This window comes from Malus sylvestris, chromosome 13 (assembly GCF_916048215.2).
Source record: "Malus sylvestris chromosome 13, drMalSylv7.2, whole genome shotgun sequence".
Taxonomy (NCBI): domain Eukaryota; kingdom Viridiplantae; phylum Streptophyta; class Magnoliopsida; order Rosales; family Rosaceae; genus Malus; species Malus sylvestris.
The window spans coordinates 4856373-5094230 of NC_062272.1; the positions used below are offsets into that span (position 1 = coordinate 4856373).

At 38.3% G+C, this 237858-nt stretch overlaps 22 protein-coding genes, 5 long non-coding RNA genes and 1 pseudogene across 42 annotated transcripts; 10 read left to right on the forward strand and 18 right to left on the reverse strand.

The window, feature by feature from the left end:
- Positions 1-17917: 17917 nt before the first annotated feature.
- Positions 17918-22708, forward strand: LOC126596638 (transcription factor MYB88-like). Of its 3 annotated transcripts, none has more exons than XM_050263299.1 (12): positions 17921-18591; positions 18730-18776; positions 18903-18959; positions 19101-19173; positions 19536-19591; positions 19680-19859; positions 19945-20114; positions 20340-20488; positions 20753-20895; positions 20982-21193; positions 21318-21463; positions 21926-22708. In XM_050263299.1, the coding sequence occupies exons 1-12, from the start codon at positions 18535-18537 to the stop codon at positions 22034-22036; spliced, it is 1401 nt and encodes a 466-aa protein (XP_050119256.1). In that variant the 5' UTR covers positions 17921-18534; the 3' UTR covers positions 22037-22708. The 3 variants fall into 3 exon arrangements, with proteins under 3 accessions (XP_050119257.1, XP_050119256.1, XP_050119255.1); XM_050263298.1 differs by having other exon boundaries at positions 17922-18591; positions 20973-21193; XM_050263300.1 differs by lacking the exons at positions 20982-21193; positions 21318-21463; positions 21926-22708 and having other exon boundaries at positions 17918-18591; positions 20753-20899.
- Positions 19749-24812, reverse strand: LOC126596651 (uncharacterized). The gene is made up of 3 exons (XR_007614011.1): positions 24745-24812; positions 24261-24430; positions 19749-20242 (listed from the first exon to the last, which is right to left on the reverse strand). It is a non-coding gene; the product is annotated as an uncharacterized LOC126596651 (long non-coding RNA).
- Positions 24813-33258: 8446 nt separating this feature from the next.
- On the forward strand, positions 33259-53542 carry LOC126596641 (probable serine/threonine-protein kinase PBL3). Of its 4 annotated transcripts, none has more exons than XR_007614008.1 (7): positions 33259-33609; positions 34628-34974; positions 35062-35197; positions 35399-35535; positions 35632-35755; positions 36424-37765; positions 37853-38454. XR_007614008.1 is itself a non-coding variant. In XM_050263307.1 (7 exons), exons 1-7 carry the CDS (start codon positions 33546-33548, stop codon positions 53252-53254), a joined length of 1260 nt encoding a protein of 419 aa, XP_050119264.1. In that variant the 5' UTR covers positions 33321-33545; the 3' UTR covers positions 53255-53542. The 4 variants fall into 4 exon arrangements, 3 of the variants coding, with proteins under 3 accessions (XP_050119264.1, XP_050119265.1, XP_050119263.1); XM_050263307.1 differs by lacking the exons at positions 35062-35197; positions 35399-35535; positions 35632-35755; positions 36424-37765; positions 37853-38454 and adding exons at positions 51127-51353; positions 51441-51576; positions 51778-51914; positions 52011-52134; positions 52803-53542 and having other exon boundaries at positions 33321-33609; positions 34628-34747; XM_050263308.1 differs by lacking the exons at positions 34628-34974; positions 35062-35197; positions 35399-35535; ... (1 more) ...; positions 36424-37765; positions 37853-38454 and adding exons at positions 49716-49763; positions 51013-51353; positions 51441-51576; ... (1 more) ...; positions 52011-52134; positions 52803-53542 and having other exon boundaries at positions 33323-33561.
- LOC126596642 (UDP-galactose/UDP-glucose transporter 3) lies at positions 40100-42923 on the reverse strand. Its single transcript, XM_050263309.1, has 7 exons — positions 42495-42923; positions 42237-42334; positions 41998-42128; positions 41549-41579; positions 41281-41384; positions 41001-41122; positions 40100-40709 (listed from the first exon to the last, which is right to left on the reverse strand). Exons 1-7 carry the CDS (start codon positions 42596-42598, stop codon positions 40301-40303), a joined length of 999 nt encoding a protein of 332 aa, XP_050119266.1. The 5' UTR covers positions 42599-42923; the 3' UTR covers positions 40100-40300.
- Positions 53543-53573: 31 nt separating the features above from the next.
- Positions 53574-55111, reverse strand: LOC126596650 (probable serine/threonine-protein kinase PBL3). Its single transcript, XM_050263316.1, has 3 exons — positions 54604-55111; positions 54223-54346; positions 53574-54071 (listed from the first exon to the last, which is right to left on the reverse strand). Exons 1-3 carry the CDS (start codon positions 54889-54891, stop codon positions 53668-53670), a joined length of 816 nt encoding a protein of 271 aa, XP_050119273.1. The 5' UTR covers positions 54892-55111; the 3' UTR covers positions 53574-53667.
- A 17587-nt stretch (positions 55112-72698) lies between these two features.
- On the reverse strand, positions 72699-75201 carry LOC126595794 (uncharacterized). 2 transcript variants are annotated; one of them, XR_007613691.1, is made up of 2 exons: positions 74028-75201; positions 72699-72991 (listed from the first exon to the last, which is right to left on the reverse strand). It is a non-coding gene; the product is annotated as an uncharacterized LOC126595794 (long non-coding RNA). The 2 variants fall into 2 exon arrangements; XR_007613692.1 differs by having other exon boundaries at positions 73129-75201.
- LOC126595791 (uncharacterized) lies at positions 75179-77434 on the forward strand. Its single transcript, XM_050262096.1, has 4 exons — positions 75179-75293; positions 75403-75851; positions 76098-76707; positions 76817-77434. The coding sequence occupies exons 1-4, from the start codon at positions 75198-75200 to the stop codon at positions 77273-77275; spliced, it is 1614 nt and encodes a 537-aa protein (XP_050118053.1). The 5' UTR covers positions 75179-75197; the 3' UTR covers positions 77276-77434.
- Positions 77435-77462: 28 nt separating this feature from the next.
- On the reverse strand, positions 77463-81205 carry LOC126595790 (protein IQ-DOMAIN 29-like). The gene is made up of 6 exons (XM_050262095.1): positions 81077-81205; positions 80243-80548; positions 79903-80073; positions 79647-79727; positions 78227-79223; positions 77463-77846 (listed from the first exon to the last, which is right to left on the reverse strand). Exons 1-6 carry the CDS (start codon positions 81158-81160, stop codon positions 77815-77817), a joined length of 1671 nt encoding a protein of 556 aa, XP_050118052.1. The 5' UTR covers positions 81161-81205; the 3' UTR covers positions 77463-77814.
- A 5792-nt stretch (positions 81206-86997) lies between these two features.
- Positions 86998-88009, reverse strand: LOC126595792 (uncharacterized). Its single transcript, XM_050262097.1, has 2 exons — positions 87846-88009; positions 86998-87717 (listed from the first exon to the last, which is right to left on the reverse strand). Exon 2 carries the CDS (start codon positions 87691-87693, stop codon positions 87202-87204), a length of 492 nt encoding a protein of 163 aa, XP_050118054.1. The 5' UTR covers positions 87694-87717; positions 87846-88009; the 3' UTR covers positions 86998-87201.
- Positions 88010-89639: 1630 nt separating this feature from the next.
- On the forward strand, positions 89640-93008 carry LOC126595789 (probable LRR receptor-like serine/threonine-protein kinase At1g14390). Its single transcript, XM_050262093.1, has 7 exons — positions 89640-91355; positions 91451-91584; positions 91734-91977; positions 92061-92254; positions 92347-92405; positions 92480-92588; positions 92685-93008. Exons 1-7 carry the CDS (start codon positions 90131-90133, stop codon positions 92916-92918), a joined length of 2199 nt encoding a protein of 732 aa, XP_050118050.1. The 5' UTR covers positions 89640-90130; the 3' UTR covers positions 92919-93008.
- A 182-nt stretch (positions 93009-93190) lies between these two features.
- LOC126595793 (ubiquitin-conjugating enzyme E2 2-like) lies at positions 93191-96568 on the reverse strand. 2 transcript variants are annotated; one of them, XM_050262099.1, is made up of 6 exons: positions 96251-96568; positions 95411-95544; positions 95276-95301; positions 95084-95173; positions 94410-94498; positions 93191-93601 (listed from the first exon to the last, which is right to left on the reverse strand). In XM_050262099.1, the coding sequence occupies exons 2-6, from the start codon at positions 95533-95535 to the stop codon at positions 93473-93475; spliced, it is 459 nt and encodes a 152-aa protein (XP_050118056.1). In that variant the 5' UTR covers positions 95536-95544; positions 96251-96568; the 3' UTR covers positions 93191-93472. The 2 variants fall into 2 exon arrangements, with proteins under 2 accessions (XP_050118056.1, XP_050118055.1); XM_050262098.1 differs by having other exon boundaries at positions 96269-96559.
- Positions 96569-102364: 5796 nt separating this feature from the next.
- LOC126595520 (pentatricopeptide repeat-containing protein At2g02750-like) lies at positions 102365-103979 on the forward strand (annotated as a pseudogene).
- Positions 103980-104028: 49 nt separating this feature from the next.
- LOC126595519 (SNF1-related protein kinase regulatory subunit gamma-1-like) lies at positions 104029-106486 on the reverse strand. 2 transcript variants are annotated; one of them, XM_050261795.1, is made up of 6 exons: positions 106381-106486; positions 105942-106109; positions 105388-105830; positions 105036-105302; positions 104775-104947; positions 104029-104471 (listed from the first exon to the last, which is right to left on the reverse strand). In XM_050261795.1, exons 2-6 carry the CDS (start codon positions 106102-106104, stop codon positions 104192-104194), a joined length of 1326 nt encoding a protein of 441 aa, XP_050117752.1. In that variant the 5' UTR covers positions 106105-106109; positions 106381-106486; the 3' UTR covers positions 104029-104191. The 2 variants fall into 2 exon arrangements, with proteins under 2 accessions (XP_050117752.1, XP_050117753.1); XM_050261796.1 differs by having other exon boundaries at positions 105942-106106; positions 106381-106463.
- A 1038-nt stretch (positions 106487-107524) lies between these two features.
- On the forward strand, positions 107525-140815 carry LOC126597356 (uncharacterized). Of its 2 annotated transcripts, none has more exons than XR_007614224.1 (3): positions 107525-109317; positions 139624-139840; positions 140756-140815. It is a non-coding gene; the product is annotated as an uncharacterized LOC126597356 (long non-coding RNA). The 2 variants fall into 2 exon arrangements; XR_007614223.1 differs by lacking the exon at positions 140756-140815 and adding an exon at positions 140538-140687.
- Positions 115182-116696, reverse strand: LOC126597354 (uncharacterized). Its single transcript, XR_007614221.1, has 2 exons — positions 116144-116696; positions 115182-115376 (listed from the first exon to the last, which is right to left on the reverse strand). It is a non-coding gene; the product is annotated as an uncharacterized LOC126597354 (long non-coding RNA).
- LOC126597347 (SNF1-related protein kinase regulatory subunit gamma-1-like) lies at positions 117131-119778 on the reverse strand. Of its 2 annotated transcripts, XM_050264133.1 has the most exons (7): positions 119647-119778; positions 119110-119299; positions 118668-119009; positions 118465-118574; positions 118095-118361; positions 117828-118000; positions 117131-117526 (listed from the first exon to the last, which is right to left on the reverse strand). In XM_050264133.1, exons 2-7 carry the CDS (start codon positions 119291-119293, stop codon positions 117256-117258), a joined length of 1347 nt encoding a protein of 448 aa, XP_050120090.1. In that variant the 5' UTR covers positions 119294-119299; positions 119647-119778; the 3' UTR covers positions 117131-117255. The 2 variants fall into 2 exon arrangements, with proteins under 2 accessions (XP_050120090.1, XP_050120091.1); XM_050264134.1 differs by lacking the exon at positions 119647-119778 and having other exon boundaries at positions 119110-119628.
- On the reverse strand, positions 119909-124051 carry LOC126597345 (WRKY transcription factor 72A-like). 2 transcript variants are annotated; one of them, XM_050264130.1, is made up of 4 exons: positions 123817-124051; positions 121674-122240; positions 121216-121329; positions 119909-121114 (listed from the first exon to the last, which is right to left on the reverse strand). In XM_050264130.1, the coding sequence occupies exons 1-4, from the start codon at positions 123958-123960 to the stop codon at positions 120194-120196; spliced, it is 1746 nt and encodes a 581-aa protein (XP_050120087.1). In that variant the 5' UTR covers positions 123961-124051; the 3' UTR covers positions 119909-120193. The 2 variants fall into 2 exon arrangements, with proteins under 2 accessions (XP_050120087.1, XP_050120088.1); XM_050264131.1 differs by having other exon boundaries at positions 121674-122237; positions 123817-124049.
- LOC126597350 (single-stranded DNA-binding protein WHY1, chloroplastic-like) lies at positions 135051-166186 on the reverse strand. Of its 2 annotated transcripts, XM_050264136.1 has the most exons (11): positions 165928-166186; positions 165293-165393; positions 165049-165141; positions 164640-164734; positions 164156-164229; positions 154848-154948; positions 154604-154696; positions 154195-154289; positions 135934-136007; positions 135428-135516; positions 135051-135294 (listed from the first exon to the last, which is right to left on the reverse strand). In XM_050264136.1, exons 1-11 carry the CDS (start codon positions 166184-166186, stop codon positions 135175-135177), a joined length of 1194 nt encoding a protein of 397 aa, XP_050120093.1. In that variant the 3' UTR covers positions 135051-135174. The 2 variants fall into 2 exon arrangements, with proteins under 2 accessions (XP_050120093.1, XP_050120094.1); XM_050264137.1 differs by lacking the exon at positions 135428-135516.
- On the forward strand, positions 145962-166372 carry LOC126597351 (uncharacterized). 3 transcript variants are annotated; one of them, XM_050264139.1, is made up of 8 exons: positions 145962-146308; positions 146770-146932; positions 147180-147268; positions 147592-147721; positions 148008-148100; positions 148231-148337; positions 155454-155627; positions 166071-166372. In XM_050264139.1, exons 1-8 carry the CDS (start codon positions 145977-145979, stop codon positions 166081-166083), a joined length of 1101 nt encoding a protein of 366 aa, XP_050120096.1. In that variant the 5' UTR covers positions 145962-145976; the 3' UTR covers positions 166084-166372. The 3 variants fall into 3 exon arrangements, with proteins under 3 accessions (XP_050120096.1, XP_050120095.1, XP_050120098.1); XM_050264138.1 differs by lacking the exon at positions 166071-166372 and having other exon boundaries at positions 155454-155766; XM_050264141.1 differs by lacking the exons at positions 155454-155627; positions 166071-166372 and adding an exon at positions 148488-148774 and having other exon boundaries at positions 148231-148333.
- LOC126597355 (uncharacterized) lies at positions 149086-151566 on the forward strand. Its single transcript, XR_007614222.1, has 2 exons — positions 149086-150131; positions 150204-151566. It is a non-coding gene; the product is annotated as an uncharacterized LOC126597355 (long non-coding RNA).
- Positions 166373-167627: 1255 nt separating the features above from the next.
- On the forward strand, positions 167628-170624 carry LOC126597353 (uncharacterized). Its single transcript, XM_050264143.1, has 8 exons — positions 167628-167807; positions 167889-167944; positions 168270-168432; positions 168680-168768; positions 169106-169235; positions 169521-169613; positions 169744-169846; positions 170048-170624. The coding sequence occupies exons 1-8, from the start codon at positions 167628-167630 to the stop codon at positions 170395-170397; spliced, it is 1164 nt and encodes a 387-aa protein (XP_050120100.1). The 3' UTR covers positions 170398-170624.
- Positions 170625-171321: 697 nt separating this feature from the next.
- Positions 171322-175729, forward strand: LOC126597352 (uncharacterized). The gene is made up of 13 exons (XM_050264142.1): positions 171322-171486; positions 171587-171648; positions 171874-171933; positions 172031-172118; positions 172343-172413; positions 172516-172617; positions 172804-172893; positions 173318-173392; positions 173601-173633; positions 173910-173987; positions 174275-174343; positions 174847-174959; positions 175444-175729. Exons 1-13 carry the CDS (start codon positions 171432-171434, stop codon positions 175463-175465), a joined length of 918 nt encoding a protein of 305 aa, XP_050120099.1. The 5' UTR covers positions 171322-171431; the 3' UTR covers positions 175466-175729.
- Positions 175730-184178: 8449 nt separating this feature from the next.
- On the reverse strand, positions 184179-186548 carry LOC126597348 (AP2-like ethylene-responsive transcription factor At1g16060). The gene is made up of 7 exons (XM_050264135.1): positions 186231-186548; positions 186055-186146; positions 185713-185801; positions 185554-185627; positions 185412-185462; positions 185235-185311; positions 184179-185021 (listed from the first exon to the last, which is right to left on the reverse strand). Exons 1-7 carry the CDS (start codon positions 186533-186535, stop codon positions 184372-184374), a joined length of 1338 nt encoding a protein of 445 aa, XP_050120092.1. The 5' UTR covers positions 186536-186548; the 3' UTR covers positions 184179-184371.
- Positions 186549-188024: 1476 nt separating this feature from the next.
- LOC126597346 (probable pectate lyase 3) lies at positions 188025-190155 on the reverse strand. The gene is made up of 4 exons (XM_050264132.1): positions 189755-190155; positions 188928-189588; positions 188596-188838; positions 188025-188368 (listed from the first exon to the last, which is right to left on the reverse strand). Exons 1-4 carry the CDS (start codon positions 189985-189987, stop codon positions 188147-188149), a joined length of 1359 nt encoding a protein of 452 aa, XP_050120089.1. The 5' UTR covers positions 189988-190155; the 3' UTR covers positions 188025-188146.
- A 21255-nt stretch (positions 190156-211410) lies between these two features.
- On the reverse strand, positions 211411-218178 carry LOC126596050 (alpha-amylase 3, chloroplastic-like). Of its 2 annotated transcripts, none has more exons than XM_050262512.1 (13): positions 217831-218178; positions 217430-217560; positions 217294-217348; positions 217096-217218; positions 216875-216995; positions 216005-216360; positions 214933-215582; positions 214370-214559; positions 213408-213514; positions 212773-213022; positions 212539-212661; positions 212271-212438; positions 211411-212147 (listed from the first exon to the last, which is right to left on the reverse strand). In XM_050262512.1, the coding sequence occupies exons 1-13, from the start codon at positions 218101-218103 to the stop codon at positions 211989-211991; spliced, it is 2706 nt and encodes a 901-aa protein (XP_050118469.1). In that variant the 5' UTR covers positions 218104-218178; the 3' UTR covers positions 211411-211988. The 2 variants fall into 2 exon arrangements, with proteins under 2 accessions (XP_050118469.1, XP_050118468.1); XM_050262511.1 differs by having other exon boundaries at positions 216005-216378.
- A 2070-nt stretch (positions 218179-220248) lies between these two features.
- Positions 220249-223302, reverse strand: LOC126595884 (mitochondrial outer membrane protein porin of 36 kDa-like). Its single transcript, XM_050262275.1, has 6 exons — positions 222999-223302; positions 222820-222887; positions 222059-222169; positions 221391-221477; positions 221034-221242; positions 220249-220890 (listed from the first exon to the last, which is right to left on the reverse strand). The coding sequence occupies exons 1-6, from the start codon at positions 223045-223047 to the stop codon at positions 220584-220586; spliced, it is 831 nt and encodes a 276-aa protein (XP_050118232.1). The 5' UTR covers positions 223048-223302; the 3' UTR covers positions 220249-220583.
- Positions 223303-223494: 192 nt separating this feature from the next.
- Positions 223495-228076, reverse strand: LOC126595885 (hypersensitive-induced response protein 2-like). Its single transcript, XM_050262276.1, has 6 exons — positions 227914-228076; positions 225577-225768; positions 225281-225401; positions 224786-224877; positions 224607-224703; positions 223495-224125 (listed from the first exon to the last, which is right to left on the reverse strand). Exons 2-6 carry the CDS (start codon positions 225763-225765, stop codon positions 223770-223772), a joined length of 855 nt encoding a protein of 284 aa, XP_050118233.1. The 5' UTR covers positions 225766-225768; positions 227914-228076; the 3' UTR covers positions 223495-223769.
- Positions 228077-232937: 4861 nt separating this feature from the next.
- Positions 232938-237112, reverse strand: LOC126595882 (serine/threonine-protein kinase PBL34-like). Its single transcript, XM_050262274.1, has 6 exons — positions 236406-237112; positions 234749-235083; positions 234505-234640; positions 234264-234400; positions 234062-234185; positions 232938-233746 (listed from the first exon to the last, which is right to left on the reverse strand). The coding sequence occupies exons 1-6, from the start codon at positions 236623-236625 to the stop codon at positions 233223-233225; spliced, it is 1476 nt and encodes a 491-aa protein (XP_050118231.1). The 5' UTR covers positions 236626-237112; the 3' UTR covers positions 232938-233222.
- Between the last annotated feature and the right edge of the window lie 746 nt (positions 237113-237858).

Below are 237858 nucleotides of genomic sequence, written 5' to 3' on the forward strand. Positions count from 1 at the left end.
CAGGCGTGGAGGTGCTACTGTGGTTTTTTAACACAGCCTGAGCCATTGGCCATTAATTGTCTGCAAATGAAAACGCAGAAGCAGAAAAATGGCCCCAATCTTCGGCTAATTTTAAACTGTTGATGGGTCACCATTTATAGTCATTAGGTTTCACGTCCTATCACTTCAATATTTATTTTTTCTCGTTTTAACTTCTTTTATATATGAAAAATAAAGCTTCTTTAATTACTCTCAACTCTCAGATATATATTATATAAACTATAACATATATATCCAATATTGATCACGTGAATGAGTTCTAAATGAAACACATTCATCGCCTTTCCCACCTGGTTCATGAAAGTTGCTCTTCTTTTATCGCAGGATCAATTAGTAGACGTGATATTCAGATTTTGAGACTTTGAGATAAGTTAAATCATAGCACTTAATTAAGTACAGCTGATTACAGCATGATTAACTTGTGATTTTCACTTCTGGTAAACATGCACTTGGTTCAAAGTTGGTTTTGAGTTGGCTGCTTGTTGACATGCATGGCCTACGCATTGCTGTTAAGTGGAGACCGAATAGTCTGTTCATAAACACGGACTGGATGTCAATATAGCTCACATGCATTTTATAGCCTTTGGCTGTGGGGGACGTTTGCTTTTGTTTGCCTCATATTTGCTGTGCTATGTATGTTTTCTTTTTTCTTACTTGTTTTCTTCTTTCTTTAGACCCAAAAAATGTATGAAGAGCATGTGACACTTTGTTCACTAATTTTAAGCCTTAGTTCTTTAATATGTTAATTTTGTTGTCCACTCATATTATAACACGTGAATTTGTAACATCTGGTGACTATGCAACTTTGAAACTCCAAAATTTGTACTAAATTTGATCCCTTGACTGGCTTGATAATTGGTTTTTATTTCAAAGACAATGAGAACCAAAAGTCCATCTCTGCAATCTTCATAGTAATTGGGTGAAGAAAGGAGACATCAAACATGAGCTTGCAACTTGATTTTGTGACTCAGTTAGTGCCCCAAGGGGGCCCAATGGGAACTTTGTAAGGAATCATTGATTTACACAGACATAATCTTCAGTTAAAAATACTTTTAAAATCCTCAATCAAATAAACCAACTGGCCTGTCAATTACATATGTGTATGTGGGAGCAGCTATGAAATTTCACAGGCTCTGACAAAAACTCATAAAAAGTTGACACGGTGAAAAGTGATCAATCATCCAACACAACCAGCAGCCGTACTTAGAGTTTAGTCCTACAATCCCCTTCCTTGTTTGAACTTGCCTGTCAGCAGTGACCACCAGCATCTTTACCTCAACTTTTAATATTCCCTCATCCACCAGGAATAATAGTGACACGAATCGAGTGGGGTTGAGGAAGTACGATCTTTGGAGACCTTCTCTGAAGTTTCTCTAATATGTTCAAGGATTAATCCTCAGTAGCTAGCCCTAATTAATCCTTGTGTTTTGGACGAGATCGCCACCCATGCATGCCAGCATCAATTAGACTAGCATCCATGCATGTTTCGTATTTGAAACATACGTAACCAAGGTGCACGAGCATATGTACATGCCATGCCGACTAAGCCAGAAATATACGAATCACATGACAAGAAATATATGTAAGCATTTTTGTCATGAAGTAAAACAATTCTTTTGAAAAAGTGTTGTTAATGTAGCTTTAAAAAATATTAAAACAATTCTTTTGAAAAAGTGTTGTTAATGTAGCTTTAAAAAATATACTGTATGTGAGAACATGACAAAGGATTTTCAATTTGAAATATTGTGACAGTGGATTGGAGGTGTGCATCACTCTTCACTCAATGCCGTTGGTCTACCAATTGAGGTCCTAATCCATGGCTACCAAACACAATATGGTCCCTAGTAATAATAATCGACCCTTCCTGATCTAATATTTCAAGAAAAATAATCGATAGTACTCCTAGTAGGGTTTTGTAGGACGGCTGACACATTTTGTAAGTTCGATTTATTTAAGTTTGTATATACTTGAAATACTTCTATGTGATGTTATTATTTTATTTAAATTATAACATGTATATTTAATATTTTTATTAATATATTCTACAGACATATTAACAATATTATTCATACATATTATAACACGTTAATGAGATATGAAATACAAAAGGAAAATAGAATATTATTATAACAATATTTTTCATCCATATTATAACACCATGTCATATCCCTACGTGCTCCGGCAGAGAAAAAGAAAAGGAGAAAAATGGACCGACCTCGAGTCACAAAAGGGAACTGATCATGAAGCTAGGGTTACTACTGCTCCATTGGAAACCTTTTGACCATATAGAGATTGCAGTTGCTTCTTTTTTTCCTGCCATTTTTCTTGATTTGGTTTCCTCAGAAAAGCAAACACATGTATTAGTGTGGGTTTGGGGGGAAGGATCAGGAAGAATGAAAGAGTAGTGGAAGGTGATGTCAAGTCACGAGGCAGAAGGAGGTCCTCCCAGTTAGGTGAGCAAAACTCCTCTCTGAAAAAAACACCATCTTTATTGAAAGAAGCTAAAGAGAGATAGACCCCCATTCTTAATTATATATGACAGAGGGTGCTTAATACTCAGGTCCCCTTTGGCCCTTTGCAGGTTTTGTTTATATGACCACACTTGTTTCTGAATGTTTTGTGATGATCAGGACCAACTTCCTAAATTCATTTTGTCAGCAACAAAACATGGATAAGTTCTTTCGAATCAATAAGGCTTATATACGGAACGAAACAAGCAAAGGAAATTTAAACAATAATCCTAAAACATAGAAATGCGGAGTATTGGGGATATATGAGAGAAACCTCAAAGTTTAATATTAAATGATAATCATAATAGCAGTTAAAACTGTTTATTTAGCTACCTCAAACCCTAGAATCGCTTGAAACCTATTCATGTTTTGACCTAATAAACGGAAGATGTTAGCCCAAAATGCATGCCCATATATTACGACAAAGCTGCGAGTTTGACTGTGTCATTTGTTCCACATAAATAATCCCACAAAAAAAAAAAAAAACGTATTATCTAGTTTAGTGGCATCTAAGAGGAAAATTTAGGCTCCTTAAGTTTGAGGAGAGGAGTATTTCCTCCTCAATGCTTCGTTAGCGATTTATGGAATCTTGTTTTTATGATCGGAATGTTTCATATTATAAATGACTCTGTAAATACTATCTTAGCTAAAAAATTAATTTAAAATAATGTCATATAATCAATCAATTGTAACAAATAAACAAACGGTTTGTAATACTTTTACTGTATCCGACCATTTGCTTTTATACAGTTTTATGACTAACATCTCTCATTTTTATTGATTTTTTACATATATAAATGATTTTTACAAAGTGATTTACAACATAAATAATTTTGATTATAAGAACGAAATTTCATAAACCAGTAATAAGACATCTTGAGGAGGAACTTCTCCTAAGGGAAGTTAATTCCGACATCTAATCATTAGAGAAAATTCATAAAAAAATAGTTGTTCAATAAAAATAGGTTTTTAAACTCAATGCCACATTGCCACATCAAGAGAAAGCGCACGCACGAACACAAGGAGTATTATTTTAATTAAACTACTCATTAGTTTATCTATCTAGTATTTCCAATTTCCAAGCCACTTAGCCACACTGCTCAAGTGTATACACTATAACATTGTGGCGGGAAATTCAAGTAGTGGAGCTGTGGGTTTGACTAGAGCAAGCAAATCCTTTTTTGATTAATAGGATTTTCTATCTTAGAGTACAATATCTTCCTAATCACAGGGGGCCTGCAATTCAAAACCAACTGGTCTCAGTCTTTGTTTAGCACCTAATTTCCTAAATATCTTAAATTAGATTCTGAGGTCGATCACCTATATAGCTAGGTAGGTCCTCAAGCATCTCCAATTCTCCATCATGAATCAAACAATGTTAAAAAAAATGGATTCAGGCTTAAGAAAAGCTCACTGCTTCATTTCATTAATTAGAATAAAGGTAACACTACAACTTCGTGAATTAAGCAATGGAACTTGTTTAGTATATACGATATATCTAGTGTTGGACTGCATCGGTCAACTACGATTATCATAAAATGGTCAAAGCGTTAAGTTTGAACTAGAAATTCATTAATTTCTGATAAGTTTAATTAAAGATAATAAGAAGTATTCAAAGGAACCCTAGCTATACCAATATGTAGAAATTTATAGAACGAGTAACACTTAGGTATGGGATGGGAATCTTGTAATCTGCAAAGGGACAAGACCCAAACTATGGGAATATAAGGAAGGGCATAGGATTCCCAAAACCCTTTCTCTTTACAAGAAAGCACAGTTTGTGCTAAAGATACGCAGAGAAAGTGAGGGAAGATAAAATCCAGAGGCTCTCTTGAAAAGGTGGCTCCAATATCCAAAATGGGTTCCCACAGCCCACAAGCATGTAGGAATCCCAAGCAATAAGAACCACAACATTCACATAAAGCTAAAAATAGATAATTTTTTTGTATAAGCTCCATACTTTTCCTTCCACACGCGGGGCCTTTGCCCCTAAGTTTTTTCCTTTTATTTTTACATGGGATCGGTCACCAGTCAAGGAATATTTTGCCACCCATGAAATAAAATCATCATTTAATTGTCATTTCAAAACTAACCGTAGAACAAGGTTGTAATGCTATATATGCTTAGTAGAATCCAGGCCTCATCTATATATGGTGGTACGCACGCTATAGCTAGCTTAGGGTTTATGGTATCGTAACAGTCAAAGTTCTTTAAATCTAATGATCAATAAGGTGTGAATGTGTGTCTAACCCTATATATAAGTGTGTGTGTGTGTGTGTGTGTGTGTATTGTATGCTGTATATTTTTAATTTATTGGGGACTTGTTTGTAAAATTGGCAACATAGGATTCAAGAGCTCTCTTGATATCTGCATTCAAGGTTCTATATTGAATCCGCGGCTCCTACTCATTACACAGTGGAGAAAGCAACACAACGCTACTGCAAATATTGACTCGATCAATTAGGAACAGGGAATTTTGCCAAGAAGTAAAGATTGAAATTATAAAAGACAAATTGTAAAAAGTTAGTTTGTACTCTTTCTTGGTGCTTTGTTGATTAAGTATTCAACATGAAACTTTATTTGTAGGGTAAATCACCCTCTCTTTTTCAGCCTTCTTTTTCGACCTTCATGTCATCTTTTCGCTAAGTCTAGCTTGATTTAGTGAAAAAGATAAATTAAGGGAGCGCTAAGCAAATCCCAAATCGGACCCTCTAACACAAACAACAAGACGAATGATCATGCATGTACTTAGCAAACAAATTAAACACTGTGCGTTTTATTGAAAAGGCATGCAGTTTTGGCCAGTAAAGTTGTTTTAGATTAATTACTTTCCGAAAATCATGTAGACGAAGTGAGGGATACATAATGTTTGAATACACACGTCTTCACACATGATGAGGGGCCTAAAACATGTTTTAAGTATAATTAATCTCTTAAAATTATATATGTACGCTATTTATATATCCAACCTAACTAATGTTGGTAAATTCTAAATTCTAGTATTTATATTAATTATTATTCTAAATTCTAAGTTATGAAGAATAAAGTGTTATAGACAAACTTCTTTTTTAGTGTTTTAAAACTTTTTAAAACTGTTTTTTCTCCTTCCTTTTCTTTTCCTTTCCCTTTGTTTTATATTCTTTGAAAATGGAGAATAAAAGGATTGGTTATTTATGGACCCTTTTGGTGGGAAGTATGTAGAAAATTGTTAAATTAAAATGGAACCCTTTCACCTGTAAAGGGTAGAAGAAGAACTAGGGGATGTACTTGAGCATAATTAGGAGAAAACGTGTTCGAACAAAACCCATAAAGCAAAGTTAGTGAATGTTTTTAAGGAAAACTAATGAAAAAACTTAGAAAACTTTGAGTTTTAACAAAAATGATAAAATAAAGGGTAAAGTGAATAATACCAGATTAATTTTTTAGTGTAAAAATATGGTTTTTCGTTAAAATAAACAGTACCCGGAGCTTTTCGTTAAAGTTCCAATGTTTTTACCCCTTTTTTGGTGTTGGAAAGTTCATATATGCTACTAAACTAAAGCAAGGAATCTGTTTATGCGTTTCATTTTTTTTCATACATGCACGGTTATGTGAAAACTCAAATTATAAACAAATATGGAATGTAAATAAAGAAGGATGAGATTGCTAAGATAAAATGAATGCAATTTTTTCGTTTGCGTTGATTTATTTATTTATTTATTCAATTCAAATAGCAGAAATAATCAAGAGTATGTAGGAATAAAAGAAATGTAAAATATTATTTTCCTAAGATAATTTAATAATGTAAGTACATATATATGCAATTTATCATCATTCATTAAGTAGCAAAAATAAATTGAAATGATGAAAAGCATAACAAGTTAAAGCTAGAATAGATCTGCACTAAGATAAGGCCAAAGCAAAAGTAAGTTATGATAAGCTTATTGAATATTTAATAGCTATGATTCACCATTGCCCTTTTGTTGAGAGAATGGGAGCCTCAAAATTGGCCCGTGTTTTTTATTTTCTTTTTTTTTGCTTGTATGGGGAAGTTTTTTTTAGAGCGATGTTATTCATACATTATTTTTATCTTTTACATATTCTTTCAATTTTTTACTGTTAGATTGAATGAATTGAAGAAAATTAATAAACAAAAATTAACAAGAGTATATTTAGAAACAAATAGTGTGTGAATAACACGACTAAAAAATTAAAGCAAGGCAAGGAGAGCGGAGGGACACTTGGCGCGTGGTAATTGATTGGGTGGCCGCTCAGGTTGGGATGATGGCTGAGCAAAATATACGAAGGGGGAAGCCCTACTGCCCCCACCCCATCTAATCAACTATCAATCTCTTTGGGAACTTGGGCCTCTCTCTTCCCTACCTAGTTAAGCTCCATTGCAGACAACATTATACCTTGCAAGATTTTGGTTTTGGATTATATTTAAGGTTTAAGTGCTTTAGTGGAATAAGTATAATTGCATGGTTTAGAGTTTAGTCATTACATAATTAACGGTTTGGCCACCCTCAACCTCATGGCTTGCTCATCCTGATCATCTCCTTCGATTTCATATGTTATGTTATCATATTATCACATTATTATTATCATATACATTTTTATTTTGTTATTTGGTTCATATTGTCTCGTAACATATTAGCATGCTAAACTATTTAGGAAAAATAACACTGTTCATAATATATGTGTGTGTGTGTGTGTGTGTGATAATATGAGTGCATTGCTTAGTGATGAATAAGGCATGAGAAATGTTTAACTTAAAGTTCAAAAACAAAGGAGAGATGTTTGTCAAAGGAATGTTACTGCAATTATGACTTTTGATCCTCAATATCCATATCTATCAACAAAACTATTTTATTTGTTAGATTATAAATGTGGGGAAAGGGAAATGCTTAGACATTGTCCAATTCATTTTAATTTCTTCCAAAGTCTTCTAGGTTAGCCGTAAGGTATTAAATTGAGAAGGGCGCGTTGAAGATATATAGTGACTGCCACATCATTTGACACATCATCATAAGTGCCATATCAATTATTGGAGTTAGTTAGTTTGTTAAAAGCTAGTTACACAGATGACTTAGCTGATAAGCTACATTGTGCAGAGTATATAAGCATGTATCGATTCATTGTGTAAGAATCTTTCATCTCTCTAGAAATAACAAAGCTTTCACTCATCCTTTTCTCTCTTTCTCTCTCTATCTTTCTCTCTGCATTTCTTTGATATTTCTCTACATACATTCATCTGTGAAATCCTTAGATGAATGTTAGCAGGGCGAGACCGCCTATTGTCTTGCGTAACGTTGAAGTCGTAGCCAATTATACACACATACCATCTCTAAATAATATGATTCTGTCAAATTATGCAGTTCAACTAGTATATGATGTGCCAAATCATACCCTACTGGTTTACCAAAAAAAAAATGAAAAAAAAAAGCATGCCCTACTGGTTTCAGATTTACAAAGTTTAGAAACTAAACGTATAATATTAATATAGGTAATTGACCAAAAACATAAGAAGTCATGCATGCTATACTTTTTTCTTACATGCATCCGATGCATATGGGACCAAATGGACCTAAATTCTGATAAAACCGCGTGAAATTTGTCAAACGTGACGATTATATATACCACCATAAGAAGGGCATTTACAAATATCCAGTAGCCTAGCTAAGCCATATAGCTACGCGTCAAAAGATAAAAAAGTCGAGGGAGGCAGGACAAGAAAAAAAATGAAAGGTTTCACTTTCAAGGTTCAATCAAAGATGAAAAATGACAAAATTAAGGCACAATGGGTGGAAGATGATCGAAGAGGGAGGGAACTTTGCTTTTTGAATATTAGGGTTTCATGCATGGTCCTGGGAGTATTGTACGTTAGATATATGTACGTATTTGTTCTAAAGTCTTTAAAGCTTTTAAAAGTTTTAAAGGGATAATTCATATATATAATTATATATGTATATATTCATGTTGAAATACTGCAAATTAGTTTTTACATAGGGTTCCACAAGGTCGGTCTTTTTTTTTACTTTTTCTGGGTCTTTGCCCTTCAATTTTATGGCTGGCTGTGGGTCAAATATCACCGACCCTCTACCCAGCTAGCTACATACTCCCACTATTTCCCTTTTACGTGAACATTTTTAGATTTCCTTTCCATAAAGTTTAGGTTTATTCTGCAGTCCCTCTTAATTCCGGTACTTAATTCTCTTTTATTTGTTCGATCTCTAATAACTAATAAAAATATAATTAATGTAAGTGCAATAAGTGAGCAAAACATTTTTTGTGTTTATACTATATATCACCATAAGTTATATATATATATATATATATATGTATATGTACATATATATGTGTCCCATTCTTTTCTCTGACTCTGATTGCACCATTATTCTCAAATAGTATGCAGAATGAGTAAGCAGAATTCTTCCTTGAATCAATAGCTTGTCTTGGCGGGAGACTTCGCTGTCAAGAAAGAGACCATTGAGATGCCAGTTTCTGGTTTTTTTGCCGTTTGTAGGGCTCCACTAATTGAAGATTTCAAAAGTTCGACAGGATTACGCATTTATCTTTTTACTGGGCCACGTGGTGGATCGCGGGCTTGCCCACCTGGCAAAAAATAACGTGCAAATAGAAAATTCAGCTTGGTTAAAGGGGAAAGGGATCATCTCCTGATCCTTTCTTCCTAATCTACCAAATCTGATGATTTGAACTGTTAAAATTTAATCCAACAACTACAAATAGGAGCCCACTTTAAAAGTTATAATAATTTTAGCCGTTGGATCAAATTTCAACAGCCCGAATCCCCGAACTTGGTGGATTAGGAGGAAGGGATCCAGAGAAAATCTCTTTCCGTTAAAGGAATAAGTGAAAGTTTAGTCTGTATAATATATGAAGAAATGTTTTCCTTTTCTTAGTCAAACGAATGGATGGATGTTTATACTTTACAAGAATACAATGTCCGATCATAATATTATCTGAACAATATTAATGTATGGTTTATAACGATAATCTTATACCAGCGAGATTAAGGTTAGAGGAGCCAAGTCGAACACAGAATTTTACAATAGTATTATAACGCACTTATGTTGTAAGCTGCTTGAATGGATAATTTAAAAGGAAAACTAATGAAAATAGCTTGAAAACTTTGAGTTTTAATGATAAGGACAAAATAAAGGGTAAAGTGAATAGTACCAGGATTGACTTTTTAGTGTAAAAATATGGTTTTTCGTTAAAGTGAATAGTACCGGATGTTTTTCGTTAAAGTTACCTAATTTAAAAGCATGACATATCATAGTATATATACTATATATTAGAAGTTTAAACCCTATGCACGGTCAGTGCAATGTGAAGAAAGTTAAGGTTTTATTATAAAATTAATTAGCAGTATAGTAGTCCAACTATTTATACACACATGAAAAGTCTATTCTCTTATCATTGTGAAACTTATTTTCAACACAATGATACTATCATTTTGATATTAATTATAATAAGATTCTGTCACAGTAATGGACTTATGGAAGCGTAATATGAAAATGTGGAACTTTTACTTTATTGTGTTATATATTTTGGATATAAATATGTTCACCAGCAACCAGTCGGCTACTTAGTTTTGAGGCCCGCATGAATTTTCAGTCTAAAATAACAAATCACATTTAATATAAATATAGTTAGGTTTCTGTCACTTCGCAGAGAGAAATGTGGGGTTATATCTTTTTTCTAATTTCTCTACTATTTTTCTCATCAATTTTGAATTACTATTGACAATTGATGAAGACCCTTTCCTGGCTTTCCTTTTTGACTTTACATATATATTGCAGGAGAGGGTGAACAATTTCTAATTAATTTGCATATACAATTTACGGTCCAAACTAGCTAGTATTGGGAAATAATCTTTTCATTAAAGCTTTGAATAAAATTACAACCTGTATATATACAAGTATATCAACTAATAAAAGTAGCACCACTACATTAGCACCACTAACTAACATAATTAACTATCCAATATCTAAGTAGGATCTTTTATATCTGCATTTACATTTATACCCTCAATATCCCCCTTCAAACTGATATGAGGTTGCTGAAGAGCAAGTTTGGACCGGAGAAACAAAAAACGGGATTTGGACAGAGCCTTTGTACAAATATCAGCTACTTGATCCTGTGAACAAACAAAATGCAGAGAAATTGCATGAGCCAAAACTTTTTTCCGGATGTAGTGATAGTCCAATTCAACATGCTTAGTACGAGCATGGAAATTAGGATTCTTGGCAAGAGAGATAGCTGATATACTGTCACACCACAACTTTGGTAGACAAGGTAATTGAAAACCAATATCACCAATAAGCTTGCAAATCCAAGTTAATTCTGCAGCAGTGTTAGCCAAAGATCGATATTCAACCTTTGTAAATGACTGTGCCACGGTGGATTGCTTCTTAGCACTCCAACTGATTATAGAATTGCCCAGAAAAATACAAAAACCACCAGTTGATCTGCGATCAATAAAACAGCCTGCCCAATCAGCATCAGAATAAGCAGTGATACACGATGGTGAGGAACTTTTAGAAAACCAGAAACCACACTCACTTTTAGAAAACCAGAGACCACACTCAATGGAACCTTTGAGATACCTCAAAATGCGTTTGACAGGTTGAAGATGAGCAAGTCGAGGACAGTGCATAAACTGACAAACAAGGTTCACTGCAAAAGAGAGATCGGGCCTAATCCATGTGAGATATTGAAGGGCTCCAACAAAGGATCTATATTCAGTAGGATCATCCAAGAGAGGAGAAGAGTGATTAAGTTTTGATGTATTAAGGGGAGTAACACAGGGTTTGGCACCATCCATTTTGGCCTTGTGCAACAGATCCAGGATGTATTTAGGCTGAGAAATGAAAATACCCTTGAAGGATCGCTTAACTTCAATGCCAATAAAGTAATGCAAATGACCAAGATCCTTGATAGGAAAGAGAGCACTGAGTTGTTCAATAACATGCTTGCAGGCTTGAAGAGAAGGGCATGTGACAAGAATGTCATCAACGTAGACAAAGATAAACACCAAGAGATGATCTTTCTTAACAAACAATGAATGATTAGATTTTGAGCCAACGAATCCCAAGGAGTGTAAAGCACCATGTAGTTTATCATACCAAGCTCTAGGAGCTTGTTTGAGACCATACAAAGATTTATGGAGTCTGCAAACAAAATTAGGCTGTGTAGAAACCTGAAATCCTGGAGGTTGTTGCATGAACACAATTTCTGTAAGAGTACCATGCAGAAAAGCATTGCTGACATCAAGTTGGTTGAGAAACCAATCATATTGAGTAGCCAAAGTGAGTAAAAGTCGAATGGTGACAAGTTTGGCAACAGGGCTAAAAGTCTCAGTGTAGTTTAACCCTTCATGTTGATGAAATCCCTTTGCAACCAGTTGTGCCTTATACCGATCTATAGAACCATCAGGCTTGCGTTTGATTTGAAATGCCCACTTGCAACCTACCAGATTCTGAGAAGGAGAATAGGGAACCAAAGACGAGGTACCATTGTTTAGAATAGCATTGAACTCTTCTTGCATTGCCTTCCTCTAGTGAGAATATTTGGGTGCCTGATGATAGGTGGAAGGAACAAAGTCAACACTGAGATGAGATGAAATGGTATGTTTAGTGGCAAGCAAAGCTAGGTTTAAAGATGCCAGACTTGGAACGAGTCTGCATTAGATGAATGTTGAGAGAAGGAGATGGCCGTGATGGAGAAGAGATATTTAGTTGTTGGAAAGTAGATGGATGTGGTGCAGGAGATGTATTTTGTGAGGGAAATGAATTTGGTGAAGAAGATGTATGTAGTTGTTGGGATGTAGATGGATGTGGGGGATGAGATGTATGTGGTGAATGAGATGTATAGGGTGATGATGGGTTGGAAGAATGAAATGAATTAAATGTGAGATTAGATGGTATAATATGTAAGGGTGAGGAAGATATAGGCTGAGAAGATGAGGACAGAAAAGAATTATGAAAAGGGAAATTGTGCTAATCAAATATGACATGCCAGGAAATATAGATTCTATGAGATAAAAGATCCAGACATTTGTACCATTTGTGATTTAAACTATACCCCAAGAAAACACAATGCTTGCTCTTTGGTTCTAACTTAGAGGTAGTGTAAGGCTTCAGCCAAGGAAAGCAACTACAACCAAATACTTTGAGAGAAGTATACTCTGAAGCTTTCTTGAATAAGGATTCCCATGGAGATACATTTATGGCAGTAGGCATTCTGTTGATGAGGTAAATTGCTGTGGATAATGCATGATCCCAATATTGATGTGGAACTTTAGAAACTGTTAAGAGAGTACGGGCAGTTTCAACAAGATGTCTGTGTTTGCGCTCATCACACCCATTTTGCTCGGGAGTGTGAGAGCAGCTGAGTTGATGTGTAATACCATATTCAAGTAAGAACTAAGAGAATTTAGAGCTCAATAATTCACCACCAGAATCTGAACGAATAGAAATAACTTTGACACCCAACTTATTTTCAATAAGAGACTTGAAGTGAACAAATGTAGAAAGAACATTAGACTTGAACTTCAGAGGATAAAGCTAAGAATACTTTGTATAGTCATCAACAATTATCACATAGAATCAAAAACCATGTACAAAGGAAATAGGAACTGGTCCCCAGACATCCATGTGAAAAAGCTCTAATGGCTTGCTTATAGCACAAGAACCAGAAACAAAAGGAAGCTCAGAACTTTTGCTTACAGCACAATCTGAACAGAAAGTGTTATTTATAGTACGAGACATAGAAATACACGAAGTAGAGACCAATTTATTTAAAATTTTGGTAGAGGGATGGCCAAGTCTCTTGTGCCAAATATCCCGAGAAGCCATTGTAGTAGCAGCAAACAAATGTTGAAAACCAACAGTAGGAGACGATGCATGAAAATGGTAGAAGCCATCACGAACTGGTCCACTAAAAAGCATATTCCCCGAAGAAATATCCTTCACAGTGAAGTGAAAAAGATAAAGATGCATGGAACACCAGTTGTTAAGAAGAAATTGATTCACAGATAACAAATGTTGCTTTAAATCAGGCACATGAAGAACATTTTTCAACTGAAAACAATGGTGACGAGTATTTAAAGAAGAAGAGCCAAATTGGTGAATGGGCAAACCTTTGCCATCACCAATGTAGACTTATTCAGGACCATGATAAGTTTCAGGATTTTGCAGATTGATGTAGTTATTGGTCATGTGGGAACTGGCGCCAGAATCAACAAGCCAAGTTGGAGCAGATGAAGTAGAATTAGTGTGAGCAACCATAGCAGAGTGAGATGAAGATCCAGTGTAACTAGGATTCTTGCGCTGTGGACAATCAAATGCTTCATGATCATAATGACGGCAGATTTGGCAATGAGTGCGTTTGCCAGAGAAAGAACGACCACCATAAGAAGAACGGTGATTATTCGGCCGGTAAGTGTTGCGTTGAAATTGCCTCTAAAATTGCCTTTACCTTGAAAATTTCTAAGGTTTGAAGAACTGCCACGATTTTGAGAGTAATTAGAATAACGACCTTGAGAGAAATTATGTGAAGAATAAACCGGAGCAGTGTAAGCCTGAGAAGCCATAGATGGTGTAGGAAAAATACCCGTAGAAGAATTAAACGCTTGGAAATGAGTAGTGAGAGGCGATTTCTTGCGATTATTCAACTGAATTTCTTTGCTCAGAAGAAGGCCATGCAATTCATCAATGGTAGTCGATCCGATGCGAAATTGAACAACATCAACAAAAGAATCATACTTTGATGACAGTCTATGAAGTGTGACAGAAATGAGCTAGGAATCAGCCATCGGAGCTCCAACACTCGTAAGAGCATCTGCAATTTCCTCAATTTGTTGGAGAAATTGAGCTGTTGTAGATTCACTTTTTGTAAGGTTACGTAGACGCAATCAAAGATCATGAATGTGAGATTGAGAAGTAGTAGCTAATCGTGACTCCAATTTCGCCCAAAGTTCGCGAGAAGAATTAACTCCAACAGTGTAAGGAATTAAGGTTTTAGATTGTGTATAATTGAGCCAGATAAGAATGTTTTGATCATTTTCATACCAAGAAACATGATCAGGATTGATGAGAGAAGTGCGATTGTCAGAATCATCCAGTATCATTTAAGGCGGCGGAGGTGTTAAGCCATCAACAATGCCGGTGAGATTGTAGCGGCGAAAAATAAGAGCAAACAAAGCACTCCAGGTGAGGTAATTCGTAGTGGTGAGCTTAATTGGCACCATAGATCCAATATTTTGAATTGTGATAGAGGAGGTCACCAGAGGAGAGACCGTGACAAAGGAGTGCAACAGATGTGGATGAACATGAGCAGTAGAGTCAGAAGAAGAAGCAAGAGCCGCCATTGATGCACAAGGTTAGGGTTTGGGAGATCGAGATGGCGATTGCAATCAGAAAGAGGGAAGAAGAAAAGTCGCAAGGCGGTGAAGTGTGTTTGGATCAGGTCGTGAGACAGAAGGCGGTTGATACCATATTGGGAAATAATCTTTTCATTAAAGCTTTGAATAAAATTACAACCTGTATATATACAAGTATATCAACTAATGAAAATAGCACCATTACATTAGCAACACTAACTAACAGAACTAACTATCCAATATCTATCCAATATCTAAGTAGGATCTTTTATATCTACATTTATACCCTCAATAGCTAGTTATTAGGGCTAGGTGTATTAACTCTATTTACCCATTTGGTAATTGCATTGCGATAATTGATAACACGAGAAATGCTAAAAATACTATCTAAAAAATTGGACTTTTCATGAACTCTCTACCACATCATATTTTTAGCACAATGTTTTATGATGTTGACATGAAAATTGACGTTAAATTGTGAAGTGACACAGAGTCCATGAAAAGTCCTACTTTGAGAGACCCTATATCTCAAAGCCTTTCATCTCCAGAAACCTTAGATCTCAAAGCCTATCAATCGTCAGTCCCTTGCTTTGGCTTGAGGCTGGCGGTAGCCTGTTAAACACGCTAATAGTCCTTCATCTAGTCTCTCATTTCCCCTTCATTGCTTAGTCTCATCGCGTCGCTTACCACCATTCTTCCGCCGCCCCCCTCCCGAGTCAATCTACTTGGGCCTTTGCCTGCCCACCAGGCGCCCCCCTTGGTGCTACCTCGCGTTCCCCCTCATTTCTCCCACTTTTTGTAGATAACCCTCCAATTTTTGTTGGAGTTTTCTTTCCAAACCCATGTAGGCTTTCGACTTTAGCCTGGTTTCATGGTTATGGGCAAGATTTATGGTTGTGGTGGGTCGGATCCACTTCCTACCACTTGTTCTCTATGGTGGATGTTATCTCCTCGACCTACTCACGGCTGAGCCACCTCTTTTGGCCACACCTGTGATGTCTTCGGAGTCGATATATTTGTCTCGATACGATGTCGCCCTCGCTATGTTGACAAGCTATTTTGTGGTTCCATTATCGGATTAGCTAATTTTCTTATTTTGTGATGTGTTTTGTGGCCCCGTTTGTGACGATTTGTTATGGCCTTGCTTGTTTGAGCGATGGCATTATGTTAGCATTCGGTACCAATCGGACGTTTGTATCGTCTTTGCGTTATATTTGTATTGTTTGCGCTTCATGTTTGTGGTAATTGTTGGTGGTGCCATGTAAAGGTTAATCTATTGATTTAGTTTATGCAAATTTCTCTCCATATCAAGGTTGGTCACCGGAGATTTTGTACCTAATATGGCACCCTCTTGTATTGTTCGGATCTTTTATAGTGTTCGGTTCTTACCAATGAAATCACTCTATTATTGTTGTTCAAAAAAAGATAGATATCAATATAGACCATAGGTAGAAACAGTGAGATTGTCATGTTTAATGGTTAAAAGAAAGGTTGTATATGTTGTACATTGTTGTATAATAATGCATATTATATACAAAATTGTATTATATCGTAACAAAAAGTTAAACTGATAGTTTTTATCCCATCAAAACCTATCAATTTTAATTTATAAATACTGAAAACAATAGTAATTATGTAAGAAAAACTTGTGATAAGAACAAATTGGGGAAAATCTAGTAATACGATTAGACTCCATTATTATGTGATTGAACAAAACTCCTTTAGCATGAATCATGCGTGCATGCATCTAAACAATTGGTATGATCAATGATACCTAAAATATTTCAATTTTTAATTTTCAAATGCATGTGGGTAATGGACACGCGCCTCACATACGCGTGGGGATGAAGAAAGGCCAACTGAAATCACAGTAAAATTGAAGGCGGCGAAGAAGAAATAGCAAGATTAATGTGAGTGAGAGTGAATAAGTGAATGGCTGAATTTGAAGGTTAGGTCACGAAGATGGTCACGTCCCCTTTAAACAAAAAACGTATTCAAAAATTTGAAACCAACAGATCAAAATGCTCTCATATATATATATATATATATATATATATATATGATGGTGTTCATCATGCATGTGCCACTCCCAATCATATCAATTTTAATTCACTTTAATTAAAAAAAAACTGTATAAAATATACGTGGAATTCTTTCCAAAGTTGGCCTCTCAATTATTAAGTTTATTCCAGTTTGGTCCCTAGATAATAAATTCCTTTGTCGTCATAAGCCTAAACGTATGCAAGTCGTGGTGACTTCTGCTTAAAATACTAACATAAGTAGAGGATACTATACACATTTTGAGTGTTTTGAAAGGAAGTCAAATCTCACAGATTAAAACCCTTCTAACCTATTTCTTCCATTTCTCAATGTTGTTTCTGCCTTGTCCCTACTAATTAAACTCATAAAAACTGAAATATTAAAAACGCAAGCATTGGAAAGAAGGTGAAGCCTGTGTAAAATTCATAAAATAACAATACACTGCATGAGGCTACCGTTGCTTATGTATCCAAAACCGGGTCTACAATGTTGAATGGTGTTGGATTGTAAAAAGTGGAGGCAATACGCTCGCCTATGAACCCCTAATGTGAATCAGGAGCTTAGACATGAGTGACTTGGTTGAAATGGAAGTCAAAATTTACATCACATGCCCATGTCTTTTAACTTTTCTAACTTAAGTCACTGTATGTCTTCATTAAACACACTTACAAAAGTTTGAAGACTAACTTGGGGAGAAAATAGTGATAAAAGTGAAAAAATTCAAAAGTTCAGGGGTCAAATTTGTAGGCAACTCATATATATTATTACAAAATACATAATGATATGAATAATAAATATTAAAAAAAAATTATATATGTATGTATGTATGTATAGTGTGGTGTGTGGCCCTGTGGGGTTTAGTCTACTCCAGCATCATCCATCCATTAATATTATCTCATGGAATTCAGCGTTATTTTTCAAACTTCCCCTCATACCCGCGCACCAAACAATCCGTTGGTGTTTATTTATTTTTTATTCATTAAAATATACGATTTTTCCAGACTTGCAGTCCTTGTAACTTGTAAGTTGAAAGTTAATTGGTTTTAAAGAAACAGAGAAACTTTCAAAAAAGCTCTCCCCTCTCCCCCTCTTCTCTCCACCCTCGCACTGTTCTGTCCAGTCCAGTCCACTCCCACCCCAAAACTCTCACGAACCCTGATCGTATTTTTCATCCCAAAATCTCTGTAAGCTGTTGAAAATCGATACAAATACAAATACCCAGATCCAATCTAATCTGTTTTTACAAGTACATGCACTGTTTGAGCATGTACTTGTGATATAAACTCCAAACTCCAAACTCCAAAGGGTGCGGCTGAAAAGGTAGAATCCGAGGCAATTAAAATCCAATCCAGGGAGGAGAGGATAGCTTTTGAGGTGTGGCTGTTTTATTATATAGCTGAAAAAAGACTCTGGCTTTGGTAGTATTATGCAACTTGGTTTTGATAAAGGGATCATCTGGGAGCGTCAGAGAGAGACAGAGAGAGACAGAGAGAGAGTGAGAGTGAGGAGTGAGAAACTGTGAGATAGCTAGAGAGAGAGGTGAAATTAAAAACCCAAATGCCGCAGGAGGAGTCAAAGAAGAAGGAGCGCCACATCGTTACTTGGTCTCAAGAGGTCTTCTTTTCATCTCTCTCTCTCTCTCTCTCTATTTGATTGGACTGTTTTGAGTTCTGAGTTTTGATCAAGACACCCAATTATGTTTATTTGGTTTTTCTCTGACATGGGTTTTGGTTGTTTTTTTTTGAGTTGCAGGAAGATGATATACTGAGGAATCAAATTAGCACCCATGGAACAGAAAAGTAAGTTTCTTGGTTTTTAAACCTGGGTTGGTTTCACATTTTACTTTACATTTATTCAATAAAATTACCATTCTCTTGGTAGAAAATGAATTAAGGGCTTTGTTTTGTGATCAATTTGTGTTGCAGTTGGGCTATCATTGCATCTAAATTCAAGGATAAAACAACCAGACAGTGCAGGAGAAGGTAATTTCAAACCCAGTGATATTGATGTTTGAATTTAAGTTCTGTTGAGAAATCCTCTGTTTTTCATCCTACTCAATTATCGAGGTCTAATTGTTTTGACTGCTAATTTGTTTTGTCTGAAATTTGACAATAATGTTGCAGATGGTACACATACTTGAATTCTGACTTCAAGAAAGGAGGGTGGTCACCAGAGGAAGACATGCTCTTGTGCGAGGTAATTGATTACAGTAGTTTAGAATATCGCCTTATTCCAGCCTCCTTACGCCCAAGTTTTAATTCCCATCACCGTAAATTAGACGAGTTTGAATATTGGCTTGTCAAAAAAGGGATGAAGTTCTTCTACTTTCTGCATCCTTAATTGGTTTAAGCAGAAAAATAAATCATCAAAACTCGATTTTAGAGAAGCTTTAATCATTTTCTTTAATATGACCAAGTAGGCCAGACCTAGTGATTGCATTGTGTGACTTCCTAAAGTTGAACAGAAAACCTGACCACTGTTTATTCAACATTAAACATCATTGCCCTCATCATTGGATGTGGTAGCAACCTAATTGCTCTAGGTGATCTGATCTGCAGGCTCAAAAGATATTCGGAAACAGATGGACAGAAATAGCGAAGGTGGTTTCGGGAAGGTATATTGACTTTCTTTTTTCTCCTCCTGTTATAAGATAGCTGTGTCGAATGACGCGCTTAAGATCATAAGTTGTGCTATTGATGCAGAACTGACAATGCTGTGAAAAACCGGTTTTCCACCTTGTGCAAGAAGAGAGCAAAATATGAAGCCTTAGCTAAAGAGAATGCCGCTTCATATATCAATCAGAATGACAAAAGGGTCATAATCCGAAATGGATTCAATACAGATGGAACAGCAGAAACTACAGCACCTTCTAAGAAGATGAGGTATAGTAAAGTTTATATCTTTATGTACAAAATGTTGATTAGATTACTACTCAAAATCGTAGAACTCATTCTTTGTGCGACACAGGAGAAGCCACATCCCTAGTCTATCTGAGGGGGACAGACTACTCGAGCAGTGTGGAAAGATGAGTCAGCAGCTAAGAGCTCCATTTGCAGTGTTGATTCAGAATGTCCACAATGTAGAGAATCCGCCAGACCAGAATAATGTGAATGGCACCAAGGAAGTCCCCGTGAATGGTAAATCACCTCAAATTAAACTTGTTCGGCAACTCTTCAGATTTCTGTTACAATGCCCGATAAGCACTTTGCAGGAAATGTGTGAGAACATAAGCATATTCCTTCTATTTGGACAGCAGAAAGTTGGCCTATTTATCATTTGAAAAATTCATTATGCATTGATTTATATTTTTCCAACTACAAAACTTAAGGAGAATCTAATGTCACTCTACTTTCATTTATCAGCAGTACAAAAGAGCAAGTTTCAAGGATTATTTCTCAAGAAGGATGATCCGAAGATAATCGCTTTGATGCAACAAGCAGAATTGCTCAGCTCGCTGGCATTAAAAGTTAATGCAGAGAACACAGACCAGAGTCTTGAAAATGCATGGAAGGTGAGAAAAAATTATCTATTTGCTGTGGTCCTGTGGACTGAGCTATCAACATTTAATTGCTTGGTTTTTGAAAACGGTCTATCAGGTAAAATCGTAGGAACATATAAATACAATTATACATATAACTCGCATATATTGTGAATGTAATATTCAGATGCCTTTAGTACTTGATTCCTCCATATCTGATTCATAGAGTAAAACAGATTTATGTCCGGTGCCAAATTGAATCTGCATATCCTCACAAACATCAAATGTGATATTCAGGTGCTCCAAGATTTCTTGAATCAAAGCAAAGATAGTGACATCCTCAGTTATGGAATTAACGATTTTGATTTTCAACTCGAAGATCTTAAATATCTGTTAGAGGACTTAAGGAGCACCACGGAAGGAAGCCGACCATCTTGGCAGTAAGAAAAGTGACTTAGACTACTATTCTTATATGAGCATGCTTAAACCCCTGCACAACATCTAATTGATGACATAGACATTGCAGGCAGCCTGATTTATACGAGGAGTCTCCAGGAAGTTCCGAATACAGTACAGGGTCAACTCTTCTGTCCCAAACAGAATACTATCAAGTGGAAAAAAATGAAGTTGAAATAGGTTCACTGAATCAGGAGATTCGACCAGGGTCACAGTCAATTCCTATTGAAGGGAAAAATGGTGTTGGTGATTGTGAGAAAGGGATTTTTTCCGAAAAGCAGGGTAATGGATTAACATATAACATATTACATATGTTGGATGATGATAACTTCTGTTTTTGAATTACACATCAAATTTGCTATTCAATCAAATTTCCTGATAACTTATCTAATCTTTCTTTTCACAGAGATATTTCCATCATGTGATGAAGCAACAAAAGACTACGCAGTTGTTTCTGCATTGTCAAGTATAGAGTTCAATTCTCCTATTAAAGTTACCCCATTGTTCAGATCCTTGGCAGCAGGAATTCCTAGCCCAAAATTTTCTGAAAGTGTAAGTTGTCTCAGAAGTTCAACTCTATCAAACAATAAGATATTAGTCTTAATGGTTGCAGAAGAAGTGGTATTAATAATGATGCTTAACGTTGTTTCAATTCACCCCGCTGGAATCTAAGTGAAGCTATGCAATGCTTAACCAAAGTCCAGGTGATGCTAAACAAACATAAAGCAGACAAGAGTGTTTCCATCCTAAAGAAAAAAAAATTAGGAGCTACAACACTGCTTTCATTTACAATATGCACCACAAACTATTGATATCCTAGTACATTACCATGATCAGCCATGTTCTTAACTTCTACCCGCAAACTTGAATTTGGAAACCTCTGTAGCTTCTTGTTTGCCACATAGAATCTAGTTGACGGTTAGTGTATGTATAACAAGTTCTTAACTTCTTCTAGTACGAATGCATGACATTATATTGATTCAAGACTGACCACTTATGTGTTGGATTTTTCAGGAAAGGAATTTCTTGCTCAAAACGCTTGGAGAGGACTCCCCCTGCCCCAACCCAAGCACCAATCCTTCACAACCGCCACCCTGCAAACGATCCCTTCTCCAAAGTCTATAACCAACCTTTTTGATCCACCACCTCATATCTAGTCATTTTACATGGCCTACTGAGTTCATGTCCGTTTTGAATTCCTCTTTTCTGAGAATTGCAGCCATTCCAGCCTACAATTTTACAAATGGGCAGGTAAAGATCTGCTTCCCAAAACCCAGATCTAGAATGCAATGGTGCATTTTAGCATTTGCAAACGTATCTAACACAGTTTTCTGCATTCTTTTGTCCTAAGCAGAGTTACCTCCTTCAGAGTTCCTAATCGGTATTCGCTTTTCGTGTGTTTGGCGTGTCATTCTTTAGCTAGTCTCTTGCCATCCGATATGTTTTCCGAGTGTTCGATTTTTTGGCCTTGATTTTTACAGTTGTACAGAACTTGCTATATCCCCAGTTCCAGAGTGTGAGACTAATGTAAGCATACATAGGCAGCTCGCCGATATTTTCCGCTAGAGTATATGATCAAAACAAAACAGAGAGAAAGGGAAGAAAAAGAAAGAAACAAAAGGAGAGAGGATTAACCAGTTCAAATGGATTCCTGTTTATCGTTTTTCCGGTGTGGAAAACGGGTATAGAATAAATTTATATTTTTTTTCTTCTTTGGTTTGATTTCCCCCATGATTTCTGATGTAACTAAACTTTATGTAATTTGAGTGAAAATAGTTTTGGTTTTGGTGTGCACTACTCTCTTTTGTTATATCCTACCTTCCTAGAAGTAAGACATGAACTGATGAACACATCTCCAGGTCAGACACTCGTAGCTCAGTTGGTCAAGAGTATTTACCCTTGCATCTGAGGTTACTTGTTTAAACCTCCCTTCCCCAGCTATCGCTTGTGTCAAAGACAAACACATCTCTAGGAAGTGTAGAGTAATGTCTGTACATTCAGCATCAGGGAAGTAAGACACCGACTCGCACACAGATGCAGGAATGCTTGAACTGCATTCAAATTAAGGAACAATAAATCCGAAAAGAAAACGGCGTAAAAGTTGACGATATTTGAGCTAGAAAGCCAGTGGTTTTGCTTACCAGAGAGTTATGGCTGGCGTGAAGGAAACTCCCAGTCTTCAGTGCTTCTGTGTTGAGAGCAAGTTGTTGAAGTGGGGAAGAAGGGTTGTGAGAGAACTGTGTTATTTGGTCGTCGTGGTGGTGGTGATGGAAGACCAGTATGATTAGGAAGAAAGCAAAAGCAAAGAGGTAAAAGAGGGAGGGAAATCTCTACAAAATAAAGTGCACATATAATTATTTGCTGTTAACTTTCTCGAGTGAAGGTATAGTAGCACAAATTGACAATTTTGACCTCTCAACTCCAACTTAAAACTGTTTGATCTCAAGGATAAACTAGTAACAAAATTATATGTTTGTTCTAGTAATGCTTTGCAATTTGCATTCGAGAAAAAAAAATGAAAAAACCGAAAGGTCGTACAAGAAGCAAATTGAACATGGTAAGAGAAAGGAAAAATGAAAGATCGTACAAGAAGCGAATTGAACAAGAAAAGAGAAAGGGACTGCTTGATGTTCAACTAACATTACTGTTAAGCAGATGGCGTTTTATTATAGTGGTGAAAAGTAATTATATTTTTGTATTTTGATGCATGTTCGATTCTCAAAGATTCTCATCCTTAACAACTAACAATTTAACCTTTTTTTTTTTTTTGGCCGCAAAGTCCATCTCACTCCAGCATTGCTATCATGGGAAGTGACTTTGAGGAGAATTTATTGATAACAAGAAAAATACAAAATGTTAAGGGGGACATAAGGCCAAACTCGGACCATTAAATAATTCATAACAACAATTTAAAACCTCTTTCAGCAAAACCTATAACAAGGAAGCTTAGAAAGGTTTGTGAGAATAAACAGCTGCAGCACAAGGACGGCATGAATCCCACCAATGGACACTGGGGTGATCAACACCATAATTGACCAAACAATCAACAACTTGATTACCCTCTCTAAAAATATGAGAATTCTAAACCTGCATGGAGGATAGTAAAACTCAACAATTATGCCAATGGACCAAAAGCCTCCAAGGGATAGATGTCAAAGAAGGTGAAGATGAAGAAAGAAGATGAACAACCAATGAGGAGTCACATTCAATCATAATGAATGCCAACCTATATCCCAAGCTACAGAGACAACATGAATAACACCACGTAGTTCGGCATCCATAGAAGAGGCCAAGCCTATTGAACTCGCAAAACAACCAAGAGAATGATCGGTAAAATTTTGAAAGATACCTCCAAATTAATGCAGCCACACCAGGGGAACCTCTTGCATCACCATCATTATTTACTTTGATCCAAGATTGAGAAGGCGGGCGCCACAACACCTCAATAATTTTTGGAGCCTTAGCAGGATGTCCACAAACACCAAGAGAATGAAGAATGCAAAGCTTTTCCACATAATTCTTCATACAACCGAAATTGAGACAATCAATTTCAAGGAGTTGAAATTTAATAGACCTTACAACATAATTGATGGAAACAACCTCCTCATTAAAACAAACAACGTTGCGAGCATGCCAAATAGAAAAAAAACCAACTCCAATCATACCCCACCGAAGCTGCACTTGGGTACCAAAACCTTGTTGTAAAGGATAATGGAAAAAGCCAAAAATATCTTGAAATAAATTATTGAACTCTGAATAATTCTAAAACAGTAGACCAAATATTTGACATGCAAAAAAGCACTCAAGGAAAATATGTGAAGCAGTTTCCATACCTTCACAACAAAGAGAGCACATAGATGCTATAGCAAAACCTCTTCATTGCAAGAGATCATCAGTGAACATCTTACCATATAAATACTTCCACAATGTAATCAAATTACAAGGGCGAAAGCAAGATTGCCAAACCCATCGATCCCATCGAACCATTGGTTGCTTATTACGCTTCAACTCATAAGCCAAAGATAAAGAAAGGTCACCATTTGAAGCAGACATCCAAACCATTTTGTTATCAATCCCAGACTCTGAATGAAGCCCAATAGAAGAAATATCATCCCAAATGGGATGCTAGCCATGAATGTAAAGTAGGTGGAGGAGTCCAACAACCATCCACAATAAAATCAGAAACTTTAGCCCAAAAAACCTTGCATAAATTTGGTGGAATATCAAGCCTATCAACTATTGGAAAATCTAACAATCTCGCATGCCAAAAATTAATATTTTCACCAGTACCTATCACCCATTTTGAGTCGTGAAAAGTATCTGAAAAAAGAGGGTGTAAATCAGACCAAATGGAGGAACTCTTGTATGTAGAACATATCCAAGACAATTAAAAAACCGACCTTGAAAAAACCGTCAAGCCATAGATGAGGCCACCAAAATATCCCAAAACTTTTTCAACAGAAAAGCCTTATTTAAAGCTGAAAAATTACGAATGCCAAGACATCCTTCATTTAAAGGAACACAACATTTTTTCCATACCACAATAGAAAATCCACAAGAATCAGCACATCCCATCCAAATGAAATTTTGATTCCAACTACAAACCTGATTTAATATCGTAGGTGGCCAAGAATAAACCAAGAAAGTATGAGATAACATGCTTACCACAACTGACTTGATCAAAGTAACTCGACTAGCCATTGAGAGAGAGTTACCTTGCCTTCAAGAAAGGCGAGAACATATTATATATAAATTAGGGATGAAATAGTGAAATGTATTATTTAATTTGTGAAATGATCATGTTCTTAATTTTTTATTGATATGTCCTTAATATTTGATCGAGAATAGCATCAATCCTTTATCGACGGCTTCTATGTACTAGATGGCACCAATATTCATGCAAAAGCTAAAATTTAAGACCATGCTCTTATTCTGGGGATTACGCCTCTCCACCGTAATCAGTAAGATTGGAGTTTATAAAGCTTATCTTTGTCAACTTCAATGCCATTTTCATTTTGAATTTCTTGTTCCTTAGAGCAAAGTCTATCTCACTTCAAGGCAATTGTTGCTCAAGCAGTTGGCAAAAACAATTACTGCTTTAGTGAAAAGTAATTGTCCGAGTGCATCTCTATCCTGTAAATGAATTGCCTAGGCAATAGGTACTAAAAGTTTATTCAAAATAAAATAAAATAAAAGATCATTTTATGTTCAATTTCGGATAGTATTTTTAACCAATTCCGTTATGACACGTGTCATTATCCGAAATTACAATTTTGTGTGGATAAATTTTCGTTTAGATTTTTAACCAATCATGTGGCACCACATGTCATGATCTTGTAAGAATTTTGTGAATAGATTTCCGATAAGATTTTTAACCAATCTCGTCGTACCATGTGTCACTATTTGTTCATAATTATTGTAGAAAGACTTTCGATAAGATTTTCAACCAATCACAGCATACCACATGACATTATCTACAACTTAATTCTTTTTTTTTTTTCATATAAAACCTACCTACAACCTAACTCACGCACTAAATGCATAATATCTTTGAATCCTTGTTCATGGTTTATAAATCTTGAGTTCTTACAATGTCTAGGTTGATGAGACCAAGAGAATGAATTGTTCGAACATATGGCAGCGGTTTTGAACGATGGCGAACATGGCAGATGAACATCCATCATTCTCGACGACATCAATAAAGGAGGTTGGGGGTCGATCAGATTCAGAATTACCAGACAACCCTGCGGTCCCATTCAGGTAAGCCCACAGTCTAAGCCTCTAGCCTTTAAATAAGAATCTTCTTTTGATCGGTTTTAGCACCCTGCTTATATATTATTGATTCATTCTGGTTTTTGAAAGCAGATTCTCAACATCTATTCTAAAATGTAAATGCACTTTCGTTAAGAATCAAGCGCCAGCACGTTGGCTTTTTATGATCCGAAACTGGGGGAATACTTAGACTCGAAACGTCGAGCTTCTGAACCCTAAACCCTAAACAACTAGCCATAATTGGCACTAGAAGTCTAGAATACACAAGTATCGTTGTTGATTTTGTTTTTGTTTGTATTTCCTCCACTTTGATTAAGATTAATCAACTCGTCAACATTGATTTCATCGGACGACTCTCCACTCTAGTTGGTTTTTTCCATAAGGAAAAAGTGTTATGGTTTTTTAGATATAGTTCCTTGCGATTAACCACCCTTGTTGTATTTAGTCGATGTTGAGGAGTCAAGAGTCGAGCTACTTGTATGTTCAGTAAGGTACCGTTTGGTACGTGGAACGAGACGTTCCGTCTCATGTTTGGTGCGCCCAAAAATCGTGGAACGCATTGTCCCACGGGACAAAATTTGGCTGATTTTTTGTTCTTCCTCCCCCTAGAACGACTCGTTCCACACCAGTGGAACACAAAATTATAAATTTTTAAGACAAAAATGCCCCTTATCTTTTTCAATATTCACTTTTAGGTTCTGTGTTGGAACCAGTCACACTAAACCCTAGCAACTACAACCCTAGCATGTCATCTCATATCACAAGTCTCCAAGTAATCATGGATGCACAAGTCAACCGCCAGCTTTCTTTCCAGCTTTCCAGCTCCTTGATTCAAGGCACTTAACTTGCTGATTACTTCTTAGTCTTGGATTTGATTACACCATCCAAATCACAGAACAAAACCCTATCATCTTCTTTCCCTCTTCTCTACCGCTTGCATCTCCCAGGTATCTCGCAACCTTCTCCTCATCCTCTCCCGTAGCCTCTCTTTTCTCTTCCCCACGGAGTGGAACTCAAAGCTCTGCATCTCCAGGTTCAATCTCTGCATCCAATTCCAATCTCTTTTTTTTCTTCACAATATTATCTGATCCTCTGCAATCGATAATCTGGTTCTAATTTGCCATCTCCTCCTTAAAACCTAGGTTTTGCTCTCAAAGTTTTGATCTTAACTTTTTCTGGGTTTTGGTTTTTAAGGGGGCTTGAAGGTTGATTTGTTTGCTTTTGAGGTAGTTCCTGTTGATTTCATTGGATGATACTATGTAATGAATGATCTAGTTTGGTTTGGATTCATAATCTAGGGTTTTGAATTGGGATTAATTGTTCAAGTAATTTTTAATTCTGCCGATTGTCTGTTTTCTGAGTGTTTCTGTGTAATTAGCTTCTGTTTATGTTGCTAGGAAACTGCTCAAATTAATAAATCATTTTAATTTGATTTTTGTGTTGTGATTTGATCAGGTTCCAATTTAGTAATGAGCCTTTGCTTTGTTAGACTAATGAAATAGTCTTCATTTTTTTGAATTTTTGATTCGTTAGACTAATTGGGTTTCTTTGTGTTTATTGTGTGAAGTGTTGGATAATGTTTGATTAACTCTGGGATTTAGTTTCCATTTAGTTTTTCCTATGGAAGAGTGAGGGCATTTACTATTGATTTGGAATTGAAGAAGTAAACTTTAAACCTTTCCATGGTGTTGAATTTCAAACCTCTAGCATCTACTCGAAGAATTTCATTATCTTCGACCAGATTGATCATCGAAGTCAGATTATGTTCAATCCTGAAATTGCCCACAAAATTACTGGTCCTACCTTTAACCTCTGTGCAGCTTACATCCAAGACAATATGGGATTGATAGCTTGTTGAAAGTTTTCTGGTTTTTAATTAATTAGGGTTTTTTAGTGCTTATTGTAGAGCATATGATGCATGGGTAAGTTAGTCATTTAATCTTTTGGTTCCGTTTCGTCCTGCGCGTACTAAACATAATATGGAAACTTCGTTTTCTCCTGTCCCATCTCGTCCCGTTCTGTTCTATCTCGTCCCGTCTACGTACCAAAAGGTACCTAAGGTCCTCATCATTTTCTTTCGGAGAATATCTGGAATCAACTGAGGGAGACTTATTATATGTTCGGTCAAGTTCTTTGATACAGGAGAGAGGCCTTCCTGATGAGGTGCGGACTAGGAGATTCAGCGTTTACAAGTTGGTGTTCGACGAGAGTGTCAAAATGCTTGAGCATGATATGGTCGGAAATTTTGAGAAAGTTTGAGTTAATAAGCATTGGAGAAGATGCTATGTTTGTTAGCAAGTACGGATCAATTTGTGTTGTCCTCAGATCTTAATTGGCACAAGCCTAAACGACATGCAGTTTGGATTCTGCCGCCATTAAATGGAATGGACTTTGCCTCCCCGCATAGTTTTATTGAGCTTGTGGTAAGAGCAGATTGCATAACCTGTGCTAGCTATATTACTAGACATGTGCATTGGGCTATACAAAGTCCGAAAAAGAAGAAAGAAAAAAAAAAACAAAAACAGGTTTTAAAAAGGCCTGGGCCGAACTGATGGTCCATTCTAAAACATTTTAGAAGTGTATGGCATCGATTCAGTCCTACCCTTCTCCTATAAAAGCAATCATTGCAATGTCCAAAAAAGTTCAAACCGCCGACAATTTTTGCCTCCTATTCGAGGTCATCTTTTTGCTCCTATCCATTTTTGCAATGTCAGAAATCATTATTTATTATTCAATTTTTTGCTTACTTACCAAGTTTCGTTCGTTTATTATTTAATTTTATGCGTTATTTTTTAAATAAAAACTCAATAGTAGTCTCTCAGGATTTTTGCTGCAGTCTTTTTATTGTCTTGATTTAATATAATTTTTTGGAAGAAACAAATAAATTATTCTTATATGGCCGGCCGCTTGTTGGTTGTCAATAACTCGTATTTTATCTTATTATTGAGAGATGAGATCATCATCTCCTCTCCTGTCGATGTTGAGAGATGAGATCATCATCACTTACATTTTTTTTCTTCATATAATCATTACTCACACACCACACGTCCTTTTTGTATTTTCTTTTAAGAAATTACAGAAAATTATTAATGAGCTCCCATTTATTTATTATTTTATTTTCTATGTGCAGTCAAGTCACATAGATCTATTGAATGTTTGCAATTATTCTGTTTCTTTTTATTTTCAGTGAAATTATGGATAAATCCCTTGACGATTACACTTTGTTGCTTAAAACTGACGATTTTGATGGGTCGAAATGGACTTTTTGTCCAAACAATCAGCACACTTAGTGCTAAAATACCTTTGTTTCTGTTCGACATACCTTCAGGTAAATAAGAAAAGAAGAGGTCTTAAAATATATAATTTGTCTTGATCTTCCTAAAAAATAACCATCTAATTAAGAATTGCTCTTTATTTCTTAGGGTTCTTTTGGTACGGCCCGAAGAAAACATCCACTTTTTTCTTTGTATTCACGGGTTCTGAACCGCTAGGAGAAGCTGACTGGTTGGTCAGGGAAGGACCCAGTGATGCCCTTGCCAACCATGAGAATTGGTCCACATAATCATGTGGGCTTTTAACATATTGGATTTTCTACCATATTGCTTTGCCTGGTACGTGGTAGAAAACTCAATCTGTTACAAAGCCCACAGGATTATGTGGACCAATACCCATGGTTGGCAATGGCATCACTGGGCATCCAACAATGGGTCGCCAAAAGTTATCTCCTTCGATGACCAACGAGTTAGCTTCTCCTAGCGGTTTAGGCCCCGTGAACACAAAGAAAAAAACGGATATTTTCTTCGGGCCGTACCGAAAGAACCCTAAGAAATAAAGAGCAATTCTTAATTAGATGGTTATTTTTTTCGGAAGATTAAGACAAATTATATATTTTAAGACCTCTTCTTTTCATATTTACCCTAAGGTATGTCAAACAGAAACAAAGGTATTTTAGCATTAAGTGCTGGTCGTCCGGACAAAAAGTCCATTTCAACCCAACAAAATCGTCAGTTTTAAGCAACAAAACATAATCGTCAAGGGATTTATCCATAATTTCACTGAAAATAAAAAGAAACACAATAAATGCGAACATTCAATAAATTTATGTGACTTGATTGTGCATAGAAAATAAAATAATAAATAAATAGGAGCTCATTAATAATTTTCGGTAATTTCTCAAAAGAAAATACAAAAGGGACATGTGGTGTGTGAGTAATGATTATATGAAGAAGAAAAAAAATGTAAGTGATATGATCTCATCTCTTAATAATAAACGGTCGGCCAAATAAAATGCGAGTTATTGACAACCAACAAGCGGCCGGCCATATAAGAACAAAATAATAATAAATCAAGACAATAAAAAGATTGCAACAAAGATCCTAAGAGATCACTATTGAGTTTTTATTTAAAAAATAACGCATAAAATTAAATAATAAACGAACGAAACTTGGTAAGTAAAGCAAAACATTGAATAATAAATAATGATTTTGGACATTGCAAGAATGGATAGGAGCAGAAAGATGACCTCGAATAGGAAGCAAAAATAGGCGGCGGTTTGAACGTTTTCGTACACTGCAATGATTGCTTTTATATGAAAAGGGTAGGATTGTGAATCGACGCCCTACGCTTCTAAAATGTTTTAGAATGGTCTGTCAGTTCGGCCCAGGCCTTTTTAAAACTTCTTTTTTTTTTAGGGTTTTGTAGCCCAATGCACATGTCTATTGGTTTGGGCCCTTTTATTATTAAACAACTCTCTTAAAATTTGGTGCCACATAAGAAGTTTTTAGTTCTCTAACATTCAACATATTTACATAAAATGCCTTTTTTTTTTTAATTTTATCATTTTAAACGTCTCAATTTTAATTTTACTAGTTTAACAACCATGCAATAGGGTATATTTTGCAATGTTTTTTCGTTAATTAAGTGGATGCAAAAATGTAAGGTAGCTTTTTTTTGTCCAAGTAAGGTAGCCTTTGATTTTCATCATTTGTTAAACTTAAAATACTAAAATGCAAAAATTAAAACCACAAGGACTACTCTTTTTGTAATAAAAAAAAAACACTAGAGCTAAAAGTGAATTTCAACTAAATTACAGGGACCAAATTAAAGTGAGTTTTGACCAAAAGTGAATGGCATCGTTTTGTTTTGTTTTTTTTGTTTTTTTGTTTTTTTTTTGCATCTATATTTATCTGATAAAATACAATTTAAGCCCCTTTTAAGTTGCCCTAACTTCTAGAAACAAATAGTTGTGGGCTCACTTGAAGCCCATTTTAGCACCAGACCCCTTTTTTAAGGCTTCTTTTGTCCGTTTGTAAACAGGCATATTTCTCATTATTTTTTCCACTTTGGGGTGTAAGCTAGGATCGCCATATTTTAGGGGTGGGCAACGGGCCAGCCCCAAATTTGAAGGGATCGGACCGGACTCGTTTTGGGCTATAATGGGACGGGGTGTTGGGTTTTCAATTATGAAATCGGATGTAACCCTAGTCCGTGTAAAATGGGCCGAGTTCACGGATTCATTTTCCTTTTTTTTTTAAATAAATAAATAATTAATTAATTATCGTCGCTCCCGACCTCTGTGCTCGAACCCCTTTCTTGGTGGTTTGCGTAATTTCGATTGTTATTTTGATCGTAGAATCGATGGCAGCCGTCCCCGACGGCAATGGCATGATAATCCGGTTGATTATCGTTGGAGTTCAAAACCCTAACGTTATAATAACCAATCGCCAGTTGACATTATGAAAGATGAGATAAAAAGGATTGCAAATCTTTAGTTTAATCTCTCAACTTTTACTCCTCGAAAGTTATTCCATCTTTATATAAATCATTTTAATATTGAGAAAATTGTTGAAATGGTCTTTCAACTTTAACTCAATTGTAGCAATGGTCCTGTAACTAAAATTTCATGATCATTGGTCCCTTAACTCATCAAAATGTACAGTTGTGGTCCTTTTCATCAACTACATCAGAATTTCGTCAAAATGAGTCATGTTAGAAGGACTATTGCTAAAATTGGGTTAAAGTTGAGAGACCATTACTCCAATTAGGTTAAAGTTGAGGAACCACTGCTTCGATTGGGTTAAAGTTAAAGAGTCATTACTACAATTTATCGCATTTGGTTTTCCATATATTTTCTCTTGATTCAACCTCACGCAAATGACACGTCACTTGTATTGACGGAAGTTCTAACAAAGTTGATGAAAATGACCATAGCTGCACGTTTTGATGAGTTAAGGGACCAATGGTTACAAATTTTTAGTTGAGGGACCATTACTCCAATCAAGTTAAAGTTGATGGACCATTGCTATAATCTCCTTTTTAATATTTTAGTAAAATATTACTTGTTATTTCTAGTTGCATATGAATTCCTCATTATTTGTAATTAAACTTGGTAAAGAGAGAAACAATATTTGTTTATTAACTTTGTATCCAAACTTTTTTTTAAGGAAATAATGATCTCAAAAACAATTTCGAAGATAAATGCTTATAGGAAGGGCTAGTTGGGTAATTGCAATTGTAATGTGTGTGTGTATATATCGTTTTAGACTTTTAGTATATGTGTCAAAGGAAATGCTCATTATTTATCTTGTGTTTGTTAGAAGTCCCCCGCCTCTGCCAATTTCTTATCAGTTTCCATTTCTCACCTTCGCCGCTCCATCTCCCTCTTCCTCCCCTCCCAATTTTCTAATATCATTTTTTTTTTCCAAGAAATTGAGCTCGATCGAAGAGAACCCAGAAGAAGAAGAAGTCAGCTGCAGTTTCTTACACGGATTCAGGTTTTTTTTTGCCATGACTTGCTGATTTGTTTGTTACAAGTCCTGAGAGAGAGTAAAAAGAGAGCGCCTTTGAGCTTTTGGAGTAGCAAATGGGCAACTGTTTAGGTTCTTCTGCTAAAGTCGATACCGCACATAGCTCCGTTGGAACTTCGGGTGAGTTTCAATGCTTTGCTTTGAAAAAATACCTTAATTTTCATCAGCTGGTCTTGTATTTTGATGGGTATATTGGTTGCTTTGATGGGTATAGTTAGTGTCTTCTGAGAGTTTTTACTGAATTAGAAAGTGTTTTTTTTTTTTGGATTCTGGGTAGCTTAGTTCATCTCTGGAGCAAATTCTGCTATGCATTGAAACAAGTCTCTCTCTCTCTTTATTTCTGGAGATTGGTTAATTTATTCTTCTTTTGTTTTCTGTTAGTTATTAATTCTTTGTTTTTGCAATGGATTATTGGTTTTGAATATCATTTAGAAAGATGGAAAAATTTCAGGGGTTTTTCCATTTTTAAGCAGTTTTTTAATCTGCAAAGAAATAGGATATCTTGCCCTTTTGAGGAGAATACAGAACGCGTTGAAGACAGCTTTGGATAGTTTTGTCATTATTTGGTGATGCGCAATGTGCTTTTAGTAATCTTTTAGCTGGTAACTGTTACAATTTTACTCGTTTTGTTTTTGCCCTGAATGTGGGCAAACTGTGAAAGTGATTTCAACATTCATTTTGTTCTTTACGATAATCACGTGAAGGATGGGCGTTAATGGCACGCTAAGATTTGTAGAATCAAAGACTTTAGTAACAATTGGGGCCTCAGGGGAAAAGTATGGTGGTCCTTTGTACGAAAACAGAGTTTCATATACGAGCGATCATTGGAACATGGAGCAAAGATGCTTAATTTAAGGTGTTTTGTGAACCGGGCCAGCTGGTATCTTTCTTTGAGGCCGCCTGATCACTCAAAACCCTGTACCTTGATCGACAAGTTTACGTCGGTCCTCTTAGAATTCATTAAAAGAATTTACACAATCATTTCATTTTGTTCCTCTAAAATTTTGAATCGATTAGTTTGCTTAAGTGTCTTAATACTCTATTAGATTTGTACTATATATAACATTTCTTGAGGAATGCTATAAGTTGGTGTAGGTTTACAAATTGATTGTTGATTATTGATTACTTGACCTGTCAGGATCAGGGGTTTCCAAAGTTTCCAGCAAAACTATCCCTTCCTCAGTTCCTTCCACTTTGACCGTCCCATCGTATAGTGGAAGGAGCAATGCTTCAAGTCTTCCTACCCCAAGGACTGAAGGTGAAATATTGTCATCTCCAAATTTGAAACCCTTCTCATTCAATGTGCTAAAGACTGCCACCAGAAGCTTTCACCCTGACAGTCTTCTCGGTGAAGGAGGATTTGGTTATGTTTTCAAAGGATGGATTAATGGGAGCACAGTGACAGCTTCAAAACCGGGGTCCGGAATGATTGTTGCTGTCAAGAAGCTCAAACCTGAAGGTTTCCAAGGCCACAAGGAGTGGTTGGTAGGTTTCTTCTTAACAATTTTCTTTATGTGTGTTGTGTTTCAATTCTCATGCTTGGCTTATGTAGTGATAACCAATGAATTTCAGACAGAAGTACATTATCTTGGACAACTCCATCATCCAAATGTGGTTAAACTTATCGGATACTGCTTAGAGGGTGAGAACCGCCTTCTGGTGTATGAGTTTTTGCCAAAAGGAAGCCTAGAGAATCATCTGTTTAGAAGTAAGTGATGTATTCTTCTACCATTAATAGGAAGCATAGTTCCCCTCCCCCTCATCTCACAATTGTTTTAAGTTATCTGGAAGTTAACTTTTATGCTTATTTTCTTGCAAATAAACAACGGTTGCGTTGGCAATATTAAGAAACTCCTTGGTTTTGGCCTTGAAAACTTTGTAATTTTGAACTTTTACACATGTTTCACAGGAGGGCCACAATCACTTTCATGGGCAACAAGAATGAAAGTAGCCATAGGTGCTGCAAAGGGGCTCAGTTTTCTTCATGAGGCAGAATCACAAGTCATATATCATGATTTTAAGGCTTCTAATATTTTACTAGATTCGGTATGTTGAACAAAGAGGAAACTAGCTCATCATGTTTAATAATCTTATCATTAGATTGGATAAATCATTGACATAAACGTTGCATTGTGGTTCCAGGAATTCAACGCGAAGCTTTCTGATTTTGGCTTGGCTAAGGTTGGTCCCACTGGTGACAGGACTCACGTGTCTACTGAAGTCATGTGTACTCAAGGCTACACAGCACCCGAATATGTTGCTACAGGTCTGTTTAATGTCTATATGCAGTATTATTGGTGTTTTACTTTTGTTATATATGACCAATGATCGCTGGCAAATATCCCTGAGTCATAGACTCATTTTATTAGTACATGCGATGCATCTTGTTAGGGAAAGCTGATATTGTGAGTCTCTAAATATGCTATTACTATGGAATTTAGTACAAAATAAATTTTAACGAAATTTGCATTGAACTATCTCTTTGACGCTGCCCCAGATTACCTATAACCGGATTGGTCATCTCTAACCTTTTGATTAGAGGATATCCACCTTGGTGCCAGTTGACTAACTAATAAGAGGTTGTTTCAATACTTTCTCTGAGGTGAAATTAGAGAAGAACGATTCGTTAGACCTATATATAATTAGTGTGATTTTACATTTGGAGTTTGCTCATCTATTGATTCACAAGGTTGAGAAAGAAAAAGTTAAAGCTTTTGAGTTGCATATGATAATTGAACGGAACAAATTTGATTATTGTAATTATTTGTCATTGAGATTTCCTTAAGGCGGAACTTATGTAAACTGGGCTCTGTTATGCAAGCCATTGTTGTAGCAGATACGATGCAGAGAATCTTAAGTGCTTGAATTCACTATGTTCGCAACACATGATAATGCTTATGTAGATGTCTAACATGCATTTTCACTGTTTAACAGGTAGATTGACTGCTAAAAGTGACGTCTATAGTTTTGGGGTTGTACTGCTGGAACTACTGTCTGGAAGGCGAGTTGTTGATAAAACGAAAGTTGGTGCGGAGCAGTACCTGGTAGATTGGACAAAACCATATTTGGGTGACAGTAGCAAACTATTTCGGATTGTGGACACCAAGTTGGAGGGCCAATATCCCCAGAAAGCAGCTTATACAGCTGCTACCCTTGCTTCACAATGCCTATGCCCCGAATCTAAACTCAGGCCCACGATGTCAGTGGTATTAGCAACGCTGGAACAACTTGAATCCCCAAATACTGCAGCCAGAAACTCTCAATCAGAACAGCAGACACTTCCTATTCCTCGGAAGTCGCCAATGTGACAACACCGTTCTCCTCTCAACATACCACCAAATGCATCCCCATTGGCATCCCAAAGGCAATCTCCACGCGTGCGTTGATAGAGTTTTTCCGTCTGTAAATAAGAAAAGAAGAGGTCTTAAAATATATAATTTGTCTTGACTTTCCTAAAAAATAACCATCTAATTAAGAATTGCTCTTTATTTCTTAGGGTTCTTTCGGTACGGCCCGAAGAAAACATCCACTTTTTTCTTTGTGTTAACGGGTTCTGAACCGCTAGGAGAAGTTGACTGTTTGGTCAGGGAAGGACCCAATGATGCCCTTGCCAACCATGGGAATTGGTCCACATAATCATGTGGGCTTTTAACAGATTGGATTTTCTACCATGTTGCTTTGCTTGGTACATGATAGAAAACCCAATCTGTTACAAAGCCCATAGGATTATGTGGACCAATACCCATGGTTGGCAATGACATCACTGGGCATCCAACAATGGGTTGCCAAAAGTTATCTCCTTCGACGACCAACTAGTCAGCTTTTCCTAGCGGTTTAGGCCTCGTGAACACAAATAAAAAACGGATGTTTTCTTCGGGCCGTACCGAAAGAACCCTAAGAAATAAATAGCAATTCTTAATTCGATGGTTATTTTTTTCGGAAGATTAAGACAAATTATATATTTTAAGACCTCTTCTTTTCTTATTTACCCGAAGGTATGTCAAACAGAAACAAAGGAATTTTAGCATTAAGTGCTGGTGGTCCGAACAAAAAGTCCATTTCGACCCAACAAAATTGTCAGTTTTAAGCAACAAAGCATAATCGTCAAGGGATTTATCCATAATTTCACTGAAAATAAAAAGAAACACAATAAATGCGAACCTTCAATAAATTTATGTGACTTGACTATGCATAGAAAATAAAATAATAAATCAATAGGAGCTCATTAATAATTTTCAGTAATTTCTCAAAAGAAAATACAAAAGGGACATGTGGTGTGTGAGTAATGATTATATGAAGAAGAAAAAAAATTAAGTGATGATGATCTCATCTCTTAATAATAAATGGCCGGATAAAATGCGAGTTATTGACAGCCAACAAGCGACCGACCATATAAGAACAAAATAATAATAAATCAAGACAATAAAAAAACTACAGCAAAGATCCTAAGAGACCACTACTGAGTTTTTATTTAAAAAATAACGCATAAAATAATAAACGAACGAAACTTGGTAAGTAAGCAAAAAATTGAATAATAAATAATGATTTTGGACACTGCAAGAATGGATAGGAGCAGAAAGATGACCTCGAATAGGAAGCAAAAATAGGCGGTGGTTTGAACTTTTTTGGACACTGCAGTGATTGCTTTTATAGGAAAATGGTAGGATTGTGAATCGACGCCCCTAAGCTTCTAGAATGTTTTAGAATTGTCTGTCAGTTCGGCCCAGGCCTTTTTAAAACTTCTTTTTTTTTTCGGGTTTTGTAGCCCAATGCACATGTCTATTGGTTTGGGCCCTTTTATTATTAAACAACTCTCTTAAAATTTGGTGCCACATAAGAAGTTTTTAGTTCTCTAACATTCAACATTTTACATAAAATGCCTTTTTTTTTATTAATTTTATCATTTTAAACGTCTCAATTTTAATTTTACTAGTTTAACAACCATGCAACAGGGTATATTTTGCATTGTTTTTTTCGTTAAGTAAATGGATGCAAAAATGTAAGGTAGCTTTTTTTTTTTTGTCCAAGTAAGGTAGCCTTTGAATTTCATCATTTGTTAAATTTAAAATACTAAAATGCAAAAATTAAAACCACAAGGACTACTCTTTTTGTAATAAAAAAAAAACAATAGAGCCAACTAAATATAGGGACCAAATTAAAGTGAGTTTTGACCAAAAGTGAATGCCATCGTTTTATTGTTTTTTTTTTTTTTTTGAATCGATGGCAGCCGTCCCCGACGGCAATGGCTTGAGAATCTTGTTGATTATCGGTGGAGTTCAAAACCCTAACATTATAATAACCAATCGCCAGTTGACAATGACATTATGAAAGATGAGATAAAAAGGATTGCAAATCTTTAGTTTAATCTCTCAATTTTTACTCCTCGAAAGCTACTCCCTCTTTATATAAATCATTTTAATATTGAGAAAATTGTAGAAATGATCCTTCAACTTTAACTCAATTGTAGCAATGATCCTTTAACTAAAATTACATGATCATTGGTCCCTTAACTCATCAAAATGTACAGTTGTAGTCCTTTTCATCAACTACATCAGAATTTCATCAAAATGAGTCATGTTAGAAGGACTATTGCTAAAATTGGGTTAAAGTTGAGGGACCATTGCTCGAATTAGGTTAAAGTTGAGGATCACTGCTTCAATTGGGTTAAAGTTGAGGAACCATTACTACAATTTATTGCATTTGGTTTTCCATTTATTTTCTCTTGATTCAACCTCACGCAAATGACATGTCACTTGTATTGACGGAAGTTCTAACAAAGTTGACGAAAATGATCATAGCTGCACGTTTTGATGAATTAAGGGACCAATGGTTACAGATTTTTAGTTGATGGACCATTACTCCAATCAAGTTAAAGTTGATGGATAATTGCTACAATCTCCTTTTTAATATTTTAGTAAAATATTACTTGTTATTTCTAGTTGCATATGAATTCCTCATTATTTGTAATTAAACTTGGTAAAGAGAGAAACAATATTTGTTTATTAACTTTGTATCCAAACTTTTTTTAAGGAAATAATGATCTCAAAAACAATTTCAAAGATAAATGCTTACAGGAAGGGCTAGTTGGGTATTGTCATGTTTAAAAATAAAATAAAAAAATAAAAACTATTTTTGCTTGTGAGAATAAATAACTGTAAAATAAAGTTGTTGAGTGTTTGTTAAATTTTTTTTTGTAAAAGTGCTTTTAACAAAAATAAAAAACAGTGTCGGAGTGTTTGGTAAATTTTTATATAAAAATGTTGTGAATATGTTAAAAACTAAAAAGAATATGATAATGAATGTGATATTATAATTACCAAAGAGAATATGTAAGGGCAAAAATTGGAATTTTGTAAAATATGTTGGGGTATATTGTCAACTGAAATTTCATTAAATGAGCATTGTTCACTATCCTTTAAATTTTTATTTTTTTAGAAGCACTGTAAACTTGCTTCTGCCTTTTTTTAAGCTTTTCTACCATTCTTGACACTAGGTTTTTTTTTTTAAATAACATTTTTCTGTCTTTATCTCTCTAGTGTTGACGTGACTTAATTATTACTATTCAAATAAGAAGGCGAGAAAAATTTAGAGAGGAGAGAATCTTCGTCCATTTTTGTTTGAATCACATACTTCAATTAATTTCTCAAAAGAGCGAATTTGGTAGAAGGTCTATTCAATTACATTACAAAGAACCTTGAGTATTTAACTATATAAGGTTCAAATATATGACCAACGAAGGAAAACAAAAGAGATGGAAAATTTTGGAAAGAAAAAAAGAAGGGCTTTTGAATGTCTAAATTCAAAATTGTTGTTACATTGGCTTTCTCTTCTTCGGCGCTCTCTGGGATTTCCTCCACTTGTGGTAGATGTGATATGACAACCCAGAAAACACCATGAAAACAGACCCCCACTGCTTTGTTGACAGGGGATTGCCACTCAGCACCGAAGACACCACGATGCTTACAAACTTGCGGGTAGTGGTAATGGTGGTGTTAGCTAAGGAACCAAAACGACTTATGGTTAGGAAAATGAAGTTCTGCCCAACCGCACCGCAGAGACAATAGAGAAGAATGTCCCAAGCTGCTTCCGGATGCAGCTTGCAGAACTGAACCGCCTCAAATCCGCTGCCACGCGGCCAGCCAAACATGTAAATCATGTTGTATATGGTACCCCATAAATTCATGCCTAACATTATTTCCCAGGCGCTTGTTTTTGGATACCTAAGCAAAGACGAAAGCAACAACATTTGAGACTCAATTCTTTGTATCGGTCATGTATAGATGGCTCTAACAATTTCATGCATTTATTCCCATAAAGAATACATAGAGGATTGGAATATGAACTGCCTCGAGCATTCTTAAAAGCTAGGTTTTTCATCAACGACAAATGATTTGGGGTCTGGGGTTGCAAATTTTGATAACCGGTTTAAATAACGTCAAGAAAAAGTGAATAACAGAAACGCAACCAGTAGTTAAATGGTAGGAGAAAGATGATGCTGTTCTGAAGTATACCTTGCAGTTATTGAATCCTGGGTGGCATTTGTGAATCCATCAAAAGCGAGGTTGAGAAAACATAGTCCATATCCAAGGGGAGCATTTGGGTGTGCCAACTTGCTAATAGTCTTTGAGCTAGTCTAAAATTGACCAAATGAGAAAAACGTAAGAATAACAACAAGAATTGCATATATTTATTGGGGCCAATTTATAGAAGGAAAATTGAAATAGAAAACGAAAAAATTATTTCGTTTTTGTTCCATTCTCAAGAAACACGCGCGCACACACCATCCCTCACCTTCAAGAGTGCAAATATGGATACCCCTCCGGCAACAAGGAGAGTACAAACATATTCAGGAAAGCTGTATCTTTTGCCGTAGACTAGAGTACCCATCAGCATCACTGCATACAAATAACAATAATTTATTACTTTATTTATTTACGAAATGCAATGGTTAATCTAATTAATGTAATCAATATAATAGTCACAATCTTAATTGAACTTAATGAGTAGCATGCGTGCTTTAATAAGATATGGAAAAATAACAAACTTGAAGATATCTGACCTGGTATCATTTTTGAGGACTTTGCCAAGACCTGCAAGTAAAAAGAACAGCTTTAACATCCAAAACTATGGACCCTTTTATTTGGCATTACTTAAAAACCACAAGAACGAAACTTTTCACAGTTCTTGTCATCCCTTCAACAACCAATTCAACACCCTTATCAACTCAGCTCAACTGACCACTTGTCCAAAAGATGGGATGGGTCCTAGACCATTTTTCTACCAATGATTTTTATCCAGAGGAAATGAACAACCCCATAACATATATGACAATCGCTTGCTTCTGCACTAATTAGATCCTAAGAAACTCAAATCTAGTAAACTAGACTTAGGACACAAAACCATCAATTCTTCCCATAACCATTACTATATATTCTCTAATGCTGCTCATTTGGTCTACACATGGATACGAATCATACGATTGATCAAACCCAAAATTGGAAAGCAAACCTGAGCCGGATAACTGATATACTTCAACGCTTCGATCCCCATAGCGGGTCCAATCGTATTAGTAATCCCGGCACTCCAGTACGTCCACATAGGTGCGCCTCCAGCATTACTACTAGACCAAAGCTTTAACACTACTCAAAGAAAACCATATGACAATATTATCGCCCAATTCATATGTTCAGCTCAAATCAATCCACATTACAAGAAATTCAAGATTTTCCAGAAAGATTGAAACTTACTTATATATGACCAGATTAGACAAACCACATTTTGAGCCAGGTTCAGGAACGCAAGGTGTTCGAACCTATCCCCATCTGGCCCGAATCGCTTCGTGGACCTAAAAACAAAGATCAAGGCATCACCAATTTGATTATCTTCAACAATCAGCTCTCCGAATTTCGGAAACAATTTCAGGAACTGAAAATCCCCAAAAATAAATTTTTTTGCGTGATCTGGGAAATCCCCAAATGCAGAGAGAAAGAGAAACGAAGTCTTACAGAGTTTCCTGAAGCACGCCTTGGTAGATATAAGCAGCCCAAATTCCAACGACGCAGAAGCCGAACACCAACACGCGCCGGAGCCCCGACCCGTGCGCTTCCATTTCAGCCGCCGAATGTATAAATGTGGCCGGAAATACCCCTTCGGAATCTGGATCCGGCCTCTCCCTTTCTCTCACTCGTCTCTTATTTTTTCCCCCTTTTTTCAAATTAAGCAAGATAATTAGGGTTTCAGATGAGCAGATTCAAGAGGAAGCTAGAAGCAGATTAGCAGAATAATTTTGTGCAAATAACCGCCACGATTCAGGAAAGACGAAGAGACCGTTGATACAGGCGGGAGCGCCAAGGCTACGTGGGTTTTGTCTACGTGGAGGCTTTTGATTGGGGTAGGTGACAGTGTGACACTGCGTCGCGCTTCTCATTGGCTGCGCAAACGCGGACCCCTGGCACTTGGGCACGGTATTGCCTCATTTGCTTTGCTACCATTTAACTCCTCAAAAGCCAAGCCCCTCTCCCAAATTACCAATAAATTATGTTTTATTTTTTCTCCTCGGTCCTTCTGTTATAAAGAGCATTTCCTTCTTGTGTTTGAATTACAGTTTGATATGTGGATATATAAATCGTTTTAGGATTTGTGTCAAATCGTAGTTTGATTACAAATGAAATTTTAATTGTAAATTTGTTAAAGAGTTAAATAGTTTAGTATTTTCAAACAATATTAGGTGAACACAAGTGGTATTTTACCACAGTGGTGGAAAAATGTTAAGCTTTTGCATGACGGCGTGGATTCAAACCCCATCATCGACGACTAATCCAACATCTAATCTAACAAAATCTATTGTTTGACAAAAAAATAAAACAATATTAGGTGAACAATGCTATACAGACGCCAACGACAATGTGTAATGATACATAATTTCACTTGGAAATTGTTTTCTCAGTTCAATCATGACTGTTTATATCTCATACTGAATGATTCAGTCTATTGAGTAGAAATTGACAAGAAACTTGTAGTTTAAGTAATTAAGAGCTCATCCATACATTCGAAGTCTTATGTTTGATTTCCTTCCCTCTCTACTATTGCTTGTGCATTCACGAAACCTCTTTGGATTTCCGGAAATCACATTATCATCCCTTGAAATTTTAAGTTGTTTTCACTTTTCTCATAATTCCTTCCATCCAAAACTAAGGTTTTATGAAAATATGGAAGGAGAAATTTTTCGGAGTTCCCAAAACTCCAACTCACATATGCCAGGTGGTGTTCCCCACCAATGAGAATTAGATACTTGGTTTTTTTTTCTTTCTCCTTTAATTAAAATAAATTCTTAAAAGCTGAAGTGCAACCATTAAACACAAACTAACGGAGGTTTACTTCAAAACCCCAAAGGCACCGTCGGCAATATTGTTCTAAGGGCTTTTGCAAATTGCTTTCAAACAACCATCTAAAAAGAAAGGATGGAATAGAGGCAATGTCGCGACATGAACGGTGAACACGACTCTCTCTCTCTCTCTCTCTCTCTCTCTCTCTCTCTCTCTCTCTCTCTCTCTCTCTCTCTCTCTCTCTCTCTCTCTCTCTCTCTCTCTCTCTCTCTCTCTCTCTCTCTCTCTCTCTCTCTCTCCATGGGAACCAACCCATGCAAGCTCTCTCTCTCTCTCTCTCTCTCTCCATGGGAACCAACCCAAGCAAGCAAAGCTTGCAGGATGAGTAACGACTAACGATGGTGGAGAACAAGTGCAATTACACAATGTACCCTGGCATTCTCTCCAACACCGGCGTCTCTCCAACGCCGGTGCCATGGCATTCTCTCAAGAGAAAGTGTATATATAAATCGTTTTATTATATGTGTCAAATCGTAGTTGATTACAAATGAAATTTTAATTGTAAATTTGTTAAAAAGTTAAGGGTCCGTTTGGTATCCTATTTGAAATTTTTTATCATTTCTCAAAACATTTCTTAAGAACATTTCTTGAAAACAATTTTCTTTAAGACTCAAAAACTTGATTGGTTAGTGATTTAAAAATTTTAAACCTTACGATTTAAATTAGACAAAGAGATCTAAAAAAATGGAGTCGTATGAGAGAGAGAAAGAGGAGAGAGGAGGAAAGAAAGTAAGAAGTGATTAAAGGAAAGGGAAATAAGAGAGAGGATATGACGAGATAGAGAGAAAGATGAGTGAGAGAAAGAATCGAGAGAAGGAAGACAACATATTGGAGAAGAGACAAAAAAGGTAAAAAAAAAAAAAGGAGAGAAATAAGGAAAGATAAATAGATTTGGAGTGAGGGGAGGAGAGAGAGAAAAGAAATGAGTGAATTTAAATTTAAAAACTCTAAAAACTCATTTTTTATGTTTTTAGATAATAGACTATATTTGAGTTAGTCTTGGGTTCAGTTTTTTAAAATAGTCATACAAAACAAGTTTTTAAGGCCTAAAACTTGAAAATTGTTTTTGAGTTAAAAAAATTGGATTCAAGTAGAATACCAAACAGACCCTAAATAGTTTAGTATTTTCAAACAATATTAGGTGAACGCAAGTGACCATTTACCACATTGATAGAAAGGTGTTGAGTCATTGTATGACGGCATGGGTTCAAACCCCGTCGGCGATTAATCTAACATCTAATCTAACAAAATCTATCGTTTGACAAAAAAAAAAAAAAAATTAGGTGAACAATGCTATATAGACGCCAACGACGTTGTGTAATGATACATAATTTCACTTGGAAATTGTTTTCTTTATATCTCATACCGAATGGTTCGGTCTATTGAAAAATTGTAGAAACTACCAAGAGACTTGTAGTTCAAGTGATGAAGAGCTCATCCATACATTCAAAGTCTTATGTTTGATTTTCTTCCTCTCTACTATTGCTTGTACATTCACGAAACCTCTTTGGATTTCCGGAAAATCACATTATCATCCCTTTATATTTTAATTTGGTTTCACTTTTCTTATAATTCCTTCAGTCCAAAACTAGGGTTTTATGAAAAGATAAATTTCACAGATGGAAGAGCTCAAGGGTGCCATGCAACTTTCAAATTTGACCCTACACTGTTAATCTTCCTCTCCCTTACCATAGCCTTCATTTATTTGTTCGTGTAAGAACTACGTAGCGAAACAAACAAAAAACTGAATACTCATTATTTGCTGATGCCAATTATTCAAGTCGAAACTGGGCACGTAGCTCGAGAAGGACTTACTTACACCATTGACAAGTCATGCGCTTCAACTTTCTCACATACATCGCTTTGAATCAGTGATAAGTTTGCAGCACCGTTTATTTCACCGTATCCATTTCATGCAAATCCTTCTCCGTAACTCGGTTTAATTAAGTAGAGCATCAGGAGGGATCGAGACTGATTGTGCATGCAGTGCTGCCAAGCCCTAATAATCTGGCCCGAAACACTTAGTGGGCCTAAATACAAACGTCTCTGAGCTGCCAGCCAAGGAAAACGACGGGGAGGAGGACAACCTAGACGGCTAGACCCATGGAGGTGACAGGTCAGGTCAACATTCTTAGCTACTAGCAGCGCGATGTGGTTTCGTCCCGTTACTTAGGGCTGTGGTATTGCTGTGCTTTGAAAAAAAACTGCTGTGAGAATAAGCGGCTGTGCTGTGAGAATAAGCGGTTGTAAAATAAATCAGCAGAGCGTTTGGTAAACTTTTTTGTAAAAGTGCTTTTGGAAAAAAAAGCAATCTGATAGTGGGTCTTTTCATTAAATGAGCACTATAGCTCTGTGTGCTTTGAAAAAAAGCCAATTTTCCAAAGCTGCAAATAGCAGCTTCAGCTTTTTTCTTTGATTTCAGCTTATTCTCACAGCAGCTTCCAAAATAAGCCATTTTTTTTCAGTTTACCAAACACCTAAAACCTTCATAGCTTTTTTTCACAGGTGCTTTTTTTTTAAGCACTTCACTCTCAAACTAGGTCTTAGAGTGTCCACCGAGGCTACCGTGTCCCGTTGTTTGAAGGAGGACTTACTTACACCGTAAATGTTACTATTGTCATATAACATGCCACGTCATAACCATTGACACAGCAACTTAACACATTGACAGATGTCCTTGCTGGAAATCAAGGTTGGCATTAGCCAGTTTCCATGATATTTTGCGTCTCCTGCAGTAACATTTATCCTCTTCCTATTACGTATAATATGCATACGTAATATTTCAAAAAAAAATTACCCTTATTCGTTGTATACTAATTAATTACAATGGAATGCAAAATACACATTTTTCTACATTCAGACGTATTATATGCTTGTTACGCACGTACTTTCTTAGTTTTCCTTTTCAATCTAACTATAACAATAAAGAATCCGGGTAGTTTCACATATTTTTTTAGAAATACATGTTAAATTCCTAAATTATACCCTTTCCAATTTTTCAAAATTACCCGGAATTATCTGATGGAACCATAATGGTAGTCGGTCCAGTGTGAAAAGGGTTAGCGAATGCAAGGAATTTGCAGTCAAGACATTTGAATTTCAACGCTATCAAATCCTTTTTTTATTATATATATATATGTATATTTCAATTTCTCCACATGATGCCCCCTCTCTATTTATCTATTGATTCTTTGTTAGCCAATAGCCTTCATACGACGCATTATATGCATTTCCAAATATACCCCTCAATTATTTCTAAATTGATTGCATATTTGGAAGTGATTGGAGGAGGGTATCAAACTATCAATCCGAAGTGACCAAATGAATATAAAAACAAACAGAGCACCAAAAGTTTTCATTGACCGAATTAAAAAGATAAACCACGATGAGTCAACTAACACCATTCTCTTTCACACCTACTTCATAAAAAATAAAAAATAAAATTGCGAAGGTTGTTAAAGCTTTATTAGATTGGATTAAAAATGATACTTTTACCACATATCTGTATGATTATTTATGTTATTTTTATAATAAAAATGGCACTCACATGTGTTGTGGGCTCTATTTTTATTAGAAAGATGGTACAAATTGTTAATACTCAAAACTTGCAGGTTAACAAATTAAAATACTAAACCCTTGGTGGGCAGGTATGGAGGGAAATCAAATGGACTAAAAGGTTTAAGTGGTTCATCCCTTAAAACTGAGCTACATCTACTCTGTTTCTCAGATTATAATGATTTCAAGACTAAAAATAGGGCTGGATTAATACTTAACTCTCTCTTATGTCAGTTGTTCGACACACTACAATAGGTTGCTACCACTTTATATAGGTTATCAATAAACCCCCTACCTTGAGTTCTCCCAATTTGGCATTTAATGTGCCACCTTATTAGAATAGCACGGTGACACCTTTTCACCTATAAACCAGACATTCGGGCATGAAGTGACATGTGTTCAGTTAAGATGACGCGTCTTTTCAGAGTGATGGGATGCTTGGCCTTGGTTATCCAACCTTCTCTTTGAATATCGTTCCAACCATCTTTACGTCTCATCCTAAGTCTTTGCTACTAATTGTGAGTTGTCGCCACATGGTTTGACTAATGTATGGGTAGACATGTCCCATAAAGTTGTCAGTCTGCTCATGTGCCCTTGGCGGTTGGAAAACTCTCCATGTATCTTGATCGGGCTAAACTCATAGGCAGTCGATTTTAGTGCTCGGGAGTATCCTCTAAACCCCTTGGACCTTGGGTTTCTCAATTTTCCTTGAGGTTTTTGTGGCTTATTTCCTAGCCTGCAATATTATATGGATCTTAAAGTGCCCAAAACTACTATAAAATAAACATATAGCAAGTATAGCATTATTCATATTAGATATTACCCAGTTTAGATGTGCACTAATTAAGCACGAGTGGATGAAGAAAACTTCAGGTAAAGCGTTGGATCACACATATATATTTTCTCTATGATAATGAACACGCCTTTGTTCTTACTTCATTTAAATTGATGACTGTTGTTATTTTTTATATGGTTTACTTCACTATCAAGTCTCAAAATACAAGGGATTATTGACTCTTACAAACTCGAAGAGAGGATTGAATTAATTAAAGGATGCACACAAATGCAAGCAATTATATATATATGCACACAATCACCACCTCATTAGGATTAATTATTATAATTGTGACAACAATATAGAATAACATTAAAAAAAATCATATTATTATCATTCTAACAAGTTATACATTACTAGAATTTGAGTTAAGCTCTTCACAAACTGATACGGACTACCGGTTATTGTGCAAGATCATATATTGACTTTAGATAGGGACTACCAGTTATTGTGCTCGACCGTATACTAAGATCCTCGCATCAGTCATTCCTTATACGCGTATGACTAATCGATTCTATTATAAGAGGAGTGTATACAATTGAGATTTTGATGGATTTATAAATCCATGAATTTTAATGGAGTTTAATTGATTTGTAGAGATTTCATGTAAAATCATGATATTCCCTGAAAATCTCATAGGAAGATGTGAGGTTTGTATGTGAATGCTTAAATTTTTTTAAAGCCCTAATTGAATACACTCGTATTTATAAGGATTGTAATAAACTGTTATTATATCCTTATTAAATACGTGTTGAATTTCAGATTATCACTTTAAATTCTAATGGAATACCCCTTGATTTATTAAAAAAATTAGAATCCCTCAAAATCTCAATTAAATTGACACTAACTAATCATCAATTGACATTATAAAGAATCTAATCAAAAGGTTGCCATCTTTGTTGATCAATCTCATAACCTTTATTCGTGTTACAAACGAAGCATACATGCACATGACAACGTACGATGGAAACATACAAGGGTACTTTCGTCATTCAAACTAATGAAATCGATCTGTGACAAACTGCAAGTCCACAATACACGAGGGTACAAAAGGGAATTCACACACAAGTAAAGGGTAGACCACGTCATTGGCTAACAGCGTGCGTCCACACGTTTGTCGCGTCTCTTAGCCAAAAGACGAAGCCAAGACAGACACTCATTCCCCCGCCTATGCCAATTTCTTCTCAGTTTCCATTTCTCACCTTCGCCGCTCTTTCTCCTTCTTCCTCCCCTCCTAATTTTCTAATTGCATTTTTTTTTTCCAAGAAATTGAGCTCGATCGAAGAGAACCCAGAAGAAGAAGAAGAAGTCAGCTGCAGTTTCTTACACGGATTCGGGTTTTTTTTGCCATGACTTGCTGATTATTTATCTTGTGTTTGTTAGAAGTCCTGAAAGAGAGTAAAAAGAGAGCGCCTTTGAGCTTTTGGAGTAGCAAATGGGCAACTGTTTAGGTTCTTCTGCTAAAGTCGATACCGCACATAGCTCCTTTGGAACTTCGGGTGAGTTTCAATGCTTTGCTTTGAAAAAATACCTTAATTTTCATCAGCTGGTCTTGTATTTTGATGGGTATATTTGTTGCTTTGATGGGTATATTTAGTGTCTTCTGAGAGTTTTTATTGGTTTAAAGCAGTAAAAGTTTGGAGGGTTTTTACTGAATTAGAAAGTGTTTTTTTTTTTTTGGATTCTGGGTAGCTTAGTTCATCTCTGGAGCAAATTCTGCTATGTATTGAAACAAGTCTCTCTCTCTCTGTATTTCTGGAGATTGGTTAATTTATTCTTCTTTTGGTTTCTGATAGTTATTAATTCTTTGTTTTTGCAATGGATTATTGGTTTTGAATATCATTTAGAAAGATGGAAAATTTTCAGGGGTTTTTCCATTTTAAAGCAGTTTTTTAATCTGCAAAGAAATAGGATATCTTGCCCTTTTGAGGAGAATACAGAACGATTTGAAGACAGCTTTAGATATTTTTGTCATTATTTGGTGATGCGCAATGTGCTTTTAGTAATCTTTTAGCTGATAACTGTTACAATTTTACTCGGTTTGTTTTTGCCCTGAAATGGGGGCAAACTGTGAAAGTGATTTCGACATTCATTTTATTCTTTACGATAATCACGTGAAGGATGGGCGTTAATGGCACGCTAAGATTTGTAGAATCAAAGACTTTAGTCACAATTGGGGCCTCAGGGGAAAAGTATGGTGGTCCTTTGTACGAAAACAGAGTTTTTTTTTTAGAGATTATATTTACACACCCCAAATTACTTCTCCCACACCTTTTTAATTTTTTAATATTTTCTACCCACCACTAACCCTTGATATAAAAATATTAAAAATTAAAAGGGTATGAGAGAAGTAATTTGGGGTGTATGAATATAATCTCCTTTTTTTTCATGCTCTACAAAATTCCACTTCATCATATACTAGTGATCATTGGAACATGGAGCAAAGATGCTTAATTTAAGGTGTTTTGTGAACCGGGCCAGCTGGTATCTTTCTTTGAGGCCACCTGATCACTCAAAACCCTGTACCTTGATCGACAAGTTTACATCGGTCCTCTTAGAAGTCATTAAAAGAATTTACACAATCGTTTCATTTTGTTCCTCTAAAATTTTGAATCGATTAGTTTGCTTAAGTGTCTTAATACTCTAGTAGATTTGTACTATATAGAACATTTCTTGAGGAATGCTATAAGTTGGTGTAGGTTTACAAATTGATTGTTGATTATTGATTACTTGGCCTGTCAGGATCAGGGGTTTCCAAAGTTTCCAGCAAAACTAACCCTTCCTCAGTTCCCTCCACTTTGACCATCCCATCGTATAGTGGAAGGAGCAATGCTTCAAGTCTTCCTACCCCAAGGACTGAAGGCGAAATATTGTCATGTCCAAATTTGAAACCCTTCTCATTCAATGAGCTAAAGACTGCCACCAGAAACTTTCGCCCTGACAGTCTTCTCGGTGAAGGAGGATTTGGTTATGTTTTCAAAGGATGGATTAATGGGGGCACAATGACAGCTGCAAAACCGGGGTCCGGAATGGTTGTTGCTGTCAAGAAGCTCAAACCTGAAGGTTTCCAAGGCCACAAGGAGTGGTTGGTAGGTTTCTTCTTAACAATTTTCTTTATGTGTGTTGTGTTTCAATTCTCATGCTTGCCTTTTGTAGTGATAACCAATGAATTTCAGACAGAAGTAAATTATCTTGGTCAACTCCATCATCCAAATCTGGTTAAGCTTATCGGATACTGCTTAGAGGGTGAGAACCGCCTTCTGGTGTATGAGTTTTTGCCAAAAGGAAGCCTAGAGAATCATCTGTTTAGAAGTAAGTAATGTATTCTTCTACCATTAATAGGAAGCATAGTTCCCCTCCCCCTCCTCTCACAATTGTTTTAAGTTATCTGGAAGTTAACTTTTATGCTTATTTTCTTGCAAATAAACAACAGTTGCATTGGCAATATTAAGAAACTCCTTGGTTTTGGCCTTGAAAACTTTGTAATTTTGAACTTTTACATATGTTTCACAGGAGGGCCGCAACCACTTTCATGGGCAACAAGAATGAAAGTAGCCATAGGTGCTGCAAAGGGGCTCAGTTTTCTTCATGAGGCAGAGTCACAAGTCATATATCGTGATTTTAAGGCTTCTAATATTTTACTAGATTCGGTATGTTGAACAAAGAGGAAACTAGCTCATCATGTTTAATAATCTTATCATTAGATTGGATAAATCATTGACATAAACGTTGCATTGTGGTTCCAGGAATTCAACGCGAAGCTTTCTGATTTTGGCTTGGCTAAGGCTGGTCCCACTGGTGACAGGACTCATGTGTCTACTCAAGTCATGGGTACTCAAGGCTACGCAGCACCCGAATATGTTGCTACAGGTCTGTTTAATGTCTATATGCAGTATTATTGGTGTTTTACTTTTGTTATAGATGACCAATGATCGCTGGCAAATATCCCTGAGTCATAGACTCATTTTAATAGTACATGCGATGTATCTTGTTTGGGAAAGCTGATATTGTGAGTCTCTAAATATGCTATTACTATGGAATTTAGTACAAAATAAATTTTAACGAAATTTGCATTGAACTATCTCTTTGACGTTGCACCAGATTACCTATAACCGGATTGGTCATCTATAACCTTTTGATTAGAGGATATCCACCTTGGTGCCAGTTGACTAACTAATAAGAGGTTGTTTCAATACTTTCTCTGAGGTGAAATTAGAGAAGAACGATTCATTAGACCTATATATAATTAGTGTGATTTTACATTTGGAGTTTGCTCATCTATTGATTCACAAGGTTGAGAAAGAAAAAGTTAAAGCTTTTGAGTTGCATATGATAATTGAACGGAACAAATTTGATTATTGTAATTATTTGTCATTAAGATTTCCTTAAGGCGGAACTTATGTAAACTGGGCTCTGTAATGCAAGCCATTGTTGTAGCAGATACGACGCAGAGAATCTTAAGTGCTTGAATTCACTATGTTCGCAACACATGATAATGCTTATGTAGATGTCTAACATGCATTTTCACCATTTAACAGGTAGATTGACTGCTAAAAGTGACGTCTATAGTTTTGGGGTTGTACTGCTGGAACTACTGTCTGGAAGGCGAGCTGTTGATAAAACGAAAGTTGGTGCGGAGCAGAACCTGGTAGACTGGACAAAACCATATTTGGGTGACAGAAGAAAACTATTTCGGATTATGGACACCAAGTTGGAGGGCCAATATCCCCAGAAAGCAGCTTATACAGCTGCTACCCTTGCTTCACAATGCCTATGCCCCGAATCTAAACTCAGGCCCACAATGTCAGTGGTATTAGCAACGCTGGAGCAACTTGAATCCCCAAAGACTGCAGCCAGAAACTCTCAATCAGAACAGCAGACACTTCCTATTCCTCGGAAGTCGCCAATGCGACAACACCGTTCTCCTCTCAATGTACCACCAAATGCATCCCCATTGGCATACCAAAGGCAATCTCCACGCGTGCGTTGACAGAGTTTTTCCGTCTGTAAATTACTTGTTTGATCCCATATTATGTTTACAGAGAATTGAGTTTGGGCATGTATTTTTCACAGTTTTGAGTCATTCTGAAGAGGTTACCACCGCCTGTAATTCAAGAAGCCATGTAGCTATTTTGTATTGGTAATCTGCTTGATGGTAGTTGTGTAAAAAGTTAGCTTATCAGTTTAATTCTGCAGAATGACGGATGTTCTAATCCCGTCACAACTGTTGGTGTCAAATTATCCCGGCGCCAATACATGCTATTCTTGCTCTCATAAATGTTGTATTTTCTGTAATTAGAGTTTGCTAATTCATGCATACAGTTGCCCTGCTTTCATTATATAGTTTTAGTGGACACTTTCGCATTGTAGGATAGCATTATGAAGGAAAACAGTTTACTAGCTTTATGCCTGACATCCATTTCGTGTAGGGAAAATCCTTCTGTAAGGAGGAGGGCATGGTGTAAATGCGGTAACATGGTCTGAAGTCCGATTGCTGCTTGTGTTTTCATGCAACTCCTCCAAATCAGCCACGACTTCATTCATCGTTGGTCTGTTCGTGGGGTTTGAATCGAGGCATCGGAGAATCAGTTCAGCAAACTTGTGAGCTTTTTCCACCGGGAAGTTGTTTCCGAGTCTCTGATCAATCACACAATGCAGTTGTTGGCGGTTGCTAAGATATGGTTCAGCCCACTTGGTAAGATCACCAGCCATTCCATCCGAATATTTCTTCACGGCGCAGGAGCCTGAGAAGATCTCTAAGAGCACCACGCCGAAGCTGTATACGTCCGTTTTGAGTGTCACATGCCCTGTAAAAATGAAAACCAAATTACCCCTTAGAACAAATGAAATGTCTGGCAGCATGTGCTAGGTGTATAAAATGCCCTTTTCACGTAAGTTGGTCAAAGTGACACCAATTTTATGTACGAATTGTTGTATATTTGGTGGTTGGTTGAGTACCTGTCCCTATGTACTCAGGTGCGATGTAGCCTTTGGTGCCAAGAACCCTTGACATTATGTGGTCCTGGTCATCTTTGGGTCCATATTTTGCCAGGCCAAAGTCTGATAGCTTGGCATTGAAGTCCTGCAATGATGATTATCTTCTTAAGGTTAGATTAATTATTGACAAATACAAATGAATAGGACCCTTACGACTTTTGATTACAAATAGAACTGGAGGAACACTAAATCGACAAACCATATAAATCATGTTTAGTATTCTTTTATTGACATTTTAGTGTTCTCATGATTCATTTAAAATTATGTATTGATACGTAACTAGCTCTATTTGTATATATTTTCCACAATTAATTGTTAAAAAGTATGATGACATAACCTCACATCATCTAACAGAACATTTGAAGCTTTGAGATCACGATGAATGACTGGCGCCCTACGAGTGTGAAGACAATGCAGGGCCTTGGCCGAGCCGAGTGCTATTTTGGTTCTTCTCCTCCAATCTAACCGTGTCGCATTTTCTGCCAAGAGTTGGGCCTCCAAGCTTCCTCCGTTCATGTACTCATAAACCAACATTCTGTGCTCACCCTCGCAGCAGTACCCTATTAGTTTCACTATGTTTGGATGACTTATTTTGCTCATAAATTTCCTCTCATTCTGCACCCACAACATAAATTGATGATGTCGCAGACGTTAGACACGTTTTTAAGCGGAGTAGGAGCCACATTCACATCAGTGAGACTAAATTGTGTGATTGTATGTCAATTGAGGAGAAGTTGAAGTTCCATGCATGATGAATTGTTTTGGTGTGTGCAAGTGTGACTTCCAAGTCAACTCCTAATTGGGTCCCACACTTGTCATGTCAAATCAATGTAAGAAGGGTAATGCTAGGAATGTCATCTATTTAAACCATATTTTATATACCGTATAAAATGATTGTTGATGATTAGATTATGACTTAAGGGTTAATTAACATGCTTATTTTTTATTGGTGACACATCACATGATTTGCAAATATGAACTAAAGAATTAGTCTACCTAACATTACTCATTTAAGAATGATCATATACCAAAAGATATCAATTAAAACAATTCAAAACTTCACCGTGTAATATGAGAAAATAAAACCTTGTTGTCAAATTGAAAACTGCTCCAAACCTAAAGGGTGAAATATGTATTTTGCCTTGGGAGAAAATTTTATAACCGAAACCATTCAATTTCTTAATCTTCATTTGAAGATCATTCATACAAAAAATTAATCGAACCTGAGATCATTTACTAATTCAAATATATAAAATAAATTAATAGTGTAGATAATAAATACTATATTGGAATCGGACTATTAAATGGTCTCCAATTGAAATGATTTTTTGGAAGTATGTCCAAATGAAGACTAAGAAATTGAATAGGTTCGATTACGAAGTTTCTACTATGAAAAAACGTTATTTACAAGTAGAAGAATAAGCTCATTTCCCAAAGAGGGAGTACAAGGATTATTCAAAAATAAAAGAGAAAACAAACTGACCTCCCATTGTTCATCGCCTTGTAGTGCTGTCTTTCTAAGCCTTTTGATAGCAATTGGAAACCCCTCACTTGGTTTTGCAGCAGCCTTCATATTACAATACCTCACGTACCCTTTGTAGACATCACCGAATCCGCCTTGCCCGATCAAGTTCTTGCTGCTAAACTTGCGTGTGGAAGCTTTCAAGGCACTGTAACAGAAGCAGTATAGCTTGTAATCTCGCAACAGTCCGTCCTTCTTGTTCACTCTCTCCAAATTCCGATCTTTTGGACTCGGAGTATTGGAGTTTGTGGTGGCCCTTGCACTTTTGCTACGGTTTTTTTCTGCACTTAAACGCATCAACAAAAGAAGAAGAGAGCAAAGTTTTGTTGGTTAGCAGAGGAAAAGGAACTGCATGCTTTTGGGATGCATGCATGCAATAACAATAGCTATGTTTATAGAGACAGATAAATTCCTCTCTTGAAGTGGTGATCTAAGTTTCTCACGTTTTCTCATGGACCCAGAAACATAAAATTAACCGAAGGATAAATAAAATTTATACAAACTACCCAAAAAAAGTTTTTTTCTTCAGACAAAAAATGAGATATTAATTAGTACCTTGACCTTGTAAGGAAGTTGAGGAAACAGTTGGAGCTTTCTCTCGAACTGTTTTATTAGTTTTCTTGGGTAGAGAAATTTGCAACCCAACGTCTCCTTCATTACCAAATAGAAAGAAAAATATAATTTTAATTTTAGAAACATTTTGCCTATAAATATTCAACTTCAGATCATTGAAAAAAAACACAGAAATTAACAGTATGAGTGCAAACCAATGGGATGAGGTTTAGGAATGACAACTGATGAGTCTGTCTCTCGACGGTGTTTCCTCAAGCAGTTTCCCATGAGACCCGCTGATGATGATTACGTACGCTAGAAGAACCAGAACCAAAGACACGAATTGACTTTAATTATAAAAGTGTGTGAGAGGAAGCTGATGAGGGAAAGAGAGAGATTAATGAGGTAATTAAACTAAGTAGAAAGATAAATTAAACACGATTAGTATTATTAATACAACCTAGTAAAAGATGATTAATCAGGTGATGTGGGCTAGGTGGACAAATACATGTCCGGAGTTTCAGGAAGAAATATCTGTGGTCGATTATTTCAAGAAATCTTTTCTCGTCACAACTGTAAAAGCTGGGAGACGAATAAAAAAAGAATATGTGCAGGTGGTAGTTCTATGCCTCTAACAAACAGCTTATTAGTTTGAGATAGATATTGATCTTAACTTCCAAGGGTATTGGTTGGTGGACTTAGTGGATTATTATTAAATTCTTAAATTATAGCTGGAAGAGGTGGTCTGGTCGCAACTTCACAGGGTCAGATTGGAGGGAAAAGACGCAAACCAAACTGTTCTAATTTATTAGTAAAAGGCGATGGATTATGACAGAGTTAATCCAACTTCAGCTCTCTCAATTTTTTCCTTTTCTAATCCTGTAAGCCGGATATGGATCCCCATCGTTCGGGGTTCCTGTACTATTGAAAAAGTTAAAAATTTCTAAATCAAGCAAATGAGAATATGAAGTGTGAGCCATTGGGAGTGAACCATAGAAAAATTTCGAAATTCATCATTTATTATTAGGCGGCATAAATAGATGTTATTACGATTCTACGGACAACAGGTCGTTTATTTACTTTTAAAATTAGCATATGGAGTAAATATATACATCTTGTTTATGGCGAAAATGTTATGTTTATGCCGAGACAAGTATATCTAAGGCCTCCTCTGGTGGAGTTTAAACACAAAACAAAAAAAATTAAGAAGAAAAAGTATTATATATATGGTTCATTGGGCTACTAAGCCAGAAGAGTGATGGAAAAGTTTTTAGGGAAATTGCTGTGAATTTACAAGAAAACTATTGCTGTGAATAAGAAAACTAACCTTTTTCCAAATAAGAGAAACAATATAGCATGTTAATGATCTCGAGAAAATCATGAGAACAGTAAGTAGAATACAGAGAGAATGCTAATAATGAGCCCAAAACCCTATGCTGCCATGCATATGCTAATAATCAATTAGAGAATTGATATTTGTTGCAGAGAGTCAATAACATTGACTTAAAACCAGGGTTGGTACTTAATTAGGTACTGTAGTAATCAAATCCCAGCCATCACCTCCAGTAATTTGTGTTGAGATATGATCAAATGACACCCGGAGTTCCCCCAAACACTTCAGTAGAGACGGTGCAATCCTTCAAAGAATTTATGTATCGATCCTAATGAAGTATTCGGGGGAACTCTAGGGGACACCTGATTCCAGATGTATGTGCACAGTAGCCTAATTCACTACGTACTATGTACTGTTTTTGATTGCTTGGGTACTTAATTATGAAATGCAAACCATGCATGCTAGCTATATATAATATAGTCGTAAGCTGCAACAATTGTTATGTTTGAGTAGAGATCCTGGAGAGGACGACATAACAGTATTGAGCAGTGAACCTAGACAGAAGTGTGGATTAGATTGAATTTGAAGGTACGCACGTCATTAAGGAAAATAATCTTGAGGCTGTGATGAGATTGAGAGGCCATTCGTTTTCAGGTATCTTTACCAAAATCTAGAACATGCTGGGGGCATGTGATCATGACAAAGGGCTTCTTATTCTTAACCTAGAATACCAGCTTGTATGGTAAGCACTGTAAAGTCTCTCCAAGTGGCCCACACGCGAATTCCTTCGTCTTCTGCCTATAAATAAATCTTAGCTTAGCTTAAGATGATCATAATTTAGGACAAAAAAAATTGCTATGATGTGTGATAGATCCGTTATTCCATCATTATATATCGAACTAACTTGCGCTTAGAGTTCCTTAAGGTACTATAGCAAACTACTTAATTAGCTTTGGCACCAAAATTTGCAAGTGTATATTGAAGATTTTGTTTTGAATTCATACCCCCTAAATTAATATTATGCGATGAAAGTGACTGAAGAGGATGTATGTGCAAGAATGGAAAAGGTATGGCCATGGGGCGAGCTTGTGACCACTCATTGAGTGTATTTGAACAATATTCCCTCCCTCTCATTTTCCCGCAATACTGACCAGGTTCATCATCAATAGAAGTATGAGGATATCATGTTTCTAATCTAATGGTTCTCCTACATGCCAGAAACCGCAACAATGTAAGAAAGAGATTATAGGCTAGTTTGCTACAAGTTTTGTTATGCATAGTAATTAATTTCCCTACATTGTCTTGCCAAGAAACCACGAAAGTGAAAGAAAGAGATCGTCAGCTGTTCCCTGGAGTTCCCCTGATCACTTCACTGGGACAGTTCATATGATCAGTGCCCGTAATTTATTAACCTACCAGATTAAGGGTGCACAGCTTATTTTTTACCGTGCATCTTAAGTGTTTGGGGGGAACTCCGGGTGCCATGACAGTGATCAACATGATTGACAGCAGAAAATATATACTTGGTGATAGCAGTAGGTGCAGGACAAGCAGAGACGGTGTTGAGGGGGAGCGAAATGTGCAATTGCACAGGGCTCACAAAAAATTTTGGTATCTTATATTTATATGTAATAATGTTATATATTAAAAATATACTTTTATTAGTACTTTAAAATCTTATAGTGTACTTTTTATAAGTAAATTTTTTTTTCTTTCTAAATATAAAAATTTGAAGTGCACAATGAGATAGTAGGAGTGCCAATAACAAATAATAATGCTATATATTCAAGTGAAACTTTAAAGTTAGAGTTTTTGAAGCTTTTTTTTCTTTTCTTTATTTGGTTGCTTAAGATTGAACTGTTTTTTATTATTTAGTGAAGATTATGTTTGTAACTCTTTTTATACTTATTTAATGACATTTGTAAACTTACAATCTGTGAGTTCTAAATGTTGTTTTGATTTAAGTTATTATTTTCTAGTACCAATATATTGTCCTACTTTTTAAAAAATAAAAACTATCTTAAAAATGGGCCCTTTTATAAATTTCGCATAAGACTCCCGAAATCTTAGAGACGGCCCTGGACAAGGATGAGATCCATCAATGAATTGCCAGTAATTTTGGCCAACCAAGAAGGGTTTTTACCTGACATTCCCATTGGAGGTAATTCGTTTCATAAAGGTTGACAGACACCAGAATAGAAATATTGGGGACACAAGAGGTTGAAGAAGCCATGAGATTGGGAAAAAAATGATCCTAGAAGAGGATCAGAGGCTCGAATACCATGTAAACTTTGTGATTCACATTAATCTATATATATAATGCTGCTGTACGATCTTTCTATTCTGGAGATACAAGAATATTATCTCATCTAGACATATACATCTGAAGTTCAAAATACAATTCAAATATACAAAGATAATTAAGATAATTGAGAGAATTATATCTAACTGACTGCCCTTACTAACAACTTTGATTATCTAACAGAGTAAGTTTTCTTGTTGAACTCATTGGAATTTGGGATGAAGCCCTTCGCTGCTATAAGCTTTTTTTATTTTATTTTATTTTTTTAATTTTTTTTTATTCCAAAAAAAAGGTTCCTTGACCATGAGGCTTTGATTTGTCATAATGATGAGCAACCCCGTGCTGCTTGGCTACTAATTCCACGCTATTTTGTCAAGGCTCTCTATAAGTTTCTGGAGATCTAAAACTATTATTTTTGTAGCTTTATGGCTGTTTTTTTCAGGTCGTTTTAACTTAACGTTGATTTGACGGAACAACTGAAGAAGCTTATTTTTCCATAGCCACCAAGTCGGCAAAGAGGAATTAAGAAATAAAGAGAAGTTTGAGGATATTCTTTTGGTGTTGGTTCGAGAAAAATAAGAAGATTGTTTGATGCGTTGATACAGGCGACTTAGGCCCAGTTTGATATTGTTTTTTTTTTACCAAAAATTGCTTCACTCTAAAGTTAGCAGTAGAAAAGTGTTTGGTAAAAATAAAATATAAAGTAATGGCCTTCAGACAATAACTTTTAAAAGTACATGTATGTTGCTTTTAAAAGCTTGTTTTAATAAAAAACGGAGTTGAGCCTAATTCTTGTAATAAGCTCATTAATCGTAAATAATGACATTAGGTATCCTTCCATTGTTCTTCAAACTCACAACCCTTTTACAGAAAACAGTTTTTCAAACGCTCAATTGCTTTATTTTGCGTTTGATTATTCTTAAAGCACAGCAGAAGCAATTTATAAAAAAGTACAATAATGCCAAACTGGCCCTTAATGGTTTAAATTTTAAGGATTTTTTTGTATTTCATTAGATTTCCTGTGTTGATGACACCATAGCAATTTCGAATCGATTTTAATTTGGGAGAATGTTTGGAATTGATGTCAAAACTGTTACAAGATTTTCTTGACAATTGAAAGTGTCTTTGGTAAAAAAAAAAAGCTTTTGGAGAAGCATATCTTAAATTCTTGTTATATGAATATAAAAGTTGATATTAACCATATTTCATTAGAATATTTTAAGAAAAATCCACACATATTTTGACTATGTTCCGAGATTAAAAAAGGAAGTGAGAATCCTTGCTGGATCTTTTTTGTAAGGATCTCGATAATCCTCAAATCACATCCGTTTATCGTACATCGTGCGGTAAAAAATTATTGTAATTTTTTATATTTAAAATTGAATATAAACAATACTTGATTAAAACTGGTCGCACGATGTACAATGAACGAATGTGATTGGAGGATCTCCGAAATACTCACAAAGAGGATCCAGCAAGGATCCTCTCTCTAAAAAAGGGGTGTGCCACACACTCCTTTTTACTTCTCATACATCCCATGTTAATTTCTGTCTTTTGGTCTTCTTCAATTCATCAGATTTGACAGTCAAAAATTAAAAAAGTGCATGAGAAATAAAAAGAGATGAATATCACACCCCTTACAAAACTTACCATAGTGAGACGATAATGTCAATTAATAGTTAAGGTTCTCATTTGTCATTTTGTTTCATACCTATTTATTTTTTATAATTTTGTTTTATTTTGTCAATTATCATTTAGTTTAATGTGGATGTGTTTGGTAACAAAGAAATTTTTAAAAAATGGTGTTTTGACTGTTCCGGTCTAAATCATAAGGCACCTTAAGAAGCACTTGGATTTTTAATAAAAGTTTTAATGTGTTTCTATTGAATACACTTCATAAGCAGAAGTACACTTACATAAGGAGTTTTAAACCATTCATATTTTTTGTGTGATTTGAACCCTAAATGTGGAGAGATTTTTGAGTGTAACCGGCACACCGGATGATACATCATGTGTCACTGTATAAATAGTGGGATATGTGTGTTAAAAAGATAATAACTTAAAAAATAAAAATTTCCACCACATAAAAACACATCGTGTACCACCATTATTTCTATCACAATAAAAAATTTCTCCTAACCGTGAATTCAACCTTGAGATTTGACTCGCAGCCATCCATATCAATAGACCATACATATATAAGCACGTCTATTTCTAATTTATTCTTCTGTATTGAAAAATGTGGAAAGGGATCCTTTCCAGATTCCTTTCATCAAATCCTCTCAATCAACAAATCCGGACCCTTAAAATTTGATCCAACGATTAAAGTTATTATAACTTTTAAAGAGGCTTCTTGTTTGTAGCCATTAGATTAAATTTTTTGATGAAAGGGATGAGGAGAGCATCCATTTCCGAGAAATATTAGCACGTCTATTGCACTATTAATTAGGTAACCTCTTCTATTTTTAATTATACACTTCCAAAACCAAAAGAAATTAAAGTCGGTCTCCCATGACGAGAATGAGACTAAACTTTTCAATGAAGAAACTCAAGTTTCCTAAGTCGGTCATTCATTACTTAATCCGCCACCAATACGGAATCCACCCGCCACCGTATAAAGCCTCTATATATACGTATTTGTTGTCCCTCAAAAGTATTCACTTCTTCAAAATATACTACTCTCGCTCTCTTTGTCATTCCAGCCTTGACTAATTTCTATGGAACACTTCGAAGTCTACCAAGAGAAAGACCGCCTCGGATTTGAAATCCGAGACATTACCGCACAACTAGACAACCCTGGCAATCATGACCAGAACCCTACTTCAGTACAACAGCCGGTTCAACTTCTGGTCAAATTTGTGCACAATTTCCATTACAAATTCACCAATACTGCCATAGACCGCACTGAAACCACCATCAGAGAATATGATAGAATAAAAGAAAGAAGCTGCGGATTTGATATTGATAAGTTAAAGGATTACAAATACTCGTTCGGGATCTTTACTAGCATGTTGTCGTTGACTGGAGTCAGAATAAGACGGGAGGCGATTGTGAAGCTAATCATCAACGGTGGGATCAAAATTCGCAATAAATATTGCTACAGGGGGCGTCAGGTATTAGGGTTGCACGTTTATGTCAGAAGTGAGTACCTCAGGGTCCGATGTAATTTCTGTACAGTAGGAAGGGGTACTCGCATGATGGAAGCAAGGTTAGCGCAATTGACGAACGATGATAATAGTAACAAGGGCATGGTGCCAGCGAGTTATCCAGCGATTAATAAAGTACTAAAGAGGGTTAGAGTGGGTAGTACTTCTGCGGATGATGGAGAATCGCCATCCCATGATGATGTGGAGGAGGAGGGTAGAGAGAGAAAAAGAAGGAAAATTAGGGTAAGTGAAAGTGAGAGTTGCACTGTTTGTATGGAACAGTTCAAGGGAGGATCAACGGTGGTTTGCATGCCTTGCTTTCATGTGTTTCATGGCAGGTGCATAGTGAAGTGGCTGAGAAAGAGTCAATATTGTCCGGTTTGCCGATTTCAAGTGCCTACTGATTCTAACCAAAAAGAAGTGCCTACAGATTCTGAACAAAAAAATGAAGTGCCTACTGATTGATGAAGATCATTGCTTTATTTGGTCTTTCCTTTAAAATTGATCTTAATTTCTAAAATCTTGGATGAATGTTACTGTACTCAAATTACATATAATATAAACTAGTACAATTTTGTTGATTTTGTTTTCAGGCTTATTGAATTGTTACTGTTTCTTGGTTTATTTCTGCTTTTACTTTTGTGAAAGATTTCATTGATAAAAAACACCGCACTACTAGAAAGTTGGACTATATAAGCGGATTTCATAGCCATGGCATGGGTTGGTAATGCATACTATATACCGTCTGTTACTCACAAGAAAGCCATGGAATGTGTCAATTGTCAATGTGTTAAATAGATTTATGATTTCTTTTGAATTTGAATTTCTTAGGACATAAAAACCGAATTCACCCATGGCTAAACCAACTTGAAACCTTATCCAACCTGACCTCATTCAATTATTTATTGGGTTGATATCTTGTCCACATGTTGGGGATCCAACCTATCTCTGATAAAACTCATACTATTCTTCATGTGATATGGTCTCTTCCCTAGTTTCCTTGAATTAAACTTAATATATATTGTTTGTCTTGTGGCAGGGACTACCATGGTCGAATCCTTGGCGTGGCCTTCACATTTGATGATTTGAAAGATGACTTTTTGTTGCTCTTGCATCTATCTTAAAGGGAATCTTGTTGCCAATAGCTTTGCTAAAATGGTCCTTCTTCCCCAAGTTTGATTGGCATGATTCCTCTCCATTGGCGGTTTGTATTTATTTGTTTTCTGACCACTCTAGGCTTGTCAATCATTTTATTTTCTTTTGTTTTTACTTTTTATTATATTAAATTAACATCTAACCTTTTTTTTTCTTTCTATTTTCTCTAATATTTAGAGCAAAAATTGCAGTTATGTTTATTTTAGCGCGAAGGGGTGTGGTTGTGTTTTTGGTGGAAGAACAATATCCATATATGTAGATATGGTGTGAACTGCCATATTACCCTTTAATTTAATTTTATCTATTTGATGAAATAAAAAAAATTTTGGGTGATGTCACATCCCGGCCCGGGCCCCCACCATATCCTGGGCTCGACTCCGCCGTAGCACGATATTGTCCCCTTTGGACCCTGACCACGCCCTCAAGATTTTGTTTCTGGGAACTCGCACGAGAACTTTCCAGTGGGTCACCCATCATAGGATTGCTCTCGCGCGAACTCGGTTAACTTCGGAGTTGTGATGGACTCGAAGCCAGTGAGCTCCCAAAAGGGTAGATAGAGATGGGAATATACATATAAGGCTTACATAATCCACTCCCCTAGGCGATGTGGGATATTACAATCCAATCCCCTTAAGGGCCTGACGTCCTCGTCGACACACATCCGGCCAAGGATTGGTTCTGATACCAAATGGGGCCCGGGCCGAGATGTGACAATTTGATATCAGAGCCAATCCCTGGTCGAATGTGTGCCGATGAGGACATCGGGCCCTAAGGGGGAGTGGATCGTTACATTCCACATCGTCCAGGGGAGTGGATCCTCTAAGCCTTATATGTATATTCCCATCTCTACGTAGCATGAGGCCTTTTGGGAGCTCACTGGCTTCGGGTTCCGTAGGAACTCCGAAGTTAAATGAGTTCGCGCGAGAGCAATCCCAGGATGGGTGATCCACTGGGAAGTTCTCGTGTGAGTTCCCAAAAACAAAACCGTGAAGGCGTGGTCGGGACCCAAAACGGACAATATCGTGCTACGGCGGAGTCGGGGCCCAGGAAGTGGTGGGGCCCGGACCAGGATGTGACAGGTGAACTGAGACTAAATAGGTTGAAAATGACAAATTCAAGGGGCAAAGTGAGGTAAAACTAATTTCAAGAAGTAACATGAGACTAAACAATAATTTCTCAAGAAAAATCAATTAGCACGCGTTTATATAATCCCAGCCGTGGTTTAATCCTGAGAATTGAGTGGCAGCCATCTAGTAGTAGACCCAACGAATAATTTCAAGAATTGAGTGGCAACACGGTTTTCATAAGCCAATTTGCCTCTTTCCAAACAATTTGTGGGCTAGCAATTTGTGCTGTACCAAATTTGTTCAAATACAATTTTACTAATATTTCATCGTTAGTTGGAAAATCAGATCTGTGTTGTCTTCAATTAACTATTTCAAAAAAACTAGGTCTCCCATAACCAAAATGAAACTTACACCTCAAGAAACTCAAGTCTCGGCCAAACCCTATATAATTACCAAATCCCCAACAAATAAGAAACTAGGTCTCCCATAACCAAAAGGAAACTTTACTCTCAAGAAACTCATGTCTCAGTCGGTCAAACCATATCATTACTAAATCCCCAACAAATAAGAAACCACCCACCACCCTATATGTACTTTTGCTACGAGTAATTAAGATCACAGTACTGAATATACCTAGCTACCTACGTACTCTCTCTTCTTTGAGTTTCCGTCGGTGAGCTAATTTTCATGGAATACGTCTGTCACAACACAACATCTTACAGTTTGAAGTTGACGAAGAACTAGACGACCACGTCGTTGATCGGAACCTGTCATTCTCAGTACGGCCAGTTCAACTTCTGGTCAAGTTTGTGTACCGCCGTTATAAAAGAATTAATCGATTTGTGATCAGTGCCAAAGCCATGACCGATACAGGTGACAAAAAGACGGAAAAAATCTGCCAGTTCGACATGGACTTGTTGAAGGAGTTGGAGTTGCACGGGATTCTTTGTAGCATGCTGGAGTGGTTTGGGATCAAAAGAGCTATTTGGTGGGGGAGATCATCGAGCGTGGTCACATGATTGGCAGTAGGGATTTCAACAAGGGTCGTAAGGTATTAGTGTTGTGTGTCAATATGAAGGAGGAGTTAAGCAAGACATGCTGTCAGATTTGTATGCTAGCAGAATATTGTGACGAAGAATCTTTATGTGATGATGCGAGAAAAGCAAGGAGAGATATTATGAGTGTAAGTGATATTCGTGTGAGGGAGAAGGGTCGAGAGAGAAAGAAGAAGAAATACTATTAGCGCAAGTGATGATCAAGTGAAGGAGGTGGTCAGTCAAAAGAGAAAAATGGATGAAGGAGCGACAATTGCAGCACCAAGCACTGAAGCATCGTCCCAAGGAAGGTCGGAAAGGATACGGAAAGCCCCAAAGTATCTTGAAGATATTTACTTCTTTTAGATTGACTGTAATCTTTCTTGTTATTTCCTTTTTTTCTCCTTGTAAATAGTCTTGGGGACTGAATATTCCACAAAATATGAAACTAGCAACTTTGTGATACTTCTGTCTTAATTATGTGATCACTGAGTACGTGGCTGGGTTTGATTTTGTCACCATTTGTCGGGTTCACTTCGTAATGTATTTCAACAATCCAACCGTTTATCTTTAGGTATTCCTTCAAAGGTCACATCTACAAAAAAGCACTCAAATTCGAAAGAGCAAACAAACAAGAGAACGAGAAGGTTATTGTGTGTTGAAAGAGCATAAAAGAACGAGAAATATAACTAGTGCAAGCGATGGTGTGAAGGAGGAGAGTGCAAGGAGAAAAGGAAGGAGAACTAGCGCAAGTGATGATGTGAACGAGGAGGGTACAGAGAGGAAAAAAAAAGAGAATTAGTGTAAGTGAAAACTAATAGTTGCATTGTCTGTATGGAAGAGTTTGAAACGGGGTCAGAAGTGGTTTAAGACAGAGCCACTGTTGTCCGGTTAAACGCTTTGTTGCCCTACTGATTAATAATCTGGTTTCTTGTTCGTTTATCATTGATCACAAATGTTACATAATATTCCACTCCCGTTAAAAAGACAACAGAACCATAAATAAATGTTAGAATGTACAATGTGAATTGCTATTGTTCAAGTAATGAACTTCCACGAGTAATTAATATAGCTAACTGCAAACAAATGAAACATGTAAAGTGCATCCCGCCATTGTTCACCACAGATGTATGTGAAAAGAAAGATCCATTTCAATGGCTACTTGAGGTCCTGCATAAGAAAAGTCTTAACACATGATGAGTTATCATTAACACATGTGAAGTTATTGCAAGTGAACACACATACACACACACACACACACACACACACACACACACACACACATTTATTTATAAGGGGTACAATGATAAAATAAAGTGGCAAAAAAAAATAAGAAGTGAGAAAACATTACTCCAATGCGATTAAGCAGCTAGCTTCCTTGGTTTATATGGATCAAATGGCTCCAGGGGTTCCCCCAAACACTTCAGTAAAGAGAGGGAGAGAGAGAGAGATGGATTACTTAGGACTCCCTATTAATTTCCAATGAAGTGTTTGAGGGAACACTAGGGGCCGTCTGATGTTATTTCTCTTAACTCGCTCTCTTTGGTTGATAAGTTTCTAATGGTTCCTAACTCCACTATTTATAGAGAATTACTGCCTTTGCGATTCAGCTGAATATGCATCTGTTTCGTCTTTATTTATCAAGATCAAAGATTCATAGAGAACAGTCACACCATTTGAAGTGCAACTATTTTGTCAACGAACCTAGACGTCAATGTGGCCTAGATGGGAAGTTTGGAACTAATTAAGGAATCCACTTCTAGTAGACATGCCGCCGACCAGTCTGCATAGAAATTGTATTCTTTCACACATTTCTCTACCCAGCCTGTAATTATTTTCAGTTTTATTTGATATATGGACAGAAGAGAAAGTGATACTCGTGATTGTTCATTATTTATTATTTCTAGAATACACTTACGAAAAAACATTTTAAATGGGTTTTCTCATATGTGATGCGGATGCTACAATAAAAGTTTAATCAAGTTGATGAACGCATGAGGCAAATCCATGCGATATCAATTCCTTGTTGGCATCATCTGAGCTTAGCATGTGCTACCGAGCCTGAGCAAGAGTTATCCTATACATGTACGTACCAGGGCATGAAGATGTCCTCTGTTACGTTTATCTGATATCTAGTAGAGATTCTTATCCCACAATCCGAAATATATCCTCAGTCACGTGACGATGAGTTGTAGAGACTTGTCTTGGTGACACACGAGAATCTCTCGATATCTAGCTATCATAGAGATGAAACTATATCTTAAATCACATAATTAGTATTGTAAACTTACAAGAATATATCATCAATGAGACATGAGATCATTGCTCAATATACGCTATCAAAGAGATATTGAGGAGGATGCGCCTCGGAAATGCAAGATGCCAAGATGCTTGTTGGATAGAAAGCTGGGGGTTATCGAGCTAGGTCTGTCACTCACTATAAAATTTACTTCCAGATCTTGTTCAGTTCCATCCAAGCTGGACGAGAAAGACATGGGAGGACCACCAGTAGAGAGAGAAGGAAAAAGATTGAGATGAAGTAATAGAAAATTGAACCTGGTCAGAATTGCAGTCAGATGGAGGAGAGAACAAAAGTGAGGTGAGTGTCAACCCTTTTGTTGTGTTTCATATCCAAGCCTGTTCCTTTCATCCTTTTTCTTGGATGCAAAAAGCATACATTCCAGAAGCAGGTCTTAGCTAGTAGCAACAACACATATGAGGTTCTGAGTTGTGACAGAAATTCAATTGTATATGTGAATTGAAAAGGCTGAAAAGGAAAGGAATGGAGGCAAAGTGCATGGGAAAAGATCGAGGATAGAATGGCACATGACGATCTCTCCTCAATATTATTCGCTACCTTCCATTTGGCCTCCAATTTTGTCTAGGTTCATAGATCGATTTCCTCTTCTAACTTCCCTCTTGAACAAAGACAAAGAATTCAGGACCATCCATGATATATACAACAAATGCCAAGAGAGTCACTCACTATATATAGTAGAGTCAGTTGCAACGATTATAACCAATAAGCTATAACAAGTTTCGAAAGAAGTAGAAAGAAAGAAAAGAAATAGGTCTACAATGCTATCAGGTGTCACCAAGAGTTCCCTTGACCACTTCATTGGGAAATAGTCTCCTTTGCAACTAAATATCCTACTGAAGTGTTTGGGGGAACTCCCGGCGGCATTTGATTTTACAAAGAACGAAAAGGGTTATGATCAGCCTCCTACAGTCCCACCTCCACTTCCCTAGTTTGAGTTCCCATCGCAATGTACTTAATGTATGAGGCTGTTATAAAGGAAGAAGAATATCATCAGGTGTGGCCAAGAGTTCCCTTGACCACTTCATTGGGAAATAATCTTTTTGGAACTATATATCCTACTGAAGTGTTTGGGGGGAATTCCTGTTGGCATTTGATTTTACAAAGAATGAAAACGGTTATCAGCTTCATTTAGTCCCACCTTCATCACTTCCCGGGTTTGAGCCCCCATCGCAATGTACTTACTCTATGAAGTTGTTATAAAGGAAGAAGAATATTATCGAGTGTCACCAAGAGTTCCCTTGACCACTTCATTGGGAAATAGTCCTTTTTGCAACTATATATGCTACAGAAGTGTTTGGGGGAACTCCCGTTGGCATTTGATTTTACAAAGAAAAAAAAAGGCTCACCAGCCTTCCACAGTCCCACCACCTTTGATTTCCACAGGTTTGAGCCCCGGCACAATGTCATTGTTGTATGAAGTTCTGCTAACAATCTAGTTTGCTACATTGTTTTCGCAGCTCAATCATAAGCTAATTAACTATCTAGAATATATTCTCCTCCCTTTTGTTGTGTTAGTTATGATTTTATTAGTAATCATTCTACTTTATGTGCAGTGTGCAAACACATATTGCTTATTCTTTTCATGATTAGACTGGCAGACAGTTCTCTAGCAGCAGCAGCAGCAGCGCATCGATGACCAATTCTCAGCAATGTCATAAACTTAAACTGGTATTTATCTTTTTCATTTTTTCTGTTATCTTCAAACACTCCATAAACACAGCAGCAGCGCAGTGCAACAACAAACGTACCTGATAAAGCAAATGTTTGTGCCTAAAACCAGGAATTGAATGACAACAATAGGATTGATTGGCCGCCTTCGTATTGCGCACTAGGCCATTGTTTCTTTGGCCAAGAACTTGGTTGGATCCAATTCAATAATCCTTGAATTCTACAGAATAGTATATGAAAAGAGGAAACTAATGTCAGCCATTGAGTTCAAAGAGAACAAAACAAACTGCCCCCGTTTGAGAAATTTTCAAGCCTAGCACATGGATAGCACAAATCGAGTGGTGTGGAGTGGCCATTAGGCTTCACACATGGAATAATCTGCTCTGTATGTACCATGAAGAAAGTTAGGGTTCCACATAAAATCAATTGGCGATATGAGGAGTAATTCAATTACTTATAAAGACATGTAATGCCTTTTTTTTCTCCGATGTAGGATTCATACTCTCAATACAAATTAATAAAAAGAAGTTACAGATTCAAGTTTCATGTTGTCTTGTAAGTCACATAATGCTGCATTACAATTTTAACTTCCATAATTGTAATACGAATTAATTTTTTGCTCTGTCCAAACAAATAATTAAAAGTAGCCATGTCCATTGTTACCTTAATGTGACTTGATGATCGAGGTCTGTATTAAGGTCTAAAATTATTAGGCTCAAACTGATGAGTCAGGACAAGATTTCGCATGTTCCTTTCTTTTTCACAATTTCTCAGCAACCAAACAAGAAATTAGGGCTTTTGGTTCTTAGCACATCAGCGAAAATAGAAACTTTAGAGAAACTATAAACCATACAATTTGATTAACTGAGAAAATAAATCGTACAATTAATTTGATGACCATGCTTCGTCTCGTTAACGACAATAAAGTTGGGATTTTAAGTCTGTTTCCGGCGTTTTCTGCACGATCAAATAGAAAAATTTGAGTACCTTCCGGTTTAAAGTTCGGTAAAATTTGTAATTAATCAGAAGCCAACATAGTAATTTAGGGTTTCATGCTCCAAAGAAAACATTCGACGTCATACTCAGACACGATATTGTAGTGGGAATGGGACGGACCCTCAAGGTGGGCCACACAAAACTTCTCTTTAATTTTAGACGGACACAATTCTTTAATCCGACTGAGGTCAAAACTAACCCAAAAAACAGAATCCTTCGCCAATAAAAAAAAAAAAAAAAAAAAAAAATTATGAAAAGGCTTCACAAAGTTATTTTTTTATTCAAAAATGCTTAATAATTTTTTTTATCCATAAGGGCAAGCCTTATGACAGAACTCAGGAGTACATGTGTGGCTTTGGGTTATACTAGTCATCATGGAGCTTTGTTAGCTAATTTCCAAGTCAGGTTTGTCTTGGTGGATCAAATCCGAAATGCTCAGGTGAATGATCCAGAGTGTTTGGAGTTGATGCGACCAGTACTGAACCACGTCTAGAGAAAGTCACAATATTTACAAACGATATTTTACATTAATCTTCTTTAAGCGATCAAATTCTTTTTTATTATTATCATCATCATATTAAGTCCCAGTTTGGGGTTGAGGTGATTTAAAAAAAAACTCCTATGAAAAAAAGCTGGGAGTGTTTTTGGTGTTTGGTAAACTTAAAAAAAAGGGCTTATTTTGGAAGCTGCTGTGAGAATAAGCTGAAATCAAAGAAAAAAGCTGAAGCTGCAATTTGTAGCTTTGGAAAACTGGCTTTTTTTCAAAGCACACAGAACTACAGTGCTCCTTTAATGAAAAGATCCACTATCAGACTGCTTTTTTTTTCAAAATCACTTTTACAAAAAAGTTTACCAAACACTCTGCTGATTTATTTCACAGCCGCTTATTTTCACAGCACAGCCGCTTATTCTCACATCAGCTTTTTTTCAAAGCACAGCAATACCAAACCAGCCCTAAGACCTAGAGGAAATCACAATCTGATTGGTTTTGTGGTTCTTTAGTTTTTTTTTTTTTTTTTTTTTTTCAAAACTTGATTTTGTATTATAAATAATTAGCCTAATTGTTTCTTGTATTAAGTCGGGTCGAATAATAATTGAACTATCAGATTGAGAATCTCACCAACTCGTACTAAATTAGTTTCGGGATCAAAAATCTAATCCATTAATTAACAGGTCTTAGGAAAATAAGCGAAAGTAATTACATTTGAGGGTATTGTATTCAAGTTCTTGTTAATTTCGCACCACGTGCAAGTCATTATAATATATATATTGAACAAACGATATTATCTACATTAAAGGAGTAGGGGAGTGAGCTAAACCTCACAATGAGCTAGTAATAATGTGGGATAGCAACAATGTGCGAGTCATTATATATTCATTCACAAAACACAAAGAAGAATATGTTTGAAATTCTCATAGAGAATTTATTTCAAGTTAAAATGTGATGAAGAATACCAATCATGTACTCTTCATGATAGAGTCTAAGCCTAGCTCTAACTTCTAAGCAATCTTCTTAAAGAGTTGAAAAATTAATATACATTCTGCTTCAGTAGTAGATCTACGGTTGACTAATATAATCAATTCCATGTCTTCATTGATGATAGCCTAAGCAGTTGGACGAGATCAACGCATTACCTATATATCACAAGAACAATAATATAATATCAATTACAAAGTAGAAAAGAAAGCAAGAAGCTTTAGAATATTTATGAATGTGAAAATATATAGCTAAGAATGCAGAAACTAAAAAAATTTGTACTCTTGATTATTACAACGTCAGTCTTGAAATGACATTTGTTTATCAAATGACGCCAGGAGTTCCCCCAAACACTTCAGTAGGAATACATAAGAAGACAATTGTTCGAAACCATATCGGAGAGGGAGATTAATCGCACCTCCCAATGAAGTGGTCAAGGGAACTCTAGGAGACACCTGATTTCTTTGTTGATGTTTAGTTTGATTAGATGATGAGGTAATGTCAACAGGGTCTATATATATATATATATAGTTGTCGATCGATGATCATAGTTGTCTAGTACTCTTCGGATTCAAATCCAATGGGAAAAAATTATGTGGGGATAAAGTTGTAGGCGGTGAACCTAGACTGCTATGTGGGATAAATACACAGTAGAGAATAATATCTTAGTCGTAGTAAAGTGGTCTTAAAGATTTTAATTGCAGTGGAGTTACAGGGTTCTCTTCTAGTGATCAAAAGCTGGCCAAGTTGCAGTGCCAAAGGCCAATGTGAGAAAAGTATCTGCATGCCCCCACACCTATGTATCTATCGCGATCGTCCTTCAAAACTCGATATGCCAAATTAAGTTAAACTATGCAACTCTTAGCTTGTAAATATGTTTATAGTGCGTAGCTTAACTTCCAATCCTTTAATAATATGGGTGAAAAGGAAAAATATATATGGTTGTTTTATTTAGCTGAATGAGAATATTTGCAACATATGGAGCCCTCAACCCCCTCCTCCTCCTCAAATATCTTTCTTCATATATGAACTTTCATATATCTGATTCTAACCCACAATTGTGACCAGATACAATTGCTGTGGCCCAAATTCCATTTAGTAAATTTCTGTCATCTCAACTGTGGTATTTCATTTCTAGGAATCATGACAAGTGAAAACTAAGAAGCTAATTGGTTATAAATATGGTATACTCACCCAGCTAGGAACCAAATTAAGCAAGTGAAGTCAGATGTCCCCTGGAATTTCCCTGACCACTTCATTGGGATGAATCTTCATAAAACCTTTCAACTGAAGGTGAAATTCCATGCATCATGCATGGATATCCCACTGAAGTCTGGGGGAACTGGCATGACCTCTAGCTGATCATCGTATGTGTCCAGGTCAGAACTGTATATTCCTTGATGGATATCTGGCTAACTCAGCAATTGTATTGCAACCTCAGTCTTGCTACTCAATCTATATCATTTCCCAAGAGGCCTGCGGGTGAGCATTAAACAGGTGAAGTCGAAACAAATAATGATGAGACCATGCATGGAGTAGTGAGGGGAGCTTCCTCAATTTGGAAAGCTTTTTTTATCTAAAGTTGTAACTTATAACTCTTTTTCCCGGATAAGCGGCTGAAACTCAGTCACTTTAATTAATATGCTGATCAGACCGAAAGTGCAGCTTGCAAATGTCATATACTATTTTTGAACTAATAACTTAGGGTGGTGATATTTAAACCCAACTTTTTTCCTAACAATCCGCAACCTTTCATCGATGTTTAGTTTTCCAAGTTTACCGTATATTGTGGCAGTAAAAGACTAAAAGAGTACTCTAGGAATATGGTAAAATTCACTGAAAGACATGAGTATATGATGTTTTCCAAGTAAACATGAGTGAATGGAATTATTCTAAATTTAGGCATTTATATTAGGTGATTGAGAGTACGTGTGGTGAAGTTGAAGTTTTACCAAAAATCAATTCGACAGAGGTCCAATATCATTTAAACAATCATATATATTATATAGAACTAATTTGCAATGGTGTGGTTTTTGATAATCTACGTATATAGAAAAGTCAATAGCTACGGTAGCATGTTGGAGTTCTAATGGGGGTACTTTTGGAACAGGAGTTGGGTATAGTTAGGATTCAATAAAAAGTTGGGCGTAGATAGAACATAGAAGGTTTGGCATGTACCAAGGAAAAGTAGGGTTTAAGTAGAGACGGCACCCAATAATTTAATGTTCCAAGAGTAACAGCTAGCTGCAAAAAATGCAACCGTGAATCGTGAACGTTACGTACAAATTGGCTCATATACCTTATATATATACACACACACCATCCCTAGCTAACCAAAGAGAAGAAACCATACTGTCACCAGCGATGGCTTACATGGAAAATCTGAAATGTCACTACACCATGAAAATGTTAATCATGCTATTGTGTTTGTTTACAGTTCTTGATACCACAAATGCCATTGTAAGTACTAACTAATTATGTATGAAGCTTTAGTTATGCATGCACAATAATTAGTTAATTAGTATATGTGATGTATAGTTTGTTCTGAATTTTTATATGTTTTGATCAGTGGTTAAATCATGGAGGTGATATTGGCAACAGAAGGAATTCTGTTGGGGAAGTGCTAATCAACCCTAGGACAGTGCAAAACATGAGCTTGAGATGGTCTTTTTTCGCCGGTAGAGACATATCAGCGACGCCGGCACTAGCTGATGGAAGGGTTTATTTTCCGTCATGGAACGGAAATGTGTATGCTGTGGATGCATTCACTGGTCGTTTAATATGGCAGCGGAATCTTGGTGAGTTAACTGGACTCAATGGAACAGGAATCGTTTCGAATGTGAATGCCACAGTTTCAAGAGCAACCCCATCAATAGCTGGAAACCTATTGATCGTCGGAATTTATGGACCTGCTGTTGTGATTGCCCTGGATCGATCCAATGGAAGGCTTGTGTGGTCTACTGAACTTGATCCACGTCCAAGAGTCCTCATCACCATGTCTGGAACCGTACACTTAGGGTTAGTGCAAGCACTCAAATATGTTATACGTACCATTTGTGTCCGTCCATATTTCGTTCAGAGTTAGATACCTAACTGCTGTTCGAATTTGGTGAATTTTGTAGTGACGATCTTTCAAAGGAGACCTAGAATATAAACAGTTCTAATAATAAAAAATATTGTTTAGCGGACTCAAATGAGTAATTAGCGTCGTATTAACTTATCTTAGCTAAGTCTAGCACTTTAATGTATATTTTAATTTTGCAGTGCATTTTATGTTGGTGTGTCGTCTTTGCAAGAAGCGTTACCAGCAGCACAATGTTGTAATTTCCGAGGAAGCCTAGCGAAGCTCAGCCTTAGAACCGGGTCGGTCTTATGGCGGACTTACATGCTACCGGACAATGGCGGTAGCTTGGGAGGTTACTCGGGAGCTGCCATATGGGGAAGCAGCCCGGCCATCGATATATCCAGAAGACACGTATATGTGGCTACTGGGAACCTCTACACGGCTCCACCTGAGGTGACTGAATGCCAAGAGAGGCAGAATAACCAAACAGGAAGACCTACCCAGCCTGATCAGTGCTTTGGTCCAGATATCAACTTCAATTCGATCCTGGCTTTGGACCTTGATTCCGGGAGGATTGTATGGTCTAGGCAACTGGGTGGATATGATATTTTCTATTTTGCTTGTTTGGTACCAAACAACCCTGACTGCCCGCCGGGACCTAATGTGGACGCCGACTTCGGAGAGGCGCCCATGCTGCTTACCATACGCCCTAACGGAACAAGACGTGCGCTGGATGTCGTGGTGGCAGTACAGAAAAGCGGGTTTGCGTGGGCACTAAACCGTGACAATGGAAGTATAGTCTGGTTTAAGGTAAAATGAGCAGCTAAAGAAATCAGGTTGCGTGTTTAAAATTACGAATTGCTTATGTCCAAATCAGCGTGGAATGCAAAAAGGCTAATAAGTTTGCTGAATTTTGTAGTTGGCCGGACCGGGTGGCAATGAGGGAGGAGGGATATGGGGTGCAGCCACAGATGGTAGAAGGGTATACACAAACATTGCCAACGGCGACCGACAGAACTTCACTCTCGCACCTTCAAACCAGACGACAACGGCCGGAGTATGGGTGGCTCTTGATGCAGATACAGGGAATATCTTGTGGACAACTGCAAACCCTAGCAACGATACTTCCCAGGCACCTGTGACAGTCGCTAATGGTGTTGTTTTTGCCGGATCTGTAGCTTCAAACGGTCCCGTATATGGCATGGATGCGAGCACTGGAAAAATTTTGTGGACGTATAACACTGGTGCTACGATATATGGGGGTATTTCGGCAAGCTACGGGTGTATTTACGTCGGAAGTGGGTACTCAGTTGGCCTGGCCAGTTTTCACCCTTCTTGGACAGCTGGGACTAAACTGTTCGCTTTCTGCGTTATATGAGAGAAACCTCTTTCCGAAGACATCGTAGGAATCTGAACAGTTTACTATGCTTCAGATCGAGGCTTGAGTCGAGGTGCAAAATATTGCACTTCTACATCTAAGAAAAAAGTTAAATTACAGAAATAAAAATTACTGCAAAAGCAATGGACTTTTTAGTAACTACGACTGTAAACATCGTAACTGCGAATTTGGTAGCAAAGTATCCATTTCCAGTATAAAAAAACCCCAAGTATTTAACAAGCAAAGAGAATCCCAGACTCGAAATCCGTCTCTCGCATTTGTACATAACTCGATGATCAGACAGAATATCACAAACATCTCAAGCCCGAAATAAAGTATCCAAACCGTAAAATAACCCCTATTGGTAAGTAAGAGAACAAACTTAATTGACAAGCACAACACTGATTACTCAACACATCGATCTTGGATTCAACTATAAAAAGTCACAACAGCAACAAAACCTGAAACTGCAAATGGGTTGGTGTTTTTCTCTTTACCTGACCTTGATAAATTTCCATGGAACAATACCTCGCCCGAAATCACCTCCTCCACTCTGGTTGGATTGCCTTATCTGAAATTCGCATTACCCACAATAAGGGACAATTAGAATGCATACCACATATTTCAACCCGATCCAAAGACACCAAGACAAAATGATCAACAAGGAAACAAGAAAAAATTCAACACACAAAAAGCAATAAGTCATGAATAAATTCAGCATAGCCTTCTCTGAGCCTAGAAGGAAAGTTGTATAAATGTGATTGCGACAATATCCCAACTTTCACTAGAATGAGCACACAAATGCTTGAAAAGATGGGATTTTGTGTTTAAAGTATAGATGGATGGACGCATGTGCAAGAGAGTTTCGAGGGGCATGGGAGAATGGAAATGAAGAAAATCGTGTAAATCAGACATGCAATTGAAAAGCACATAGGGGATTTCACAGCTTACCCAAACCATCCCTTGAAGACGATAAAGATCTGTCACTTCTGATTACACCTTTGCCAGCTTGAACCAGTCCGTGTGCCCGTGGGGAAGGAGAACTAAACTTAGTGTTGGTGGAAGCAGACAAAGAATGCCGCCTGGTAATAACATTCTTCTCAACAATATCTTGGTCAAACTTAGGGGAGCCCTGTCCTCTCAGCCTAGCTTTTGCTGATGCAGTTGGTGCCATATAACTCGGGACTCTTGGTGAGTTATGAACCCCATTCTCCTGATGATCAAACTTCATAGGTAGAGAAGCCCTTCTCTGGCTGGTTTTCTTATCCTTATTCCCAATAATGTGATCCCTCGAGTTTGGCACCTGATTTATTGCTTCAATTCCTTCACTTGTCCCAGCATTCTCCATGGGTTGTATGTCACCAGAAGGATGGTCATCTAACTTTTCCATTGGTTCATCTGCCGAAGGCAGTTCCAAACTTCCTTCTAGATCGGACTGTTTAGACACAGCAACTGCCAAATTTACCATTTTCTCGGAAATTTCACTAGTGCCTTGCTCTGAATCATCAGGAGCAGCAGAAGCCAAACTCTTCGTGGTACTGTGCTTTGGTCTCTCATCACCAACTAATGACCGATCAGAAACCTCCTTCTTGGTATCAGAAGATTTTCTTACATTATTTTTAACCTTTACGACTTCAGAAGGGCTAGAAACTTTCCTTAAATTGCGTTTAGTCTTTTCAGAATCAGGGGTGACACGTTTTGACCCGTTTTCAACATTTGTCCTGGACAGTGTCTGTACACTTCTTTTTGGTCTCGCCTTTTCAGTCTCTATTGTTTGACCCTTCTCATGCTTCCTACGAGACCTTGAATCAGGGTTTTTCTTCGGTTGTACAACAGGTTCCCAAAAGCATGACCTGGTCCAGCGCTCAAGCCACACCCAGGACGAGTTAGGCTCCCCTGGACCGTACTCCAGACGCAGAGGAATAGTAGTATGCAATGAAGCCAAAAGCTGAAAATGAAAATAATAATCAAACAAGCAGTTTTCTATTTTGGGCAATCAAATTCTGACTTTGGCACAGCAGTAAAAGAGACAAAAAGGTGCAGGAACAGATCATTTATCATGTTTCCCTTTTTAAGATCAGCACCTAAGGTTTTACTCAGTTTTCAAAACTCGTTTTTGGAGCCATAAGTTGCTTGTCTCTCCGTATAGGTTTGAGAGAACGTCGTTACAACTTACAATTAATACAAGCATATAAACACCAGACTATTCCCCGTATACCTAGGTGGGCCGACAATAGCGAGAAGGAAAAGTCATCTGTGATAGATTGTGTTACTTTGTAAACTTAAGCTAATTTCAGTTACATGATCCAAAGAAAGGAATCTTTAATTACATAAATAACCATATGTTGGGCAGTAGTAAAGTAAATCTCACCTTCTGAACAAAAACAATTTTGGACAGCCTCTCCACCTGGGAAGATGTGCTTACTCCAGATGAATTAAAACATTTAGCACCCTGATTCATAACAAAAAAAAATATCGGCATATAAGTGGCAACAAAAGTTTAGGAATGAAAGGATATACAGACAGGCTTTTGCTCTTGGTTGAAAAAGCATGAATCTATAACCTCAGGTTCAATGCATGAGCCAATTGAAAAAGTAAGCAAAAAGTACCAGATGAGTTTTACACACCTCAACCAAGATATCAGAATGTCTAGCAAGTTGACCACGAATCAGAGCCTGAAACTTAACAATCCCCTGGACACATAATAATGTGGATACAGCTTGTCTTCTAACCAAGTGACCACGAATAAGTGCTTGCAGCCTCACGATTCCCTTAAGGGTCCGAAATGCACGGCGAGCCTTCAAAGTTTAAAGATAATTAGTTTCCATCAGTAGTTGGAAGGTTGGCCAAAAATATTCTCTAGATACTAAAGTCATCTCACAGAAGTACAACAGAAAATGTGAAGAAATATTATTAACCATAACTTTTAAACAAAAGCAGAACATCAATGGGAAGGAAAGAAATTACCACATAGCTCCTATAAGCACTTTGCACCTTTGTGGCAGCTTGCTCTTGCTTGATTGTCTCACGATCTTCCTGAGAAGTCGAACTCAAGATAACTTGTGCTTGGCCATCGTCTTTCGTAGATGACATTATAACCCCATCATTCGGCAATTTTTCAGCTACTGTTATCTCTGAACCCACTTCATTACTAGCAACAGTCCCAATCAGTGGTGATGAAACCAATGGTGGTGATATGACTGGAGCGCTCACAGTTAACTCTGACACAGATACCTTTGATGAGAATAATGACTCCCCTTTATTTGTAGATTTCTGTAAAACCAGAACAACATCATAAGTTGTAAATTAGAACTTAATGACCAACAAGATGAAGGAAAATTAACATAGAGGTTCCATGTATGCAAAAATTATACAAATAGCCAAACCAAAGTAATATTCAAGAATAAAAATCCAAGGATATAATAGGAAATGTGAGCGTCCAGTGTAAACATCTCATCCCATTATAGATATGAGATAAAAGTTCATTTTTCGGAAGAAAAAAACGATACAGCAGAATAACTCACGCAGTCACTCTCCAAATTTGGTGAACCATTCACCACATGATTGAGAGGGGAAAAAAAAGAAGTCTACCAGTGACCGAGTTACACAACCCAACCATGGTAAACTTCGGGTCTGGTCTCGTCAAGCTCATACTTAACAATTGCAATTGACAGGATTTTCTTTTCTCCTATTCCTAGTTTAACTTGACAAGCATATAATATTTTGTGTTTTTATTTTAACCCCTTTCTGTTTAACCGACATACGAATTGATTTTCAAACCAACGTGCATCATAGTAATACCTCTCTTCCTTTGGAAAAAGTAGATTTGGATGATTTCTTCCCAAGAAGCAAATTCTTGATCCATTTCCCGGGGGTTTTTCCCATTGCAAAAGGTTAAATGCAGCCCGCAAATGCTTAATGCGCAGAACCCTGCAGTTATACACACAAGTTGAGCCATGGCAGTACCTAATTACCAGCTGAAATTTGTAAAGATTAACCGAAAACCTATATCACTGAACCCATTTGCAAAAAGAAAAATAGGGTTCTAAACAACATGATCTGCTCAGCTGAAATGTTACAGTAAGAGTAGTTTGTATCCAATAAGACCATGGAATTGAAAGCTATCCGAACTAAAATTCAAAGCCCTAAAATCTCAATTTAAAAAAGAAAATGTAACAAAAACAAATATACAAAAATGCTGAAATGGAAACAACGAAAATAATGGAACAAAAATTAAAATGCGATAAACTGTAAGGTTGGAATAGAAAATATGAACATTTGGGGGAAAACAAAAAATTCAAATCTATCAAACGATCGAGGCCGTTCGAAAGAAGAGTACCACAAACCGGAGTAGGAGAAGGCGAAGACGAAGAGGGAGTAGTACGACGACGTTTCGGGTCTGCTGCTCTACTGGCCGGCGACTGTGGGGGTGAGCTCCCTCTGGTTTTTCACTGTTGACATTTCACCTGAAAAACTTGCAAATTTAGAAACTGTAAAGTAATTAGGCGACGTGTAGAAATGGAAATAATATTCCCGAAACGAGGTGGGGAAACGACAGCGTTTGCGGTGGGTTCGCTTTGTTTATTCGGAATGTGGACCTAGCCCAATTTTTAAGTTGACCCAAAGAAGGCAAGCAACTGGCCCAAATTGTTTTTCTTTTTTAATGTTGTCTTGCTATAATTGGTTTTTGCTGTTGGATTATGGAGATTCAATGTGTCGGAAACATAGTTGGTAAACCAAGTGTCATAATGCAATTGGTTGTAAATTTTTATTTTTCAAGTTTCTAACCAATTGTATTATTACACTTGATGTATCAGGCCGTATTCTGACACACTAAGAAATCTCTCGATTGATTGAAGGAAGGAATAGTTATTGCAATTAAGGTGACAATAAATCTGAAGACAATTATACTGAAGGGAGGAAAACATTGGCCAGTCTGATTAACTAGATGTTCATGCACTCTCACAAAGGAATAGACTTTGAATTTGAGTATAAATTTACTTGACGTAAGTACAATTTCTTGTACACGAATATCTTTTATGAGAGTAGTTTGGCAAGCTAGCTATCATATTGAATACATTCACCTAATAAAAGAATGAGTCTTAATGCATGGGCGCATGATTCACGACATGTTCAATGAGAGTCCAGGCACGACTGATGTTGACACAACTCTTCCAATAGTTGCAATGTTGGATCAATGGAATAAAACTTGTTCTAATTCCTCATACAATTTGTTTTGGTTTGGCATTGCATGACAAACAACCCATAATGGAATCTTTCACCCAAAAAATTGAATATTGTCGCACCAAGTTGTTTAAACATTAACACCTAAATTTACATTGAATTCAAGGGTTGAATAGCTTTATGAGATATGCTGAGGAAATTCTATCAAAAAGTGAGACATTTCATAAACTCTTTGTCACTTCCAGTTTTCGGTGCAATATTTTATGATATCGAAATGTAAATTAACATTAAACTATGAGGTCACAAAGAATTCATAGTTAGCAGTGCCAAAGCCAAGATATTAGCCTAGAAGGAGCCCAAAAGTCCCAATCTGAAATGCTATCGGAATCTTAGTCGTGTGGTGAGTATCGATCACTGTCGTTTGGATCTGCATGGTGCCATCCTCATCATCCTCTTCTTTAAACCTAAACTTCAAGCCTCTCTAGCTTTTTTCCTCTCTCCTTCCTCCTCAAAGCTCACAAATAACAAATTGCTTGAAGTCCATAAGAGCCACCAATCTCAAATCAAACCTTAAAAAAAATATTTAAACTAAAAACCTTTGTAAGCATATAACACTAAACATTTATGCGTGAAAAAAAATGTCAAGATGTGCCTGAGACCACTGTGGTCCATTCATGGCTCCGCCTATAATAGAGAATCTCATTTAAAAAAATCTCCTTAGTAGCTTTATTTTTCTTCCATCCAGATATTGAAGAGATGCAAAGAAGTCATTGTTTTCGCAAATTGCAAACAAATCTTTCAGCTTTGTTGTGTCCAATAGAAAGAACAAAACACTTAAACACAGATAGATAAAAGCAGCTTTGTTGTGTCCAATAGAAAGAACAAAACACTTAAACACAGATAGATAAAAGCAAGTGTCAGGCTGGCTGGAACGAGCAGCCAGCCACCCCATATCCCAGTGAATTATTAATCACTATAATCCACTGATAAAAAGGATCAGGTGGAGCTAATACCTTAATTAATCAAATCATCCACCCTCTCTTATTCGTACACACACCGACAGCCTCACACAAAACGACGCACATATATTTGTCATCGGAGTTATTATCTGGATGCAATGCCATGCAAGTCTAATTATTTTCCATTGACATCGACGCGGGAGGACGTTCTGGTCATGCAAAATCATAAATGTACATATTTTTCTAGCTACTGATTTGCATTAGTAGAAAATGACTTGTGGTCCTTTTCGTTCACTGAAATCATTTCTCTGGTTGATTGAGCTTACCGATGCACACTGTAGTGGTAGTCGATTTCATTTGCAAGTTTATATTTTAAATTCGATTTACGTAAATTAGTATTTAATTATTATGTATGACTGATTGTTTGTTCTCTTTTAAAGATAAATGTAAGAATAAATTCACCTCAAAGGGACACCATTAAAGATTTTCTACAACCACCTTAATACTAGACTAAAGATTTTTGTGTTTTGTTGTGTTTGACATAAAAGTAAAAATAATAAAATACATTTGGATCATATAAGCGTTTTCCAGGACATGAGTAATCTCCGGATCCATGTATCCTAATCTATCAAATCCTTATATCCGGACCATTGAAATTTGATCAAACGGTTAAAGTTATTATAATTTTTAAAGTGAGTCCCTGTTTGTAACCGTTTGATCAAATTTCAATGGCTCGGATATATGAATTTGGTAGATTATAATACATGGATCCGGAGAGAACCCATGTCCTTCTAAATAAACTCGTGTCATGAATATTTTTAATAAAATTTCAATTAATGTTTATTACTATTCCTCGTAAACATTTTAACATGTTTGTTGATGAACAATTTTATGTGAAAATTGAAAATCAAAAGGTCTCGTGATTTCATTCATCATGAGTTTAAAAAGAAGAAGAAATAGAAAAAGGCCACGTGGCCACGGCTCTCCGGTAAGTAAGTTTACCATAACAAGAAATGCTAAGGTTACTTTTTAAAAGTGAAAATATTTATAAATTTGGGGAGTTTTAACGAAAAATCATATTTTTACATTAAAAAATTAAACCTGATACTATTTATTTTGTCATTATCGTTAAAACTCAAAGTTTTCAAGATTTTTTTATTAGTTTTCCTATACATTTTCTGTGATTTTATATTTTTAATACAATATTTTATAATAGTAACATAAAAACTATAAATTTTCTACGATTTTATATTTTTAATACAATATTTTATAACAATAACATAAAAACTGACGCTAAATTCTAAAGTAACAAAAAATCTATAAATAATCTTAATTTGAGAGAGTTTCTTAGTATTTTTCTTACCATAATAAATGTGGTCAACAACATCGAGCTTATCGCAAATTGCAAGCGTTTGAATCACCGACAAGTTGACTTCATTTATAATCCCAAACAAATAAAACAGTGCAGAATGGTAGAAAATTACAAACTTCGAAAAAACCAGTTTGCCACTTAAAATACTAGTTCGCGTAGGAGGATCGGGATGGGGTTTGTTGAAAAAACTTGTCATACATCGCTTTCGTTAGTACGTCGGTATTTCAAGTTAATAATGCATTTTATATGAAAATAAACATGTAAAATATGGATTTATAAATTCGTGATGTTGTATCCAATAATCTAAAATAAGTGACATTGTATTACGCACACCTTATTCGGAAACCGTTCTGTGCAGGTCCTCCTACAGATGGGTTGTCTTGCATTGTCGCTTTGCACTTGAACTGGACCGACTCCACTAAGTACTGTGCGATTCTTGCCTTGCTCCACTTCAAAAACTCTGCAATTTTAGTCTCTTCGGATCTTTCATTCCCTCCATATAACAATGGCTTCCACTATTATTTAAGGTCCCGTAAGGTTTCGCCTCACGCCTTTCTTTTAGGCGGGGCTATCCATAGAACGCCTCGTCTACGCATCCACCTTTTAATACATTGTGTCTGACTGATTGTTTATTCTCTTTTCAAGATGAATGTAAGAATAAACTCACAGAAAAGCGACATCATTAATAGGAGTAGCACAATTAAGCATCAAACGCATCGTTTGAGGTGAATCCATGAGATTTTCTACAACCACCTTAATACTAGACTAAAGATTTGTGTGCTTTGTTGTGTTCGACATAAAGTAAAAATAATAAAATACATTTGGATCATATAAGCGTTTTCTAAATAAACGCGCGTCATGAATATTTTTAATAAAATTTCAATTAATGTTTATTACTATTTCTCATAAACGTTAACATGTATGTTTGTTGATGAACAATTTTAGGTGAAAAGTGAAAACCAGAAGGTCTCGTGATTTCATTCATCATGAGTCTAAAAAGAGGAAGAAATAGAAAAAGGCCACGTGGTCATACCATAATGAGAAAAACGAAAAAGGATCATCGTCAGATCCTCTTTGTGGGGATCTGAGGGATCAAGCAATTACGATCGTTTATCATTTATCGTGCGGTCAGAAATAATTTAAATTTTAAAATTGAATATAAATAGTATCTAACGAAAACTAACCGCACGATGCACGATATACGAAGAACTACCGTGATTGCTTGATCCCCGGATCCCCATAAAGGGGATCCGACGATGATCATTTTCCAACAAATACTAAGGTTATTTTTTTTAAGGGAAAATTAGAATGCCCTACATATTTTTTATAGTTGTTAGATTAAACATTCATCCCTTTTAAAGATTTGATTAAGGTGCTTCGATTAATTACCACCTCAATAATTTTCCATTTATTTAATTTCCATGTCATTAATTTAAATGCATTTATATAGAGGCATAAGGTAACTTAGCAACTAATTGCCTATAATATATGAATTTAATTTCCTCAATCCCCTTCTGCGCATTAAATGACAGTTTTTTTAATAAAAAAAAATAAAAATTAATTAACTAATTCCTCATTTCCTTATTATCAGTATTTAAAAAAAATTACTCTTTCTATTAAAATTGTATATATAAAAAGTCTTCAATACATATTTTTTTTCATGTATAGATATATAAAAAATATACTTAAAACTTATGGTACATTTGAGAACAAAAGTATCGACTTTTGGTACGTTTAGATTTCAAATGTACCGAGAAACCAAATGTACCAAAAATTCAAATGTACCATAAAACCAAATGTACCCATTGTTATGTAACCTTTTTGGTACGTTTAGATTTCAAATATACAGAGAAATCAAATGTACCAAAATTTCAAATGTATCATAAAACCAAATGTGCCCATTGTCAGGTAATCCTGTTGGTACGTTTAGATTCCTATTGTACCAAAATACCAAATGAACAAAAAATCTCAAATGTACCACAAAACCAAATGTCTTTATCAGATAACCCTTTTGGTACATTTAGGTCGTCTCCAACCGATGGCTAGCCAGAGGGCTCGTTTTAGCCCTCTGGCCCTCCAAGATTCTCCAAGATATTAATATTTTAATGAACAGTACATGGCCATATTTGCCTCCGTCTCCAACCGAGGACCAGAGGGCTAGAGGGCTCGTTTTAGCCCTCTCATAAAAAACCGTCTCCAACCGAGGGTCAAAGGGCTAAACATAATTTATTATTTAAATTTAAAAACTATAACTTAAATTTAAAAACAACTTAAATTTAAAAACTACAACTTATATTTAAAAACTACAACTAAAATTTAAAAATGACAAATTAAATTTAAAAACTACAACAACTTAAATTTAATATCCATAATCATTATTATCTTCATCATCCACCATCATAGGAGTATAGTCAGTCACAAACAACTGCCGTCGGCTCATAATTTCTTTTTTTTTTCCTATCAAAATAGGCCTTACTCATTGGAGTGTAATTCGAAGTGTTCATTTCCACATTCTTATCATCCATCTCTTCTTGTATTTTCTTGGCCCGTTCTTCATGCCTACACTTCCTTTCTTCCGCCTCAAGGGCATTTTGCTCTGCCAATAATCGCAATGAGGCCGCCACTTTATGTTGAGCAGCGTAATCAGCATTTGCCTTGCCCTTTTCCTTCAACCTTCTAGCCTTGTTTCGTCCCATAGCCCTAGGTAAAGAACTTTCGGATGGAGTTGGATTTTCTACTCTTGTTTGTTGAATGGTAGGAGATCCATCTTCATTCATATTTACAGATGGGGATGCAGCTCCCAAATTATCCACTCTATGTTGAGGTGGATCTTCAAATAACACCCACCCTTTACAAATTTCCCAACAACCGTGAAACTGAAAGTGTTTTGAGCTACCCTCCATATACAATTCCTCCACTTGGCGTACCTATAAAATATAATTACAAAAATTCTAGGAAATTAATTCATGAAATTAAATGTAATATAATGATATATAATTACAAAAATTAAATGTAATATAATTAAACATTTAAAATAAACTGTGAAAACACTAACTTCATCATAGTAATTGGCGCCGCTTTCATGTCTACTTGCGGCTGCTAATAGTGCTTGATGCCATTTATTCAAACTTGGATGAAGATGTTTCTTCCATCTTGAAGAACAACTTTCGTGGTTTCGGGTATTCGGTGGAATGGTACCTTCGTAGAACTCTAAGTATTTTTTGGACACACACGTCCAAACACCTTCTTCACTTGTTTGAGAAATCCCCCTCACACTATCTTCTAAGACCCATCTATAAGCCTTGCAAAGAGCTTCATCTTCTTTTCGGGTCCAAGCCCTATCCTTTATTGTAGATGAGGCCATTTTTTTTTTGAAAAAAATGAAGGAAATATTGAAGGAAATTATTGAAAAAATATTGAAGGAAATTATTGAAAAATTGAAACAAATATTATAGATAAAGGAAATATTGGAAAAAATATTGAAGGAAATATTGAGAAATATATTGAAGGAAATATTGAAAAATATTGAAGAATGAAATATTGCAAATGAAGTGATGAATTGAAAGAACTTCACCATATTTATAGAAGAAAAGAAATGTTTAAATTAAAAAAAAAAAAAACCCCCAACGGCTAGCTAACTCAGCTAGCCGTTATATTCAAAAAAATTTCAAACTATTAGTGTTGGTTATAACCAACACTAATAGTAAATAAAATTTTTTTTGCCTATGAATACCTATTATTGTCGGTTATAACCGACAGTATTAAAAAATCATTCTTTAATGCTGTCAATTATAACCGACAGCAATAGGAAAACTATAAAAAAAAATAGCCAGCCCTTTGGCCCTTTGAAATTTCGTGGGGCCATCCCAGATTATCGAGCCCTTTGGCCTAGCCCTCGGTTGGAGACGGTTTTAGGGCTATTTTTGGCCCTCTGACCCTCTGAACTCTTCGGTTGGAGATGGCCTTACATTCCAAATGTACCAAGAAATACAAAAAATCAAATCCACTATAAAACTAAATGTGTCCATATTATAGGTAACTAGACGTAGCTATATAATCAAACAAATCTTTACTATGTGTTGGGTCTTCTAAATAATAAAAGTTGACAATTTTTTTTATAAATATTCTACTATATTCACAAAAAAAAAGTAAAAATTATAACAAACAATAAAAAAAAGCATAGAGATGGATAATAAATGCATAAATATAGGGATAATAGGAAGAGAAAAATAAAAGAAAACGAAATGCCTAGGAGATGGATAATAAATGCATAAATATAGGGATAATAGGAACTGAAATAAATAACCAAAATTTTAGGAAAATGTTTGATCAAATTTTCAAAAGGAGTGTATGTTTAGTCTAAAAAATTAAAAAACAAGACGCCTATATCAAAATGCCCCTTTTTAAAAAGTAAAATTTTCTATAAATTTTCTTTTATCTTATATTTTTTATACAATATTTTATAATATTAACATAAAAATTGACGTTAAATTATAAAATAAAAAAATTATAAATAATCTTAATTTGAGGGAGTTTTTTACCATAATCAACGTGATCAGCAACATCGAGCTTATCGCAAATTGCAAGCGTTTGAATCACCGACAAGTTGACTTCATTTATAATCCCAAACAAATAAAACAGTGCAGAATGGTAGAAAATTACAAACTTCGAAAAAACCAGTTTGCTACTTAAAATACTAGTTCGCGTAGCGGAGGATCGGGATGGGGTTTGTTGAAAAAACTTGTCATACATCGCTTTCGTTAGTAGGTCGGTATTTCAAGTTAATAATGCATTTTCTATGAAAATAAACATGTAAAATATAGATTTATAAATTCGTGACGTTCTATCCAATAATCTAAAATAAGTGACATTGTATTACGCACACCTTATTCGGAAACCGTTCTGTGCAGGTCCTCCTACAGATGGGTTGTCTTGCATTGTCGCTTTGCACTTGAACTGGACCGACTCCACTAAGTACCGTGCGATTCTTGCCTTGCTCCACTTCAAAAACTCTGCAATTTTAGTCTCTTCGGATCTTTCATTCCCTCGATAACAATGGCTTCCCCTCCTTTTCTTTCATGATTTCATGATCATCACCGTCGCCAGTTTTTTCTCTCACTTCGAACTGTAAAATCTTTTCTTAGTCACCTCACCTCACCTTACCAAACCAAGATCTTTCTGCTCATTACCTGCTTCCTTCTTCTGAAATATTCTGCAGTATACTGAATTTAACGGCTGGACGTGCGCTCAAGAATTCAGCGGAGTTCAACGGTTGAATCTGAGCAACAGAACAACTTGGACTAACTAGCTTTTCTGGGTTAATCTCACTTTCTTCAAAAAATGAAGAACTTCTGGGTTCCTCTCTGTTTCTTTTTTCTCACTCTATCCATTTCGCCTCCGGTCTCAACCGCTCAGCTCACTCCGACCGAAGTTCGAATCCTCCTCCAAGTGCGGAAGCTTCTCGAATACCCCGAGCCTCTTCGGGGATGGACGAACTGGACCAACTTCTGCTTCCTCCCTCCCTCCCCCTCCCTCACAATCGTCTGTACAAACAACCACCTAACCGAATTAACCGTCATCGGAAACAAAACCAAAACCTCCCCTCCAAAACAGAGCACTCTGTCCAAATCCTTCTCCATCGACTCCTTCTTCACCACCCTCACCAAGTTGTCCAACCTCAAATCCCTCTCATTGGTCTCCCTCGGCCTGTGGGGCCCGCTTCCGCCGAAGATCAACCGGTTCTGGTCGCTCGAAACGCTCAACCTCAGCTCCAACTCCATCTCCGGCGAGATTCCGGCTTCTCTCAGCTTCATCAAGAATCTCACGAGCATAAATTTGGCTGACAATTTCCTCAACGGAAGCGTTCCGGATCTCAGACCCCTAACATTTCTCCAGGAAATCAACCTGGGAAACAACAAGTTGGGTCCTGGATTTCCCTCGTTGGGAAACAGTATTCAAATCATCGTTCTCAGAAACAACTCCATGAGATCTGAGATTCCGACGAGACTGAAGAACTTCGATCAGCTGACGAAACTGGACATCTCCTACAACAAGTTTGTGGGTCCCATACCATCTTTCCTCTTCTCCCTGCCCTCCATTCAGTTCATCAATCTCTCCCAGAACCAGCTCACTGGGGCCCTGTCCACCAACGCAACCTGCGGCAAAAACCTCAGAGTTTTAGACATCTCCCAGAATTTGCTGATTGGGAAGCTGCCCACCTGCGTCGGGTCGAACTCCAAGGCGTCGAACAGGACGGTTCTGGATTCGTGGAACTGTTTGTCGAGTGGGAACTCGAAGTACCAGCATCCGTATGCCTTCTGCCACAGGGAAGCTCTGGCCGTGAAGCCGCCGGCTGAAACTGCGGGGAAGAAGGAGGAGAACAGAATAAAGCTGGGTGTGTTGCTGGGTCTGATTGCCGGCATTGTGGGTGTTGCTGGTGGTGTTGGGTTGCTGGTTGTGGTGATTGTCAAAAGGGCAGGGAAGAGGAGCACAGAGGATCGATTTGACAGATCCAAGATGGAGAAAATCTCAGTCAGAAGCTCCCCAAAGCAAAATGTCAATGCAAGTAAGTGGCTGTAGAGTGAAAAGTCTCTGACTTTATTGGCTGAAAAAATGAAATCAAAGTAAAAAGTGATTAATATTTGCATTTGGGTTTTTTAGGGCGTGTGCCCCAGTTGACGAGGCTGCTAACACTCGGGCTCCCCCCGTATCAAGTTTTCACGCTTGAAGAAATCGATGATGCAACAAACAATTTCGACGCAGCGAATTTGATCGCGGAAGGACCTCAAGGACAGGTATTGCATTGAATTTGAACTTGTTTGTCATTCATTTAGGACAATATCAGTATCACATGGATGAACGTCCGTTAATTAAATAAAAGAACGAACGTCATGCACAGAGAATTTCTATTGAAACGAGATATTGCATTATGCAACATTAACAGGTGTACAAAGGGTGGCTGAGAGATGGTTCACAAGTGCAAGTGAAATGTGTGAAGTTAAAGCAGAAGCAGTTGCCACAAAACTTGAAACGGAGCATGGAAGGCTTGTCAAAGATGAGGCATAAGCATCTGGTCAGCCTTATCGGACACAGTGCTGTCACGTACCAGGACTATCCCACCGCATCTAACACAGTATTTATTGTTCTTGAGAACGTCACCAACGGGTCGCTGATGGACCATCTCACTGGTAAAGAACAGACGTCCTGCACAGAGAAGAACTGTAATTGGATTAACTGAAACAGTTCTAATATGCACGGTTTGGTTTTGTAGATTGGAGAAAGAAGGAATGGATGAAATGGCCGCAGAGAATGGCGGTTACCATTGGCATTGCCAGAGGAGTCCAGTTCTTGCACACCGGCGTGGCTCCCGGCATCTTTGGGAACAATTTGAAGATAGAGAACATATTGTTGGATGAGAGTGTTTCTGCTAAAATCAGTAACTACAATCTTCCATTGCCATTTCAGGTGAGAATTGGCAAAAAGTAAACGAGCTTGAAAATTTTGAAAAGAAGGTGAAGTGTTTGTAGTCATTAACAATTGCATTCTCTAATTTGCAGGTTGGTTCGGAGAGTCATCTTCATGGAGAAGGGATTAGCAGTAATTCCCATCTAAGCAGGTATTTACTTTTCTTCATCTTCTTCTGTTCCACCGCGGCATCTAAGTTTTCTTACGAGAATGGTACAAACGCAGTGCCGAAGCAGAGAAGGAAGATATTTACCAGTTGGGCATTATTCTACTTCAAGTTCTTACTGGTAGATTGACCAAATCAGCTACTGAATTGGATGAGCTTAGGATTCAGGTAAATCTTGTAGAAAAGAGTTGTTCTACTAACATTTTCCGTTGTCGCAGGAACTGAACTAATGAAGTGCGTTTCCTTTTCATTTCTAATTAACAGTTAGAAGAGAGCTTGATAGAAGGACCATCGACGCTACGAGAAATAGTAGATTCATCAATGATTGGGAGTTTTGCGTATCAGTCACTGAAGACGGCGGTTGAAATCACCGTCAATTGTTTGAGCAGAGATCCGAGCAAGCGTCCTTCAATAGATAACGTTCTTTGGAATTTGCAGTATTCGATTCAAGTTCAAGAGGGATGGACTGGCAGTGGAAACCTCAGCGCACAAATGTAGTAGTTCTTTCGCGGGATTTACAGTTTCACTTGTTACTTGTTAGGCAAGGTGTCTATATGAATAAATCAAAGGCTATAAATTTTGCGTTTACTGTTTTCCGTTCACTCAATATTCTAAACTCTCTAATCTACGGCAAACATAAGCAGAACCAAACATGAATGCAAGGGGGCGGACACGTCAGACCCGGAAAAAAAGTGTACAACCGCCATGGATTCATGGTACACAACTTCGCACGCGATGGTCGCGCGGCGATGTAGTGAGAGGCAAATGTATACAGCAGATGCATATCAATATTTACTTCAAACCCCAGTCTACATGATATGATAGAGCAAAATTAAATGCAGTTTTAGATGGAAGAAAACTGCAAGGCAGGTGGTCCAACGTATTAGATATACGAGGCCTAAACGCCACTGAATTAAAAGACCAAGCAAAATATTTCACAAGATCGGAAAGTTGAGTTCTTCACAACACAAATGGTTTTCAAGTTTCAAAGTTATTTTAAACAGAGGCTGATTCAACTGATCTTCGAAAGCTCTCCATCAGGAGTCTGCATTTTAATCGGCAGTCCAACTCTGCTCCACAATCTCGCGGACTCTCCTATTGTATTCACGCTTGTTCTCGCTAAACATCCGTGCGGCTTCTGAATTTGCTGGAGAGTTTGGGTTTGGATCACACAGCAAAGACTGCAATAAGAAAAAACATATTAGGAAATAAAAAATGACATGACGTCCTGAATAAAAAGGCCATTAGAAACAGAGTGAACTCCCTCAACAATCTTATATTTCATTCATCTATATTGACTAAAAGCCATATATCGACATAAACATAGGAATATGCACGTGCACCTGTAAACATATGAGAGAAGTAAAGTTCGGTTGTGTGTTGTTAAAAGAGAGTATAATCAGATAGTTTTGTATTAAAAACAATTCCAATGCATTTAGTTATGGTAATAATTATGGGAAAATGGAAGTGTGGTTAGATACTGAGATGATTACTAATTTTATGCAACATGAAGCGGTAGCCAAAGATCTGAGAGAGGTGCAATAAGAAGTACTTGATTGTCCACATGCTTTTAGAATTCTTGTTATTTGAAATGAAAGGTGAAACAGACAGGGACACATGAAAATTTCATGTGGATAGAAGTAATAGACATAATTAGGTGTGAGGTGCATGTGCATGCATTGGTACGATGGTTGAAAGAAAACAGAAAAGATGGGATATTTTCTTGGAGGAAGAACTCAAATCAGTACAATCAATGCTTCCTTGCTCTCGTAGTACTCAAATAAATGCTACAAAACTTAGTTTTGGATTGGAATGAACAAGATGGGGCAGTTAGACCAAATTTGTGTGACGCAAAAGACAGCAACTTATCCTTTCATATATGGTGTGTGGCCTCTTACAAACATAGCATATGACACACGTAAACAATAGGTTCTCAATAAATCCAAGGATCAGAAGTAACCAAGCAATAAATAGAACATAAACAAATACCTGAATGGAGGTAAGTATAGCTGCTACATCATAGATAGGGCTCCACTGATTCTGTAGGATGTCCAAACAAATGCTTCCATCCGCATAAACTGAAATGGTGAGACAGACAGCTTAAAACTTGAAACAGCCCGAAATCTTTCCAACTAATTGCATTCTGGTTAACTTGTTAAAACATATTCACAAATATGAGTGAACAACCAAGGCAACAAGCTGTGAAGGTAAAGATGATCAGTGATTCAATCTCAATTAACACATTTTTGCAAAAATAAAAATAAAAAATAAAAAATTAAATACTTCCATTTCCTCAGCTCCTTTTTCACCCATAAAAAGCTAGTTTGGCTAAGTAAATGAGTGTATGACCATTAAAAAGAAATAATGAAAGACATAGTTTTCTTCCAAAACAAGGTAATGACAGGATATGCACATAAGAAGACTAAACCCTGATAAAAGCACAACACCAGAGAACAAACTGTGCTATGATTACATATGCACAAACCCAAGAGGAAAACTGAAATAATGGATCCAAACACAATAAACTCCTCTACTAATTTAAGAACCTTCATAATTAACAATTATTGCAGTTTGTATTTGTATGTGCATGCATATGTACCAACTCATGTATAAACGTAAAATGTGCATGCAGGTATGGGTGTGCAGTTTCTGTTTGAACTTACTATTTGGATGAAACATTCGAGAAACGAAACGCACAGTTGGTGGCTTATTTGGATAGTCCTCTGTGAATTGGAGTGTCAACTTAAACGTACCTGGGAAACACAAAAATATTTTTAAAGATGTAACTTAAAAGTTACACATGCAAGAAGAGAAATCCAATTGCAACATGATACAAAGTTCATCTCAGTTTTTACCTCCATCCCATGGGGTGTCATCAGGCCTGCAGTTCAAACAATGAAGTGCATAAATAAAATTATACGGGATCTCAAGAAAAACAATCAAACTAAACTGAAATAGGCAACAAAACACAATCTCCTTCGGAGACGTACCCAAATATAACAGCATTCCAAAGCATAATATTGTTGTCTTGTGGGGCACCGCTTATACCAGCAGGAGGATCCTGTTGCAACCTCTTGAAATCCCTCATCAGTCTCTTCCTTGAGGGAGTCGACATCCTCACCGCCTATATATTAGGCCAACCAAAGAAATAAAAACACTCAGTCATGGTCGAATACTTTTCCAAACATGGGTGCCCAAACGTAAACACGCAGGCGGCGTTGGAAGCAAGAAATCAATTCATAACTTGCATCAACAGCGAATTGCAGAAAGTACAACCCAACCAACACGTTTAGGCATTCGAGCAACATAATTGAGGTTAAACAAAAACTTACCTAAAGATTAAACCTAGAAATGAACACAGATTCAAAGACTTCAATCCGAAAATCTCGAGTAACCTCTAAATTATAAATAAATATCAAAGCCCAAATTATGCCATATCCAAATTATTAAACAAAATATAATTGATTCCTATAAATAATTGACTGAATTTTGATGCACCTGAGCTCAAATAAAGTCTAAATCCAACACTAAATGGATCCAATTGCACACAAAATCTTAGTCAACTGGTTGCTATACAAGTTCGAGCTATAAACAAAAACAAAAACCACAACCATGCATAATCAAAATCCAAGATCCATATTCCAATCAGCTAATCACGTCAAGCTAAAATCATTAACAATAAAAAATGAAATCAAACAAAAAATTAGGGTTTATTTTCTTGTATTACAATTAAGAAATTAGATCTTCTACGAAATCAAATTCCACACAGCCCACAAATCGGAGGAAAATTCAAATATTGCATCTGTTATAAGATAGCTGAAGAAATAAACCCAGAAATTAAGAAAAACCTGTTAGCCGACGGCAAGAGAATTTGATTCTCAAAGACAGATGTCCAGAACCGCGGGAACGGATGGGAAGCTCAGGAATTTTCCCGCGAAACAAACAGATGGATGTTAAGATAGAGAAAACGGTGTCGGAGGAGGATTTCCGCGGTGGCCGGAGGATGAAGAGAGAGAGAGAGAGAGGGAGAGATAGAGGTGGAGAGAGTATTTTTAGGTTAACAGGTTTTTAAGCTGGGATTGATTTGGTTTTATATTTACAGGCAATTAAAAACGCTATTGGAATTTGGAAGTCTCTCAGGTCAGCGCTTATTCTCTCTCTCTCTCTCTCTCTCTCTCTCTCTCTTCCTGGCGCGTCTTCTTCTCTTTGCCAACTTGCAAAAATGCCAACATGACAATGGGGTGTCATCATTCATCAACCATCACCACATCAACTTCATGTATGGTACCATATCATTTTCATGTGTAGCGTAGGGCTATTAAGATATTGGTGTTTATTATATTGTCGTACTATGAATCTCATTATACAATTGAACATAAAGTAGTGGTTGGAATAAGGAAGAGCGGCTCCCCTGAGTCGAAATAAGTTGCAGTAACTCAATTTCAATTTATTGTGCAAGTTTTGTAGTCACTTTGAAGTTTGTGTTTTTAACTTAATTACATGTTAACGATAACCATGCATACTGGATTTTTGCAGTATATGTGACCCTGTTTGAGCGTTGTTATGGCGGGAGGAAGATGTTGTATTCTAGTGTTGTTGATGAATCCGCTCGTGGATTACGTATTTGACATATGGCTAAAAGCGTTGTGGCGACTACGAATACAATTTTCTTTTAACAAAAACAAACAATCTAGCATAATTTACTATGGTATAGTAACTTCTTACATTTATTGTTACGATGTTGACATGCTACACTAAGAGCCAGTCGGTACTTGGTGTAAAAAAAATTATAGCATTGATCCTTAAACTTTGACCAATTGAAATTTTGATCTTTGAACAAAAAATCTATAAGTATTAATCTATGAACTTGTTTCAATGTGAAACAATAATTCTTACGAGTAACTCTGTTAAAACTTGCATGACTTATTTGCCCCTTATAGCCCTTCATTTTGAACAAAAATTCTAAACAAAGAATGACTATTATTCAATTTATTCTACATTGTGACAAAGTATTTTTCCAATATTAGGCAAAGCGCTTTTCTTTAAAATGTAATGTTTATCAATGACTTGTGACGCCAAATAAATATAATACGGAAACTAATTTCGTTGTTGGTACCGGGAAACTTCCTCATTTGGAAAGCCGTGTTGAAAGGGAATTGGCAAAATTAAATTAGCAACAGTATGAATGTTGGACTAAAATGATGAACCAACCATGTCAACGATACTTCTAGATGTGGACCCCCCATATGCCATTCCTAAATATACATGCACGTATACGTTACCATTTGAGAATCCGGATTATTGCCGGATCTGTAAATTATATTCGTTCATCGTATGATTAAAAATTATTTTAAATATTTTATATAAAATTAAATATAAACAACACCTGATAAAAACTGATCACATAATATATGATGAACTAATACAATTTTACGAATTCCTAAGATCGTCACCAAAAGAATCAGAAGAATATCCTGCTGGTACCATTTGCATTCACAAAGTCACAATATCATTTGTTAATTTTATCAAATGGGTCCAACTAGTCACTTTATGTGTCAAATGTGGTAATCATTAATCCCAAATTTAATCTTAGGTTAAAATGCATAAATCATATGGTGAGTTTATAGTTATGGAGTATGATTTTCTCTCTTCCTAATTCTCTCTCCTTTCCTCTTCTCTTCTCACAGTTTTTGTTTTTTTTGTCTTTTTTTTTTCTATATAAAAAAATTTAATATAAAATGCTAGCGTAGCTTAATCGTAACCGTTTAAATACAAGAAGAAGGAAGCAGAGAGACGTTAGGAGGGGAGAAAATTATACTTCGTAAATTATTACTAATAAATCTCTGTACATCGACAAAAAGTTAATCTATAATATATAAAGCCAGAGCCCCACTTTGGGGTCACGGCTTCAACAAAAAACAATAGGACAAAATTGCCCCTCAACCAAAAAAATAAAAAAGAGCCCAATATAATACATCAAATAATGCATAGGTAATTTGGTAATTTGATCATTTTAAAATATAATATAAATATTAGTGGGAAGAGAGAGAAGAATAAAAAAATGGAAGGATGAGTGAAAGTTGATGGTGCCCACGTGAATGGGAAAGAAAAATATAATAAAAAATAAGAAAAATCAAGAATGTTGTGTTTAAAATATATTAAGAGGCGTGTAATGTTGGTTATAAAAAAAGTCTTTCGGATGCGGATAATAATGTGATTAAATAATTTATCAAATGATTGTTTTTTTTTTGAAACAAACAATATCATTGTTGTGTTTAAAATATCTTAAGAGGCGTGTAATGCCAGTTATAAAAAAGGTATTTCAGATGCGGATAATAATGTGATTAAATAAGTTGTCAAATGATTAATTTTTTTTAACAAACGATATTATTGTTGTGTTTAAAATATCTTGAGAGGCGTGTAATACCGGTTATAAAAAAATCTTTTGGATGCGGATAATAATGTGATTAAATAAGTTGTCAAATGATTGTTTTTTTTTAACAAACGATATTATTCACACTAAGGAGAATGAGGTGGGTTTAGCCTCACAATGAGATAACAATAATTTGATTCAATCAGTTGTTTATTAAATATTAATTTTTTTAAAAAGACCTTTTGAACGCGGATATTAATGTAATTAAATTAATTGTCAAATAATATTTTTTTTTAACAAAATATTATCTACACTAAAGGGGAGAAGGTGGGCTTAACCTCACAATAAGCTAGCAATAATGTAATTTAGTCAATTGTTTATTAAATATTATTTTATCTATTCTTAATGTAAATTTTATAGAACCGATTTTATTATGTGAATTCAGTTGCTTTAATTGGTTTATGAGGGGTTTATTCTAGCATGATCTAAAATTATTCATTTACTTTAAATATTTGACTTTTCTTTTGTCAATTTACGCATATAAATACATTTAAAACGTGTAAGTCGTGCGTAACACATAGTGATTCAAAAAATGCTTTCTACAATGCTTTCTACACGCGCTCACGCGAGTGCATGAAGGTGAGTACTAAAAAAAGTGTGAATTAAATATACGACTTCGAGTGCATAGAAACACAATTTTAAATATTTGAGTTACATATATTTTTGAAAAGATTGAAAGCAACTTGATTAGTAGTACTAATGATATCTTATCTTTCTACTCCACCTTATACTCTCAGCCATCACTAAAAGTTGAAAAATGAAAATTCTCTTTTCTCAGCCACCCTAATTACTAAAATAACCTTGATGTGTTTTTCCTTTAACATGAAACAAATAAAATAAAACAAAAAACTGAAGGAAAACTCAAAGATCCTAGGATCTGTACCAGACGTGGCTACGACAAACACCCCCTTCCCTCTCTAGAAAGGGATTCTCTCTGAATCTTTTCTTCTATAACTCGTAGATCAAGTGATTCGGATTCGTAAAATTTGATCCGACTACTCTTGAAATCCAGACTCCTAAAAATTATAATAATTTTTTGCAGTTTAATTAAATTTCAAAAGGCCGGATCATTAGATCCGTGGGTTTTGAAGGAAGGGATCTGAAGATGATCTCTTTCCCTTCCCTCCTAAGTTCTGCACCAGACCATGAATGCCCGACAAGGATGAATTTATATTCTCTACTCTCTCTCTCTCTCTCTCTCTCTCTCTCTCTCTCTCTCTCTCTCTCTCTCTCTCTCTCTCTCTCTCTCTCTCTCTATATATATATATATGCCTTCCTCTATTCTCTCTTATATCCATACCCGTTCTTATAAAAAAAACAATCGCATAAAGTGAGGCCTCATCTTTGTCCTCACAAGGTTTCTTTTTCGGACTTGGATTGTCTGCCCTCCCATTTCGGTGCCCTTATCGTGCCCTCCTGTTTTGTGTGGTCACGGTTAAGCCACGTTAATATTTTATATTATTTTTTTATAAAAATAATAAAACAAAAAGAAATAGTAATATAAAATGTTAATGTGGCTTAACCATGACCACAAAAACAGGATGGCACTGGGAGGGCACCAAAATTAGAGGGCAGACAATCCAAGTCCCTCTTTTTTTAGGCTGCTCTCAGATGACCGCGTCGTCAAATTTAAGGAGATTTGCACGAAAAAATTCCAGTACGGAATAGTTAGCAGGAGGAATCTGGTGCACGATTGCAGTTTTATTTGGGCGATTGGATATTTCTTGGTGTCATTGAGTGTTCTTCAGTTTCTTTGTCAACAAAAATGGTTGGGTGGGTGCTGGCTAGTGACATTAATAATTTTTTTTTATAACTTTTTGATTTTTAGATCAGTCATTTTGTATGAGGTTAAATTTGTCAATAAAACTTTTATATTAAAGTGAATGGAAATATAAGCTAATAAGATGGGCATAGCACCTCTTAACTTTTATTGATTGATTCTTCTTAGATTTATTTATTTTATTTTTTCTGAAAAAGGAGGATAACTAGTAGCAAGTCACATTTATCTACTTCTTCGGGATTCAGAGAGGCTATGGGGAATTTGACTTTGCCTGTGGTCACAGTCAAGCAGACTTAACTCATAGCATCGAACCTAGAACTTCTCATATTTTTTTGTTTATTGAGGCTGCGTCCTTACCACTATGCTACTTATTGGTATTATTCTTCTTTGATTTATTCAATTATTAAATAAAGATGTGAAAATTATTTCCGAGCTTCTAATTACTAGACTAGTATCAAACTAATAAAAAAGGAGAACGCTTCGGAATCTGCTTTGAGCATGGTGAAAACTCCATTTTCTTCAATTTTGATTCATCGCAAACTAAGTGCTTTAATTATGGTCAATTTCAAGTGATGGCATAAAGAAAATTCTTCTCCCATAAAACGATAAGAGAATAGTGGATGACTTTATATAAAGAAAAGTTTTTTTGCGCCAACAAGGATTGGCTCAGTTGATAAGATCTCTATTTTGTGTGTCGCTTAACCAAAGTTTGAATTTTATTGCCAATAGTTTTCGTTGGTGTGTGATATGTAAATTTTTACGTAAACCGAAACTAGAAATAGTTGGCAGTTAAGTGTCATGCGTAAGTCTTTCTAACTCGAGGCTGCATATATACTCGACACTGATTGGGAGAATAACCAATCTCTCCGTACACTTTTGTGAATAAAAAAAAAAAAAAGATTCTTGCACAAACCCTACATTTTGTTGGCTCATATTGAGTATGCATTTAAAACAATCTGCCCTAGTTCACCAGCACCCTTGATGTTGTGATGCATGAATTTTATATGCGAAGCTATTCGTCATACACGTGACACTATTACTTGATTTATACGTGTATTGGTTAGAAAAGTCTTAAGTTGGATAACTTGATTACATATTGTCACTTAATAAGATGCTACTATGTCAGTTACTTTTCATCTAAAATTAAATAAAGCATCATTTCAAAAAATTAAATAAAATAAATAAATAAAGCAAGCATATGATTAAATGAAACATTTAGGTAGAAAGTAAATGACATAGTAGCATCTTATTAAGTGAACGACATAGTAGCATCATAAGTTCGATGACAATTATAATGTGAACCATGTCAATTATAGTAATAATATACGGACATGAATGTTGATATTAAGTAGTTAGCGTACCACGTGATTAGACAACCTAAGAGAATTTCTCGCCATAATAGCATCGTAAGTTCGATAATAATAATAGTGTGAACAACATGTCAATTATAGTGAATAATATGTCGAGATGCATGTTGAAATTAAGTAGTTAATGAACCACGTGATCAAACAGCCTGAGCGAATCCCTCCACCATGCCAAGTATGCCATGTATACACTATGCCATACCACAACCCTTCAATATCCCATCATCATGATATTTTAATTAATTATTTATTTATTTTTTTACTGAATATGCCACTGGGGAAGAAAAAAATAAATAGCTGGACAGCATAGTACCCAATTGCACAACGAATCTTTGATTCGCTGACCCCACGTGCTATGCTTGTCGGCCGACTCAAAATGTCTTGATATCTAAACTGGGCCGGGCCGAACTCTGAAGCCCATTTATAAACCCAGTTTCCCAAAATAAACACAAAGAAATGGTAGCAGAATGACGTCACCCATTTTTGAATCCAATCAATGAGGCGCGAAGCTGCTAAGCTAGACGCGAGTGGGTCGTACAGAGAAGCCCTCTACTTACACGCGCAGCCCGTCTCTGCGTGTCCTCGCGAATTCACATTCCCGCCTCTTCTCAAAGCCTGCGGAAAGCTGAGCTCCGATCAGCTCCGCAGGCACAAATTCTACATACCCATCTCGTCAAAACCGGGTTTTCGGCCGATGTTTACTCCGCCACGGCTCTCACCGGTGGTTGCATGAAGCTTCGTTTTATAGAAGATGCACTCAAGGTGTTTGAGGAAATGCCTGAACGGAACTTGGCTTCGTTGAACGCAGTGATCACTGGGTTTTTGAAAAATGGGTACTGTAGAGAGGCTTTGCGATTGTTCAAGAACGTGGGGATTGGAGGGTTCAAGCCCAATTCAGTTACAAACAAAAACTAGTATGATATTGGCGTGTGGGAGTGCAGAACACGGCGTGGAAATGCATTGCTTGGCAGTGAAGCTTGGCATTGAGAGCGATGTTTATGTTGCCACGTCTGTTCTGACTATGTATTCGAACCGCGGAGAGTTGGTTTCTGCGGCAAAGGTGTTTGAAGAAATGCCCAACAAGAATGTTGTGAGCTACAATGCTTTTGTTTCAGGGCTTCTGCAGAATGGGGTTCCAATGTGGTGTTGGATGCGTTTAAGAAAATGAGAGGATGTACAGGTGAAAACCCCAATTCAGTTACGTTGATTTCGGTTGTTTCTGCCTGTGCTAGCCTTTCGTATCTTCGATTTGGCAAGCAGGTTCACGGTTTGATCGTCAAAATTAAGATCGGGCTTGACGTTGTGATTGGAACAGCACTTGTGGACGCTTATGCTATCTTCAAAGAATTAGATGAAAAGAGGAACTTGTTTACATGGAATGCCATGATCGCCGGAATGATATTGAATGCGCAAGCTGAGAATGCCGTTGAGCTATTTGAACAGCTAGAATTCGAAGGATTTGAACCCGATTCCGTTACTTGGAATTCAATGATCAGTGGGTTATCGCAGCTAGGGAAGGGCATTGAAGATTTCAAGTGTTTTAAGAGAATGCAATCAGCTGGTGAAGTCCCCAGTTTAAAATCTATCGCAAGTCTTTTACCAGCGTGTGCAGATTTATCTGCTCTGCATTGTGGAAAAGAAGTTCATGGGCACGCAATTTTGGCAATGATCTGTTCATTTCACACTGGTTTGGTGGAGAAAGGATGGCAAGTTTTTAGGATGATGAACAAAGATTTTGGTCTAAAACCAAATCCTAAGCATTTCGGTTTGCATGGTTGATCTTTTGGGTCGGACTGGCAGGTTGGATGAAGCCCGAGAATGAATAAAAGAATTACCAGAGCCTTCCGGAGCAGTTTTCGATTCTTTGCTAGGTGCCTGTGAATGCCATTTGGATTCAGAAATGGGGAAAGAAGTGGCTACAAAACTTTCTGAATTAGAGCCAGAGAACCTGGCACCTTTCGTCATCCTTTCGAAGATGTACGCTGCACTTGGCAGGTGGGAGGACGCAGAAAAGATTAGAGGATTGATGAATGATAAAACACAAAGAAAGCCCCCTGGCTTTAGTTTATTAAGACTGCATGAGAAGTAGATACATGAAACAAAAACTGCAACTCAATGTCCACTGTTTAAAAGTCCCAAACCAAAATTTTGAGACTCTCTGCTTCTCGGTAGAAGTTTTGGGCAAACAGAAATCTCACTGATTCAACATCTCCTTCACCGCAAACCCCATGTAGTTATTGAAGTGGTCTGGTGGTTCGTAGATGAAGCAAGAGATCACATCTCTGAGTGTAATGACGCCGACAACTTCACCTTCCTCCCCAGCGACTACATGGATCCTATGAACGGACTTGGAAGCAAGACTTTCAATCACATTGCCAAGAGGCGACCCCAGTTTGCATGTAATTGGTTGGATAACTTTTCCAATTTCGTTGGTCGTTGCGATGGTGCTCATGAAGTCCCTAACAGTGAGCTTCCTGAAAGCAATTGGCACACAAATTAAGTACCTCATCAAGAATGATTGTCTTTGTCAAGTGATCAAAACAAGCATTGGTTTTGTTTCTTGACAGAAATCAGCTTATGCAGATTAGTTCAAATTCACAACTGGATGAGTTCAGTTTCATAAGTAGGTATTTCAGATCCTTCCTACTAGCAATTTGAAGTAAATGGCGGAACGTCCAATGGTGTTTTCAACCTTGAAGTTGAGAGGATTAGAGCACTCTACAGTCCATCGTGAGGACCTCTACAACGGGAATGGTTCAAAGTTTATTTTTGAATACCTGAAATTGGAGAAAAGCTCGGGTTTGAGTAGCAAGTATCTGATATCTCTGATGCTGACATTACCGACTATGTTTTTCTTGGGCCCCTCTACAACGGGAAGACCACCGATTTTGTTATCTCTCATCCTCTTGAAAGCTTCCAGTATTAGATCATTGCTCGTGATGCTAATAACCTAGCCAAGAAAACAAAGGAGCAATAATATTGAGACTCCAAATTCACTGTTTATGAAGAATATTGTTTCGGAAACCAGGCAACCTTACCTCTTCAGAGGACATGAAAGGAAGTCCGAAATCAGAGATAGGCTTTGCCGCTATGCAGTCGAACCAGTCTCTTCCTCTGCATCTCTCAAGACCCTGAACAAGTCCTGATTGAGTAATGTAGTTCTTAATGTTGGGTTGGCCTGGTTCTATTACAGGTACATTCCTCAGCCTATATTTTGAAAGTAGTAGCATAACGCTCAACATCGAACTATCTGTTGCCACTGGAATGAATGGCGCCCAGCGGAAGGATTTAAGTATTGACCTCACCTGAAACATACAAGTACATATCACTTTCGGTTCACCCCGTCAAATAACTCGCAAGAAACCAATACTCTACACAGAATCTTCTTACTGTGGTTGACTTGAAGGGTTCATCATTCAGTATAACATTGTAAAAGTCTTTGCCCAATTCATCAGCAGCTGTGGGAGCATCTTTGGCTATTCCTTTCTCTGCAGCCGCACCGCCAGCCACGGCAGCTCCAACAGCAGCAGCAGTTAGCCCTACAACTGCAGCAGGACCAGTCACCCCCAATGCTAGAGCCCCAATGGCCCCTACCGCACCCGCGCCGACTCCAGCCGCTGTTGCTGACGTAGCTGATATAGCAATCGCAGCCAGCTCTGCACTCTCCAACACCCAAAGAATAATGGCAGAGTAATCTATGAGACCTAGGTACCTGCCTCTCCAATCTGAACTTGTATCTGCTTCTGGGTTGCTCACAGGAGCTGACAAAATGTTGTTTTCAGACAGAATCTTAACCGCGTCGCCAACGGATGTATCTGCCGGAATCTCAATTACTGCACATAATAATGTAACAAGGCACTGCTTTTAGCTAACCATTTATCTCAGTCAATTCATATCTCATCCATAAACACTGTAATTGCGGATTAAATAGTGATTTCTGTCACCTTTGCCTCCAGGTACTGCTGGGAAAGATGAAACCGGAATTTTCGCAAATGCATTTGTCAAAACCTCCTGTAGGGGACGAGGTAATTTCTTCCTGGATTGGATGGTTTCGAAGTAGGCATCGTAGCTTGAAAGTTTAGATCTTTCCTTAACCTCTTGTGCCATATCTACTGTGGAGACAGAAATCGAAATCTTAATCCAATGTCTTCACATGAAGTCGTAGAATCATTATATAAGAATTTTCTTAATGTAGTTCGAATTAACCAGGATTAATTTGTTTTGTGCAATTTCTGTCTCCCATCTGGGTTGAGATCCTATTAATTCGCTCTTAGATTATGTTAATTTGACATAATTAATCTAAATAGATGGCTAAGAAAACATATTCCAGAAACATAAATTGTTAGCAAAATACAAGATTAAAGAGGCTGGTGTAGGGGGTACCTCCAAATGTGTGCTTCCAATGGATTCAGAAACTGCTGTCGGACTCTGTTTCTTTGGAAACTTTGAGGATTCTCTCTTCCCTAGTAACCTCTGCATGTATGGAACCCATACTTTTGACACGTGTCACCACCTGAAATGTGTTGCATTTCTGACTCACCACTTGTCACGAGTTGGTAAGAGTTCAGTTGGGCCTGGCCCAGGATACACAAACCACTGTGAAGTTTTAGCTCTGCACAAGCAGCTAAACCCGCGGGTTACAAAACTTTGTTAAACATGTAGAAAATTTTGAAAAAGTATGTGCTAAAGAATAGTGTTTGTGTACATATATTATATGCGAAAATTGAGAACGCTGATATGCCATAGCTAGGTAGTGCTATTTACAAAATGTATAAAGATTATCTTCAACCCTTTGTAACCATATAGAGGTATTGAACGATTGATAACCATGAAAACTCATATGTATTCTATAAACAACATAAATCTACCAAGTTTATGAACTACAACAACAACAACAACAAAGCCTTTTCCCACTAAGTGGGGTCGGCTATATGAATCCTAGAACGCCATTGCGCTCGGTTTTGTGTCATGTCCTCCGTTAGATCCAAGTACTCTAAGTCTTTTCTTAGAGTCTCTTCCAAAGTTTTCCTAGGTCTTCCTCTACCCCTTTGGCCCTGGACCTCTGTCCCGTAGTCACATCTTCGAACCGGAGCGTCAGTCGGCCTTCTTTGCACATGTCCAAATCATCGGAGCCGATTTTCTCTCATCTTTCCTACAATTTCGGCTACTCCTACTTTACCTCGGATATCCTCATTCCCAATCTTATCCTTTCTCGTGTGCCCACACATCCCACGAAGCATCCTCATCTCCGCTACACCCATTTTGTGTACGTGTTGATGCTTCACCGCCCAACATTCTGTGCCATACAACATCGCTGGCCTTATTGCCGTCCTATAAAATTTTCCCTTGAGCTTCAGTGGCCTACGACGGTCACACAACACGCCGGATGCACTCTTACACTTCATCCATCCAGCTCGTATTCTATGGTTGAGATCTCCATCTAATTCTCCGTTCTCTTGCAAGATAGATCCTAGGTAGCGAAAACGGTCGCTTTTTGTGATCTTCGCTAGATTGCTCCGGTCATTAGTGTGGATAAGTATATAAATGGATAGAGATAGGAAAGCAAACACAAGATGTACGTGGTTCACCCAGATTGGCTACGTCCACGGAATAGAAGAGTTCTCATTAATTGTGAAGGGTTTACACAAGTACATAGGTTCAAGCTCTCCTTTAGTGAGTACAAGTGAATGATTTAGTACAAATGACATTAGGAAATATTGTGGGAGAATGATCTCGTAATCACGAAACTTCTAAGTATCGGAGTGTGGTGTCGTCTTGACTTGCCTTATCTGTCTCATAGGTAGATGTGGCATCTTCTCTGGAAGTACTCTTCCTCCATCCAGGGGTGGTATCTTTAACTGGTGGAGATGCACAAGGTAATGTATCAATTTCACTTGAAGCTTACTTGTAGTCTCAGGCTTGGTCAAGCGCGATACAAACCATGTAGTAGGAGTCCCCCAAGTCGCCGAGCTAGGGGGTCTGCTGAAAGAGGTGACAGACAAGGTAAGCAATCAGAGCTCCGACTTATTGTTCACCTTCTCCCCATCTTGCAGCAGCATGAAGGATAAAGAGAAGAAAAATGAGAAGAGATGATATGAGATACTTTTGCTTTTGAAGAAGTAACTTTCCACAGGCTTATTCTTGAACTGAGCTGGAGGGTTTTCTGGTTTCCTCCAGAGTATAAGGCCGACTGAAGAATTTGAGGGTCAAAACAAGTCCATCAAATCTAGAGTACGTTCCACCCTGCTGATATGGGATACTTTTGCTTTTGACAGAGTAATGGGTGTATCGGCACGTGTGCTGTTACGCTTGTCTCCACATGCTTCCTTGTATCCTTCGCACTTGCCCTATCTGTTCCTCAAGCAGATGCGGAATCTTCCCTGGAAACATAAGATGTTGAAGATGAGTACTCGAGAGCAATGCCAGGTAAGTAATCAGGTAAGGGGTTCCAGGCAGTCAGTTCCTGGCTGGAAGCTTGATCCAAGTGCTGACTGATTGCTCTCTTTCTCCTTGTCTTGCAGGTAAAAACAAGGCCAAAGGAAAAGACAGGGAAAAAGCATGATATGGGATACTCTTGCTTTTAACCCTGATGATATGAGATATTCTTGCTCTAGTATAGCTTGTTTGCAGAGGTATTATCGGGGGGAAAGAAAGCTGAATATTTCGAAAGGCTTCGTTGGGAGTGCCCTCTCAGATATGATGAAGGGTTGAGCATTTTTGCAGGTCTGCCTGTCCGTTGGGGATGGAGGTCGACATATATAGGAGTCTCCCTAACAACAGGTAGTAATGCTATTCATTTACCCTGCTTGGTCATAGCACGGTAGTGGGAGCTGCCAGTTTCACATGTTTTAACTCTGTCAGAGCACTTTGAAAAAGTGGTCTGTGGTATCTGGCTCTCGAGATTCGGAGAACGATGCCTCTTCGATTTTTGAGAAAGCAATCATGCTGGGGGTCTGGCTCTCGAGATTCGTAGAGCAGTGTCTCTTCGATTTTTGAGGAAGTAATCATGTTGGGAGTCTGGCTCTCGAGATTCGGAGGGCGGTGCCTCTTCGATTTTGGAGCAAGCAATCCTGTTGGGAGTGTTGTCTCGAATGTGAGTAAAGGTTGGGCATGTTTGCTAGTCTACCTTGCCACGAAGCACAAAGGTTGACACACAGAGACTTTCCAATTATCCAGCAATGGTACTGTTCCTTTACCCTCTCTTCGCTTTTGAGAAAGTAGTCATGTTGGGAGTCTGGCTCTCGAGATTCGGAGGACGGTGCCTCTTCGATTTTGGAGCAAGCAATCTTGTTGGGAGTGTTTTCTCGAAAGTGAGTAAAGGTTGGGCATGTTTGCTAGTCTACCTTGCCACGAAGCACAGAGGTTGACACACAGGGACTTTCCAATTATCCAGCAGTGGTACTGTTCCTTTACCCTTGTGGGTAATAATATGGTAGCTAGACCTTCAAAATTTATGTGTCTAAACTTTGTTAGTGATGTTTCTTTGCTATTCTTTTACCTTTCTTGGTCAGAGCGATGTAGTGGGAGCTGCAAGCTTCACGTGCTCAACTTTGGCAGAGAACTTTGGCAAAGTTATCTGTGGTACCCATGAGCTATTGTTGCGTGTGGGAAGTGGGTGATTGAACAGTAAGATTCATGTGCTTTCTACTTCACCAGAAGTCTTCGACAGAATGCCCATAATTTCTGCAAAGCTGAGTGCGTGTGACAGGTGCTGACAAGGCTAGAAAAGTAGGTGCCTCTTCGATTTCTGAGATCGGCCCTCGTGGTCTCTGAGCAGCCCAGCTTTTGAGAAAGCAAGCGCCTCTTCGATTGATTCGGAGAACGATGCCTCATCGATTTTTGAGAAAGCAATCATGCTGGGGGTCTGGCTCTCGAAGATTCGGGGAGCAGTGTCTCTTCGATTTTTGAGAAAGTAATCACGTTGGGAGTCTGGCTCTCGAGATTCGGAGGGCGGTGCCTCTTCGATTTTGGAGCAAGCAATCTTGTTGGGAGTGTTTTCTCGAATGTGAGTAAAGGTTGGGCATGTTTGCTAGTCTACCTTGCCACGAAGCACAGAGGTTGACACACAGGGACTTTCCAATTATCCAGCAATGGTACTGTTCCTTTACCCTCTCTTCGATTTTTAAGAAAGTAGTCATGTTGGGAGTCTGGCTCTCGAGATTCGGAGGACGGTGCCTCTTCGATTTTGGAGCAAGCAATCTTATTGGGAGTGTTTTCTCGAATGTGAGTAAAGGTTGGGCATGTTTGCTAGTCTACCTTGCCACGAAGCACAGAGGTTGACACACAGGGACTTTCCAATTATCCAGCAGTGGTACTGTTCCTTTACCCTTGTGGGTAATAATATGGTAGCTAGACCTTCAAAATTTATGGGTCTAAACTTTGTTAGTGCTGTTTCTTTGCTATTCTTTTACCCTTCTTGGTCAGAGCGATGTAGTGGGAGTTGCAAGCTTCACGTGCTCAACTTTGGCAGAGAACTTTGGCAAAGTTATCTGTGGTACCCATGAGCTATTGTTGCGTGTGAGAAGTGGGTGATTGAACAGTAAGATTCATGTGTTTTCTACTTCCCTAGAAGTCTTCGACAGAATGCCCATAATTTCTGCAAAGCTGAGTGTGCGTGTGACGGGTGCTGACAAGGCTGGAAAAGTAGGTGCCTCTTCGATTTCTGAGATCGGCCCTCGTGGTCTCTGGGGAGCCCAGCTTTTGAGAAAACGAGCGCCTCTTCGATTTCTGAGATCGGCCTTCGTGGTCTTTGAGCAGCCCAACTTTGAGAAAGCAAACGCCTCTTCGATTTCTGAGATCAACCCTCGTGATCTCTAAGCAGCCCAGCTTTTGAGAAAGCAAACGCCTCTTCGATTTCTGAGCAGGCGCCTCTTCGATTTCCGAAGCTCCGTCGAGTGCAGATTTTTATAGAGGCTGACATTAAGTTCCAAAGCACACTTGAATCTCCACCAGTAGAAGCTTCATTCTTGCACTTCTAAGATCTTGATTTGTCCGACCTCTTCTCTCTTCAACACCTTTGAAAATGTCTGGCCCCTCCGACCGTCGTTTTGACTTGAACCTTGTTGAAGAGGCAGCCCCGCCTTCTCCAGACAACATATGGCGCCCATCCTTCGTCTCCCCTACTGGTCCTCTTACCGTTGGGGATTCCGTGATGAAGAATGATATGACCGCTGCGGTGGTGGCCAGGAACCTTCTCACTCCCAAAGATAACAGACTACTTTCCAAACGGTCTGATGAGTTAGCTGTTAAGGATTCGCTGGCTCTCAGTGTTCAGTGTGCAGGTTCTGTGTCTAATATGGCCCAACGCCTATTTGCTCGAACCCGCCAAGTTGAATCCTTGGCGGCTGAAGTGATGAGTCTCAAACAGGAGATTAGAGGGCTCAAGCATGAGAATAAACAGTTGCACCGGCTCGCACATGACTATGCTACAAACATGAAGAGGAAGCTTGACCAGATGAAGGAAACTGATGGTCAGGTTTTACTTGATCATCAGAGATTTGTGGGTTTGTTCCAAAGGCATTTATTGCCTTCGTCTTCTGGGGCTGTACCGCGTAATGAAGCTCCGAATGATCAACCTCTGATGCCTCCTCCTTCTAGGGTTCTGTCCAGTACTGAGGCTCCAAATGATCCCCCTCCGGTGCCTTCTCTTTCTGGGGCTCTACCGACTGCTGAGACTTCTCCTAAGCAACCTTTGTGAAGGCTCCGTCTTGTGTGTTTATTTTGACTCATGTATATGTACATATTTGTAGCTGATCGGGGATATCAATAAATAAGCTTTCCTTCATTTCAACGTATTGTGTTAAATACACCAAAGTCTTCTTCGCTAAGTTCTTTGAATTTTCTTTTGTTGAAGCTTGTATGTTGAAGCTTTCTGAGTGGAGCATGTAGGTTGGGGTAGTGTTCCCTTAATTTCCCGAGTGAGGAAAACTTCTCGATTGAAGACTTGGAAAATCCAAGTCACTGAGTGGGATCGGCTATATGAATCTTAGAACGCCATTGTGCTCGATCCTGTGTCATGTCCTCCGTTAGATCCAAGTACTCTAAGTCTTTTCTTAGAGTCTCTTCCAAAGTTTTCCTAGGTCTTCCTCTACCCCTTCGGCCCTGAACCTCTGTCCCATAGTCGCATCTTCTAATCGGAGCGTCAGTAGGCCTTCTTTGCACATGTCCAAACCACCGTAACCGATTTTCTCTCATCTTTCCTTCAATTTCGGCTACTCCTACTTTACCCCGGATATCCTCATTCCTAATCTTATCCTTTCTCGTGTGCCCACACATCCAACGAAGCATCCTCATCTCCGCTACACCCATTTTGTGTACGTGTTGATGTTTCACCGCCCAACATTCTGTGCCATACAGCATCGCCGGCCTTATTGCCGTCCTATAAAATTTTCCCTTGAGCTTCAATGGCATACGGCGGTCACACAACACACCGGATGCACTCTTCCACTTCATCCATCCAGCTTGTATTCTATGGTTGAGATCTCCATCTAATTCTCCGTTCTTTTGCAAGATAGATCCTAGGTAACGAAAACGGTCGCTTTTTGGTATTTCTTGATCTCCGATCCTCACCCCTAACTCGTTTTGGCCTCCATTTGCACTGAACTTGCACTCCATATATTCTGTCTTTGATCGGCTTAGGCGAAGACCTTTAGATTCCAACACTTCTCTCCAAAGGTTAAGCTTTGCATTTACCCCTTCCTGAGTTTCATCTATCAACACTATATCGTCTGCGAAAAGCATACACCAAGGAATATCATCTTGAATATGTCCTGTTAACTCATCCATTACCAACGCAAAAAGGTAAGGACTTAAGGATGAGCCTTGATGTAATCCTACAGTTATGGGGAAGCTTTCGGTTTGTCCTTCATGAGTTCTTACGGCAGTCTTTGCTCCTTCATACATATCCTTTATAGCTTGGATATATGCTACTCGTACTCCTTTCTTCTCTAAAATCCTCCAAAGAATGTCTCTTGGGACCCTATCATACGCTTTTTCCAAATCTATAAAGACCATGTGTAAATCCTTTTTCCCATCTCTATATCTTTCCATCAATCTTCGTAAGAGATAGATTGCCTCCATGGTTGAGCGCCCTGGCATGAACCCGAATTGGTTGTCCGAAACCCGTGTCTCTTGCCTCAATCTATGCTCAATGACTCTCTCCCAGAGCTTCATTGTATGACTCATTAGCTTAATACCCCTATAGTTCATGCAATTTTGTACGTCGCCCTTGTTCTTGTAGATAGGCACCAAAGTGCTCGTTCGCCACTCATTTGGCATCTTCTTCGTTTTCAAAATCCTATTGAAAAGGTCAGTGAGCCATGTTATACCTGTCTCTCCCAAAAGTTTCCACACTTCGATTGGTATATTGTCTGGGCCTATTGCTTTTTTATGCTTCATCTTCTTCAAAGCTACAACCACTTCTTCCTTCCGGATTCGACGATAAAAAGAGTAGTTTCTACACTTTTCTGAGTTACTCAACTCCCCTAAAGAATCACTCATTTCATGTCCTTCATTGAAAAGATTATGAAAATAACCTCTCCATCTGTCTTTAACCGCGTTCTCTGTAGCAAGAACCTTTCCATCCTCATCCTTGATGCACCTCACTTGGTTTAGGTCCCTTGTCTTCTTTTCCCTTGCTCTAGATAGTTTATAGATATCCAACTCTCCTTCTTTGGTATCTAGTCGTTTATACATATCGTCGTAAGCCGCTAACTTAGCTTCTCTGACAGCTTTTTTCGTCTCTTGCTTCGCTTTTCTATACTTTTCACCATTTTCATCGGTCCTCTCCTTGTATAAGGCTTTACAACATTCCTTCTTAGCCTTCACCTTTGTTTGTACCTCCTCATTCCACCACCAAGATTCCTTTTGGTGTGGGGCAAAGCCCTTGGACTCTCCTAATACCTCTTTTGCTACTTTTCGGATACAACTAGCCATGGAATCCCACATTTGGCTAGCTTCCCCCTCTCTATCCCACACACATTGGGTGATTACCTTCTCTTTGAAAATGACTTGTTTTTCTTCTTTTAGATTCCACCATCTAGTCCTTGGGCACTTCCAAGTCTTGTTCTTTTGTCTTACTCTTTTGATATGTACATCCATCACCAACAAGCGATGTTGATTAGCCACGCTCTCTCCTGGTATAACTTTGCAATCCTTACAAGTTATACGATCCCCTTTCCTCATTAGAAGAAAATCTATTTGTGTTTTTGACGACCCACTCTTGTAGGTGATCACATGTTCTTCTCTCTTCTTAAAGAAGGTGTTGGCTAAGAAGAGATCATATGCCATTGCAAAATCCAAGATAGCTTCCCCATCCTCGTTTCTCTCCCCAAAACCATGGCCACCATGAAAACCTCCATAGTTGCCTGTCTCCCTGCCCACGTGTCCATTTAAATCTCCTCCTATAAATAACTTCTCCGTCTGAGCAATTCCTTGCACCAAGTCTCCAAGATCTTCCCAAAATTTCTCCTTCGAACTCGTATCCAACCCTACTTGAGGTGCGTACGCACTAATCACATTGATAAGTTCTTGTCCTATTACAATCTTGATTGCCATGATTCTATCTCCTACCCTCTTGACATCTACAACATCTTGTACCAAGGTCTTGTCCACGATGATGCCAACACCGTTTCTCGTTCTATTTGTGCCCGAATACCAAAGTTTAAACCCTGAGTTTTCTAGATCCTTTGCCTTACTACCAACCCACTTAGTTTCTTGTAGGCACATAATATTTATCCTTCTCCTCACCATAACTTCCACTACTTCCATAGATTTTCCCGTTAAGGTTCCTATATTCCACGTTCCTAAACGCATTTTGCTCTCTTGAACTCTACCCTTATGTCCTAGCTTCTTCACCCTCCCCCGTCTAATAGGATCAAAGTACTTCTTTTGTGTGTCCCGGGTAAAGTTGATAGGAGCATATGCTCCCAAACAACTTTGAGTGGAGTCGTTCGAAAAGAAGTTTCTATGGCCCCCTTGCTCATTTAACACTGCATCCGGGTGCCGATGGAGATGCAGCGACCCTTGCTCACTTATCACTGTGCTCAGGCCACACAGCGCGCCACTTACGGGTGACGCCCTAGCTTTAGCGCGATTTTGTTCTGGATTCATTTTCATAAGGATTCGACGTGATCATGGAGTGCCGGCTGTCGACTACCAAGTTTATGAACTGCATTAAAAAAATCTACCAAATGAAAAATTCACTTGGTATTTACTGTAAAGCCAAACCACTAAGGAATTGGAACTTATTTTGTAAAAAGATTAACCCTTCTTCGGATTGAACCAGCTACAACTCTTGGCGTTGGCAACCTCAAGCATTGTGGCAACTCTTCTATTCTCATCATAAACATCTGATTCTTCCAAATCCTTCCACTTCCATCCTAGAATTCGTCCCCCGTCACCACAAATACACGTAAAAAATCAGAGAAAATCAAATGATAAAAACACCAAATTCCAAATTTGCAGTAAAAACCAAATTCCAAACAATGATTGGATCCATATCCGAGCCATAAGGGAACCAAATTTAAAGAATTATTTGGACATGAAAACACAAAATAGCGGAGGGAAAAATTCATCAAAATTCTCTACTCAAGGATAAGCTAAAATTGGAAAATATTCAAACCCCAGAAGCTCTGGTTTCCTAAACGCCACATACGTCTGCATTAGAAAACATTGGAGTACTTAATTCGGTATAAAAGTGAAAAATTTAAGTCTTTTCTGTATAATGCAAGTGGTAGACATGGCAAAATTACAATTTGAGGGCATAAAAATAAAAATCTCGTAGGATTGCTACAAATACTAACAATTGTAGTCAACCAATTTACTAATATTACGATTTATCTTATGATATTTTTCTTGTTTTGTTAGATATGAAATTTAATTAGTAATATAATTTCATATTTACTAAAGCAGATGTAAACTCCTGTAAAACCACAATTCTCTTAAACCCCTGAAGACTAACTCTTACATCATTTATAGTGCAAAATTTGATGAATCAAATAAAGATTGTCAAATTTTTAAAATTTTAACATCAATTACAACATGAAGACCCAAAATTTGATTCAAATCAAAGTTGAAGAACCTATTAACCGAAATTTTGACATAAATCACAATCTATAGACCCAAGAGGCGTAGAATCAAAATATACCTAAGATTTGGTGATTGGATGACTGTGAGGGCCTCAAAAAATACAGGGAAGCTGGCGGATTCGCCGGAATCTGGGTTCCGTATTGAGCTTCAATCTTCTTCAAACCTTCACCTCTCTAATGTTGTTGGTGGGACTCTCCTGAGTCGAATAGATGTGGTTGCAGGGTCGGCCACAACCGGAAAACTTATGAAAGCCGTCGGGAATGTCGAACCGAAACTGGGTTCGAGGGTTCTGGATCTAATGTTGCATGCTAACCAAAACCAATGGATTTGAAGATTGAGATCGAGTTGAAAAGGCTATCGAGTGAGTGAGTTTTGGGTTTTTCATTCAAAAATTGGAACGATCTCGAGCGAAGTGGCTCGTGAAATTTGGATTCTAGGGTTAGGGGAAGCAAAGAGTAGGGAGTGATACGGAGGAGCCCTCCGGACTCGTTAGGGAGCTTTTAGGTTAGAATTGAAGTGAGCAGGAACAAAGAGGGGAAGGAGGAAAACTGAGTTTTCGTGCTGTGCTGTCGAAGAGAATGAACGGTGCGTCGCAACACGGCAGCGTGAGAGGAAAGAGGGAAGAAGAATAAATTTAAAAAAAAAAAATGTATATATATTTTCTCAAACAGTGGCAGAAACGTAATAAAGCAAAATTAATTGGGACAAAATAGGAAGCACACTGTGCTTATGAACAGTGAATCAGTTATATTTGGGTTTTAGTATATATTGAATTTGTTCTGTTTTTTGCCCTTGCCCAAAACTTTGGTTTCCCATTTATTTGGATTTGAGATTCTGTAGCTTTAACTTATAACTATGTAATTTGTATAATAATTTTGTGTTTAGTAGAAGTTGGTGTTCAATTTTTGACATGATTATTGAATATTAGAATTGTGATTAGTGGATTATTGGAAAATTAGAATTGTGATTAGTGGATTGTTGGAATATTAGAATTGTGATTAGTGGATTGTTGGAATATTAGGATTTTGATTAGGAGAATAGAAAATGGTATGAATTTAAGCTGATTCGATAAAATTTTACAACTTGAAATAGTAAAGAAGATAGAGAGATTGATGGGATTTTGTTACTTTCTCTGCATCTCCCACACGTTCTGTTTAACAAACAGATGTCTCACTGCCTCATTATCTGCTCCTTAGCAAACCCCAGGTAGACATCAAAGTGATTGGGTGGTTCAAATATGAAGCAAGAAATCACATCTCTGAGTGTAATCACACCAACAACTTCTCCTTCATCATCCACCACGTACACTCTGTGAACCGATTTGGAAGCAAGAGTTTCAATCACATCGCCGAGAGTCGACTGCAGATTGCATGTAATTGGTAATATTTGTCTTCCCTGCCTTTCTGAGATTGTGTTCATGAAGTCCCTAACACTGAGATTCCTGAAAGAAAAGGGTAACAAGTTAAGTTCGATTTCACATTGGGAAGTGATTTCCACGCACGGTAAACCCTTTTCTCCTCAGGCACACGCCTGTTTGTTTCTGGCCTTTAGATTGAGTAAATCTAGGGAAATCAAGGGACAAGATAATAACGTGCTGAAGGAGAAAAAAGGGTGTGCGGATATTATTTCCCTTTCGTGGTTGATTGACTCTGCCGAGTGGTAAAAGTAAAACCACGCATTGATTTTATTTCTTTGACAGAAATCAGTGCATGCAGATGAGGTCCAGAGTTTGGTTTCCGTACCTGAAATTGTTGAAGAGCTCTGGTTTCAGAAGAGAGAATCTGATATCGCTTATGCTTACATTACCAACTATCTTCTTCTTTGGCCCCTGCACAACTGGAAGCCCACCAATTTGGTTCTCTCTCATTTTCTTGAACGCTTCAAGTACCAGATCGTCGACATTGATGCTAATAACCTGCCCAAGAAACAATGCAACATTCATATCGAAATTCCAGATTCGCTAGTCAGCCAGAACCAGAAGAACGTTATGGTAACACGGCCAAGATTACCTCAATGGAGGACATAAAAGGAAGTCCCAGGTCAGAGATGGACTTTGCAGCAATGCAGTCGAACCATTCCATTCCTTTGCATCCCTCAAGACCCTGAACAACTGCTGATTGTGTGATGAAGTTCTTAATATCGGGTTGGCCCAGTTCTATTACAGGCACATTTCTCATCCTATATTTTGAGAGTAGTAGCAAGACGGTCAACATTGAACTATCTGTCCCTACCGGAAGAAATGACTCCCAGCGAAAGGATTTCAGTATTGATCTTACCTGAAACAGTCAAGTAAATATTGTCGGCTTCGAAACTAATATTCTTGGATATAGATCGATGCAGCAATGTTGTTGTCATCTTCTTGGTAAAGAATGAACTTACTGTGGTTGTCTTGAAGGGTTCATCTTGTAGTATAACGCTGTCGAGTTCTTCGCTCAGTTTATCAGCATCTGTGGGAGAATCTCTGCCCTCTCCTTTGTCTTCAGCTGCACCTGTTAAACAATACGGCTTTCACCAATGAGGTGTTTGGCTAACGTTGAGTCATAATCGTGCGGATTTAACAAACCATTCGAGTCACATTTCACCTATTTTTCCAACTGCGCTGCCAGCCATGGCAGAGCAAACTGCTGCTGCAGTTAGGCCTGCAAGAGCAGCAGGACCAGTGACGCCCAGAGCAACTGCTCCAATAGCGCCCATGGCTCCCGCACCGCCAACTACAGCCGCGGTTGAGTGAGCCGAAGGAGAAAATGCACTGGTCTCCAACACCCAGAGAAGAATGGCGGAATAATCCACGATTCCCAGGTACCTCTCCCTCCAATCTGCACTTGCATCTGCTTCCGGGTTTCTCACAGGAGCTGACAAAATGTGGTGGTTAGACAGAGTCTTTACTGCTTCAGCAATTGATGTATCCGCTTGAATCTCCACCACTGCAAATTATAATTTATAACACAATCTTAGTTTTAAAGGGCACTGTTTCGTTTTAGCCAATCATTGATTAAAGTAGCTAATCGTTGGTATTGTTATTACCTTTGCCTCCAGGAACTCCTTGGAAAGATGAGACTGGAACTTTTGAAAATGCAAATGTTAGATTTTCTTGTAGGGGACGAGATAATTTCTTCCGGGACTGGATCGTGTCGAAGTAGGCATCGTAGGATGAAACTTTAAGACTTGTGCCCTTCACCTCTTGTTCTTGGGGTTGTGCATCTGCCATGGTACACTAGAGGCAGAATTTGGGATATTAAATCCCTAAATCATAGAACAATGTAGCAGAATACCACAGCAGAATTGTTCTTAACACTCAAAATAGTCGTCATCGTGCATTTCTCCTATCTTATTTTTACCTTACGGAATAATACATAATGACTATTTCTAAATGCCGATAACAACTCCGAACTAGAATGTAGTAATCACTATCAATTTGATTTGTAGAAAGGACCTTAATTATCTAACTTATCAAATTGTTTAACATCAGAAGATCAATGGATCAGATCGGAGAGAGAGAGAGGAAAAAAAAAAGAAAAAAGATCAAGAGATATAACTGAGGATTTGTCGATATTTTGATACCTCAAATGTCTGTGCTGCCGATGGCTTCAGAAATAGGATTTTGGATTCCCAGATCGTTCTCCTTCCATAAAACAATTAGCTTATGCCTCTGCATGCATGAAGTCGCAGCTTTGCCAAGTGTAGGCGCTGGATACATGTTGGGCTTATAATTCCCAATTAATTAAGTTGGTAACTAATCTTCATTTGGGTCTACTGGTTTATTGGGCCTGGCCTAGAAATCATGACGTGAATACATAGGAGAAAAATGGCATGAATGAATAACTTATCTAATCATGATGTGAATTTATTATAATTGTATAAAGTTCGGGAATAGTTATTGGCACTTCAAAAATGTCATCATGCACCCTTTTTATGAATATACATAAGGGAATGTACATATAACATTTTTGGAGCGCCAACAAAAGTTTTACAGTCTGTATTAGTTCTTACATTATGTGTATATAACACCTTATCTAATTTACACTACACCATGACTTGCTTGGTTTATGGATTTTTCTAGATGCCAAGACTTGTAGCTACTAACTCATCAAAGATAATGAATCAAAAATCACAAAGATTCGTTCAAGTAGCTTGATGCACACCCTATTCCATTTTGGCCTGATGGGAATATTGAATTCGACGTCAACGACTCACCCCGCTTCAATTTCAGCCCAGAAGCACTTTCTACAATAGTCCCAGTACTTAGATGACTTTCTCTGATCCCAGTGGTACTACTTGTACTCCCATTGCCAACAAATGATGTGAGTGCAGCTGCCAAAGCCGATTGAAAATTTGGATTCGATGTGATTGCCTTTGTGGCGGTGGCCATTGAATCGGTGAACATCTGAGGATGATGAAGAGGAGGAGGAGAGGGTTTTTTATTTTGTATGTAGGAATAGGATTGGTACAATATGTTATGTTCTTGAAATATTGGTTGCTTTCCAACGTTTAGGGCTGATCCAACTTGATTAATTCTATTCCCATAGTTGAAATATCCAGAAGCTGTGTGATTGATGTTGTTCCAAGGAGATTGCAATTGCAATGCGTTATTGTGGTCTAAAGAAGACGAAAAGTTGAGAGATGTTGAGGGATATCTTGGGTTGGAAGAAAAGCTGCTCCCCGACGCGGAGGGGAATATTCCGAAATGAGAAGGAGATGGGACGGTGAGATCAAGAGTGATAGTTGGGTGGGAATTGTTGGTTGAGATCGAACTGTTGGGGAAGTAGAAGTGTTTCTGTGGTAGCCTTGAATTTTGAGAGAGAGTACTAGTACCACTGAAGTTTACTCCTTCGAGATTAGTGGAGGCAGAGATGGGAGCGGTGGTGGAGTTGATGAGGTCTTGTTGGGAGGTGGATGAGTGAGACTGAAGCATGGAAGCAGCGGCGGAGGTGGTGGAGGCCATGGCTGTGGCTGACATGGGAAGTGGGTGGTTGTGGCTTCCTTCGTAGGTTGTGGTTAGTATGGACATGTCCTCGGAACTTCTTTGCACCTGAAAAATATTGAACAAGCTTTAATATTACACATAAGAAACTAAGAAAGTAAAACATAGTGGTGCAAGCTGAATTTAACGAATTAAGCAGAAATGCATACCTGTTTTCTCACAGGGCAAGATGCTGAGACACTGCAACGGTAGTACGCTCTAGGGCATGGATTTCCTTTTGCTATTTTCTGTCCATATTTTCTCCATTGACATCCATCATAAATCTGTAGTATAAAACATATATAAGATATTAATCCATAATAACACGAATAAAATATAAGGAGAATCATTTATATAAAATGACTGTTTCATAATCTGCTTATATTGTCAGATGTGAATTTCTATCCTTCGTTAGGTTAATTCTTTAAATATGCATGCTGCCTAAGTCTGCAATCTACGTATTTGTTGAGCAACGTGACCTTATGTATAACAATACCGAATACCTACTTACCAAACGTCGTATTTAAATAATCAATTTGCTGGCAGTGACTTTCAATGTATATAATCGAGGTTAATTTATGGAATGCATGAAACATCTGGTTTGAAAGGTTAAGTTTGATATACTAACCGTGTGATCATCGCATCTAACTCTGACAGAAACCCTAGCTTTCTTCAAATGGGTTTGTTGCGAAACCTCATCATCTCTACTTCTCGTTGTCTTCAACGTCTTACTAGGCGGCCATATCTCAGCCAGGTCGTCTTCCTTCGGGCCTCCAGAGCTATTATCAGTTGACTGATCAGCAGCCGGCTCAAATTTGCAGCCCAACTCCAGTGCAAGTCCAGCTCCATTCAGCATTCCATTATCATCGTCATCATCTTTTCCATTAGTACTTAGTTGGCTAATCTTTTTTATCCGACCATCCTTTCTGGGCTGAACAATACTACTTGAGGTTCTCCCAAGACTAAGAGACACTAGGTCAGCTTCTTCAGTATTTTGCTCATGCGTAAGATCAAGAGCAGTACTACCACTAGTATCCGTACATTTCTTAGTTTCTCCTCCATTTTGAAGAAGGCCATGAAAATGCATCTGCAGAGACTGGTAATCCTTAGAGATTTGGGATAATAACAGCTTTAGCCTTTCGTTTTCTTCCGTAGCCTCTACCATTTCTGCTTTTGCTGATTGCAGCTCATCCTGCTAGGGCAACACAAAGGGAACATATTTACACAACGATATATTTAAGCAAAATTTGAACGATATATTTAAGCAAAATTTGAATGTAAGACATCTCACCTTTAAATGAAAAAAATATTAAAATGGAAAACTAACCAGTTATGATATACATTTAGCGGTAACGTTATGTTAAATAGGACTTGCTAAATTCTTGTGGGGACAGAGTTCAAAATGCAGAGATTTATTTTATTAATATCATTGCACATGTAAAAGTGCACCTATATCAGATGGAATCTATGTGGATTAAAAATAATATAATGTATATAATGTGTGTGTGTATATTTGTGTAAATTTTGTAGAGAAGAATTAGGCTAGATTAGTTTTTTGTCAATAATTGTGTGTGAGGCACCAACCTTCTTCCGAAGGAGAAAAGGCTGTTGCACCCAGAAAATTCCCGTCCGTCCTCCCTCCATTATATTTTATTAATAATATGAAATGAAAAGTAAAACGAACGGGAGGCTAGGCTAATACCCGCTAAAACCAATTAATGAAAGCGATATGTGAGCACACCATTCATTCGGTGTATTAAGATATATGATTCGATATCAGATGGAATCTATATCTATAAATTGACTTGGTGGGCTGTGGTAGATTCTTGATCATCTTAATTAATTCGTAGACTCTGATGATAAGTCAGATCTATCACATGATATTGATGATTGAGATATCATCATAATATGGATAAATATAGCATATTACTAAATAATTTTCTTCAACTGTGAGTAGTACTAAGTGGTACGAAAAAATGAATAAAAACTATAAAATCTGAGTGTTATATAACATTGAAGCCACACCCATAAGTAAGATCAACTATATTTGATAATAAAATAAAAAATTAAAACTAGATCAGCTTAACATATATAAATATAGAGAATATTTTAAGGTAAATTGATGTTTTCTATTTTATCATTCAAAAGGAAGAAATTACTATAACGCTAAAATTATCCACATCCGCTTAATTTCCTTGGTTCTTTCCCATTCTTTATCTAGTTTTGCCTGTTTGTGGTTGACAAGGGCTCTATTTTTTCCAGTCGAAGGATGCTCCAAGTCTGGTTCAACATGCCACCCATGTCCTCCCTGAATTATGATATATTCATGGGGATTGAGAGGAAGACTAAGATCAATAAAACCCAATATATACAGTACGAGAAATATTTTGTAGTATCATATCAGAAGAGAAAGAAGAATCAAACATCAGAAGACAGACACGGAGATAAACAGTGAAAAAAGGAAGATTAATTAATTAATTTCCCGCCGGCCTTCAGGGTGCAATATTCTTAATCTCATATTAACTACCAAACTTCATCATCAATCCAGTTAGAATATATTTACTAAGCTAGCTTAACTCATATGTAATGATTATTTCATCAAATACCAAGTTTTGGTATTTGGTCGATTATTGTAAAACAATTTTAAGCGATATCCCAACTCATAAATTCATCTTAAATTTGAATTTTGAATATAAGATAATAAGAACAGTCCAGAAAAGAAAAGGATAAGCGAATTTCATATAGTAAATAATTAAATGAAATATTTTCACCTTGGTTATCTCCATGGGAGTACCCTCTTCATGATCACCATCAGATTTCACAGTTTTGTCTTCCAAAATTGTTTTGCCAAGAGAAGACGTTTCCTCATGAGTATTATCGTTCTCCATTAATGCTTTTGAAGGCCTCTTTGGCATTTCTATGGCTGCAGTTTGGCTTCTTGTATGTGTAGGGAGAGATATATAAAGCCTGCAGATTTTGACTTTCTGTGTCTGTTTTCAATATATAACCATGCCAGTGCTTATCTATAATTTTAAATACACACACAAATAATATATATGTGTGTGTTATTAGTTACTAAAGAAAAAGAAGCTAGCTCATTGAGATATGTCAACAACGCGAACACATTTTTTCAAGGAGGAGCCGGGTGCTAGCCAAATACGCCCCAGGAAGCAAGTCGATATTATAAGTTTAGACCATTTTTTTTTCCCAGTTTAAGTTTAGACCATTGTACTTATTTATAATAATTGATTAACTATGTATAAAGAAACGTAGCTAGTTAGCTAGCAAGCTAATAAAAATTAAATTCAATAGTACGATTTTAATGAAACACTAACTTTACGAGACCATGCTTCAAATATCCGAAAAATTAAACTAAAAAGATGTAGAGAATCGTAATCTTTATCTTTGAATAATATATTCACACAAAAAAGAGAGTGTATGAATATATTATTTACACATTTTTTTTTTTACTTTCTACATATTTCTCTTAATTTTTGAGACTCACATTAAATAAATTGAATAACATAAAACCACAGAAACTAACATAAAATGTATAAAAAAATAAAAAATGATGTGTGAATAACATTACTTTTTTTTTTTAGGAAAACTAATGAAAATAGTTTGAAAATTTTGAGTTTTAATGATAAGGACAAAATAAACGGTAAAGTGAATAGTACCAGGATTGATTTTTTAGTGTAAAAATGTGGTTTTTCGTTAAAATAAACAGTACCGGTGCTTTTCGTTAAAATTCTTTTTTTTTTAACATAATCTTTCAGTCATGTTGAAAGATTTGCTTGCAATTGTGTGCAAAAAAGTCACACGACTACCCACCTATACTATTCTAGTCAAACCTCATCCGCCGTCATCAAACATTTGACTCCAGTGACTTCCTTCAGATTTTAGGTGCATTTTCAGTGTACGTAGTTTCTAAATTTTTTTACGCCATTATTGGTGCATAGTTGAAAGTTTTTCAAAACCAGGGGGGATGTTTATTTATTTTAAAACAAATATGTCACAGTTCACAACATAAAAAAAATAAGGGTGGTCGACTATTGTGCTTATAATACGTGATCATGTTCAAAAACCTATTAAGTTGCGGACAGTATTTTTTGTGACAGATTCTTGTGCTAGTCAAATTTGAAATGATAAGCCAATTAGCTATGGTGAACTATTGGGTTTCTTTTAGAGTAATGCTAGGTAGATCATTTTTTAGATCAAATTTGTAAATCATATGATATGCCATCAATAAAAAATAAATATGTTAATCAACATTTTTGTAATAAGTATCAATACTCATGTCATATAATTTTACAAAATTTAGTTTAAAAAATTGACCTCCTATTATTATCCTTTGTAGGTCAACCAAGCAAAATGTTTTTTTTTTTTTCTTAACACATGATAGCATTAGTGGATTAAATTATTAGTTGTCAAATAAGATAAGGAGGATCGGTAACCGTACCAGAGTGTATGGGCATAATTGATTTTCGTCATGACATTAAGGTGTCATCTATCGAAATGATTTTGTTAGTGTATAATTTTTTTTTTTATTAACACTATGGAGTGGGAAGATTTAGGCTGAGCCAGTAACCTGTAGTATTTAGTGACAAGGGTTGCATAGATCGATATTTTTTTTTTATACAAGATAAATTTTTGAAGATATATTGATAAATTTTGAGTTCTTTTTTTAGTTTTTAGTTTTAGTTTTTAGTTATAGGTTTTTTTTTAAGTGAAAGGTGAAGTTTTGGGGATAAATTTGAAGTCGGTGGCCGCAAGTGAAAATTCGAACTCGGATTATTGAGAGTTCCAAACATTTCTTCGTTTTCACACTTATACCAACCGTAAGATTTGAAATATGCAACGGGCCACCATCATAACATCAATAACTTGGGTTGCATTAACTAATTATTAATTTCCTTTATAAAAATAAGGCATATTTCTGTAACAAATTTTTTTAAAATAATAAACCTTTTCCGACCTTTCGAAAGCCATATAGTTGTCGAATGTGGACATAGTTGTCAACATAGAACATATATAATTATCAATTGGCCTTTGAAAACAAATTAATCCTCGGCGTATGATGAAAGCATATAAATACGATGAGCTTCCTCTTATTTTTGTATTAATTTCTTTGCTTAAATATTAAAGTCCTCGCTGTATGATGGACGCATCAAATTAATCCTTTGTAAATCAGTCGTTTACAAAGACTTCGATCTTTGGCCAAAGTTCATGAGTGAGTGAAAGAACAAATTTAAAGTTGGTGATTTTTATACAGCCCTTTTACTTCTCACAGATCTTTTAATCGCTTGAACACAATTTTATATGTATATTTATAATTGATTACCGTTTGAACGCTACTTATTATACATGTATGTGACCAAAAAAAGTTGGCCGGCAGCCACAATAAAAAAATAGAAGATGATGAGTTTAGTACGGTTAACACGACCCTGAGGCTCTTTCTTTTTATCCACATCATTCCGTGTAGAGTTTATAAGCCAAACTTAGTGGACTAATTATCGTTATTTAATTAGTAAACGAATAGTTCAAAACTGCAACTTTCATTACAAAAGACAAAGTAAACAAAAAAAAAAAAAACCAAACGACAGCAGCCAGCGAGGTATATACTATATCTTAATATCAGCAACCAGCAGATGAAAATCAACTTAAAACTTAAGAACTTGTTTCATTAGCTTATCGACGATGACTTGATTAAATCTAACTAACTTGTCACACAGTACAAGCATTTTATTATTAATTCTGGCTTTAGAAATCTGATAAACATGATTACAAATCTATCTAATTAAGAAAAATAACAACTGGTAATTAAATATAAAACTAAAAAAATAGGGTCAAGGGTGTTGTACATGTTGACAGCTCAAGCCAACGGGTTTGATGGTTCACAGGGCACATGATTAAGGAGCCACTCACTAATGAATCTCAAGAAACAGATTTTTATTTTTAGGTATAAGAAAATTTTGAAACTTTTTTTTATATAAGATTCTTAATTAGTAAATAAATCAAGTGATTGTTATTGTATAAACTTAGGTCAATGGATGCTGATGATCATTCAAGTATTTGAAACTAAATTAACCTTATCTATATACACATTGAATAATTTAACACATTGACCTCTAGTAATATAATAAGATCATAGATATAGAAAATTGCCAATGGGATTGGAAATATTCTTAATTAATGACGTGAATCATCTACTTAATCACTTGTGTCTGTTTAATTAGATAAATCTTAATGTAGCAAACTTCCATAAGTCTACTTTATGCCAAAATTCATATTTTAAATTTTTAGAGAAAAAAAGTTATGTTGATGATCATTTAGCTAACTGGAACTACAATATAGATATGAGGGTTTGCATTTTTCATGATCCTTCCAATATAGATCTGAGGGTTTGCATCTTTCATGATCCTTCTATGTGGATTGGGATGGTGTTGATGGATGGTTGCTTAGGGATCTCCTAAGGCTCGTTTTGTCTGTCCGTGTGTTTCTTAGTTTTGTTTGGGGTTTTTGACCCCCTTATTTTACAATTTACACAAACAAAATTTTCATATTATGATGAAATTGGTCCATCCATTGTCATGTCAGTCAACGTCCAACTATATAATTGAATCGTACCATGTATAAATTAAAATCAAAATATATAAAAGTTAAAACAACAATATATTAGGAAGATGTATTCAATTGAGAATTTGAGATATTTTAATATATTTATAAATTCATGGATTTTTATGGAGTTTAATTGATTTGTAGAGATTTCATATAAAATTTTGATTCAATTATCTCGAAATCTCATGGGGAGATGTGAGATTTGTGGATGCTTAAAATACACTACGAAATCTCTCTAATTTTCTCTAATTCCTCAACTTTCTCAAATTCTTTAAAATCAATTTCTAATTGAATACACCTAGAATGTTATAAATTTATTTAAAATCCTAATTGAATACACCCGGATTTCTAAGGATTTTAATAAACTATTTTAAAATTATAATTAAAGACACCTTAAATTTCAGAGAATCATTTAAAATCCTCATTGAATACCCCTAGATTCATTAAAAGAATTAAAATCCTTCAAAATCCCAATTGAATGCACCCCCTTAGTCTTTGAGATAGTGGTATAATAAATTGATATTTGTTTGTAGCTACTTGGAGGATATTTAAAGTTGGGATCACAAATAAAAAATAATATTAATAGTGATTTCGATACATTTATAGTTACTTTGAGGATATTTCTAGTTCAGATCACAAATCACAAATAATGTTTACAGTGATTTCGACATTTGTAGTTACTTGAAGAATAATTCATGTTCGGGTCACAAATCACAAATAATTTTATAGTGATTGCGACACATTTGTGGCTAGCTCACTGTAGTAGTAGTACGTGAATTATATTTATTTTGTAAGTTTTTTCTTTAAAGGTAAATATTTAATAAAGTAGGTTAGCAATCGGATTAATCTAAAGAGGGACCAACAAATTTGTCTTTCTTGTCTAATGAATTATCACATAATTGCATGAAGTTTTGTGGAGTAGGCGATTTAAAACAATATATTAATCAGTCGAGTTAGATCATGTATAAAGAATACAGCCAATTATAAATTATTAGAATATTAACTAGTAACAAAGTCCCAACCGTTTTCTGCAAGAAATCATAATAAAGTGTTGCACCGAAAATTTATGGATACACGCATGCCAATTGTTTCTTCCATTTGTTTACAAAATGATTTCTAACATTTAAATTATTTCCATATATAGGATGAAATGTTGACCCATCGCATTTTTTTTGTACTAAAATCTCAAGGCTAGGGTTTCTGTATCCAATAAGAGAAATAGTCCTATAGATGAATTAGGACTCATGGGTTGCTCTGAAATATAACTCTATCCATATTAGAAGGGCAAGAACTTGCTTATAAGAAGTTATACTATTTTATTTAAGCCAATTAATTTTAGAGTAGAACGTCTTTCTTCAATACCGTTGTATTTGCAAAGAACTTAATTTTTGTTTTTTTTAGGTCAATTTTAACAAAAACCATCATATGGAACATTCAAAACTGACACGGGATGTGCCTAAATTTTGGGGTTAAGGTGATGCATGGCTTATAACAATATAAAAGATATGGAGGGAAATGTGGATGCACCCTCATCCTCATGAGTCTTAAAACAATACACACGTTAATGACTAAATAACACGTGCAAATGTAGTCACTCAATACTACGATTTGGTGGTTAATTCAAAACACTTGCAAATGTAAATTTTGTTGTCTTCAAAATTAAAAAAGGAGTTGTTATAACGAAATTCATTATTATCACCTTCACAAAAAACTTGAAAATAAAATAAAACGTCGGTGATAGTGTCTAATTCAAAACGATACTCCCCAATGGAGCCCAAGGAGGTAAAATGGTTAGACCACTAACGTTACAATAGTGTGTTGATGCAGGGGCAGGGTTCCAACCTTTTATGGCTTGTAAATTTGTGCTCCTATCGACTATCTCAATAACTCTATACTTCTCCACCTGAGCAAACAAATAAAATGGATTAAAGATTACCAAAAAAAAAAAAAAAAAAAACTAGATGGAACGATGAATATACAAAAGTTTAAATTGATGAACTAATCAAATTAAGTATCGGTAACATATCAATGATATATTTAAAAATTGATGATTTCAGTAAATTAAATTCGCAAATTTACGATTTCAGAAATTTGTAAATTCACAATTTCATCCGGTTTTCCTAAAAATAAAAGAGAAAGTACAAAATAATGTTTTACATACCAACATTTCTACATGAGGATCATATTGTCGATAATACGCGGGGATAACCTCTGGGTTCAGACGGGATTTTCGCATTTTATAAAGTCGGTTCGCCGCATGGAAAGGGTCACGTGCTCGTCGCCGACGAGGCACCAGTAGGCGTATGGAGAACATGGTCTCTTCTTGTTGTCATCCCTTTCTCTGTCGGAGTTAATAAAGAAGATAGCAGTACTTATAGCTCCATGTTTAAAGAAAACTGAGAAATAAATTCATAAATTGAAATAGTTAGGAAAATGTTAAAAATATACAAGAAAAAAAAGACGTATACTCAGCTTATGAAATTACCAGCAGGGGATGGCGGCAATTGTTCTTTTAGTGAGATTATCTCACAAATTAAATCTGTTATGGGCATTATATTATCACTAATTTTGTTCCACAAGTATTTAATTAACAACATGTCTAGTTCTGGCCGAAAGACAGCGGATCTGTAAACTTGAGCCTCCGTGAAATGGGTGTTAAATCTGGCAGCTATCAAGTTGAAAGGTACAGCCATTGACACTGAAATAATGAAATAAAACAATTAAGGGTGACTTAAGCCAATAAGGTTTCTCACTTTACAAGGTTAGAGGAAACATCTATTGTATTCAGCCTTATTGGAAAAATAAGAAATAATTAAAATATTATAGAAGCAAAAAAGAAAGTAGAAGCCAAAAAGTGTAGAAATTGAGAGCAAATAGGGGGGGGGGGGAATTGGCATTTAGCCTAGGGTTGGAGAGAGTCTTAGGGTCCGTCGTGCAGATACATGACGTAAATGTATGAAAAATGGCATTGGAGTCTCGTAGGCGATGGACAAAATACCGCTTTAATCCAGATATTATCCTTGTGTAATTCATCAATATATATAGGTTGCTTTAATGGTAACTCATCAATGTTTTCATCCCACTCAAGATTCAATTGCATACAGTACTTGAGTTTAGTTTCATAAATAATGTGGTATTTGTGTTCAATTTTAGAAATAGTGTAGCACTTGTTTTTAATTTCAAAAATAGTGTAATACTCGTTTTTAGTTTAAAAAATAATTAGTGCTTAGTTTCCGAAATAGTGTACTACTGTTTAGTTTCAAAAATAGTGTAGTGACGTTTAATTTTAGAAATAGTGTAGTACTTTTCAGTTAGAAACAGTGTGTGCGATGGACATAGGAGCGTGTTAGCTTTTTATTACTTTGTATCTATTTTTTTTATTATATTAAACTTTTGTCATTTATTAAATAAAGTAATAAGATGATTTTTTGTTAAAATAAAATTAATTCAAGTCTTTTTCATTAATACTCCTAATTAAATCATGAATTTCAAAAATTAAACTAATTTAACGCCAATTAACGAAGTGGCGAGCATCAAAGTATTCCTATTGTTTTAAGAGTCAGGGTGCAGCCACAGTTATGAATGTTTCATATAAAGTTGGTTTTAATATTGACCCAAAGAGAAGAAAAATTAGTAAATTACAATACTTTGCAAATACAATAGAATAGATTCTTACAATATTAGTTATTATATTATTGGGCCAGCCCAATAAACAAAATAGTCTAGACGTTTCCCCTTCCAGCCTCCTGCTTCCCTATATAAATAATTAATAATCACTTGTTACAGAATAAAAATGGCAGGTTTTAATTTGACGTATGTTGCCATGTACCAGAGACTATTTCTTCTGCTGGGTTTACTGGTGTTGGGAGCAACTTCACACCATATGAAGAAGACCTGCTAGCCGAGTACCTATGGAATAAAATAATAGGAAATCCATGTCCAGTGACAGAGGCAACTTCCGAGATATCGTTGGGAGGGCAGGCTCTGTGTCCTTTGATGATTCCTCTAGGTAAACAAAAATAAACTACAACATCATACTATTTTTGTTATTATTTAATTAACTCATGAATTCCTATTTTATTAGAGTGGTTCAAGTTTGGAGAAGAATACTGGATATTTCTATATCCTGGCCGAGATTGAAGAAGCAAGCGTAAGGCCGTGCTATTCTGGGCTCTGTAAGCTTGCAGGTGAACAGACTGTGCAGCAACCGAGTATTACAGTAGGTCATGCCAAAGAATGGGATTATCATATGTTTGGGGCACCTCCAGGTCTGGAACCTGCATTTCAAATGATCGAATACCGCTTGGATCCGGCCATTGTTCCTCTGGAAGTATTTGGTCATTCGAAATGCGGCCTGGAGGCGCCCCAAACATATGATAATCCCATTCTTTGTCATGACCTACTGTAATACTCTGTTGCTGCACAGTCCGTTCACCTGCAAGCTTCCAGAGCTCATAATAGCACGGCCTCACCGCTTGCTTCTTCAATCTCGGCCAGGATATAGAAATATCCAGTATTCTTCAGAACTCCAAACTTGAACAACTCTAATAAAATAGGAATTCATTAGTTAATTAAATAATAACAAAAATAGTATGATGTTGTAGTTTATTTTTGTTTACATAGAGGAATCATCAAAGGACACGGAGCCTGCCCTCCTAACGATATCTCGGAAGTTGCCTTTGTCACTGGACATGGGTTTCCTATTATTTTATTCCATAGGTACTCGGCTAGCAGGTCATCTTCATATGGGGTGAAGGAGGTGGCTTTGCTGGCGGTTCAACAGTCAATCCTGGTGGTTGCTTTGCTCGTGGTGGAGGTGTCAGTGAAGGTGGCAGCTTTGGTGGTGGTTCTGCTGTGTCTTAAGGTGGTGGCTTTGCTCGTGGTGGAGGTGTCAATGAATGGGGTGGCTTTGGTGGCGGTTCTGCTTTGTATCAAGATGGTGGAGGTGTCAATGAAAGAGGTGGCTTTGCTGGCGGTTCGACTGTCAATCCTGGTGGTGGCCGTAATATCAGGCGTAGACTCGAGTAGGTATATTATTCAGTTCAGTCAGTTCTGTATTCGAGAGCAATGATCACCGTTGGATTGCTGTAATGAAATGAACCCGTGAATTTTCCAGACAGTTACTTTTGGGTAATCGAGGGGAATCAATTTGTACTGGATCGAAAAAGACAAAAAAAAAAAAAGAAAAAAAAAGAAAAAAGAAATGGAAATTATCCCTTTTTCTACGTTCACGTAGTGTTTCCCTCCCACGTCTAATTCGTACTCGAAAGGCTAACACGTTTTGCACACGCGCGGCATGAATAGGTTATACTTTTATCTCCCGTTTTGCACACGCGCGTCAAGACTCACGAATCAAGTTGCTGTCATAGCAATCATGTGTGCCGTTATATCGAAATGAAATGGAGTGCCTTTCTCTCTCTCCAGCCATTGCCAAAATTTTGGGTCAACAAACTAAAATATTCCACTGACAACGTGGACCCCCCAGTTAATAATAAACTGCATATAGGCACACACAAACTGTGTGAGAAAATTTTTTATTTTTATTTTTAAAATAAAAGGATAGAAGAAGAGAGTGATAGAGAAGGTGAAAGTGGGTAGTTTTTTTTTATTTTAGAATAAAAATAAAATTATTTTCACACAAAGTGTGGGACATATGCTAGTTAGCTATTACTTTGTCGAACAATTGTTTTAGTCTAATTTCTTTTATTAACTTTTCTGAAATGACTTTTAGGGAGTTATATTAATTTAGTTTTACAACCATTTGTCGAACAATTATTTTGGTCTAATTTTTATTGGATTAATTTTCTGAAGTGAATTTTAGGGAGTTATTTTAATTTAATTTTAAGAATATTATAGCTAAAAGAAGTTTAATTTTTACATAATTTGCAAAATCACACACAGAAAATGTTTGACTCTGAAAAAGCCAAAAATGTTTGTTAAAATTGTTTGAGAACAAGTAAGGGTAATGCTAGAGATATTAAATTTGTAGACAAAGTTTTGAAAACTTAAGGATATGAAAGATGATGATTGATTGATTACTTAAACGTTGATAAATGTACTCATTCTTATTGGTAACACATTATTTAGTTTTCAAATTTAGTCTTCTTAGCATTACCCAACAAGTAATTGTCAATTCTACAAGAAATTGAGTTGTGGCTCTTGGTTCGATACCTATTGAATCTGGGTTTTTTTTCCTCATTTTCTTAATAGAGTTGGGAATTGTGACCGATGGAGCCAGCTCGATAACAGTTTCAACTCTCATGTGCAACGTGTAAAAAATCATCACCGGATGTTCCAGTGGTTAATGACAAATTTTATGCCCGTATTTCATACGGCACGTCTTGAGTTCGATTTCTGATGTGGTGAATCATAAGATGATGGTTAAAAGATGCTGAAATGGTTTTGTGAGTCTTTCTAGGCCCGAAAAGATAGACGACCGTAACGAAACCACCAACTGGTCTCATTTTAAAAAAAAAATACAAAATCTTAATCTAGCAAACTTCCATTAGTGAACTTTATGCCAAATCCAAAATTCATGTTATGATAAAATTGGTCCTTCCATTGTCATGCCAATCAACCTCTGGCAGGGCTAATAAAGGCATAGAATAGTCACTGGATTTTTCTCACTTTTATTTGTATTTTTTTTTTGGTATATCAAATTTCTCTAAATTTTGACCCGTCTGGTCCATTCAAAAATATGATACTTTGATTCTTTAAACCATATCATCAGCGATACAACAAATGAATCAACAGTAACGATTATACAAATTTCTCTTTATTTATAGAATTACTAACATATACTTTCTAAAAATTATTACTAATTGAAAAATCCCTTATTCTTTGATCCATATCAAGCTATAACTCTCCTTAGACGAAGTTGGTTTTTTTTTTTTTATAGGAAAATTAATGAAAAAAAACTTGAAAACTTTGAGTTTTAACGATAAGGACAAAATAAAAGGTACAATAAATAATACCATGATTGACTTTTTAGTGTAAAAATGTGATTTTTCATTAAAGTAAACAGTCATGAGAACTTTTCGTTAAAGTTGCCTTTTTCTTTTTCTCTTTATTATATCAGCTAATCACTGATTAATGTAATCAACTAACACTTATTATGCAATTCCTTTTGAGATCAGAGTAGCAACATGCTTTTGGGCCTCAGACGGGGTATTTTGATACGGATCAAAAGTAACTAAAAATTGAACTTATTTCAAAAGTAAAAAATCACTAAAAATTAAACCTATTTCAAAAGTAGACTTATAAAATTGGACCTATTTCAAAATTTCTCATGAAATATCACAGAATACTAGGGCTCCACCTCCTGCTAAAAAAACTAAGACTACTAATAGTCAACAGCTCCAATGGTTAACTACTTCACTCTTTAATCTGCACTAAAATTTCCATTAATGTTGTACCCAAAATTTGGAGACACATAATAACAGGACATACACAACGAACGATTAACATCAAACCATCATCATTTGCACTTTAAGGTTCCCTTAGTGTCCCTACTATCTGCTCCATTCAAAATCTCCTCCGTATTTAATACCAGAGTTAATGGCACGGCCCGAATCTTCTGGTTTTATGGAGTTTGCATAGGCATGCCAACCTAAAATGTACGGCAAGATAAACTGCAAAGAACAGAAAACGTATGAGTCCTAACCAGTAAGGATTCAGCAAATGCAGGTATGTTTTATACAAGGATAATTGGGTGGGTGGATGAGTGTGTGAGAGATGGAGGAGGAGGAGAGAGAGACATCACACATTGAAAGCTGATTTGAGAACAGCAAATTCTGCTCTGGTGATAGGAATATAAATGCTCTCGTCCAAGTTGATAAGCTTGTTTTGAACACCTTGATTATGCCATAATGATAACAGCAATATATGTTAAAAAAACTTAGCACCCTCCAATAAGTATAATAAATGGCTTGTGTGCAATAAAATTGTACTGATTTAACAGAAACTATACGTTGCAAACAGACCACGCCTAAAAAAACGTCATCACCTAAATTTCTTCCATGTATTGCATATCCATTGTTTAAACATGCAGCATAATGGTGTTTAGTTATAAACTTTACCGCTGAAAAGTCTGTAGCTTGATGAATAAATGGGAAAAGTTTGCCAAAAGCATTGATGTACCAACGATTGACTATACTTTAAATGACTGAAAATTTAAAAATCGCAGCATCAACTTATATATTATGGCATAATAAGGTGAAGATAAATAAATGTAATGTTCACCACCAAGATTTCAAGGATAAGACAATTACTGAGGTTAAAGAAATGGCCAGATCCGTCTGGAAGAGGCTCCACCTTCAACACCTTCCTGACCTTGCCCTCATCACTGCAAAACAAAACATTTTAGTACATATTACATCACTTACATTATGCACCATCAACAAGTCGGAGATGCACGAAAGTATAATCATGTATATTTACATATCTGTCATCAGATGTTCATATCATTAGGGATAGACTATCAAACTTAGTACAGTCACAATGAACAAATACTTGTCCCACTCTGCTTGTCTAGATATCTTAATAATTTCAAAGAGAAAATGAAGACATTTGTATTGAACGCAAGATTATTACTGTTCCATATACCACCACATGAGACCACCAGTTATTGCAGTCACTCAGATTCAATGAATGCTGATTAGGAGAACCATATACAGATAATCCAACACAGGCAACACCACCACTGTTACTGAAATCCATGATAACACAAAGAAAGGGGGAGAGTGAAGGAGTTACCTTTTCCCCTTAAAAGGATCATGGAAAAATTCAAGGGACTCCTTTGAGCCAAGGCTAACCAGGCTTCCAATTTCTGTCACTGATATAATAAGTGTTAGTTGATTACATTAATCAGTGATTAGCTGATATAATAAAGAGAAAAAGAAAAAGGCAACTTTAACGAAAAACTTCTTGTAATGTTCATTTTAATGAAAAATCACATTTTTACACTAAAAAGTCAATCATAGTACTATTCAAGGGACTCCTTTGAGCCTAGGCTAACCAGGCTTCCAATTTCTGTCACTGATAGCGAGAATACCTACACAAACCAATTGTTGTTTTGCATAATTAATGATCATCATAATTACAAAGTTACAATTATAGTAAGTGGCCATATGCACTTAACAAAAGGTTTTATTAACGGTGGACTGGTATGCGGTAACCATACACCTCAATGTTTTTAATGGAAGTATTATGTAACGACTAGCCAATAATCAAAGTTATAGGATTTCACAATTTGGAAACAGAGGCTATACAAAGGAAATATTTGACCATTGACATTACTAAAAGTTTTCAGTTCTTATCATTCTTGTAAATTCATTATTCATATGAGCAAACGCAGCATGAATCACCTGCTTTCTGCTCCAGTCATATACACGAACACCTGCTGCTGGAGCAAACTGAAGTAGCACAAAACCTTCCCGGGAAAGTTTGAATGCCCCTGACTGTCCGGGACACCAAACCATCAAAGAACAATCAATTAGACGCTCCATAACATATTAACGGTTGAGAAATTATAATCTGGCCAAAGAACCATATTCTTACAGAGAACTAAATAATGCATCAATCATATCAAACATACATCCAAAGGGGTGAACTCTGGAGCTTTGGGCTCTACAGTAAGAGCCGCCTTTCCCTTGTATATCGAGTGACCCACGTAAATCCTAGGTGCCATCCCAGTCACTACACACATAAACCAAACAAATACATTTATTAATCACACTATACAACAACAACAACAACAACAACAAAGCCTTTTCCCACTAAGTGGGGTCGGCTATATGAATCCTAGAACGCCATTGCGCTCGGTTTTGTGTCATGTCCTCCGTTAGATCCAAGTACTCTAAGTCTTTTCTTAGAGTCTCTTCCAAAGTTGTCCTAGGTCTTCCTCTACCCCTTCGGCCCTGAACCTCTGTCCCGTAGTCACATCTTCGAACCGGAGCGTCAGTCGGCCTTCTTTGCACATGTTCAAAATCACCGGAGCCGATTTTCTCTCATATTTCCTACAATTTCGGCTACTCCTACTTTACCTCGGATATCCTCATTCCCAATCTTATCCTTTCTCGTGTGCCCACACATCCCACGAAGCATCCTCATCTCCGCTACACCCATTTTGTGTACGTGTTGATACTTCACCACCCAACATTCTGTGCCATACAACATCGCTAGCCTTATTGCCGTCCTATAAAATTTTCCCTTGAGCTTCAGTGGCCTACGACGGTCACACAACACGCCGGATGCACTCTTTCCATCCAGCTCGTATTCTATGGTTGAGATCTCCATCTAATTCTCCGTTCTCTTGCAAGATAGATCCTAGGTAGCGAAAACGATCGCTTTTTGTGATCTTCGCTAGATTGCTCCGGTCATTAGTGTGGATAAGTATATAAATGGATAGAGATAGGAAAGCAAACACAAGATGTACGTGGTTCACCCAGATTGGCTACGTCCACGGAATAGAAGAGTTCTCATTAATTGTGAAGGGTTTACACAAGTACATAGGTTCAAGCTCTCATTTAGTGAGTACAAGTGAATGATTTAGTACAAATGACATTAGGAAATATTGTGGGAGAATGATCTCGTAATCACGAAACTTCTAAGTATCGGAGTGTGGTGTCGTCTTGACTTGCCTTATCTGTCTCATAGGTAGATGTGGCATCTTCTCTGGAAGTACTCTTCCTCCATCCAGGGGTGGTATCTTTAACTGGTGGAGATGCACAAGGTAATGTATCAATTTCACTTGAAGCTTACTTGTAGTTTCAGGCTTGGTCAAGCGCGATACAAACCATGTAGTAGGAGTCCCCCAAGTCGCCGAGCTAGGGGGTCTGCTGAAAGAGGTGACAGACAAGGTAAGCAATCAGAGCTCCAACTGATTGTTCACCTTCTCCCCATCTTGCAGCAGCATGAAGGATAAAGAGAAGAAAAATGAGAAGAGATGATATGAGATACTTTTGCTTTTGAAGAAGTAACTTTCCACATGCTTATTCTTGAACTGAGCTGGAGGGTTTTCTGGTTTCCTCCAGAGTATAAGGCCGACTGAAGAATTTGAGGGTCAAAACAAGTCCATCAAATCTAGAGTACGTTCCACCCTGCTGATATGGGATACTTTTGCTTTTGACAGAGTAATGAATGTATCGGCACGTGTGCTGTTACGCTTGTCTCCACATGCTTCCTTGTATCCTTCGCACTTGCCCTATCTGTTCCTCAAGCAGATGCGGAATCTTCCCTGGAAACATAAGATGTTGAAGATGAGTACTCGAGAGCAATGCCAGGTAAGTAATCAGGTAAGGGGTTCCAGGCAGTCAGTTCCTGGCTGGAAGCTTGATTCCAAGTGCTGACTGATTGCTCTCTTTCTCCTTGTCTTGCAGGTAAAAACAAGGCCAAAAGAAAAGACAGGGAAAAAGCATGATATGGGATACTCTTGCTTTTAACCCTGATGATATGAGATATTCTTGCTCTAGTATAGCTTGTTTGCAGAGGTATTATCGGGGGGAAAGAAAGCTGAATATTTCGAAAGGCTTCGTTGGGAGTGCCCTCTCAGATATGATGAAGGGTTGAGCATTTTTGCAGGTCTGCCTGTCCGTTGGGGATGGAGGTCGACATATATAGGAGTCTCCCTAACAACAAGTAGTAATGCTATTCCTTTACCCTGCTTGGTCATAGCACGGTAGTGGGAGCTGCCAGTTTCACATGTTTTAACTCTGTCAGAGCACTTTGAAAAAGTGGTCTGTGGTATCTGGCTCTCGAGATTCGGAGAACGATGCCTCTTCGATTTTTGAGAAAGCAATCATGCTGGGGGTATGACTCTCGAGATTCGGAGAGCAGTGTCTCTTCGATTTTTGAGGAAGTAATCATGTTGGGAGTCTGGCTCTCGAGATTCGGAGGGCGGTGCCTCTTCGATTTTGGAGCAAGCAATCTTGTTGGGAGTGTTGTCTCGAATGTGAGTAAAGGTTGGGCATGTTTGCTAGTCTACCTTGCCACGAAGCACAAAGGTTGACACACAGAGACTTTCCAATTATCCAGCAATGGTACTGTTCCTTTACCCTCTCTTCGATTTTGAGAAAGTAGTCATGTTGGGAGTCTGGCTCTCGAGATTCGGAGGACGGTGCCTCTTCGATTTTGGAGCAAGCAATCTTATTGGGAGTGTTTTCTCGAATGTGAGTAAAGGTTGGGCATGTTTGCTAGTCTACCTTGCCACGAAGCACAGAGGTTGACACACAGGGACTTTCCAATTATCCAGCAGTGGTATTGTTCCTTTACAGTTGTGGGTAATAATATGGTAGCTAGACCTTCAAAATTTATGTGTCTAAACTTTTGTTAGTGCTGTTTCTTTGCTATTCTTTTACCTTTCTTGGTCAGAGCGATGTAGTGGGAGCTGCAAGCTTCACGTGCTCAACTTTGGCAGAGAACTTTGGCAAAGTTATTTGTGGTACCCATGAGCTATTGTTGCGTGTGGGAAGTGGGTGATTGAACAGTAAGATTCATGTGCTTTCTACTTCACCAGAAGTCTTCGACAGAATGCCCATAATTTCTGCAAAGCTGAGTGTGCGTGTGACAGGTGCTGACAAGGCTAGAAAAGTAGGCGCCTCTTCGATTTCTGAGATCGGCCCTCGTGGTCTCTGAGCAGCCCAGCTTTTGAGAAAGCGAGCGCCTCTTCGATTGATTCGGAGAACGATGCCTCATCGATTTTTGAGAAAACAATCATGCTGGGGGTCTGGCTCTCGAGATTCGGGGAGCAGTGTCTCTTCGATTTTTGAGAAAGTAATCATGTTGGGAGTCTGGCTCTCGAGATTCGGAGGGCGGTGCCTCTTCGATTTTGGAGCAAGCAATCTTGTTGGGAGTGTTTTCTCGAATGTGAGTAAAGGTTGGGCATGTTTGCTAGTCTACCTTGCCACGAAGCACAGAGGTTGACACACAGGGACTTTCCAATTATCCAGCAATGGTACTGTTCCTTTACCCTCTCTTCGATTTTTAAGAAAGTAGTCATGTTGGGAGTCTGGCTCTCGAGATTCGGAGGACGGTGCCTCTTCGATTTTGGAGCAAGCAATCTTATTGGGAGTGTTTTCTCGAATGTGAGTAAAGGTTAGGCATGTTTGCTAGTCTACCTTGCCACGAAGCACAGAGGTTGACACACAGGGACTTTCCAATTATCCAGCAGTGGTATTGTTCCTTTACCCTTGTGGGTAATAATATGGTAGCTAGACCTTCAAAATTTATGGGTCTAAACTTTGTTAGTGCTGTTTCTTTGCTATTCTTTTACCCTTCTTGGTCAGAGCGATGTAGTGGGAGCTGCAAGCTTCACGTGCTCAACTTTGGCAGAGAACTTTGGCAAAGTTATTTGTGGTACCCATGAGCTATTGTTGCGTGTGGGAAGTGGGTGATTGAACAGTAAGATTCATGTGTTTTCTACTTCCCCAGAAGTCTTTGACAGAATGCCCATAATTTCCACAAAACTGAGTGTGCGTGTGACAGGTGCTGACAAGGCTGGAAAAGGCTGGAAAAGTAGGTGCCTCTTCGATTTCTGAGATCGGCCCTTGTGGTCTCTGGGGAGCCCAGCTTTTGAGAAAGCGAGCGCCTCTTCGATTTTTGAGATCGGCCTTCGTGGTCTTTGAGCAGCCCAACTTTTGAGAAAGCAAACGCCTCTTCGATTTCTGAGATCAACCCTCGTGATCTCTAAGCAGCCCAGCTTTTGAGAAAGCAAACGCCTCTTCGATTTCTGAGCAGGCGCCTCTTCGATTTCTGAAGCTTCGTCGAGTGCAGATTTTTATAGGGGCTGGCATTAAGTTCCAAAGCACACTTGAATCTCCACCAGTAGAAGCTTCATTCTTGCACTTCTAAGATCTTGATTTGTCCGACCTCTTCTCTCTTCAACACCTTTGAAAATGTCTGGCCCCTCCGACCGTCGTTTTGACTTGAACCTTGTTGAAGAGGCAGCCCCGCCTTCTCCAGACAACATATGGCGCCCATCCTTCGTCTCCCCTACTGGTCCTCTTACCGTTGGGGATTCCGTGATGAAGAATGATATGACCGCTGCGGTGGTGGCCAGGAACCTTCTCACTCCCAAAGATAACAGACTACTTTCCAAACGGTCTGATGAGTTAGCTGTTAAGGATTCGCTGGCTCTCAGTGTTCAGTGTGCAGGTTCTGTGTCTAATATGGCCCAACGCCTATTTGCTCGAACCCGCCAAGTTGAATCATTGGCGGCTGAAGTGATGAGTCTCAAACAGGAGATTAGAGGGCTCAAGCATGAGAATAAACAGTTGCACCGGCTCGCACATGACTATGCTACAAACATGAAGAGGAAGCTTGACCAGATGAAGGAAACTGATGGTCAGGTTTTACTTGATCATCAGAGATTTGTGGGTTTGTTCCAAAGGCATTTATTGCCTTCGTCTTCTGGGGCTGTACCGCGTAATGAAGCTCCAAATGATCAACCTCTGATGCCTCCTCCTTCTAGGGTTCTGTCCAGTACTGAGGCTCCAAATGATCCCCCTCAGGTGCCTTCTCTTTCTGGGGCTCTACCAACTGCTGAGACTTCTCCTAAGCAACCTTTGTGAAAGCTCCCTCTTGTGTGCTTATTTTGACTCATGTATATGTACATATTTGTAGCTTATCGGGGATATCAATAAATAAGCTTTCCTTCATTTCAACGTATTGTGTTAAATACACCAAAGCCTTCTTCGCTAAGTTCTTTGAATTTTCTTTTGTTAAAGCTTGTATGTTGAAGCTTTCTGAGTGGAGCATGTAGGTTGGGGTAGTGTTCCCTTAATTTCCCGAGTGAGGAAAACTTCTCGGTTGGAGACTTGGAAAATCCAAGTCACTGAGTGGGATCGGCTATATGAATCTTAGAACGCCATTGTGCTCGATCCTGTGTCATGTCCTTCGTTAGATCCAAGTACTCTAAGTCTTTTCTTAGAGTCTCTTCCAAAGTTTTCTTAGGTCTTCCTCTACCCCTTCGGCCCTGAACCTCTGTCCCATAGTCGCATCTTCTAATCGGAACGTCAGTAGGCCTTCTTTGCACATGTCCAAACCACCGTAACCGATTTTCTCTCATCTTTCCTTCAATTTCGGCTACTCCTACTTTACCCCGGATATCCTAATTCCTAATCTTATCCTTTCTCGTGTGCCCACACATCCAACGAAGCATCCTCATCTCCGCTACACCCATTTTGTGTACGTGTTGATGTTTCACCGCCCAACATTCTGTGCCATACAGCATCGCCGGCCTTATTGCCGTCCTATAAAATTTTCCCTTGAGCTTCAGTGGCATACGGCGGTCACACAACACGCCGGATGCACTCTTCCACTTCATCCATCCAGCTTGTATTCTATGGTTGAGATCTCCATCTAATTCTCCGTTCTTTTGCAAGATAGATCCTAGGTAACGAAAACGGTCGCTCTTTGGTATTTCTTGATCTCCGATCCTCACCCCTAACTCGTTTTGGCCTCCATTTGCACTGAACTTGCACTCCATATATTCTGTCTTTGATCGGCTTAGGCGAAGACCTTTAGATTCCAACACTTTTCTCCAAAGGTTAAGCTTTGCATTTACCCCTTCCTGAGTTTCATCTATCAACACTATATCGTCTGCGAAAAGCATACACCAAGGAATATCATCTTGAATATGTCGTGTTAACTCATCCATTACCAACGGAAAAAGGTAAGGACTTAAGGATGAGCCTTGATGTAATCCTACAGTTATGGGAAAGCTTTCGGTTTGTCCTTCATGAGTTCTTACGGCAGTCTTTGCTCCTTCATACATATCCTTTATAGCTTGGATATATGCTACTCGTACTCCTTTCTTCTCTAAAATCCTCCAAAGAATGTCTCTTGGGACCTTATCATATGCTTTTTCCAAATCTATAAAGACCATGTGTAAATCCTTTTTCCCATCTCTATATCTTTCCATCAATCTTCGTAGGAGATAGATTGCCTCCATGGTTGAGCGCCCTGGCATGAACCCGAATTGGTTGTCCGAAACCCGTGTCTCTTGCCTCAATCTATGCTCAATGACTCTCTCCCAGAGCTTCATTGTATGACTCATTAGCTTAATACCCCTATAGTTCATGCAATTTTGTACGTCGCCCTTATTCTTGTAGATAGGCACCAAAGTGCTCATTCGCCACTCATTTGGCATCTTCTTCGTTTTCAAAATCCTATTGAAAAGGTCAGTGAGCCATGTTATACCTGTCTCTCCCAAAAGTTTCCACACTTCGATTGGTATATCGTCTGGGCCTATTGCTTTTTTATGCTTCATCTTCTTCAAAGGTACAACCACTTCTTCCTTCCGGATTCGACGATAAAAAGAGTAGTTTCTACACTCTTCTGAGTTACTCAACTCCCCTAAAGAAGCACTCATTTCATGTCCTTCATTGAAAAGATTATGAAAATAACCTCTCAATCTGTCTTTAACCGCGTTCTCTGTAGCAAGAACCTTTCCATCCTCATCCTTGATTCACCTCACTTGGTTTAGGTCCCTTGTCTTCTTTTCCCTTGCTCTAGATAGTTTATAGATATCCAACTCTCCTTCTTTGGTATCTAGTCGTTTATACATATCGTCGTAAGCCGCTAACTTAGCTTCTCTGACAGCTTTCTTCGCCTCTTGCTTCGCTTTTCTATACCTTTCACCATTTTCATCAGTCCTCTCCTTGTATAAGGCTTTACAACATTCCTTCTTAGCCTTCACCTTTGTTTGTACCTCCTCATTCCACCACCAAGATTCCTTTTGGTGTGGGGCAAAGCCCTTGGACTCTCCTAATACCTCTTTTGCTACTTTTCGGATACAACTAGTCATGGAATCCCACATTTGGCTAGCTTCCCCCTCTCTATCCCACACACATTGGGTGATTACCTTCTCTTTGAAAATGGCTTGTTTTTCTTCTTTTAGATTCCACCATCTAGTCCTTGGGCACTTCCAAGTCTTGTTCTCAATATCCCTGTTTGGTTGCAGAGAAATTAAGTTCCCGTTTGGAACTGCTTCCATAATATGCACTTCTAATCATGCAGAAAATTTTATTAAAAATCCAAGTGCTTCACAGAGCAGGTGCTTCTCCCGAAAGCATTTCTACAACCAAGAAGCGCTGTCGATTATCAGAAAGCACATTTAGAGATTCCATAAGCAATCCCAAAAGGGCCCTAACTTCAAAATGGTCAAATTCAACCCTGTCCTTCATGCTAAGTGGGCTCCTAATCTAGCCAAACAGCTACACAACACTCAAGCAAGTGCAAAATTTTCATGCTTTCTTACTCTTCATTTGCTCAGCTACATGTAACCAAACAATCCCTTAACTTTATCCATTTCCAAACCATTTTTCTACAGCAGCACAGGGATAAAATAGTCCAAGGACAGAGTAAGTACCTCCGGCGGGAGTTTGCGAAGCAGGAGAAGGCTTGTTCGGGGAAGCGGCGGTGCTGGTTCTCTGCTGGTCGAAATACTCCGACTGGCGACATTTCAAGGAGAGCCTCTTCGTCGACGAGCTCGGACTCGGAGCGAAGCCGAAGGTGTTGGTGCTGAAAACCCTACCTCTACTGGAGAGCTGCGAAGAGAGTAACTGGCTCGGGCTTTTGTGACGGTTTTGTGCAGTCACAGGGGAAGATAGCGAGTGTAGTTTCAGCATCCTGAACACTCTCCCTCTGTCTCTTCCCTCGTCTCTCTGCAACTCTGTCTCTTCCCCTATATTATGCTTTAAGGAGAAAATTGTAGCACTAGTTTCTTAATTTTAACTCGTTGATGTTTTATTAGCTAAAAGGGAAAATTGTAGCACTAGTTTCAATTGAAGTCTTGGTCTTTTAACTAAAAATTCATGATTGTTGGTCTTTTAACTCATCAAAATATACACCTATGGTCTTTTTTTGTAAACTCTGTCGAAACTTCAATCAAAATAAGTCATGGTGGAATGATCATTATTACAATTTAGTTAAAGTGGAGTGATCATTTCTTTAATTAGATTAAAGTTGAGGGATCATTGCTCTAATTGAGTTAAAATTAATGGGCCATTTCTATTATTTTCTCATTTTTGTTTTTCATATTTGCCTCTTGATTTAACCTCATGTGTGTAGCACGTACCTTATTTTGACGAAAGTTCTGACGGAGTTAACTTAAAAGACCATAGCTGCATGTTTGATGAGTTAAAAGGGCAATTAGTTGAAAGACCATTGCTCTATTTCAGTTATTATTAAGGGGACTACTTCTACAATTTTCCCTGTTTTAAAACAATGGCGGGCCGGATTTTAGGCTGGTTGCTGACGTTTTATTTTAAATTTCGGCCCAAGATGATTAACTAGTGGGCTGGTTGATAATGGCATGCCATGTCGACACATAAGGAGGGGAAGAGGCGCGTGTTGTCTAATTTTCAGCCACACGCGAGACGTCAGTGTAGCAACGCGACGCGACTCTCCCACTCTCAAAGCCGCTTGCAGCCTGCAAGGTCTCGGAGCTTTTGTTTTTCATGTCAAATGTCGTCGCTTTGTTGCTCTGGACTCGCACTGCAATGGAGGCACAGGAGCGTCCGCTTCTTTCTTTTTCTTCGCTCCAACACAAGGACTAGTTGCAGTCGCAGCAGTATTACGTTCGTGCCCAGAGTCACTTCATCTTCAACCAACGACGACGCCGTCTCAGCCCCCAAACCACCGCAGGTACCCTCTCTCTCTTGAATTTCCCGGAAAATCTGACTGCATTTTTTTTTTATTGATGGTGTTTTGGGATTGGTATGGCAGTTGGGTTATGATCCTTCCGAAGACTTATTCGGGCTCGAGGCCAATTCAAAGCCGAGGTTTGTAAATTTGTAAAATTTCCACCTCATATAATTCCATTTGTTTATAGTATCTCACTCTTATTTCATAATTAAAAGACGATATTCTATTTTAATCTAATCTAAACTACGGAGGTAACACGATCCGGCCCATCTTGGACACATAAAATAAAATTTCAACATTGACCCTTGGTGTATCGGGTCGTGTTGCTGGCACACCTGCTCACTGGAAAATTTCTCGGTAGATAGGGGCACATCCGTTCTAGCTAACGTGGCTGCGCGCACTGTCTGCTTAGATTATGTCTAAGTTGGCACTTAGACTTAATAAATGTATCTTAGTTTCAGGAATGTTAGTTTGGGTGCTCGCAAACCAAGGTCGTGGTTTGGTCCAAATGGGCAGTATATCAGGGAGCTGCCTTGCCCGAGTTGCCGGGGAAGGGGATATACTCCTTGTTCGGACTGTGGTATAGAAAGGTCCAGATCAGATTGTTCACAGTGTGTTGGGAAGGTTTGTGCTTTTTCTCAAGCTTGTTGTGAAGAGTTGCTTATAGATAAGATATGGATAGAATACGCATTTCATAATGTGCTATTTTGCTGTTAATTATCGATTCGGACATTATTGTTCTTGAATCTATTATCTTTCGTTTGCTTCGGTTAGATGATTAAGAATGTGCTATAGCTATGGATAGAATAAAGCATAAGGCATTGATTTTCAAGGGAAACTCGACGCGTTAACCTTTCACTTATCGTAACAGGGCATAATGACTTGTCGTCAGTGTTCGGGAGAGTGTGTCATATGGGAAGAGTCGATTGATGAACGACCATGGGAGAAAGCCCGCTCAATGTAACTTCTTAGCCTTCCTACTTTATCTTGCACTCTTGGTTTGTTTTCCATATTCTATATTTTCTGCCGTGCTGTTCCTTGTATTTAGTACCTAGTTTATAACAATTTAATCACTGCCTTTTTTATCTGGTCATTTTAGTTAGACTTTAGTTTCGGAAATGATGTCTTAAACCGAAAGATTGACATGATCACTGAAGCAAGTATTTCTACCTAAATTTTGCTTCGTATTTTCTTCTGTTTAGCTTTTACATGTCAAGTATTTTGAGTTCTTTCATGATGCAGTGTAATTTTGGATTTCTTATTTTAACTTTTCCCCCTCCCAGTTCTCCGCTCAGAGTGAAGGAAGATGATGAAGTTGACAATTTAGACGTAAAGCTAGTAAGGAGAAAATCGAAGCGAGTGTACCAATCACCACCACCTGAAGTTGGACTGAAGATCAGCCGGTCTCTAAAAGTTAGTTTATCCGCTTCAACCTTACCAGAAATGTTGCATGTAAATTGGATGACATGAATACGTATAAGATCACGTATTAATTGCAACCTAGAGCTATATAGCTATATATGATACCTGCAATTGTAGCTATCAGAACTCTACAGACGCTTGTTATTGTTATTGGCTTGATGCTCGGTTTTGCAATTGATATATTAGTTCATAAACTGTTACTTAATAGAGGACACGGCATAAATATTGAGTTCCATATCATGAATTTAATCTTCTTTGTCTAGTTGGATGATTGCAGAGTCTGAATGCCAAAACCGGTCTATTTAGTAAGAGAATGAAGATCATCCATCGCGATCCTATGCTTCATGCTCAAAGAGTGGCTGCAATTAAGGTCCAGATTTTAAGATTAAGTACTTTTGGGAACTTCCAATATTTAACTTTGATGAATTTTGTGCTCAAACATTCATTTCGAACTTCAAAATAAAGAGGATTTAATTGCATTGGTTTTATATGTATTGCAGAAAGCCAAAGGAACTGCTGCAGCAAGAAAGCATACTTCGGAGGCTTTAAAAGCTTTCTTTAGTGACCCAGAAAACCGTCGCAAAGGGAGCATTTCCATGACGGGTAAGTTCTCATACTCCATTGTAGATTTACTGTTGGTAGTTTGTCACTGAATCTGCATACTAGGATTACATCCATTCTTTAGTACAGGCACATTTTGTAACCTTATTTTCCATCTGTTCTATTGCCTTAGTTTGTTGACCCAAAATTTTGGCAGTGGCTGAAGAGAGAGAAAGTCACTCCATTTCATTTCGATATAACGGCACACATGATGGCTATGACATCAACTTGATTCGTGAGTCCTGACGCGCGTGTACAAAATGGGAGATAAAGGTATAACCTATTCGTGCCGCGTGTGTGAAAAACGTGTTAGCCTTTAGAGTACAAATTAGACGTGGGAGGGAAACACTACGTGAACACAGAAAATGGGATAATTTCCATTTCTTTTTTCTTTTTTTTTTCTTTTCGATCCAGTACGAATTAATTCCTCTCGTTTACCCAAAAGTAACTGTCTGGAAAATTCTTGGGTTCATTTCATTACAGCAATCTAACGGTGATCATTGCTCTCGAATACAGAACTGACTGAACTGAATAATATATCTACTCGAGTCTACGCCTGATATTACAGCCACCACCAGGATTGACAGTCAAACCGCCAGCAAAGCCACCTCGTTCATTGACACCTCCACCACCTTGATACAAAGCAGAACCGCCTCCAAAGCCACCCCATTCATTGACACCTCCACCACGAGCAAAGCCACCACCTCGAGACACAGCAGAACCACCACCAAAGCCGCCACCTTCACTGACCACCACGAGCAAAGCCACCACCAGGATTGCCTGTCGAACCGCCAGCAAAGCCACCTCCTTCACACCATATGAAGAAGACCTGCTAGCCGAATACCTATGGAATAAAATAATAGGAAACCCATGTCCAGTGACAGAGGCAACTTCCGAGATATCGTTGGGAGGGCAGGCTCCGTGTCCTTTGATGATTCCTCTAGGTAAACAAAAATAAACTACAACATCATACTATTTTTGTTATTATTTAATTAACTCATGAATTCCTATTTTATTAGAGTTGTTCAAGTTTGGAGTTCTGAAGAATACTGGGTATTTCTATATCCTGACCGAGGCTAGGATTGAAGAAGCAAGCGTAAGGCCGTGCTATTCTAGGCTCTGGAAGCTTGCAGGTGAACAGACTGTGTAGTAACCGAGTATTACAGTAGGTCATGCCAAAGAATGGGATTATCATATGTTTGGGGCGCCTCCAGGTCTGGAACTTGCATTTCAAATGATCAATACTGCTTGGATCCGGCCATTGTTCCTCTGGAAGTATTTGGTCATTCGAAATGCGTGTTCTAGACCTGGAGGCGCCCCAAACATATGATAATCCCATTCTTTGGCATGACCTACTGTAATACTCGGTTGCTGCACAGTCCGTTCACTTGCAAGCTTCCAGAGCCCAGAATAGCACGGCCTTACGCTTGCTTCTTCAATCCCAGCCTCGGTCAGGATATAGAAATACCCAGTATTCTTCAGAACTCCAAACTTGAACAACTCTAATAAAATAGGAATTCATGAGTTAATTAAATAATAACAAAAATAGTATGATGTTGTAGTTTATTTTTGTTTACCTAGAGGAATCATTAAAGGACACAGAGCCTGCCCTCCCAACGATATCTCAGAAGTTGCCTCTGTCACTGGACATGGGTTTCCTATTATTTTATTTCATAGGTACTTGGCTAGCAGGTCTTCTTCATATGGTATGAAGGAGATGGCTTTGCTGGCGGTTCGACATGCAATCCTGGTGGTGGCTTTGCTCGTGGTGGGGGTGTCAGTGAAGGGGGCGACTTTGGTGGTGGTTCTGCTGTGTCTCGAGGTGGTGGCTTTGCTCGTGGTGGAGGTGTCAATGAATGGGGTGGCTTTGGAGGTGGTTCTGCTTTGTATCAAGGTGGTGGAGGTGTCAATGAAGGAGGTGGCTTTGCTGGCGGTTCGACCGTCAATCCTGGTGGTGGCCGTAATATCAGGCGTAGACTCGAGTAGGTATATTATTCAATTCTGTATTAGAGAGCAATGATCACCGTTAGATTGCTGTAATGAAATGAACCCATGAATTTTCCAGACAGTTACTTTTGGGTAATCGAGAGGAATCAATTCGTAAATGGAAATTATCCCTTTTTTTGCGTTCATGTAGTGTTTCCCTCCCACGTCAATTTGTACTCGAAAGGGCTAACACGTTTTTCACACGCGCGGCACGAATAGGTTATACTTTTATCTCCCGTTTTGCACACTCACGAATCAAGTTGCTGTCATAGCCATCATGTATGCCGTTATATCAAAATGAAATGGAGTGCCTTTCTCTCTCTTCAGCCACTGCCAAAATTTTGGGTCAACAAACTAAAATATTCCACTGACAATGTGGACCCCCCAGTTAATAATAAACTAGCATATAGGCACACAAATGTGAGAAAAATTTTTATTTTTGAAATAAAAGGATAGAAGAAGAGAGTGATAGAGAAGGTGGAAGTGGGTTTTTTTTTTTTTTTTTTTTTTATATTTTAGAATAAAAATAAAATTATTTTCACACACAAAGTGTGGGACATATGCTAGTTAGCTATTACTTTGTTGAACAATTGTTTTAGTCTAATTTTTTTTATTAACTTTTCTGAAATGACTTTTAGGGAGTTATATTAATTTAATTTTACAACCATTTGTCGAACAATTATTTTGGTCTAATTTTTATTGGATTAATTTTCTGAAGTGAATTTTAGGGAGTTATTTTAATTTAATTTTAAGAATATTATAGCTAAAAGAAGTTTAATTTTTACATAATTTGCAAAATCACACACAGAAAATGTTTGACTCTGAAAAAGCCAAAAATGTTTGTTAAAAATGTTTGAGAACAAGTAAGGGTAATGCTAAAGAGACTAAATTTGTAGACAAAATTTTGAAAACTAAAGGATATGAACGTTGATGATTGATTGATTACTTAAACGTTGATAAACATATTCATTCTTATTGATAACACATTATTTAGTTTTCAAATTTAGTCTTCCTAGCATTACCCAACAAGTAATTGTCAAGTCTACAAGAAATTGAGTTGCGGCTCTGGGTTCGATAACTATTGGATCCGGGTTTTTTTTCCTCATTTTCTTAATAGAGTTGGGAATCGTGATCAATGGAGCCAACTCGATAACGGTTTCAACTCTCGTGTGCAACGTGTAAAAAATTATCACCGGATGCTAGTGGTCAATGACAAATTTTATGCCCGTATTTCATACGGCACGTCTTCAGTTTGATTTCTGGTGTGGTGAATCATAAGATGATGGTCAAAGAAGGCTGAAATGCTTTTGTGAGTCTTTCTAGGCCCGAAAAGGTGGACGACGGTGATTAAGCCACCAACTTATCTCATTTAAAAAACAAAAACAAAATCTTAATCTACCAAACTTCCATCAGTTAACTTTATGCCAAATCCAAAATTCATGTTATGATGAAATTGGTCCTTCCATTGTCATGCCAATCAACCACTGATAGGAGAAATTTTTAGGTGTTCCCGTCACCCCACATCACCATCACACTTGGTGTACCCATCCAATCAGGGGATGTCACGTTTCCCATTAAAGTGTTTGTTTAATTGATTTTCTTAAAAAATAAATCAGAAATATTCTTTAATGGAAAACGTGGTATCTCCTGATTGGATGGGTACACCAAGTGTTCATGGTGATGTGAGGTGACGGGAACACCTAAAAATTTCTCCACTGGCAGGGCTAATAAAGGCATAGAAGAGTCGCTGGATTTTTCTCACTTTTATTTGTATTTTTTTTTTTGGTATATCAAATTTCTCTAAATTTTGACCCGTCTGGTCCATTTAAAAATATGATACTTTGATTCTTTAAACCATATCATTAGCGATACAACAAATGAATGAACATTAACGATTATACAAATTTCTCTTTATTTCTAGAATTACTAACATATACTTTCGAAAAATTATTACTAATTGAAATATCCCTTATTCTTTGATCCATATCAAGCTCTAATTCTCCTTAGACGAAGTTGGTTTTTATTTTTAGGAAAACTAATGAAAATGGCTTAAAAACTTTAAGTTTTAATGATAAAGACAAAATAAATGGTACAGTGAATAGTAACATGATTGACTTTTTAGTGTAAAAATGTGATTTTTCATTAAAATGAACATTACAAGAAGTTTTTCGTTAAAGTTTCATTTTTCTTTTTCTCTTTATTATATCAGCTAATCACTGATTAATGTAATCAACTAACACTTATTATGCAATTCCTTTTGAGATCAGAGTAGCAACATGCTTCTGGGCCTCAAACGGAGTATTTTGATATGGGTCAAAAGTAACTAAAAATTGAACTTATTTCGAAAGTCAAAAGTCACTAAAAATTAAACCTATTTTAAAAGTTGGCCTATAAAATTGGACCTATTTCAAAATTTCCCATAAAATATCACAGAATACTAGGGCTCCATCTCCTGCTAAAAAAACTAAGACTACTAATAGTCAACAGCTCATTTGGTTAACTACTTCACTCTTTAATCTGCACTAAATTTTCCATAATGTTGTACCCAAAATTTGGAGACACATAATAACAGGACATACACAACGAACGATTAACATCAAACCATCATCATTTGCACTTTAAGGTTCCCTTAGTGTCCCTACTATCTGCTCCATTCAAAATCTCCTCCGTATTTAATACCAGAGTTATTGGCACGGCCCGAATCTTCTGGTTTTATGGAGTTTGCATAGGCATGCCAACCTAAAATGTACGGCAAGATAAACTGCAAAGAACAGAAAACGTATGAGTCCTAACCAGTAAGGATTCAGCAAATGCAGGTATGTTTTATATAAGGATAATTGGGTGGGTGGATGAGTGTGTGTGAGAGGAGGAGGAGAGAGACATCACACATTGAAAGCTGATTTGAGAACAGCAAATTCTGCCCTGGTGATAGGAATATAAATGCTCTCGTCCAAGTTGATAAGCTTGTTTTGAACACCTTGATTATGCCATAATGATAACAGCAATATATGTTAAAAAAACTTAGCACCCTCCAATAAGTATAGTAAATGGCTTGTGTGCAATCAAATTGTGCTGATTTAACAGAAACTATACGTTGCAAACAGACCTCGCCTAAAAAAACGTCATCACCTAAATTTCTTCCATGTATTGCATATCCATTGTTTAAACATGCAGCATAATGGTGTTTAGTTATAAACTTTACCGCTGAAAAGTCTATAGCTTGATGAATAAATGGGAAAAGTTTGCCAAAAGCATTGATGTACCAACGATTGACTATACTTTAAATGACTGAAAATTTAAAAATCGCAGCATCAACTTATATATTATGGCATAATAAGGTGAAGATAAATAAATGTAATGTTCGCCACCAAGATTTCAAGGATAAGACAATTACCGAGGTTAAAGAAATGGCCAGATCCGTCTGGAAGAGGCTCCACCTTCAACACCTTCCTGACCTTGCCCTCATCATTGCAAAACAAAACATTGTAGTACATATTACATCACTTACATTATGCACCATCAACAAGTCGGAGATGCACAAAAGTATAATCATGTATATTAACATATCTGTCATCAGATGTTCATATCATGAGGGCTAGACTATCAAACTTAGTACAGTCACAATGAACAAATACTTGTCCCACTCTGCTTGTCTAGATATCTTAATAATTTCAAAGAGAAAATGAAGACATTTGTATTGAACGCAAGATTATTACTGTTCCATATATCACCACACGAGACCACCGGTTATTGCAGTCACTCAGATTCAATGTATGCTGATTAGGAGAACCATATACAAATAATCCAACACAGGCAACACCACCACTGTTACTGAAATCCATGATAACGCAAAGAAAGGGAGAGAGTGAAGGAGTTACCTTTTCCCCTTAAAAGGATCATGGAAAAATTCAAGGGACTCCTTTGAGCCAAGGCTAACCAGGCTTCCAATTTCTGTCACTGATAGCGAGAATACCTACACAAACCAATTGTTTTTTTGCATATATTAATGATCATCATAATTACAAAGTTACAATTATAGCAAGTGGCCATATGCACTTAACAAAAGGTTTTATTAACAGTGGACTGGTATGCGGTAACCATACACCTCAATGTTTTTAATGGAAGTATTATGTAACGACTAGCCAATAATCAAAGTTACAGGATTTCACAATTTGGAAACAGAGGCTATACAAAGTAAATATTTGACCATTGACATTACTAAAAGTTTTCAGTTCTTATCATTCTTGTAAATTCATTATTCATATGATCAAACGCAGCATGAATCACCTGCTTTCTGCTCCAGTCATATACACGAACACCTGCTGCTGGAGCAAACTGAAGTAGCACAAAACCTTCCCGGGAAAGTTTGAATGCCCCTGACTGTCCGGGACACCAAACCATCAAAGAACAATCAATTAGACGCTCCATAACATAAACACAGTTTTGTATTAATGGTTGATAAATCATAATCTGACCCAAGAACCATATTCTTACAAAGAAATAAATAATGCATCAATCAAATCAAACATACATCTAAAGGGGTGAACTCTGGAGCTTTGGGCTCTACAGTAAGAGCTGCCTTTCCCTTGTATATCGAGTGACCCACGTAAATCCTAGGTGCCATCCCAGTCACTACACACATAAACCAAACAAATACATTTATTAATCACACTATAAACAAAGAAATTCTGCCTAGCCATCATTAAACTGGTTCATCAATTTGTAAGCTTTTATCGCTCAATATCCCTGTTTGGTTGCAGAGAAATTAAGTTCCCGTTTGGAACTGCTTCCATAATAAGCACTTCTAATCGTGCAGAAAATTTTATTAAAAATCCAAGTGCTTCACAGAGCAGGTGCTTCTCCCGAAAGCATTTCTACAACCAAGAAGCGCTGTCGATTATCAGAAAGCACATTTAGAGATTCCATAAGCAATCCCAAAAGGGCCCTAACTTCAAAATGGTCAAATTCAACCCTGTCCTTCATGCTAAGTGGGCTCCTAATCTAGCCAAACAGCTACACAACACTAAAGCAAGTGCAAAATTTTCATGCTTTCTTACTCTTCATTTGCTCAGCTACATGTAACCAAACAATCCCTTAACTTTATCCATTTCCAAACCATTTTTCTACAGCAGCACAGGGATAAAATAGTCCAAGGACAGAGTAAGTACCTCCGGCGGGAGTTTGCGAAGCAGGAGAAGGCTTGTTCGGGGAAGCGGCGGTGCTGGTTCTCTGCTGGTCGAAATACTCCGACTGGCGACATTTCAAGGAGAGCCTCTTCGTCGACGAGCTCGGACTCGGAGCGAAGCCGAAGGTGTTGGTGCTGAAAACCCTACCTCTACTGGAGAGCTGCGAAGAGAGTAACTGGCTCGGGCTTTTGTGACGGTTTTGTGCAGTCACAGGGGAAGATAGCGAGTGTAGTTTCAGCATCCTGAACACTCTCCCTCTGTCTCTTCCCTCGTCTCTCTGCAACTCTGTCTCTTCCCCTATATTATGCTTTAAGGAGAAAATTGTAGCACTAGTTTCTTAATTTTAACTCGTTGATGTTTTATTAGCTAAAAGGGAAAATTGTAGCACTAGTTTCAATTGAAGTCTTGGTCTTTTAACTAAAAATTCATGATTGTTGGTCTTTTAACTCATCAAAATATACACCTATGGTCTTTTTTTGTAAACTCTGTCGAAACTTCAATCAAAATAAGTCATGGTGGAATGATCATTATTACAATTTAGTTAAAGTGGAGTGATCATTTCTTTAATTAGATTAAAGTTGAGGGATCATTGCTCTAATTGAGTTAAAATTAATGGGCCATTTCTATTATTTTCTCATTTTTGTTTTTCATATTTGCCTCTTGATTTAACCTCATGTGTGTAGCACGTACCTTATTTTGACGAAAGTTCTGACGGAGTTAACTTAAAAGACCATAGCTGCATGTTTGATGAGTTAAAAGGGCAATTAGTTGAAAGACCATTGCTCTATTTCAGTTATTATTAAGGGGACTACTTCTACAATTTTCCCTGTTTTAAAACAATGGCGGGCCGGATTTTAGGCTGGTTGCTGACGTTTTATTTTAAATTTCGGCCCAAGATGATTAACTAGTGGGCTGGTTGATAATGGCATGCCATGTCGACACATAAGGAGGGGAAGAGGCGCGTGTTGTCTAATTTTCAGCCACACGCGAGACGTCAGTGTAGCAACGCGACGCGACTCTCCCACTCTCAAAGCCGCTTGCAGCCTGCAAGGTCTCGGAGCTTTTGTTTTTCATGTCAAATGTCGTCGCTTTGTTGCTCTGGACTCGCACTGCAATGGAGGCACAGGAGCGTCCGCTTCTTTCTTTTTCTTCGCTCCAACACAAGGACTAGTTGCAGTCGCAGCAGTATTACGTTCGTGCCCAGAGTCACTTCATCTTCAACCAACGACGACGCCGTCTCAGCCCCCAAACCACCGCAGGTACCCTCTCTCTCTTGAATTTCCCGGAAAATCTGACTGCATTTTTTTTTTATTGATGGTGTTTTGGGATTGGTATGGCAGTTGGGTTATGATCCTTCCGAAGACTTATTCGGGCTCGAGGCCAATTCAAAGCCGAGGTTTGTAAATTTGTAAAATTTCCACCTCATATAATTCCATTTGTTTATAGTATCTCACTCTTATTTCATAATTAAAAGACGATATTCTATTTTAATCTAATCTAAACTACGGAGGGTAACACGATCCGGCCCATCTTGGACACATAAAATAAAATTTCAACATTGACCCTTGGTGTATCGGGTCGTGTTGCTGGCACACCTGCTCACTGGAAAATTTCTCGGTAGATAGGGGCACATCCGTTCTAGCTAACGTGGCTGCGCGCACTGTCTGCTTAGATTATGTCTAAGTTGGCACTTAGACTTAATAAATGTATCTTAGTTTCAGGAATGTTAGTTTGGGTGCTCGCAAACCAAGGTCGTGGTTTGGTCCAAATGGGCAGTATATCAGGGAGCTGCCTTGCCCGAGTTGCCGGGGAAGGGGATATACTCCTTGTTCGGACTGTGGTATAGAAAGGTCCAGATCAGATTGTTCACAGTGTGTTGGGAAGGTTTGTGCTTTTTCTCAAGCTTGTTGTGAAGAGTTGCTTATAGATAAGATATGGATAGAATACGCATTTCATAATGTGCTATTTTGCTGTTAATTATCGATTCGGACATTATTGTTCTTGAATCTATTATCTTTCGTTTGCTTCGGTTAGATGATTAAGAATGTGCTATAGCTATGGATAGAATAAAGCATAAGGCATTGATTTTCAAGGGAAACTCGACGCGTTAACCTTTCACTTATCGTAACAGGGCATAATGACTTGTCGTCAGTGTTCGGGAGAGTGTGTCATATGGGAAGAGTCGATTGATGAACGACCATGGGAGAAAGCCCGCTCAATGTAACTTCTTAGCCTTCCTACTTTATCTTGCACTCTTGGTTTGTTTTCCATATTCTATATTTTCTGCCGTGCTGTTCCTTGTATTTAGTACCTAGTTTATAACAATTTAATCACTGCCTTTTTTATCTGGTCATTTTAGTTAGACTTTAGTTTCGGAAATGATGTCTTAAACCGAAAGATTGACATGATCACTGAAGCAAGTATTTCTACCTAAATTTTGCTTCGTATTTTCTTCTGTTTAGCTTTTACATGTCAAGTATTTTGAGTTCTTTCATGATGCAGTGTAATTTTGGATTTCTTATTTTAACTTTTCCCCCTCCCAGTTCTCCGCTCAGAGTGAAGGAAGATGATGAAGTTGACAATTTAGACGTAAAGCTAGTAAGGAGAAAATCGAAGCGAGTGTACCAATCACCACCACCTGAAGTTGGACTGAAGATCAGCCGGTCTCTAAAAGTTAGTTTATCCGCTTCAACCTTACCAGAAATGTTGCATGTAAATTGGATGACATGAATACGTATAAGATCACGTATTAATTGCAACCTAGAGCTATATAGCTATATATGATACCTGCAATTGTAGCTATCAGAACTCTACAGACGCTTGTTATTGTTATTGGCTTGATGCTCGGTTTTGCAATTGATATATTAGTTCATAAACTGTTACTTAATAGAGGACACGGCATAAATATTGAGTTCCATATCATGAATTTAATCTTCTTTGTCTAGTTGGATGATTGCAGAGTCTGAATGCCAAAACCGGTCTATTTAGTAAGAGAATGAAGATCATCCATCGCGATCCTATGCTTCATGCTCAAAGAGTGGCTGCAATTAAGGTCCAGATTTTAAGATTAAGTACTTTTGGGAACTTCCAATATTTAACTTTGATGAATTTTGTGCTCAAACATTCATTTCGAACTTCAAAATAAAGAGGATTTAATTGCATTGGTTTTATATGTATTGCAGAAAGCCAAAGGAACTGCTGCAGCAAGAAAGCATACTTCGGAGGCTTTAAAAGCTTTCTTTAGTGACCCAGAAAACCGTCGCAAAGGGAGCATTTCCATGACGGGTAAGTTCTCATACTCCATTGTAGATTTACTGTTGGTAGTTTGTCACTGAATCTGCATACTAGGATTACATCCATTCTTTAGTACAGGCACATTTTGTAACCTTATTTTCCATCTGTTCTATTGCCTTAGTTTGTTGACCCAAAATTTTGGCAGTGGCTGAAGAGAGAGAAAGTCACTCCATTTCATTTCGATATAACGGCACACATGATGGCTATGACATCAACTTGATTCGTGAGTCCTGACGCGCGTGTACAAAATGGGAGATAAAGGTATAACCTATTCGTGCCGCGTGTGTGAAAAACGTGTTAGCCTTTAGAGTACAAATTAGACGTGGGAGGGAAACACTACGTGAACACAGAAAATGGGATAATTTCCATTTCTTTTTTCTTTTTTTTTTCTTTTCGATCCAGTACGAATTAATTCCTCTCGTTTACCCAAAAGTAACTGTCTGGAAAATTCTTGGGTTCATTTCATTACAGCAATCTAACGGTGATCATTGCTCTCGAATACAGAACTGACTGAACTGAATAATATATCTACTCGAGTCTACGCCTGATATTACAGCCACCACCAGGATTGACAGTCAAACCGCCAGCAAAGCCACCTCGTTCATTGACACCTCCACCACCTTGATACAAAGCAGAACCGCCTCCAAAGCCACCCCATTCATTGACACCTCCACCACGAGCAAAGCCACCACCTCGAGACACAGCAGAACCACCACCAAAGCCGCCACCTTCACTGACCACCACGAGCAAAGCCACCACCAGGATTGCCTGTCGAACCGCCAGCAAAGCCACCTCCTTCACACCATATGAAGAAGACCTGCTAGCCGAATACCTATGGAATAAAATAATAGGAAACCCATGTCCAGTGACAGAGGCAACTTCCGAGATATCGTTGGGAGGGCAGGCTCCGTGTCCTTTGATGATTCCTCTAGGTAAACAAAAATAAACTACAACATCATACTATTTTTGTTATTATTTAATTAACTCATGAATTCCTATTTTATTAGAGTTGTTCAAGTTTGGAGTTCTGAAGAATACTGGGTATTTCTATATCCTGACCGAGGCTAGGATTGAAGAAGCAAGCGTAAGGCCGTGCTATTCTAGGCTCTGGAAGCTTGCAGGTGAACAGACTGTGTAGTAACCGAGTATTACAGTAGGTCATGCCAAAGAATGGGATTATCATATGTTTGGGGCGCCTCCAGGTCTGGAACTTGCATTTCAAATGATCAATACTGCTTGGATCCGGCCATTGTTCCTCTGGAAGTATTTGGTCATTCGAAATGCGTGTTCTAGACCTGGAGGCGCCCCAAACATATGATAATCCCATTCTTTGGCATGACCTACTGTAATACTCGGTTGCTGCACAGTCCGTTCACTTGCAAGCTTCCAGAGCCCAGAATAGCACGGCCTTACGCTTGCTTCTTCAATCCCAGCCTCGGTCAGGATATAGAAATACCCAGTATTCTTCAGAACTCCAAACTTGAACAACTCTAATAAAATAGGAATTCATGAGTTAATTAAATAATAACAAAAATAGTATGATGTTGTAGTTTATTTTTGTTTACCTAGAGGAATCATTAAAGGACACAGAGCCTGCCCTCCCAACGATATCTCAGAAGTTGCCTCTGTCACTGGACATGGGTTTCCTATTATTTTATTTCATAGGTACTTGGCTAGCAGGTCTTCTTCATATGGTATGAAGGAGATGGCTTTGCTGGCGGTTCGACATGCAATCCTGGTGGTGGCTTTGCTCGTGGTGGGGGTGTCAGTGAAGGGGGCGACTTTGGTGGTGGTTCTGCTGTGTCTTGAGGTGGTGGTGTCAATGAATGGGGTGGCTTTGGAGGTGGTTCTGCTTTGTATCAAGGTGGTGGAGGTGTCAATGAAGGAGGTGGCTTTGCTGGCGGTTCGACCGTCAATCCTGGTGGTGGCCGTAATATCAGGCGTAGACTCGAGTAGGTATATTATTCAATTCTGTATTAGAGAGCAATGATCACCGTTAGATTGCTGTAATGAAATGAACCCATGAATTTTCCAAACAGTTACTTTTGGGTAATCGAGAGGAATCAATTCGTAAATGGAAATTATCCCTTTTTTTGCGTTCATGTAGTGTTTCCCTCCCACGTCAATTTGTACTCGAAATGGCTAACACGTTTTTCACACGCGCGGCACGAATAGGTTATACTTTTATCTCCCGTTTTGCACACTCACGAATCAAGTTGCTGTCATAGCCATCATGTATGCCGTTATATCGAAATGAAATGGAGTGCCTTTCTCTCTCTTCAGCCACTGCCAAAATTTTGGGTCAACAAACTAAAATATTCCACTGACAATGTGGACCCCCCAGTTAATAATAAACTAGCATATAGGCACACAAATGTGAGAAAATTTTTTATTTTTGAAATAAAAGGATAGAAGAAGAGAGTGATAGAGAAGGTGGAAGTGGGTTTTTTTTTTTTTTTTTTATATTTTAGAATAAAAAAAAAATTATTTTCACACACAAAGTGTGGGACATATGCTAGTTAGCTATTACTTTGTTGAACAATTGTTTTAGTCTAATTTTTTTTATTAACTTTTCTGAAATGACTTTTAGGGAGTTATATTAATTTAATTTTACAACCATTTGTCGAACAATTATTTTGGTCTAATTTTTATTGGATTAATTTTCTGAAGTGAATTTTAGGGAGTTATTTTAATTTAATTTTAAGAATATTATAGCTAAAAGAAGTTTAATTTTTACATAATTTGCAAAATCACACACAGAAAATGTTTGACTCTGAAAAAGCCAAAAATGTTTGTTAAAAATGTTTGAGAACAAGTAAGGGTAATGCTAAAGAGACTAAATTTGTAGACAAAATTTTGAAAACTAAAGGATATGAACGTTGATGATTGATTGATTACTTAAACGTTGATAAACATATTCATTCTTATTGATAACACATTATTTAGTTTTCAAATTTAGTCTTCCTAGCATTACCCAACAAGTAATTGTCAAGTCTACAAGAAATTGAGTTGCGGCTCTGGGTTCGATAACTATTGGATCCGGGTTTTTTTTCCTCATTTTCTTAATAGAGTTGGGAATCGTGATCAATGGAGCCAACTCGATAACGGTTTCAACTCTCGTGTGCAACGTGTAAAAAATTATCACCGGATGCTAGTGGTCAATGACAAATTTTATGCCCGTATTTCATACGGCACGTCTTCAGTTTGATTTCTGGTGTGGTGAATCATAAGATGATGGTCAAAGAAGGCTGAAATGGTTTTGTGAGTCTTTCTAGGCCCGAAAAGGTGGACGACGGTGATTAAGCCACCAACTTATCTCATTTAAAAAACAAAAACAAAATCTTAATCTACCAAACTTCCATCAGTTAACTTTATGCCAAATCCAAAATTCATGTTATGATGAAATTGGTCCTTCCATTGTCATGCCAATCAACCACTGACAGGAGAAATTTTTAGGTGTTCCCGTCACCCCACATCACCATCACACTTGGTGTACCCATCCAATCAGGGGATGTCACGTTTCCCATTAAAGTGTTTGTTTAATTGATTTTCTTAAAAAATAAATCAGAAATATTCTTTAATGGAAAACGTGGTATCTCCTGATTGGATGGGTACACCAAGTGTTCATGGTGATGTGAGGTGACGGGAACACCTAAAAATTTCTCCACTGGCAGGGCTAATAAAGGCATAGAAGAGTCGCTGGATTTTTCTCACTTTTATTTGTTTTTTTTTTTTTGGTATATCAAATTTCTCTAAATTTTGACCCGTCTGGTCCATTTAAAAATATGATACTTTGATTCTTTAAACCATATCATTAGCCATACAACAAATGAATGAACATTAACGATTATACAAATTTCTCTTTATTTCTAGAATTACTAACATATACTTTCGAAAAATTATTACTAATTGAAATATCCCTTATTCTTTGATCCATATCAAGCTCTAACTCTCCTTAGACGAAGTTGGTTTTTATTTTTAGGAAAACTAATGAAAATGACTTAAAAACTTTAAGTTTTAATGATAAAGACAAAATAAATGGTACAGTGAATAGTAACATGATTGACTTTTTAGTGTAAAAATGTGATTTTTCATTAAAATGAACATTACAAGAAGTTTTTCGTTAAAGTTTCATTTTTCTTTTTCTCTTTATTATATCAGCTAATCACTGATTAATGTAATCAACTAACACTTATTATGCAATTCCTTTTGAGATCAGAGTAGCAACATGCTTCTGGGCCTCAAACGGAGTATTTTGATATGGGTCAAAAGTAACTAAAAATTGAACTTATTTCGAAAGTCAAAAGTCACTAAAAATTAAACCTATTTTAAAAGTTGGCCTATAAAATTGGACCTATTTCAAAATTTCCCATAAAATATCACAGAATACTAGGGCTCCATCTCCTGCTAAAAAAACTAAGACTACTAATAGTCAACAGCTCATTTGGTTAACTACTTCACTCTTTAATCTGCACTAAATTTTCCATAATGTTGTACCCAAAATTTGGAGACACATAATAACAGGACATACACAACGAACGATTAACATCAAACCATCATCATTTGCACTTTTAAGGTTCCCTTAGTGTCCCTACTATCTGCTCCATTCAAAATCTCCTCCGTATTTAATACCAGAGTTATTGGCACGGCCCGAATCTTCTGGTTTTATGGAGTTTGCATAGGCATGCCAACCTAAAATGTACGGCAAGATAAACTGCAAAGAACAGAAAACGTATGAGTCCTAACCAGTAAGGATTCAGCAAATGCAGGTATGTTTTATATAAGGATAATTGGGTGGGTGGATGAGTGTGTGTGAGAGGAGGAGGAGGAGGAGGAGGAGAGAGACATCACACATTGAAAGCTGATTTGAGAACAGCAAATTCTGCCCTGGTGATAGGAATATAAATGCTCTCGTCCAAGTTGATAAGCTTGTTTTGAACACCTTGATTATGCCATAATGATAACAGCAATATATGTTAAAAAAACTTAGCACCCTCCAATAAGTATAGTAAATGGCTTGTGTGCAATCAAATTGTGCTGATTTAACAGAAACTATACGTTGCAAACAGACCTCGCCTAAAAAAACGTCATCACCTAAATTTCTTCCATGTATTGCATATCCATTGTTTAAACATGCAGCATAATGGTGTTTAGTTATAAACTTTACCGCTGAAAAGTCTATAGCTTGATGAATAAATGGGAAAAGTTTGCCAAAAGCATTGATGTACCAACGATTGACTATACTTTAAATGACTGAAAATTTAAAAATCGCAGCATCAACTTATATATTATGGCATAATAAGGTGAAGATAAATAAATGTAATGTTCGCCACCAAGATTTCAAGGATAAGACAATTACCGAGGTTAAAGAAATGGCCAGATCCGTCTGGAAGAGGCTCCACCTTCAACACCTTCCTGACCTTGCCCTCATCATTGCAAAACAAAACATTGTAGTACATATTACATCACTTACATTATGCACCATCAACAAGTCGGAGATGCACAAAAGTATAATCATGTATATTAACATATCTGTCATCAGATGTTCATATCATGAGGGCTAGACTATCAAACTTAGTACAGTCACAATGAACAAATACTTGTCCCACTCTGCTTGTCTAGATATCTTAATAATTTCAAAGAGAAAATGAAGACATTTGTATTGAACGCAAGATTATTACTGTTCCATATATCACCACACGAGACCACCGGTTATTGCAGTCACTCAGATTCAATGTATGCTGATTAGGAGAACCATATACAAATAATCCAACACAGGCAACACCACCACTGTTACTGAAATCCATGATAACGCAAAGAAAGGGAGAGAGTGAAGGAGTTACCTTTTCCCCTTAAAAGGATCATGGAAAAATTCAAGGGACTCCTTTGAGCCAAGGCTAACCAGGCTTCCAATTTCTGTCACTGATAGCGAGAATACCTACACAAACCAATTGTTTTTTTGCATATATTAATGATCATCATAATTACAAAGTTACAATTATAGCAAGTGGCCATATGCACTTAACAAAAGGTTTTATTAACAGTGGACTGGTATGCGGTAACCATACACCTCAATGTTTTTAATGGAAGTATTATGTAACGACTAGCCAATAATCAAAGTTACAGGATTTCACAATTTGGAAACAGAGGCTATACAAAGTAAATATTTGACCATTGACATTACTAAAAGTTTTCAGTTCTTATCATTCTTGTAAATTCATTATTCATATGATCAAACGCAGCATGAATCACCTGCTTTCTGCTCCAGTCATATACACGAACACCTGCTGCTGGAGCAAACTGAAGTAGCACAAAACCTTCCCGGGAAAGTTTGAATGCCCCTGACTGTCCGGGACACCAAACCATCAAAGAACAATCAATTAGACGCTCCATAACATAAACACAGTTTTGTATTAATGGTTGATAAATCATAATCTGACCCAAGAACCATATTCTTACAAAGAAATAAATAATGCATCAATCAAATCAAACATACATCTAAAGGGGTGAACTCTGGAGCTTTGGGCTCTACAGTAAGAGCTGCCTTTCCCTTGTATATCGAGTGACCCACGTAAATCCTAGGTGGCATCCCAGTCACTACACACATAAACCAAACAAATACATTTATTAATCACACTATAAACAAAGAAATTCTGCCTAGCCATCATTAAACTGGTTCATCAATTTGTAAGCTTTTATCGCTCAATATCCCTGTTTGGTTGAAGAAATTAAGTTCCCGTTTGAAACTGCTTCCATAATAAGCACTTCTAATCGTGCAGAAAATTTTATTAAAAATCCAAGCGCTTCACAGAGCAGGTGCTTCTCCCGAAAGCATTTCTACAACCAAGAAGCGCTGTCGATTGTCAGAAAGCACATTTAGAGATTCCATAAGCAATCCCAAACGGGCCCTAACTTCAAAATGGTCAAATTCAACCCTGTCCTTCATACTAATTGGGCTCCTAATCTAGCCTAACAGCTACACAACACCCAATCAAGTGCAAAATTTTCATGCTTTCTTACTCTTCATTTGCTCAGCTACATGTAACCAAACAATCCCTTAACTCTATCCATTTCCAAACCATTTTTCTACAGCAGCACAGGGATAAAATAGTCCAAGGACCGAGTAAGTACCTCCGGCGGGAGTTTGCGAACCAGGAGAAGGCTTGTTCGGGGAAGCGCCGGTGCTGGTTCTCTGCTGGTCGAAATACTCCGACTGGCGACATTTCAAGGAGAGCCTCTTCGTCGACGAGCTCGGACTCGGAGCGAAGCCGAAGGTGTTGGTGCTGAAAACCCTACCTCTACTGGAGAGCTGCGAAGAGAGTAACTGGCTAGGGCTTTTGTGAGGGTTTTGTGCAGTCGCAGGGGAAGATAGCGAGTGTAGTTTCAGCATCCTGAACACTCTCCCTCTCTCTCTCTTCCCTCGTCTCCCTGCAACTCTGTCTCTTCCCCTATATTATGTTTAAGGAGAAAATTGGGAAATTTGGAAAAATAACCAAATTTTAGATCTCATATAGAATTATAACCACAATTTTAATTTTATGATAATTATAACCAAAACTTGATGTAAAACTATTAATATACTCTTAATACTAGGGTTTCTCATAACAACCACAACACAACCTTTAAACTACCTTAAAATGTTGAGGATTACCGCAGATTGAGGCCACTGAATTAACTTTCTCTTTAATTAGCAAGACAACCTATGAGAATGTTCTTCAGAAGGTACTAATTCCGTAGCTAATTATTATTTTTGTAATTAGATACTTTGATTTAGTGTTTCACTGACTAAATTGCATACATTCCAATATATTTTTCCAATGGATGAAGAAAGAATACGAAATTGCATATGCAAAGTGAATAGTGAAAACAAAAAAGTGATGAAGATTAATTTCTCATTTTAGGATAGTTTAAAGGTTTGTTTTGGTTGTTGTGAGAAACCCTAATGTTAAGGGTATATTAGTACTTTTACATTAAGTTTTGGTTATAATTATCATAAAATTAATATGGTGGCTATAATTCTATATGGGGTCTAAAATTTGGTTATTTTTCCAAATTTCCCGAGAAAATTGTAGCACTGGCTCGTTAATTTTAACTCAATAAGCGTTGGTCTTTTAACTAAAAAAGGAAAATTGTAGCACTAGTTTTTTAATTTTACCCAATTGAAGCGATAGTCTTTTAACTAAAAATTCGTAATTATTAATCTCTTAACTTATCAACATATACACCTATGGTCTTTTTTGTAAATTCCGTCGGAACTTCAATCAAAATTAGTCATGGTGGAATGACATTGTTACAATTTAGTTAAATTTGAGTGACCATTTCTCCAATTAGATTAAGGTTAAAGGATTATTGCTCCAATTGAGTTAAAGTTAAGAGACAATTTCTATTATTTTCTTATTTTTGTTTTTCATATTTGCCTCTTGATTCAACCTCATGTGTGTAGCATGTACCTTCTTTTGACATAAGTTCTGACAGAGTTAACGTAAAGAATCATAGTTGCACGTTTGATGAGTTAAATGAGCTATTTCAATCATTGCTCTAGTTCAGTTATAATTAGGGACCATTGTTACAATTTTTCTGTTTTAAAACAATGGTGGGCCGGATTTTAGGCAGGTTGCTGACGTTTTATTTTTAAATTTCGGCCCAAGATGATTAACTAGTGGGCTGGTTGATAATGGCATGCCATGTCGACACATAAGGAGGGGAAAAGGCGCGTGTTGTCTAATTTGCAGCCACACGCGAGACGTCAGTGTAGCAACGCGACGCGACTCTCCCACTCTCAAAGCCGCTTGCAGCCTGCAAGGTCTCGGAGCTTTTGTTTTTCATGTCAAATGTCGTCGCTTTGTTGCTCTGGACTCGCACTGCAATGGAGGCACAGGAGCGTCCGCTTCTTTCTTTTTCTTCGCTCCAACACAAGGACTAGTTGCAGTCGCAGCAGTATTACGTTCGTGCCCAGAGTCACTTCATCTTCAACCAACGACGACGCCGTCTCAGCCCCCAAACCACCGCAGGTACCCTCTCTCTCTTGAATTTCCTGGAAAATCTGACTGCATTTTTTTTTTATTGATGGTGTTTTGGGATTGGTATGGCAGTTGGGTTATGATCCTTCCGAAGACTTATTCGGGCTCGAGGCCAATTCAAAGCCGAGGTTTGTAAATTTGTAAAATTTCCACCTCATATAATTCCATTTGTTTATAGTATCTCACTCTTATTTCATAATTAAAAGACGATATTCTATTTTAATCTAATCTAAACTACGGAGGGTAACACGATCCGGCCCATCTTGGACACATAAAATAAAATTTCAACATTGACCCTTGGTGTATCGGGTCGTGTTGCTGGCACACCTGCTCACTGGAAAATTTCTCGGTAGATAGGGGCACATCCGTTCTAGCTAACGTGGCTGCGCGCACTGTCTGCTTAGATTATGTCTAAGTTGGCACTTAGACTTAATAAATGTATCTTAGTTTCAGGAATGTTAGTTTGGGTGCTCGCAAACCAAGGTCGTGGTTTGGTCCAAATGGGCAGTATATCAGGGAGCTGCCTTGCCCGAGTTGCCGGGGAAGGGGATATACTCCTTGTTCGGACTGTGGTATAGAAAGGTCCAGATCAGATTGTTCACAGTGTGTTGGGAAGGTTTGTGCTTTTTCTCAAGCTTGTTGTGAAGAGTTGCTTATAGATAAGATATGGATAGAATACGCATTTCATAATGTGCTATTTTGCTGTTAATTATCGATTCGGACATTATTGTTCTTGAATCTATTATCTTTCGTTTGCTTCGGTTAGATGATTAAGAATGTGCTATAGCTATGGATAGAATAAAGCATAAGGCATTGATTTTCAAGGGAAACTCGACGCGTTAACCTTTCACTTATCGTAACAGGGCATAATGACTTGTCGTCAGTGTTCGGGAGAGTGTGTCATATGGGAAGAGTCGATTGATGAACGACCATGGGAGAAAGCCCGCTCAATGTAACTTCTTAGCCTTCCTACTTTATCTTGCACTCTTGGTTTGTTTTCCATATTCTATATTTTCTGCCGTGCTGTTCCTTGTATTTAGTACCTAGTTTATAACAATTTAATCACTGCCTTTTTTATCTGGTCATTTTAGTTAGACTTTAGTTTCGGAAATGATGTCTTAAACCGAAAGATTGACATGATCACCGAAGCAAGTATTTCTACCTAAATTTTGCTTCGTATTTATTTTCAAGTATTTTCTTCTGTTTAGCTTTTACATGTCAAGTATTTTGAGTTCCTTCATGATGCAGTGTAATTTTGGATTTCTTATTTTAACTTTTCCCGCTCCCAGTTCTCCGCTCAGAGTGAAGGAAGATGATGAAGTTGACAATTTAGACATAAAGCTAGTAAAGAGAAAATCGAAGCGAGTGTACCAATCACCACCACCTGAAGTTGGACTGAAGATCAGCCGGTCTCTAAAAGTTAGTTTATCCGCTTCAACCTTACCAGAAATGTTGCATGTAAATTGGATGACATGAATACGTGATCTTTCACGTATTAATTGCAACCTAGAGCTATAACTATATATGATACCTGCAATTTTTAGCTATCAGAACTCTACAGACGCTTGTTATTGTTATTGGCTTGATGCTCGGTTTTGCAATTGGTATATTAGTTCATAAACTGTTACTTAATAGAGGACACGGCATAAATATTGAGTTCCATATCATGAATTTAATCTTCTTTGTCTAGTTGGATGATTGCAGAGTCTGAATGCCAAAACCGGTCTATTTAGTAAGAGAATGAAGATCATCCATCGCGATCCTATGCTTCATGCTCAAAGAGTGGCTGCAATTAAGGTCCAGATTTTAAGATTAAGTACTTTTGGGAACTTCCAATATTTAACTTTGATGAATTTTGTGCTCAAACATTCATTTCGAACTTCAAAATAAAGAGGATTTAATTGCATTGGTTTTATATGTATTGCAGAAAGCCAAAGGAACTGCTGCAGCAAGAAAGCATACTTCGGAGGCTTTAAAAGCTTTCTTTAGTGACCCAGAAAACCGTCGCAAAAGGAGCATTTCCATGACGGGTAAGTTCTCATACTCCATTGTAGATTTACTGTTGGTAGTTTGTCACTGAATCTGCATACTAGGATTACATCCACTGTTTAGTACAGGCACATTTTGTAACCTTATTTTCCATCTGTTCTATTGCCTTCTTCCGCAGAATGCGGGAATGTAAGCGTATGCAACAGGCTTTGACTGGAATCTGTTTCCCTTCTGCGATGCAGGAGTAAAATTTTACTGCCGAAACTGCGGACGCGAGGGGCATAGAAGACACTACTGTCCAGAATTAAAGGGTGGTTTGATAAATAGACAGTTCACCTGTGGCGTTTGCGGCGAAAAGGGCCATAACAGAAGAACCTGTCCAAAGTCGAGGTTGATGAGCAGTCACAAAAGCGGGGTTAGAAGACATCACCACTGCAAGATATGTGGTCAAAGAGGCCATAATCGCAGGACATGCCCCAAACTTATTGGGGCGAAGGTCAAGCTTGGCAGCAGAAGAACATACAAGTGCAGGATGTGCCAAGAGAATGGGCATAATAGTAGGACATGTCCTAATAGATTTGTATCTTCCTGAAAACATTGTTCACCATTCAGAAGAAATTAAAGCAATTAACGTTGTGCCTTTCCCAGAAAAAAATCCACAATGAAATACTATGAAACATGCCAATGCGAGACGTGGGTTGTATCAGTTTGTCAAGATCATCTTCTTGTAAATTAGTGGAAATTAAGTAGTCTAGAATATCGTCTCACACTCATGATGGTATTTAATGTTAAGCTGATGCTCTGCATCACTTAAGAGCTTGTTTGAATGTGTTTTTAAAATGACTGAAAGTGTTTTTAGTGAAAATGTTTTTGAAACTAATCCTTAGTAAAAATCAAAGTGAATCCTGAAAAAGCACTTTAAGTGCTTCATGTAAGAAGCATATATCTGATGCTTCTTCCAAAAGGCACTTAAAGTGCTTTTAGAACCCAAAATCAATTTCATCAAAAACGATTTTAGTCATTTTAAAAGCACATCCAAACGAGTCATAAGATTACTTGGATAGGACCAACCTAGTCCCAAGTGGTTTTGAATATACAAATTGGGCCAAGTAAGCACAAGGCTCATGTCACTTATTGCGTCTATAAATTTATAAAATAAGGAAAATGAGATTCAAGCACTTATTTTATTTCTTATAGATCTTTGTTAATTTTTATGCATTTAATTTCTTCAATTTATTCGATTGGTAGAAAATTGAGAAGGATGTGTGAAAAGTAAAAATGAGTATTTGTAGCTACTTTGTACTACGGTCTAATAATGTTATTCTTCACTCGTAAGTGAGAGGTCTTATGTTTTGAACCTTATTATTATTAGTCCCTTATGAAGCTAAACATTTTTGTTAACAAAAAAAAAAATGTATTTGTATGGTGGTATCCTAAACACAATACCTAAAAAGAACAAAGCGTCCTACGAAACGACGTCGCGGGGCATAGAAAAAGGTCAAGGTCGGTTGTCTCATCAATAAATACGCCGTCGTTTAAACAAGAGCTTCCCCTACCCCCAATTTGCACCCAAAAAATCCACTCTCCTCACCTTCCTGCACTTTGTGATCGAACACGAACTCCGCCATGGCTATGCAGAGCGGAATAGGGGTTTCCAAGATCCTGATCTTAGCTGGGGCAGGTACTTATCCCTCGCCCGTATTCTGTGTTTTTCTTACTGGGTCTGTTTGGTTGCGGAGTTAGCTGTATTCGATCTGAGTGATTGGTTGTTCTCCGCGCAGGGTATACTGGCACCATCCTTCTTAAGAACGGTAAATTATCCGAGCTGCTCGGTGAACTTCAGGTACTGTTTTTATCTTGTTTGTTTTCTGCTTATTTAGTGGTAAAATCAAATTTATGATCTTTTTTTAAATGTTTATTTGTCATTGTTTACTTGGGTCGGAGTGGATTGGTGTTGGGGATAAGGGGTTTGATCGTTTTGGTAATTTTGTTTGTTTATTTGGGAGTTCGTGTTTGGTTGCTGATAAAATTTGATGGATTTTGGCGTTTGTTTGTGGTTTGGTGGCAGTCATTGTTGAATGGATCCGGGGAACACGCAGACGGTGACTATGATTCCCTCACAGCACAGGTATTGTGGGAATTGGTGTAAGTTAGTATGGAATGATGTTTTCTTGTGTCTAATTTGTTCGTATGGTTATGAAGTTTCCTGTTTGATTATCTTTTAGATTAGCCGAATGACAGCTGAGATCAGGCAAATTGGCTCGTCGCGTGGCGGGGGAACGGTTTTTGTGAATGGGAACGGTAGCCAAATTGGTATCTCACTTTTCTCGCTGGTGCTTCTAATAAATTCTTCAGTTGCTTTGTGTTTTCTTCCTTCTGTGTATTCAAACTTAATTAATGCATGGCCATGCCCCTTATTTTGGGTTCAAGTTGCTACAACTATTCGTATATGCGTTATGCAGTTCATAATACAAAAGAAACAATTTCGAAGTGGTTCTCTTTTTCCTTTTCATTGAAATTCTTGTTTTTCTTTTCAGGTAATATGACATCACTAATAATGCCAGCAGCTACCTTGGGAGCAGTGGGTTATGGATACATGTGGTGGAAGGTATGCAGATTATATGGATATGTTTATATTATTTCTTCAGTCATTTCCTTGAGTTATTTTTTTCTTGAGTAAACTAATATTTTTCTCTTCGCAAATGGTTAGGGTCTAAAATTCTCAGATATGATGTATGTGACAAAGCGTGGTATGGCTACTGCTGTTGAGAACTTGACTAAAAATCTGGATAACGTGAAGGAGGCTGTTGCTGTAAGTTTTCTGTTGTCTGTGACAAAAAAGAAAATCCTATGTTGTGTGAAGTTGTATTAAGGAGATCATAGTTGTTCCCAAATCAACTTGGCTTGCAGAACTCATATATATATATATATATATATATATATATATATATATTAATGGATACAATTCAACTGTATTTAATTTTCTTATGCTGGACAGAAAGCAAAGAAGCACCTGACGCAGAGGATTCAGCATGTGGATGACAAAATGGCGGAGCAAAATGAGCTCTCAAGGTCAATTAAGGAAGATGTATGTCCTTTACTGCATATTGAACCCTTAACTCATAGATTTAAAAAAATACATATTAATTTTCATGTTTGAATGAGGCTGATTCTTGTTAGATTTCCACAAGTAGTGAGCAAGCAATAACTTTTGATATGATCAGTGTTGATTTATAGAGAATAATTTTTCACAGATGGTTTTTGGGGGTGTATTTAGCTATTCGCTATCCATAGTGTGATGCGTGATGTCTTAACTGTACACATTTCAGTATTTAACAAGCCCTATCCAATTTAACCTTAGATGTATGGTATTTGTACTTTCTTTAGTATCATATGGATATTTTCTGATCAGTAATATCATATGGCATTCTTTTTATTACTGTACATTAGATATATATATTATACTTTTTTGTTAACGTCATCTCTATATTTGTTTACAACTTGTGAAACAGGTTGCTGGAGTGCAACATTCTCTTACTGATATTGACTATGACTTGAGTAGATTGCAGAGCATGGTTTCTGGTTTGGTGAGTTCTCCTTCGAGATTATGTTGGTTTAGGTCAATTTTTTACCTCTCCTTTTTAAGCACACACGTTTTCATTTTCCCTCTCTTCATGATGCACACACATTTTTCTTTTCCCTTATGTACTCGTTGTCCTTTACATATCTATTTCTCTATCAGGCACACATTATATTTGAATTAGTAGTAACTTGTTTTCCGTTTCCCATTCTCAGGATCATAAGATGGGTTCTCTTGAACAAAAGCAGGTAAAACAGCTTTACTTCTAGTGGAATAGTTGAGCCATGATTAATTGATGAGAAATTATAGAATTTGTTTTTTAGGGATGACATGCTTGATCTTAATTTTTATTGTGCATAACCTGGCTCTTTCTTCATCTTTAAAACTGATACTAACGAGTTGTAAGTCAAATTTGTTTTCACTTTGGAGAACTTTGAGTGGTTCTTGCATTTAGTTCAGTACATACGTCACCCATTTGTCTGCTTGAGGTCGTACTTACAGTCTTACATAAATATGTTGTGCAGGATCTTGCAAATCTTGGTGTTATCTACCTGGTCAATTTTGTCGATGGAAAAAAAGTTGAAATGCCTAAAACTCTGCAGGTTTGTACCCATTCATGGATTTATAATATCTTTTGACTATAAGAAAATGAAAAAATAAATTAAAATTGTGTTCAGTGTATCAAAGTTACCTTTAATTAGTAAGATCATATCGTAGTCAAAGTTAATGTGGCAACGGGAACATCTGATATTGTTGATCTACCTGTTATCAATTTCAAAGCAGCATAGTGACTGCAAAGTTACTTTTTTCGTGCTGCCCTTTATCTTTTACTGTGGTCCTGTACTTAATTAGTAATACCACCTGGATGGTGTAATTTTTCCACTTGCAGAAGCAACTTGAAAACTCTGGGAAGTCACGTGGTCGTTTACTCTCATATTCAGATACTTCAGGCCTGATGGTTTGTTTTTGAGAATCCCTTTTCTTCTGGTTGTTGATTATATGCTAGTTGGAAATATTGCAGAGGACTTGATATTTATTTGTTATTATTATTTGTGGTTGATAAAAGCGTGTAATAATGTAAGGCGGTTGATCCCTTTGTTTTCCTGAAAAACAGAGAGTAACCTATGGCAATTAAATGCCAAATTAGTGCATTTACGAAGCAAGATGCTTTAGTTTTGCATTCTCTTTGTTTCCATTTCATTTTACACCACAACTTTGGGAGCGAGGAAAGAGGTCAAATATGGCTTCCTTTCAAGCTATTCCCAAGTAGCTACTGAAAGTCATAGGTCTTTCAGCTTTTCCCGTTTCCTGCAAAATGTCTTTAGTTTAAATTGGAGGATGAGTTGGTCATGTTGTTTTATTTGGCTTGAAAAATGACATTACCATGTAAGCCACTGGAATCTTGATAGCTAAAGCATTAATATCTGCTACTTAATTGTAATTCGTTCCACTTTCTTGCAGGGTCTTAAAGAAATTGCGGACTCTCTGTCTGAAACATTAAATCCATCAACTGATGCTATTGTGAAAGATGATACTGAAATGACAGGAGAGTATCAGAAGAATAACCTAATAAGGTTTGAATAAAAACTCTATTATCTAGTATTTGCATCATTCTTGAACAGTGTAATGGCTATCAGTCTGTTTGTATCCATATCTGATGCCTTCGACTGAGATTACCAAGCAATATTAGCCATACTTATTTTGGACTTAGCTCTTTTTAGTTTCTCGTATCTGTGGGGGAGAGAACTGCATTTTATTCTTTTTCGTGTGTTTAATTTTAACTGCTGTGAACTATCTTGGGTGGCCGTTGGTAATTAACATTTAGTTTGAGACAATATCATGTTACCTGAGGGCTGATTGTAGATATTGATTTAGGATTCAATCCCGCCTTGTATCTATAAGGTAGCTAGAGCCTAGATTAATGATCTGGGGCAGTCCTATGGATAGAGTGCATGCATCCTGTTGATATTCATAGGTCTCAGTTTCAGAACTGACATGCATGAACTTTATCCTGTTGAGCGTCGATTGATATTCTTCCGTTGTATGCTATTTTTGCAGGTCAGTGTCAACCAGGTGTTGATTGCAATATTCTAAAGAAGATGGCTGCGTCGCCATGTTTTAATGTTATGTAGTCATAACTCATGAGAGACAACTAGGTTTATTTGGTCCAGTTGTCCAAGTTTGATGTACAAAATCTCAGCAACCGCGGAGTTGTTTTACATTTATGTATTTAGATGTTTTATTTCTGAAGTTTCGGATCACGGAGAGATGAAGTAAATATTACAGTGGAGCTTAGTAGCCTTATTTTGTTGGCTTAAATGAAAGCATAGTGTTCGAGTACAAATTTCGGGTTCTTTCGGTGTCGCCGCAATGCAGTTGCTTAGTTCATATTAGTGTTACTTTCAAAATCTCGATTTGTCCTTATTTTTCTACTGATTTGAAAAATTAGGACTCACTTGTATTCACCTCAACCCTTGTTCTCTCCCTCTGATTCATCTAATGTCTTTTCAATCGTGCAAGGTGCTTGCCCTCCGTTAATTGCATTGTTCTGTGCACCCGAGATCTCGAGTTTGAATCTCTACTCCCTCAATATCGTGACATATGTAGCCACAACTTCCAATTCGAAAAATCTCTAAACCCACATTTTAGTGGCTGAAGAAGAGCTGTCACGTAACTGGAATTAATTAAGTTGCATGATCACGTCGAATCCTTATGAAAATGAATCCAGAACAAAATCGCGCTAAAGCTAGGGCGTCACCCGTAAGTGGCGCGCTGTGTGGCCTGAGCACAGTGATAAGTGAGCAAGGGTCGCTGTATCTCCATCGGCACCCGGATGCAGTGTTAAATGAGCAAGGGGGCCATAGAAACTTCTTTTCGAACGACTCCACTCAAAGTTGTTTGGGAGCATATGCTCCTATCAACTTTACCCGGGACACACAAAAGAAGTACTTTGATCCTATTAGACGGGGGAGGGTGAAGAAGCTAGGACAGAAGGGTAGAGTTCAAGAGAGCAAAATGCGTTTAGGAACGTGGAATATAGGAACCTTAACGGGAAAATCTATGGAAGTAGTGGAAGTTATGGTGAGGAGAAGGATAAATATTATGTGCCTACAAGAAACTAAGTGGGTTGGTAGTAAGGCAAAGGATCTAGAAAACTCAGGGTTTAAACTTTGGTATTCGGGCACAAATAGAACGAGAAACGGTGTTGGCATCATCGTGGACAAGACCTTGGTACAAGATGTTGTAGATGTCAAGAGGGTAGGAGATAGAATCATGGCAATCAAGATTGTAATAGGACAAGAACTTATCAATGTGATTAGTGCGTACGCACCTCAAGTAGGGTTGGATACGAGTTCGAAGGAGAAATTTTGGGAAGATCTTGGAGACTTGGTGCAAGGAATTGCTCAGACGGAGAAGTTATTTATAGGAGGAGATTTAAATGGACACGTGGGCAGGGAGACAGGCAACTATGGAGGTTTTCATGGTGGCCATGGTTTTGGGGAGAGAAACGAGGATGGGGAAGCTATCTTGGATTTTGCAATGGCATATGATCTCTTCTTAGCCAACACCTTCTTTAAGAAGAGAGAAGAACATGTGATCACCTACAAGAGTGGGTCGTCAAAAACACAAATAGATTTTCTTCTAATGAGGAAAGGGGATCGTATAACTTGTAAGGATTGCAAAGTTATACCAGGAGAGAGCGTGGCTAATCAACATCGCTTGTTGGTGATGGATGTACATATCAAAAGAGTAAGACAAAAGAACAAGACTTGGAAGTGCCCAAGGACTAGATGGTGGAATCTAAAAGAAGAAAAACAAGTCATTTTCAAAGAGAAGGTAATCACCCAATGTGTGTGGGATAGAGAGGGGGAAGCTAGCCAAATGTGGGATTCCATGGCTAGTTGTATCCGAAAAGTAGCAAAAGAGGTATTAGGAGAGTCCAAGGGCTTTGCCCCACACCAAAAGGAATCTTGGTGGTGGAATGAGGAGGTACAAACAAAGGTGAAGGCTAAGAAGGAATGTTGTAAAGCCTTATACAAGGAGAGGACCGATGAAAATGGTGAAAAGTATAGAAAAGCGAAGCAAGAGGCGAAAAAAGCTGTCAGAGAAGCTAAGTTAGCGGCTTACGACGATATGTATAAACGACTAGATACCAAAGAAGGAGAGTTGGATATCTATAAACTATCTAAAGCAAGGGAAAAGAAGACAAGGGACCTAAACCAAGTGAGGTGCATCAAGGATGAGGATGGAAAGGTTCTTGCTACAGAGAACGCGGTTAAAGACAGATGGAGAGGTTATTTTCATAACCTTTTCAATGAAGGACATGAAATGAGTGATTCTTTAGGGGAGTTGAGTAACTCAGAAGAGTGTAGAAACTACTCTTTTTATCGTCGAATCCGGAAGGAAGAAGTGGTTGTAGCTTTGAAGAAGATGAAGCATAAAAAAAAAATAGGCCCAGACAATATACCAATCGAAGTGTGGAAACTTTTGGGAGAGACAGGTATAACATGGCTCACTGACCTTTTCAATAGGATTTTGAAAACGAAGAAGATGCCAAATGAGTGGCGAACGAGCACTTTGGTGCCTATCTACAAGAACAAGGGCGACGTACAAAATTGCATGAACTATAGGGGTATTAAGCTAATGAGTCATACAATGAAGCTCTGGGAGAGAGTCATTGAGCATAGATTGAGGCAAGAGACACGGGTTTCGGACAACCAATTCGGGTTCATGCCAGGGCGCTCAACCATGGAGGCAATCCATCTCTTACGAAGATTGATGGAAAGATATAGAGATGGGAAAAAGGATTTACACATGGTCTTTATAGATTTGGAAAAAGCGTATGATAGGGTCCCAAGAGACATTCTTTGGAGGATTTTAGAGAAGAAAGGAGTACGAGTAGCATATATCCAAGCTATAAAGGATATGTATGAAGGAGCAAAGACTGCCGTAAGAACTCATGAAGGACAAACCGAAAGCTTTCCCATAACTGTAGGATTACATCAAGGCTCATCCTTAAGTCCTTACCTTTTTGCGTTGGTAATGGATGAGTTAACAGGACATATTCAAGATGATATTCCTTGGTGTATGCTTTTCGCAGACGATATAGTGTTGATAGATGAAACTCAGGAAGGGGTAAATGCAAAGCTTAACCTTTGGAGAGAAGTGTTGGAATCTAAAGGTCTTCGCCTAAGCCGATCAAAGACAGAATATATGGAGTGCAAGTTCAGTGCAAATGGAGGCCAAAACGAGTTAGGGGTGAGGATCGGAGATCAAGAAATACCAAAAAGCGACCGTTTTCGTTACCTAGGATCTATCTTGCAAAAGAACGGAGAATTAGATGGAGATCTCAACCATAGAATACAAGCTGGATGGATGAAGTGGAAGAGTGCATCCGGCGTGTTGTGTGACCGCCGTATGCCATTGAAGCTCAAGGGAAAATTTTATAGGACGGCAATAAGGCCGGCGATGCTGTATGGCACAGAATGTTGGGCGGTGAAACATCAACACGTACACAAAATGGGTGTAGCGGAGATGAGGATGCTTCGTTGGATGTGTGGGCACACGAGAAAGGATAAGATTAGGAATGAGGATATCCGGGGTAAAGTAGGAGTAGCCGAAATTGAAGGAAAGATGAGAGAAAATCGGTTACGGTGGTTTGGACATGTGCAAAGAAGGCCTACTGACGCTCCGATTAGAAGATGCGACTATGGGACAGAGGTTCAGGGCCGAAGGGGTAGAGGAAGACCTAGGAAAACTTTGGAAGAGACTCTAAGAAAAGACTTAGAGTACTTGGATCTAACGAAGGACATGACACAGGATCGAGCACAATGGCGTTCTAAGATTCATATAGCCGATCCCACTCAGTGACTTGGATTTTCCAAGTCTCCAACCGAGAAGTTTTCCTCACTCGGGAAATTAAGGAAACACTACCCCAACCTACATGCTCCACTCAGAAAGCTTCAACATACAAGCTTCAACAAAAGAAAATTCAAAGAACTTAGCGAAGAAGGCTTTGGTGTATTTAACACAATACGTTGAAATGAAGGAAAGCTTATTTATTGATATCCCCGATCAGCTACAAATATGTACATATACATGAGTCAAAATAAACACACAAGACGGAGCCTTCACAAAGGTTGCTTAGGAGAAGTCTCAGCAGTCGGTAGAGCCCCAGAAAGAGAAGGCACCGGAGGGGGATCATTTGGAGCCTCAGTACTGGACAAAACCCTAGAAGGAGGAGGCATCAGAGGTTGATCATTCGGAGCTTCATTACGCGGTACAGCCCCAGAAGACGAAGGCAATAAATGCCTTTGGAACAAACCCACAAATCTCTGATGATCAAGTAAAACCTGACCATCAGTTTCCTTCATCTGGTCAAGCTTCATCTTCATGTTTGTAGCATAGTCATGTGCGAGCCGGTGCAACTGTTTATTCTCATGCTTGAGCCCTCTAATCTCCTGTTTGAGACTCATCACTTCAGCCGCCAAGGATTCAACTTGGCGGGTTCGAGCAAATAGGCGTTGGGCCATATTAGACACAGAACCTGCACACTGAACACTGAGAGCCAGCGAATCCTTAACAGCTAACTCATCAGACCGTTTGGAAAGTAGTCTGTTATCTTTGGGAGTGAGAAGGTTCCTGGCCACCACCGCAGCGGTCATATCATTCTTCATCACGGAATCCCCAACGGTAAGAGGACCAGTAGGGGAGACGAAGGATGGGCGCCATATGTTGTCTGGAGAAGGCGGGGCTGCCTCTTCAACAAGGTTCAAGTCAAAACGACGGTCGGAGGGGCTAGACATTTTCAAAGGTGTTGAAGAGAGAAGAGGTCGGACAAATCAAGATCTTAGAAGTGCAAGAATGAAGCTTCTACTGGTGGAGATTCAAGTGTGCTTTGGAACTTAATGTCAGCCTCTATAAAAATCTGCACTCGACGGAGCTTCAGAAATCGAAGAGGCGCCTGCTCAGAAATCGAAGAGGCGTTTGCTTTCTCAAAAGCTGGGCTGCTTAGAGATCACGAGGGTTGATCTCAGAAATCGAAGAGGCATTTGCTTTCTCAAAAGTTGGGCTGCTCAAAGACCACGAAGGCCGATCTCAGAAATCGAAGAGGCGCTCGCTTTCTCAAAAGCTGGGCTCCCTAGAGACCACGAGGGCCGATCTCAGAAATCGAAGAGGCACCTACTTTTCCAGCCTTGTCAGCACCCGTCACACGCACACTCAGCTTTGCAGAAATTATGGGCATTCTGTCGAAGACTTCTGGGGAAGTAGAAAACACATGAATCTTACTGTTCAATCACCCACTTCCCACACGCAACAATAGCTCATGGGTACCACAGATAACTTTGCCAAAGTTCTCTGCCAAAGTTGAGCACGTGAAGCTTGCAGCTCCCACTACATCGCTCTGACCAAGAAGGGTAAAAGAATAGCAAAGAAACAGCACTAACAAAGTTTAGACCCATAAATTTTGAAGGTCTAGCTACCATATTATTACCCATAAGGGTAAAGGAACAGTACCACTGCTGGATAATTGGAAAGTCCCTGTGTGTCAACCTCTGTGCTTCGTGGCAAGGTAGACTAGCAAACATGCCCAACCTTTACTCACATTCGAGAAAACACTCCCAATAAGATTGCTTGCTCCAAAATCGAAGAGGCACCGTCCTCCGAATCTCGAGAGCCAGACTCCCAACATGACTACTTTCTTAAAAATCGAAGAGAGGGTAAAGGAACAGTACCATTGCTGGATAATTGGAAAGTCTCTGTGTGTCAACCTTTGTGCTTCGTGGCAAGGTAGACTAGCAAACATGCCCAACCTTTACTCACATTCGAGAAAACACTCCCAACAAGATTGCTTGCTCCAAAATCGAAGAGGCACCGCCCTTCGAATCTCGAGAGCCAGACTCCCAACGTGATTACTTTCTAAAAAATCGAAGAGACACTGCTCCCCGAATCTTCGAGAGCCAGACCCCCAGCATGATTGCTTTCTCAAAAATCGATGAGGCATCGTTCTCCGAATCAATCGAAGAGGCGCTCGCTTTCTCAAAAGCTGGGCTGCTCAGAGACCACGAGGGCCGATCTCAGAAATCGAAGAGGCACCTACTTTTCTAGCCTTGTCAGCACCTGTCACACGCACACTCAGCTTTGCAGAAATTATGGGCATTCTGTCGAAGACTTCTGGTGAAGTAGAAAGCACATGAATCTTACTGTTCAATCACCCACTTCCCACACGCAACAATAGCTCATGGGTACCACAGATAACTTTGCCAAAGTTCTCTGCCAAAGTTGAGCACGTGAAGCTTGCAGCTCCCACTACATCGCTCTGACCAAGAAAGGTAAAAGAATAGCAAAGAAACAGCACTAACAAAGTTTAGACACATAAATGTTGAAGGTCTAGCTACCATATTATTACCCACAAGGGTAAAGGAACAGTACCACTGCTGGATAATTGGAAAGTCCTTGTGTGTCAACCTCTGTGCTTCGTGGCAAGGTAGACTAGCAAACATGCCCAACCTTTACTCACTTTCGAGAAAACACTCCCAACAAGATTGCTTGCTCCAAAATCGAAGAGGCACCGTCCTCCGAATCTCGAGAGCCAGACTCCCAACATGACTACTTTCTCAAAAGCGAAGAGAGGGTAAAGGAACAGTACCATTGCAACTGGCAGCTCCCACTACCGTGCTATGACCAAGCAGGGTAAAGGAATAGCATTACTACTTGTTGTTAGGGAGACTCCTATATATGTCGACCTCCATCCCCAACGGACAGGCAGACCTGCAAAAATGCTCAACCCTTCATGATATCTGAGAGGGCACTCCCAACGAAGCCTTTCGAAATATTCAGCTTTCTTTCCCCCCGATAATACCTCTGCAAACAAGCTATACTAGAGCAAGAATATCTCATATCATCAGGGTTAAAAGCAAGAGTATCTCATATCATGCTTTTTCCCTGTCTTTTCCTTTGGCCTTGTTTTTACCTGCAAGACAAGGAGAAAGAGAACAATCAGTCAGCACTTGGAATCAAGCTTCCAGCCAGGAACTGACTGCCTGGAACCCCTTACCTGATTACTTACCTGGCATTGCTCTCGAGTACTCATCTTCAACATCTTATGTTTCCAGGGAAGATTCTGCATCTGCTTGAGGAACAGATAGGGCAAGTGCGAAGGATACAAGGAAGCATGTGGAGACAAGCGTAACAGCACACGTGCCGATACACCCATTACTCTGTCAAAAGCAAAAGTATCCCATATCAGTAGGGTGGAACGTACTCTAGATTTGATGGACTTGTTTTGACCCTCAAATTCTTCAGTCGGCCTTATACTCTGGAGGAAACCAGAAAACCCTCCAGCTCAGTTCAAGAATAAGCCTGTGGAAAGTTACTTCTTCAAAAGCAAAAGTATCTCATATCATCTCTTCTCATTTTTCTTCTCTTTATCCTTCATGCTGCTGCAAGATGGGGAGAAGGTGAACAATCAGTCGGAGCTCTGATTGCTTACCTTGTCTGTCACCTCTTTCAGCAGACCCCCTAGCTCGGCGACTTGGGGGACTCCTACTACATGGTTTGTATCGCGCTTGACCAAGCCTGAGACTACAAGTAAGCTTCAAGTGAAATTGATACATTACCTTGTGCATCTCCACCAGTTAAAGATACCACCCCTGGATGGAGGAAGAGTACTTTCAGAGAAGATGCCACATCTACCTATGAGACAGATAAGGCAAGTCAAGACGACACCACACTCCGATACTTAGAAGTTTTGTGATTACGAGATCATTCTCCCACAATATTTCCTAATGTCATTTGTACAAAATCATTCACTTGTACTCACTAAAGGAGAGCTTGAACCTATGTACTTGTGTAAACCCTTCACAATTAATGAGAACTCTTCTATTCTGTGGACGTAGCCAATCTGGGTGAACCACGTACATCTTGTGTTTGCTTTCCTATCTCTATCCATTTATATACTTATCCACACTAATGACCGGAGCAATCTAGCGAAGATCACAAAAAGCGACCGTTTTCGCTACCTAGGATCTATCTTGCAAGAGAACGGAGAATTAGATGGAGATCTCAACCATAGAATACGAGCTGGATGGATGAAGTGTAAGAGTGCATCCGGCGTGTTGTGTGACCGTCGTAGGCCACTGAAGCTCAAGGGAAAATTTTATAGGACGGCAATAAGGCCAGCGATGTTGTATGGCACAGAATGTTGGGCGGTGAAGCATCAACACGTACACAAAATGGGTGTAGCGGAGATGAGGATGCTTCGTGGGATGTGTGGGCACACGAGAAAGGATAAGATTGGGAATGAGGATATCCGAGGTAAAGTAGGAGTAGCCGAAATTGTAGGAAAGATGAGAGAAAATCGGCTCCGATGATTTGGACATGTGCAAAGAAGGCCGACTGACGCTCCGGTTCGAAGATGTGACTACGGGACAGAGGTTCAGGGCCAAAGGGGTAGAGGAAGACCTAGGAAAACTTTGGAAGAGACTCTAAGAAAAGACTTAGAGTACTTGGATCTAACGGAGGACATGACACAAAACCGAGCGCAATGGCGTTCTAGGATTCATATAGCCGACCCCACTTAGTGGGAAAAGGCTTTGTTGTTGTTGTTGTTGTTGTTGCTTAGAGCAGTGTATCTAGTAGTATCTATCCTCTTCGACAATAATTCACATCTCTCTTCTCGTAAAATACGTTGGAGTTATAAAACTAAAAGTGGAGAAGAAGAAACAAAAGACGGAAATTAAAAGGCTTGCATTTATCTTTAATGTTCTTGGTGGGGTAATATTTAACCCAAACCCTATCTTACAGATCAAGGTAAACCACTAAAACTGATATCCCTTGTTATTTCTTTATATTCCCAGTGCCTCTGCATCATATGGAAAAATCCAGGGATTTATTAACACCAACTCCATCTAACAGTCAGAAGAAGCGAAATCGAAACGATCTAGCTGGAGTTTTATGAGTGATTTAACTAAAACTAAAGTTAAATTAGTTAAAGTCCGGGGAAGTAAACATGTTTAAGACACCATTCCAAAGGGGTTGGTCCCTGGAGTTGCACAAGGGCAGCAGGCTCTCCGCCTGTGACTCTAATGCGGGCAAAACGCAGTTGTTTGAAGAACACGTAAAGGGATTATTTCGCATTCCTTCGTACAAAGTCCGCTTAATATTGTCGCTGTTGTTCTGTTCCGGAAGAAGGTTTAAATCATTCTTCTCACTCTCTTCATTATCTCCATTTAAATTCTTTTCCACCAGCTCTTTAAATATTGAGGATTGAAGGAGGATGCCAAGTGCTGTTGGGGAAGGTGATGACTTGGGGCAGGGGCTAACGGGCATAGGAGGCTGCTGCTGCCTTGGGAAAATGTCGTGATTTTTTGAGGCGTCTTTGTCATCTACGGCGAAGGAGTTGGGTTGGAACATGGACATCTGTCTTCCTTCCTTTCTCAGAGGGACGCCATTTGAGGAAGTAGGCATGGGGAGAGGCTGATCCGGATTCGATTTCGGTTCCTGAGGGCCAAGAGAGTTGGCTCCTGGCCTCAGCCATCTGATGTATGTGCTCAAGTCAAAGTTGGTCACTGCGTTTATGCCTCTGTATTCTATCGCTGCAATATCATAAGCATGAGCAGCCTCTTCCTGGGTACCTAGATGGAATAAAAGAAGCCATATAAACCACTTCACACACCCATTGTACTTTGAAACAAATAGATTTAAAGGTCAGCCAACGATTTTAATGCTCATTTTTAGCCTCCTACACTCCTGTGAGTGCAGAAGAAGTATCAAATATTCAATTTAGACCATAGTGACAAAAAGGAGAGTGTGGAAATCGCTACCCTAGAGATCGGATTGAAACTCACCATAAGTGCCGAGGTAGAGGTACTTGTTTCCGAAAACTCTCCCTATCCTTGCTTCCCATCTCCCATTGTGATGGTGCCTGCAGTTCTCACAAGCGTTCAATCTTAGAAATTTTGAATGACTTGTTTAACTTAAGAGAAACAAAAGATTAAAATGGTAAAGAAATTAAGTAGTATTACCTTGCAACTCCTCTATATTTGGATACACCTCTTGAAAAGCCACTGCTCCTTCTGTAAACAGAAGAAAAAGGAGATTATTGACATGAAATTAGTATACAAAAAATGTTTACAGGAGGAGTGGTCATCAGGAGATGAATACTACCTTCTCAGAGAGGCTAAATATTCTTCTTTTGTTAAGGTGTTCATTATCTCAATTTCACTCTCATAATCAGGCACCTGAAAAGAAAAAGACATTGAATCAAAATTAACGACAGTCGCGTAGATCATTGCCTATAAATGGTGTGTCGTCGGAAAATCATACCGGAAAATTTGTAAAGGTTGATGTTCCCCAATACTTGAGTGCTGCCAAATCATAGGCTCTTGCAGCAGATTCTTCTTCATCATAAGCCCCTGTTGGATTTCCCTCAAAAATGTTTAGTTGCGCACTAAAATGTGGACCAAGATAATGATTAGAAGTTTATGTGAAACGATTTCTGCATTCATTTTCTCATTTAGCCTATCCTGTTTATTTGTCGTTTGAGTTTCTTTTGATTTATTTAATCTAAAGGCCAAACATATATAGCATTGATGTGATGGAGAGTAAAATGATGTGCAGAAATCACTTCCCTACTGTAAATCTGTGACTAGTCATGTAAGTACTTACCCAAATAAACTTGCTTTCCCTTCTTCCTTTGTGTTGGGTTCCAAGACCCTTTATCCCATAAATGAGCTTCATATCTTCCTGTCCATCGATGCCTGCATATATAAACTCCTCGATATCAAGCCTCATCATTTGACTAAAGCACAAATAATTGTCAGCATAAACACAACATATCAGACCGGCTGACTCCACGAAATCTGGAACTTCTCTTCACAGTTGTCGTCGTGGTAGTACTAGTAGGAGATTGATCAGCCTGAGCCTGCTGCTTTAGTCTTTGATCACCTTGCTGATCAGTGTTTCCTGGAGCAGGTGCAGCATCAACAGCAGACGAATCACGGCGCCTCCTTTTGACGCACTTGCTCACCAAAGCGTCAACTTCTATCGTGCACAACGGACGCCTCCTGGGGCTGATCAGTTCAGATTTTACAGCACTAGTAGCCAGATCCATCTCTCTATCTTGTTCTTTGTCAATACTAAACAACATAAAACAATTAGGTTTTCACTTTTCGAGTGTTCGCTGCTGGAAAACAGAATGCAAAGTGCTTATATGCATGTGCTTTTACTTGTTTTATGCTTACTTTGTCTTTTGAGTTGCGATGATTTCGGTGCCTTTTTGAGACAAGAAATGAGTGTCTGCATGCTAACAGAAACTCCGGCCGACTTCAGGCTCTGAAGGAGGCATCACTATTATTCTTTTTTCAAAACTCCAAGCGGATGATACAGAATTGACACTATTTAACCCTTTTATTTTTCTTGGATAGAAGATTAGTTAGACTAACTCTTCGGCATAATCTAGGTTCACAAATTAACTTAAAAATTTAAATTCACATGCTGAACACTAAGGCTGACTTTGTCTAAATTCAGATTGTGTGACAAAAAATATATATATTTTCGTGGCTTTATTGCCCTTTTTCTAGGAAGCATAACTTTGGCCAACAACTATTTTGCTCTGATATGACAGCCGGTCTTTGAGTTCATATCTCATGGATTCTTCAGAAAATATTGAACTATACGTATCCGCAGTGCAATTTTGTAATTAAGATCAGTCAGCATTCGTTGCTGCACCAAGGTTATACGCTCGATTCAGGGCCCCCTCCTTCATATTGCTTGTATAAAATAGAAATAAATTAATGTAGCTGGTGCATATCAAGGTATAATAAAAGTGGATCAAATTCTATGTTTTCACTGAGGGTATGAAGGGAATTTGAACCCTATATTTCCAAGAAATGGGAGCAAAGTAAAAAAAAAGTTATCTTAACACATAAATGGTGAAGTTTTGGAGGATCATAGTGGACAAGCAGTGGACGAGACAAGTAAATTCTGGCTTCTCCAAAAATGACAATATCCAAAGGGCATTAGGTTTTGTTTTGTGGGATAATTAGGGCATGGCCAAACCTGTCGCTTGTGTTGCTATACGACAACATATGATTCCCCGTTTGTTTGTTGTGGTTTTAGCTTAGGGTTCTTCGTCCATTATTTACTACTTTGTGTCTGATATGATTCACTTGTATTTTATGGCAAACGTGTCAATCGCCTATAGCTAGAATATTGTATGCAATTAAAATGTGTGGAGTTGCTTTCCACACCACGTTAATTCCTATGGAGATTTCGAATAACCCTTGTCCTTGTGATGATGCTTTGACGGACTGGATGTCAAATTGTTAATTAATCAATTCGCACTAATCATGATATATAGATCATATTATGCTGCGCGCATCTTTATGGATCGTTCCATTATAATTAGTATTGTTAACTCTAATGCTGCAATTAGCATCCACATGCAGTCCTAAATTAATTATTCGATCAGTTTGATTGGACAGGACCTTTACTGCTTTCTTCAATTTACATTAGATTTGAATTTAGGTGTATATCCCTCTCCCACTTCCATCTTTTTTCCTTCATTAGTTCCCCAATAAATTACCAAAAAGAGAATAAGAAAATAATTAGAAAGTGCAACAATGGCGACATATATGTACAGCTTCAGAATATCCTCTTTTTTCATATGTTTCGATCCTTTTTTTTGCGTTTGAATACAACACGTACTGCATCCAATGGTGTGCAAGTTCAGAAAAGAGGAAATTAATAACAAAAAAACTTAGCAGGGTTTGCCGACAACGCAGCTTAGAGCGCCGGAAAATTTTGTGAGCTTTGTGGCAAAGGTCCCTGGTTGGAAGGGCATCATGTCCAACTTTGCTGGGTTTTGGCTGGCTCTTGATCCAGATTCAACAAAGAAAGCTCCATTCATCATCAAATCTCCCTCAGATCTCCATTCCCAGTTCTTCCACTCTGACTCTGGTGTATGCTCCCTATGGGTCACCTATACAATTAAATCCAGAATTAATGACAGATTAAATATGAACGAACGTATTAGAGCATGTATAATAAACGGTTATATTTGGACTATATTTACCGATTACTTTTTCGATCGAGTTAGCACACGTTTTGGTAAAAACTAACATCCGCACTCGTGCATGAAGACACTTAACTGGGGCTAGTTAGTATTTACTAATTAATAAAAATTAATTCATGTAAACTGTATGTTACCTGTTTGGTGGCCTCGTTCACGGGAGCAATGAACCTGTTACCCTGGCTGATGATGGTAGGGTTCATGTTTCCTCCGATGGCATACATGATCCAGTGGTTGTAGTCGTTGTTCACCAGGTGGAAGAATCCGTACCGGACCCTCGGCATCCTCTGCACCAGTCCCCGACCAAAGTGGTTGAAGGCCAAAGTAATTTGCATGATTTTGTCTTGAGTGTGCGCGTTGTTGGCGCCAAACAACATCACCTGCGTGCATGCATGATTTTCAAATTCTGTACGCACCATTAATTATTAGGTTAATTAGTTTAAGGTTAAAGTAATTCCAATTTAAGTACATCATCGTGGTCAGTGAAGTGGGAGTTGGAGATGGTGATGGCGGTGGAAGCCATGACGGCATCGATGAGCCCATCTGCGCACCGGGACATGGACATGTGGTCGATCCAGACGTTGGAGGCACCAAAGAGGGAGATACCATCGCCGTCACTCTTGGTCCTCAAACCCATATGGTCGACGGAGTCCCTGATCATACCACCGGGTTTGGACACAATCATTTTGATGTGAAGGTTGGTGAGGATTACATTCTTCACAAACTGGAGGGTAATGCCACCACCCTCTTCTATCACAACATTGGCTCCTCTACCATCAATGGTCTTGTCACTGGTCACCATCAGCTCTTGCTGCAGCCTAATCACCATGCTTCTTGCGAAGATTATCCACAAAGGTCCTTTCTGAATCACGGCGTGGCGTAGGGTTCCGGGTTTGGGGTTTTGTACGTCATCATCTGTGCCCACAGTCACCACGTAAATGGGACCGTCCTTACCTCCGGTGGCCTTTTTACCAAAGCCTTGGGCGCAGCCTACAATCTTCTTTCGGTTATCGGCCCAATTAGGGTCACACCTCCAGCAGGCGTCAATTGGATTGGTCGCCATGCATGGACCATTATAACCCTTGTTACCCCTCAAGTTCCTTCTTGTGGTGTTTTCCTTGGACAAAAGCCTGCATATGTGTATATATGTCACTGATGACAAAACTGAAACATATACATACGTATATATAAATGTATGAAGTCCCATTTTTTGCCAGACTTATATTGTTAAGCAAACGTTATATATATATATATATATTGTCAAACTGTAAATCTGCATGCAATAATTAGACTTACTCGGCAACTCCAGTATTGAACTCCTCAGTGACTTGCTCAGGATTTTTATGGTAGCTTTCCATGGCCTCCTTTAAGGCTTCTTGGGCTCGTTCTTTCCAGTACGCATCTAAATCTAATACCGTACTATCTTCATTTGCAACATCGGTTGGACCATCATTACTCGAAACAAATACAGCAAAGGATAAGAAAAACAAACATAGAAAGAAATAGGACGAGTTAAACATTGCTGCCATTGTCGTTGGTACTTCGTCGGCGGCCACCGACACCTTGCGAGAGGACACTGTCGGGTTGGGCGAGGACAGGGTTGCTCGATGGTGTTGAAGCAGTCCCGGCCAAGCCAAGCCAACAGATTAAACCGGTCACAAGAGATTATTAATTAACCAACCGACTTACCTATTGATTTGCTTGGGGGTGTCTTTAAATATGAGAACAGATTCGCTAAATAAGGCATTTGCAGTTAATTAATTATAATTAAGCGTCTTAATCTAACATTTGACGGGAAGTGTGGGCAGCCGCTCCCCTGCATCGGTTGACCGTTAAAATAGCAATAGGGCTTCCCTTCCCCTTTGAAAAGTTCTTTATCTTCTCGCATTGATTAATTCAGGTGCTAGCTAATTTTGGATGTTGTTACAGGAAAGACTATCACCATAATACTCGCGTCGACACATGTTTAATACATTTGTAAATTGTAATAGTCAAAAGTCTTTTTTTTTTTTTTTTTACGGTTTTCAAGGTTTACGTGCATATATATATGTGTAAATCAAGTGTCTTTACTGTATGGATAAGTTCAATTTGGAACTTTTGATTGGAAAGTAATATTTGTAAACATCCTTGCTTGTAAAAAAGTTTGTTTATAAACTTAAGGGTTTTCATCATAAATGATCATTAAAATTGACCCTCACTATCAAGATGGTCCCTGATATTAAAATCAATTAATGTAGTTCTTGAAAATATGTGTCGAAAATCAATGTGATCATTCCGTTACAATTATGTTAAAAATTCTGTTAAGTGCTGATGTAGCACATAAATGAGCCTCATAAGTCATTTTTTTCTCACAAATGGTCTTTGAAATTGACCCATAACATCCAAAATGGTCTGAAATTGAAAATTAATCAATGTAGTTTCGCAAGTAAATGTCTCAAATCAATGTAATCATTCTATCACAATTATGTCAAAAATTTTGTTATGTGCTGATGTGACACATAAATGTTTCACACAAGTATAATTAAGGTTTTCAAGGTTTACGTGCATATATATGTGTAAATCAAGTGTCTTTACTGTATGGATAAGTTCAATTTGGAACTTTTGATTGGAAAGAAATATTTGTAAACATCCTTGCTTGTAAAAAAGTTTGTTTATAAAACTTAAGGGTTTTCATCACAAATGGTCATTGAAATTGACCCTCACTATCAAGATGGTTCCTGATATTAAAATTAATCAATGTAGTTCCTGAAAATATGTGTCAAAAATCAATGTGATCATTCCGTTATAATTATGTTAAAAATTCTGTTAAGTGCTGATGTAGCACATAAATGAACCTCATAAGTCATTTTTTTTCTTTCTCACAAATGGTCTTTGAAATTGACCCATGACATCCAAAATGGTCTGAAATTGAAAATTAATCAATGTAGTTTCGCAAGTAAGTGTTTCAAATCAATGTAATCATTCTATCACAATTATGTCAAAATTTTTGTTATGTGCTGATGTAACACATAAATGGTTCACACAAGTATAATTAAGGTTTTCAAGGTTTACGTGCATATATATGTGTAAATCAAGTGTCTTTACTGTATGGATAAGTTCAATTTGGAACTTTTGATTGGAAAGTAATATTTGTAAACATCCTTGCTTGTAAAAAAGTTTGTTTATAAAACTTAAGGGTTTTCATCACAAATGGTCATTGAAATTGACCCTCACTATCAAGATGGTTCCTGATATTAAAATCAATCAATGTAGTTGTGAACACGGAAAATTCCTGAAACGAAAGAGACAAGAACAACGCGCACAAACAAATATTTGTATTTGATGATTTTGGGTTACAATCTCTCTCTATTTTGATCCTCTGATTCGATCTCCGTAAGGTGTGTATTTGTGGATGTGCGATTGATCCAAATGGCCGTTAGGCTTGATCTAAGGATGAACGTTCTTCAAGGGCCGTGGACCTGATCTTGAAGGTGGATTTGAGCGGATCTTCAAAGGGGCTTTTGGGCTTGATCTTTGAAGAACAGTGATGAACGGATCTCCAAGGGCTTTTGGGCTTGATCTTGAAGAACAGTGATGAACGGATCTTCAAGGGCTTTTGGGCTTAATCTTGAAGAACGGTTGGATGTGTGGATTTGTCGACGTTGTTGATCCAAAGGGTCGTTGGGGCTTGATCTTGGATGAACGGATGATGAACGATGGTGCTTTCTTCAAGGGCCGTCGGGGCTTGATCTTGAATTGGTGGAAGTTCTTCAAGGGCCTTTGGGGCTTGATCTTGAAGGTGGATGATTGTTGATCCGAGGGCCATCGGGGCTTGATCTTGGAAGAACGATGAACGAAGAACGAAGAACACTTTCTTCAAGGGCCGTCGGGGCTTGATCTTGAATTGGTGGATGATTGTTGATCCAAAGGGCCGTTGGGGATTGATCTTGGAAGGACGATGAACGAAGAACGAAGAACGCTTTCTTCAAGGGCCGTCGGGGCTTGATCTTGAAGGTGGATGATTGTTGATCCAAGGGCCGTCGAGGCTTGATCTTGGAAGAACGAAGAACACTTTCTTGATTCTTCGGGAACTTGGATGCTTGAGAGCTTCGGAGTTTCAGAGTTTCAGAGCTTCAAGGTGTAATATGAATTGGTCCTTTCAAATGAATGAAATGGGCTTGTATTTATAGAATTTTCCAAGGCCTAATTTTGAATATAATATCCCAGATGAAATAAGTCGTTTCTGCCAGGTGTGGACACGTGTCCTATTTGATGACTTTTCCAACTTATTTCAATTTTCGTCGAGTCACACGCTACGTGTAAAATTTATGTAATACATGAGCGTTGAAACTTTGATTTATCGGTCAACATTTATTTACCGAAATTTCGATGTCTACAAATGCCCCCACTTCAAGGCGCGTCGTATACATGTGATTGTCACGTGTAGGAGATGCGTTTTGAAGTCCCTTACTGTAGATGTCGATCCAAGGGCCGTCGAGGCTTGATCTTGAACCAGGCTGGAGATTTCTTCAAGGGCCGTTGAGGCTTGTTCTCGAACTTTGTTTGAAATTTCTTCAAGGGCCGTCGAGGCTTGATCTTGAATTGGGCTGGAAGTTTCTTCAAGGGCCGTTGAGGCTTGGTCTTGAATTGGGTTGGAGATTTCTTCAAGGGCCGTTGAGCCTTGATCTTGAATTGGGTTGGAGATTTCTTCAAGGGCCGTCGAGGCTTGATCTTGAAGGTTGAAATTGGACCACAAGGAGCTTCATGTGGTAGATGATCTTTGGCTTTGGTAGTGGATGAATCAGCACGTATTTTGTTGCGCTTGTTGACTTTCCACAGCTTTGATCTTGAACTGGGTTGGAGGATTTTCTGGATTCCTCCAATTGTTGATTTTCCACAGCTTATTCTTGAACTAGGTTTTGATTCAAGGGTGGTAGACACTTGATCTTGAATCGGACTTGTGATTTCTTCAAAGGCCGTCGAGGCTTGATCTTAAATTTGGCCGGAAACTTCTTCAAGGGCCGTTGAGGCTTGATTCTTGAAGGTTGACTCGAATACATGGCAAGCAGGCACGAGGTGAAGGTGACGACTTGTTGCTTTGTTCAATCTTTCTAATTCACACCTGAGCAGTTTGGTCAACGGTATGATCTTCAAGATTGATGGGCTTTTCTTCCAGTTGGTGACTTGATCTTTAAGGATTCGATTCAAGGGTGGTGAATCGGCATGTGCAGCCCACAACGCCTAGTAAGTCGACCCAAGAATTTGAGGGTCAAAACGAGTTCACCGTCCAGAGTGATTGCAACTTTGATGATATAAGATACTTTTGATTTTGAAGAAGTAGCGGATGAATCGGCACGTGCTTTGTGCTTGTCTCCACATGCTTCAATGTATCATTTCCCTTGCCTTATCTATTCTTCTGGCAGAATGTGGCATATGCTCGAGTTCCTCAGTTCGGACTCCTTCTGCTGAGTTGACTGTGCAGGCTGCATTATTCTCTGCTTGTTCTTCAGGCAGATGTGGCAGCTTCTCGAGTTCTTCAGCTCGGATTCCTTATGCTGAGTTGACTGTGCAGACCGCATTCTTCGCTGCTTGTTCCTTCTGCACGTTGTCTCCACATGTTGCAAGGTATCATTTTCACTTGCCTTCTCTGTTCTCCAGGCAGATGTGGCAGCTTCTTTGGAAGTACAACAGCAGTGGGAGACGAGTACTCGAGAGCAGTGCTAGGTAGGCAATCAGGGAAGGGTTCCAAGCAGTCGGTTCCTTACCCGAGTTTGAGTGGAGGTTCCGGCATATTGTTTTCTTTATCCTTGTCTTTGTAGGTAAGAACAAGGACAAAGGAAAAGACAGGGAGAACGCATGATATAAGATACTCTTGCTTTCTACCCTGGTGATATGAGATACTTTTGCTTTGGAGTCATTGGCTTGCAGAGGTACCCCAAGGAATAAGGAACACTGAGTGACCCGAGAGGCTTCGTTGGGAAGGCATTCTCGGAGATGAAGAAAGGTTCTCGGAGATGAAGAAAGGTTCTCGGAGATGAAGAAAGGTTCTGTATGTCTGCCTCGCCATGGAGGGTGAAGGTGGACAGTTATAGGAAATTCTTTAGTACCTGTAGAGGTACTATTCTTTTACTCGTGTCGGTAACCAATGCGTGATCGATCAGTATGGCTTCACGTGCTTTCTTCTTTATCAGAAATTTTCGACAAATTGTCCGTAATTTTCATCAAGCTAAGTGTGCATGTGATAGGTGTTGACGCGGCTGAAAAAGGCTGGCGCCTCTTCGATAACTGGGATCGGCGCTTCGAAAAATTACCCGTGATTTACGCAAAGCTGAGTTTGCGTGCGATGGGTGCTGACATGGCTGAAAAAGACTGGCGCCTCTTCGATATCTGGGATCGGTGCTTCGACAAATTGCCCGTGATTTTCGCAAAGCTGAGTTTGCGTGTGACGGGTGCCGACGCATCTGGAAAAGCAAAATGCTTCTCCGATTTCTGAGCTTGCCTCTTCGATTTTTGAATGGCCTCTTCGAATTCTGAGCTCGCCTCTTCGATCTCTGAAATCCCGTCGAGTGCTGATTTTTTATAGAGGCACGCTGTTCGTTTCAAAGCACACTTAAATTTTACTTGTGAAAACTCCCTTCTTGCACTTCTAAGATCTTGATTCGTCCGACCTCTTCTTTCTTCAACACTTTGAAAATGTCAGGACCCTCCGATCGTCGTTTTGACTTGAATCTTGGTGAAGAGGCAGTCCCGCCTTCTCCAGATAACATATGGCGCCCATCCTTCATATCCCCTACTGGTCCTCTTACCGTTGGGGATTCGGTGATGAAGAATGATATGACCGCTGCGGTGGTGGCCCGGAACCTTGTCACCCCCAAAGATAACAGACTACTTTCCAGGCGGTCTGGTGAGTTGGCTGTTAAGGAGTCTCTGGCTCTTAGTGTGCAATGTGCGGGTTCTGTGTCCAACATGGCCCAACGCCTATTTGCTCGAACCCGTCAAGTTGAATCGTTGGCGGTTGAAGTGATGAGTCTCAAACAGGAGATTAGGGGGCTCAAGCATGAGAATAAACAGTTGCACAAGCTCGCACACAACTATGCCACAAACATGAAGAGGAAAATTGACCAGATGCAGGAATCTGATGGTCAGATTTTACTTGATCATCGGAGGTTTGTGGGTTTGTTCCAACAACATTTGCCTTCGTCTTCTGGGGCTGTACCGCGTAGTGAAGCTTCGAATGATCAACCTTTGGCTCCTCTTCTTCCTGGAGTTCCGCCGAGTGGTGAGGCTTCAAACAGTCAACCTCCAGCGCCTCTCATTTCTGGAGCTCTGCCGAGTGGTGAGGCGGCACCTGATCGTCCTTGAAGATCCCCTCTTGTAAATTTGATTTGATTTGATTTGATTTTTTTTTTTTTAAGGTATGTATAATGCAACTCCGCCTATGTCTTACATGGCCGGTCCCAAGCCCGGATAAAGGAGGAGGGGGAGGGCGTCAGGTAGTCGACAGCCGGCACTCCATGATCACGTCGAATCCTTATGAAAATGAATCCAGAACAAAATCGCGCTAAAGCTAGGGCGTCACCCGTAAGTGGCGCGCTGTGTGGCCTGAGCACAGTGATAAGTGAGCAAGGGTCGCTGTATCTCCATCGGCACCCGGATGCAGTGTTAAATGAGCAAGGGGGCCATAGAAACTTCTTTTCGAACGACTCCACTCAAAGTTGTTTGGGAGCATATGCTCCTATCAACTTTACCCGGGACACACAAAAGAAGTACTTTGATCCTATTAGACGGGGGAGGGTGAAGAAGCTAGGACAGAAGGGTAGAGTTCAAGAGAGCAAAATGCGTTTAGGAACGTGGAATATAGGAACCTTAACGGGAAAATCTATGGAAGTAGTGGAAGTTATGGTGAGGAGAAGGATAAATATTATGTGCCTACAAGAAACTAAGTGGGTTGGTAGTAAGGCAAAGGATCTAGAAAACTCAGGGTTTAAACTTTGGTATTCGGGCACAAATAGAACGAGAAACGGTGTTGGCATCATCGTGGACAAGACCTTGGTACAAGATGTTGTAGATGTCAAGAGGGTAGGAGATAGAATCATGGCAATCAAGATTGTAATAGGACAAGAACTTATCAATGTGATTAGTGCGTACGCACCTCAAGTAGGGTTGGATACGAGTTCGAAGGAGAAATTTTGGGAAGATCTTGGAGACTTGGTGCAAGGAATTGCTCAGACGAAGAAGTTATTTATAGGAGGAGATTTAAATGGACACGTGGGCAGGGAGACAGGCAACTATGGAGGTTTTCATGGTGGCCATGGTTTTGGGGAGAGAAACGAGGATGGGGAAGCTATCTTGGATTTTGCAATGGCATATGATCTCTTCTTAGCCAACACCTTCTTTAAGAAGAGAGAAGAACATGTGATCACCTATAAGAGTGGGTCGTCAAAAACACAAATAGATTTTCTTCTAATGAGGAAAGGGGATCGTATAACTTGTAAGGATTGCAAAGTTATACCAGGAGAGAGCGTGGCTAATCAACATCGCTTGTTGGTGATGGATGTACATATCAAAAGAGTAAGACAAAAGAACAAGACTTGGAAGTGCCCAAGGACTAGATGGTGGAATCTAAAAGAAGAAAAACAAGCCATTTTCAAAGAGAAGGTAATCACCTAATGTGTGTGGGATAGAGAGGGGGAAGCTAGCCAAATGTGGGATTCCATGGCTAGTTGTATCCGAAAAGTAGCAAAAGAGGTATTAGGAGAGTCCAAGGGCTTTGCCCCACACCAAAAGGAATCTTGGTGGTGGAATGAGGAGGTACAAACAAAGGTGAAGGCTAAGAAGGAATGTTGTAAAGCCTTATACAAGGAGAGGACTGATGAAAATGGTGAAAGGTATAGAAAAGCGAAGCAAGAGGCGAAGAAAGCTGTCAGAGAAGCTAAGTTAGCGGCTTACGACGATATGTATAAACGACTAGATACCAAAGAAGGAGAGTTGGATATCTATAAACTATCTAGAGCAAGGGAAAAGAAGACAAGGGACCTAAACCAAGTGAGGTGCATCAAGGATGAGGATGGAAAGGTTCTTGCTACAGAGAACGCGGTTAAAGACAGATGGAGAGGTTATTTTCATAATCTTTTCAATGAAGGACATGAAATGAGTGCTTCTTTAGGGGAGTTGAGTAACTCAGAAGAGTGTAGAAACTACTCTTTTTATCGTCGAATCCGGAAGGAAGAAGTGGTTGTAGCTTTGAAGAAGATGAAACATAAAAAAGCAATAGGCCCAGACGATATACCAATCGAAGTGTGGAAACTTTTGGGAGAGACAGGTATAACATGGCTCACTGACCTTTTCAATAGGATTTTGAAAACGAAGAAGATGCCAAATGAGTGGCGAATGAGCACTTTGGTGCCTATCTACAAGAATAAGGGCGACGTACAAAATTGCATGAACTATAGGGGTATTAAGCTAATGAGTCATACAATGAAGCTCTGGGAGAGAGTCATTGAGCATAGATTGAGGCAAGAGACACGGGTTTCGGACAACCAATTCGGGTTCATGCCAGGGCGCTCAACCATGGAGGCAATCTATCTCTTACGAAGATTGATGGAAAGATATAGAGATGGGAAAAAGGATTTACACATGGTCTTTATAGATTTGGAAAAAGCGTATGATAGGGTCCCAAGAGACATTCTTTGGAGGATTTTAGAGAAGAAAGGAGTACGAGTAGCATATATCCAAGCTATAAAGGATATGTATGAAGGAGCAAAGACTGCCGTAAGAACTCATGAAGGACAAACCGAAAGCTTTCCCATAACTGTAGGATTACATCAAGGCTCATCCTTAAGTCCTTACCTTTTTGCGTTGGTAATGGATGAGTTAACACGACATATTCAAGATGATATTCCTTGGTGTATGCTTTTCGCAGACGATATAGTGTTGATAGATGAAACTCAGGAAGGGGTAAATGCAAAGCTTAACCTTTGGAGAGAAGTGTTGGAATCTAAAGGTCTTCGCCTAAGCCGATCAAAGACAGAATATATGGAGTGCAAGTTCAGTGCAAATGGAGGCCAAAACGAGTTAGGGGTGAGGATCGGAGATCAAGAAATACCAAAGAGCGACCGTTTTCGTTACCTAGGATCTATCTTGCAAAAGAACGGAGAATTAGATGGAGATCTCAACCATAGAATACAAGCTGGATGGATGAAGTGGAAGAGTGCATCCGGCGTGTTGTGTGACCGCCGTATGCCACTGAAGCTCAAGGGAAAATTTTATAAGACGGCAATAAGGCCGGCGATGCTGTATGGCACAGAATGTTGGGCGGTGAAACATCAACACGTACACAAAATGGGTGTAGCGGAGATGAGGATGCTTCGTTGGATGTGTGGGCACACGAGAAAGCATAAGATTAGGAATGAGGATATCCGGGGTAAAGTAGGAGTAGCCGAAATTGAAGGAAAGATGAGAGAAAATCGGTTACGGTGGTTTGGACATGTGCAAAGAAGGCCTACTGACGTTCCGATTAGAAGATGCGACTATGGGACAGAGGTTCAGGGCCGAAGGGGTAGAGGAAGACCTAGGAAAACTTTGGAAGAGACTCTAAGAAAAGACTTAGAGTACTTGGATCTAACGAAGGACATGACACAGGATCGAGCACAATGGCGTTCTAAGATTCATATAGCCGATCCCACTCAGTGACTTGGATTTTCCAAGTCTCCAACCGAGAAGTTTTCCTCACTCGGGAAATTAAGGGAACACTATCCCAACCTACATGCTCCACTCAGAAAGCTTCAACATACAAGCTTTAACAAAAGAAAATTCAAAGAACTTAGCGAAGAAGGCTTTGGTGTATTTAACACAATACGTTGAAATGAAGGAAAGCTTATTTATTGATATCCCCGATAAGCTACAAATATGTACATATACATGAGTCAAAATAAACACACAAGAGGGAGCCTTCACAAAGGTTGCTTAGGAGAAGTCTCAGCAGTCGGTAGAGCCCCAGAAAGAGAAGGCATCGGAGGGGGATCATTTGGAGCCTCAGTACTGGACAGAACCCTAGAAGGAGGAGGCATCAGAGGTTGATCATTTGGAGCTTCATTACGCGGTACAGCCCCAGAAGACGAAGGCAATAAATGCCTTTGGAACAAACCCACAAATCTCTGATGATCAAGTAAAACCTGGCCATCAGTTTCCTTCATCTGGTCAAGCTTCCTCTTCATGTTTGTAGCATAGTCATGTGCGAGCCGGTGCAACTGTTTATTCTCATGCTTGAGCCCTCTAATCTCCTGTTTGAGACTCATCACTTCAGCCGCCAATGATTCAACTTGGCGGGTTCGAGCAAATAGGCGTTGGGCCATATTAGACACAGAACCTGCACACTGAACACTGAGAGCCAGCGAATCCTTAACAGCTAACTCATCAGACCGTTTGGAAAGTAGTCTGTTATCTTTGGGAGTGAGAAGGTTCCTGGCCACCACCGCAGCGGTCATATCATTCTTCATCACGGAATTCCCAACGGTAAGAGGACCAGTAGGGGAGACGAAGGATGGGCGCCATATGTTGTCTGGAGAAGGCGGGGCTGCCTCTTCAACAAGGTTCAAGTCAAAACGACGGTCGGAGTGGCCAGACATTTTCAAAGGTGTTGAAGAGAGAACAGGTCGGACAAATCAAGATCTTAGAAGTGCAAGAATGAAGCTTCTACTGGTGGAGATTCAAGTGTGCTTTGGAACTTAATGCCAGCCCCTATAAAAATCTGCACTCGACGAAGCTTCAGAAATCGAAGAGGCGCCTGCTCAGAAATCGAAGAGGCGTTTGCTTTCTCAAAAGCTGGGCTGCTTAGAGATCACGAGGGTTGATATCAGAAATCGAAGAGGCGTTTGCTTTCTCAAAAGTTGGGCTGCTCAAAGACCACGAAGGCCGATCTCAAAAATCGAAGAGGCGCTCGCTTTCTCAAAAGCTGGGCTCCCCAGAGACCACGAGGGCCGATCTCAGAAATCGAAGAGGCACCTACTTTTCCAGCCTTTTCCAGCCTTGTCAGCACCTATCACACGCATACTCAGTTTTGCGGAAATTATGGGCATTCTGTCAAAGACTTCTGGGGAAGTAGAAAACACATGAATCTTACTGTTCAATCACCCACTTCCCACACGCAACAATAGCTCATGGGTACCACGGATAACTTTGCCAAAGTTCTCTGCCAAAGTTGAGCACGTGAAGCTTGCAGCTCCCACTACATCGCTCTGACCAAGAAGGGTAAAAGAATAACAAAGAAACAGCACTAACAAAGTTTAGACCCATAAATTTTGAAGGTCTAGCTACCATATTATTACCCACAAGGGTAAAGGAACAGTACCACTGCTGGATAATTGGAAAGTCCCTGTGTGTCAACCTCTGTGCTTCGTGGCAATGTAGACTAGCAAACATGCCCAACCTTTACTCACATTCGAGAAAACACTCCCAATAAGATTGCTTGCTCCAAAATCGAAGAGGCACCGTCCTCCGAATCTCGAGAGCCAGACTCCCAACATGACTACTTTCTTAAAAATCGAAGAGAGGGTAAAGGAACAGTACCATTGCTGGATAATTGGAAAGTCCCTGTGTGTCAACCTCTGTGCTTCGTGGCAAGGTAGACTAGCAAACATGCCCAACCTTTACTCACATTCGAGAAAACACTCCCAACAAGATTGCTTGCTCCAAAATCGAAGAGGCACCGCCCTCCGAATCTCGAGAGCCAGACTCCCAACATGATTACTTTCTCAAAAATCGAAGAGACACTGCTCCCCGAATCTCGAGAGCCAGACCCCCAGCATGATTGCTTTCTCAAAAATCGATGAGGCATCGTTCTCCGAATCAATCGAAGAGGCGCTCGCTTTCTCAAAAGCTGGGCTGCTCAGAGACCACGAGGGCCGATCTCAGAAATCGAAGAGGCACCTACTTTTCTAGCCTTGTCAGCACCTGTCACACGCACACTCAGCTTTGCAGAAATTATGGGCATTCTGTCGAAGACTTCTGGTGAAGTAGAAAGCACATGAATCTTACTGTTCAATCACCCACTTCCCACACGCAACAATAGCTCATGGGTACCACAAATAACTTTGCCAAGTTCTCTGCCAAAGTTGAGCACGTGAAGCTTGTAGCCCCCACTACATCGCTCTGACCAAGAAAGGTAAAAGAATAGCAAAGAAACAGCACTAACAAAAGTTTAGACACATAAATTTTGAAGGTCTAGCTACCATATTATTACCCACAACTGTAAAGGAACAGTACCACTGCTGGATAATTGGAAAGTCCCTGTGTGTCAACCTCTGTGCTTCGTGGCAAGGTAGACTAGCAAACATGCCCAACCTTTACTCACATTCGAGAAAACACTCCCAATAAGATTGCTTGCTCCAAAATCGAAGAGGCACCGTCCTCCGAATCTCGAGAACCAGACTCCCAACATGACTACTTTCTCAAAATCGAAGAGAGGGTAAAGGAACAGTACCATTGCTGGATAATTGGAAAGTCCCTATGTGTCAACCTTTGTGCTTCGTGGCAAGGTAGACTAGTAAACATGCCCAACCTTTACTCACATTCGAGACAACACTCCCAACAAGATTGCTTGCTCCAAAATCGAAGAGGCATCGCCCTCCGAATCTCGAGAGTCAGACTCCCAACATGATTACTTCCTCAAAAATCGAAGAGACACTGCTATCCGAATCTCGAGAGTCATACCCCCAGCATGATTGCTTTCTCAAAAATCGAAGAGGCATCGTTTTCCGAATCTCGAGAGCCAGATACCACAGACCACTTTTTCAAAGTGCTCTGACAGAGTTAAAACATGTGAAACTGGCAGCTCCCACTACCGTGCTATGACCAAACAGGGTAAAGGAATAGCATTACTACTTGTTGTTAGGGAGACTCCTATATATGTCGACCTCCATCCCCAACGGACAGGCAGACCTGCAAAAATGCTCAACCCTTCATCATATCTGAGAGGGCACTCCCAACGAAGCCTTTCGAAATATTCAGCTTTCTTTCCCCCCGATAATACCTCTGCAAACAAGCTATACTAGAGCAAGAATATCTCATATCATCAGGGTTAAAAGCAAGAGTATCCCATATCATGCTTTTTCCCTGTCTTTTCTTTTGGCCTTGTTTTTACCTGTAAGACAAGGAGAAAGAGAGCAATCAGTCAGCACTTGGAATCAAGCTTCCAGCCAGGAACTGACTGCCTGGAACCCCTTACCTGATTACTTACCTGGCATTGCTCTCGAGTACTCATCTTCAACATCTTATGTTTCCAGGGAAGATTCCGCATCTGCTTGAGGAACAGATAGGGCAAGTGCGAAGGATACAAGGAAGCATGTGGAGACAAGCGTAACAGCACACGTGCCGATACATTCATTACTCTGTCAAAAGCAAAAGTATCCCATATCAGCAGGGTGGAACGTACTCTAGATTTGATGGACTTGTTTTGACCCTCAAATTCTTCAGTCGGCCTTATACTCTGGAGGAAACCAGAAAACCCTCCAGCTCAGTTCAAGAATAAGCCTGTGGAAAGTTACTTCTTCAAAAGCAAAAGTATCTCATATCATCTCTTCTCATTTTTCTTCTCTTTATCCTTCATGCTGCTGCAAGATGGGGAGAAGGTGAACAATCAGCCGGAGCTCTGATTGCTTACCTTGTCTGTCACCTCTTTCAGCAGACCCCCTAGCTCGGCGACTTGGGGGACTCCTACTACATGGTTTGTATCGCGCTTGACCAAGCCTGAAACTACAAGTAAGCTTCAAGTGAAATTGATACATTACCTTGTGCATCTCCACCAGTTAAAGATACCACCCCTGGATGGAGGAAGAGTACTTCCAGAGAAGATGTCACATCTACCTATGAGACAGATAAGGCAAGTCAAGACGACACCACACTCCGATACTTAGAAGTTTCGTGATTACGAGATCATTCTCCCACAATATTTCCTAATGTCATTTGTACTAAATCATTCACTTGTACTCACTAAATGAGAGCTTGAACCTATGTACTTGTGTAAACCCTTCACAATTAATGAGAACTCTTCTATTCCGTGGACGTAGCCAATCTGGGTGAACCACGTACATCTTGTGTTTGCTTTCCTATCTCTATCCATTTATATACTTATCCACACTAATGACCGGAGCAATCTAGCGAAGATCACAAAAAGCGATCGTTTTCGCTACCTAGGATCTATCTTGCAAGAGAACGGAGAATTAGATGGAGATCTCAACCATAGAATACGAGCTGGATGGAAAGAGTGCATCCGGCGTGTTGTGTGACCGTCGTAGGCCACTGAAGCTCAAGGGAAAATTTTATAGGACGGCAATAAGGCTAGCGATGTTGTATGGCACAGAATGTTGGGTGGTGAAGCATCAACACGTACACAAAATGGGTGTAGCGGAGATGAGGATGCTTCGTGGGATGTGTGGGCACACGAGAAAGGATAAGATTGGGAATGAGGATATCCGAGGTAAAGTAGGAGTAGCCGAAATTGTAGGAAATATGAGAGAAAATCGGCTCCGGTGATTTTGAACATGTGCAAAGAAGGCCGACTGACGCTCCGGTTCGAAGATGTGACTACGGGACAGAGGTTCAGGGCCGAAGGGGTAGAGGAAGACCTAGGACAACTTTGGAAGAGACTCTAAGAAAAGACTTAGAGTACTTGGATCTAACGGAGGACATGACACAAAACCGAGCGCAATGGCGTTCTAGGATTCATATAGCCGACCCCACTTAGTGGGAAAAGGTTTTGTTGTTGTTGTTGTTGTAAGGTATGTATAATGCAAATTTATGCAAAATTTCCAGAAAAATAAATAAAATTGACTTTATTTCTCTCAATGCAATTTTTTTTTTTGCTATATATATATTATGTACACACATATATATATATATATATATATATATATATATATATATATATATATATATATATATATATATTATTTCTTTTTCTTTTGGCGCTGTACAACCATCCCTTTTTTTTGTTTTTTTTTTTTGTTTTTTTGTTTTTTTTGTTTTTTTTTAATTTATTATATATATATATATTTATTATTTATTATTATTATATATATATATTTTGCTTTTAATTATGGTGCCAGATGCACCATTCTCCTTTTTTCACGTGGTGCCAGATGCACCACCACCCTTTTTTTCTTTTTCTCTTTTATTTATTTATTTATTTATTTATTTATTTATTTTGTATAAATTTGGGTGATGGGTAGAGGATCTTCTGCAGGGAGCGGAGCTCGAATTTGAGGAAGAGCTTCTCGGCCGGCTAGTCGTTTGACAGCGGTCTTTGAAGTTGGTGGCAGCTGCAAGGCAAGAGACGGAGGAGGTCTTTGGGTGTGGATTGTCAAACTTTGGTTTTGTCAATCTCATTCAAAGGCCGCAGCCATGGCGGAGCAAGGAGGAGAGGATGAGGAGTTGGAGAGGGCTTCGGAGCTCCGGTGCTTCAGCCATGGAGGGCACGAGGTCGAGCTTGCTGCTGCGATCGGGAGAAACTTCATGGCTATCTTTGATCTTCCCATAAGCAGCTTCTGAGAGAGAAATGGTTTTGTTATGGTTTCGAGCCATCGCAAAGAGGCACAAGACGGCCACGACGAGGAGCGAGACCCTGATTTCAACGCCGATGAGGAATGCTACGACCAGGAGGAGAGAGAGCACGAACGGAGGTGCATCAACGCCGAGGGTCTGCGCGGGAGGAAGAGAATCTGGACTTTGGTCTCTAGGCTTCTGGGCCTGTGAAACGAAGCCTGGGCTTTGACTCTCATTCATGTCACTCAAAACTTTACCATCTTCGCCAAGGATCACAAGATGGGGTATCTCTCTAACTTTGAACAACTCATCCACACGATTGCGTGCTTTTGAATCAGAGAACGTGATTGCAAGCCATGGCATCTTCGCGAAGTACCCTTTGAATGACTCATCATCTTCATCAGCGGAGATAAATACAATCCCAAAATCACCTTTTGGAGAGAGTTCATTGTAGGCCTCAACTAAAGCTGGGGTGAGTCGTTCGCATGTACTGCACCACGATGCAGAAAAATACAGCTCAAGCTTTTTTTCCTTCAAGCTCTCAACCTTAATCTGATCACCTTTGTTACGGACAAGAAGGTCCCTCCCGGAAGCCGAAAGAAGCGAGACAACGTCGTGGGGTTCGGAGCCAACCAGCTTGGCAGCTTTAACTTTGCCGTCCTACATTTTTGATCTTTCGTATGTTCCTAGACGAGGTCGGGATTTCGAACTTCGAATTCACCGGAGGCTGTGTGAATTGTGAAAGTGAGTAGTGTTTGGCGGTTGATCTGCGGAAGGATAGATTTCATACTGCAAATCTTGGGACGGCGGCAATTTTGGTGAGACATGAAAATGTGCTTCTCGGGTTGGTAGAGTTTTGGTCGCCGGAGACCAACACTTTTGTCTTCCCATGGGGGTAGCGGTTTTGGGGCTCAAGCTAGTGACCTAGACCGTGGCCAGAATGTGCATAGCCTTGGAGGACTCGCCAGCTTTAGCAAAACCAGCAATGATGTCGTTGAAGAGTTGGTCATCAATCTCAATGCTCTCGGACTCAATCTCCCTGTAGAGTTTGAGCATGATTGGAGAATCAATCTTGTTGGAGAATCAATCTCCCAAAGACAGCTCGCCGGCAGACCGCCCAAACCTGTAACCAGATCTGTATCGTCTCCGGAGTCTAGCCGACAGGCCACATGTGCCGACGCGCTGTTTCGATTTCTCAGCTGGCGACTCATGGTGGAGTTGGGGTCGACGGCGACGACTAGGTGGGCTCCACCGCATCGGACGCCGACCATGACGACAAGATCAGCAAAGACGACCTCCGGGTCTTCTACACCGGCTTCTTCAGCTCCGCCGTGGGTGAATACCTCATCAAATCGATGATGTTTACCGCAGATTCCGACAACGATGGGTTCGTCCAGATCCGCCGGTAGCCGACCTTCAACATTAACTTCAACATTTGAAAGAACGATTACAGGAAGCAGTCATGTAATCATCAGATTTCCTGTTAGGGACTGGTCATCCATTTTGGCTTGGGGACGGCTTTGGAGCTTCTGGTAAGGATAAGAAGTCTAGGAACAAGTGGGGCTGGAGTTGTGTGCTCTGCTGGGCTGCACTGTGGGCCGAGGAGAAATGATCCCTTTGGGCTTCGATAAGGGCCTGGGCTGCACAGGCTTTGGGCTTCACAGGCACAATCAAGTGCCTTCTTGCTGATTTTTTTTTTGGTACAAAGAAATTGTAATAGCATTAAAACTTTTAATAAAATTTTTATTCCTTATTGTGGTGTGACGGAACTCAAATTTTGAATATTCGAGCCGCCTACGTACCCCTCCAAAGAAGAGATCAAGTCGTAACGTAGTTCAAATCATACATATATATATATATATATATTTTTGTCGTTTGCAATTTTAACTCATGCAGGCAAAGAGTGTTGGTGTCGTTTGCAGTTTCAACTCGTGCAGACAAAGAGCATTTGGTGCCGTGTTGCAGTTTCAGCTCGTGCAGACCAGGAGCGTTGTGCCATGCAGTTTAGGCTCGTGTAGGCGAGGAGCGTTGTGCCATGCAGTTTAGGCTCGTGTAGGCGAGGAGCCTTGGTTCGTGCAGTTTAGGCTCGTGCGAACAAGGAGCATTGTGCCATGCAGTTTAGGCTCGTGCAGGCAAGGAGCTTTTGTGAATTTTGTCAAGCAATCCGGGAGAGGCGTTCCTCACAATTTTCATAGCAAGGAGCTTTGACCGCGTGTTTGAAGAAGTTTTCAGGCAAGAAGTCGCGCATCGTGATGGGGATGGACGGTCTATGTGTCGAAATTTCATCATTTTCAACACGTTCACGTTGCTTTGAAGGTTGACAAGAGCTGCTTTGCCTCCTTTCCGATTGGCGGACTTGTGGAGGAGACGTATGCTTCTTGTGCAATTTCTTAGGAGTGACTTGAGTCCATCCTTCAATTTTGCTTGTCTTGGAGGATGCCCCCAGCGGTTGAGGTGAAAACTTCGAGTCGGAAGAGCCAGAAGTGATGGTGGTATAGTTTGTGTTCACCACATCGTCAAGATCTAGCTCGATGATTCCTTTCTGAGCCAACTTCATGATGAGATCTTTCAGCACGAAACATTTTTCTGTCGGATGACTGATGAAGCGGTGGAATTTACAGTACCTTGAACTGTCAGTGCGATTCATCTCTTCTGGCCGTCTGCACTCAGGCAAGCCAATCACCTTCTTTTCCAGCAAGTCTTCTAACATGGCAACCACATCAGAGTCGGGGAATGGATAAGTTTTCTCCTTAAGCTCATTCAAAGTGTGTCTACGCATCTCTTGATCACGAAAGCCTTCGGCTTAAATCGCCTTGCCTCGTGTAAGGATTTTGACGGGAGCTGTGTTGACCGTCATTGCTTCCTTGGTGGGTTTCCACGTAGCCTTCTCCACCTTTAGCCCAAGAACTTTGTCGTTTTTGTAGTCGGCAATCGGTTCCTTCTTCCCATAATGGGCGATGCTCAACTCCATGTCATGGGCGCGAGTGGCCAATTCCTCGAAAGTCCGTGGTTTAATGCCTTGAAGGATGTATTGCAAACCCCATTGCATGCCTTGGATGCACATCTCGATTGAAGAGGTTTCCGAGAGCCTGTCTTTACAGTCGAGGCTTAGAGTGCGCCATCTGTTGATGTAGTCAATGACTGGCTCGTCCTTCCATTGCTTTGTGCTCGTTAGCTCTAGCATGCTCACAGTGCGGCGGGTGCTGTAGAAGCGGTTGAGGAATTCCCGTTCTAATTGCTTCCAGCTGTTGATGGACTCAGGCTCTAGGTCTGTGTACCACTCAAAGGCATTTCCTTTCAGTGAGCGCACAAACTGCTTGGCGAGGTAGTCTCCCTCCGTCCCCGCGTTGTTGCAAGTTTCAACGAAATGTGCAACGTGCTGCTTTGGGTTTCCTTTTCCATCAAACTGCATGAACTTTGGTGGTTGATAACCCCTTGGCATCCTTAGGGCATCAATCTTCTTAGAATAGGGCTTCGAGTAGAACAAGGAGGTATGTGAGCTCCCTTCATACTGTGCCTTGATGGTGTTGGTGATCATCTCCTGCAGCTGCTGGATAGAAAGAGATCCCATGAGTGCCGCTGCTTGGTCTGGCTCCGGCTTCCCATCGATTTTCTTCACCGGGGGTTCTTCGTCTCCGCCAGCTCCTCCCTTTAGTGGATCATCCTCTGGGTTGGGTTTATCGTCGTCCTGCGCCTCCAGTCGGTTGACTAGTGCTGCAATTTGCAAGTCTTTTTCTTCCACAGTTCGGGTTAGCCTTGCGATTGCTTCATTCATTTGAGCCAGCTGCTCATCGATTGAAGTTGCTCCAATGGTCATGACTTGCATGGCTGAACTGTCGCTTGAATCAGCATCAGAGAGCATGGATTCGGAGTATTTCCTTGGGCTTTCCCCCCTTGGTGCCCTTAGTGAGGCTAAGGTGATCAAAGGCTCGTGCCTTGGGTGCTTTTGTTCCCTTGGCAGAGTTGATGCAGAGGTGAAAGAGGCGGCAGAAGTAGCTCTTGTCATGCTTCGAGTCGTGATGCCCAAAGTGACACCAGTTGCGACGAGGACGCTTTTGTTCTTTGCGCCGGTTGCGGGAACAGTTTGAGCCTTCCTTGATGCCATTAATTTTGGAAGTGTGCTTGAATTTCTTGAACGGAGAAAGAGATGAGAGGCAGAGATTGTCCCACTGGGCGTGCCAATTTGTGAACACGGAAAATTCCTGAAACGAAAGAGACAAGAACAACGCGCACAAACAAATATTTGTATTTGATGATTTTGGGTTACAATCTCTCTCTATTTTGATCCTCTGATTCGATCTCCGTAAGGTGTGTATTTGTGGATGTGCGATTGATCCAAATGGCCGTTAGGCTTGATCTAAGGATGAACGTTCTTCAAGGGCCGTGGACTTGATCTTGAAGGTGGATTTGAGCAGATCTTCAAAGGGGCTTTTGGGCTTGATCTTTGAAGAACAGTGATGAACGGATCTCCAAGGGCTTTTGGGCTTGATCTTGAAGAACAGTGATGAACGGATCTTCAAGGGCTTTTGGGCTTGATCTTGAAGAACGGTTGGATGTGTGGATTTGTCGACGTTGTTGATCCAAAGGGCCGTTGGGGCTTGATCTTGGATGAACGGATGATGAACGATGGTGCTTTCTTCAAGGGCCGTCGGGGCTTGATCTTGAATTGGTGGAAGTTCTTCAAGGGCCTTTGGGGCTTGATCTTGAAGGTGGATGATTGTTGATCCGAGGGCCGTCGGGGCTTGATCTTGGAAGAACGATGAACGAAGAACGAAGAACACTTTCTTCAAGGGCCGTCGGGGCTTGATCTTGAATTGGTGGATGATTGTTGATCCAAAGGGCCGTTGGGGATTGATCTTGGAAGGACGATGAACGAAGAACGAAGAACGTTTTCTTCAAGAGCCGTCGGGGCTTGATCTTGAAGGTGGATGATTGTTGATCCAAGGGCCGTCGAGGCTTGATCTTGGAAGAACGATGAACGAAGAACGAAGAACACTTTCTTGATTCTTCGGGAACTTGGATGCTTGAGAGCTTCGGAGTTTCAGAGTTTCAGAGCTTCAAGGTGTAATATGAATTGGTCCTTTCAAATGAATGAAATGGACTTGTATTTATAGAATTTTCCAAGGCCTAATTTTGAATATAATATCCCAGATGAAATAAGTCGTTTCTGCCAGGTGTGGACACGTGTCCTATTTGATGACTTTTCCAACTCATTTCAATTTTCGTCGAGTCACACGCTACGTGTAAAATTTATGTAATACATGAGCGTTGAAACTTTGATTTATCGGTCAACATTTATTTACCGAAATTTCGATGTCTACAGTAGTTCCTGAAAATATGTGTCAAAAATCAATGTGATCATTCCGTTACATTATGATAAAAATTCTGTTAAGTGCTAATGTAGCACATAAATGAGCCTCATAAGTCATTTTTTTTCTTTCTCACAAATGGTATTTGAAATTGACCCATGACATCCAAAATGGTCTGAAATTGAAAATTAATCAATGTAGTTTCTCAAGTAAGTGTCTCAAATCAATGTAATCATTCCGTCACAATTATGTCAAAAATTCTGTTATGTGCTGATGTGACACATAAATGGTTCACACAAGTATAATTAAATTAAAAAAAATTTACAAATAGTCTTAATAATTTAATAGTTAATAAAAAAATTGTCAACCCTAAAACCCAGTCATGCAATCACCTCCGATCCCAGTCCACATTTCTCTACCCCATTTGCCCTCTATTCTCTAAAATAAAAAAATAAAAAATAAAAAAAATCAATACACCCATCTTTACACATTTCGACACCATTCACCAAATTGAACTTGGATCGAGATCACCTTTGGTGACGGCTTGACCCATTGGCAACGATTTTTGGGATATCATCGTTAACATTTAGGCGATCAACATCCTCACAACCTTAATCCTGGAGAGCTTGTTCAGTGATTCCCTGGTGGTATGGTGATGCAAAAAACGGCGAGTTCTCCTTTGAGATAATGAGGTTATAACTGAGGTGCGTCTATTGTTGGTTGAAAAATATTTCCACACCCCCTCTTAGGCCTTGGTTAAGCCATAAGCCTTTAAGAATTTATGGAAGTGATCTCTATTTGGAGTGTGCCATACTATAAGAAAAAAAAATTCATTGTGCAACTTGATTTTAATTTACTAATTAACTACATGTTTAAAAAAAGAACAGAATGGATTGATATGTAAATTAAACAAGATATGTAAATTAAACAAGCTTGACATTTAATTATTGATTTATTATTATAACTTGAGATTGGACGTGATGCATATATCTCATGATCATCAACTTTGGCTCAAGTCACTTGTTTATTACTTTTTATTTTCAAGCACAAATCAGTTAATTATTTGTTGTGTTATATGAATATGTTTGTCTTGTGTGTGTTGACTCTTCACAACAGGTGAAAATCTGTGTGTCAATAACAATTCCATATATAATATATGGATCACATATTAACGATATATCGATCATCCCGTTTCAGGAACAATACTAAAAAATTAACGAGTCCATGCATAAAGTTGACGGACTGGAGCAATGTGAGACAGAATAAAAGTTCAGATAGGAAACTCACTCAACGTTCATGGACCACGAGTCACTGGCATGCACCAATTTATACATTATTGGTTAAAAGCATCAGTATAAGGTGGAGAGTCAACAGTGTGTGTAAGATGGAGCACTGCCCTTGGAACCCAGTACCATGCTCACCACTTCCACACTCAGCCGACTGGCCGCGATTCTGTGCTGCTGAAGCAGGCTGGCCCGTCTCGTCCTCAGTTGAGCGTTTACAGTCCCTTAAATTCGGAAAATCTCTGCCGAAACAACTTCAATTCAAGGGTGTCAGCCAGACCTCTAGAGAGAAGTACATATTACTCTATCTCGGCATCCTTTGATTTGCTTACAATGTAAATATGGGAACTTCCTTATTGAATCATCCGGTACTCAAACCTTATACACTCGAAGTTACATACATACCGGTGCAGAAAAAATTTATGACGCTTCCCAGACCTTGTAGTCTCTTCCCTCAAGGCTTTTATTCCAATTTTGAGGTCCACTAGCAGGTTCGTAATGACCTGGTCCGATTTTGATGGCGACCTTTTCATCAATGATGGCCGCGTAGACGTCTCTTTCTGCCTTGGTGATTTTAACCTACAGTGAAAAGTGAAATGAAATTCAACCTTCGGTGATATGTTCCACAGAAGAACGAAAACAGAAATCTATTTCAACTTATATTTCCTTGTGAATGAGACCGACTTGATTAGCGATACTTACTCTACTCCGACAGTTGAGCTTGTTCCGGTTTCTGAGAGAGATCAGAGCAGCAATTTCAGATTGGTAGTGAGAGAAAATGTGGTCATAGAAAACTGTAGGTGTTCCCGGATGAGTCAAAATGTATGCATATCCTTGCATTTCTTTTTTATTTGGAAACCTCCAATGACCCTTCAAAAGGGAAGAATAAAAGAATTTGTATCTCGATACTTGTAAATATAACTATGCTTGTTTGTAAAATGACAGAATTCAAGATGAAAAAAACTCAAACCTGAGTAGAACCAGTATCATGATTCTCTATGAAAGTGACAGCACGAGATGGCCACCATCCAAGAACCCCTGGAGGCTTACCCTTCTCATCTGACAATCGCCAATACTCGCATCTTTCCAGTGCCTGTATAAGTAGTTCCATGTGAATAAAAGTATCATCCGCCATACAAACATGGAAAGCAAGGTCATAAAAGTTTTAACAGTTGAGTTTTAAATTACAAAGATGCACACTTACTGCATGGAGAATCCCTTTTGTTGTGACATCGAATGCACCACAAGTTCCATTAGTAGCGTTGATCCAATCAACAATTCTCTGCCTGTGTGCATCTTGATTGTGATCCATTTCCCCGTATGTATAACTTAGGGAATCCCAATACTCGCCTACGGCAAAGTAGGGCTCACTGGCATCCATGTAGTCCTTGACGTAGCCACCCCAAAATCCTCTAACGAAATCAAGCCTCCATCCGTCATACCCAATATCGTCCCTGTGACGATCACTCATACATTTATATCAAAGTAACATAGTAAACTTTCAACAAAATATGCAGCAAAAGGGAAATGCACGTCAATTGGATAACACATAACATGTCCATGAATTTTGTAAGGCACGTCCACAAACTGATATTCTACGTCAGAATGTGCATAAGAAATGCATGAACACAACCTCATCACAATAAATTTTGAAATCCCAAGGCTAGGTAAACTTCCATGTAAATCCCAGAAAATCTATAATCTCTATAATTTCCAGTGCAAAATAACTCAAGTTTAGGATATAGTACGTGCTTTGCTCTTTTACATACGATCTTTGTTTTTATTGAGTGAGACAAATTTGAAGAACTTGTAAAAAATCAGAACATCTTAGGAATTCACCTTAGCCAGCATAACCATTCTCTGATATCCTTCCTCACAAAATCTTGTGAATGATCAATGTTTGGGGCAGCATGAAAACTATCTCCACTACTTTTGTTGCCCCTACCCTGTATAACAGAAAGAAGATGTTTTCACAAATCTAAAGTACAGCTACAAAATACAGTTTTCCCATAAAAATGTACTAAGCAAACTTCAGCAATGAAGAGTCGATGAACAGAAAAGTTTGGTTTTCCAGAGATTGGAATTCTTATCCTGCGATGGGATTATACCGGTGTGATGCCAAAATTCTTGGTGAGAGGCCAAGAACGGGTGTGATGTCCCTAGAGTGATTCCAGTTATCCTTTATTGTTGTTTTAATCTATTGTTTTCGCTTCCGCTAAGCTATTAAATTTCTGCTGCCCTACTCTGTCCTACATCACCACATATCACATTTGTTCTGTTTGTCTTTAAGTAACATAAGTAGAGTACTTTCCAAAATAATCAAATCTATTAACCACACACATGTGAAAAAAGACACTCAAGAAGATTATCCAAAGAACAGGTAACATGCTTCGCTAAAGAGTCTGTTATTATTACTTTGTTTGAAGCCAAATACTAATTTTGGTCACCATTTGGTCGATTTGGACTGTGCATGCGCTATGTATATGGTACGGGGTTGTGCAGCACTGGGCACCATGTTTGGGGTTGCAACACTGGGCAGGATGGACATTCCAGAAACGAAGTTTAGAGGTCTTTGGAAGTTTGTCACGTTATAACGTAATGAACTACAGCATCCCATGGGCACATGTGCGGACGTAAAATAAACTGCTGTATCACATTCTAACAAGTTCATAAACTACAGCATCACATGTACGCGAGTGCACATGAAATATACCAAATAATAAATATCATGTCTCTTTTGGAGCATACTAATGAACAATATCTAGAAATGAAATTCAGACAAGCACTGAAAAGTTGTATACCTGAAAATGTGGATCATCTGCAACAACTGCACGTTCATCCCAATTTAAACGACCACCAAATATATTCCAAACACCATTTTGATTCTGATATTCTGCACAACGGTGATTCAGAACAGCATCTCCAAGAACTTTTAAACCGGCATCATGGAATGTCTTCACAGTCTCCTTCAGTTCGTCCATATTTCCATATCTGAGAAGTGTGAACAAGAGCAATCACTACTTTTACATTATCCTTCCCATAGTGGTACTAACTAGCATCTCTCAAATGAGAGTTCAGTATCAAGACTAATAAAAAAAAGTAACTCGCTGCACCATATAAAGAAATTTTACTACAATAATGATAAAGAATTCATCCTTAAGACTCACCACATAACTGGTATGTTGATAAACCCGGCAAGAAGAGGCATGCCGAACTACTTTTTTGTTTATTCAAAAAATTTACAGAAGAAAATAGTTGTTTGGTATGTGTATATATGAGAAAACAAGTGACAATGGTTATCAAAGTGAAACGTGGAATGAACAGTGAATACCGTGACAAAAGTATTATGAGTAACATATGGTACCTGGAGTTCATATTGTATAAATCCCTCGGCATGTACCCTTGAGGCGACACAGAATCTGTAGGAGGTGGGAACCAAATCACAGTGAAACCTAGTGAGGATAATTCTGCAGCTTTACTTTTGAGTTCCTCGTACCATCTTCCAGATTTACTAGATTCCCAGTTAAAACCTTGGCACAATATTTCAAAACCTGTTCCTGTCCCCGAGCATATTTTGGCAGGGGCGACTTTCACCCTTTCAGTTTCTGCAATGATTTCCTCCGGTAGAGTTGGAACAGTAGTTCTGAAGATACTATACGCTTCAGCAGCCAATTTTTCTATTTCTTGAAGAATGGTTTCTTGTGCTTCTTTGGATCTTTTCCTTTGACTCTTCTCAGAGGAAATATCACTCACCAAGTTCCTTATTTCATTGATTATACCATCGGTATATGCAGTAAAATTAGTTTCTCTACTTCTGTCAGGTACCTGAGCATCTTCAGACTGAACCTCACTATGCACAGCAATTGAGTTATTTGAGCTTAAAAGGGGGATGTAGAAGTCATTTCCCACACAATTCAACCACATAGTTTCATTTAGTTTGAAAACAAAAAGAAATCCTGCGAGTCCTTCTTCCAAGGTAAACAGTCCAGAACATCCATTTCCATCCTCCCTTTGCTGCACACAAGTTGTCCATGAGAATAACAAAATTGATCAAGAACATAATTCATTCTTGACAAGTTTAATAGAAACATTCTTTAGTAGGCACGACACAGCTAATAAACTTGCTAATGCGAGCGTGAGGATGCATATAGCCGGAACTTATATGCACTCACCACTTCTCTATCATGTACATCATGTACACCAAGTATGTATGCACTCAGAAATTTCTAACAAAACCCTCCTACTAGAAATTATTCCTTTCCACGAAAATTCACACAAAAAATTTAACAGCAATCCCATAACTAGAAATACAACATCCACAAACATTCGGGTGTTTACACCACAAGAAAGAATGGTCAATTAAAAATCTATGAATAAATATAAACCGAACAAGAGAGGAAAAGGAATAGAAAAGAAACAGAAAAGGTCATAGAAACCTGTAATCGAGTCCGCAAAGCCTTGTCCTTGAAAACTACTGTTTCTGGTGGATGCGGGGCAGCTGGAATTTCCCATCTTTTAGCATCATCTCTGCAAACTCCCCAGTGAACAACAGCATGATCAGGTAAATCTGTTTCCAAGTATAGAAGATTCTTAGTAGTCTCAGGGCACTTCCTAACGGAAACAGTTGCTGAATGGTTAACAGCAATTTCTTTTGCAATTGGCAGTTCTTCATAGAATCCTTCTAGACGCATAGTTTTCTGTTGAGGGTCTCTGGATTCACTGCTGCTTTCTTGATCTTTGGAATTTGATGTTTCTGCTTTGACAAACACATTGGATAGTTTTCCCAAAGTTCCTAGAATAAAAAAGAAGACTATCACTTTTCACTCAGTTCAAGTTGGACAAACTGTGGAAATAAATTGAAACTACAAAACTAACCACCCCTAACCCACCTCCTCCACAGCCGAAAGGAGTGGGTCTGTGTGGGCACTACAATTTAGCCACGACTGCGAGACAGACACTTAGCTCAGCTGTTAACATTGGTTACATAAGAATATAGACTCACACTAGAAAAACTCGGAAAGGTAAAAGAAGGGGAATAATTCATGCTACTAAACAACACCTGTTTTCCGATTCTTTAACTGCATCTAAGGATAAACAGAAAAGGAATCATTTTTAAAGATCTAGAAACAACGGAGTTTCACTCTTAAGCGAAATTAGGACAGTCGGCGCTCCCTTGGGGCTTTCGTTACACCATTTCTTAATCACAAATTGGTTCTGAATGAAAATAGTAGTAAAGTGGAAAAGATTCAACAGTATCACAAACAAAATAAATCAAGCAAACCAGAGGATAGAGTGGCTTTGACAACCTGACCACGCGCCCAAGGCCCTTGTTGCTCCAACTACATTGTCATCGTCTTGCAGGTAGCAAACGAAAGGCACTTTAAAGTCTCTCCCTCTATGCTGATACCAGGCACCGGTTTCTTCATCCTGCAACACCAAAAGCCCCCAACAAGAACAGAAACTAAAGATGAATAACATAATAGCCAGCATATATAACATAAAGGGCTTAATAGTTGAAAATCACAACCTTGAGAACAAAATTTATCGCTGCGATTGCGCTGTTGGGTGTAACATCAATCTTCACTTCGTGAGATGTATCGCCTCCCACCGGCGACAACGATTCCTTCAAGGGTGTCTCTATTGCATAGTCCTGAAAATCCACACGTATATTAAACTCATGCCAACCAACAGCTCTGCAATCAAACTTAAGAACCCAAATACGTACCTTGATGGAAACTGAACCAGCTGGTCTCATTTCACTAGGAGGCTGATCCCATTCACTGCACAATGCAAACATACATTTTAGAGAGAGAGAGAGAGAGAGAGAGACTGCAATCTACCATTAAAGTCTGAAACTTTACCTGCCGACGTCATCCACATAATTAACTCCCCAGTGAAGAACCCATTTTCCAGGAAGATTACAACCCACAGTCAGCACCCAATTCTTTGCATCCTTCCCATTATCTAATTTCACGATCATCTTTCCCTCCACCTACAATTTCAAACAGACTGAATCAGATAATTCAGAAGAAAACTCGACTTTCTGTTTGGACGCAGAGAAAACAGAGGAAAAAAGAAAGAAAAATGAACCAAAAAAAGGAGCACCACTCAAAGTTTCCAGCTTTGAAAACACTGTTCATCGAGAGAAATTCCAGAGCTTCAAATTCGAGCTCAATAAATGGGGCTACAAACTCAAACAGTGTCGACAACCCAAAAGAAAAGGAAGCAGCAAATTCAGAAATGGCGGAAAGAAAGCACAGACCACTTCAGTTCGCTTGAGAGGGAAGGTCTCCTTGTAGAAGGCGTCGGCGAATTCGGTGGCCTCGACGGTGGCTGTATCGGTGGAGGCAGCTCTGACACTGAGAGTGGGAGGCTGGAAGTTGCAGAAGCTGCGGCCATTGGAGACTACTAGCTTCTTTGGAAAAGCAGTGAAAGAAGAGCTGAGCTTTAATGGGTGCTTCGACGGCGGAAGGCGGTGGCTGGGTTTCTGTCGACGGTAGTGGTGGAGGAGGGGCTCTATCCTAACCGTCGACATGGAACGAGCAACGGCCACTCAGGCGACTGAAGAAACGAAACTGATGGACGGAATGTAAGTGAAAGAATGAGGGAGGAGAGGAGAAATTTATTTATTTATTTATTTTGAACGTTGTCATGGATTTGGATCCTCTCCTGAGCAGGAGATCAGGATCCTCGGGATCAAACAACATGGGCCGTTGGATTTTAATCCAACGTCTATAATTATTATAACTTTTAGATGGACCCCTGTTTATAGCCGTTAGATCAAAATCCAACGGTCCATGTTGTTTGATCCCGAGGATCCTGATCTCCTGCTCAGGAGAGGATCCAAATCCATTTTGTTGGTCGAATTATCAACGTCTGTCTAATCTCAAGCATGTCGGCTCCAACGACAAAGCTTTCAAGACGTGGTCTAATCTCATGTGGTTAACAGCTCGTTTGATATTACTTTTTAAAATTATATAAGTGTTTTATCAAAATTAAATTGCTTTTGATTACGTTCGGTAAAAAATTTTAAAAGTACTTATGCATCATAGAGTTTTATAAAAGTGTTTTTAAGATGAAGTAATTTTCATGGAAGTAAACACCAATCGAAGCCAATTTCGCTTGTGCATTAAACAGGCTTTTAATAAAGAGATTTGAACTCAAGTATAGAACAAGCCAATTTCGAATACTAATCAATTAGTCAAAAGAGCATAGTTTTCTTTTAATCGGATTAACGGATTTGAGTCTGTTTTCACTCACCTTGAGGAGCAAAAACGGACCCAGTATATTTTCTTGTTTCAACTTCCGATAAAGAAATTTTACTATGAGTGAGATGAATAGAAAAATATATAAATGATTACACTCAAAATTTTCCCGTAGATGAGAAGCGGTTTTTCGTTATCATTTTTTAACAAATATCTGACAAATGATGATTAAAGTAATGGGATATTTTCTACCAAATTAAATCGGACCACTCGATCTGTTTTACACGTTCCGAAACGTTTACGTTCACGCAAGAAGCATCTTTTGGATGTTCTCTTTATTTTTCCCTCTTGCGAATGTCTCGTGGAGTACGAACCCTCTTGTCTTGTCCACGGGGTCCCGTGCGTACGAGCATTTTTGTATCGTTAACAACTTTCAAGGAACCGATCGCCAGATCCAAAAGCAAATGACCAAAAAAAGGCCGACCGAAACACGAAAAACACGATAACTTGTGATCTATCCTAAATTTGAATTTACCATCAATTCGAATAGAAAATTTAAAAACATAATCAAAATTTAGACCACAAATAGAATTTTAGCCAACTATTATAAATTCTCATAATTCTAATCAAAATTTGATATGAAAATACTTTATTCCCCTCTCTTAACTAAAATAATTACAAAAGTATATCTTCTTCATTCAAGTTTACAAAAACCTATAGCTTCTTCATCTTCATCAACTGTCAGTCGGTAACTTCGTCTATTGAAGTCGTCAGAGATTTGTAGATTCAATTCTGGTGAAAAGAAAACGGAGAATCAACAAAAACATCAAATCACTATAAAATAAACATTAGCGCGATGCATTTCCTTCCTTCACAAACGAGCTTCGTGATGACTGGTAAATAAGATCCTATCAACCGATTCCTTTATCCAAGTCATATGATATATCGATCCAATTCCGACCAACAGGCTCGTTATTGAAAAAAACAAAAAAACAAAAACTTGACAATGGGATGGATGCTGTGGTGTTTTAGGGTTTTATGTAGTTATTTTTTTTAAAGAAACCAAATCAATACGAGAGTAGAGCAATACTGACTCTGTTGCAGGAAAGAGTCGGAAAGACTGCACAAAAGATGGAGAAGATGTAGTTGTGTAATTATTTAATTAAAAAAAGGTATTGTAGTATTTTCATGTCAAATTTTGGTTATAATTATAAAAAAGTTATAATAATTGGTTAAAATTCAATTCATGATCAAAATTTTGGACAAGAATTGTCTACCCTTCCTTTTTTTATGCCCTTTCATGCCCTCCTGTTTGTATGATCACGATTAAGCCACGTCAACATTTTATATTACTATTCATTTTTGTCTTATTATCTTTATAAAAAAATATATATAAAATATTAACTTAGCTTAACCATGACCACACAAAACAGAAGAGCATAGAAAGGCATGGAAAATAGGAGGGCAAACAATCCTTGTCCCAAAATTTTGGCTATTTTACCAAATTTCCCAATTCGAATTCATTTGCAACTATAACACCGGAATAAAACTTGGGGTTACGGCGATTGACAAAAACCCACATTCAGTATACCCTCCGTTAAGATTTGGGTTGGATCGACATTCAGAAGGAATGACATGACATGGTTCGTGCCAATTATTTTATACAACGTATGCCGGAATCAAATATCACCATAGCGAAAGGACCAAGTTCATCAGAGAGAATTCGCCTGCTGTCTACCTACCTTTCTGCCCCCTCCATGCGAAAGACAGAACAATCAACACTCCGTTTGCACCGGATACCTGCCTACGCCTAGGGCTTGAGTGCCAAGGCTAGACCGACCTTTGCGCTCTTCTCTATTGCCCTGGTATCGACCTCTCCTGAGATGGTGAAGAATGACTTGGGACGCCACTCGTGCTGGATGAGAGCGCTTGCCCTGCCGTAGTTATTCACCCGAGCCTTCACTGTGGTTAGAGGGTCAAGTGCATGCGCTGTGCCGATTGTGAGGCTGTTTTCATTGCTTGAAAAGCTATGGGACAGCTCCGCACCAACAGCAGTGTTGGTGAGTGGGCTTACAGTGTGGTAGTAGGAAGCAGTAATAGTATCAGCTTTATCGTTCCTGTATATCCACCGACAATATCAGATAAGCACCATCAAGCTAAACACGCACATGCAAAGACCACATCAACCTAAACACGCACATGCAATAAGCCCAACTCAACTCGAATAACACAACAAAATATTGTCAAAAGAAGTACTCACAGTAACAGGGAAGCAATGAGGTCAGAATGGGTGAAATTCAACCCTGCATTCACTTTGGTAAAGTTCCCAGAGGCAGTGTCGAAAGAAAGATCGGTTCCCAGAGAGAGAAGATTGTTCCCCACAACCCCAGAAAAGTTCACAATCGGATTGGCAGTCAAACCAATGCTGGTACTTATCCCAGCATACTCATGCTGATATTGGAGTTCCACCTGTTTACAAAATACCCAAGTTCAGACCATAAAGCAATGATATGTGTGCATATCATGCCCGATATGACATGCATCGACAGAGCAAAAAAGTGAACACAACTGAAGCAACAATGTTACCAAGTCAGAAAATGGACACGATGATTCTTACCTTGCCAGATCTCTGGTCAGGTGCAATAAAGCTAAAGATTGCCTTGAGACCAGGTGAAGGTTCATCAACAGTAATGGTCGTGATAACCTGCACGTTAACATACAATTATCAGTCACAATAACAAGGTATTATATTATGAAATTCATATCCAGAGAACAACAGGAGAATACTAAGATTACAGGTGTAACCCTGTCTCGAATAAATTCACGATATAAGATAAGCACATAATTATAAGAATCATACACAAGATGGCGAAGCCAATGCAATACTGTAACACAATATTATCAGCCAAGTAAATGTAGACAATGAATTTGTAACAGTTTGGCCTGTATGGTTGCACTAACACCACGAGATGTGCTTACAGTCTTATCTAGTAGTTGGGAAGAAAAATGAAGAACTTGTAATATTAAACATAGCATGCGTCTGAGATTTATACAAAAACAAGTTTCATGTTTTAAATCACACGGAGCACATCTTCAAAGTACCAAGATAAAAATTCAAAAACTAGCTAAGAAAACCATAAAACCTCGTATTGATCGTACAAACAAGTGATAAACAGTAGTGAGTACCGGGACAGGAAGTTTCCAGCTACTGCATTGACCTATTCAAGTTCTTTACATGAGAAGGAAAAAAAGCTAATGGAGATACAATTAGTTCTGTTGACTTACGTTAGAGTTGGTGTCAACTTTCACATCAGTTGTGATGTTCTTGTTCTTCAGCTGAGTACTGACATCCCCCAAATACAGATCACCCTTCCTGATTCCGGTCGAACTGATTGCCTTGAGAAGTACAACGATTCAAAATATCAGAACAAAACAAAGTCGGATAAAACAAAGCTAATATCACAGGGAGTAGGATCCAATATATATACAAAACACATATCGTAAATCTTACATAGCAAGCAGAAAATTACAAACAGAGCCTGTAGAAAAGGGCTGAGCCTATATAAAACACATATCGATAAACAATGTACTTTTGCGTGCTCGAGGAGTAAAATATTTTTTGACAATCAAAAAAATACCATGCCATTTGCACATATACGCGAAAGAGCGAGCTGAAAAACCATAAATTCGACTAAAGCAACCGAAAAAACAAAATTACAAATGCAATGGCATTGCAAGATTAACTTAACATAAACCGGTGAAAAACCGTGCTGCAAATCCAAAGAACCCACAGGAACAAATAGCAATCAAACAGTTGATTTATGATTTAGCTACAAAACAATCAACCAGTCCACTAGCTCGCATTTCGTTAGCCGAAAGAACGAAAATTAGCTAACCCTAAGTAGAATGTAAGTGCAGGCCTTAAAATTCTTGTATTGATCGTGTGATTTGAACGATTTGATACAGAAAAATCACATCAAGGAAAAATTATAAACTTTCTCAGCAACCAAACAGAAGGAAAATTTTCAACAAAATATAAAGCTTACAACTCCGGTGGAAGTGTAAGTGGTGACGGTGAACTTGTGGTCGCTCTGGTAATCCTTGTAAAGAAGATCTGCACGGTAAAAAGCAAAAAATAAATATTTATGAGTGAAAAATTAATAAAAATGGAAGAAAAAAAATTAGGAAATACGATAAACCAAAGAAAAAAATGAAAAGGACGGACCTCTGGCTTTCTTGCCGATATCGAGGTAGAGTCCTGGGCCCTTCACCATGATTGTTTCTCGAGAAAATTTGGAAGGAAAATTTCAGAGAAATCAGAGCTGGATTTGTGTTCTAGTTAGAAGACGAAGAAGCGAAATGGATAAAATCTAGAACCCCAAAAAAGGGTGATTGCTGAGACTGAGAGGAGAGGCGTGGGCCGTTGGATCCTGTACTGGGTATAGGTACGGGTTTGTGGCCGTTGATTTGGAGGAGAGGTTCGGTGCTTTGATGACCTCGAGAATCGTACGAGAGGTTGCTTCGGGCATATTCGGCTTTTAGGTGCTGCTCTATGACACGTTGCTAAATAATATTAAATTCATTTTTGTGACACGTTGCCGGTTTCTTTTCTTTAAATTTTTCTTCATATATTTTCTTGATTTCTATTTAAGAACGAGAAACCCACAATTAAATTTAAACCACAAAAAATAGCAAATTAAACCAGAAAAAGAGCAAGAAAATTGTAAATAGAAAAAGGGGCAAATATTTTGATTAACTTGTAGACTATATTACAAAGTTGAAGCATCACCCTTCAGTTTCAAAAAGCCAAAACAAGCATAGAAAACTCACACTGAAAATTATATACGTGATGATACGTCCATCAATTCAACAATAAAATTAACCACGCTGTTTTAGATCCTAAATCACACCCAAATTCGAGTCTAGCGTAACCGCGCTAACAAACCATCGGAAGCTTAAAGATGCCGAGCCTCCCACTACTTACCATGTAACGGCATTACACCCGACTTCCTTGAAGGAGGCCGTCTCTTATCTGTGAAGAGATATCTTTCACAGCACCGGGTCCGTGCGGGATGAAAACCGAGTTGGACTTTGAGGACGCACCGATGTCCTTCAATGTGTCGAAGTACTGGGTCACCAGAACCATGTCCATGACATCCTTGGATGATGTCCCGGGTACGTTCTCAGAGAAGGCCAGCACACTGTCTCTCAGCCCGTCCACAATGGCCTGGCGCTGCCTTGCTATGCCGAGCCCCGACAGGTACTTGGACTCCGCCTCTCCCTCAGCTCGCTTAATCTGTAGTATCTTCTCTGCTTCAGCTTTCTCGGTTGCAGCCAGCCTCATCCTAGCAGCTATTAGTTATTGGAAAACAAGCATACATTAGTCGTTCTGCGGCTGTTACGGCCAAACAAACTTAATAATTCAAAGAAAAACACTTATTGCAGGTGCATTTGCGTTGGTGTCCTGCAAAAAAGGAATTATAATTCAAAGAGGCGCATGAGACATCTCGGTCTCAACACTTTTCATGTTCCAAAGTGCAACGGAGGAGAATCCACACCGATGCTATTTAGAAGATAGGAGTGGAAAGCCTTATAAAAAAGGTCGTACCCAGTGCACAAGGCTCCCGCTTTACGCAAGGTCTGGGAGAGGTGAATGTCGGCTAGCCTTACCCCCATTTATGGAGAGGCTGCTCCCAAGTCTCGAACCCGAGACCTACCGCTCATGGGCGAAGGCACTTGCCATCGCACCAAGTGCGACCTCTCATGAAAAAAATCCCATTCGTTTTAACTGCCAGAAAATTCTATCAGTCAATATTTAAACGAAATATTATACCTGCATTTATCTCATTCATTGCTCTCTTCACATGCTCATCTGGTTCGATATCCACAATTAGTGTTTGAACTATCTCAAACCCATAATGCGACATGGCCTGCGTATTGACAATAAATTACTAAGCATAATAGATGTTTCACAGCTGGATTCTATACCGAACAAGGCAGAAACACCCATACCTTTGCAAGTTCATCTTCCACAGCTTTGGCTATATCATTCTTCTGCTCAAAGGTCGAATCTAGGTCCAACTTTGGAACGCTTGCCCTGATAACTGAAAAGAAAAATAGAATTCCGTTGGTTTAAACAACCACGCCATACTCCTCTCCAAGGTACGATGGCTTGAAACAAGAATTAGCTAGACTTAAAAGCATTGAGCCTAAGAAATATCCCTACACCGAAACTCAATCCATAAACCAAGCAATTTTCTGTTTTACTCAAAGAACAGTCCCATCTCTAAACAGCTCCAAATCATGTTTTAAGAAAAATTTAAACGAAAGCCCCCATCAAAAGTCGATTGTAACAGTTATCCACAAGCTGCACTATTTTCTACCCAGTGATAAATGATGATTCATGACACAACTGAACTAGCTATTTACATATATTTTGATTGCTAGAAGGAAAATAACAACCAAAAATAACTTGTGTAATTATGAGTTTCAGTAATAAATTCATACCGTCAAAGACATAAGACTGGATCTGCCCTCTGGTATTGCTGAGCTTGTAAAAAGCATCAGAAGCCTTCTCAGCCAAAGCTCGGTATTGAACAGAGGCAACCACAGTAACAAAAACATTATCCTGAAGAAACACCAAACATCAGAATTGCAAGATAGATTGAACTTCAAATTCCAAACTCCGACTTTGTTACTCCAGTACTAAGAGATACTCCTACAGTGCGTGTGCAGTGCGCTACGGTGCATGCTTAGAAGGTCATAAAAATCCTCTTATTGAAATGAATCAATATGAAACGAACCTTCGTCTTTGTTTCACAACGAACATCCAATTGCTGCACACGTAAAGAGAGATGACCAGCTATCTGGCTACCCAAACACCATGGCAAACAGTGACAACCAGGTTCAAGCACATCATCGAACTTCCCAAAAGTTTCCCTGATAGCAACAGTAGACTGGTCCACTTGAACACAACCAAGAACTTGTCCCATTTTCTGATTATGCCAACAACGGTAATCAGATGTTAATTGTAATGCAGATTTTTATAGTCAACTTAAGAAAATTAAATTTTATCTCAGGAAGAAGGATTACGATATCTTTTAATAAAGTACATTTTATCTCAAGAAGAAGGATTACGATATCTTTTAATAAATTGCAATAACCGTCACATTTCAATTTCAATTTAAAGAAGGTTTATACAGGCAAGGCTTGCTTTCAGAAACAATATATTATGACACTATAAAATACTATACAAATTTCACCAAGTGCACAAGTAACCAACAAGATATGTTCAAACTTTAGTTCTCATCGCAATGCGAACAAATATATAAGGATGTGCTATCCACACATCCCTTTTTATTTCTCACACACCCCTTATTAATTTCTGTCCGTTGATCTTCTTCAATTCATCCAATCCGACGGCGAAAAACCAAAAAGGTGTGGGAGAAGTAAAAATGGATGTATGGATATCACACCCCATATATTAAAAACTAAGGACAACGCAGATGAGCTGCCAAATGGAACAACTGGCTAAGTGCCTCAACGCTGAACTGTTCAACCAGAGCTGGATTGTTACAAACCTAAGCCTTGAACTAATCAATTTGTATTAAATAACAGCCGTATGAAGCTAAAATCGACTGCGTCACGCGTCCACATAATATCTCTACTTTTAGTTAAAAATAACAGGATAGTCTCAGTTTTACTTTTATTGAGTAACTTCCGTCAATGATTCAATCCTTATACACACGCCTTACCGGCTTGACCACAGAGGAAATATTTACTATAATTTAAATAGATAACAGTAATCTGCAACATAATAAAGAAAACAGCCACAAGATAACAAAAACGCTAGGGCTACCACATATTTAGACCAAATTTTATAAATAGTTTGTCACCACTGGATTATTACTTATATATTATTGACAACACTTAATATGATTTGCAAATTTGAGCTTAAAAGTTGATCTACCTACATATCAATATAAACCTAACAGACCAAAGCGAGTTCAATAACGAGAGTTTTTTTATGTGTCCGAAACATTAGATGGTACGCCATCTATTATTATATAAATGGATGGAAATTTTTTTAATGAGAGAGGAAGGGCATGGTCTTGATTTTGATTCTCAATCTCTTGATTGATATTTTTGATAAAAAAAAAAAGTGAAGTGGTCGCAGATTTAGGTGATGAAGGGAGCGATGGGGTTGTTGGGATTTCCGACAAAAAGTGGGTGAGTTTGGAAGTGGTGGAGATATCTTGGTTTGCCGGAGGTGTTTGCAGGGGGGAGGATTCTCTTCCTTCTTATTCTTATCCCTTCCCTTCCCTCTTCTTTCTCTCCTCTCACACATTATTTTTTGTCTTATTATCTCTATAAAAAAATCAACATAAGATATTGACGTGGCTTAATCGTAACCGTTCAAATAAGATGAAAGATAGGATGAAAGGGAAAGAGAAAGAGATTAGGAGGAAGATAATCCTCCTCCGTTTGCAGGAGACAGTGAATCGGTGTTAGAAGCGAGAAAAGTGAGGCCCAAACCTGATCCTCTCCGGATCAGTTCTTCCTAACCTACCAAATCAGAGAATTGAAATTTGATTCAACGTCTGCAAATTATTATAACTTTAAAGTGAGTTCTTGGGTGTAAAAATTAGATTAATTAAACGAATTTCTTGATTTGGTAGAATAGAGGAAGAGATGGGTCTTTCTTCAAAATTATACTGGTGTGACCCATATTTGACAAAGTGTTTACTTGGGTACAGAGTCTATCCATAATTGGGACCCGTATGCAGTATTTGAGAAAGTGTATGCTGGGCCAGGGCAGAGAGTTAGTCAATGCAGACTTGTTTTTTGAGCGAGTCTCCCAGCATTCCTCAACAACTAATATTAATAAATAATTACAAAATAATCATACAACAATTTCTCAAGCAAATTTATCCAAAATTATACCATGTCAAATCAAATCACACAAGTTTCAGTCGGAAATTCAAGTAAAATTAAAACTCCAACCGATTCACGCTGTAAAATCAAGAGCTAGAAGAACCAGAAAAATAAAAAAATAAAAAGAAAAAGCAAATTCCTTTGAAAAATCGAACAATTACAGCAACGAAAACGGTAAGGAATGCAAAATTAGAGCGAAAATTCACCTCAGGATGGAAGCGTTTGTCTGCGAGGCTAGCGAAGACGAGAAGCGGCCACGTGAAATTTGGGAAATAGGAATTGCAGAGAAGTGGATATTTATAGGGCCGCGAAGGGAGTGGAAATTTTGGGCGAGAGGGTTTTATCTTTATCCGCGCCAAGGAAGAAGTTCGGGTCGCTTTCGGGGACAGCACAGCTTTGCGCAGAATTTTCCTAGGTGCGTGACACGCAGGTTCTGTGGCCACCTCCGTACCGTATCTTTTGGTAGAACTTAAATATGAGATTACTAGTTTTAATAATAAGATTAATTTTATTGATGATGATTAGGCTTTCATGTGATGTGTTAATGCTTGAATTTTACTTGAATTTGATCTAGTGTGGTCCTTCTATTTTATTTATTTCCCAAAGCCTAGGTATCTCATACCTCAAAAGATAGGACTAATCTTTAATAGGGCTCGAAAAAGCTCTAGGTATTTCAGTTTATTCTTGACAACAATCAAATGGCACATGTTCTTTTAAAACTTTTAACCAGGAAATCACTCATATTTTTATCAGTTTTATATCTCATACCCAAAATCAAAGAGTAAACCTGACTTGAAATTCTACTGTGGTCTATGAATGAATGCTTAGATTTCAATCTCACTCTCAACCCAAGCCAACCCAAAAAACTAAAAATAATTTTAATTAATATTTGTGGTTTTTTTTTAATTATATGCAAAGAGTATGTTTGGAAGTCCTTTAAAAATTATTAAAATGTATTCAAATAACCAAATATGCTTCTGACAACGTTATCATAAAACATTATAAAATGTATTGCACAGCACATTAATCACAGGCAAATTCCTTTTCTAATGTAGTCCCAATACCACGTGAAGCCGTAGTGTACTAATGTTAACCCCCTAGTCAATCACTAAGCCAAAGTAGAGCCTTAGCTGCATAAAATTTGTCGTGGGAGATCAAACTCAAGTTGGAAGATCCTCGACAATTGCTTTTTGAGTGCTTTTACAAGAAGCACTTTGATTTTGAGAACTAACTTTTGCACACCCCTTTTCTCTCATACACATATCTATTTATTTATGAACTTTGAATTGAATAAACAAACAAGAATATGCCTACTTATTTATTTATTCAAATAACATAAATAAATAAGACTGTGCATAAAACAAATAAATATGCGTAAAAAAATATTTATTTGACTTTTTATTAAAAATATCGACATGCTTATAATAAAAACACTTTGAACTAAAAATGTTCAACGAGCAGAAGTGCTTCCTCTCTCTAAAGTTTACAAATTTTGTTAAAAAAATATGTTGAATTGAGGAGTACTCGTGTTAGTGACATCATTATACATTTATATGACGTCTGAAGAAAAGTCGAAGAAGCGTGGGCTTTCATTTGTTTGTCATTCAACTGTTTGTGAGAAAATCTGGATTTTAATTGGCTGCTGGTGACTTGTCAAAATACATTTTCCTAATTTAATAGATAATTGCGAGCAAGCAACCATTAATTTTCCTAAAATAATATATAATTGCTTGAAAGCAACCGTTGATTTATCGGTATAAAATTTGGACCCATTAATCAACATTTTGTGGTTAATATATAATTGGTTGACCCAGCTGGTAAACTTGTATTATGGTCTACGCGCTGTATCATTATCCAAAAACAAAAAGGCCGAAGATGAATGAGGAAACTCGGCAGCACCTACATTCCCTTTTCAGAAGAGAAACGTTAAGGAAATTCTCTTAAAATTGTGACTTTTTACGTATTCTTTGTAATTTCATGTTTTTGGACAAACTATCGTGCCAGTATTATACAATATTATGCAAAAAACGTGAGGTGACAAAGAATCCATGAAGAGTTCCACTTTGAGAGAATTTCCTTAGCAATTCTCTTCTCATAATCAGTAATAGAGCCACTTGACGACCAGGAAAGACTCATGCCTACCCTGAAGTTATTTCACTTTGTCGCTATGTTTGTGTGCTTTAGGTTGGATACTCATTCTTCAACTTATGTGCTTTTGCTTCCAACTAGTTTTATTTTGTTTCTTTAATTGATTTAAAAATGTATTTTACAATAATATTGTTATGAAACCAAAGAGTTATACGAACTAACCTTCCCTAGTTAGTTCACCATTTTGCATGATAGAATGTTGTTTTACAGTCAAACTCGTATATAAGAAATAGAGGAAGAATTTATCTTGAAATAAAATTTTCATAGCTGTAGTTTTGGGCCATGATCCTTAATTTTCATTCAACTTATATCTAGAAACTCATAAGAAGCCAGTGCTGATGATATAACTATCTTAATTGTATTTTTTTTCGTGACTACATTACTCTCTTTTGATTAAAATTTCTTTCCACTACATAAAGTGAAACTTCAAGTTTTCTCCCATTAGTTATATTATTTTTGTCCAATTGTTTTCATATGGCTTAGAGACCCCTCCTAGCCTCGATTTCTAACTCCACCGCTACCCGAAATATCCCCCCTCTTTCTATTCTTGTGCTTCGTTTTACATGAAAAACGTTTGCTCTACTATTTGAGAGAAGCATGCTTTCTTCAATTTTATTGTGAACGAAGACGACCTAGTTTACCAGACGCTGATTAAAAAATGATTAAAAGCATAGCATTTTTTAATGTCTAAAAATGAGTTTGGCTGCTGTTGGCAGAAAAAATTGAAAGTATATCTAAGTCATAGAAGCGCTTTATGAAGAAGTACATGTGAATGCTTATTCATGAAGTACTTTAAAATGTTAACTCCAAACAGGTCATAAGGTATAACTTGTATTAGGCTATACAAGTGAGCTTCCGACTCATTACAATAAATACTTTGTAAATATCCTATAATTTGACAAATTACTCATACCAATACTAATTAAAGTTACAGTATTTCTTTTTACTTATAAGATTAAAGTTTTAATTTCGAATCATTTAAATAACGAATTTAATAGGCCAATTCGTCAGTTGTCCAAGATCAAATCCAAAGCCTCACATATCACCTCGCATTTTAATCATGCTTCAATTCAAAGCCCCACCACCAATAATGCTCTCTTTGTCTCTTATTTTGGAGAAATATTCAGGGTACCAGGCACCTGTGCTAGGTGATGTTTCCACTAGTGGAAATTTAACATTTAAATATATATATACTTTTTAAAGGAAAACTAATAAAAATGGTTTGAAAACTTTGAGTTTTAATGATAAGGACAAAATAAAGGGTAAAGTGAATAGTACTAGGATTGACTTTTTAGTGTAAAAATGTGTTTTTTCGTTAAAGTAAACAGTACCAGGTGCTTTTTGTTAAAGTTCCATTTTTTTAATTAACGAAATTTAGGTGTTATATTCTAACAAGTGGAGAATACCACTTGGCACAAGTGATGAAAACGCTTAAAAATTTGTCCTTATTTTGACAATTATAGTAGGTTATTGTTTCATATTTTGCCTTCTCATCCAATCACGTCTCACATCAATCAATACTAACAAAACAACAATAAAAGAATAATATCATAGTTAAACTTTCAATGTTTAGGATGTTTTTCACTTTCTCTCTTAAAAGAGAAAATGTCCTTAACCATGGTTTGTTTCACGTATTAGATGACCAAATATTTTTTCACTTAGATGATGTTTCTGCAAGGTCTATCTCTTTATTTTGTGTTTGAATTTGGATGATTTTTTATTTTTATATACATACAATATTCTACTTTAAGTGGGATTGTTAAAAATCAAGATTGGTTTTTGGATGAAGTTTAAATTAATCGCACAATGAGTTTAGGTTCAAAATCTTAATTCAAGTCAAAGAAGGTGAGATTCGGAGGTGACAAATTTTTGGTGGAAGAATGATTTGTGAGGTGTGCAGTATATAAAAAAGAGATCGTGCAACAAGACAAGAACTTTCAACTTAACACACAAATCAACGTTCTACGCGAAAACCTCACACCTACGATTGGCTACTCACCCCAAACATTCTTTACGATTAAGACGCTCATTTTCTTTGAGGATATGTGTTCATAATATCAATTCGGTAGACGGCCAAACCTTAATATTCACTCGCTTGAGCTCATTAGTAAATTGGCACGCCTACATTAGCATTCGAGCTACTAAAGAAATGATGTAGTTAGCTCTTAGTTATTCAGCATATGTGCCGTATAGGCTTTGTAATTTTTAGAATCAACCACCATACAATTGATCGCCTACTTACTAAGTATCGAACTTAACACAAATATAATATGTACTTATCATTCATAAAAGTTGAACCTTAAATAAAAAAAAAGTTAACTTTAATAAGAGTTGATGGATTTAGAATGATTTTCCTTCCCAGCTCCAGAACACGACGCACTATCCCATGATTCTCCTTCCCAAGTTTGACCTTTCGCCTGTTGGAAAGGAATACCGCTAGACAGTAATATATATTTACTATTTAGATTATTTGATCATGTATTGCAGGGAGCTGAATCGTTTTTTCAGAGGAGTGTTGGCAAGCATGGAGGCTGTCTACCTAAGCAGAAACCCAACTGCAAAAGCAATCTTGGAGCTTGTTGGGTCCGCTTCCGATGAACAAATTTGCTATGATCATTTTGCATTCAGGACTTTTGGGGTAACTCTGTTAAGACTTCAGACTTTGTATATGATGATACGCATTCATTTTTGTTGACAAAAATCGATGTTCTATAGAATCTAAACTACGAGCATAGTGTCCTAGCTAACTGACTTAATTAACATATTCATTTTTAATTGATCTCGTTAGCATTGTGTATTGGAGTTTGTTTCAAATTTGGAACAATAAATAGGTGAATGGTTATGGGATTGATTCCATGGCCAAAATTTTCCTGGATTTTGGGTACACGCCGCGGGAGGAGTTAAGATTCCCAGCTAAGAAATTGAGAGCATTGTGGTTTTCTCCTCCCAGTGTTCCCATTCCTCATGGCGGTATATACATACATACATACATATATATATATATATATATATATATCAATATATGTTCCTCTGTTCATGGAAAATAGATAACATGTTGTGGTCAGATGGTTCCTGTTTAGCATATAGTGAAACTGTTGTATTAATAAGATGACAAATTAAATATGGTATTTCCAACCAAATATGGCAGAAGACATTTTTGCTCAAAGAAGCTTCACCTGCCCTTGCATTCTAAACATAACATCAAAGCAAACATGAATCCCTGCTGCTTTTCCAGCTGTCCAAGAACAAATGCTTTAACCGAAAATTACATCTATACGGATCGAAGAAGCGAAAAACGGGGAAAAAGAAGAAGAAAATGATTGCTGACAGGAGGTGGGAATTGATACAGACAGCTGCCAACCCTATCTTACGATTTGCCATTAGGTTTTGGTGATGGTTGGGGATGTTGAAGGTGATATGGAGAAGCATGGGTACCATTTGGTATCGAAAGGCTCCTCTGCTGATTATGCCCGTTCCTCGTCAGCAATCCTCCCTGTGGTCTGACGCCGTTTCTGGTATTTGGGCTGGACCCGACACGGTCACCTTGCATGGTCTGGAAATAATATGACGAGCTTGCCATGTCCTTGAGGGCTGGCAGCGGCTTTAAGGCTTCGACAACTTCACTCATTAAGGGTCTGGCCTTTGGATCTCGACTAAGGCAGTGAGCAGCTAGTTGTGCGGCTTTTTGAACACCTTTTATTGAAAAGTGGCCTTCAAGCCGAGGATCTATCAACCGGTAGAATCTTCTTCTTTCTCCTAGATGTGGCCGTGCCCACTCCACAAGGTTATGTTCGCCATTGGGTCGATTTTTGTCCATGGATCTTCTGCCAGTCAGCATCTCGAGTAAAACCACACCAAAACTATAGACATCACTCTTAGATGTAAGATGTCCTGCAACAAAATACAAGTGAATCTACTTAGACTTCAACAAAGTATTGAGAATCTTTACGTACATCGACAACATAATGTCCAACAGGATGAGCACTAATTGCAGCCACCATCTTGAGACCTAGCTCCTGTAAATAACACTCACTACCAGATAATGGCAGTATAACTTCTATATGCTCAAGACATGAAGTTTGAGAAACTAAACCAAGCAAACTAGTGAGGCGGATGGACAATTACAAGAAAAAACAAAGAGACGACCATTTAAGTATTTCAATAGCAGTATCTTAACTAATTATCTTTGAGAGATATATTCCTTACCAGTCATTACATATTCTGGAGCTGCATAACCATAAGTTCCCATCACACGGGTGGAGACATGAGTTTTATCACCCTCGGGACCATCTTTGGCAAGTCCAAAGTCAGACAGCTTGGCATTGTAATCCTGAAATGGCACTTTATTAGAAAGATGAATCATATAAAGGGGGAGTATGTGATGTTTTCCAAAGCTTCAAGCACATACTGCGTCCAATAAAATGTTAGAGGTTTTAAAGTCACGATAGATCACAGGTCTTTCTGCTTCCTCATGGAGAAAAGCAAGGCCCTTTGCAGCACCTAATGCAATCTTCATTCGAATAGACCATGGAAGAGGCAACGACCCTGCACATAGTAGATATTGTCAAAGAATGCCAAAAATAATACTCCTAATTGGCTAATTGGGTGCATTAAATGAAAATTAGATTTTCAGAAAGGCAGTTACATACTCCTAAATAGATGGTTCTCCAAGCTCCCTCGAGGCATGAACTCATACACTAGCAGCCTTTGATCATCTTCAATGCAGTATCCTATAAGTTTAACTAAGTTTGGATGGACAAGGTCACCAAGATAATTTACTTCAGCCTGCCACGGTGAAAGCCAAACAAAAATCAATAATTGTACAAAATGGGCAGAGAACATCAAACTATTAAGCAGTGCTAAAGTTACAAAAAAATAAGGAAAGGTCCAAACCAGCCATTCTTTATGACCCTGAAGTCCATCATGGTTAAGAGTTTTAACTGCAACAGTAAGACCTGTGCCAGGTTTTACTGGAGCAGTTCCATTTTCTTCTATCCACCCCTTGAACACGCAACCAAAACCACCTTCACCAAGAAGACTTTCAGGTCTGAAATTTCTTGTTGCCAATTTAAGATCAATAAATGTGAATTTTCGCAACCGTGAAGCAACTTTAAGTTCCTCTTCAAGTTTGGAAGTGGATGCATTACTTTCTGTATTACTAGTGGTTGATGAAGAGACTACAGTAGCTGTTGGTTGGTCTCTGCTTGTATCATTTATAGATTTAATTTCTGCACACACCAAAAAGAAACATTTGACAACTGATAAAAACATGATTTCATAATCGCACTAAGTTGAAAACATGTAACCATTAAGCAAATTAAGTTTAAAGCATACGTAGGATTTGATGTAAGAGATTATTCTAGAAGACAAGTACACACAGCTGAAGAAATGCACAAAAAGATATACCAAATTCTGTGTGTTTGATAAGAGTATCAGCTGTCCAACACAGAATAGAATATCAAATAGAACTGCTCAAACTATCATATAAGTCAGTAGCGTTCAATAGGAATTTAGAAGACCATCTAAATTAGACGCCGTGACGACAGCCATCTGACATGGGCCATGTATCTTAAAAAACCAGTTTATATCTAGAATCACTATATATTTAACTCAACAACCACTCTTCCAACCCCAGGAAAATGTTGCTAAAGCCATAATTTTCCATCCCAGTATGATACAGACTCACCTCTGCTACCAAAATTTCATCTGCATGCCCAATCTTTTCCTTGCCAATTCCGTAATTATCAACCTCACTGTTCCTAACTCACACAGATTGAGCCTTCCTAGTTGCTGATTAGTTTTCATAACCTTCCACACAAGACAGACCTAATTTGTTGGTTGACAATCCTCAGAAGAAGCAGATAAGTTTTATACAAAGCATACAACAAACCAAAAGAGAGTGAAAACTACAGGATAGTACAGTATCAGGATACCCAAGCCTTCATCCTTCAATAAGGCGGAATGCACTTCAAGTTTTCGCAAACATGTGTCTTACGTATTTATTTAGTCATACAGTCTGGAATCAAGATATTGTTTTCGCGCTATAGGAAGCCCAGCAAAGAGGGATAACTCTTGTTCTCAAAAGCAAGCTCACATGTTTCTGTGGAATGTTTCTTTCAGGATCAAGAGGCTTTTTCAGCCACCAATCAGGTTATTCTCGAATGAGAAATCAAAAAAGCTCAACTGGGTTTCATCTCTAGACTCTAAAACCCCCCCCCCCTCCAAAACGCAAATTTTACCACGGTAACTGCAGGTATATTTAAAAAAAAAACTGGGAATTTCCATGCTTTAAAATCCACCAGGAGCAAAGCTCTTTGGATTGACGAAGTAGTATAATGCAGTCAACTTATGGGCAACTACTTACAGAATCTCCACGCTAAATTTGCTTATCCTATGACTGACAAAGTAAGAACTCTCAGATTACACAACACAAGCTCAAACAGAAACAACAGAACAATCCCAAAAAGCAATCAATCTCAAGTCTCAACAAGCAAACTTGAAAGCATATGAGCTACTAAAAAAAGTGATTCCAAGAAAAGCAGAAAGTTACCACCACAGTGAGTAGCACTGGTCCCACTGGTTGAGCTATCGACTTTGGATCTTGAAGAAATGCAGCTCCCAAAGAACCTCAGCCTAACCCAACACCCACTCCCCTCCTCCTCCACGTCATCATCATCATCCCCATCAGCTTTGTGCTTCTTCTTCCTCCTCACCTTCGATTTGCTAATGTCCCAGGCCTCCACTTTACCATCCTCAGCTTTCAAACCCATTTCACAAACCCTAAAAACAATCAAATCCCGATACCATCAAACACCCAAATCCACCACCCTTCCCACCGCCGCAGAACCACCCAGAAACGTCTCTAGCCGCCGCCGACACAACCCATATGAAAACCCACCAAAATCTCTGAAATTTCCGAACTTTACAAAAACCCAACTGAATTTAGAGGAAAAAAAAGACGTCCCAGCTGAGAAAATAGCTAGATCACGCAGAAAGTAGATCAAATTCGACGAACCCTTGAAGTGAAATCGACCAGCTCGCGAGGAAAATGGGAAAAAACCAAAATACCCAATAGAAAAGTGTCCGTTTTTATCAGAAAGGAACAGCGAAATCTTCAGTTTTAACCCAGAAATGTCTGCAGAAATCTCAGAAAATACTCCCACAAGCTGACCAGTTTAAAGTTGGGTGAAAAAATAAATAATATTTTTTTGGGGACCAAAAATAAATAAATAATTTGATAAAATACCCTTACAAGACACATATGATATTCCGAATTATCGATTCTCTCTCTTCATTTTTTAAAGCTATTTTTAATGGAACCGAAGACTAGAAAAAGGCCAATCGAGCTGCCGGAGAAAACGGGCAGCTGGTATGGGCTGCCCATTGTGTTGCTGGACCGTGCAAGTCTTTGGAGAAATTTTTAATTGTGACGAGAACATAAGTGATACATCACGTGTTTTAATAGGAATGATGAGAAATTTTATTTTTTAAGTTATTAACTTTTTAGCACACATATCCCACAATTTATATAATGATATGTGATGTAACCATCCTTTATACTAGTCACACTGAAAAATCTCTCAAATGTCTGAGGCTACGGAAAAGAGGGAAGGGGGCGGGCAGTTCGGGCAGGGGGAGAAGGGAAAAGTAGGAACAGTTCGGGCAGGAGAGAGAAAGGAAGAGGTGGGACCCAGTCGGATGGTGACGTGTCTGGCTGGGTGGGCGGACGGAAACGCCCGCGTCAGGTTTAAATCATCACTACTCAGAACCTGCAAAATCTTGCAATGCATGCATCTAATTATTCTCATCTTTTATTTATTTATTTATTTATTTTTTTCGAATTTTCAACTTGTTTTTGTTATGCTAAAATTAAAAAGTATTTCCGAATCTTATTTAATTCTACGAGTCACGGATTCGTGGAGTTGGAAAACAAAACAGTGTTGACAATTTAAAAAAAAAATTAAAAAAATAATAATATCATTTTTGTTTTCTAATTTTGTATT

Bases quoted from the DNA above. Each gene is read 5' to 3' on its own strand.
- LOC126596638 (XM_050263298.1), top strand. From the start codon at position 18,535: ATGCCGCAGGAGGAGTCAAAGAAGAAGGAGCGCCACATCGTTACTTGG. The intron at 18,592-18,729 runs GTCTTCTTTTCA...TTTGAGTTGCAG, and splicing joins TCGTTACTTGGTCTCAAGAG to GAAGATGATATACTGAGGAA. The intron at 20,896-20,972 runs GTAAGAAAAGTG...TTGATGACATAG, and splicing joins GGAAGCCGACCATCTTGGCA to ACATTGCAGGCAGCCTGATT.
- LOC126596641 (XM_050263307.1), top strand. From the start codon at position 33,546: ATGGGCAACTGTTTAGGTTCTTCTGCTAAAGTCGATACCGCACATAGC. The intron at 51,915-52,010 runs GTATGTTGAACA...TTGTGGTTCCAG, and splicing joins CTAATATTTTACTAGATTCG to GAATTCAACGCGAAGCTTTC. The intron at 52,135-52,802 runs GTCTGTTTAATG...ACCATTTAACAG, and splicing joins ACCCGAATATGTTGCTACAG to GTAGATTGACTGCTAAAAGT.
- LOC126596642 (XM_050263309.1), bottom strand. From the start codon at position 42,598: ATGGAAGCGCACGGGTCGGGGCTCCGGCGCGTGTTGGTGTTCGGCTTC. The intron at 42,129-42,236 runs GTAAGTTTCAAT...TTCTTTGAGTAG, and splicing joins TCTAATCTGGTCATATATAA to TGTTAAAGCTTTGGTCTAGT. The intron at 41,385-41,548 runs GTCAGATATCTT...ATTTGTATGCAG, and splicing joins GTCCTCAAAAATGATACCAG to TGATGCTGATGGGTACTCTA.
- LOC126596650 (XM_050263316.1), bottom strand. From the start codon at position 54,891: ATGTTGTGGGTGCAGAATGAGAGGAAATTTATGAGCAAAATAAGTCAT. The intron at 54,347-54,603 runs GTGAGGTTATGT...TCATCATTGCAG, and splicing joins CAAATGTTCTGTTAGATGAT to GACTTCAATGCCAAGCTATC. The intron at 54,072-54,222 runs GTACTCAACCAA...TCATTTTTACAG, and splicing joins ACCTGAGTACATAGGGACAG to GGCATGTGACACTCAAAACG.
- LOC126595791 (XM_050262096.1), top strand. From the start codon at position 75,198: ATGGCTTACATGGAAAATCTGAAATGTCACTACACCATGAAAATGTTA. The intron at 75,852-76,097 runs GTTAGTGCAAGC...TTAATTTTGCAG, and splicing joins TCTGGAACCGTACACTTAGG to TGCATTTTATGTTGGTGTGT. The intron at 76,708-76,816 runs GTAAAATGAGCA...TGAATTTTGTAG, and splicing joins GAAGTATAGTCTGGTTTAAG to TTGGCCGGACCGGGTGGCAA.
- LOC126595790 (XM_050262095.1), bottom strand. From the start codon at position 81,160: ATGGGAAAAACCCCCGGGAAATGGATCAAGAATTTGCTTCTTGGGAAG. The intron at 79,224-79,646 runs GTGAGATTTACT...TTTCATTTTCAG, and splicing joins AAATTGTTTTTGTTCAGAAG to CTTTTGGCTTCATTGCATAC. The intron at 77,847-78,226 runs GTAAGCTGTGAA...TGCGAATTTCAG, and splicing joins GTCTTCAAGGGATGGTTTGG to ATAAGGCAATCCAACCAGAG.
- LOC126595792 (XM_050262097.1), bottom strand. From the start codon at position 87,693: ATGGAGGGTAGCTCAAAACACTTTCAGTTTCACGGTTGTTGGGAAATT.
- LOC126595789 (XM_050262093.1), top strand. From the start codon at position 90,131: ATGAAGAACTTCTGGGTTCCTCTCTGTTTCTTTTTTCTCACTCTATCC. The intron at 91,585-91,733 runs GTATTGCATTGA...CAACATTAACAG, and splicing joins CGGAAGGACCTCAAGGACAG to GTGTACAAAGGGTGGCTGAG. The intron at 91,978-92,060 runs GTAAAGAACAGA...TTGGTTTTGTAG, and splicing joins GCTGATGGACCATCTCACTG to ATTGGAGAAAGAAGGAATGG.
- LOC126595793 (XM_050262099.1), bottom strand. From the start codon at position 95,535: ATGTCGACTCCCTCAAGGAAGAGACTGATGAGGGATTTCAAGAGGTTG. The intron at 95,174-95,275 runs GTAAAAACTGAG...TGTGTTTCCCAG, and splicing joins TGACACCCCATGGGATGGAG to GTACGTTTAAGTTGACACTC. The intron at 93,602-94,409 runs GTATTTGTTTAT...TTCTTATTGCAG, and splicing joins CTATACTTACCTCCATTCAG to TCTTTGCTGTGTGATCCAAA.
- LOC126595519 (XM_050261795.1), bottom strand. From the start codon at position 106,104: ATGGCACAAGAGGTTAAGGAAAGATCTAAACTTTCAAGCTACGATGCC. The intron at 104,948-105,035 runs GTAAGGTTGCCT...TTTCTTGGCTAG, and splicing joins CTTTCATGTCCTCTGAAGAG to GTTATTAGCATCACGAGCAA. The intron at 104,472-104,774 runs GTATTCAAAAAT...AATTGCTTTCAG, and splicing joins GAGCTTTTCTCCAATTTCAG to GAAGCTCACTGTTAGGGACT.
- LOC126597347 (XM_050264133.1), bottom strand. From the start codon at position 119,293: ATGGCAGATGCACAACCCCAAGAACAAGAGGTGAAGGGCACAAGTCTT. The intron at 118,575-118,667 runs GTGAAATGTGAC...ATTGTTTAACAG, and splicing joins CAGCGCAGTTGGAAAAATAG to GTGCAGCTGAAGACAAAGGA. The intron at 118,362-118,464 runs GTAAGTTCATTC...TGACTGTTTCAG, and splicing joins AACCCTTCAAGACAACCACA to GTAAGATCAATACTGAAATC.
- LOC126597345 (XM_050264130.1), bottom strand. From the start codon at position 123,960: ATGCCAAAGAGGCCTTCAAAAGCATTAATGGAGAACGATAATACTCAT. The intron at 122,241-123,816 runs GTGAAAATATTT...GTGTTGCCCTAG, and splicing joins CTCCCATGGAGATAACCAAG to CAGGATGAGCTGCAATCAGC. The intron at 121,330-121,673 runs GTTAGTATATCA...TTTATACTACAG, and splicing joins TTAGATGCGATGATCACACG to ATTTATGATGGATGTCAATG.
- LOC126597351 (XM_050264139.1), top strand. From the start codon at position 145,977: ATGCCATGTCGACACATAAGGAGGGGAAGAGGCGCGTGTTGTCTAATT. The intron at 146,309-146,769 runs GTACCCTCTCTC...TCTTAGTTTCAG, and splicing joins CAGCCCCCAAACCACCGCAG to GAATGTTAGTTTGGGTGCTC. The intron at 147,722-148,007 runs GTTAGTTTATCC...GGATGATTGCAG, and splicing joins AGATCAGCCGGTCTCTAAAA to AGTCTGAATGCCAAAACCGG.
- LOC126597350 (XM_050264136.1), bottom strand. From the start codon at position 166,186: ATGCTGAAACTACACTCGCTATCTTCCCCTGCGACTGCACAAAACCCT. The intron at 136,008-154,194 runs GTAACTCCTTCA...TTTGTTTTGCAG, and splicing joins GATCCTTTTAAGGGGAAAAG to TGATGAGGGCAAGGTCAGGA. The intron at 135,295-135,427 runs GTGTGATGTCTC...TGTTCTTTGCAG, and splicing joins TTCTCAAATCAGCTTTCAAT to TTTATCTTGCCGTACATTTT.
- LOC126597353 (XM_050264143.1), top strand. From the start codon at position 167,628: ATGTCGTCGCTTTGTTGCTCTGGACTCGCACTGCAATGGAGGCACAGG. The intron at 168,769-169,105 runs GTAACTTCTTAG...TCCCGCTCCCAG, and splicing joins TGGGAGAAAGCCCGCTCAAT to TTCTCCGCTCAGAGTGAAGG. The intron at 169,847-170,047 runs GTAAGTTCTCAT...TCTGCGATGCAG, and splicing joins AAGGAGCATTTCCATGACGG to GAGTAAAATTTTACTGCCGA.
- LOC126597352 (XM_050264142.1), top strand. From the start codon at position 171,432: ATGGCTATGCAGAGCGGAATAGGGGTTTCCAAGATCCTGATCTTAGCT. The intron at 171,649-171,873 runs GTACTGTTTTTA...GTTTGGTGGCAG, and splicing joins AGCTGCTCGGTGAACTTCAG to TCATTGTTGAATGGATCCGG. The intron at 173,393-173,600 runs GTGAGTTCTCCT...TCCCATTCTCAG, and splicing joins AGAGCATGGTTTCTGGTTTG to GATCATAAGATGGGTTCTCT.
- LOC126597348 (XM_050264135.1), bottom strand. From the start codon at position 186,535: ATGTTGTTTAGTATTGACAAAGAACAAGATAGAGAGATGGATCTGGCT. The intron at 185,628-185,712 runs GTATGATTTTCC...TTTTCTTTTCAG, and splicing joins CAACCTTTACAAATTTTCCG to GTGCCTGATTATGAGAGTGA. The intron at 185,022-185,234 runs GTGAGTTTCAAT...TATTCCATCTAG, and splicing joins CCTCTACCTCGGCACTTATG to GTACCCAGGAAGAGGCTGCT.
- LOC126597346 (XM_050264132.1), bottom strand. From the start codon at position 189,987: ATGGCAGCAATGTTTAACTCGTCCTATTTCTTTCTATGTTTGTTTTTC. The intron at 188,839-188,927 runs GTACTTAAATTG...GCATGCACGCAG, and splicing joins ACTTCACTGACCACGATGAT to GTGATGTTGTTTGGCGCCAA. The intron at 188,369-188,595 runs GTAACATACAGT...TTAATTGTATAG, and splicing joins TGAACGAGGCCACCAAACAG to GTGACCCATAGGGAGCATAC.
- LOC126596050 (XM_050262511.1), bottom strand. From the start codon at position 218,103: ATGTCGACGGTTAGGATAGAGCCCCTCCTCCACCACTACCGTCGACAG. The intron at 213,023-213,407 runs GTGAATTCCTAA...TGATCGTCACAG, and splicing joins GAATGGTTATGCTGGCTAAG to GGACGATATTGGGTATGACG. The intron at 212,662-212,772 runs GTAAGTGTGCAT...CTACTTATACAG, and splicing joins CAAAAGGGATTCTCCATGCA to GCACTGGAAAGATGCGAGTA.
- LOC126595884 (XM_050262275.1), bottom strand. From the start codon at position 223,047: ATGGTGAAGGGCCCAGGACTCTACCTCGATATCGGCAAGAAAGCCAGA. The intron at 221,243-221,390 runs GTAAGAATCATC...TTTTGTAAACAG, and splicing joins CTGACCAGAGATCTGGCAAG to GTGGAACTCCAATATCAGCA. The intron at 220,891-221,033 runs GTGAGTACTTCT...GTGGATATACAG, and splicing joins CTCATTGCTTCCCTGTTACT to GAACGATAAAGCTGATACTA.
- LOC126595885 (XM_050262276.1), bottom strand. From the start codon at position 225,765: ATGGGACAAGTTCTTGGTTGTGTTCAAGTGGACCAGTCTACTGTTGCT. The intron at 225,402-225,576 runs GTTCGTTTCATA...GTGTTTCTTCAG, and splicing joins GTTGTGAAACAAAGACGAAG to GATAATGTTTTTGTTACTGT. The intron at 224,878-225,280 runs GTATGAATTTAT...TTTTCTTTTCAG, and splicing joins CCAGTCTTATGTCTTTGACG to TTATCAGGGCAAGCGTTCCA.
- LOC126595882 (XM_050262274.1), bottom strand. From the start codon at position 236,625: ATGGGTTTGAAAGCTGAGGATGGTAAAGTGGAGGCCTGGGACATTAGC. The intron at 235,084-236,405 runs GTAACTTTCTGC...TGGTGTGTGCAG, and splicing joins CAGTGCTACTCACTGTGGTG to AAATTAAATCTATAAATGAT. The intron at 234,186-234,263 runs GTATGTGCTTGA...GTGCCATTTCAG, and splicing joins CTAACATTTTATTGGACGCA to GATTACAATGCCAAGCTGTC.